The sequence below is a fragment of the Cervus canadensis genome, chromosome 9 (assembly GCF_019320065.1).
Source record: "Cervus canadensis isolate Bull #8, Minnesota chromosome 9, ASM1932006v1, whole genome shotgun sequence".
In the NCBI taxonomy this organism is placed as follows: Eukaryota; Metazoa; Chordata; class Mammalia; order Artiodactyla; family Cervidae; genus Cervus; species Cervus canadensis.
In genome coordinates this window covers 13,459,919-13,691,558 of record NC_057394.1, presented here as the reverse complement: position 1 = coordinate 13,691,558, position 231,640 = coordinate 13,459,919, and the positions used below count along the sequence as shown (strand labels likewise).

The 231,640-nt window shown below is 38.3% G+C and overlaps 2 protein-coding genes across 3 annotated transcripts; one reads left to right on the top strand and one right to left on the bottom strand.

Moving 5' to 3' along the window:
- The first annotated feature begins 18,005 nt into the window (after positions 1-18,005).
- On the top strand, positions 18,006-75,949 carry DNAJC3 (DnaJ heat shock protein family (Hsp40) member C3). The gene is made up of 12 exons (XM_043478323.1): positions 18,006-18,226; positions 39,946-40,056; positions 48,673-48,797; positions 50,824-50,898; positions 55,756-55,908; positions 57,819-58,000; positions 58,443-58,562; positions 61,217-61,322; positions 61,408-61,528; positions 69,401-69,533; positions 70,408-70,556; positions 72,206-75,949. Exons 1-12 carry the CDS (start codon positions 18,145-18,147, stop codon positions 72,361-72,363), a joined length of 1,515 nt encoding a protein of 504 aa, XP_043334258.1. The 5' UTR covers positions 18,006-18,144; the 3' UTR covers positions 72,364-75,949.
- Positions 75,950-80,776: 4,827 nt separating this feature from the next.
- On the bottom strand, positions 80,777-217,637 carry UGGT2 (UDP-glucose glycoprotein glucosyltransferase 2). Of its 2 annotated transcripts, XM_043478321.1 has the most exons (39): positions 217,329-217,637; positions 210,115-210,197; positions 204,102-204,232; positions 201,617-201,729; positions 196,867-197,041; positions 193,854-193,950; positions 183,153-183,225; positions 179,275-179,375; positions 175,366-175,465; positions 174,049-174,109; positions 167,285-167,376; positions 161,009-161,159; positions 153,949-154,068; positions 153,003-153,088; positions 152,331-152,466; positions 147,718-147,849; positions 140,785-140,949; positions 140,323-140,446; positions 140,128-140,226; positions 137,765-137,859; positions 136,168-136,374; positions 133,445-133,576; positions 127,552-127,676; positions 120,868-120,963; positions 119,023-119,125; positions 114,092-114,171; positions 111,233-111,416; positions 110,599-110,757; positions 110,184-110,269; positions 106,723-106,807; positions 102,226-102,311; positions 100,640-100,735; positions 99,314-99,398; positions 97,290-97,472; positions 94,804-94,964; positions 93,894-94,008; positions 87,320-87,436; positions 83,261-83,387; positions 80,777-80,985 (listed from the first exon to the last, which is right to left on the bottom strand). In XM_043478321.1, the coding sequence occupies exons 1-39, from the start codon at positions 217,478-217,480 to the stop codon at positions 80,963-80,965; spliced, it is 4,536 nt and encodes a 1,511-aa protein (XP_043334256.1). In that variant the 5' UTR covers positions 217,481-217,637; the 3' UTR covers positions 80,777-80,962. The 2 variants fall into 2 exon arrangements, with proteins under 2 accessions (XP_043334256.1, XP_043334257.1); XM_043478322.1 differs by lacking the exon at positions 210,115-210,197 and having other exon boundaries at positions 100,640-100,753; positions 217,329-217,467.
- Positions 217,638-231,640: the final 14,003 nt, after the last annotated feature.

Here is a 231,640-nt window from a genome sequence, read left to right as displayed (position 1 = left end):
AAGCCACCCCTTCCACCCAACCCACCAATCCACCTTCACCCTCACCCTAGTTGCCCCCTCCACTCATCTTGGGGGCGTGAACAAGGGCACGTGTTACTTGTTCTCACTGCCTCGTGCTATAGCATAAGTCCCAATAAAGTCTTGCCTGCATTCCTAGTCTGGCCTCTTATCAAGCTTTACTGATTAAAGAGTCCAAGAACCCAGGCTGGTAACACTTGGAGGAGTAGCTTCCTGAATTTTTGTGAAATGAGTACTGGCAGACAGTCTATCTCCGATTCCTCTCTTGTTTGGCATCCCTCCCACTTACTTTGGGAACTGCAGTTTTCAACACTTTGTTGAGGTTATAATTTGTTTTTCTGTGTTTTATTTGTTGTTGTGGCTTTGGTGATTTCCAAGAGGGAAAGGAGGTGATATTGATCTGACACTACCATCCTCAAAATGGAAGTTTTGGTAAATAGCAAGTTAAAGCAGTTTGCTTCCTTTTTTTTTTTTTTTTTTTTGGTCAAGATTTTTTTCTTTTAAACCTGAATGAGTGCTGTATTTTATCAAATAGCTGAATCTGTTCAAATGATTTTTCATCTACCTGTTAATTTGATGTATTTCATTAAAAGATGTCTCAGTGTTGGTCTGTCTTTGTGTCTCTGGTTAACTTCTTGGTTTGTTTTTTTTTTTAACTGCTGAGTTGGTTTTGGAAATAGTCCATTTAAGATTGCTATATCTATCCTCATAATTCACTTCATGGTTTTCTTTTCTTTCCAGTTTTAGTATCAAGACTTTTAAATTGAGTTGGAGAGGTTTTAATTAAAAAAAAAAAACAACTCTTACTTTATAGAAGATAGGGATTACAAATCTGTGAGGATCAGGCAGATTTTTTTTAGGTTGGAATGCACAGCTACTAATTTATGTTCTTTTTTAGCTCTGGGATTATTCGGGCATTCTGTTTTTCACCTCTGTTTTCAAATTTATTGGCACAAAGACACTCAAATGTTTTATCTTACACATTAAAACATCTCTACTATATTTGTAGCTGTTTGACCCCCTTTAAATGCTAATATACATCTTTTCTCTTCTTTTAAGCTTGCTCTATTTTTGTCCAATTGTCTTTCAATGTTTAACTTTTTGGTTTGGATCCTTCATATTTCTTTTTCACTCTCATCACAGTACACTTTGCTCATTTTTCATTAGCTTTTTTTCTTTCTGTTTCTTTATTATTGTTCTGTAGTATTTATAGCATCCTAAGCTAAGTACTTCTTTCCTTTCTTTGTTTTTTAACTGACAGCCTTTAAGGCTCTGAATTTCTTTCTTAATACTTGCTTTAGCAGTATTCCACAAATTATGATAATGTAGCATTTTCATTATCATCTAGCTTTTCATTATCTGGAATTTTCATGATTTTTTTTTTTACCATGGCTAGTTTAGAGATACATTTGGGTTTCTAGGGCTTCGAAAAACCTCTTAATTAAAAAAAAAAAAAGAAAAACCTCTTAATTATTGACTTTCAATTTAATTGCATTATGGTCAGAGAACAAAATATATATGATAATGATGGTTAGGAATTTTTAAAACTTCCCCTGTGGATGACTACTTGGTCAGTTCAGTTCAGTCGCTCAGTCGCATCCAACTCTTTGTGACCCCATGAGCTGCAGCACGCCAGGCTTCCCTGTCCATCACCATTTCCCAGAGCTTGCTCAAACTCATGTCCATTGAGTCGGTGATGCCATCCAACCATCTCATCCTGTTGTCCTCTTCTCCTCCTGTCTTCAGTCTTTCCCAGCATCAGGGTCTTTTCAAATGAGTCAGTTCTTTGCATCAGGCGGCCAAAGTATTGGACAGATTCAGCATCAGTCCTTCCAATGAATATTCCTTTAGGATGAACTGGTTGGATCTCCTTGCAGTCCAGAGGACTCTCAAGAGTCTTCTCCAACACCACAGTTCAAAAGCATCAATTCTTCAGTGCTCAGCTTTCTTCACAGTCCAACTCTCACATCCATACCTGACCACTGGAAAAACCATAGCCTTGACTAGACAGACCTTTGTTGGCAAAGTAAGGACTCTGCTTTTTAATATGCTGTCTAGGTTGGTCATAGCTTTTCTTCCAAGGAGCAACTGTCTTTTGATTTAATGGCTGCAGTCACCACCTGCAGTGATTTTGGAGTCCAAGAAAATAAAGTCTGTCACTGTTTCCACTGTTTCCCCATCTATTTGCCATGAAGTGATGGGACCAGATGCTGTGATCTTAGTTTTCTGAATGTTGAGTTTTAAGCCAACTTTTTCACTCTCCTTTTTCACTTTCATCAAGAGTGTCTTTAGTTCTTCTTCACTTTCTGCCATAAGGGTGGTGTCATCTGCATATCTGAGGTTACTGATATTTCTCCCAGCAATCTTGATTCCAGTTTGTGTTTCATCCAGTCTAGAGTTTCTCATGATGTACTCTGCATATAAGTTAAATAAGCAGGGTGACAGTATACAGCCTTGACATTCTCCTTTCCCAATTTGGAACTGGTCTGTTGTTCCATGTCCAGTTCTAACCATTGCTTCTTGACATGCATACAAGTCTCTCAGGAGGCAGGTCAGGTGGTCTGGTAGTCCCATCTCTTTAAGAATTTTCCAAAGTTTGTTGTGATCCACACAGTCAAAGGTTTTGGCATAATCAATAAAGCAGAAGTAGATGTTCTTCTGGAACTCTCTTGCTTATGACTATTTGGTAGATTTTTGAAAATGTTTCATGCATCCTGGAAAAAATATTTACCCTACTATTACCCTAAATAAAAAATATTTACTCTAATATTTAGATATTAGAGAGAGATCATCACCTCTCTGTCTACATATAGAGCTGTTAGATTCAGTGTCTTTTTTGGGGGGTTGGGAGCTACTTTTAATTTCAAAGATTATTTATTAATTATTGTGGTGGGCAAAATCATGCTCCTCACTCCAAAATTCGTGTCCACTCAGATCTTACAGTGTGCACTATTTGGAAAGAGGGTCTCTGCAGATGTAATTAGTCAGGAAGAAAAGGAGAGGAAACACAGAGGAATGTCATGTAAAGATGCAGGCAGAGCTTAGGATGATGCAGCAACAAGCTAAGGAAAGCCAAGCATTGCTGGGAGCCACCAGAAATGAGGAAAGAGCAAGGAGGGATTCTTTTCTAGAGCCTTCAGAGAGAGAGTGTGGCTCTGGCAACACCTTGATTTTGGACTTTTAGTTTCCAGAGCTATGACAAAATACATTTCTTTTGTTCTTAAGTGAAACCACGGGTTAAATCCATTGCACTTGTAACCTGCCTTTGTTGATCAAAGTCATTGTAATTGTCACCACCAAAAACTTGCCTGTCCTCCAAGCTGCTGGTAACTTATACAAGATGTTTGCCTGCGTTGTTTTTCAGGAAATTGGAGTCAGCTGTGTCTCCTTCTAGCTCAAGCCAGTTAAGACTGGTTAGGACCACCTACCCTTCAACTGGGCATGCACCAGTGCCCACTATTTGACCTTTTGACATCAGAGGGCCTAAAACTCCACCCTCAGATCTTGAGCACGCTGTCATTTTCTGAACTGGCATCCTGTGAAGATTCGTGTAGCTTATTCCTGAAAAATGGTTATTACCTTACCCTTTTCTTATTTCCAGTCCCCTTTCCCCACAATCCCCACACCTCAGACCATTCTGCTTCTTTATCTCACAAATCCTACAAAATCTGCTTCTTTATCTCACAAATCCCAAAATTTGGGGAGGCAGGTCTGAGACTCACTCTCTCCTTGCTCGGCTGTCTTGCAAGTAAATGCATTATTTGCTGCAGAGCTTGCCATGTCAGTGGTTTGGTTTGCTACAAGTGGACAAACCAACCTAATTTGGTAACAAGACTATCCAGTTTGTGGTAATTTATTATGGCAACCATAGGCAACTAATACAATTATTTTTTACATCCACCTGTTCTTGTTTTGTGTATACCAATTTTAGTCTATTCTTTTTTGTAAGTATGGATGAGATTTCCTTATCTATGTCTTGAAGCCTCTTTAGCCTCTTTAATTAACTTTCATTTAGGTGTGTTTGGCTCAGTTGTTGATTCCTTGCCTTTTTTAGCTTTACAAAGAAGAAAGTGTTAGTCGCTGAAGTCGTATCCAAATCTTTGCGACCCCATGGACTGTATAGCCTGCCAGGCTTCTCTGTCCGTGGAATTCTCCAGGCAAAAACACTGGAGTGTATAGCCATTCCCTTTTCCAGGGAATCTTCTGGACTCAGGGATTGAACCCTGGTCTCCTGCATTGCAGGCAGATTCTTTACTGTCTGAGCCACCAGGGAAGTCCTCTTTAGCATTTGAGTTCTTGGTACGCTTTGCAATTTTATTTTGTAGTTCCATTTAGAGTGGAAAAGACAGTTGTTTTTTATTTCCTTCTTCTCTTGTTGTTGCAGTTCAGTCAGTAACTCGTGTCCAACCAAATGAATTGCAGAACACCAGGCTTTCCTGTCCTTCACTATCTCCCAGAGTGTGCACAAACTCATGTCCATTGAGTTGGTGATGCCATCCAGCCATTTCATCCTCTGTCACCCTCTTCTCCTCTTGTCTTCAATCTTTCCCAGCATCAGGGTTTTTTCCAATAAGTCGACTCTTTGCATCAGGTGGCAAGAATATTGGAGCTTCAGCATCAGTCCTTCCAATGAATATTCAGGGTTGGTTTCCTCTAGGATTGACTGGTTTGTTATATCCACTTTTCTTCCCCTATAATGCCTCTTTCCTGTCCTGTACTGGCAGTTCCAGGCTGAAATTGCAGAGCCAGCCAGAAGCAGCTTGATTCCCCATTCCTAGGTTTCTACAATACCATGTAACCAAGCAGCTGTAACAGAGCTTCTGCTGGTGGTGTCAAGCACCCAGGAGAACAAGGAAACTATTTCTGGATTACTTTTGGTCTAAAACAGTGGCTAACATCCCCCTGGCTTCTGCTGACACATGATTTTGTGGTGTTTCCCCTGTTTCTAGTCCATAGAAATACTTAATCTTGGCTTAGGCTCCAGCAAGTTTCTTTTTTTTTTTTTCTGTTTATTTTCGCATTCTAGTTTCCATATCATTGCTATGAATTTGTGATAGAGGCTCAGCATGTGAACACTTTGAGTCCAATTGCCAGTTGGTCTTTCCAGAGCCTAAGTAGCTATCAAAAATATTTTGGCTATAGCCAATGGACATATAAATGAACAGGTCACTTCTGGATTCAAATTCTATTTTCTTTCCATTCCTGGGCAACCACAAGGCCTTGTATGTTTTGGCAGAGTCACAACACCTTGAATGTATTATAACCAGGTAACTTGATTACTCACCTGGTCCTAATCAATCCTATTTGTTACCAACAAAATACATGCCATATTTATTTGCGTATCTCAGTCTCCATCTCTTGTTAGCACCATATTTCAAACTACCATCATCTTTTACCTGGTCTACAGCTATAGTCTCCTAACTGGGTCACAGCTTATCTCTTTCTTATTCATATGGGAGCCAGTGGGATTGCTCTTAAACCTAAATCTACTAATGTCAGCCATTTGTTTAAAATCCTTTGGTGACTTCTTATTTTCAATGGGATGAGAGAAAAACTCCCTTTTAACAGCCTAAATGGCACCATATGATCTCATTCTTTCCTACCTCCTGACAGCATGTTCTACTACTGTCCCCCAAGTTTATTACATTTCCACAGTCTGTTCCTAAAACACCATAAAACTGCTTTTATTTCAAGGTCTTTGCACTTACTATTTCCTCTTTCAGGTTTCTAAAGTGACTGACTCATTTTCATAAATCAGGTCTTTTTCTTGCCTTCCCCCATTCTTGTACCCCCACATCTATCAGCAGTCCTATTAGCTCTGCCTCCAAAAGTGAAAGTTGCTCAGTCATGTCCAACTCTTTGTGACCCCATGGACTGTACAGTCCATGGAATTCTGCAGACCAGAATACTGGAGTGGGTAGCCATTCCCTTCTCTAGGGGATCTTCCCAACCGAGGGATCAAACCTAGGTCTCCCACAGTGCAGGCAGATTCTTTTACCAACTGAGCCAATATTCCAAATCCTCACACTTCCTTCCGTCTTTGCCATCATCACCCTGGTCCGTGGAACCTTGTTACACTCTCAGTCACTGTAATAGATATATTGATATTAGGGCTCAATGATTATCCAGGTGCCCCAACAAACTTCTGAATCTCTTTCAAATTATATGAAGTCATGTCACTCGCCATAGTCAATGGAGATACAAATGAACAGGTGACTTCTAGATTCAAGTTCTATTTTTCTTTCCGTTTCTGGGCAACCACAAGACCTTGTGTGTTTTGGCAGAGTCACAACACCTCGGGTATATTATTCACTACTTGTAGACATCTGCACAGGACCTGCATTGGACTTTGTGTATTTTAACTGTAACCCAGAAAGTTTGGTATGTTGTAGTCTCATTTGAGTAAAAATATTTTTTCATTTCCCTTGATACTTCATTTTTAACCCATGGAGTATTTAAACGTGTGTTGTTACAAGTATTTGGAGATTTTTCCTTTTGGAGATTTTTCCTTCCTAGTTTCCTAACAGAAATGACTTTTCTGTTATCAATTTCTAAGTTAATCGTATCATGGTTAGAGAACATACCTTATGTAATTTAAATTCTTCTAATTCTTTTATAATTTTAATCACCTTAAATTGGTTAAGATTTGGTTCATTTTATGACCTAACTTGGTGAATGTTTCACGTGTGCTAAGAGAATGTGTATTGGGTACAGCATTCTATAAATGTCAATTAAATTTAGTAGCTTGATGATCAATTCTACTGATTTTTTTCTTGCTGATTTTTTGTCTATTCATTCTGTGTATTACTGACAGAAGAGTATTGGCCACTCCAACTAAAATTGTGAATGTCTCTTCCTCCTTTCTGTTCTGTCAGTTTTTGCCTATATATTTTGAACCTCTGTTGTTAGAAGCGTTATTGTCTTCTTGGTGAATGCATCATTTCATGTAATGTCCCACTTTATCCCTGATAATTTTCTTTGCTTTAAATTCTACTTTGTCTGATACTAATGTCATTAGCCCCTTCATGGATCATAGCATTATGGTGAAGGGGCTTGTATAACCCAATGAAGCTATGAGACATGCTGCACAGGGCCACCCAAGATGGCGGATCACAGTGAAGAGTTCTGACAAAATGTGGTCCGCTGGAGGAGGGAATGACAAACCCCTCCAATCATGTACAGATGTGAAAGAAGGCTGAGTACTGAAGAATTAATGCTTTGGAATTGTAGTGCTAGAGAAGATTCTGCAAGGAGATCAGACCAGTCAATCCTAAAGAAAATCAACCTGAATATTTGTTGGAAGAACTGATGCTGAAGCTCCAATACTTTGGCCATCTGATAGGAAGAGCTGACTCATTGGAAAAGACCCTGATGCTGGGAAAGATGGAAGGTAAAAGGAGAAGGATGAGGATGAGGTGGTTAGATAGCATCACCAACTCAATAGATATCAATTTGAGCAAACTCTGGGAGCGAGTGGAGAACAGAAGAGACTGGTGTACAGAGCAGGGGTTGCAAAGAGTCCAACATGATTTAGCGACTGAATAACAGTAGATGTAGTTGGCCACTCCAGCTTTCTTTTTAATGTGTTTTTTCATAGTTGTGCTGAGATCTAAAAACATTCTTTTAAATTGTGGTAAAAAATTTACCATCTTAACCATTTTAAAGTACAGTTCAGCAGTGTTAAGTATATTCACATTGTTGTACAACAGATCTCTAGAACTTTTTCACAGTGTGAAACTGAAACTCATAGAAACTCACAGAGCCCATTGAACAAGTCCCCACCCCTTCCTGCCCCATCCCTCTGACAACCACAGTTCTGCCTTCCGTTTCTATAGGTTTCACTATTTCAGGTGCCTACTCCAGCTTTCTTTTGATGGTGTCTGCATGATGAATGTTTTTCTATTCCTTTAAAACTTTTTTTAAAGTGATAATTCACATAAGAGAAAATTCATTCATTGAAAGTGTACACTCAGTGGTTTCTAGTATATTCACAGATACGTGCAACCATCACCATTACCTAAATGGAGCATTTCATCATTCCAAGAAGAAACCCTATACCCATTAGTATTTCTCCATATTACCACTAATCTTTCTGCCTTTATGGAATTACCTGTCTTGGGCATTTCACACACATGAAAGCATACAATTTGTGACATTTTGTAAGCAGCTGCTTTCATTTAGCATAATCTTTTTCAATCAAGGTTCATCCATGTTGTAGCATGCATCTGTAGTTCATTCCTTTTTTATAGCCAAAAACATTTTGTGATTTTTAGCACAGCTTGCCCATTCTCTTACTGATGGACACCTGGACTATTTCCACGTTTTGACTATGATGAACATATAATAGCTAGGAAGGTTTGGATACAAGGTTTTGTGTGAACATGTTTCCAGTTCTATAAACTAGATACCTAGGAGTAGAATTGTTGGGTCACACAGTAACTCTGTTTAACTGTTTTCTAAAGTTTCTGCACCATTTTACATTCCCTATAGAAATCTGTGAGTGCTCCCATTTCTCCACACCCTCACTAGCTTTTGCTAATATTCATCTTGATTATAACCATCCAGTGGGTATGAAGTTGTCATTGATTTTCATTTCCCTAGTGGCTAATGAGGGAGCTGTTTAGATAGCATCACCAACCCAATGCACATGAATTTGAGCAAATTCTAGGAGGTAGTAAAGGACAGGGAAGCTCAGCATGCTGCAGTCCATGGGGTTGCAGAGTCAGACATGACTTAGTGACTAAACAACAACAGCTAATTATGTGGAACATCTTTTCATGTATGTCTTGGCCATGTTTTCCCCCATTTTTATTCTTTTATTAGAATTTTTTTCTTTTTTTTTGTCTTGGCCATTTTTATATCTTGTTTGGAAAAGATGTCTCTCCAATTCCTTTGCCCATTTAAAAAATTGGGCTGTCTTTTTATTTTTTAGTTCTAAGACAGTACTTTATATATTCTGTGTGAAGTCCCTTACCAAATATGATTTGCAATTTATTTCTTCAATTTTATGCAGTCTTCATTTTCTTGATGGTGTTTTTTTTTTTTTTTTTTCCCTAAGAGAAATTTTATTTATTTATTTTTGGCTGTGCTGGGTCTTCATTGCTTTGCTTGGGCTTTCTCTAGTTGCAGTGGGTGGGGGCTACTCTCTAGTTGTGGGGTGTGGGCTTCTCATGTTGGTTCAGTTCAGTTCAGTTGCTCAGTCGTGTCTGACTCTTTGTGACCCCATGGACTGCAGCACGCCAGGCCTCCCTGTCCATCACCAACTCCCAGAGATTACTCAAACTCATGTCCATCGAGTCGGTGATGCCATCCAACTATCTCATCCTCTGTCGTCCCCTTCTCCTCCTGCCTTCAATCTTTCCCAGCATCAGGGTCTTTTCAAATGAATCAGTTCTTTGTATCAGGTGGCCAAAGTATTGGAGTTTCATCTTCAGCATCAGTCCTCCCAATGAATATCCAGGACTAATTTCCTCTAGGATGGACTGGTTGGATCTCCTAGCTGTCCAAGGGACTCTCAAGAGTCTTCTCCAACACCACAGTTCAAAAGTATCAATTCTTTGGTGCTCACCTTTCTTTATAGTCCAACTCTCACATCCATACATGACTACTGAAAAAACCATAGCTTTGACTAGATGGGCATTTGTTGGCAAAGTAATGTCTCTGCTTTTTAAAATGCTGTCTAGGTTGGCCATAGCTTTTCTTCCAAGGAGCAAGTGTCTTTTCATTTCATGGCTGAAGTCACCATCAGCAGTGATTTTTGAGCCCCCCCAAATAAAGTCTGTCACTGTCTCCACTGTTTCCCCATCTATTTGCCATGAAGTGATAGGACCAAATGCCATGATCTTAGTTTTCTGAATGTTGAGCTTTAAGCCAAATTTTTCACTCTCCCCTTTCACTTTCATCAAGAGGCTCTTTATTTCTTCACTTTCTGCTGTAAGTGTGGTATCATCTGCATATCTGAGGTTATTGATATTTCTCCCAGCAATCTTGATTCCAGCTTGTGCTTCATCCAGTACGGAATTTTGCATGATGTATTCTGCATATAAGTTAAATAAGCAGGGTGACAATATACAGCCTTGACGTACTCCTTTCCTGATTTGGAACCAGTCTGCTGGTCCATGTCCAGTTCTAACTGTTACTTCTTGACCTGCATACAGATTTCTCAGGAGGCAGGTCAGGTGGTCTGGTATTCCCATCTCTTTAAGAATGTTCCACGGTTTGTTGTGATCCACACAGTCAAAGGCTTTGGCATAGCCAATAAAGCAGATGTTTTTTATTGAACTCTCTTGCTCTTTTGATGATCCAACAGATGTTGGCAATTTGGTCTCTGGTTCCTCTGCCTTTTCTAAATCCAGCTTGAACATCTGGAAGTTCATGGTTCATGTAGTGTTGAAGCCTAGCTTGGAGAATTTTGAGCCTTACTTTGCTAGCGTGTGAGATGAGTGCAATTGTGCAGTAGTTGAGCATTCTTCGGCATTGGAATGAAAACTGACCTTTTCCAGTCCTGTGGCCACTGCTGAGTTTTCCAAATTTGCTGGCATTTTGAGTGTAGCACTTTCACAGCATCATCTTTCAGGATTTGAAATAGCTCAACTGGAATTCCATCACCTCCACTAGCTTTGCTCCTAGTGATGCTTCCTATGGCCCACTTGACTTCACATTCCAGGATGTCTGGCTCTAGGTGAGTGATCACACCATCGTGGTTATCTGAGTCATGAAGATCTTTTTTTTATAGTTCTTCTGTGTATTGTTGCCACCTCTTCTTAACATCTTCTGCTTCTGTTAGGTCCATATCATTTCTGTCCTTTATTGTGCCCATCTTAGCATGAAATGTTCCCTTGGTGTCTCTAATTTTCTTGAAGAGATCTCTAGTCTTTCCCATTCTGTTGTTTTCCTCTATTTCTTTGCATTGATCACTGAGGAAGTCTTTCTTATTGCTCCTTGCTATTCTTTGGAACTCTGCATTCAAATGAGTATATCTTTTCTTTTCCTTTGACTTTTGCTTCTCTTGTTTTCACAGTTAAGTCCTCCTCAGACAGCCATTTTGCCTTTTTGCATTTCTTTTTCTTGGGCATGGTCTTGATCACTGCCTCCTGTATAGTGTCACGAACCTCTGTCCGTAGTTCTTCAGGCACTCTATCAGATCGAATCCCTTGAATAGCTTCTCTCATTGCAGAGCGCAGTCTCTAGAGCTCAAGCCCAGTGGTTGTGGCGCATGGGCTTAGTTGTCCCGGGGCATGTGGAATCTTCCTGGACTGGGGATTGAACCCATGCCCTCTGCATTGGCATGTAGATCCTTAACCACTAGAACACCAGGGAAGTCCAGTGGTGTCTTTTGAAGTGCAAAATTTCTAAATTTTTGTGAAATTCATTTTATCCAATTTCTCTTCTGTGCTTGTGCTTTTGGTATTGTACCTAAGGTTTTATTCAATTTAGGATTATGAAGATTTATCCCTGTTTTCTTGCAAGGGTTTTATGGTTTTAGATTTTACATTCAGGTCTGTGACCCTATTTGAGTTATTTTTGTATATGGTCTAAGGAAAGGGTCCAATTTCACTCTTTTGAATATATTGAATAGATATCCAGTTGTCCCAGCATCATCATTTGTTGCAGTGACTACATTTTCTCCGTTGAATTATCTTGGCATCCTTGTTGAAATTAGTTGATCAGTGTGAGATTTTACCTTTCCTGTAGACAGCTTATAGTTGATTCATGTTATTTATTTTTAAATTATTTTTACATTCTTCTAATTACTATATTTATAACATTTACATTTAATGCAATTATGTATATATTTTGATTTAGAAGTAAGGATTTGGAAAATAAGCATTAAGCCCTTATGATTTATATTATAGAAGTTTTATAAGTCTTTTTCAAGACATTGGTTATTATAACTTCATTTAGTTAACTTGGAAACTTGAAAGGTTTAAGTTTTTAAGTGTTTATTATATATAAAATATAATGTATTAAAACTGGAGAAGACATAGAACTGCTTTTTTGTTGAGATACAGTTGACATAAAGCATTATATTAGTTTAGGTGTTTAACATAATGTTTTGAAATACACATGTTGTAAAATCATTACCACAGTAAGTTTAGTTAACTTTAATCACCACACATTTACAATTTTTTCCTTATGATGAGCACTTTTAAGATCTACTCTCTTAGCAACTTTCAAATATACCATACAGTATTGTTAAACATAGTCACCCTGCTATACATTACACATGTTGTAAAATACACATGTTGTAAAATCATTACCACAGTAAGTTTAGTTAACTTTAATCACCACACATTTACAATTTTTTCCTTATGATGAGCACTTTTAAGATCTACTCTCTTAGCAACTTTCAAATATACCATACAGTATTGTTAAACATAGTCACCCTGCTATACATTACATTCACAGGAATTTTTTATCTTGTAACTGGGAATTTGTACCTTTTGACCACCTTCACTATTTCACAATCCTCCCCCACCCACACCTCTGGCAACCACCAGTCTGTTCTTTTATCTATGAATTCAATTTTTTGTTTGTTTGTTTCCACATATAAGTGAGATCATTCAGTATTTGTCTTTTTCTGTTTGACTTAGCATAATGCCCTCAAGCTCCATTCATGTTGCCTCAGATGGCAGGACCTCCTTCTTTTTTTTAGGGATGAACACTAGTTCATTGCATATACATGTATCTAAACACACTATATTCATCCATTCACCTGCTGATGGACACTTAGATTGTTTCCACATCTTGGCTATTGTAAATAACGCTGCAATGAACATGCTGGTGGACAAAGAGCTGTCTTTAAGTCAATATTAACTCATCCCAATTGTTGAAAGATTCATCTATTTATCAGAAATAGTATGTGAACCTTTAAAAATACAATTTTAAACCTTGTATTCCAGAACCAAATATTAAAGAATCCTTGTCATGCTTCAAAATTTTTATCTTATTGTAACATAGGCTATCATTTACATGTACTTGTTCATATTTTAAAAACAAAGTACAGTTAATGAATTTTTTCTTATAGACATTTTGATTATCTGGACTATAATATTCTTAGAGTGTATATGTAACAGATTTTAAATCAAGTAATTAACAGTTTGCCAAGTGAAGGGAAAAGAGGGAAAATAGGAAAAAACAAGAGAGGAGCAGGTTTTAGACAACTAAGAACTGTCTCCCTAAAGTGCTAATTCTCTTTCTTCTGCAAGGAAAAGGAAGTTTAGATGCAAAAAACTTATACAATCACTCATTACTGTTGATACTGTTGCTGCTGCTGCCGCTGCTAAGTCACTTCAGTTGTGTCCGACTCTGTGCGACCCCACAGACGGCAGCCCACCCGGCTCCGCCGTCCCTGGGATTCTCCAGGCAAGAACACTGGAGTGGGTTGCCATTTCCTTCTCCAATGCATGAAAGTGAAAAGAAAGTGAAGTCGCTCAGTCGTGTCCGACTCTTAGGGACCCTTTGGACTTCAGCCTACAAGGCTCCTCCATCCATGGGATTTGCCAGGCAAGAGTACTGGAGTGGGTTGCCATTGCCTTCTCCGTGTTGATACTGTAGTCCTTCACAATTAAGTACACTTTATTTCTGAAATAATTTTAGAATAAAGCTGCAAGGATACTACAGAGAGGTCCTAAACACACATTTATTTCCCCCTATTGCTAACATCTTACCTATAATCATGGTACATTTGTCAAAATTAAGGAAGTTAATAATGGTCCATTAACTACACTTGAAACTTTATGTGGATTTCAGCAGTTTTCCCAGTAATATCCATTTTCTATTTCTGGATCTGATTTAGATAGCACCTTTTAGTCATCATGTCTCCTTAGTGTCCTCCTGTGTATTAAGTTTTGAGGAGTACTGATCAGGTATTTTAAAGACTGTCCCTTGATTTTCTTTTAGGTGATTTTTTTTTTCATATTTACACTAGATTATAGAATGGAAGGAATATCACAGAGGTGAAGTACCCTGCCCATGATCTTGAATCAGGAGTATACAGAATATCTATAGCCTCACATTAGTAATATTTACTTTGACCACCTGGCCCCGGTAGTGTTTGCGTTTCTCCACCCTAGTCTTTAAAAGTTAGTCAGTCCACATTCAAGGGAGAGGGGAGTTCAGGTCTTACTCCCTCCCCCACCCTGCCCCCCCACTTCAGGAGGTATCACGTTAAGTTGAATAGTGTTCCCCCCCTAAAGATATCTACGTTTTTAATCCCCAGTAACGTATTTTATGGCAAAAGGGATTGCGCGCATGTGAGTAAATAGAGGCTGTTGTAGGCAGAGAATATCTTGGATTATCCAGAGGGATTCTAAATAATTAATTACAAAGATCCTTATAGGACAAAGGAGGAAGGTCAATAAAGAGAGAAATGATGATGTGATGAAGGAGACAGGTTGATGTGGCCAGAAGCCTAACTAACAACATAAAAGAAGGTGGTCAAACAGACCGAGGACTGGCTTTAAAGCCAAATTTCTACATGAGAACACTGAAGTTGGATCAGAGTCTTTAAATTGCTGCAAAGAAGTAGTAAACTTAGAAGGGTAATGTTTTACCATCAGGTTGGCAAAAACTATGGAAATCGGTTATATTTGGTGATGGTATGTGGGGACATAAATAGTTGTTAGGAATAAAAATTACCCTGACTTTTAAGGAAAATAGTCTAACAGTATATCTTAAATATTAAATGTGCAGTCTTTGACAAAGTAAGCCCATGTTTAGAAATCCCTTTGATAGAAATGAAAGCTCAAGTTCATAAAGATAAATGTAGAAGGATGTATACTACAGCATTCATTATGCGAATTACAATGCTGCCTATTTTGTTTTTAATTTGGTGCAAAAAGATGTTATAAGTATCATACTTGCTTTTGAATCATTTATTTCTCCCCATAGCTAATCCATCAGCAAATCTTATCTTCTTTACCTCCAGAAACTGTGTTCTAGATCTGTCCATTCCTCTTTGCCAATATTATTTTACTGGTCAGTAAACACAAATCAATATATTTTTGTATATTACAATGATATAATATTGGTGGTTTTGCATATACCACAATTTAAATATTCTACTATTATTTTAAATCTTTTACTATCATAGTGAATAGGTGCTATTAATTACAGTAGGGTGTTTAATTTTAAAAAGGACTGCATAAATGTTGATAAATGCAAACAATATTTATAATTTTCTCTACAATCACTGGATTACTTTGGTTTTATTGGCAGAGGTGATCAGGTGAAAACCATGCCCAGATGAGCACTGAAGAAAACATTCCTAAACATTTTATATATAAAGATAATTTTAGCCCTGGACACTAACTGCAGTCTAAAATAATGTTTCCTTTCTTTGTTGTAAAGTTATCTCTTCCATGGGATACTTTGTAAATCTTAGTTTTAAGACTTCAGGCTTCACTGATATGCAAGTTGATCAGTGAATTTTTAAAATCACTCAACATTGAAGGCCCTTGTTATGTTTTTATTATCTATAGCACAAGGTCTATCCTCTCCTTAATCATTTTTAATTTACACTCTTAGAATTTCTTTAGCACTGCTCTTCCTTAAGATCAAAATCACAGACAGGCAGCATTCTGGTGATAATTCATGGTGTAGTATTATTTGTTCGGGCTCCCCGTGGTGGCTCAGTGGTAAAGAATTTGTCTGCCAAGCAGGAAACTTGGGTTCAATCCCTGAGTTGGGAAGATCCCCTGGAGAAGGAAATGGCAACCCGCTCCAGTATTCTTGCTTGGAAAATTCCATAGACAGAGGAGCCTGGTGGGCTACAGTTAATGGGAAGGCAAAGATTCAGACACGACTGAGTGATTAAACAACAACAACAAATTATTTGCTTACAAAATTCTTTCCTCATTATGTTCAATATTTTGTTAGCTGCCTTGGCCACAGTACTTTATCCAGACAACTTTCCAGTACTTTATCCACTAACTACTTGTGGACACTAAAATCATCTGCTCTTTTTCACTAACACTGCCTTGTGATGGTCGATAAGAAAAAGTGAAGTGAAGGTGTTAGTTGCTCAGTCATACCCGATTCTCTGCGACCCCATGGACTGTAGCCTGCCAGGCTCCTCTTTTCCATGGAATTCTCCAGACAAGAATACTGGAGTGGGTAGCCATTCTCTTCTCTAGATCTTCCCAACCCAGAGACTGAACCCGGGTATCCTGCATTGTGGCAGATTCTTTACTATCTGAGCTGCCAGGGAAGCCCTATAAGGGAAAGGACGAAACAAGAATTTAAAAAAATTCCAAAGAGGAGTCTCATGATCTCACTCTTGTTAGAAGTATGAATAACACTTGTTTGCGTGTGTGTGTGCTAAGTCCCTTCATTTGTGTCCAACTCTTTGCGACCCTATGGACCTTAGCCTGCCAGGCTCATCTGTCCAAGGGATTCTCCAGGCAAGAATACTGGAGTGGGTTGCTATGCCCGCCTGCAGGTGATCTTCCCCACCTAGGGATCAAACCAGCGTCTCTTACATCTCCTGCATTGGCAGGCTGGTTCTTTACCACTAGCCCCACCTGGGAAGCCCACATAATACTTTATAATTTAGAAAAATTTGTACCCCCTTCATGAAACCTCAGAACAAACCATTGAGGCTATCAGTGTCATACCCACTTTACAGATGAAGATAGCTTTAGATAAGAGGTGTGGTGTGCAGCTAAATTTCGTGGATTTGAATCCTCCCCTGTTCACATTATATTGTATTGCTTTCCACCACAACTACTAAGGGACTGTGTTTTTGGCTTGTTTTTCCTTTCTGCAAACCATTTCCTTTGCATTAGTCCCCTCTGGAATAAAAGCTTAGAAAGCTTTTTAGCCTTCTGAGTGTATTTTTTAGGAAATCAAGAATTCACTATGCTATTTATCATTCATGAGTTCTAACGTGTACAGTACCACCGAGGAAGCAAATGTAATCTGGTAAAGTAATAACTTTACACTCGACAACGCTTAACACAGAAAGGCATTACTGTCTCACCCAATGGGAAGCATCACTGGTGTATAGTGTGCGTTGTGCTGGGGATGCCAGAGGAAGTGGATGTGAACAAGTTTAACGCCCAGACTGCGTAACTTGAACTTTATCTTGTTCATGTCTCTTAAGTTTCATCTGATGAGCACAAGGTACAAGATCCAGTCCTAACAGCTTTCTTTTTTCCCCCTTATAGTTGACGTCGGCTGTACTCTCAACAGCCCTTTGCTCTCTTAGCTGCTGTGCTTCCTAGGTTTCTTTTGCACAAAATCTTCCAGACCTGCTCTTTTCTGGACACGCTGGTCCCCTGCACGGTCGGGGGTTGGTCCCAAGCTTCCATGCCATTCTCACTTGACCTGCCTTAGGACCCTAAAGTATTTGATTGTGCCTGAAAAGCTCCCGGCTCCATCGGTTAACCCTACTTTACTGCGCTCCAGGTTCTCCTGATCGCTTCTCGAGCCCTCCTCAGGGTTCGGTCCGTATGGGTTCCGAGACGCTCAGCGGGAGGACAGCAGGCTCTGCGACTCGTCCTGTTCCGCGATCCAGCTCCGCAGACTTCCTGGTACCAGGTCTGGCTTCTCATCCCGGACGCGGCGGCTTCCCCACTCTCTCTCTCTCTCCAAACAACACACCGGAAAACCTCGGATTGCTGACAACCTTCTCCTTCTAGCCGAGCTGGCGCGCACGCGGGGGGCCGACCCAAAAAGAGTTGGGCGGCCTGCGCATGCGGACTCGGCGGCCGCCAGACAAGCCTCCCCGGGCCGCCTCCCCTCCGGCCGGCCGCGGCGGTTTGGAGCTCCTGACAGCTCCGCCACCGGCGGACGCAGCCTCGTCTCGTGCTTCCACGTTATCCTATCAGAGACGGGGCGGGGCGGCGGCCCCCGCGGCCTATCAGCGCGAACCACGATCCCGGCGAGCCCAGTAGGAGTGCAGCCAGGGAGGAGGCGATTGGGCCGCGGCGGTGCTGGGGGCGTGGCGTAGCTATGGCCCCGCCCACCGCCGCCGCCACCGCCTCCCTCCTCTGGGCGCCAGCCGCCTTAGGCCTGAGCGAGAGCGGACGGCGGGCGGGCGGCCGCAGCTGCAGCCTGAGAGCCGCGGCGGGGGGCTGGTGGGCCCCGCAGCTTTGCTCCTCCTCAGCGCCCGCGCTCTCGGACATGGTGGCCCCCGGCTCTGTGACCAGCCGGCTGGGCTCGGTGTTCCCCTTCCTGCTGGTCCTGGTGGACCTGCAGTACGAAGGTGAGTCGTGTCCCGCCCCGGCCCGGAGGAGGCGCGCTCCGGGTAGGGTTGGGGGTGGAGGGCGGCCAGGCCTCCCGGAGCTCCCCTGCCGAGCGTCTTGGGGCGGCCGGGGCGGGAGCCGGAGACTCCGCGGCCCGGCCTGGGCCTGAGCCCGCCTCAGGGCGGGGGCCGGCGCCCGGTTCCGGGTTTGTCTGGGGGAGAGGTGCAGGGAGCGGCGGGCCGCGGGACCGCGGGTATGCACTGAGGAGTCGGGCCGGTGGGGTCGGCGGGAAGCGGGGCGGCGACTCTTGGGGAGTCCTGGGGCGCGGAGACCCGGGCGGCTGTCCGGTCCCGGCCTCGCCTGGGACCCTCGCTCGGCGCCGGGGGCTCCGGGTCAGCGGTGCTGGGAGGAGGCTGTAAAGGTGGCCCGAAGGGAGGCTTCTTTGGCTTTGGAGTTCCGGGGGCTGGAGGGGACAGTGTCGTGTTGGATGTTAGAAGTGAGTAACCGTCACCCCGCTCCGCTCTGGGTTGTGTCTCGAAGTTGTTAGCTTGGTGCGTTACGGAGCCGCTGCTGAAATTCAAGCTCCCGGCGGGCAAGGCTCTTAAAAGTTTGTGGCTTTACAGTTTCCAGTCTGGAGTCACTCAACTTTTCCTTTGACAAGTTCCTTGGGGGTGGGGGTGTGGGGGTTGGGCATCCACTTTTAAGAAGATACGAACGCTAATTTTCACTTAAGCCCTACAGTTTGGCATGTTGGCTGCTCTTAACAGGAAACCGAGGGTTGTCCTGTCTTAGTTGTCAGCAGGCAGGAGTGAAAGCCGCGAGTGCCCATTGATCTGATGCTCCAAGCGTGGTTACCCCGCGAAATATTCGGGTACAGTGACGTTATCTCGTGCACTCAACTGTTTCCAGCCCCGTGAAGAGGCTAGTAGTCACGGAGGCCAAATTAAACAGTTTAATATTGGATTTCATATTAGAGGGAGTGAGGAGCTGAACGCAGGAATTGTTTCTGGTAAAATCCCTTTCAGCTTATCAACTTACAAAAAATAGTTATACTCTCCAGTTTTTAGATCTCATTCATGGCAGCGTTTTGTTTGTTTGTTTGTTTGTTTTAAAGCAGCGTTTTTTTTGGGGGGGAGAGTGTGTTCTGGAGGACCATTTTTTTTTTTTTTTTTAAATCAGAAACCAGAATATGTGGCATGGCAACATTGGGACAAAGAATTTGACAGTGAGGCTGCCCCAGAAAAATCTATGGAATTGGAATTGGAATGCCTGGACCATGACCTTTAATATAGGTCATGTATTCCACTTCTTTTAGGTATTTTAATGTTAAATATCTCTTGCCCTATGAAATGTAGTACTAATGTCTAGTTAGCATTAATTAATTTTGGCCAGTTAAGAGAAAGTTGGGTTTCCTTGGTGGCTCAGATGGTAAAGAATCCGCCTGTAGTGGGTGAGACCTGGGTTCGATCCCTGGGTCAGGAAGATCCTCTGGAGAAGGGAATGGCAACCCACTCCAGTGTCCTGACCTGGAGAATTCCATGGATAGAGAAGCCTGGTTGGGCTACAGTCCATGGGGTCGCAGAGTTGGACACAACTGATGGACTGATACTTCACTTTGAAGAGAAAGTTGTCTATGTTCTGCTTAACGTGAGTTATTTTTTTAAGTTACACAGGTATACACTTTTGTAAGATTTGCCTTTTCCACTGGCTTATAGGCTGCCTTTTTAGAATCACTGTTCTGTATATGATTCTGTAGGACTTTAACGCTTCATGTCTGTCTTGTGGTATTTTCCAGAAGGAAAACCTCACCGGAGAGCTCTTCACCCAATGTGGAACGCACCGGTGACATTTCACAGAGGGGTGCCAAAGTGCTGTCTTCTTTAGGGTATTGTCTGTGTGAAGTAGCCAGGACTTGGTCCAGGTGGTAGAGAAGAAAGGAAAAAGTTCTTAAACTTATTGATGGTGCCTGGCACTCTCCTGGGCACCTTCTGTAAGCTTTCTCCTATTCATGGAGGTACAAGATGTTGTTTCTGCTCTACAGATGAGGAAACTGAGGCTCTAAGAGTTTAACTTGGATAAGGTCACATAGCTGTTAACTCTAAGAGTCATAAGTTGAACTCACATTATTTGACTCTGAAGTTCATCTTGCTTGTGGACTGGAGACAGAAGTTAAGTGGCTGAGGGTATCCTGTGGGCCCAAGCACTTGTAAGTAGTGGCGGCTGAGAAAATTCAGCCTTTCTGTTTGTGTTTGCCACCAGCAGTAATGAACAGGAAGAGGATTTCCTGACATCTTTAATACAGTGGTTCTCAAGCTTGAGTGTTTGATCACCTGGATTCCTTTTTAAACACAGTGTTGAGCCTCACTCCCAAAGTCCTTGATTCAGTAAGTCTAGGTGGGACCTGAAATTTTGAATATCTAAAATAGAATCACTGGTATAATAAGTTATGCGGTAGAGTTAAATTAGGTATCTGTTGTGTAAATCAGGTATCTATTTTATTTGATGGAGATATAAAGATAGGAAAGAACCTTTGACAGCAAGCTGTTAGCTCCAGTTTTCCCGAGTAAGCTGTGTGTCTGAGTTTTCTAACCTAAGTCTTTCTGGAGGCATTTAGGACTGCGTGATTCCACTCTTGGGCCCAAGGCTTGGAGGCAGAAGAAACAGAACAGGTGTGAGAAGAGTGAATATGAAACAAAGAGTTGTATTGCAGTGTCCCCAATAATTAGCTTAGGGGGCCTAGTTTTGTGTGATTTAAAAATACTTATTTTTTTTTCCTAGGCTTTTCTGTTAATTGTAATTCAGAGAAGTAAGCTATTTAATAGGCTCATGAATTGAAAGGTTAAATCTTTTAGCACCCCTTTTCAAAAAGGCCTTGGAAAGAAAGAAGTCCGAAGCACTAGTTTAGGAATAGAATTTTTGGAGCAGAAGGAAAACTTTTGTAGTGTCTACTTTAGTATTCTTATGTTACAGATAAGGAAACTATTTTAATTCTCTGCTAATGGTGTGTTCTATTTGGTGATTTCAGTGGGAACATAACCTGGGAACCAAACCTTCTTTTATCGCTTTCTTCCTTAACATTCTTTCTGAACTCAATTTATCTTTATTTCACTGAACTGGCCTGACAAAACCATAAACTTTCCCAGTGTCCAAAGTTTATGGTTTTGTCAGGCCAGTTCAGTGAAATAAAGATACAAAAGATGGTGATACTTATTATATGAACTGTGCTCGCTAGGATTTTCTTGACATTATTTAAATATGAAGATAATAAGTAAAATAACAAAAGCTAAGGACGTTCAGTAATTTATATACCCCCTACCCCTTACCTGTGGTTTCTCTTTTCTTGGTTTCGGTTACTTGTGGTAAACTGTGGTGTGAAAATATTAAATGGGAAATTCCAAAAATAAACAATTCATAAGTTTTAAATTGCAAACCTTTCTGAAGAGCATGATGAAATCTCACGCGGTCTTGCTCTGGCCATGAATCATCCCTTTGTCCCCTGTATCCAGCCTGTCACTTAGTAGCCATCTGGATTATCAGCATTGTTGCAGGGGTTGTGTTCAGGTAACCCTTCTTTTACTTAATGATGGCCCTAAAGTGCAAACCTAGTGATGCTGACAATTGGGAAGTTTGGATACGCCAAGAGAAGCTGTAAACTGCTTCCTTTACGTGAAGAAAGTCTATGTCTTAGTAAGGAAAGAAAACAAAACTGTATGCTAGGTTGGTAGGATCTGTGGTAAGAATCAATCTCCTCTCTGTGAAATTGCGCAAAAGGAAAAAGTAACTTGTGCTCGTTTGACTGTTGCACCTCAGACTACAGAAGTTGTGGTCACAGTCTGTGATAAGTGCTCAGGTAAGATGGAAAAGACATTACATTTGTACAATAAGATATTTTGAGAAGAGGGCACCACATTCACGTCTTTTATTATGGTATATTCCTATAATTGTTCTATTTTACTGTTGTTGATCTCTGTGTCTGATTTATAAATTATTAGCCTTATCATAAGTGCGTATGAATAGGAAAATATAATGTGTATATAGTGTGTGTGTGAAAGTCGCACTCAGTCATATCTGACTCATTGCATGGAATTCTCTAGGCCAGGATACTGAAGTGGGTAGCCTTTCCCTTCTCCAGGGGATCTTCCCAACCCAGGGCTTGAACTCAGGTCTCCTGCATTGTGGGCAGATTCTTTACCAGCTGAGCCACATGGGAAGTCAAAGAATACTGGAGTGGGTAGCCTATCCCTTCTCCAGGGGATCTTCCCGACTCAGTAATCAAACCAGGGTCTCCTGCATTGCAGGCGGATTCTTTACCAACTGAGCTATCAGGGAAGCCCTAAATGTGTATATAGGGTTCAGTACTGTCTGTGGTTTTGATATCCACGGGGATTTTGGAATGTATTCCCTGAGGATAAGGGGGAACTCCTGTAAACTAAGTATTCTAGCAGACTATCAGAGAGCTTCTAGAAAATTATTTTAAATTCATTTAGTGATATAGGCTATTATTTAGCAGTAGTGTCCAGGTCCCAATTCACTTGACCAGTTAGCACTTACTGAGCGAGTGTCCAGAAATGGAGTAGTTTAGTTTCTGTGGGATGGGGGGAGTTGTGCTGAGATGGAATGGCCAATAGTCAATAGGCTTTACTTTTCCATATAAAGTTAATGAATTGTGGTTAAGTTTAATTTCTGTTGCCATAGTGTTCCTTTGATTATTGCCCAGTTATTAATCTTTGTTTGTATGAAATATCATGGGAACACAGTCACCTGCTCTTAAGAACAAAAGCATGATGTCAGCCATAAATTGATTTTTCAAGATCTTTGGGATGCTGCTTTTTAAATTTTTAAAGATAAGTTTTAAAAATCTGAAGAGTTTGTGTTATTCAGAGTTCTAGAATATGGAGAAGACTCATTTAATTGGTTAGCAGAGGCTTCACCATAGTGTTCTTTATAGGTGAGATACATGCAGTATAGAACTCTTGGTTTTTGTCTTTGCATTTATAGACAACGTGGGGATATAACACATGCTTTGTGAAGCATCTGTGTTCTCTTGCTACTTGCTCAATGTGGATTTTGTGATCCGTCTTGTAGTCAGTCCTCTGGAAGCACCCTTTAATTTTCTTGTCCGTGTAATCTTTGGTTTTATTCACTTGTCAAAATTTGAACTGATTTAAATCCAACCTGGCCAACTGGTTTGTTGAACCTCAGAGCTGATCATGGATGGAGAAAAATGAAGATAACCTTGCTGACAGGTCTCATTTTAAGCATGTAGTCTCTATTTCCAATGCATACTGAGTACTGCTAACATTCCGACAGTTCCCTAGTGTGTCTGTTCTTGAAAGTCAGTGTCTCAAACCTTTTCTTCTTTCTGTAAATCTCCAATTGAAATCCTCCTTTCTTTTCTTCCTCATTCTTTGTTTTTGGCTGCACAATGTCTTAGTTGTGGCATGTCAGATCTAGTTCCCTGACCAGGGATCGAACCCAGATTCCCTGCATTGGGAACTTAGAGTCTTAGCCACTGGATCACCAGGAAAGTCCCTCTTCCTCATTCTTTGTGACCAGGGGTCCCCAGCCTCCAGATCTCATGCCTGTTGATCTGAAGTGAAGCCAATGTAATGATACTAGAAATAAAGTACACAATAAATGTGGTGTGCTTGAATCATCCTGAAACTATCTCCCCTCCCCAACCTTATCTGTGGAAAAATTGTCTTCTAGGAAACCTGTCCCTGGTGCTAAAAAGGTTGGGGACTGCTGTTTTAGACTTTGTCTTTATCGAGAAAATGAAAGCCGCCACAGGGCAGTTTCTTCTCTCTACCTCTGAATTTAGCAGCCTACCTGCATCTGTACCCATTCTGCTACTTTTCTTAACATTAATGAGTAAAAAAAACACATCCCTCTTCTTGGCAAAATCCAATTTTATACTTAAGCCCTGGATTCCATTTCCTCTCATCATCTGAAAATACTGCTTCTACAGTTACTGGTTTTCTCCTGTATCATCACTTTCTTCCTCTGCTGGGTCATTGACATCAGCACTCCAGCATGCTATAGTGTTTCCATCTTAAACTGGGCTTTGATGTTATGTGTCGCTTTAGCTACTGAACGGTATCATTGTTTCTCTTGAGAGCAGAACTTCAGAGAGTCCTTGGTAGTCTCTCTTGCTATATCATCTATTCTCTTCTCAACACAGTAGAGCCTGCAAAGCCTTACCTGTCTGACTCCTATTTACTTGTATCTTTTTTCATCTTAATCTTCTCCTTCACTGGGCTCCTACCACATCAACTTGACTTCCAAATGCCCAGCTCATTGCTGATGTAGGTGTCTTTATTTTTGTTGTTTCTATACTCTGAAGGTTTCAGAGAACAGCTTTCCAAATGAGCATTCATATTTCAGCCCTGACATACTATTTAAGAAGCATGCTCTAGGTCAGTTAGTTATTTCCCTTTGCCTTTTTGTGTTTTCTACATAAAACTTAATGTTGTCCTCAATTACTTGATTTGTATTTCTTGTCTGTCTGCCTCGCTAGAATATAAGCTTTATGGAAGGTGCTCTTATCTCTATACCTACCTAAACTATGTTGACATGAAGTAGATTTGCAATAAATATTTTCAAAATGGATGAGTGAGGTTGACTGTTCTAACTTTTTTTTTTTTACATGAACCCTTCTAAACTGATTTTCCAAGTTAAAATTCATTGAAAAAGGAAACCCATCACATTTATGCTTTCACATTTAACTGAAGTGAAGACTAAAGTTCATTGAAATTGAGCAAACGTGGTTACAATAGATCTTATTTTCCTAGTTTACCCAGAAAGATTTTGGGGCAGACACAGTTCCTATGTACTTGCTACATAACTCAGCACTCAGGTGTGTGTGTGCACATGTGCTCATTTGTGTCCCACTCTTTGCAACACCACAGACTGTAGCAGAATACTGGAGCAGGTTGTCATTTCCTCCTCCAGGGGATCTTCCCACTCCAGGGATCGAACCCGTGTCTCTGCTGTCTCCTGTATTGGCAGGTGGATTCTTTACCACTAGTGCCACCCTGGGAACTTTTGGCTTTGAATATTAAAACAGTTTTTAGGTTAGGGTGATTGGAAAGAGGTGCTGGCAAGGTCTAGGGGTTCCAGCTCAGTGTATTTTTATTAAAACTGTTTTGTCATTGCTCCTTACTAGACTGTGGAATTGTGAAGATAATGAACTTCCTGCTCTTTTGAGAAGAGCCAGATTCCACTGTTTTCTGTGTTTCTGTCTTGAGACGTCTTTCTCTGCCCCATCTTGCTTTGATCTTGGGTTTAGAAAGGACCTCTTACAGACAGTACTTTCTTTCCCCCGCATTCTGTTCTTTCCCCCGCCTTGTGTTCGGTTTTAGAATGCTCTTGAAGCTCTCTCCCTCCCGGACACTCTGAAGTGCTCCAGCCTAAACAGCCCCCCACCCCCGGCTTGCTTCCCTTCTGCCACCTGGCCTTGGCTTGAGCCTTAGCCTCTCTGAGCTTTTCTTCTTGACTTTTTCAGTCTGGTTGTTCCAGTCTTGATTGTGACTCGCAGCACATCATACTTTTTAAGCCCTCAACTTTGTTTCTTAAAATTGTTTAGTTTTTGCTCTGTAAAAATATGACATAACTTCAATGAAAGACTTGGCTGCTTCACCTTTTCCCCTGTCCGTGCTGTATATTTGGCTGACCTCTGACTGACGCTTGTCTGTGGAGAAACCTGTTTGTTTAATGCTGCCCAGGAGACAGCAGGATGTTTGGTTGTCTTATCTCTCAGAAGTAGGAGGCCTCTCTCATTGTCACTGTCTCCCAGGATGTGGCAAAGGAATAAAAAGTATCCATGGCTTAAATACATAGTTGAGATACTGCAAAAGCAGCCACATTTACAATTTTTTAAAAAATTATTTATTTGGTTTCTCAACTCTATTTATTTCTTTATTTTTTCATTTATTTTTATTATTTGGAGGCTAATTACTTTACAATATTGTAGTGGTTTTTGTCATACATTGACATGAATCAGCCATGGATTTACATGTGTTCCCCATCCCGATCCCCCCTCCCGCCTCCCTCCCCACCCCATCCCTCTGGGTCTTCCCAGTGCACCAGGCCCAAGCACTTGCTCATGCATCCAACCTGGGCTGGTGATCTGTTTCACCCTTGATAATATACATGTTTCGATGCTGTTCTCTCTAAACATCCCACCCTCGCCTTCTCCCACCACATTTACAATTTTTAAAGAAACATATTAGTGTCTGTATGAATCTTTGGTGGGTTTGATTTTTATAATTGTTACTGTGTATCTTAGATTCTATTATATTGATGAACTATAATACATTTAAGAAAGAAGGAATTTAGTTACATTCGTTCAATAAATATTGAGTACCCACTTTGTGCACGGTACTGAACTCAGTGGTGTATAAAGAAGAAAAGACAGCTCCTTCTCTCAGGTTTGCGTTTGGTCAGGTTTGGGACTTGGCAGCCGGCTGCGCAGGTCAGCTTATTGAGGCTGGGGGATTGCCGAGAGAAGTCCTGTGCTTGCGAGTGGAGGGATGCACGGTGAAGTAGGAGTGTAGGAGGAGCCGTCCCCGCCTTCTCACCCAGGTAGTTAGGGAAAGTTTCACAGAGGGACCAGCGGCGTTTGAGGGCAGAATCCTGATGGAGGAGGAGAACTTTTCCGGGGGGCAAGTGGGGAAGGCGTTGCTGTGGAACAGCAAGTTTAAAGGGATGCAGCATGAGACCTGGTATGTTCAGGGACGCTCCGCCCGTTCCCTGCGCTGTTTGTGTGCGGCAGTCACTCAGTCGTGTCCGACTCTTTGCGACCCCATGGACTGTAGCCCACCAGGTTCCTCTGTCCATGGAATTCTCCAGTCAAGAATACTGGAGTGGGTTGCCATTCCTTACTCCAGGGGATCTTCCCAACGCAGGGATCGAACCTAGGTCTCCCCCATTGCAGGCAGATTCTTTACCGTTTGAGAGTGAGGGGTGATGAGGCTGGACCCAGATGAGGCACCTGATCATGTAGGGTCCTCTTTGCCTTTAGATCTGAAGGGACTTGGACTGAATCTCGCCAGCACTGTGCAAACACTGCAGAATTGTTATTAAGAATGCATTTTGGGAGGATTTCTCTGGCCATAGCAGGGGGCTGGACTTGGAGGAAGGTGGGGAAATATACCAGTTAGGAGGCATGCCCTCTCTTTTGGGGGCAAAAAGGGGCTACATAGCCACCACTTACAGACTGTGGCAAGTTCTGTTATGGAAAGGTGGCCAAGGTGCACTGGGGGATAGTAATTAGTTCTCCCTGGAAGACTGACGAGAAGGCACTGGCACCCCACTCCAGTGTTCTTGCCTGGAAATCCCCATGGACGGAGGAGCCTGGTGGGCTACAGTCCATGGGGTCATGCAGAGTTGGACATGACTGAGTGACTTCACTTTCCCTTTTCACTTTCATGCATTGGAGAAGGAAATGGCAACCCACTTCAGTATTCTTGCCTGGAGAATCCCAGGGACAGCGGAGACTGGTGGGCGGCCGTCTATGGGGTCACACAGAGTCAGACATGACTAAAGCGACTTAGCAGCAGCAGCTGGAAGACTGAAATTTTTATAGAGGAAGTGGTATTTACTTATCACATTATTAGATGAAAGTGATGTTGGATAAGATAGTAACATAATAAGGATCTGAGTTTTAGGTAAAAGGCACAGAGAAATGCTGGATACTGCTTTCAATCATAGAAGGCAAGAGAAGCTTAGTTTGGAGAGGAACTCGACCTCTGGGGTGACGGTATACATAACTCTTTGGAGGGACACCTCGTCGCTTTATTTGAAGGACTAGTGCAAATGAAAGAGCCTGGGTGGATGTTTTGGTCCAGCTTACAGAAAAGGTCACGGTAACCCCAACTTGCATGCATGGACTCAGTGACCAAGAAAGTGACCCTGTGGCTGTGGGAAGCCAGCCTGGGGCTCGGCTCTCAAATGTCTCTGTCCCCCAGGGAGTGCTTGTCAGGGGGATCCTCTGCCATGCCAGATTCGCGGGTCGCCGTCTTGTGCGCGCTGGTGTCGTGGTCACCCAGGTCTTTGGATTTCACCTGCTCATTCAGGTAGTGAGTCTCAGTGAAGTCACCCAAGTGGGTATTGTTTAGTCAGTAACCAGTTTGTGCAGTTCCCTGAGGTGTTTTTCAGGAGTAACACATGTTCTGTTGTGTTCAGCCGGCTTGCTCTCCCAGTCCTCCTGGTTTAGTTTCTTGATACCCTGAAGAATGTGGGATTTAGCCGCCTTGTTGGTTTGTAGCTTCATCAGTGTCTCAGCATATTCTCTGTCCTCATGAGACTGCTGAAGAAGATATCTGGCATATCCTTCACAGCCACACTGTCAGGATCAAAGCGGCGAGACACGGCCAGGGAGATGCAGGAGGCGAGGAGCTCCGGGTGGGCCTGGCAGTTGATGGCGGCCCCGGAGTCCTGGTGGTCACTCGGGCACACCCATGAGGGGCACTCGGTTGTCGCGGCGGGTGGCCGAGGCACCCTCCAGGGTGCCGTGGGGAGGCGTGGCTGTGCTGGTTTCGGCCCAGCCTCTGGCAAGCGCTGTTGCAGCAGGGAGCTGCGGTGGCTCTCTGTAAATGTGTGGCCCGAGGCCTCTGGAATAGATAGTTCAAAGTACCATGCACATGTACTCTTGGCTCCCACTAGACCTCAGGGTCTACCTGTGAGACTGGAACAGATTGTGGTTAAAATGTTCCATTAAATGATGGGTTGGGTGAGGAAGCATGCAAGGCTGAGCAACTGTGGAGAGAGAGCTTAGCCGGGTTTATATGGGGGAAAGGTTTCTCAGCTGTGCTGCAGATAAAGCTAGGCTTTGGAATTGAGTCATGTTCTGACAGTTACCATGAGTCTTCAGGTAGCTTGGGTGACTTCTCTAAGCCTTAGATTCCTGAGTTATCAAAGTATGAAAGATGTTTACTTTCTAGGTTTGTTGTGAAAATTAAGTGAAATAGATATTCTGAAAGTATTCAGCATGTTTTTTTAATTTCTTAATTTCCTTCTGTGTTACATCTTTCCTGTTAGACACTTTCACGACTGGATAAGGAAAGTACTGTGACTAATGGTTTATCTCATATCCAGATTTCTTACTTCCTCCAGCAATCTGAAATCCTTTACTGAGTACATTGATCTGATTGTCCCTTTGAGAAAATTAAATGGGAGATGTTTGAAATCTTCTTGATAATTGGAAGACTGCTTCCTTTACGTGTTGTGAGCACATAGATAAATCTATCAGCTTGCCTTTGAAATTAATTTTACCAGCTGTAATAGACTGGATGGTTAGAGAGTTTACACACAGCATTTTCACCATTCTTACTGGATCCCTAGTTTATTCTCTAGTGTCATTTTAACATGCTTTCTGGACACACATTTCTACATGTGATGCACAGTCTTTTAAACTTTATACTAGGAACTGTAGATGTTTATGTGGAGGTAGAGTTTATATTAGAATTTACCTTTAAAAAATCGAAATGAACTGCCTTTAATTGTTTTAATTTCCCTACCCCTATCCCTTAAAATGGAGAAGGCAATGTCAACCCACTCCAGTACTCTTGCCTGAAAAATCCCATGGACGGAGGAGCCTAGTAGGCTGTAGTCCATGGGGTCGCTAAGAGTCAGACATGACTGAGCGACTTCACTTTACTTTTTCACTTTCATGCATTGGAGAAGGCAATGGCAACCCACTCCAGTGTTCTTGCCTGGAGAATCCTAGGGGCGGGGGAGCCTGGTGGGCTGCCGTCTTTGAGGTCGCACAGAGTTGGACACGACTGAAGCAACTTAGCAGCAATAGCAACAGCATCCCTTAAAAAGATTTAAGTAAGTGAAAGTTGCTCAGTCGTGTCTGACTCTTTGCGACCCCATGGACTATAGTCAATAGAATTCCCCAGGCCAGGAGTGGGTAGCTGTTCCCTTCTCCAGGGGATCTTCTCAACCCAGGGATCAAACCCAGGTCTCCCGCGTTGAAGGTGGATTCTTTACCAGCTGAGCCACAAGGGAAGCCCAAGAATACTGGAGTGGATAGCCTGTCCCTTCTCCAGGGGATCTTCCCTACCCAGGAATAAAAAACTGGGGTCTCTTGCATTGCAGTTGGATTCTCTACCAACTGAGCTATCAGGGAAGCCCACAAAGATTTAAAGTAAAACCTTACTGTGTGAAATTTTCTACATTTACCAAGGTGGGGAATGATATTTTGAACCTCCCTGTACTCCTCTCCCTGTGTTAACAATTAACCCATGACCAATCTTATTTCATCTGTACCAGTGGATTATTTTGGAACATTTTACATGACATCATTTTGTTTATAAATATTTTAGTGTTTATGAAAGATAAGGACTGCTTTAAGTTTTAGAGTCTATATCATCTAAAAATATTCCCTGCAGTGTCTGATTATAATGCTATACCTTTGAACTACAGTCTAATGAAAACGTTTGAGACAGGGTTATTTTGCTCTTCTTTCTTGACTTAACTGGCTGCTTAATTATAAAATATGTCTTTCATGTTAACAAATATTCTCTACAAGTTTTCAGTTTCAAGTGATAATCAGTACATCTTGAACGAAACACATTGCTCAGTTTGTTTTCTTTTTATTGTATAAGCACATGAATACATTCTTACCAGAGGAAAAAACTAAACCATACAGAAGTGCATACTATATCCTCTTTTTTAAAGCATAAATGAAATCTGAACACATTTACTCTAATGCAGCGTGGTGTCCGTGGTTCACGCCACCACAGTTCTTTCCATTCTTGCCGGCCTCTAATCTGTTTTCCACTCGGCCAGCCAAAGTGATCTTTTTAAAATGTAAATCAGATCGTCAGTTCCTTGCTGAAAACCCATCCAGTGACGTCCCTTTGCTCTTGGAGTAAAACCCAGATTTCTTACCATAGCCTGCAAGGCTAAGTGTGACCCATCCTGGCAGCTGGGAGCTGCTTCTTGATGTCTTAACATAGAGCTTGGTCTTACCCAAGCCCTCTGCACTTGTTTTGTACTGCTTGCCTGATCATATTTTGGCATGTTGGAGGCTTTTTGTCATTTAGGACTGCTCTCCTGCCTTTTGTGTTTTAACTCGGGGAGGAGTTATTTGACTCCTGAGCACTATATTAAGCTCTCGGCTTCCTTTCCACTGGCAGAGTGATCTTGCTTGTCTATCTTTATCTCCACTGCATCCCCACTGCTAGAGCAGGCAGTGCGTGGACGCTTGGTCTGTTTTTTAATGTGTGTTGCATCCTGTGGATCTGTAAAGATGTCAGTTATCTTCATTTTTAGAATGTTTTTTTCCTATTTGCTCCCCCAATTTTGGTTCCTTAATTCTGTTGTTTGGTATTGGTTTCATAAGGATAGGTTTTACGCTCATCTTTGATTTTCAGAATTGCTTGTTGCCCGTCTTTGAATTCTGATTGTGAGAGAAGGCTGACTGCCTGTCTGGAGGCTGAGAAGTCTCCAGGACCCCTTCCTTCCTTTCCCTGGTTTCAGAGTTTGGGTCCCCCAGAGAGCTGCAGCCACCTCCATGGCATACCTCTCCTGAAAAGGTGTTTGGATATTATTTTGCCCACCAGTCTCATCCCGTCCATTTTATGTTTTGAGAATTTTTCCAATTTCTGTTTTTTAGATGGCCCTCTTATTCTTAAAAAAGAATTTTTTTTTTCCAGTGAGGTTATGCATGTATCTCCTTAAATAAATCTTGTCATTTCTAGAATTTGAGTCTATTGGGAGGTAGGCTCATGTGCTTAGTAGCTGACTGTTTTTTTTCTATTTCCTATGGACCACTTTCTTCAAAAAAAATCTTTTTTAATGAAAGAGGTAATTTCTATCAGCAAGTCATTTCTTCATTGAAAGGATTTAAGTTAAATTTTGTTCTTGGAAAATCTTAAAAATACACCAAAGTTTAGAAAATAGTATCATGTACCACGGTGTCCTGTCAGTTCAGTTTAGTCACTTAGTCGTGTCCGACTCTTTGTGACCTCATGGACTGCAGCACACCAGGCTTCCCTGTCCATCACCAACTCCCGGAGATAACTCAAACTCATGTCCATCGAGTTGGTGATGCCATCCAGCCATCTCATCCTCTGTCGTCCCCTTCTCCTCCCACCGTCAATCTTTCCCAGCATCAGGGTCTTTTCCAGTGAGTCAGTTCTTCGCATCAGGTGGCCAAAGTAGTGGAGTTTCAGCATCAGTCTTTCCAATGAATATTCAGGACTGATTTCCTCTAGGATTGACTGGTTGGGTCTCCTTGCAGTCCAAGAGACTCTCAAGAGTCTTCTCCTACACCTCAGTTCAAAATTATCAGTTCTTAGGCTCTCAGCTTTCTTTATAATCCAACTCTCACATCCATACATGACTACTGGAAAAACCATAGCTTTGACTAGACTGACCTTTGTGGGCAAAGTAATGTCTCTGCTTTTTAAAATGCTGTCTAGGTTGGTCATAGCTTTTCTTCCAAGGAGCAAGTGTCTTTTCATTTCATGGCTGTGTCCTGTTACCCCGCTTCAAAAATTACCAGCACCTGGTGGATGTATTTTGTCTGTACTTTCATCCTCTTCCCCAAGATTATTTTGAAGGCAGTCCTGGTTCACATGATATATTCTGTAAATACTATGTGGTGGAAACTCCAGAGTGATGCTGGAAAATAGCCTCTCTCCAGAGTCAGTGATTGCCCTGTAGGCTAGGGAGTTCTCATAAAGCTAAAGCCTGTAGGAGTTTTCTCGTTGCTTTCTGAGGAGGAGACTACCTTACTCATTTCTGTTAAGACCACAATTTTATACACAGTGTTCAGTAACATCTGTTAAGTAAAACATTAAGTTCTATAATCTTCATTACAAAAAGCAGGTTGTATTTTTGGATGTGGTATGGAATTAGGTGAAACTACAGTTGACTCTCACATTCTGAATATAATCAGTTTCTAAATCTATATGGCATACTGAATTTCTCTGAAGATACAGGTTAGGAGCCTGTGTCTTCATTTTAAATGGGAAAAATAACAATGCTTTCCTAGTCCACTGAACACCCCTAACTAATTTCTCCAACTTATATCTACATACTTGTAAATAGGTTAGACGTTTTCACATTATTGCCCCGAAACAAAGAGGACTTTGTAGGACCCTGAGTTTTGTTTTTTCTTTTAATTTATTGTACTGAAGTATGCTTGATTTACAATGTTGTATTAGTGTCTGCTCTACAGCCCAGCGTTACAGTTGTATATACATATATATGTATAAATACACATTCTTTTTTTTTTTTATTTTATTTTAATTTTTTTTTTTTACACATTCTTTTTCATATTCTTTCCTTTTATGGTTTATCACAGGGTATTGAATATAGTCATCTGTGCTATACAGTGGCCCTTTTTGTTTCTCCATTTTATATATAAAATGGTATTCCCAAGGTCCTGCTAATTCCAAAGTTCCAGTCCATCTGTCCCCCTTGGCAACTACAAGTCTTTTCTCTATCCCTGTGAGTCTGTTTCTGTAGAAGTAGATAAGTTCATTTGTGTCATATTTTAGATTACACATTTAAGTATTATGGTGTTTGTCTTTCTGACTGACGGCACTTAGTTTGATAATCTCTAGGTCCGTGCATGTTACTGCAAATGGCTTTATTTCATTCTTTTTAATGGCTGAGTAGTATCCCATTGTGTATATGTACCACATCTTTATCCGTTCATCTGTCGATGGAGATTTAGATTGTTTCCATGTCTTGGTTATTGTGAATAGTCCTGCTGTCAACAAAGGGGTGCATTTTATCTCTTTGGATTATAGCTTTAGGACCCTGAGTTTTTGAGACCCCCAATTTAAGGTGTCCTCTTCTCTTTCTGTTCCTTCTTCCTTCCTTCCTGATTTAGAGGGCTCCAGCAGGCAACTGATGTAATAAAACACTACACAGAAACACAGAAAATTCAGACTGGGAATATGAAAAGCTACTTTGTTGTTTAGTAGGGTGAAGAATAAGGTAAAGTGTATTTCATTTGGCTTTTTGCTCTATTAGATGAAATCAGGAATTCACTAGCTTTTGATGATTGAAATGGCAGGCAGTTGTTCAAATAGTTGATCTGGCTGTCTTCCTGGACTCCACCTCTTTCTTCACTTGACCCCTGTGTCCAGACAGTTGACACAAGTTGCGTGTAGTCTTTTCCTCTCTCGTATTTTTTTCTCTGCAGTCTGTTTTCTGTTTCCACTGCTGCTACTCCACGGTCAAGTCAGCATCATGTTACCTGAGTTACTGTCACTGGGACTTTATTGATTTCCCTCTTCCCTTCTGGCTGTTTACTGGCATCTTCTAGCAGAGAAAGTAGTGAGAAATACCCACTCAGTAATGAAGGCATGGTGGAGAGGAGAGCTGGCTGCAGTACTGGACTTTGAGTTCTCTGAAAGCCTCATTACTCTTGAGTTCTTGGCTTTTATAAAATATGATGTTCTTTGTGTTTGGAATGCTAGATTTCCTCTTTAGCCTTGTTACACAGGTCCATCCTTCCCACTTGTCCTTCAGGGGAGACCTCAGGGAACACCGTGTCTCCCCAACCCCAGCACTGTCCAGGAGAACTTTCTGTGATGCTGGGAAATGCTCTGTATCATCCTTACTGTCCCACACACTCGCCATTAGCTAAGCGGCATTTATGCTGTGACTAGTGAGACTGACAAATTGAATTTTAAATTTTATTTAGTTTTAACTGTAGGCATTGGGTGCCTCTGCTTGTGCCCTCTCAGAGCCCTGTGTGTATTCATTCCATCCTAACACTGTATTGTATGCTTTTCCAACATTTTATTATCAAACACGAAACAATTTTATAGTGTACAGCCCTGTACCTATCACCTAAATTCTACTATTAATGTAATTACTACACATGTTTTTAATACATACCCATCTGGGCGTTTTTCTATCCGTTAATCCTTTTGAAAAATAATTTTCAAAATAGCATCAGTATACATGTCCCTAAATACTTTAACATATATATCATTAGCAGTTGTTTTTTGCAGGGGTAAAATTTATATACAGTAAAGCGTCCATTTTAGAGTATATATTTGCTGGGTTTTGATACCTGCATGTGCTTGTGTAACCCTCGCCTCCGTCAGGGTTAGAACTCTCTCGGCACCCCAGAGACTTCTTTCTGCTCCTCCCCAGTCCTGTCTCCCACCCTCTCGAGTGATGACTGTTGAGATCGTTTTCCCTGCAGTGTCTCCTTGGCACAGCGAAAAGCTTAACATCACGTTTATTGTGAAAGAGAAATGCTATGGCTGTTTAGTTTCCACATGCACCTTCTACATGCATTTGAACTTTAGAACAACAAAAAGAGTCTATATTCTACCTAACGAGGTGCAGCTCTTCTTGGAAATGAAAAACGCTCACCTGTATCCTGGTTGAGAAGATACGTTTTCAGCAGTCACTGTGTCCATTACTGACTGTATTAATTACCATGTCCTGTTCGGGACTTAATCATATAAAAACTAAATTGTAAAGTTAATTTTAACAGCTTGTAAATAAAATAAAAATGGAAACTGGAGAAAATATGGTTAGTACAGTCGATTCTCAATTCCTGGTAGTTATACTCCGTATGTCATTATCAACATTGAATTAACAAATATTGAACCACTGCACCTGGGAGAAAATTCAGGCTTAGGATCCTGCAAGGCCTCAGGTCACTACCAGTTTGTCAACAGATCAAAATGTAACCTGTTTTGTGTGACTTTCTGTTTAAAAATATCTTGTTTAATATAATTGACTAACATTGAATTCATGGCCAGCAGTATTATCATTCATGTCTGAATGAAGCTCATCTGACAAACGTGTTTTCTTTTCCTGAAAGTGTTTTGCTTGCACCGTACAGCTTGCAGGATCTTAGTTCCCCTACCAGGGATTGAACCCATGTCCCTGACTGTGGAAGCTCAGAGTCTTAACTACTGGACCCCCAGGGAATTCCCCAAACAAATTTTTTTTGAAAGGCCCAGTACAGTCTCTTGCCTTTAGGAATATTAGGAAGTACTATGCTTGGGAGCCATTTTAAACAGTGAAATCAGTGAAAAAGAAGGAAAGTAAAAACCATAGAGGACACTTGTTTATAACATGAGAGCTGACGCAGAAAGAAGGAGAATCACCTTGTTTGACTTCAGCTCGGAACATGCTCTTCAAGTGTCCCAAGTGTGTCCCCCTTCCACATGTACACCTGTCCTCAAATGACTGCCAGGGGGCCCTGAATGTTAGTTTGGAGATTCCAGGTGAATTTTAGGGGCTCACAGATTAACCTTAGTGGGCAAATTCTGAGACACCATCTGAGTTGTAAGGCTTGACTATATGTATACAAATAAACAGATGCTTATAAACAAGCAAAGAGAACATGTGCAAAGCTGCTGCATTTTGAGTCTGTAATTAGTCATGAGGTCATAGTTGATTTATATGGCATCCTTTGTTAACTTCCTGTCCCATACATCTCATGCCTTCTGCTGAAACCTCAGCTCCTCTGGCTTCTTCTCCTGATGGTGTAACCGAAACCCTCATTTCTGAAGGGTCTGAGTGCTCAATTGCCCTGTTTTTTGGTTGCTGTAATTTTAAATTAATCTTTAGTGTTGGGCACAGAAGAACTAAGGCCCCAGAGAGTCCCCTAGGGTCCAGGTGCACCCCTCTTAGCCACCCTCTTAGCAGAGCCTGTTTCTCCTTGATCAGAAACTCCCTGCAGCTGGGCAGCTCACTGCCACTTTATCTCAGCTTCATGCTGCAGGAGGTTTTTATCTTGGAACCAAAACACTCAGCAGCCATCTTAGTGAATTCTAATACTATAATCCCTTTCGGGGATAGCATTTAAAATAAATATTATTTGCTGTTTAAATAAAATATTTTAAAATATTGACCAATTCTGGGTGAAAGGGATGAATAAATGCATGAGTTTAATGCATATTACCCAATATAAGGATTTTCCATGTAGCTGAGACTTTTAACTGTAAGTACTGAGAAAAATTTAAGATAATTTTGACAGAAGACTTTTCTCAATATATTATAGTTGTTTTTAAGTTTGGTGGGCTATGTGGTTTTTGTCGAAACTACTCAACTTTGCATTATAGCATGAAAGCAGCCTTAAGCCAGGTACAGTGAAGGGTATGACTGTGTTCCAGTAGAATTTTATTTACAAAAGCAGTTTGCTGACCTCTATTCTAGAAAGTGGGCACACACCAGTTAATGAGACCAGATACAGTATTATATTCTATTCTTGTTGATCTAAAAACCTTTAGAATCCATTCCCACACATGTTCCATGGGTTTCTGTTACTTTATCAGCAAAATCTTGCAATTCTTTTGTGTAAACTATTTTTTCTTTAAAAAAGCTTTTTTTTATTGGAGTATTGTTGCTTTACAATGTTGTTAGTTTCTGCTCTACATCAGAGTGAATCAGTTATACATATATCTCATCTTTTTTAGATTCCCTTTCCATTTAGGTAATGACAGAGCATTGAGTAGTAAACTGTTTTCTTTAGGTCACAGTAATATACTTGCCTGGTGACATCTGGAGTGGTTAGGTGTGTCTGAGTGAGCATCCCCTTTCATGACTTCTGCCCTGAGTGGTTGTCCTTGGAATTTTAAGCAGTTGAAGGCGAGGTGCCACTGATGGTGGAAGGGAATCTGCTTCTATGGGTAAGGCAGGCTCAGAAGGTCTGGGAGGTTAAATTGGTCCATTTCATGTAGGTTACAACCAGATGACTCTATTTTTAAGTTTGAGGGTCCTATTCTTTACTAATATGTTCTAAATATTCTAGGAGAGACTTGGAGAGACTCTGAATTCAACTATTGTTTTAATTCAGCAATCTTGAAAATTAAATTTTGTGTTTGACTTCCAACTAAATCATCTCTATGGCTACAAAAAATTAGAGTTTGTTTTAGGGGCTACTGTGGAATCTCTCAGCTAGGAGTTAGCCCTGAGCTTTTCTTCCCTCTTTAAGTACTCTCTCTAGTGTGCTCCAAGGAATCCATCCCAGAGTCCTTATTTTCATCATTACTGCCATTATGGTCAAGTGCAGCAGCCACTTGGGTTTCCCAGCCATGTGCCTCAGTTTGCGGCATGTCAACTGCAAATGATATCTTCATTAATTAATTCTATACCTGCTATAAATTACTAACTCATTTCTCATTGACACGGAATTCAGCAACAGCGCTCAAGCTCAAGGGCATGACCAAACCAATCCTTAAATCCCATTTTTGTGGCTCCATGTCTTGAATCACTCCCAATAGCAATTGTGTATGAAAGTCTGGTTCTCTTCAGGAGACAGAAACCTCATGGTTGTTTTAAAAGAGGAAGTTTAATGTAAAGAACTGTTATGATAGGAGGGCGACTGTAATGGTGTAAAAGGAACTTTATGGGATAGTCCAGGACTGAGAGGCAGTCCCCAAGGAAGGGCCAGCCTGGAGGGGGGTCCCTTCCCCAGGGCTGGGGTTCAGCCCTCATTGGAGACAGTACAGTCGCAGCCTGTTTGTTGAGAAAAAAGTTTGCTGAGTTGCCAGGGCTAGAGCTGGTCCACAGTGGCCGGGGAAGCAAGAAACCGCCTCCTCAGGTGTATGATGTCCTCGTGGGAGGTCGTGTGTGACCGAGGCTCCGGGTGGCTGAGGGGCTGGCCCCCTGGATGCGTGGCGGGGACGGGGCCCCTCTGGAGGTGGTCCCCCTGCACACCACGCGGCAGGGGCCAGAGAAGAGGAACAGCAGCAAGAGGAGCCAGGAGGGGAGCTTCCTGCAGCGCCCTGTCAAAGCCCAGCACTGTGCTCAGTGTGAAGAAAAGTGCTTACCCACGCCAGCCCATTATTACAGTCAGCGCGGGAGGATGAATGCGGAGCTGAGAGGCGGCACGTTGGGTGACAATGGGCCTGTCAGTCAGACGATGCTGTTCTACTCCCAGTTCCTCACCAGGTCCCCGTTTTGCTCAGAGTGAAACCAAAGCCTAGCGTGGCCAGGCCCCTCTACTACTCTGACCTCATCTCATTTCTCATCTCCCTTGTCGGCTCTGTGGTGGTCATCCAGACCTCCCTGCTGTTCCTGGAACATACCTGGTAGGCGCCTGACCCCAGGGCCTTCGCACTAGATGGTTGTCCTTGGCAGACTCTTTTCCTAGCTAGATACCTGCATGGTGAGTCCTCACTTTCTTCAGGCAGGTCTTTGCTCAGGGAGGCCCTTGACCACCTTGTTTAATACTGAAAGCCCCACTGCTCCTGACCCGCCACCCAGCAGCTCTCCTTTTTACCTCCCGTACTTATGTCTGACTCCTGTTGCTATAATGTCAGGTGCCACGAGTGACTGAGGTTTTTGTTTGTTTAGCTCACTTATCCCAAATATGTAGAACAGTGCCTGGTGCCCTGTAGTTGCTCATTAAGTTCTTGATTATTATAGTGGATTCTAATATTCATTAAAGTGAGATTCTAGTTAAACAAAGCAGTTCTAATTTTGTTGTTGTGGACCAAAAAAGTTTTAAGTATTTTTGCTAGTCACTGTGTTAGCCCATTTTCCTTGTATTTTGTAGAGTAGGTATGTTCTTTGGACTGATGAGGTTAGTACAAGTGTGTTTTCGGGTGGCTTATAGTCTATAAAATGAAGCCCTGTACTTGACTGTTGCTTTCTTTAGCTCACTTTTCAGCTTCTGTGACTTTTTTCATCTGAGTGGATGACTAAAGCAGACAACTGTATTTTCAACATTGTATTCATGAGAGTTCAGTTGTGGTTCATGGGAAGGTAATTTGTTATTTTTTTTGTTTGTTTTTAGGTGCTGAATGTGGAGTAAATGCAGATGTTGAGAAGCATCTGGAATTGGGCAAGAAACTCCTTGCAGCTGGACAGCTCGCGGATGCGTTATCTCAGTTTCACGCTGCAGTAGGTTTGTATCTTGGAGTCAAAACACTCAGTGGCCGTCTTAGTGAATTCTAACTTGTAGCTCTTTTTTGGGATAACGTTTAAAATAAATAGTATTTACTGTTTGAGTAAAGTATTTTAAAATGTTTACAGGATTCTGGGTGAAATACATTAAGAAACTAAATATACAACACTTGAGTACATATGGGTCTAACATGAGAAAATTTTCAGTGTAATGGAGACTTAATAGTCATCCCTAGGTGGCCTCAGGGGATTGCTTCCAGGACCCCCTTGGATGCCAAGATCTGTGGATACTCAAGTCCCTCATATAAAACGATGTAGTATTTGCATGTAATCTACACACATCCTCCCGTATACTTTAAATCATCCCTAGATTACTTATAATACATAATGTAGTGCAAATACTATGTAAATGTAATGCAGATGCTCTGTGAATATCTGTGGAGCAAGTTTTTTCCCAAATATTTCATATCTGTGGTTGTGGAACCTGCAGGTACGGAGGTACTATATATATATTTTTCTACCTTCTGAAACAGATGTCACTGAATACAGTTTAATTTTCTCGATGATTTGAGAGCAATGATGTAATAGTTACTTGGAGGCCTTTGGGGGAATCCTGCAGTTCATTGCCTGTTTATTGTTCTTTAGACTCCCTCCGCCCCTTAATCTGTTACTTTTTATTGCTTGCTTGTGTCTGCCTGTAGCATCAACTGTCTTTGTAGTGTTTAATCTTACAGGACTGTGAGAGATGAGATGACCAGAGTAAATGTTAATAGGGTGTGAATGAGGTCTTAAAGATTTTCGTATAAGTCACTACATAATCTTTTTGACATTGCTATTCTTCATTCCTTTTTAATTTACTTATATATTCTCACCTTTATTTAGGATGGTTAAGAGTGACAAGTGAACCTGCAGAGTAAGGAGTGGTGTATTTTTAATCAGATACAGTTCTGCTCACTAGAAGAATTATTCTATTGTGATTTACTATATAAGCAAAAAGTAGTTAGGTTTTGGCTTGGTGATGTTTTTCTTCATGCTTTTTAGATTTTTATTACTGATGTTACTAACTCTCTAGAATAATAGGAAACCCAGATTTTAATCATAGCTTTGCTGCTGGATAATTCTGTGACATTGGTCAAGTCATGTAAGAAAATGTAGGCTTAAATTAGAAGTGACCTGCATGTTCCCAGCAATTTTTACCCTGCCACTCAAAAAAGGACATTCTGAGAAGATCAGATGAGAGAACTGTGTATAAAGATTTCTTTGAAAATAGGTGACAATCACATGTGTAAGGTATATAGAAATATTGTGTCTTTGAAAATTAAGACTTTTCTAAAAGCAGAATTAGTATGTTAATAGGGTTTTCTTAACTATGTGAACTTTTGATGATTAGCTGACCTTGGAAAGTCAGTTAGTTGGCATGACAGTTTGCACTAGTTACTTTTCACGAGAGACCTTGTACTGTGTGACCGGGTCACTCCCAAGTCCACACTTTTTCCAGTGATTTGAGTTGTCTTCAGTGCTGCAGCATGACAATTAACATTTTTTCAGTTATTACCTTAGATAATGCAAGTCTTTATTTTTTTAAGAAATGTTTTCTTGCTACTACGAGAATAGTTGCAGAAACATGTACATCTACTTATTTTGTACTTTATTATTTGCTTTCATTAATCTCACAAATTAGTAGGAACATTAAGGGCCATGAATATTGTTAGCATCGTTTAAAATGACTGCCTATTTTTCTTTAGCTTCACTACCATACAAGAATTCCACAGATGGCTCTTCCCCAAAAATACCCAATAAAATATTTATTGTCTACACTGAAAGACATAAATTAGTAATGCTAAAACATGGTAATTTATTTGTGAAATTCAGAAAAGGGAGAAAGTGAGACACTGCTAATGCATTCAGAATTTGAATAGTAAAGTCATTCTCTTCATGATAATTTGGCAAGTAGCAGTGATTCTCAAATGGTACACTTAGTATAATTTGAGGAAGACCTGTATGTTTTGAGACTTTCATTGTTTTAGTTTATATAAAACACTGATACTTTATAATTAACTGTAGATAAGAGAGTTTAAATTATAGTTGATGGGACTATATAGTAGGTAAGGATGGGGTGATGTAGTATCATGGCCTGTTGAATCTCTTTAAGAGATATTTGTTTATGAGAAGAGAACTGTAGGTCTTCTATTTCAGTTGTCGTATTTACCAAACATCAAATTCAGTGTGGCCATGTTGACTGCTTCAGATAACCTGTAAGGTAGTGACAGCCTCTTGCAAACAGTGAGTGAGCCCAGGTCTCCTGACTTCTAGACCAGCAGGTTGTGCAGTTACTGTAGTTATTGCTGCAGATCAAAAGATCAAAGAACTGTGCTACTGTAAAAGGTACAATTTTTTTTTTTTTTTTTTGTGGTAAAATATCACCCATAATTTCATTTCAGTTCAGTCGCTCAGTCGTGTCCAATTCTTTGCGACCCTGTGGACTGCAGCACATCAGGCTTCGCTGTCCATCACCAACCTCCGGAGCTTACTCAAGCTCATGTCCATCCAGTCGGTGATGCCATCCAACCAACTAATGCTCTGTCGTCCCCTTTTCCTCACACCTCCAATCTTTCCCAGCATCAGGGTCTTTTCCAATGAGTCAGCTCTTTGCATCAGGTGGCCAAAGTATTGGAGCTTCAGCTTCAGCATCAGTCCTTCCAATGAACACCCAGGACTGATCTCCTTTAGGATGGACTGGTTGGATCTCCTTGCAGTCTAAGGGACTCTCAAGAGTCTTCTCCAACACCACAGTTGAAAAGCATCAATTCTTTGGTGCTCAGCTTTCTTTATGGTCCAACTCTCACATCCATACATGACTACTGGAAAAACCATAGTTTTGACTAGACAGACATTTGTTGGCAAAGTAATGTCTCTGCTTTTTAATATGCTGTCCAGGTTGGTTATAACTTTTCTTCCAAGGAGCAAGTGTCTTTTTCATTTCATGGCTGTAGTCACCATCTACAGTGATTTTGGAGTCCAAGAAAATAAAGTCTGTCACTGTTTCCATTGTTTCCCCATCTATTTGCCATGAAGTGATGGGACCAGATGCCATGATCTTAGTTTTCTGAATGTTGAGCTTTAAGCCAACTTTTTTACTGTCTTCTTTCACTTTCATCAAGAGGCTCTTTAGTTCATCTTCACTTTCTGCCGTAAGTGTGGTGTCATCTGCATATCTAAGGTTATTGATATTTCTCCTGGCAATCTTGATTCCAGCTTGTGCTTCATCCAGCCCAGTGTCTCACATGATGTATTCCGCATATCAGTTAAATAAGCAGGGTAACAGTATACAGCCTTGACATACTCCTTTTCCGATTTGGAACCAGTCTGTTGTTCCATGTCCAGTTCTAATTGTTGCTCTTGACCTGCATACAGATTTCTCAGGAGGAAGGTCTGGTGGTCTGGTATTCCCATCTCTCTTAAGAATTTTCCACAGTTTGTTGTGATCCACACAGTTGAAAGCTTTGGCATAGTCAATAAAGCAGAAGTAGATGTTTTTCTGGAACTCTCTGGCTTTTTCGATGATCCAGCAGATGTTGGCAATTTGATCTCTGGTCCCTCTGCCTTTTCTAAATCCAGCTTGAACATCTGGAAGTTCACCATTTACGTATTGCTGAAGCCTGGCTTGGATAATTTTGAGCATTACTTTGCTAGCTTGTGAGATGAGTACAGTTGTGCAGTAGTTTGAACATTCTTTGGGATTGCCTTTCTTTGGGATTGGAATGAAAACTGACCTTTTCCAGTCCTGTGGCCACTGCCGAGTTTTCCAAATTTGCTGGTATATTGAGTGCAGCACTTTCACAGCATCATCTTTAGGATTTGAAATAGCTCAACTGGAATTCCATCACCTCCACTAGCTTTGTTGGTAGTGATGCTTCCTAAGGCCCACTTGACTTCACATTCCAGGATGTCTGGCTCTAGGTGAGTGATCACACCATTGTGGTTATCTGAGTCATGAAGATCTTTTTTATATAGTTCTTCTGTGTATTCTTGCCACCTCTTCTTAATATCTTCTGCTTCTGTTAGGTCCGTACCATTTCTGTCCTTTCTTTTTTTTTTTCTTTTCGTTTCTGTCCTTTATTGTGCCCATCTTTGCATGAAACGTTCCCTTGGTATCTGATTTTCTTGAAGAGATCTCTGGTCTTTCCCATTCTGTTGTTTTCCTCTGTTTCTTTGCATTGATCACTGAAGAAGGCTTTCTTATCTCTCCTTGTTATTCTTTGGAACTCTGCATTCAAATGGGTATATCTTTCCTATTCTCCTTTGTTTTTCCACTTCTCTTCTTTTCACAGCTATTTGTAAGGCCTCCTCAGACAACCATTATGCCTTTTTGCATTTCTTTTTCTTGGGGATGGTCTTGATCACTGCCTCCTGTACAGTGTCAGGAACCTCTGTCCATAGTTCTAAAATATCACCCATAATTTAGTACATTGCTTTAAACTGACTATATAAAAAATTCATTAAATGTTTATACTTCCAAACTTCTAAATTTCATAATGTACTTTATCTTTTTAACTTTTCCTATGATTAGAAATTGATGTTAGAGTTTGTAATACAATTTGGGTGGTGGCATCAGGTGTATCAATGCATCATTTTTTATTATAATGTTATAGCTGACAGTATTTATGGTTGTGATATCCTTTTCTCATTTTCATTTTTGAAAAATTACGTGGCTTGCATTTTGAAAATTACTTAAGCATGGTATATTTTATAAATACATTTTTGCACAGAAAAATGTTTATGTATTAAAACTCAGTAGCAGCACAGATAACTATAGTACAGATCTGTTGGTGATGTGGTTTGAAATGTTTTTGCATCTGGCATGTAGATATTTTTTGGCAGGAGTTTTATGATTTGGAAGTGTTTGGGTTGGAAACAGTGTGATTTGAGAAGAGTGTTGGTGTCACTTTTTAAATAGTCTTCTAAAACAGTTATATCTATTTCACTTTTTTTTAATATATGTTTTTTGATTTGGCTGCATCAGGTCTCAGCTGGGGACACGTGGGATCTTCTTTGGGCGTGCAGGCTTAATTGCTCTGTGACATGTGGGGTCTTAGTTTCCTGACCAGGGATCAGAGCCACATCCCCTGCATTGCAAGGCCGATTCTTAACCACTGGACCACCAGGGAAGTCTCGCCTCTGTTTCATTTTTATGAAGTAGTCTGGCACAAGTTTTGTTTAGACATTTTATCCTTAAGAAGCCACAGTGCAGGTTTCCTGCAGTCAGGATGCCCCGCCTCTCGTTTCTGCAGCATGGTCTTAGCGTGGATAGTGAGTGACTCCTAGGGTCTGAAAACATTTCTTTGGTAGACCTTGCAGAATGTCTTACATATATCTGGCACGAATGAATGTCTAAAGTGGTGGATTAAATGGTGGGCGTGAATGAAATGATAGATTTCTTCAGTTGCTTGGTAAGAAAACCAGTATCACACTTAACATAATTTTGCTAAATCCATGGTTGCGTTCATTTGGCACTTAAACATATTGTGGTGCTTTCTCATTGAATTTCAACTTCGCTTGTGTAAAGGGGATGAACATTACTCTTGACATTTACACAAAAGGAAGCAGAGTATTCTAGTGACTTTCCCAAGGTCACATTCCAGTGTAGAAGACCATAAACTTCTTAAGGATAGGTACTATCTTACTGTTGTTATTACTATTATTATTTTAGTCTCTGGTGGTGCTGAGTTAAAAGTTTGAATGAATGAAGGGGTAGAGTTGGGTTAGCTGAGAGCAAGAATGAAAAGTTTTTTATTTGTTTATTTTAATTGGAGGCTAATTATTTTACAATATTGTGGTGGTTTTTGCCATATACTGACATGAATCAGCCGTGTGTATACATGTGTTCCCCATCCTAAACCCCCCTCCTGCCTGCCTCCCCATCCCACCCCTCTGGGTTGTCCCAGTGCACTGGCTTTGACTGCCCTGTTTCATGCGTCAGGCTTGCACTGGCGATCTATTTCTCATATGGTAATACACACATTTCACTGCTAAGGAATGAAAAGTTTTCTGTGCCTCCGCAAGGCTGGTGTTCTTTCTGCCTCCCACTGCCCCCATTTACAGCATCATTGATAGTAGGCTTTCTGATGTTTTTCTCCAGATAGTAGTTGTATTTTCTTTATTAGGGCTAATTTTCTCATATTTGAATTGTTTGACAGTTTTAGGATTAGACTTTCATTTCTCATATTCAAATTTTGAATAAACTAGTAAAACACTTTGACATGTTTTTGAATGACGTCTACGTTTGGACGTTTTCCATATGTAGACTTGCATATGATTTATATAATGAACTGTATTGTATTTGGATGGATAATAGGGAAAGTTATTATTTTCAATGTTATCAAATCTTATAATGTGAGAAACTAAGCATGTTTCTTAAGCCAATTCTTGTTCAGCTGCTCCTTCATGCATAATGATATAGAAACGGGCACTGGTTCTAGGAACTGACAGTATTTTAAGATGAAGACCCAGGAAAGGCTGTTTTGATTTGCCGTTTAAGTGACCCTGTATCACTGAGCACGTTGATTCTTGGATATGCTGAACCATTGACATTTGATTCTTTATTTTTAATAGGTTCAGTGTTATAAATTGGGCTTCCAATCCCATTTCATATCTTAAAATACCTAAAAACTGAATAGTAAAATAAGTGAAAGTGAATGCCCCCAGAATATTTTATATAGAGACTTTATATAGGCTTTAATAACAAGCTTTTTCATACATAATCTTCTCTGACAGTTTTTCTGCATAAAAACATTTAGCCATTTGTTTTCCCTGACTGCCTCATTCTTTCACTGTTATATTATAGTAAAATATACAAATCAGAATTTACTGTTTTTAATCATTTTTAAGCATGTGGTTCAGTGGCATGAAGTGCATTTGCATTGTGGTACAACCATCACCCCCATCCATCTCCAGAACTTGTTCATCATGTCAGAATGAAGCTCTGTGCCCATCATGCAGTTGTTTCTCATTTCTGATCCCCCTCTCTTCTCAGACCTTGGCAGCCACCACTCTAATATCTCTCTTTAAAAATTTGATCATTCCCGGTACCTCCTAGAAGTGGAACATAAAATATTTGTCTTTTGTGTCTGGCTTATTCCACTTAGGATAGTGTCTTCAGGGTTCATTTACATTGTAGCATTTATCAGAATTTGATTCCTTTTTAAAGGCCAAATAATATTCCAGTGTCTGTATATACCGCATTTTATTTATCCAATTGCCCACCAGTGGACATTTAGGTTGTCTCTACCATTGGGCTGTTGTGAATAATGCTGCTCTGAATATAGGTATATAGTTATCAGCTTTCAGTTCTTTTTCTTCAAGGTTATACCTTAATAGTTTGTACCGCTTAGTCCCCTATCTCTATATTGCCCCTCCCATCTTCCCTCTTCCCGCTGGTAACCATTAGCTTGTTCTTTGTATCTGTGAGTCTGCTTCTTTATATCTGTGAGTCTAGTTATATTCACTAGTTTGTTGTATATTTTAGATTCCATATATGTGATATTATACAGTATTTGTCTTTCTCTGTCTGACTTACTTCACTTAGCATAATGCCCTCCCAGACCATTCATGTTGCTGCAAATGGCGAGATTTCATTCTTTTTTACACCACATCTTCTGTATCCATCATCTGTTGACGGGCACGTGGATTGCTTCCACATCTTGGCAATCAGCTTTCATTTCTTGTGAATATGTATACCTAGAAATGGAATTGGTGGTTCATATGGTAGTTTTGTGTTTAGTTTTTAAGGAGTCTTTATACCACAGTAGCCGCACCATTTCACATTCCCTCCTACAGCGCACAAGGGCTCCCATCTCCACTTCCTCGCTAATACCTTCCTCCTTGCCTTCTTTGCTCCCTTCTTCCTTCTGTCCCTCCTTCTCTTTCTCCTCCTTTTCCTTCCCTTTTGCTTCCTTTCCTTTTTCTTTTCTGTCTGCTTACCTTCTTTCAGATGTTGTTATTGACTCTCACCTTGCTCTCTGGTCTCGCTCTCCTTCCCATTCTCCTTTGTCCGGTGGTCCATACCCTGATTTCTTCACTGCCATTTTAGTTGGAGTTTGGGAAAGAGCAGGGATTGCACATTCAGTGTATCATTGTAATTGGGAGTCTGTAATATTCTAAAATCCTGTGAATCAGTGTAGAGTCCATATTCTCAATCAGTATTTCACTTAAGAAAATTTCAACAAAGACAAACACAATTGCATACTTATAAAAGTTGAGCTGAATATAGTTAATATTCTAGATCAGAAGTTGGCAAACTTTTCCCCTAAGGGGCCAGATAATAAATATTTTAGGCTTTGCAGCTGTATAGTGTCTATATTTTTCTATATTTGGGCAGCTCTTTAAAAGTGTAAAAACTTAGTCTGTGGCTTGCTTTTGGCTTAAAGGCTACAGTTTGCTGAACCTCTGTTCTGGATTTATTTGCAGTGATCTTGTTAGGCAAAATGACCCAGTATTGATGAAGAAGTTCTTTTCTTAATGCTTTTCTTAGTAGAAGTACAAACTTTAATACTGTTAAGGTGATTTGGTTTTTTTGAATAAAGTACTGCAAGTTAATATTTATTATTTTAATTTTCAGATGGTGACCCTGATAACTATATTGCTTACTATCGGAGAGCTACTGTCTTTTTAGCTATGGGCAAATCAAAAGCAGCACTTCCTGATTTAACTAAAGTGATTGAATTGAAGATGGATTTCACTGCAGTAAGTGCACCTAAACTTTCTTAAAAGGAAAACTTAAGGAAACTTGGAAGAGGTAATTTGTTTCTTAAGGTGAAAATTGGCATGCTAGGCATAACTGGAGGATGTAGAAAGCCACTGTGATGTAGTGGACTGGGCAACAAGAGAAATTCAGTCCTCGGAGTCATAGGTATGTGTGAAGGAGGCACAGTGGAGTGGGACATTAGGTGATTTTTAGAAGCATTGCAGGCAGATTCTTTATCGTCTGCGCTACTAGGAAAGCCCAGGAATACTGGACTGGGTAGCCTATCCCTTCTCCGGGGATCTTGCCAATCCAGGCATCGAACAAGGATCTCCTGTGTTGCAGGCGGATTCTTTACCAGCTGAGCTACCAGAGAAGCCCAGAAGTGTGGCAGTGATGTCAGCTTTGTGGTTTAGAAAGGTATCTGTGTGGAGGATGGGGTGTAGGCTGAGAAATGAGCTGATGAAGAAGCTGTTGAATTAAGAGGCTGTCAGGTGACGGATGGCAGTTTCAGTCAAGGCTGTAGTGGGAAGAATAAAGCAGAGAGAGCAACGCAGTTAAACAGTGGTCTGTGATCAGGACACAGTGTGAATTAGACAGAGTCCTGCCCTGAACCAACACTCAAGCTTCAGAAGTGGAGGCATTTATGGTCTAATAGGATATCTTGACAGTTGGCAGGTCACTGTAATGGCTTAAAATAAAAGGACCCAATTATATTGTCTCAAAATTAATTTGGCAGTTCATTTATTTGTGTGTTTGTGTCCTGCTGTAATCCAGAAAGGATTTGAGATGACTGATTAGATGTGGGTGAATGTTTGGTTTGAAATAATTGTATTATTTTAAGATAGAATTCGCAAGTGTCAAATTTTGTTTATTACTTTACCCAACTAAGCATAACCGTCCACAAAGGTTAAGTAGCTTATTTTCCTAGTATTATAGTATTTATTAGCCAGTTGAAGTGGCTTTACTTTTGCTTTTTATGTGTGTTGATGCATTTAACAAAGGATTAGGGAAATTTTTATGTATTGTGAAAGTAATAATATGTCTTAGTCGAATATTGGTGTGGTTTCTGTCTACGGTAGATGTTCGTCATCAGAGAGTTGGTATTCTTGGAAGAGATGGGACTGTGCACATTAGTAGAGGAATATCAGAGTTGACTGATGGATGTTAAAGAGGCATTGTTATTCTGGTTATAGTGGAGTAAACATGTGCATTAAGAGTTAATAAAAAACAAAAACTATGTCCAGAGCTTTGATTGGTAAAGTCCCAAGTTACACAAGTTTTATTAGAATTACAAAAAGTTACTATGATGGCTTAAAATACTTTTTAAGTGAGATACAACTCACATATCGTCAAATTCACCCTTCTTTAAAGTGTGCAGTTTGGCAGTTTTTATTGTAGTGTATTCACAAGGCTCTGCAAACATCACTATTACCTAGTTCCAGAACATCTTTATGAGCCCTAAGGAAGCCCTGTCCCCATTAGTGTCACCTCCCACTTCTGCCCTAGCCCTCGGCAACCACTGCTCTCTCTTCTCTTCTCTCACTTCTCTCTGTCTCTCTGGATTTGTCTGTCTTGGATATTTCATATGAACAGAATCATACAACACATCGCCTTTTGTGTCTGACTTCTTTCATCTAGTGTAATGTTTTCAAGGTTCATCAACATTGTGGCATCTGTCAGTACTTCATCTCTTTTTATGCCTGAATAATTTTCTATTGTATGGACATATCATATTGGCTTCTTAATTTATTAGTTGATGGGACTTTGGCTTGTTTCTACTTTCTGCCTGTCGCTTTGAGCATTCATGTGCAAGATTTTATTTATTTGATATAGTAAAAAATATTTTTAAGGAAGCAGACTCTTAACAAAATTTAGAAGTAGTCATTGGTTCCAGGAATTATTCTCAGAGGGCCAAGTCATATGGGTATAAGAAAAATTAGTATTTCATTAGCTTATTTAGTTTTATACTTTGGGTTTAAAGAAAATTTAGTATACTCAGTATACTCTTTTTTTTTTCTTTTTTAGGCAAGATTACAGCGAGGTCACTTATTACTCAAACAAGGAAAACTTGATGAAGCAGAAGATGATTTTAAAAAAGTGGTAAGTTAAGTTCAGTTTTTATGTGGCTCTGCTAAGATTTATTTTGAGTGAACATACTGAACTTATTTTTTTATATATTAAGACATTTTAATAGTTTTATACCTGAAAAGGAAAATTGTTTGATTTGTGTATGTAAGAATCATAGTTCCTGAATTAATATTTAGTGGATGACATCAAAGAATCACTTAAACGGATGGGAGGTAAAGTGTATGGAACAGATAAGTAATCCTCACTCAGTTTATACAGCTCATGTTCTGCTTTGTCCTCCATGAGATCTAGACATGTCAGCTGAGCTATTCTGAAAGTTGCCCGAGTGACCCAGGAAACCCTTTATCTGATTTGAAAGGGATAGTGAAACAGATTCTCAACAGGAAATTTTGTAATCAGCCATGTAGCTACTTTACAAAGTGTGAATCATCTTGGATTTGTTGAGGGAGATGTTACAGGTTACATGGAATTGAAGGGATTATACCCTGAGAAAGGGTTTGAAGAGACACAGCTAGAGGATGTCTTCATACCCTCATGGGGCTTGTTTTAAGACCCACTTGTTTTGTTTCACATGGATTTGATTCTGGAGTGTTCTAGGAAAGAGATATTTATACACATATGTGTGTGTGTGTGTGTGTGTGTGTGTGTGTGTCTTTCATTGTTTATTATTTGCATTTTTATAGTTTATCAGAATGCTTAGTTACTAGGATGACAACCACTATGAAAATAAAAGTAAAACTTCTGTTTGCATAACCTTTGTCACAATACTCAGTCATATGCAGACAGATCCAGAGCACATTAGATATTAATTGTATTGAATCAGAAGCTGACACTCATGGTCTTAATAAAATTCAGTGTCATTGTCAGCATTTTGCCATCATTTATCTTTTGTGCTTTATTGATTCCTCAAATCGAAAACCCTGTGGTACACTGTTCAGCATCACACACCGGTGAAATCTGCCTGGAGGGCACCTGACAAATTGCCATTGTGACCCCATCTTTCACTGACACATGATAACTGATAGCAGCTCTGTCCAGAAGCCCCTGCGCCTTCAGAGGAGGCTCCAGGCCCGCAAGGTGGTCAGCGTGCCGGTAGTACAGAGGCCCTGGGTCAGACGGCCTGTAACAAATGGGGGGTTTCTCACACTTGGAGCTTCATAGATCAAGTGCCATAAAAGAAGGCATCTCCTGACCTAAAGAGAGAGAGGTGACAGGGAGGGAGGAAGCAAGTGCCTGGGTACAGTGGGCACTGGGGCAGGAGCCGGTGTGTCCCGTCTTCTGGGGAACCTGGAGCAAAATGCAGAGGCTCCGCACTGCCCCCTGCTGGCTGCACACTGGACCCTCGGGGACTGCTCTTCAGCCATGTATGCTCTTCTGCTTAAAATAAACAAACAAAAAGATTCAGTGTCATTTTATGTTTATCTGATATTCCCTGCTGCTTGGGAACTTGTTAGAGAGGAGGCTGAAGGACAGGCGGCAGGGAGTCAGTGGTGCTGGAGAAACTTTACCTGGCCCAGTCCTCTAGATACACAGCAAGTGTTGTGTAAACATTTGTTAAATGGATGAGTGGTAAAACATAATAATTAGTTTCCTTCTTTTTAATAAGTGCTTAAACTTAGAGTTCTTTTTCCAGTTACAAAGACTAGAGTACTCTTTTAGAAATACCACAATTTAGAATAAAGCGTTAGCACAGATTAGTCCTTACTGGGCATTGGATGTATCCTTTTGGTAAAGTGTGGATGTGTCTTGAGTTAATGTCTTCTCTGTCATCAGTATTAAAACCTCTCGGGAATGAAAAGGGGATGTTCATGAAGCTTCACACTTGTAATTGTTTGACAGTCACACTTCTGCTCATGTGTTCTTAAACCTGCCCTTGCTGCTCTTGTCACAGCGTTCTTCCATGAGAATGTACACCTGTACTGAATGATCTTTCCTTTTTATTTGACATTTTTATTGAGAGAATTATAGATTCCCATGCAGTTGTAATTAATAGTACAGAGAGATCCTGTGTACCCTTTACTTAGTAACCCGTTTTCCCCAGTGCTGATATCTTAGGAAACTATGATATTGTAACCAGGATATTGACATTGATACAGTCTACCAGTATCTTGACTGTGTTAATGGATACAGGGAAAATTGTATAGAATTATACACACAGATAAATGAATATTCATCTCTTAGATTCTTATGCGTTGATTTTGTATCCTGCAACTTTACCAAATTCATTGATTAGCACCAGTAGTTTTCTGGTGGCCTCTTTAGGATTTTCTGTATGTAGTATCATGTCCTCTGCAAATAGTGACAGTTTTACTTATTTTCCAAGTTGGATTCCTTTTATTTCTTTTCCTTCTCTGACTGCTGTGGCTATGACTTCCAAAACTATGTTGAATAAAAGTGGTGAGAGTGGGCATCCTTGTCTTGCCCAAATCTTACAGGAAATGCTTTCAGCTTGTCACTGTTGCGTGTGATGTTAGCTGTGGATTTGTCAGATATGGCCTTTATTATGCTGAGTTATATTCCCTCTATGCCTACTTTATGAAGAGGTTTTTTTTTTGTTAATTATTAATAAATGTTGAGTTTTATCACAAGCCTTTTTATGCATCTATTGAGATGATCATATGGCTTTTATTCTTTAATTTGTCAGTGTGATATATCATTGATCTGCAGATGTTGAAAAGTCCTTGTATTCCTTGAATAAATCCCACTTAATCATGGTGTATGATCCTTTTAATGTGCTGATGGAGTCAGTTTGCTAGTATTTTGTTGAGGATTTTTGCATCTATGTTCATTATTATTTTTTTCTTCGTAAGATAGTGACCATGGTAAATAAGAAATAAAGTATTGTAAGATAGGTAAAGGTTTGGCTGAAATGTAAAATACCAAAGAAGAGAAGGGATATCAAGAAACATGACAAAAGGAGGTAGGGAAGTAGCAGCAGCGTTCAGTTTCCATGTGTGACTGTCCTCGAACATGAGAGGGTAGTTGAGAAGAGCCAGCAACCTTGGGAAAAGAGTGAAAACCTTCATCTCACTTAATCCTCTTTGAAACTCTCCCGAGTTATAAGTTTCAATCTTTAGTTTGTTCCTCAAACTTCTTTCTTAAACCTTTTTGGAAGAATCTTCTCTTTCTCCTCCACCCCCACCCCCCTTCCTTCCCTGCCCCGATGAGGCCCCGCTGAGGCCCTGATGACCCGAGCCCTCTGCTCTTTTCCCATCCCCATTGTCTGACCATGGAGTGAGGCTGAGTCCTCCATCCTCACCCTTGCCCTCCCTCACCTGCCTACAGGGAAGATTGTGTGGAGGAGGACAGACTCTACAGTTTGGGAGAGAAGAGATGCAAATTCCATCCAGAGGAGGCAGTTATCAAAAAACATCTACCTTTACCCAGAGCAAAGTGACAGTACACACACGTTTAATACTCCTTCCACTGTGGTGTTTCATCGGAAGGATTCGACTACCTCGAGGATGGTAAAACAAAGACAAGCATGCCATGGCCCAGAGCAGAGCAGCTTCCTCAAATTGGACAATTTAATCACGCAGGGAAAACCTACTCCCAGAGTGAGCTGAGGTTACCAGTTTGTAGTCAGCTATGAATATTTGGAGTCCTAGCCATTCCTTCAAAAACCAAAGATAGAAAAAACCAAAGATAAAAAGACAGAAAAAATATATGAAGTATCCTCTAAGAAACAAAATGGAGAAATGCAGACCCTTTACCAAAAATTAATATTCTTAAGGTTTTTCATCTGCAGTGTTCTCTCCACCAGCTAGCTGGTGGAGGTGTTTTTTAGACATGAGTCCGCTGAAAGGGGAAATGGTGTGACTGGAGAACTGAAGGAGAGATATTTCTAGAAATAACCTACTGGCGTTTGCACCTCACCCAAAATGGGAGAGAGCCCATTAACTGCAATTTCCATCTTAGTAGGAACATTAGATTTCAGGAATTAAATATAAACTGTAATCTCAAAAATTTTTTATAAAAAGTCAGTAGTTTCTTAATGTAGGCACCTTTTTTTTTCTGAGCCATTAGGCTTAGGATTTTTCCATCTGGAGGAAGAAACTGTTAAGAGTGACTGTGCTAGAGGCCCGGCTGGGGGCGGGAGTGAGCTGTAAGCAGACACAGGGATCTCACTGAGGTGGCAGAAACGGCCTAAAACTGTGGGAATGGTTGCATGCTTTGTAAGTTTGTTAAAAATCATAAAATTGCACATTCAGAATGAATGAATTTTATGATATATAAACTATACCTAGTTGAAGTTGTCTTTAAAAAAAAAGACAGTATACAGACCTCCTAAAGCCACTTCATAGGCCTTTTAAATAAGCTGTTACTCTCTTATTTTTCTCTGTAAAGAGAAAAATTGTACCTCAACCCCTCTAGCATCAAATGTTTTCTTATACCTCTAAAAAACTTCCCTTTCCTTCATTTTCCCTATGCCTTTCAGTATTGTGGTACAATTATTTTATACTTAAAAAATAAATTCTTAAGAAACATAACTAGAAAGCAAAACACATGAAGCTCAAGTGTTTCTGCAGAGCCACATGTCAGAGAGTGAGAGTGGTGTTTCCCTTCATTCTCTCCCTTTTCCCAGCCCTAAATCCACTGCTTCCCGGAAGGTCGTGGCGCCCCAGGTCTTCCGACTCCAGCCACGCTGCCCGCTCTCGCGCATCACGCGGGTGGGAATAAAGATGCCTTGGCTGCTGCTTCCCACGGTGGTCAGCGCCTGGGCTAGTCGTGGGGGGGCCTGGTGTGCCCGTGTTTCCCTACTGATCCCGCAGTAAACTGGAATGTTCACAAAGTTCAGATCATTGTGTATATTATGATTGTTAGTCTAAAAAAAAAAAAGCCCTGTTTAATTTCTTCTTCTTGTTACAGCTCAAGTCAAATCCAAGTGAAAATGAAGAAAAGGAAGCCCAGTCCCAGCTAATCAAATCTGATGAAATGCAGCGTTTGCGCTCACAAGCACTGGATGCCTTTGAGAGCTCAGATTTTACTGCTGCTATAACCTTCCTTGATAAGATTTTAGAGGTAAGTTTTTTTGCTCTTGCAGCCGACAAGCCTGACAGTTACTGCCTTTTCCTATGAGGTATGTTTATATGCTTTGACATGTTACATACCCCAAAAATCCGAGGTAGCATAAAATCAGATTGACTCTGGGGTTTTCTACTCTTAATTGAAAGATGGCATTTATACAGAACAGAAGTTGGGACTGAAATTTTCAGTAAAATTACTGAAGGTGTGATGGGGTGGGTCTTGCATATTTTCATACATTGCTTGCTTTGCTATGTTTATTTGCTATTGCCTTTTTTGGGGGGTGGGGCAAGAAAACTCTAGAGGTTAGATAATGGGGTAAAAGATAAAAGTTGGTTGCAGCAAAAGGAGAAATGATGTTTGGGAGGAAAGATGAGTGTTTAGAGTAAGAAGTTTTTAGGGAAGAAGCCAGATGAAGAGTTGATACAATTTAGATGGTTCTAGATAAAGAAATCTACATCTGCCTCAGCAAGGACTTAATGACAGGGTGTGAGGGTATCAGAAGGAAGTCTAATAACATATTCAAATGGAAGCAATCATAACTCATACTTATCATTTTCACAGTGCTTTGTACAGTCTCATTTTATCTTGGTGTTAAACTCTTTATGGGTGTAGAATGGCTACTTTCTGATAGTTTTATAGAGGAAATCATGTGAAGTGAAATTTCCAGTGGAAATTCCAGTGGAATTCACAGTTTACTAGATTATTTTGTTAATGCTTTATTAAGAAAACATAAAATTATGATTCTTACCTTCTAATAATTATCCATCTTGACCTGGCTCGTTGTCCATGATGTTTAATTTACATACAATGTTGATTTTGATATCTTCATGTGAAAAGTTGATGTGACTTTAAAACAGCTCTACGAAATATGTAAAGCCGCTTACATGGGTCTTTTTGGTGGTGAGCTTTTGGATGTATATTTGGAAGGATAATGGTGGTTTACTAAACATTGTCAACTGTTTGATAAAATGGAAACGGAGATACTTCAGCCTTCTCACATTTTTTTCTCTTTTATTTTTGTGATATGAGGATTTAATTTCAAGGAGGTAACATTTTATAAAAGTTCATTTAATTTAGTTACTAGTAGAATAAAAATATTTTGTGAACTTAGAACCTAGATTATATTTTTCGAGACTAGAAATTAGAATTGTTGATTAGGTATAAAAATCCAATTAGAGAATATTCTCTTCAAAATCAAAAATGCTTCACTGGAAACCACTTTGTAATAATAAATGTCCTGTTTTCTTACTGTCAGTGTTTTAGAATTATATAATTGACAGGGGTTTGGAAAAGGGCCTTGTTAGTGTGTGTGTATACACACACACACACACACACACTCCTTACCCCACTGGAATATATTTAAGACATCTTCCGGGACTTCCCTGGTGATCCAGTGGTTAAGAATCCACTCGCCAGTGCCGGGGACACGGGTTCAATCCCTGGTCTGGGAAGATTCCACATGCCCTGGGGCAGCTAAGCAGTTGTGCCACAAACACTGAGTCTGAGCTCTAGAGCCCATGAGCTGCAGCTCTGAAGTCTGCGCACCCTAAAGCCCGTGCTCCACAGCAAGAGAAGCCACTGCAGGGAGAAGCCCTCTCACCACAGCCAGAGAGGAGCCTCTGCTCGCCACGACTAGGGAAAGCCCGCAAGCAGCAACGAAGACCAGTGCAGTCCCCTCGCTCCCACAAGAAAAAGACGTCTTTGGAGAAATTACTTGACCACATCTCATTATTTTTGTCACATTTAAATTGTATCAGACTTTTAAACATTGCTTACAATATAGAAGTCATCTCATTAATTGAAGATGTTCTATGTTGATAAATATGTAGATAAGATATGTGGAGTGCAGGTATGAATGTACGTAATTTACTGTTTCTTTAAGTCTAGTTCTTTTGTTTCTCAAGGTTTGTGTTTGGGATGCAGAACTACGAGAACTTCGAGCTGAATGTTTTATAAAAGAAGGGGAACCTAGGAAAGCGATAAGTGACTTAAAAGCTTCGTCAAAATTGAAAAATGATAATACTGAGGCATTTTATAAAATCAGCACACTGTACTATGAACTAGGAGACCATGAACTGTCTCTCAGGTTAGTTCTAGTAACATACACATCTCAACGTCTTTTTAGTGTTTGCAGTAACAGAATACTCCCATTTTCTTTTTAATTTTAACTTTAATAAAATTAGGGTTAGGGCTTTTTTACATATCTATAATTTTGTGTTATTTCTAAGTTATTCTGCTTTTACATAGTTATTTTCATGAAGTATGCTCAGTAAGGTAAATAGGATAGCTACTACATTTACAGAAGCAAAATAGAGTGTTTAATATATTATCTCTACTTGAGTCATTTTGAACTTGAATCAATTTATGTGTGCGCATAATACAATGCCATATGTAAAAGTGTGATAAATTATTAAGTCAGTGTTATAGACAAAAAATACCTTTTGTTGTGATTTCTGTATTTAGTATGAAAAGCCATTTATTAACTATTTTTGACGTGGAGTATTTTCCTTCTTTAAATACGTGAACAGTGAAGTTCGTGAATGTCTTAAACTTGACCAGGATCATAAACGGTGTTTTGCACACTATAAACAAGTAAAGAAACTTAATAAGCTGATTGAGTCAGCTGAAGAGCTCATCAAAGATGGCAGGTAAGGCTGTGGTTTGTGGAGGGTCCCACTTTCCCTCTGATGTCTGGTCATGGGCACAGAAGAACTGAACTACTTACTTTTTCAGTCCTGGAGGGTGGAGGATCTTAGATGGCACTGGGGCTTAACAAAACTATCACACTTATACACTTTTTGAATAGGGCAGAATACAGATGATGGTAACTGTATAGTATTATCAGCAGATTTATTTATATTTTCCCAACTGTTTATTGAATTTCTCCTATGTCAGGTACTGACCACATACTGGGCAGGGAGGGAGGGAACATGAAATTTAGTGTGGGAGATGGGCGTATAAACTGAGTATTAAAAGGTACTATATTAATATATCTAGAGTGATGACGATGTATACCAGAGTATGCAGACGTTTTCTCTCGGTATAGGATTCAGGGTCAATAGTTCTTTTGTTAAAACATTTGAAAAATATTGTATAATTTCTCTCTGGCTTCCACGGGTCCTGATGAGAAATCCATTGTCCATCTAATTGTTTTTTCCTCCCTAAAGTTAAGGTGTCATTTTCCTGGGACTGGTTTTAAGATTATTTCCTTATCTTTAGTTTTCAGAGGTTTAACTGTGATATATCTCAGCATGGATTTCTTTGTGTTTATATTGTTTGGAGTATCCTTAGCTTCTTGGATATGTGTGTTTATGTCTCTTGTCAAACTTGGCAAGTTTCCAGCCATTATTTCTGGGAATCCCTTTTCAGCCCAGTTCTCTCTCTGCTTTCCTTCTAGGACTCTGACTGACATAAATATTAGATTTTTTTTTTTTTTTAAGTTTTAGCCCCACAGTCCCTGAGGCACTATTCATTTTTCTTTTTCATTTTCTCTGTTGTTCAGATTTAGTAATTTCTGTTGTTTGAGTTCACTGACCCTTTCTCAGTCCTCTGCATTCTGCTATTGAGCACATGCAGTGAGCTCTTATTTCAGTTTTTATACTTTTCAGTTCTAAACATTCTATTTGGAATTTTTGTATCTTCTATTTTTTTGCTGAGACTTTCCATTTCTTTGCTGAGGCATTATATTTTTCCATTTGCTTTAAGTATGCTTGTTAATTGCTGCTCCACCGGCCCCCCCCCCCCCGCCCCCGCCTGCCGTGGCTACTTTAAAATCTTTGTCCTCTTGGTGTTGGTTGGAGATCCTGTTTCTTGGTATGATCATTAGTTTTTAATTGAAATCTGGATATTTTCATTTTATAAGATTCTGGTTTTTGATTCTTCTGTTTTGGGTGGCTTCTTCTGACATTGTTTCTGCAAAGTGAGCATGAGGGGCTGGAGGGTGGGCACCACCGCGTTAACTGGAAGATGAAGGCAGACGTTTCCCACTTGACCTTTGTTGCTACTCAGGCTGTGGGATTCTCCTACTACTGCTTGGTGAGAGTTTGGGGGGCCTGGATCTGATCAGGGGTGAAAGTTCTGGCTCCCAACTTGATGTTCTCCAACACCACCTTGGTTGGGATGTGGACACACCTCATCAGAGGCTCACCAGAGAAGTCTTGCCTCTCCAGTTGACCTGCTGATGTTGGTGGAGGTTGGGACCATAATTTTCTTATCTGAGTCTTCTCATACTAAAAAAAGTATAATGTCCAGGGTATTCACACAGGTATCTAGCTAGAGGAGTTGGGGAAAGTACCTCTACTCCACCTTCCCAGAGGCTAACTTTTTTTTTTAAGTGAAGCACATTATTTTCTAACTGAACTTTCTTTTTGATGCAGAAAGTTTATTATGGTATCATTTATGTAAAGTTATGTAATATTTGTAATTGAACTTTTAATTTCTAATATTTCACATGTAGTTTTTAAGAAATAAAGTGAGGTCTCACATACTCCGTATAGTTTCCCACCATCTTAGAAATCTATAGAACAACATCCCAAGTAGGATTTTGCCATTGATGGCTAGCGTTTGTTTTGAGAGTTATCTTTAGACCTGTATTTTAATAAAGCAACATTTAAGTGTGAAGATTGTAGCACTCTTGGAATAATCTGCCTCAGCGGCATGTAGATACATCTTGTACTTTGTCATCACTGAGGAAAGTAACAATGCATAACATGACTAGTAGTTTTTACCAGTTGAAAAAAATGCTGAAGTAGCTTTTATTTATTTTTTATTTTTTTATTTTTTGAAGTAGCTTTTATTGTTCTTAGAAAGCTAGTAAAGTTGGGGGTTTCTTCTGTAAGACTTACCTTGTACTCAGTCATGAATATTGATATTTATTATATAAAATAACATGTAATGGGTTCTGTGATTTTATAAAATGTGTAGTAACCAAGTGTGTAAACTGATCTCTGTTTTCCTGAAGGTGCTTTTTGGTAGTCAGACTTTAACAAGGTGTTTTTTCAGCTTCAAAGTCACGAATCTCTTTCTATAAAGAATCCGTCATTTGCTTTGATTAGTTAGTTCTCACAGGGGTGCTTTAATTTATCCATATACTTTTTCTGTGGTCAAGTGTTTCATCTCCTAACTCTTACTTGCAGAGAGAACCTTTGTTGCTGCTGTAGATTATAAGGTAGGAGGAGTCTTTGAGGGCATGTGCTCATTCAGGTCAGTTGATGAAGCAACATATAGTGACGAGTAGAGGGTCCTTTTCTTTAGCTCTGGAAATAGAATTCAGTTTACTCATCATGATTTGCTCATTTAATAGGTACGCAGATGCGATCAGCAAATATGAATCTGTCATGAAAACAGAGCCAGGTGTTCCTGAATATACAGTTCGTTCAAAAGAAAGGATTTGTCACTGCTTTTCTAAGGTAAATTGCTGACTCATTTCTAGAATTGTAAAAACTTGACATGTGGAGTAACAACCATAAGTTCTTTTCTCACATTTACCTTTAGGACGAGAAGCCTGTTGAAGCTATTCGAGTCTGTTCAGAAGTTTTACAGGTAGAACCTGACAATGTGAATGCCCTGAAAGACCGAGCAGAGGCCTATTTAATAGAAGAAATGTATGATGAAGGTAAATGTTTAAGGAATTTGATTTGCAATACCTCAAAGTTGATGTATGTGCAGTTAGTCTGTTTAACATCCCTTTGTTTAGAACAAGTTTACCTGGAGATGTTGGTGATTTTAGAAAAATGGCACAGAACCTAAAAATCACTTTCTTATTAGTAAATCATTCTTTCTTGGTGGAACATGAGAGGTATACCATGTAAGGAAAGAGTTCTGCTGTTGAATCCAGTACAGTGGAATATAAAAATAAAAATTTTAGCTTGCTTTATTGTAGACAAGTTAGAAAAGATGAATAGAAATAGAAAACTCAAATTACAGATCTCATATCATCCAGAGGTAATCACTGCTCATTTTGGATTTATATCTTTCAGACTTTTATCTATGCATATATATGAGTGTGTATTTCATGCCTATATATGTATTCTATGCATATACATGTTAGACATACAGCAGACATATATGTGGCATATATGCCTAGATATAAATGACCCTCTGTGATCCCTAGAAAGTGTGAAAGTGTTAGTCACTCAGCTGCTCAGTTGTGTCCGAGTCTTTGTGACTCCATGGACTGTAGCCGCCAGGCTCCTCTGTCGGTGGAATTCTCCAGTTAAGAACACTGGAGTGGGTTGCCATTCCCTTCTTCAGGAGATCTTCCCAATCCAGGGGTTGAACCTGGGTCTCCTGCATTGCAGGCTGTTAGTAAATGTCAGGACAGCTGCTTATCCAACTTTGTTCAAGTAGCAGAGAGTTTCCTGCTAGATGTCGTAAGCACCTTGAATAAAAGCAGTGCCCTATTTTTGGAGGATAACTAAGGCCAGTACAGTGGTCGTACAGAGTCCTTTCACATATACTGTTTTGTGACCTTTTTCATGTGACATTATACTATGAACATCTAAATGAGATGATTTTAAAAGAAGTGAGCCTTATAGCCCTTAATGACAAGTTTTGGTTTCAAATCAAGTATAAAGCATTTAAGATCGAAAACAGTAAGGGTATGTTTCTGGGGAAACTTGATTTGTGGTACTCTGATTTTTCCCCCTAATAATTGCTGCATATTTATTTAATGAAATGTGCAGCTAGTTTAAGCATAGTAAGAATGCATTACAGCAATGATAAAACTGTACTAAAGGATAACTGAACTTATAATTAAGAAAGATTTGTGGTACTCATTTTTAAGGCAAACTGATCATTTACTTTCTTCCTGCTTTCTTCAATTTAAAAAGAATCTTCTAAGTGGTTTCCTGGGAGTGGTGACAACTCTGGTTGCACTGTGGAACATTTTATGGTATATAGTCCTTGAGGTCTGATTGAGGCTTGAAATGTATGTGAGCAAAACGACAAATTTTCAGATTCATAAGACTGTCAGTAAGGCAAGTGATCTACACAGATGCTTTTAGTCTGCTTGCTCTTTTCACTCTTGGGCTCCCAGAAGGCTGTATTCTAGGATTTTGCATTCCAGTTAGTTGTTGGAAGGCTTCATTAATGTGTGCTTTTCTTCTCTGTATGTAAACCCGCAGCTCTGAATGTGAAACTAGTGAAGCTGCACAAGCTCTTAAGCTTAGCTGTTAAGAAAAATAAAAGGTTCAATTTTGTAGGCTGCTACATATAAGTTAAAACATGCCTTGTATCTTGAATGTTAAAGCCACTTATTTTTTTAGAGAAATTTGACAGCTTGATTCCTGAAGAAAAGATGTTTGATAATAATTTAATAGATCTATCTTTGAAGTCTTTTTCCTTATATGAAGGCTTTCTATATTCTGTTTGCTGGTTTTACCTAGTGGATGTGAAGTGATAACTAGTGGTTTTAACTTACATTTTCCTAATGATTAGTGATTGATGTTGAGCACCTTTTCATATGCTTGTTGGCCAGTTTTATACCTTTGGAGTGTACCATTTATTTTTGCAATGTGATTTCCATCAAGTAACTTATCCTGTAATATTTTACTTTCCTTATATGTACAATAAGAATGCGAACAGTACATACTGCATAGGACTGTTGTGACAGAGAAAGAACATGAGAGGGTAGTTGAGGAGTCAGCCAACTTGAGCAAAGAGTAAAAAACTTCGTTTCACTTAACCCTCTTTGAAACTCTCCTGAGTTACAAGACAGAGAAAGATGGTGCTCAGAAAGTGATGCTTAATGCAGTGCTTCTAGTAAATGGTCTCCACTGTACCTATTTTTAGAATAGTTGTTGGTAACTTGCATTGACTTTGCTATATAAATGGCACTTAATGGGATAGCTTGCTTCTAGCTCTGACCTTTGGTGGTTTAGTTGCTCAGCTGTGGCTGACTCTTTGTGACCCCATGGACCGTAGCCCGCCAGGCTCCTCTGTCCTTGGGATTTCCCAGGCAAGAATACTAGAGTGGGTCGCCATTTCCTTCTCCAGGGGATCTTCTTCCTGGGGATTGAAACTGTATCTCTTGAGTCTCCTTCTTGCCAGGCAGATTGTTTACAACTGCTTAGGTGTGACCTATGATTGCTGCACTAACTTCATCTGACACGGCTATTACTTTAGTGTTACTAATAGTATCTATAATTCTGAGAACAGGAGCCAGGTAACACTTCTTCTGGATGAAGGGCCAGCCTGGCCAAATTGTGGAAAAGACATATTTTATGTTTGACATCCTATGATGTCCTGTAACCAGATTCCTATGCCTTCTTGCCTATTCTTGAACTCTTCCTAGTGACGCTAAGTCTGCCCTATTCCATGAAAGTATTCTGTGTTGAAAGATCATACCTTCATTTTCTTAGAGTTGTATAAAGTTGGTGTTTCTTTTTTATAGGAGAATTCACCAGTGAAACCATCTTAGGTTCCAGAGTTTTCTTAGTATGAACATTTTTGATGATGAATTCAGTTTATCAATATAGGGTTTCTCATATTTTCTATTTTCTCATTTTAGTTTTTGTAAGTTGTGTGCATCAGTGAATTCGTCCATTTCACCTACATTGCTCCTTTTGGTTAGATGACGTTTTTAATGCTTTCTTACTATTCTTTTAATGTCTGTAAGGTCTGAAGTGATAATTTGTTCTTCATTTCTAATAGTGACAATTTGTTTTTGTTTTTTTTCCCCTCTTGATCAGTGTAGTTTGGTCAAATTTGTTGGTCTTCTGAAGGAACCAGCTTATGGATTGGTTAATGTTCTCTATGACTGTTCTTTATATTTCATTGATTTATCTCTTTCCTTTGACTTCCTTTGGACTTATTTTTTGTTTTTTCCTGCTTCTTAAGTTTAAACTGTCATTGATTTTAGATCTCTTTTCTTTTTAAATATAAGTATTTAAAACCGCACTTCTCACATTTTTTACTTTCATTGTCATTTGATTGGAAATATATTCTAACTTTCCTTCTAACTACTTTTTTGATGCATGTATTATTTAGATATTTTGTCTAATTTTACAATATTTCACAGTTTCCTAAGGACCTTTTTATAATCAGTTGTCACTCAGTTGTGTCCGACTCTGCGACCCCAAGCCTGCAGCATGCCAGGCTTCCCTGCCCATCTCCAACTCTTGGAGCTTGCTCAAATTCATGTCCCATTGAGTCGGTGATGCCATCCAAGCATCTCATCCTCTGTCATCCCCTTCTCCTCCTGCCTTCAATCTTTCCCAGCATCAGGGTTTTTCCAATGAGTCAGTTCTGCACATTAGGTAGCCAAAGTATTGGAGTTTCAGCTTCAGTATCAGTACTTCCAATGAATATTCAGGACTGATTTTCTTTAGGATGGACTAGTTGGATCTCCTTGCTGTCCAAGGGACTCTCAAGAGTCTTCTCCAATACCACAGTTCAAAGGCATCAGTTCTTTGGTGCTCAGCTTTCTTTATAGTCCAACTCTCACATCCATACATGACTACTGGAAAAACCATAGCTTTGACTAGTCAGACCTTTGTTGGCAAATTAATCTCTCTCCTTTTTAATATGCTGTCTGGGTTGGTCATAACTTTTCTTCCAAGGAACAAGCATCTTTTAATTTCATGGCTGCAGTCACCATCTTCAGTGATTTTGGAGCCCAAGAAAATAAAGTCTGTTACTGTTTCCATTGTTTCCCCATCTAGTTGCCATGAAGTGATGGGACCAGAGGCCATGATCTTAGTTTTCTGAATGTTGAATTTTAAGCCAGGTTTTTCATTCTCCTCTTTCACTTTCATCAAGAGGCTCTTTAATTCCTTTTCGCTTTCTGCCATAAGGGTGGTGTCATCTGCATATCTGAGGTTATTGATATTTCTTCTGACAATCTTGATTCCAGCTTGTGCTTCATCCAGCCCAGCATTTTGCATGATGTATTCTGCATATAAGTTAAATAAGCAGGGTGACAATATACAGCCTTACTATATATTTCTATTTTAATTCTGTTGTGCTCAGAGAACATATTCATGAATTCTTTCCTTTTAAATTTGTTTAGGTATATCTCCTTTTGAATTTATGTAGACTTGTTTTATAGCCCAGTGCAGGATCTATCTTGCTGAATATTCTGTGTGCACTTAAAAATGTGTATTCTGCAATTTCTGGGTGTAATATTTCTGTTAGTTTTCCCATCAGTTGCTAAGAGGAAACTTTAATTACCTGGTGTGAAAGAAAATTGCAAACTTTCCTATCTTCCCCTTTAATATTGTCCATTTTTTCCTTTATGCAACTTGCTAAACTGCTATTAGCAGCCTGAACATTTATGACTTAAATTCTCCTGATGATACCCTCTCCCTGTCCTTCTATCAATTCCAGAAGGGAGTATTGCAGTTTTCTTGGTACAGGATGTAGGTTGTTGCTCACTTCTGGGAGAGATCATACTCACGGGAGGTGGATTTTGCTGGCATTTTCTGGGCTCTGTGGGCTTTCTGTTTGCTTCCTCCTCTTATCCTGGATTCCTGGCTGGTACTAGCTAATTTTAGCAGCCCTTGAACAGTCTCCTTCCACTGTTGTGCTGAAAACGGTGTGTGCCCTTCCATTCTCATTTCCCTTCCCCCCACCATCTACCTTGTTTTATATGATATCTGGGAGGTGCTCCTTGGGGCATATTATACTGGAGGTCGGATACACTCTTTAAAAAGACCCCTGAGGTCCCTGTTTTGAGAATAGACTCTAGGGAAGTAAGGGCAACTAGGAACCTTATGAACACCTTATGAAGGTATTAGAGCGGTCAGGGGTTTTAATGCTGGACTGCGTCGCAGTGGCAACTGTGGAAATGGTGAGAAACAGTTAAATCCTGGATATATTTTGAAGGGAAGCTGATTTGGGACTTAATACTGGGTTTATGGAGTGTGAGAAGGGAGCCGTTTGCAGCTGTGTGTAATGTGCGCATCGGTCTTTTGAATGCTTCTCTGTGTTGGGGAGCTCACGCTGGCTCGAAGTGGGTAGGACCTGTTTACAGACAGACTCCCTGTCGTGCTCGCCATCTTGCCCAGTTGCCAGAATAAGCAGGACTTGATACATTTATTGGTGGAGCCTGTTAGTGTGGAACTGCCTTTCCGGTGTTTATTCCAGGCCTGTTGTGGAGGCGTTTGGTGTCCGGGGGCCCAGCGGGCCTTCCACATGCTGTCTGGCACTCTGCAGAGACTGGTTCTTGGGCCTGGCTTGGGGTTAATGCTGCAGCCAGCTGCTCCACATACAGGCGGAGAGGCTGCCCAGCCGTTACTTTAAGCCACCTCATGAAGTAACCTGATGATTGCCTTAGAGCTCCTCCTGCTTGCTAAATTCAGAATCCTTGGCCAAAGAGAACAGCTTCCAAAATCTTCTAGGGCCTCTTTCAGTGTGTATCTGGACTGCAGTTCTGTTAGGCTTCTTCATTAATCTTATCCTAGTTGCCTTTTCTCTTCCAGAAATTTGTCACTATTTCTGTTCTGCTGTAGTTTCAGGACTGCCATGTTTGTATTATTTTTTCTTTTTTTAGGGTAGAGGGCAGGAAATTCCTGTGCTTGCTTTCTGCCATCTTGATCTGGTGGTTTGCACTGCTCCTTAAGAACTGGGTGAGGGGCATAGGGAAGAAAAGAATTTGAGAAGGATGAGTTTTTAGGTTCAGAGGTTAGAAAATTAATTGGCTAATATGTAACATACTGTTCTAAGAAATATAATTAAAAATGAGTTATCTAGTTTATGTCCATGGGAAGTTTACATCATCCATAGTAAATTCCTACTTAGTTACCTACCTGTAATCATGTGAATTTGAGGAAACAACTTATTTTTCCTGTACTGTGAAAAATGTTTCTATCTTAACTGTTAATAAAATATAGGAGACAGAAGACTGTTTTGGGAAAGCTACTCTGAATACTTAAGAATGAAAACATGTTTTAAATGTAGTTTGCATAAGTAAAAAATTGAGTGTACTGAAACATTTTCCTCTTGTGTTAAATTCCAAGTCCATTTCCTCACTAGGCTGTGTTATCAAGTGTTATAGGTATTGCAGGCTAAACCTCACTGCTCTTTATAATGGCCTTGTGTCTATATACTAAATTGGGAAGCTATTTTGTGATGTCACTGTTAGTTGGCTGTCAGTAATATTAACGTTTCATATTAATATTTAACATTAATGCTTTGAGGCAGGAATGAGGATGAAAGCTTAAAGTGCCCTCCCCTTGCTCCGTGAGTGGAAGGTAGTGTTGGTTATTTTTCTGTGTAGTGCAGACTGAATTTGTCCATCTTGCTTCAATGTCTTTCTCATTTTAACCTGCCCCAGGGGCTTTCTCAAACCCCTTCCAGGGTTAGCTGTTGCCAAGGTGAATGCTCAGGCATGCTATCCAGAGAGATGTCTTTCCCACAGTGAAATGCATTTCCATAAAAAAGTAGAATTTGAGCCCAAAGATCCATTTGAGTTGTCTGTCCAGGAAGGAGAGTGAGAAAAGCTTGTGTTGGTCTCCCCAAACCACCCCCAGATTTGGATTCAGAAGGACACATGGGACTCGGCACATAGTTGTACTCAGGGCTGAGATTTATTCCAGCAAAAGGATACAAACAAGATCAGTAAGGGGAAAAGGCGCATGTGGTGAAATCCAGAGGAAACCGGGTGGGAGATTCGAGATCTGAAATTGTGCAGGACAAGCCAAATTCCTCAGCATGTGTGAAGTGTGTCTACCAGGGAAGGTCTTTAGAGACCTAGGGCCTTTACTGGGGGCTGGCCAGCCCTTACCAAAATGCCAGATGCCCAGAAGGTAAGATGGTTAGCAAAACCCACATTGTTTAGCTACGGCTAGCCATTCCTATCAGAGAATGTTGGGAACACTGCCCAAATCCAACTTGTCAGTCACCAGCCAAGGGCCACCCTCGCCCTCAGGGCCTTCTAAGGATAAGTCTCTGCTCTGTGTGACCTTAGATACCCAGATGCCTTGTATTGTCTACATATTTAAAATAATCTGAAATAAGGTGCAATGTGAATTGGCATCAGCCTTCCCATACCAGGACTGTATATGTATTTGTTCTGATTGGCACTTTAAAAAAAATCAGCTTTGTAATAGTTTGTGTTGAAACCTGTGGGTGAACTGGTCATTCTGCTTCCTGATCCCTTCTAAGCCTCTCAATCTTCTGAACCATAGCCCTACAACTGAGCATGCAGATTGTCTTTGCTGTGTCTTATTTTCCTGTAACAGTCACTGCATTGCTTTGTGTAAGGGCTGATGTTACAACAACACACAGCTGTGGGGAAGATAATGTGGGAGGGTGGGCAGGTAAACAAGCAGAGTGGCGTTTACTGAATGGAGTGTAAGCTACCTAATGCAGCCTTAAAAGTATGCCTCGTGTAGTTTTAACCAAATGATGAAGGTGATACCACTTCTTAGGTTCTTAGTGATGGCAAAGGAAGGGGTTGGGATGGTGACTTGGTATCACATTTGCAGGGTGAATGTCACAAGTTATAATTCCTTCTAACAGCATTATCTTCAACATATTTTGACAGCTATTCAGGATTATGAAACTGCTCAGGAACACAATGAGAATGATCAGCAGATTCGAGAAGGTCTGGAGAAAGCACAGAGGCTACTGAAACAGTCACAGAGACGAGATTATTATAAAATCTTGGGAGTAAAAAGGTGAATTACTAACTTAAAATTTGCATTATTTTTAATCAACTATTTTAAAGCTAATTGTTACTTTTTTCCATGATTCATCTTCTTTTTTTTTTGATTCATTTTCTTATGTAATGTTAGCTATAAATTAAACTAACAACCTCTAACATCACAAAGTTGTTTTGAGTATACTACAGATAAATTTGTCTGGTAGAGACTAGTCATGTAATGATGGAGAAATAGTAGTTGGTGACAAAGACGAGCCCCTGGAGTATGAATAGGTCCTGGGCCTAGATTTTTTAAAAAAGGTAAAGAGGCAGGAGTGAGCTTTTGTTGGGTGGGGACAGACGGGAGAGGGGTTGAGGAAAACAAAGCTTCTCTAGGCCTAAAGATAAAAATGGCACTTTCAGAATCAACTTTGAGGCACAGGGCGAATATAATTTACTCAATATGTGCATTTGTATTAGACCCACCTTCCCTGAATAGGGGAACCACCTATCTTTCAATCAAAAGTCTGAAACTTTGTTCTTTTTAAGTAAGCAAACCTAGAAGCAAGTTAGAAAGTATGCTTCAAAGAGTCAGTGTTTTTTTTTAATGCCAAGAACTGAATCATGGTAGTTTGGAAATTCAGAAAATTTCAAAATGCATCAAAGAAGTTTCTAAAAGGGAAAGTTGTAAATAGAAGGAGTAGTTTATTTCTGGTGAGAGTAGCATTAGGGAACAAGCATTCTGGGAAGCCTGGCGGCTGTAGTGGTTAGGCAGGGTTCTGCATCAGACGCTCAGTCGGGTATGTTGGCACTGTTCAGAAAACCAGTGGAATCTCCTGAGCTGTCTTTTAGCTCTTTGTGGCAGTGTGTTGGACACTTCTTAAATAATTATTAATTTTACCACCCTTCAGAAATGCCAAAAAGCAAGAAATCATTAAAGCATACCGAAAATTAGCACTGCAGTGGCACCCAGACAACTTCCAGAATGAAGAAGAAAAGAAAAAAGCTGAGAAAAAGTTCATTGACATAGCAGCTGCTAAAGAAGTCCTCTCTGATCCAGGTAGTGTTTGCCTTCATGTTTCTCTTCTCCTGAAGTGGCTGTGTCAGTGGCTGGAGGCTGTTAGCTCTCTTCCTCTGCCCGTCTTAGAGGCAGAAGTGGACGGTGGAGCGCGTGCTGGTGGGGATCCGTGGGGCTGAGCTCGGGAGCTGGTGATGGTCCCCGAAGTTCATTTCTGTGTCTGCCACTGTCAGACTCGGGGTGCAGTGGAGACACCACCAAGCGTGGAATCAGAAGGCCTGAGCATGACTCTTAAGGCTGAGCTAAGGTTCTGTTTAAGCAAGTTCCTAGAACCTTTTCTGAGCCTCAGGTTTTTTTCACCTATGATATGAAAGTACAAGAGGGATACTCTTAGTTTCCTTCCAGAGTCACAGATCAGTGCTGATTTTCACACCGTACGTACAGGAGCTTGATTAGGAGATGGGCTGCCAGGTGGGCATGTGCAGTGGTGGGAGGTGGCAAATATTCTCGCCCTCCAAGAGCGGCTCTCCAGGAATCTTACCCTGACTCAAGTCAATCGCTTACTGGTGGTTGATAGTAACCACCAGTTGTTATTTCACCATAAGCTAAAATGACTTGGATAATAAGAGGGAGACAGTTAAGAACTGAGGTAATGTTGAACAATGCTTTGACACTTCTAGAGGGAATCTCATGTTAAGCTAATACTTACTGCTTTTTTGTGGCCATCCTTGTCAGTGGCAGCAGAAACCATGACTTTTGAGCTAGACAATTACAACAAAATAGAAGGAAATCACATTTTATGCCCATTTGACAGATTTTTGAGTTACTACTTACGCTATGGAATTAAAGTTAAATGATAGTTTATTCCCAAGTAATTTATAATCCAGCGAGGGAGACAGGACTGACTGAGTACAGTAGGATACATACTGTTTGTTCTTTTATCTGCAAATAATGACGCCTGTGAGTGGCTCTGTCCCCTCAGCTTGTGCAGCACGGGTCGGGCAGCTATGTCAAGTTGGGGAGCCTCTGGATCTGAGCTCTAGGGGAGCAGGGGGCAGAATGGCATGACGGAGAAAAGAGCTGCATTCTTGCTTGCTTAGAGTTCTTTTCTGTACTCTGTTCTTTCTGTCCTTATTTTAAGGATGAAATAGCTTCTCCTAATCTCTGCTGCCTGCCACATCCTGCCATTTGTCTGCAGTGGCCTCGGTCTCCTCAGGACTGACAGCCACAGCAGCGGAAGTGGCCTCCTGGATTGTGCAATAAGGCACCTCCCTCCCTCGGGCCTAGGGAGCCTGCCTTCTGTTCAGACTTAATAGTGAGGCCCAGACACTTCATGCGTTGATGAGGTTGAGCCTAGCTGACTTCATGTTTGGGGTTAGGACGGTGACAGGGGCTGTTCGATCAGAAGAGCACGTGTGACTCTGAGGTCTCCTTGTCTGCGATTCCTCAGCTCTTCCAGGGAAGAATCTCCTGGGGTGGCTTCTTCTGAGAAGATTTCGGGGGTCTGAATATCTGTGAACGCCCACTTTGAGCCCTGGCTGGTTTCTCTAGTCTGTTTCTGATGGGGGTGGGGTGGCAGGGGTTTGAGCATCAGGCGCAGCTGTCCCAACAACTGGGGTGTGTAGCCCCAGAACCAGCCCCGCCCCCGCCCCGGCAGCAGCTGGGTCTCACCTTGCTGGCTTCTTTTCCAGAAATGAGGAAGAAGTTTGACGACGGAGAAGACCCCCTGGACGCAGAGAGCCAACAAGGAGGTGGCGGCAACCCTTTCCACAGGAGCTGGAACTCATGGCAAGGGTTCAATCCCTTCAGCTCAGGCGGACCTTTTAGATTTAAATTCCACTTCAATTAAACCAGCTGTTTTTCTGCTCTTCTTCCTTCATTTTTTTAAAGTTTTAAAACAAACAAACAAAAAAAACCTTGTTCCGGGATCCTAATGAAAAAGAAAATTCCAACCTTTCAGTTTGCCCACGACCAAAGAGGTGTTCTGAATGGCAGTGTCTGTTCTTATCCATTGCAGACTTGAGGCTGACGGGGGTGAGGGCGGGAGGCAGGTGGGCTTCCGTTTCTGGCAGAGCAGCCCGTGTCTGTGCTGTGACCGGATGGAAGAAGCGGTCTGAGGCGGGTGCATAGATCTTGCATCTTCTACACTGGAGCAGGTGGAGAGTCTCTCCTCACTGCATACGTGTCAGCGCCTGTGTGTGTGAGGAGGAACCTGGGCTGTCAGCGTTCTCCAAGAGGAATGAACATTCTGAGCTGTATGTTCTTAGGCACAACTTTGCTTCGACTCTGGTCTGTCCAGTCACCTGTCCTTATGTTAAATTTCCACTTGCGTTCCCATCTCTCTCTGAGCATGAACATGGCTGTTGTTGAAGGTGGTCAGAGCCGTTAGAGAACCTGCTACAAATGGCAGGAGCCAGGGTGAGGTCTGGACTCACGTTAAGCATGTATTTTTTTGTTCAATACCTGGAGGAGAATACTGAAAACCATTGAAACAGAATTAACTGTAAACCCTCCTGGCCCTTTTATTTAATATGAAACACAATGAACTAAAAACTTGTAAAGTAAGTTCAGATAACATGGCAGTGGTATCTAAATAATATTGCTGTATGCAGATTAACAACTGAAGTGTAAGCTGTACAGCATCTCCTGTAACAGGACTGGCTTAGAATGTCAAGTCACTCAGTCAACACAGACAGAATGCCATGTCTCCCACTTTTAAGGTTAGCAGTTTCTCTTATGTCTTCGCCTACCTGGCCCGTGGGTGCCCACGTGGGATTGCTTTGAGGTGGGCGTTAAGTAGCAGGCCTGCCCCTTTGCCAGACCTTGATGCCTCTGGAAGTTTTTCTGCCAGGAAAGAAACAGGTTTACAGATCTAGTCAGCTCTGGCTGTATGTCCACTATCAAGACAGCATCTCTTCTTGGATACCTTCTTACGTTTTAAGAAAAATGAACTATTCAGTCTTTATATGCTGGATAATTTTTTCCTTAAAAGAAAAATAAGTGTTAATCTAGAACATTAAATATTTATGGATAGGGATTCCATAAAATATTATGGAACTATTGATGCTGCACTTAAAATCTTAAGAATTATTTAGATAAAAATTATTACCTTTATTCTAGAAAGGTTTTTTTTCTTTTTTTGCCTCAGAACATTTTGACAATTTAAGCAGGATGGGCCTAATATACTGACTGCTTTTTGGGAAATCAAGCATCTTCTGAGTTGTTGGGGCTGTCCTACCACTAATATCCACAACAGCCAGCCAAGCACAAATAGTTTCCTTCTACAGTCATTCTGAAACATACTTGGAAAAGAGTTTTTTAATCTGAGGGACAAAAACACAGTTGAGTTGGACAAAACACGTTAAGTGCTTTTTGCATCTACTTAGAAGTTTATTTCTTACCAATAAACAAGATGGCATTTTGAAAACTTAGCGAACAGCTTGCAGCTTTCCTTTTGTTTTAATGTCTCAAAATTCAAGCCAGTGTGAAAATTTCCAAAGGAAATTCATTTTTATCCTTTAATCTTATTACTTCATTAGTTAAATCAGCAGTTTTTTTCCAATCCAGTTCTTTCATGTATGATGTCACTGTGAACTCTTTGAAATCTTGCAATGGCCTCTACCTACTTTTACAAGGAAGAATTTTCACAAAGAAATCAGAACAAAGGAAATATGAAATCACTCACCCTGCCAGTTGGAGGAGAGGGTGTAAAGTTGCCAGCAAGGAGGAGCCTGAAGGGGCCAGGATGGCTGGGGGTGGGCCATGTGGGTCACTGTGCTGGGCCCCTGTCATCTCGCCGACCGCCATCCTGCTGCTGAGAGGGCTTGCTCTGTTTTTCCTCCACCTGTGAGAACTGTAAATCCTGTTCCTGAAGTCTTACCAGGCATTGACTTTAGTCATAAGGGAATTATGCAGAGAGTCGCTTGTTTTCAGTGAAGACAGAAGCAGGTATGGTGCCAGGTGCCAACGCCATGGAGAGAAATTCTCTGGATTCTGTTGTTTTTGCTCATGGGTGATGAAAAGAACGACTTTTCGGTTCCAGCCTTGAGGGTCATCAGTAGTCTTCTGGAATCCGCCTGACCAGGAAGATGGTCAGGCCTTCCTGCCCTCCACAGTGATAAGAGCGCTGGGAGCGAGAAGGGACAGTTGTCCGTCCTGGCGGCCTGATGCAGGAGCATCACACTCTCCAGGCTCTGGTTTGGGGACCGCAGGTGCCCGGTAACCTGTGCGGCTCTTTGTGGAAAAGCAAAATGAGAGGGGCGCCCGGCCTTGGCTGTGTCACATTCCCTTCCTTTTCAGTGAGCTCCAGAAGTGAAGTGTCGCTGGTCGGTAAATGGGTATTTTTCCACAGCAACAAGTATTAAACACATCAGCCTATAAACATGAAAAAGGTCTAAAAGGAAAGTAAATTAATGTAATACCCATTTCTGAAAGTTTGTGCTTTTTTCCATGGATAAATGAAAACTGGAAAATGACTTCAACAGTTTACTAATGTGAATTGGATGTAACAGCACTAATTTTAAAATGTTTTGCTCTTTAGGCAGTATTAAAAGTTCAAGTATCTGTATGAAAACAGAACTTTCTGGGACTCTGATAATTGAATGTCAGAACTACCCACCGCTTGAGAGAAAAAGACTAGTTATAACTGATTATTGGCAGGGGAGGGGAGCTAACAATTTTCAGTTGGCATCATTTTCTATTCATGGTGGAAAAATGAAAGATTGCACCTTTAGAGCATGAAATTGGTCATAAGTTGTGAAATTTACCATGAAAAAAGGGCACAAGATGCTTAGTTAAAAATGGCCCCTCAGTCAGGTCTCTGCCTCCTTAAAGGGACAGGGCACCCGTGACAGCCCTGTGCAGCTTTCATTGAGGACACATGCGTGGTTATCCTAGAGAAATGCACGCCACTGTGCTGAATGTAGTTGACTTTTCCACATTTATAAAAGAGGGTGGCAAATGCTGATTTATCAACAATTATTTTAAATCAGATCATTGCTTTTTTGTTAGTAGCAGAGTTTATTCTGTAATTGCAAATGATGTTGATAGGTGGAGATAATTTGCTTTGTTTAATGGATGATCTCATTTGCTGAATGATTTAAGAGTAAAATTAGCCACTGCGTGGCTTCATGTATGGTAAACGGGTTTTGTTTCACACCCTCTGTATTTGAGCCTCCTACCTGCAGTGGAAAGCAGAGCATAGAGGAGGTAAGAACTGGAGATGTCTGATGAATTAAAATATTACTCCTGCTGTTAAGTCTGTAGTTGGTCTGAATGAGACAAAACTAAGTAACTTAATCCATCTCAATTTAGTGTTTTAATAAATAAGACACCAGAAATTAATGGGAATGGGTCTCAGACATGTCTACAAATATGGGTACTATTTTTATGCCCGTGTATTTTCACATTTAATAAAAATATTTATGGTCAAATGAGTACTTTCGGCCTTCAGTCTTTTGGAGGAGTCTATTTTCCAATTTTGCTTCACACACAGTCAGCAGCTGAGATGACAGAGGGCTCTGGCTTGTCATGAGCCGAAGGAAGAGCTCAAAAAGTGAAATGATTAAAATCTAGGACAGCGAGGCCTTACTGAGTGGCCGGTCCTTCACTTTCAGTACCATTAAAGTCTCACGCTTAGGCTGACTTTGAGGACCTTCCCTTTTATGCCATAATGTGTACATTTCTGTTAAAGTTCTGAAAGGGGGTGGGGTGGACACTGCTGCTTATCTCAAATTTCTACTGCAAACAAACGTAGCTTTCTTCTTCATGTATACCACCTGTTGCAAAAGTAGCTGATCCCCTCCCCCTCCTGCCTTCACACCCAAAGCAGGGTGATCTGTAAAGAAAAAAAGCCACTTTAATCTTAAGGTATATAGGTCACACCCTAGAAACCTGCAAACCTCTATCCACCAAGTCGATCCTTTCTTGGGATCAAGAGATCATCAACAGAAGCAAGAGATGCACATTCATCTGATACTACCTTATACTAGGATTCAGGGTCTAATGAGGAGGCATCCAGGGCTTCCCTGGTGGCTCAATGGTAAAGAATCCACCTACCAATGCAGGAGATACGGGTTCGATCCCTGGTCAGGGAAGATTCCACATGGCAAGGAGCAACTAAGTCCGTGTGCCACAACCACTGAGCCGCCCGTGTGCTGCAACTGCTGAAGCCCTTGTGCCCTAGGACCTGTGCCCTGCGACAAGAGAGGCCACCGCGCACCGCAGCTGGAGAGGAGCCCCTGCTCGCCGCAACTAGAGAAAAAGCCGGTGCGGCAGTGAAGACCCAGCACAGCCACAAATAAAAAACAAGGCCTCCGGCTGACCACTGAGGTTGCGGTCTTGTTCAGAACACGTTTCCAACCTTCACTAGGGTCTGTCTACTGGGAGAAGTGCCTCCTCTGATTTAGCTGTCTCCAGGGACCCAGCTGCCAGATTTGGAAGGCCACTGGCAAAGCAAGTTCCAAGGTCTTCTTGAGGAAGCTGGAGTTATATGTTGTTAAAAAGCATGAGTGAGAAAGCACTGCTTGCAGCATTTCTTAGGGGATTTAAGTTTGTGTTCTTTGCATGCTTCCCTGCTACTACAGGAGATTTCTATAAGCATAGTGCCTCATTTGTATGTATGTGTGTATCTATGTGAAGGATTTTTTTTTTAAAGACTGGTCTTCCTAAACGGATGTGATTTTTCTCTATGGTGTGAAAGATTCTTTAAAAATAGCAAAGGATAACTCTTCTAACAACCTTTCACCATTATTACAGTTTTCTTAAGGTTTTATTAATACTCCTCCATATATACCACCGGTTGCAATGTTTTATTTCCTGCAGTGTTTATGCTTTTGTTACCTCAGGTTACAAACACCTCATAAAAGTGGAAAGACTTCATTCCACAACTGTACAGTTTAGGGCAAACAAACTAGCTTCTCTTCTTCCTGGTGGGTCCACACACAGGGAGCGCCTGTACCGTATGGTCTCAGGCTGGGGAAGTTTGTTTTGGACATCGTGCAATGAAGAAAAATGGTATCTTCAGATCCCATATAAGTCTATCTGTTCTTATCCAAGAGCTCTTCCCCGATATAGTAAGGACAGATGTTATGAATAAAACGTAGTATTAGGAAACATGCAGGCATAAAAATACCCCCTGAGAGATTCTGGACTAACACTGATGAGTGAGACAGCTCTCCACTGCACGTCAGGAAACAGTCACCAAGGCTCTCCACGTGCTTTACAAACCCCGCTGTGTGCCAGGCTCCAGCCCCCACCCCCTCCTCCTCATCCTCAAAGGAACAAGCCTACCTCCGTGCTGGTCTCTGCCTGGCTCGCGCTTCCTCCTACTGCACGTTGCATCCTAAATGTCACTTCTTCAGGCCTTCTGACGCTTTCCCTTCCCAGCATTTTCATTTGAATATTTATTTAATGCCACTTACACTCGTAACTTCAAAAGGACATGTCAACTGTCACACAACAGGTCATTAAAAATGTGCTGGGTTTGTGCAGGTTAGGAAGACCTAGATTACTGGCCTTTGGACAAAACTGGAAACAGTTTTCTGGTGGAAGCAGACCATGGGAAAACAAAGGAAAGTCTACACGCCAGTGGTGGGTTTGTTGACTTTTGTGTAAAAGGGAGTTTGAGCACGACGCTCTGAGGTTAGACACTCCACTGTGTGGTCAGTTATGTCTACTTCACAATTCATCCTACTCAAGACGCATCAAGGTTACCCCTTCTCTAACTCTGCCCCCAATTTTAAATTGAACATTAGGTTACCTAGGGCCATCTCCATTCAAACATTTTGGTTTTTACCAGTATTTTAGAATTTAAGGACAAAAAGTTATCCATATTTTAATCAAAACCTTTGATTTTAAAGTAAAACCACATGTTGCAACTACTGAAGCCCGTGCTCCCTAGAGCCTGTGCTCCCCAAGAGAGGCCCCCGCAAGGAGAAGCCCAAGCACATAGAGAATAGCCCCCACTTGCTGCAACTAGAGAAAGCCGGCACACAGCATCAAAGACCCAGTAGAGCCAAAAATAAACTTTTTAAAAAAGTGAAATCACATCAGACAGGATGCAAACCTTACACAGTTGGGCAGGATCACATGACTGAAGTAAATAACTTAAATGCAAGTAATTATGAACTGTAGGGGACAAAATTATTTTCCAAATCTGAAGTCTATAATCAAAGTTGTTAACAGCAGGTTCTAAGTAGAGACCTCACTCTAGAATTTCTCAGAAACTAGAATTTTACATTTGATACTGGGCTAAAAAATTGCAAAATGGGGAACAGCTATCCCATTACCTAACACTTAAAGGCTCATTTTTTGAGTGGCTACAGGGTGGGCTGGGTGCCCCTAACCATGTGCTGCCATCACAAAGTTGCCTGTATTTTGAACGTGGATCAATCCAAGTCCTGGTCCTTTGTGCCTCAACTCCCTAACTCTGCCACCAAGAGTAAGATCTTAACAAATCAATTGATTCTTTGGAAGAGGGTGGTTGCTGTTTAGTTGCTAACTTGTGTTCAACTCTTCGTGGCCCCACATACTGTAGCCCACCAGGCTCCTCTGTCCGTGGGATTCTCAAGGCAAGAATACTACAGTGCATTGCCGTCTCCTTCTCCAGAGGATCTTCCCAACCCAGGGATTGATTCCAGGTCTCCTGTATTGGCAGGTGGACTTTTTACCGCTGAGCCACCAGGGAAGCCCCTTGGAAGAGGGTGGACCCCCTTACTACTGACAGATTTTGTGGTACACTTATCACTTGCTCTATGAACTGGGGATCTGAGACAGATGTCAGAGCCCCTTGATGAATAGTCCTTTCTGTTCCAGGGGGGAAGTTAAATGCTACTATCTTCTTCGCTGCTAAATCTCAGAGAAGAAAATTCTCTTAGCCATGCTTTAGTGACTGAAGACAGTCTGACTTGACATACACCTGTTGCCTTGAACACTATTCATCTGGGTTTCTCACACCTCTCCTGGGCAGTACCAACTGCCTGTCTGGTTGTGTCCCAGGGGCTGGGCCTGGCCCATAGAAGCAACCATTTCTTTGGGCAGCTCCCATTTGTATCAAACTACATATTTATACAGAAAAGTCCAATTTTATCTGTAACTCCAGGCTGATGGCCTGTGGTGCTTCCTGGATGTATTCTATTCTGTCCTTCAAGGAGCTACATTGTTCCCTGTACTTGAGCACTCCCTTTCATCACAGAAAAACCCAAACAAGGAACCAGGGACGGGGGTGGTTACTGGAAAAGGGAGCGAGGTCTTGTGATCTCTTATCAGGAAGAAGGAAGCTGCGAGGAGCTGAGCTTTCAAATACTCTATGGGCTGTTATCTAATAGAGAAGGGTAGATTTGTTCAGAAGAGCTCAGAGGAACATGCACAGACCCGTGGTAGACAGCTTCTGGCTCACCATGGAACTCTGTACAGAACCGTCCAAAGACAGAGCAGCCCAGCTCTAGGAGCAGACGGTTCCATGTGGCCCTGGAAGCTTCCAAGATGGCGTGAGGCTCCACCTGGCAGGGCCTTGGAAGGGGGGCTGGCACTGGCTGGAGGTTAAACTCTACTAACTGCTCCCCAAACCTCACTTATCAACGGGGTCATCCGGAACAATCATGATTCCCACACTCACCTCAGCTTCAGAGGACAGGGCCCACAATGACACTGAGGTCTTCTGCTCCTGGCCCAAGATCCTATGATTCTAGAGTAGCTGGACAGTTTTTTTGAACATTTACTATTCCTATTCATCTAATATAAAAGAGAAAAACTGTTTATATTCTTAACTTAGTTTCTATAAAACTAACCGGTTCTTTTTTAAAAAGAATATATACATACCCCATAAGCCCACGAATATAATTTTATAAAAATAAAAATTAGAAACTAAAAAATATATAGCATAGGATTAAAACATCATATGGTTTAAGATAAGTGGTCACAGTGTGGCACTACTTTCATTTTAAAACAACAGTTAAGGTACAAATGGGCTTAATTTTTAAAAATACTATTTAGGGATAACTGTAAGTCCTTCTTTCTCAGAAGAAAAAACAAAATAGGTCTCTCTAATTTAAATGCATCTTTTGAATAAAGAAATATATAAATAAATACAGCTGGAATATTCAAAGATGTAGATGGTCTGATAAATCCCCATGAGGACCAGCTAGTCAGATATGTTCAACCTGGTTATTTGGCAAAATTATCACTTTAACTGATGAAAACCCAGTGTTTTATGCAATCAGGAAAGAGGAACCATCTAATTTTAAACACTCAATGGTCATTTCTTACAATATATAACTTAAATTTATTCAATACATTAAATACATGTTACTTTTAAATAATTAATATAATTTAAATCGGAGATGTCACTGATCCTTAATGAAACTTTGACAAGTCTTGGAAGTAGTTCCACATTTCCCCAGCAGGTGGCAGATTTCTTGTCACACTTTCTCATCTTACACAAGCCAGTGCTAGAGTTCATCATGTGTCAAAACTGTAGGGGAAGAAAGCATATTTAGCTCTTGAAATCTTAAATATCAAATTAGCTTAAGCCTCACTGAGGCATGAATTAATACAAAGTGTAGGATCCTCCTGTTAGTTCAGTACCTACTCGCTTCACGAAGTGACGATGAGAACAGCTCTCTGTACATTATGGCATCTACTGTGCTGTGCTAAGTCGCTCAGTCGTGTCCGACTCTTCGTGACCCTGTGGACTGTAGCCCGCCAGGCTCCTCTGTCCATGGGGATTCTCCAGGAAAGAATACTGGAGGGTTGCCATGCCCTCCTCCAGGGGATCTTCCCAACCCAGGGATCAAACCCAGGTCGGCCGCATTGCAGGCTGATTCTTTACCAACCGAGCCAGCAGGGAAGCCCATGGGATCGATCATATGGGAGCATAACTACTTGCCTTTTTACGCACCTACAAGTGAGCTCCCATGAGTCTATCAGAACAAGGACAATACTTTATTCATCTTTGTTATCTCCACGACCTAGCACCCTGATGGTGAAAAATAGGTTTCTCACCAAGCACAAAGTATGCTGTCATTAATGCAATGGAACAACAAAGAGCAGAAGACATAGGTGGTCTTTGTCTAAGATGGGCGAGCAGAACATTCAAACGCAGTAGTAAATACTATATAACTGTGAGAATCAAAGTCAATACCAGTGAAGACTTAAAGAGTTCAAAATGTCTTTTTCTCCTGCATCAATGCGCTACACATACTAACTGATTTAAGAACACATGAGAATTCAAAATGATATTTTCCAGGCAGAAATTAACTAAAACACAATTTAAATGGATCCTGTCCCACAATTCCAGGTGGCAGACTTTTTCTCTCTCTTCACTAAATTCCACTGGAATTATGCAATCGATCAATCCTCTATTGTTGGACAGATTCTATATCATTATTAAAGACAATGTTGTGACAAACATACATACACACATATTTTTGTTTAAATGTGAGTTTCTGATGAATTGATGGATCCAATGGCATGTATTTGAATTTTTATGTATATTACAAAATTTCCTTAATTTATACAGCTACTGCATGTATGTATATACACACTTACTTGTCAATACTCTTGCTAGTGCTGGGTATTGTTAATCCTTTAACTCTTTCCAATTTGATAAGAGAAACATTTCATCTCAATGTTTCATGAATTTATATTTTATCGTTAGGTAATTATGTGAGTTTTCCTTTCTTCTTTCCTTTTTTAGTTTTTTTTCTTCTCTCCCTCCTTACTCTGTCTTATCTTTCTCTCCCTTTGAAAACAGTTATGCCACTTACATAATAATCTTTCGCCTGAATTGAAATGGCACCTTTATATTAGATTATTAAAACTACTCAGGTGTATTTTAAATGCTGAACTTCTCCGACAACACACATTAATTTTGTTAAGGAAAACAGAGTCAGTATAAAACACAATTTCATGCTTATGTGAGGAAGTTTATATATAATTTCAGCCTCCCTAAAAAGTAAAGTTGAGGACAATAAGAAGTATATTTTGAACTACTGGAAATAATTATTATGAGGATTAATTAGTCTAACGTGTGAAAGTCTTTAACATACTGACTGGAACACAACAGAAGCTCAACACTACTTTTGAAAAAGAGCAAAGAAAAATAGAGACAGGTACCGACCAGGAAAGGGAATCATGAAGGAATCAAGAAGTTGGTATCAGCTTTAAAAGAATATCCAACACACATTTACTGGTGTTAAGGGTTTATGTAGGGTGATAAAATGCTAAGGTAATTTCAGTTTTTTAAATCTAAGAAATGGAAACTAATTCAAACCACCTTCTGGTCTATGATGAAGGCTGGAACAAGGAACCAGCTTTCTGTGAGGAAGCCTATATACTATGCCTGTCACTAATGCAGGGGACAGGAGGGAATACTTTATTTGGCTGTGTAAGGCTTGTATTAAACTTCAGGGCTTAGATTTTCGTATTTAGGAAATTCAGTGTATCTTAAAGAGATTGTTTCTTTTACTTTTTTTTTTTTAACCTCTATCTTAGGTCAGGAGACTAATACTATACTGCTTATCTATGTGATGATATGATGCTATATCCATAGGGGAATAGTTTCTCTATCCATGTTTTAAATTTGTGAACTTAAGTCCACATAAAAAGGAAATCTGTAATCATGTCACAGACTTTGGTAAATAAATTCTGATGTAATCATTTGATAACCATTAAGAAATGATTTTGTAATCTATTCTAATTTCACTTAGTGCAACATGTGGTTCATACACAACTGCAGAACAACTCACCTGCACTTTTCTTCTTGTTTTCAAGGTGATCTAACAGTTGCCGTATCTCAGTGTCATACTCCACCCATTCTGGGACAATCCTGGCAGCAGCTTTTAGTTTAGGTTCTTTTGTTTTGGGGTTATTGCACTGAAAATTTAAATATTAGAATTAGTTTAATAGAGAAAGGATCAACTGAAATGACAAATCGCAGTTTATGTAAGCAGTGTTTAATGCAAACACTCAATCAGAAGTTTAAACAAAAATTTGAAGATTTTCTGATGGTTCATAAGAAGTCTGTCAAACAATTCTATAAAATATTTGGACAAAGGATCCAATTATATGACCATTCTGTAAAAGAGCACGGCAGATTATATTAATAAATATTTTCTAGCCCTTTCTTTGGACTAAAACCTGGTTTTACATACTTTTTTTTCCATACGTAAAACTAATTGTCAACCTTTAGAAATGTCTCGAGTTTCTCTGGCAAAAAGCACTTGTCCTCTTTCCTATGCCTCTGTTTTGATTAGCAGTTATGATATTAAAATCAGTTAACTGGAATTCATTTGGAAAAAAACTGATAGTTGTGAAATTCAGAGTAGCCTATAAATCTCCATGCCTTAAGAATATTTAAGTAGTCTGTTTAAGAGGCACAGTGGAAAAACAATGGACGGGGATCCTCGTTTCTCATGGTTCCAATTCTCACTAGCAGTTAGACTTGGACAGTCCCACTTAAACTAGTAGTGAGACCTGTAAACATCACCAGACTGTGTGTGCGCATATGTGGGCACCAGTGGCAGAACCTGTCTTTTCATTTGCAAAGGAGGAAATTAGAACAAGGTTATAGAAACCCAACATTCCTCTAATACTTGATCAATTTTAATAAGCAATTGGTTCTACTATAAAGTTTCTTGGGAAATTAAGTTTAAAAGGCAAAAAGCAAAGGCAGAGTTTAAGGAGGGTCTGACTCTGGATGTATGTGAAGATACAGCTGACAGGACTAGTGTTAGTGGGCTGGATGTGAACTGTGAGGAAAGAGAGGCATCAAATATGACCCCAGGGTCTTTGGCTTGAGCAACGTAAAGAAAGGTTACAGGAGGGGCATAAACTTCACAGCTACACAGCATCCAGTCTGCTCTTCACGAAGAACAGTAACAGAGCGCGTGTCATGGAGCTGACTTCTACATGGCACTTTCTCATGGCAGCCCCAGCCTGCTTCACCCTTCATGCCTTACGGGAAAGCTTATTTATGAGCCATAAGCCTGGTATCTTAATCCTTTCCTCACCAAATATTTCCAGTATTCCATTGTGGATTTTTTCCTAGAGTAATGTATTTCTGCAGTAAGTGGGTAACAGGAACTTCTCTGTAGAAATTAACTTCACAGATAATGTGTTCTATAAACAAGATAACGGATTTTCTAATTGTGTCAGAAACAAAAAACAAAGTACTATTTTTTCCTTAGCTTATGCTACAATCGTCGATTCTTTACCTGCTAAGCCACTGGGAAGCATAATCTCTATCGGTAGGGCTTCAGTGGGGCAATCCGGTCTCACAGGGGAGCTGGGGCCAGGTCTGGAGGGACTCGATTGCTGTAACTGGGGGGCTGGGAGGGCGCTATCACCATCTAGTGGGTAGAGACCAGGGATGCTGCTAAACATCCTATAACGCACAAGTCAGCCCTCACAACAGAGAACTGTGGTCCGAAGGTCAATAATGCTTTTTCCTCTCCATTAGGCCATTTCCTGAGTTTCCTTTTTAACCTTTTGCTGAAGATGACCAAAAACAGCATGTTCTTTTTTATTTTAAATGTTTCTGTGGAAGAGATAATGTTGCCCACCAAAATTTATGCCGCCCATCCATTTTCTCAGTTAGACCTACTGTAGGAAGTAGCTGCCCATCCAGGAATGATGATCCTCAGCTCTTTTTATAACTGGATGTGGACACACGGGGCCAAGGCCTTTAGGGTCAGGATGCATCCTCCACCCTTACCCTCCCGATCAACACTACCCGACAGAAATACGATCGAAGCCACAAATGCAGTTTTACATTTTCTAACAGCCACATTAAAAAAATGTAAGAGGAACAGGCGGAATAAATTTTAACACTGTATTTCCAAAATTTTATCTAGTCAAAATGTAATCAATATAAAAATCAGTAATGAGGTATTTTACATTTTTATTGAGTCTTCAAAATCTGATGTGTTTTATACCTTAGAGCACACCTCAATTTAGACTGGCAACATTTTAAGTATTTTATGGCTGCCTGTGGGAAGTGGCTGCCATACTGGATGGATCAGCTTCAGATGGACATAGATGATGACAGGACCCCGGAGGATGAAGAAGTCCCAGGATGGATGGAAATTGGTCCCTGAGTCATGATGTACAGGGAAGGCCCTCAATGACAGAACACCCACTTGGGCCTGAACCTGGGTGTATGTGAAACCACAGAAATTTGGGCATTTGTTAGAGTAGCTCATGTTAATCTAAATACTAAAAATCTCAAGAAGACTTATATCAACTAACATATGAGTCACATTCTTATACAACACAACCTTAACATTGTAATGTTCTTAACTACTCTTTAGAAATTTCCCTTGCTTTTTTTCTGACTGATGACCACTTGTTTCTGCTACATTCTATCACCTATGATTGCAATCTAATTATATTTTGGCATGCTACTTTCTCAGACTTTCCTCATAGCTCAGTCGGTAAAGAATCTGCCTGCAACGCAGGAGACCTGGGTTCAATTCCTGGGTTGGGAAGATCCCCTGCAGAAGGAAATGGCAATCCACTCCAGTATTCTTGCCTGGAAAATCCCATGGACAGAGGAGCCTGGTGGGCTACAGTCCATGGGGTCGCAAGAGTCAGACACGACTTAGCGACTAAACCACCAAACCATGCTACTTTCTATACATATCTGGAAAAATATCCCTGTATTTTACTATCCAGTCTTATTTTGTTAAAAACTACAAGGTCTAATATTTTGACAGTTTGTTCCTCAAAGAAGATCTTGTACACAATTATCTTAAACTTTCATCACCACATAAAAACAATATGGTCAGGAAATGATAATATCTTGTACTACTAGAGAAAATATACAGTATTTGAATATAATGTCTACATATGGACAAGAAATCAACTAGTTTAAAATATTTCATGTCTATATTTAAACTGTGTAGCATAAACTGCTTACAGTGAAAATCTAAGAAAAAAATTCTCAAAAATAATGAAGAAAAAGACGTATAAGATATTTTAAGTAGCTGGAATTATTCTGGCTGTCTTTATTTGGGGAAATTATTGGTGTAAGAACTAAACTGATGATATGTTAAGATGATAACTCATCATCAGATGTTCAGTTTATGACATTTCAGCCAGTTGATGGCCTTTCTGTCAAAAGGCCTTGTGCAGAAAAGAATTAACACAGCAGGCCTGAGACCGCTATTCTGAGAGACATGTGTTCACAAGGCTGGCCCCTGGCTGGCCTCTGGGAACCTGGGTTTCAGGTGTTCCCACCATTCCCTGATAAGGACAGCTCACTGTGCTTAAACTGCAAACTTGTGATTTATGCTGACCACTTGCCTTTCTTCTAGATATGGGGAATTCTGGCATGTGCCAGGCTGAGGGGTTGCGTACGTGACCAGCCCCCAGTAAGAATTCTGGGCACTGGATTTCTGGTAACCTTCCCTGATAGACCACATTTCACACATGGTGTTGTACTTCTTGGAGCTTAAGGAATGAGGGTTGTCCCAGGTAACTTCACAGGGAGAGGACTTTTGGAGGCTTGGATCTGGTTTTCTCTGAACTTCACCCCATGCGCCTTTTCCTTCTGCTGATTTCACTTTGTATTCTCTCACTGTAATATTTCTATATCCATGAAATATTCTGAGTCCTAAGAGCCCTCTTACTGAATCATCAAACCTGGGGTGGTCTGGGAGCCCCCGATACAGCCCTATACCTGCCATCGTAGGTAAATAGTAAATATCAGACTGAGCCACAGGGTGCCCTGTCATTTGTAAAACAGAAAATATTTCTATTGGAACATTTTCTTATCTGTCTATACAAAGGAAAATGCAAACACTCACCAGATCAATTGTTTTGGCTCTTTGCTTGGATTCATCATCACACCAGGTTTCACACCACAACCATTCTTGGGGAAGAGACTTGATGGCAACTTGGTAAATCATATTATTGGGAAGATCCTATTAGAAAAAGAATGATTTCAACACAGAGGAATAGCAATTAGAGTCAGAGTGGAAGAAGTTGAAGATGTCATTTAGATTATAAATGGATTCTATAAAACATACCCAAATCTGAGATATGGTCATATTTTTAAGCTTTAAATACTTAATTTGACCCAATGGTCTCATGTCATGAATGAACCCGTGCACTGGAAGGAAGCGCACACCTGCCCTGGACTTTGCTCCTGCCCTGGGGGTGGAGAGGGGGGCCCAGAACCCACCTTGCAATGCCCTGTCTACCTCCAGCTGCCTTGAAACACCAGGATTAATCACTTATACTGTGTCTTACTGGTTATGTGGTCACCATCACACTCTCCAGATTCTGAGGTGACTTTTCAGTTCCCTATCAGGAAACTGCTCCATGAATATTTTCACACTTCTGCACACTCACAGCTTTCTAAGCAAAGTCTGCTGGCACCTGGGTAAAAGGATGTTTAAATGGCAAATGAACCTAGTAAGTTAAAGACAGATCTCTGGAGACATCAAGAGACCCTTTTCGCAGAGGTATCTGTTTACATGTCAAGGGCTGTCGAGCCTGTCCCGATGTGTCCCCAGAGAGTATCTGTGTGCATTCTGGAGCAAATGGCATGTTTCCTTTCTCTCCCAGAGGGCACCAGGGGTACTTGTGTTAGATGTTCCACCTAAGGTCCAAGATTCATAATTTTAGGGTTCTTCTCACAGCACTTCTATTAATCATAATACTGAAAGTCCTAGCCAATGAAACATGATAGGAGAAGGAAATATAAACCGGTATACAGATTGGAAAGAAAGCAATAAAACTGTCTTTGTTTGACGATGACAAGATTGTTTATGCAGAAAATTCTAAGAATCAATAACAAACTCCTGCAATGAATAAGCAATTATAACAAGGTTTCAGGATACAAGGTTAATATACAGAAAGTCAAGTGCTATATATCTGCAATGAACAAGTGGAATTTAAACTTGAAAACATAACATCATTTACATTAGCACAATCCACGCCCCCCCCGCCCCACCCCCCAAACAAACCTAGGTAAAAATCTAAAAGAATGTTCCTCTACATAAGGAAAACTAAAATTCTGATGAAAGAAACTTAGGGACATCTAGATAAATGGAGAGGTATTTCATGTTCACAGATAGAAAGACTCAATATTGGTATGATGTCAGTTCTTCCCAACTCAATTTACAAATTCAACACAATCCTAATCAAAGTCCCAGAAAGTTATTTTGTGGATATCAACTGATTCTAAAGTTTACACAGAAGGCCCAGAATAGCCAACTCAGTGTTGAAGAAGAATAACAAACAGGATGATACTAGTGAATTTGAAAATCTTCATATAAATTCTCTAGTAGTTAAAACATAGATATTTGTAAAAGAATAGACAAACACAGCAATGGAACAGAATAGAGCCCAGAAATATGAGAATTCTTTGTACTTTCTACTCAATTTTTTCCCTGTAAATCTAACACTGCTCTAAAAAAGTCTTATCAATTTAAAAAAATAAAAGCTTGACTGTTCCTTCTTTGAACCCCCTTTTCCTGGAAATCCATTCTTTAAATCCTTAAATAACCTGGTCGGTCATCTTATCTCAGCCACTTTCTCCCATCATACTCCCAGTCTCTGACTACCTCTAGATTTTCAGCTTACTCCATTAAGTACTCAGATATCAAAATCCTTTGATCCCCTTTGGGACCTGATTGCACCATTGTTTCACTGTCACTTATCCCTGATGTCTTCACTCTCCCTTCTTCAGTTTCCAAGGTTAATCATTATGTTTAATCCCTTGAATAGATTCTCAACTGTCTTACCTCTCATTTAGTTGGACATGTTTGGCAAAATAGTCCTGGTTAAATCCAAACTCTGACCTGCCCCCATCCAACTAAACATGGCTGGCAAAACACACAGACACATACACTACACTCTTTTACATTCTCATCAGCAGTGTGTGATGGTTCCAGTCTCTCCATATCCTTGCCAATGCTTTTATGGACCATCTTTTTATTATAGCCATTCCAGTGAGTATGACGTGGTATCTTGTAGTTTTAATGAAGTACCTAGTGACCAATGATGCTGAGCATCTTTCATGCATTTACTGGCCACTTGTGCACCTTCTGTGGAAAAATATCTATTTAAATCCTTTGAGTATTTAAAAAATTTGTTGTCTTTTTGTTATTAAATTATGAATCCTTTATATGTTCTGGATACTAGTCCCTTATCAGACATATGATTTTCAAGTATTTTCTCCCATTCTGTGGGTTGTCTTTTTCACATTGTGTTCTTTCATGAAGAAAGTTTTTAATTTTGATGCAGTCCTATCTGTTTTTTCTCTAGTTGCTTATATTTCTTGTTTCATATCTAAGAAACCATTGCCTAATCCAAAGTTACAAAGGTTTACATCAATACTTTCTAAGAGTTTTACACTTAATCCTCTCACATTCAGGCATTTGATCCATCCTGAGTTAAGTTTTTGTATATGGTATTAGGAAGGGGTCCAATTCATTCTTTGCAGGTAGACATCTTATTGTTATAGCACCTTTGTTGAAAAAAACTATTGTTTCTCCATTAAATTATCCTGGCATGCTTGTCAAAAATCTGGTGAGCATAGATGCATGGACTCTCAATTTATTTCTGGACTCTCAATTTATTTCTGGACTCTCAATTCTATACCATTGATTTATATGTCTAACCTTATGTCAGTCCACTCTCTGTACATATTTAAAGGGTACAATTTGATAAGTTTCACATATTAAATATTCCTGGGATACTATGACCACAATCAAGCTCATTGAATATATCCATAACCCTCAAGTTTTGTTGTGCCTTTTTGCAATCCTTCTGGGCTGTCCTTTCTACATATACCTAAGCTAGTTCCTGGGCAAACATGAACTGCTTTTTGTCCATGTGGATTGGTTTACATTTTCTAGAATTTATATAAACAGAATCACACAATATGTATATTTTTGGCCTGGCTTGTTTAATTAGATCAGCATAATTTTTAGATTCATCGAAGTTGCTATGTGTATGATGAATAAAATTCCACCCTTTTTACTGTTCAGTAAATATACCTTTTTACCATTGAGTAAAATCTTTTTAATTCAATTTCATTTTGATAGATATCTGGGTTTGTGGCAGGAAGCTTCTGACATGGCCCCCAGTGATCCTTGCCTACCAGTACTCATTCTCTTGTGCAAGTATTCCTCCTAGAGTGTAGCTGGACCCACTGACTTCCTTCTAACAACAGAACATGCAAACGTAATGGGATGTCAATTTTCTGAAGAGTGTGCGGAGAACTGATACTATTTCTTTCTTTAATATTGGGTAGAATTTCATGTATGTTTTGTAGAAATTAGAAGCTATCTGGGCCTGGAAAGTTGTGCTAAATTCAATTTCTCCAATAAATACAGTGTTCTTCAGGTTATCTATTTCATTCTGAGTGCATTTTGATAGTTTGTGTCTTCTATGTAATTTGTCCATTTCATCGAAGTTGTTTATTACCATAAAGTTGTTCATAATAGTTTCTCATTATTCTTTCAGTATCTATAGATATTATGCTATCAAGTCTCTCATTTCTATATTATATTAGTAATTTATGTCTTTTATCTTTTTCCTGATCAGTCTTGCTAGCGGTTTGAGCTTTGCTAATTTTATCAAAAAACCAGCTTTTGTTCATAAGAAAACCTACTGAAACACATAATTTTTTCCATTTTTTCATTTCATTGATTTCTGCTTTCATTGATTCCACTCCACTCATTCATTATTCCCTCTTTTCTATTTACTCTGGTTTAAAATTTGCTTTTTTTTTTCTAGTTTCTAGGTAGAAGCTGAGGTTATTTGAGACCCTTTTTCTTTTCAATATAATACTTAGTGCTACTGCTTTTCTAAGGACTATTTTAACTACTTCAGATGATGTAACTTATCATTTACTTTGCATAGAGAAGAGAAATAGCCTAAGGCTAAAATATATATAAATTCATATGAAATGGTGAATGGCTTGGTTGATTGGTCAGGAGCCCAGAAAGGCAAGGACATGGGTCCAAGGGGGCAAAGTAGAAGTGACCCTGCTCATCCCTCCCAGTGAGCTTCCTGGGGAAGCTGTGCTTATTATCCTCATAACTCTGGGAGGCTCTGGGTCATATCACTAGGTTCGGGGAATCTAGGTGAAGGAACAAAGATCCAGGCCCCCTGAGCAAACTGTGACAATCAAGAAAGGCCATCTCAGCTTTAGAGCCCCCTGTAGGGGTTGTCTGAGGCCTTTGTTGAATTTGTAGAATTTGCCCAATTCTGCTTCCTTTCCTTCTCTAATAGCTATTGGTCCTGAAAGCACATCCTAATAAACTTCCTGCAAGTTAATTTAGAGGCAGTTTGTTTCCTGGATAACCTAACCTATAACAGGCAGCTGAACAGTATTTGCTGATGTAGGGAATAGTGGAAGAGAAATGTAGCTCGAAATTTGATTTTTAATTTCAGAAATGTTCTGGGCATTACTATGTCTATTTCAATAGATTTAACATACGAGTTAGGCATTCAGAGGAGAGAGAAGAGCCAAAGATTTGGGATTTCTTGATAGAAAAGCTGTGAATTAAAGCCCTGAGTGTTTGTAGGAATGCTAATAGAGTGGGCACAGAAAGAGAAGTGAGCCACGAGCAGAAATTTAGAGGACAGCAACATTTAAATAAGAGGTAGAAAAAGAGTAGCTCTAAAATAAATTGTAGTGGGAAAGTCATGGACATCAGAGAAGAAGCAGGAAGATTTGGTATTATGAAAGCTAAGCGAGTTTCAAGAAAGGTGAGGTTGAAAACATTTGTGTTTCAAAGAAGGTAAATAGGCAAAAAGTGTTCACTGGATAAGAAGCTATTACTCTGACTTTAGAGAGAAGCATTTACTGGACTGGCAGGAATAGGAGTCAAATATATCAGAGAAAGGACAACTATTCCCCAAATATAGTGATGCTGTTCTGGAAGAGTCCCTCAGATGCTTGCTGGTTTGTCTGAAAAACTGGTCTTTTCTTCAGTTACCCACAGGCAGATAGGGTTCCTTATGATTAACCCACCGGGGAAATGACTGAATTATAAAAATGTGGTATTCATAACCTAAATCTGGAACATCACTGGGGTTTACTGCGGACTCAACATCATTTTTTCTTTTTAACTAATTGGCAATACTGCAGACACTACCTTGCATTTGTACATACATATGGCAAGTTCTCTCAACTTTCAAGAATGATTTTTTTTTTTAATCGGTCCTTCATCACTGTGGTCTTGAGTCAATCATTAGTATCTTGAACTATAATATGACATTTGCTTGACTTGTAAACAAAGGGCCTCAAGTTTCTGTGTTATCTAGACCCTCTGTTGCCTCTCTTCCCTTATATCAGACTATTTTCTCCCCATCTGTACTATTCCTCAAACATGTAAAGCCCACTCTCACCTTGGGACCTTTGTATTCGATAGTCTTTCTGTTTGGAATTTTCACCAATATCTGCACAGTCAGCTCTTAAGCCTCCATTGGAATGTCACCTTCATATACGTCTATGGCCACTCAATTTACAACAGCAAACCCTAACCCCTGTTCACCATTCTGAACTCTATCATGTTTTCCTCTTTTACTTTGTCTCTGAAGTACTCCTTATCTTTAAATACTGCTCACTGATTTATTTGGTCATTTTACCACTAGAATGAAAAAGCATCATGTGCTAAGGATCTCTGCTCTGTTTTCTGATGTCCCAGCGCTTAGGAAAGTATCTGACACATTGTAAGTATTTAACAGATACTTGCTGAATGAATGAACAAATATGTATGGTTCTAATAAGAACTTATATTTGTTATTCACTGGAAAGAAGGAATAGCGGGAACTAAGGGCTACAGGGTCTTTTTGTCATTGTTGTTTAGTCGCTAAGTCATGTCTGACTCTTTTGTGACCCCACAGACTATAGCCCGCCAGGCTGCTCTGTCCATGGGATTTCCCAGGCAAGAATACCGGAGTGTGTTGCCATTTCCTTCTGAGGAAATTAAGGGTACCATAGTGAGGAAATAAGAGGACATGGGAAAAAATATTCGTGAGGAAAAACAAAATATAAAGCAGTATCCAGGGAGGGCACAGGATGAAGGGAATTTGTCTTAAAGATCAGACAGAAAGAGAGAAAGGAAGAGAAAGGGGAAGAGTGAGGGAGGGAGACAGACACCTTTAAATGATGATGGAGGCAAGTGAGAAAAAGACAGGGTAACATAGTGAGGACACACAGTGGAAAGAGGTTTAAGGATGGAGAAGTCAAGATCAAATATTTTAGTTCTGACAATGCTGGACTTAAAGTGAAAAAATATGTACAAAACTGTATAAAGGGAAGAAAGGTTGAAAATACAAGATTTTGATGTTTCTAAATAGCAGGGGGTTACAGCAGTCTATGAGTACTGAAAATTATTCCATAAATATTTCACTTACCTGATCTAGGTTTGAAAGACTGTTTGGATCTTGACTGAGTGTTTGGTACTGGCCCCGGAGCCTGTCACCTGCTGCAATTCTCCTGAACTTCTTGAGATCCACCACGTATAAGGCGCTGCAAGAAATGTATACTCCTTGACAGCCAGTCTTGTTCATGTATATTTACTTTCCTCTAGTGACTATCTACAGTGATGGTATCAACTTTAGATATCCTTGGGTCTAACACAATGAATCTTTTCATAATTTGCTCCCCATGTCTAATACTATTTCCAAGGAATTTGAGGTTTGATTTGATGCTGTTAAGACCCACATCCTCTTAGGGTCACTGCCAAGTTTTCTAAGATCTCCTGAAACTCATGGCCCTACAAAACAATAATAGCTTTTTTTTCAAATTAAAAAAAATTTATTTGGCTGCGCCAGGTCTCAGATGCGGCATGTGGGATCTAGTTCCCATAACAAAGATTGAACCTAGGCCCCCTGCATTGGGAGCATGGAGTCTGAACCACTGGACTACCAGGGAAGTCCCCATAATATCAGCTTTGAAGACAGTATCTACATTCTGTTACGTGATAGACAAAGTTTAAATCTTCTGCAGTAGTTAGGAACAGATAGTAGAGTCAGGTTACTTGGGTTTAACTCCTGGCTCAGCTTTGGACTAGCAGCGTAAGCATGGGCCAGGGACAAAAATGCTGTATGCCTCAGTTTTCACATCTATAAAATAGGGATGATAACAGTATCAAAAGGCTGTCATAGAGATTTTATGAGTTAACAGATGTTAAATCTTATAAGAGTGACTGGCATGTAATAAGCACTATATAATTGGTTGCTGTTATTTTATAATTTCAAAGAAAACTGAGCCTTGTGATTCAAAAAGTTATTCACTCAAAGATAAGAGTATGAATTTTCTTACCTGATATGGTATTTCCTTTTTAGAAGATGTGATGCCCAGTATCCTGTTTTCCAGAAGCGATATCCATCCATTTCTGTGCGGCTATCACAGAAGGGAGTATACCCGTAAGGAGCTCCATCCAAGTCAAAATCTCGAAGTTCTTTCAGGTCATGTCTCACAATCTAAATAACAGAACAGTTTCTCTGATGAAGACTATAAAATAATAGCAGCCCTTTTAATGTGACTCTCAGGTCATCATTATCTTGTTGTAGAAAAGACAGAGAACTGAGTTTTCCCCACAGTTCTTTCATCCAGCACGTGTTTACCAAGTTTCTATTTTTCCCCCTTGTCCTCACAGGTTAAAAGAAACTTAAAATTTACATACCTAGTCTGTATGTTAGTGGTTTTACTCATTAATAAGAATAGTTTGTTACATCATTCTTAATCAAGATATTTTTAAACTGAAGTACAGTTGATACATTATAGTATATAAGTTGCAGGTATATGATAGTGACTCACAATTATTAAAGGTTATATTTCATTTATAGTTATTACAGAATATTGGCTATATCCCTCATGTTGTACAATATATTCTTGTAGCTTTTTTATACCTAAGAGCTTGTACCTCTTAATCTCCTACCCATATATTTGCCTTTCCTTCCTTCCCTCTCACCACTGGTAACCACTAGTTTGTTCTCTATGAGTCTGCTTTCTGTTTTATTCACTAGTTTGTTGCACTTTTTAGATGCCACGTATAAGTTATATAACATATCTGTGTTTCTCTGTCTGAATTATTTCACTGAGCATAATGCCCTACAAGTCAATTCATGCTGCAAATGGCAACATTCCATTCTTTTTTTATGGCTGAGTAGTAATATGTATCACATTCTGTATTCATTCATCTGTTGATGGACACTTAGATTGCTTTCATATCTTGGCAACTTAAAATAATGCTGCTATGAACATTGGGGTATATATGTCCTTTTGAATTAGTGTTTTTGTTTCTTTCAGTTATACACCCAGGACTGGGATTGCTGGGTCACATGGTTGTTCTAGAAAAAGTTTTTTTGAGGAACCTCCATACTATTTTCCACAGTGGCTGTACCAATTTACATTCCCACCAATAGTGTAGAAGGGTTCCCTTTTCTCCACATCCTCACCAATATTTGTTATTTGTGCTCTTTTTGATGATAGCCATTCTGACATGTGTGAGGTGTTATCTCATTGTGGTTTGATTTATAATCAAGGAATTCTGAACAAAACATATTTTGGTAAGCCATTAAATATATAAGTACACAGCTCTTAATTTCTCAAGGTATAGATTAATAATTCAAAACAATTTTTATGCTGTATCTCTATTACTGTAAATATATTGGCAAATGTTAGTTTTAATCATAAAGAAAAATCTTCTGATTATTCTCAATGGCTTCAATGAAGTAATACTAGCCTGTTTGATTTTTTAATAGATTCTAGCCTGCTAGAAAAATATTACTGCATATATAATGGGAAAGAAAAATCAATTTTATGTTAGTATGTTTGAAAATACTTCATTACACTTTTGCCTACTTTCTTAGTTTTTAATTATAATTATTCACATTTATCAATTTGGAAAACAATACAAAGATAACAGAATTTAGAATACATAGATATAATATAGAAGTATATTATAAAATAGGATTTGAAAATATACTTTAGTACTAAATAATATACTAACTTGTGCATTTAACTTATATAACACTTATATTTACATATTATTGTTTTTAGAAATTCTGTGTATTTTAAAAGTAATTATTATTATTATTATTATTTTTTACCATTAATGGTTACAAAGGCAGGTAAGGAGGGAAGGATAAAAATCATAAAAATTTCTGTTGAAAGCTGAGGACCATAATTTTTTTGGCCAAATTAGGCTTTTTTAAAGTGGCACAATAATGGGATTTGGTTATTGCTAATTGCCAAAGAATGTTGCTGAAGGAGGAAAAAGAGAGATGAGTGTGTGTAATTGCTAATGTTTCCAGCAAGAAGAAACAGTTCACTTTAAACAAATTTCAGCTCATATCCACAGGAATTCATATAGCTACTTTTTTTTTTTTAATTTTTTTTTATTAGTTGGAGGCTAATTACTTCACAACATTTCAGTGGGTTTTGTCGTACATTGATATGAATCAGCCATAGATTTACACGTATTTCCATATAGCTACTTTTACTGTGATGATTTATATAAGTATTTGTTTTATTTTTAACTACCAAAAAAAAAAAAACTACCTCAGAGGAAAAATTGCCATGTCTTAAGGAATAACTGGTACTTCTGGCAAAACTTTTGATTTTCCTCTGGAATGCAGATTATCTTTAGAAAAGATACTTTGCTTATATATTAAAATTATGTCTTATGTTTACATAGCATGGCAACAAAGATAGCAATAAACAGCAGCAACATAAAGTGTGTCCTATACTTAGAAGTATAAAACAGTTAAAGTACTCTTAAAAACAACAGTTAATCTTATTACCTGGTCAGCATCAACAAAAATGATTTTGTCCACTGCAAGAGGGAAAAGGACATCAAGGAAAAGAATCTTATAACCCCAAATAATCCGCTGTTTTTCTGTCTGTTGATGAAGCCACCGGGGCCACCTATACTGGACCAGTTCATACTGGAATCCATACTCCTTAGCCATGTGCGGGATCACTTCCTAAAACACACACACAAATCAAAGAATATGTTTAAGGAACAGAAGGTAGTATTTGTTTCAGAGAAAAAATGTTAACATTTTAAAAGTTAGAGTTTACTACAAATCGTTACAAATGAACTGGTAAAATGTCTTAAATGGTTGTCTTCTACAACTTATACCTATCAATAAGAAATATGATGATGCTGACAAATATAAAAAGATAAGTATACATGAAAAGTGAAAAAAGTTTTAGTCACTCAGTTGTGTCTGACTCTTTGAAACCCCATGGATGTGTAGCCCACCAGGCTTCTTTGTCTATGGGATTCTCCAGGCAAGAATACTGGAGAGGGTAGCCATTCCCTTCTCCAGGGGATCTTTCTGATCCAGGGGTTGAACCTGGGTCTCCTGAGTTTCAGGTAGATTTTTTTTACTATCTGAGCCAGCAGGGAAGCCCTTTAAAGACATTAAAAAAATAGGTACACTAATATTAATTAGCAGGCTTATTAATTAACTAAGATAACTGTTCCTCTAGTTTTACTACTAATGTTTGACCTGAAAAACTTAATGATAGAAAAGAAAGCCTCTGGATCTTGGAACACCTATGAATCAAACACTTCACGCACATGTCCACATGCTGGTTAATCAGAGACACCAAAGATGTGAAAGGTGTAAAAAAAAAAAAAAAAAAACCACACAAAATGAGTTGTAAACTGATAAATTATATTCTTGATATAAGTATCTGAGATTTATGACTATTTACTTCAAGGATTAAAAACACAACCCCCAATAAAAACCCTGTACACAAGGTCTGAATGGGCTTCTTTAATTAGCAACACTCCATGTATGCTGTCCCAGTTCTACTAGGAGATACAAACTCTGTGCACACAACTCCACTGGGAGAGGAAAAGGAAAGCTTGGTCTGGTCTCCCCTGGATTCTGTCCTATGCGTCTCTTTGCTTTGCTGATTTTACTCTGCATCCTTTTGCTGTAATAAACTATGTAACTCTGAGTGAAACTGCTTTTCTGAGTTCTGTGAGACCTAGTGGGTTCTTGAACTTAGGGGTGGTCTTGGATACCTCCTAATTGTGCAAGTCAGCTGTGTAACTTCTGAGTCTTGGTTTTCTGGGAATAGCACTTTATGCAAAGCAATGGAATAATGGAGGTAAAATACTCAGAAATGTACCTGGCAATACCAAGGAATAAAAGCATGGTTGGCTGTTTTTATTTCTGCTTTCACCACTGGTTTGGGTCTAGAAAGAGAACTCCTTTAACTGTTATTGAAACAGATCCTAACTTCCCAGGAATCTGATTAATAGGAAGAAACGGGGCAAAAGTATGGGGCTAAGTAAAGGGGAACAGACGCTCCTAAACATAAAATGCCACAGACAGTAACTGCAGTGCCGGCAGGACCACAGCACCACGCACTGCATGCGACACCAGAGCCTTCACTCTTCGTGGCTCCGTCTAACTATCTTCTGTGGCACAGTCTTCACGTGTTCTAGATACTACTGTTCTTGTCTTTCTTTGTAAAAATATGACAAAAATCTAATTTTTAAAATTAACAATCTGCACATATTTTTCATTGCCAACTTTTATCATGAAAATCCACTAATCCTAATTTTGAGGTTACTTAAAAATAAACCATCTCCTGTTGTCCTTTTAATCACTGCTTTAAATAAAAGCTACACAGAATTTTTAAGCCAGATAAAAAATATTGAATACCAAGTTTTAATTGATTATATATAATAATTTGAGTAGATATACATTTCAAAAGACTCATTCTGAAAAGAGAAATGTTACAAAGATATAAATAATTTATTATTGAAATATTAACCACCTATATAAAAAATTAATGTACTTACTTTAAATGTTGGTGAGAGATAATTTTTAAGAAACCAGAACTTCACTGGTGTTTTTGTGTTCCGTAAAACAGAAAGCATCATAATTCTGCATAAAACAATAAACTCAATAAATTCACATTAATAGGGGTTCATCCTACTTCTCTTAAGGCATTTAAATATTTAAAGATATTAACTAGTTTATCACTATGAATTATGCAGAAACAGAGTGAAGTGTCTTCAAATACTATGGCTGCTCATCAAGTATGTAACATATAAGAATATAATATAGGTGTATATATATAGATATACATACATATGTATATATATACATATATATGCCTGCTATAGACTAAATGGACTGCCTGTTTGTTCCAGCTGACAGAAGAAAGAAGCTAGTCTGAAACAGTATTTAGTTTAACTAGAGTCTAATATCTTGGCTCTATTACTGTGTCATTCTCTCAGTCGTGTCCGACTCTTTGCAGCGCTACGGACTGTAGCCCGCCAGACTCCTCTGTCCATGGGATTTCCCAGGCAAGAAATACTGGAGTGGGTTGCCGTGTCCTCCTATAGGGGATCTTCCCCGACCAGGCATTGAACCCATGCCTCCTGCACTGCTGGCAGATTCTTTACTGCCTGAGCCGCCGGGGAAGCCCTGTGTCATTAACAGCAGCTGTATAAACCTTGAAGGCCTGAACAGCCTATCTTGATAAATTCACTGGATAAGCCATGTGTTTTGCTATTCTAGACCTCTGCTTGGAGAGGATACAGATGTATCTAAAGTACCATCTTAAAATGTCAACACATCTTCAAATATTTTTGAGGCATTCTCTATGATCCTTCTATATATACAGTTGAAAAAATAGCCCTCTGTAGTTTATAAACATTGCTCCCTCTTCTCAGACTCCTCCTTTTTATAAAACAAGGTATTTCTTTACCAGAAGAAAATTTCCTATATATTCTTTATTCTCTCACATCTTACTACAAAATATGTCCATTTTCTAACCTTAAGGTGTATTGGCATTTCAAATCAAACTTAAAATTTCACTGTGTTTAGAAAATACACTTCTCTCAAAATTTTAGGTTAAAAAAAAAAAGCAAGGTGCAAAGCAGTATGTACTGTGTTGTTATTTTGGTAAAAGAGTTAAAAAATATACATTTGAGCTTGTATTGAGCAGGTATTAAAATAATAACATTGGTTTCCTGTGAGAAAGTGAATTGGGGATCAAGGGAACAGAGGTGGGAGATTTTTTTCACTGTAATTTCTTTCATTCTTTTAAACTTTAAAAATTATTTTTGGACCATGTAAGTGTATTCCTTTCCAAAACACTAGATTAAAAAAATGCCTACCTTAAAAAGCGTTCATATAAATGGCCAGAAGCAACTGAAAAAATGTTTAGAACATCTTTTTCCTTATCTTCTTGTTTATGGAGCCTCCTTGTGAAACTTGGAATAAAAAAAAAACTACTGATCATTAGTTTCTTAATACACATCTGCACACTTTACATACCTAAATAAAGTACTGAATTTGATAAGAGATAAAAACAGGAATGCTTTTCTAAATGAATGGTTAGTACACTGTAAATAAGTACTTACCCTAAAAATTATGATTTATATTTAAACATGACAATATAACTTGAAATTTTATGATTTTTTAAAAATGGACAACACAGAATGCAATTATATTTTCTGTAGATTAATGAGATAATACTTTTGAATCTTTGTGAGTTACAAAAGTTATCTTAAGAGCACAGAATGAGTTGCAGCATGCCATGGCCACATGCAATGTTTTGAGGCTTTTGTTACGACAGGTATTTTTGAAATCTTTTCTCACTGTAAACCCCCAATTAAGAAAAATACAGTTGATTCAGGGAGGGGAAGAAAAAAATCACTTGAAGTTAGGATTAAAACTCAGACATAAAAGCGAAAGCACTCTAACATACACTTATGTATCTGGAGGAGTCACCATTCCCCAAGACTTATCTTCTCTCTTCCTAACAAAGCAGCGCTTTGTTTTGGTACCCCTTCTGTACAGTAAGTGGCTACGCCATAGGTTAACAATATCTTTATTCCTTTCTGTCTCTACCTTCTGGTTTCTGTATGAACAGATACACTTTAAAATACCCAGATTCTAAACAAGTCTACTCAACTCATCTCAAAACGAGTGAGTCTGAGACTTTCTCGATCGGGAACCAGTTCAACAGCATACTGGGACAGTAACATCATTCTTCTCATCAAACAAGAAGTCAACTTATAGAAAAAGAAGCCTAAACTGGGCAAGCTCTTCTTGTAAACCTTTGTCTGAAAGTGAAGGCAGCACAAATAACAGAACTATGTGTTGGAGATGTCTGGACCACATCACCTGAATGCTCAAAGTCAGCTCTGCTCCTGAACTCTTTATTTTTTTTTTTTCATTTATTTTTATTAGTTGGAGGCTAATTACTTTACAATATTGTAGTGGGTTTTGTCATACATTGACATGAATCAGCCATGGTTTCCTGAACTCTTTAGATGTGTGAGCTGATATATTCCTTTTCTGATTAATACAGGTCCCAACCTAACTTAAATATTTCCTATGATATTTAACATCTCAGCTAACCTGGGCTACTTCCTGTTCTGTAAGACACATACCCAATCTTTCTGACTTCAGGTAACCAGGTACCTTCTCTTTCTGTCCATCCTTTAGAATATATCTTAGCCATGCACTCCTCCAGTCTTTTCTGAGGTTCCTTCTCTCCTCTGATTTGAATAGCCCTTTACGTTCATTCATCTTACAGCTCCAGTTTCCTATCTCGTATCAGTAATATTTATGTATTGTCTTATCCTTTCTAGAGAACACCTGTGCTTAACTTAAATGTTTACCATGTGCAGGGCTTCCACACACTAGACTCTTGATGGGTCTATAGTTATATGTTAAAACATTCATTAGTAATTACCTTTTAATGGAATCCCACATTCCTCTTTTCTTTTCACCTTTATCAGAAAGGATATCTTCCTTGATTTTATCTGGCTTTTTCCGTACCTAGGTAGCATGGTAAAGAAAAACTTTAGAATTTTATAGATTTAAATATTATGCTGCATGGATAGAAATATCTTGGGCAGGTGACTCTTGTAAATCTAAGATGTGGTTTAGTCATTAAGTCATGTCCGACTCTTTGTGACTCCTTGGACAAGAGTCCCCCAGGCTCTTCTGTCCATGGGGTCTTCCAGGCAGGAATACTGGAATGGGTTGGCATTTCCTTCTCCAGGGGATCTTCCCCACCCAGGGATCGAACCTGGATTTCCTGTATTGCAGGTGGATTCTTTAGCAACTGAGCCACCAGGGAAGCCCTAAATAGTTACAGTAAATGAAGCCAAAAAAGATCTTAGTACTTTATAGACACAATCTGATTTCAACCATCAGTTCAGTCTGTTGTTTTCAGTTCTTTTGTAATAACCTCCACACTGCTAAATAATGTGCTTACATGTGTACTTACTGATTTATCAACTGTAGATGTCATCTACTGTATATCTGGTTCACAGAGTTTAGACATTATTCATCCTTTGTCACAAAGGACGAGTAGCTTACTTCTATCACTCTTCCCTTCCCGTCTTTGTCTGGAGGTTCTGGTAATACTATCTTTATCATTAGTTTTTCTACTGAGTATTTTTGTAACTTTAAGTAATCCTTAAATGTATATTTTTTATTCCAACAAATTCAACAGTTTCTCTTACACATATCCTGTAATAAGGATACTAGCATCTCTACCTTTTCCCTTTGTCTCAACTTACATTAGCTAAACCTTTACTTTAGCATTGTAAATATGGATAAAATTTACATTTACCTTGGTCAATATAACTATCTTTTGCATTGTTTATTCTACAACTTGAAAAATCAATAAAAAGTACATATTGTGACACTGTAAATACTGCTCAATTGAGTCTGAAAGGTTACTACATTTCCTCCACAGTTACGATGGTATGACCACCATACTCTTCCTGGTTCACACGGATTCTGCTTTCTCACATCAATAGATAAGCATTTTTTTCTTGGAATTTTATTGTATTTTTCTTGTGGTAAGATATTTCTTCATTGTATACCTAATATTTTCCAATTTATTATTCATGTTACTTAATCATCTGGAATTCCTATCTTTCTGAACACATTTTTCTTGGGGCTTAACAATGAATTGCTTCTTTCAAGCTTTCTTTGCATTGGTTTTCACATTAATTTCATCATTTCTTGAAATACCCATTTTCCTCTTTCTTGTTCTTTATTCTCTTTGTGATGGCAAACACCTTCAAGAACAGGTGTGAAAGGTAATTTTTCTAAATCGTCACCCTTCAGAGAATATTTGCCTAAAGAATCCCAGGTTCAAAATAACTGTCCTCAAAACACTGAAGTCTTTGTTTCGTTGTCTTGAAAAATAAAACATCTGATGCTACTGTTAGAGTCATTCTAACGTCATTGAAGTGACTTGTCTTTTCTCTTTGGTAGTTTCTAGGATCTTGTGTGGGCCATTTATCACTCATTCTAATTTGTGGACCTCTTGATGTGAATATGTTTGCCTCTCTTTATCTGTGGGATACTTTCCCTCCTCCATTTTCTGTTCTTCCTTCCTGGAATTCCTACTGGTGAGCTGCTGGAATTCATGGGCTGACCCTTTATGTTGCTTATCTTTTCTCTTCCCTTTTTCCCATCCTTTTGTGTAATTTGGAAACACAGAAGGTGAGCAGATAGAACTGTTATTAAAAAACAACTGAAGGACCTAGGTATGGTTAGGCTGTAGAACGTCTTCAGGCATGGCATGACTATCATCCTCAACAAAGATTTGATGACTTTGGTGAAGGAGTCAGACCTGCTCTATACCAGGCAAGAATAGGTAAAATTAGAGCCAATATGGAGAGTGAAAAAATTCAGCTCATCAAAAAGAAAACTTAATACAGAAATTTTTCAATGGTCAAAATTCCTCAAATTTAAAACACCTGAAGTCTCCCAGCAGAAAAAATATTTTTCTTTCCTGTTTGTAGGGCTAGGACAATACTAGCTGGAATGCTGGTCCTAAAGGATTTGGGTTGACTTGGTAACTTAAGCAGCTGCTCTGAGTTTATGGGGTTTTCATTTGAAATGATTAGAAGGAAATGTATCAAGGCCAGAATGTAAGTTTCCGCTCCTGAGAAAAGAAGCCAAGGTCAATACAGTAAAAATAGCATCAAAGGTGAGTGTAAACAACATGTATACACTGATCAAGGATAAAGAGCAGAGGTGATAAGGAACAGGTTATGATGTGGGATGCAAGGCAAATTCTGATTAATTTGGTAGTTTAAGATCTATGCAATATATAAGTTAAGAGTTCTGGTTGCCTACTATTATGCTTCAAATAATACCTGTACCTCACTCTGTCTTTCATCACCTTCTTGAACTCCACTTAAATGGATTTTATTAAACACTCAAAAGTATTTTATAAAGTTTAATTACCTTACCCTTATGGCAGACATATAAGGAGGATTCCATTATTAACTCTGTATTATAGATAAGAAAAATGAGTTAGAAAGAGGTTAAGCAATCTGTCCAAGGTCACATAGCGAGTGAGCGGCAGAGCCAGGTTTAAATGTAACCCTGGTGTCTTAGAGTTCACACTCTATCCTCTGCCTTTTATATACTCTCTATTGTATATTCCTCTTTTTCCATGTCTCTGTTGCATATAGGATACTTCTCTTGGTCTATCTTCCAACTCACTATCTCTTGAGGCCTGTTAAAGCAAAAAACTGAGTTCTCTTGTCATTGTATTGCTCAGTTTTAGAAGTTCTACTTTAAAACAGATCAGATATGCCCTTTTTATAGTTTTTTTCCTCCCTGCAATTGTTTTCAAGCTTGTCTTTTATTTCTTTAAACACTGTAGGCATAGTTTCAGTGTCTCTGTCAATAATGCTAACATATGGAGTGTTTGTTTATTTGCTTTCTGTTACTCACTGTTTCTGCTGGTTTTGTGTATTTGGATATAGTAGTCTTATTCCAGAGATATATGGATATTTCTGTCAGATGCCTGTAAAACCTTATCTATCTGGAACCATTTTAGTACAAACTCAAGGTTCAGGGTTCCCTTGATTGTTTTGTTGTTGTTGTTCAAACAGTAACATGTTGTTGTCGCTAAGTCATATCTGACTCTTTGTAACCCATGGGCTGCAGTATGCCAGGCTTCCCTGTCCTTTGCCATTATTTAGATGCTATTAATTTTGGCTAGGGATTCCCTGGTGGCTCAGAGGTTGAAGTGTCTGCCTGCAATGCGGGAGACCTGGGTTCGATCCCTGGGTCGGGAAGATCCCCTGGAGAAGGAAATGGCAACCCACTCCAGTATTCTTGCCTGGAGAATCCCATGGACAGAGGAGCCTGGTGGGCTACAGTCCATGGGGTCGCAAAGAGTTGGACACGACTGAGCGACTTCACTTCACTTCTTCAATTTTGGCTAAAAGACTGTGTGGTATCCTTTACTATGGTTCATCCTTCCCCTGAAGCTATAGCCAGCTTATAGCAGAGAGGGTCTTCTTTGTCAGGGTCCAGGGTTTTAATTAATTTATGTCCCCATCACCTTGCAAATTAAATCACAGTGATAGTTCAAGTGAACCAGAATGGACAAATGTTCGAGGGCCACAGCAGCTTTCTTGGGTTATAAGAAGCTTCTGTGCTTGCTCATTTCACTAGGCTCTCATTTTCTGTTTAATTTTGGTTTTGTATTTCCTTGTTATCATTACTGTCAGCTCCTCATTGCTTTTAAAATGTTAATAAACATTTCACCCGACAATCTTTTTTTTTTTTTTACTGATTTCAAGTATTAAGTAGGTGGGTTCATCCAAAAGAATTAATGCTGCCATCATTAAAAATTTTGCCGGTTTTTGTTTCTGTAAAGGAAAGAAACATCACTTTGTTTTTCCTGTTGAAAGGGATAGCTTTTCAACATGCATTCCCAATCTCATCTCCAAAGCCTAATTTATAAGACTGTGCTCACTTGTTTCACTCATGTCTGACTCTTTGTGACCCCATGGACTGTAGCCCACCAGGCTCCTCTGTCTGTAGGATACAACAGGAAAGAATACTGGAGTGGGTTGCCATGCCCTCCTCCAGGGGATCTTCCTGACACAGGGATTAAACCCACATCTCCTGCATCTCCAGAGGATTCTTCACTGCTAAGCCACCAGGGGAGCACAGTTTATAACATTACTTGGCTGCAAATATAGTAGATACATCATAACTTAAAAAAATTCTTTTCTTCTATGTTTAAGTGTGCTGCTTTCCCTTCATGATTTAATTCTCTTCCTCCTTCCATTGCCAGAATTTCAATATGACATTTTAGGTAGTAAAACTGTGAAATTATTTGTAAAATAAAAATTAATTGAGAACAAAAAAGATAATTCCCTTAAGAACAAAGTCTATGAAGTGTTTTGGCCTCACACACTTGTACTTCCAGTATTTTGCTTTTGAAGCTGTTTATAACAACGACAACATCTCCTAGGTCTGGTGGAGAGTCAGTTCCTTCATGCCTAGAAGCACAAAAACATGTAAGTGTTTATGCCCAATTTAAGAAAAGACATACAATTATAATCATATAAATCACAGAATAAATTCATTCTGAAACAATAAGTATAATCTTATTTGTGCATATGTAATATTTACTGTTTGCATAGTCAATTAAGGTATGCTGCAATACACTATAATTTTCAAAATTACCAAATTTTAACTTAATATAAATAAGATTATACACAAATAACTCACTAAACTTGATATCGCCTAACTCAAAAAAGTAGATTATAGCTTATCTTTAATACTGTATAGTAAGATTATCACAAAAGCAATCTTTCATATATTGCAATGATAATTAAAATATGAAACATTTTCTAGACTTTCAGTTGTTTATAAAGCATAACAAAAGGAATTGTACACCATACAACTATTTTTCAGTATCTATTAGCCATTTTCAAATACCAAAAATTTGAAGCACATTGTTAAACTTAAAAGACTGAAAATATGTCTCTCATGTCCATCTGCATCACTTGAAGCTATTTTATATTACACATTATGTATTTCACTGTCAGTTTTCAACACTGCATAAGTCAATCAAATATGACAACTTTGCTCAAAAAATTTTTATAGTATTTTCACTATGAACTGAAAAATGCTACTGTAAAAAACATTTACAATAAAACTGAATTTTTTCAAAGAGGGAAAACAACAGAGGTCAAGTTAGTAGATATTTTGCATTCAGTCAGATTTATAACACACACTTGAAAATTTTTCTAAAATGAAAACCTGGGGATTCTAGGGCTATGCTGACTATCATATGCCTTTGACTCTTACTCCCCGTTCCTCTGATGAGGTGCCTAAACCACAGTAGGAAGCACAGCCCTGCCCAGGAATATAATCACTAGGAAAAAAAAAGTATTCCAGCTTATGAAGTAGAAATATCCAAAGCCACAGTGAGCCATCACCTCACTCCTGTCAGAATGGCTATCACAAAAAAAGAACACAAACAACAAATGTTGGCAAGGATATGGAGGAAAGGGAACCTTCTTACACTGTTGGTGGGATTGTAAACTGGTACAGTCACTATGGACAACAGTATGGAGATTTCTCAAAAAACTAAAAATAGAACTACCATATGACCCAGCAATTTCAGTCCTGGGTATGTACCCAAAAGAAACAAAAACACTAACTTGAAAAGATAGATGTTCACCCCATTGTTAATAGCAATATTACTTATAATCGCCAAGATATGGAAACCACAATATCCCTCAACAGATGAATGGATAAAGACGCCACGGGGGTGGGGGTGGGGTGTGTGTGTGTACAGCCATTTAATCATTAAAAAAGAATGAAATTTTGCATTTTCAGCAATATAAATGGACTTGGAGGGCATTATGTTAAGTGAGATAAGTCAGACAGAGAAAGACAAATACTGAAAGATATCACTTATTTGTGACATCTAAAAAATACAACGAATGAGGGACTAAAACAAAAAAGGAGCAGACTGACTGATATAGAGAACAAAGCAGTGGTTACCAGTGGGGAGCAGGAAGGAGGGCAGTGCACTGGAGGAATAGGGAAAAAAGTGTTAATATGGAATTACATGACATTATGTGTGTGAAACTTCTGAAAATTGTAAAGCACTCCAGAATTTAAAGAATCTTTTCATTCAATAAAAAATAAAAGCACTAAAAAAGAATTGAGCATTCTCAGCTTTGTGTACTTAAATTATTAAGCATGTCTGCTGAATGACACCATGTTCTAGGCACTATAAGGAAAAGGGGAAAAACAATGGAAAAAAAGCACAATAATCCCTACCCCTATATTATTCTTGTTGGGCACACTGCCTATTATAATAATAGGTGCTCAATGAATACTTGCTGAAATAAATGAAAAATTAAAGATATTAAGCCTGGAGGAGGAAATGGCAACCCACTCTAGTACTATTCTTGCCCGGAGAATCCCATGGAGAGAGGAGCCTGGCAGGTTACAGTCCATGGGGTCGCAAGAGTCGGACACGACTTAGTGACTAAACCTCCTCCTACAGATATTAAGAGGTATAAAAAAGTTTACTAGGTGTTAGCAACCCTTTCATGGATTAGAACCTTGTTGTGGGGAAGGGGCTTGCATAACTCAATGAAGCTATGAGCCATGCCCAGGAGGGTCACCCGAGATAGTCCCATCACTTCATGGCAAACAAAAGGAGAAAAAGTGGAAACAATGGCACGTTTTGTTTCTTGGGCTTCAATATCACTGCAGATGGTGACTGCAGCCATGAAATTAAAAGACGCTTGCTCCTTGGAAGGAAAGCTATGAGAAATCTACACAGTGAATTAAAAAGCACAGACATCTCTTTGCCAACAAAGATCTGTGTAGTCAAAGCTACAGTTTTTCCAGCAGTCATGTACAGATGTGAGAGTTGGACCATAAAGAAAGCTGAGCACAGAAGATTCTGGACTGTGGTGTTGGAGAAGACTCTTGAGAGTCCCTTGGACTGCAAGGAGATCCAACCAGTCCATCCTAAAGGAGATCAGTCCTGGGTGTTCATTGGACGGACTGATGCTGAAGCTGAAGCTCCAGTACTTTGGCAACCTGATGCGAAAAGCTGACTCATTAGAAGAACCCTGATGCTGGGAAAGAGTAAAGGCAAAAGGAAAAGGGGACAGCAGAGGGTGAGATGGTAAGCTAGCATCACTAACTCAAGGACATGAATCTGAGCAAATTCCGGGTGATAGTGGAGGACAGAGGAGACTGGTATGCTGCAGTTCATGAGGCTGCAAAGGGTTGGACACGACTTAGTGACTGAACAACAACTACAGGTGTTGGCAAACTATGGCTGGTGAGCAAAATCAAGTTGGTGGGTGAGTTTTGAATGGCCCCTGCACTAAAAATGGTTTTTACATTTTAAAATGGTTGTTGAAAAAAACAATATTGGCAAAAATCATATGTGCCCTCAGACAGTAAATATTTACTATTGGCTCCTTGTAGAAAAAATATGATGATATCTGCTTTGTACTAGGCTCATTGATGAGTAGGAAATTACTGAGAAACCAATTTTTATCTATAAAAATGAAAAACTGAATTTATAGATAATGGCTTTTCTATATAAGATATATATATTATATAGTCATTAAACTATAAATATGTTTACAGTGTTAACATGGAAAATTCTTTAGAAAATAATAAGGAGATGGAGTAAAGAACAAGATGTATACATTAGGCATACCTTTTGTATTTTTGAAACAAAACAGTAAGAATAAATGTTACAGTTTTATAAGTAGTTTTCGTTTTATTATAATCGCATTTGTGAATGTTTTAGCTGTTTTGATGATCTTTGTTATGTCACACTAAAATTTTTTTATATATAAAAATTTTAAAGTTGTTTATATAACTCACCCAACTATTTGATAAATATCTTCAGATCTTCCTTGGCGTAATTTCAGTATCCAAGCACCTGGGTTTGCTTTTAATTGAAAATATCCCTTTTAAGATGAGAAAAATATGATCACAGTTACATGAATGAAAACAGCATCCAACTGTTCAAGAAATATTATTCAGGAATACTCCAACAGTATTCCACTAACTCTGGAATAATTTCCATAAATGAATTCCAAGAAAGAAGATTTTGTAATAGCCTATAAAAGCATATTCTGAATGTACGACCCCCTTCGTTTTTGTTTTAATTACCGTATTGAAGGATTTTTCCCCTAGGAGCTATACAGCAACAGCAGGATAAAAATTATTTCATCTTTTTATTAGGAAAACTTAGAGGATTTCACCAAAACTTCTAATTGAGTATGGATGTACTTACGAGATTGGCCATCACTATCGTATCTACCACAACAGGTTTATTTTTTGTGCCCAGCGTAAACTGCAGACCCCGAGGAGGTTGGTCTGTTGTTAAGTCAAAGCAGTGTCCTTCTAGTAGTAGATATTCTAGTTCGTATTCTGCTGTGACAGCTTTCTCAATCTAGGAGGACATATGTCATTGTTTTGGGGTTAGTAATTCTCATAATGTAAATTCTGTAATAAATACACGTGATTGTTTTATTATTAGCCAAAGTATTTTCAGGGGCAGTCTCAAGTCTTCCTTTTAGCTGAGTGAACCTAACAGTTAAGTGAATTTCTTGAACACTAAAGCTTATGATTAATTTTCTTCCATTCCTGTAATACCAGCTCCACCATCATGATATACGCACCAAAATTATAAAAGAGATGTGAGCACAGATGGGTGCTCGCTGAGTCCAGTTCTCATAATTTTACTGTTTTTAAGAACAAGAAATAAGTAGTTTCTTGAAAACAGTACTTGTTTCAACAACTTTAGCTAGGTTATCAACCAGTTGTTAAAATACTACTACTCTAGTGATGAACTTCATATACTTCATTAACCTATATCCATAATCCCTACAGCATTTTGTTTTTCTTTATGTAACTTTATAACTTACATCTTTTAAATGAATATTGTCAAGGTCACAGTTGCTATGTACTATTTCAACCAACCAGCTTTCAGGAGTGATCATATTGAGGGTTAGAAGAGGTGATTCAGGGATATCCAAGAATTTTGCCACTGGTCCAGTAATATCATTAGCTGTTAACATCAGTTCTGGTTCCAGAACAAAACGGTAAAAACTGTTGGCAGAAAACAGATAAAATATGTACTGCGATCAAAACTGAGATTTCTTCTAAAATATTTTAAAATCACAAATGGCTTAAAAACATGACCAGAAAATCTTAAAAAGACTAAAAACACACTATACTGACGTTAATGCTTATGTAAGTGGTAGACAATCATTATTATTTTTTATACTATTATCTATTATAAGACTATATATTATATACCCTTGTTAATTATTTCTTAATGAACACGAATCCCTTTAAGATACACTGACTTATGCAGGTTCCAGGAGTTTATGATCTGAATTCACTCACTGATCCTTCTTCAAATGTGACCGCGGTTTATTTTTAGTGATTTTATTAGCTCTTAGCACTATTAATAATATTAAGAGAAATGATAACCAGAAAGCAAGTAAAATTTAAGCTAAAGTTCTGGTACTAATTTAAAAAGTGCAATTAAAAACAAACAGGAGTGAGTTTAAAGCAGCTGCTTATTAACAGAACTTTCAGAAGTATCAGCAATTATTAGTGTATTTTTAACCTTACCTTCCAGTGTCTTACATAGTAAGAAATAGTTATATTACTAAGAACAGTGACTTTCACTATTTTGGGACTACAATCAAGGTGTCAGCTGTGCTGTGGTTATCTCAGGACTCCATGAGGGAGGAATCCACCCCCAGGCTCCTGCAGCTCCTCACTAGTGCTTGGCTGGAGATGGCACTCAGTCCTTAGCACAAGAGCATTTCCAGCAAGCTTAGCGAAGCACACAAGAGCAGGAGAGAGAATGCCGGCAAGACAGAAGTCACAGCCTCTTATAACCTAACTGCAGAAGAGACATTCCCTCAGTTTTGCCATACCCTGTTCATTAGAAGCAAATCATCATACACAACCTGCACTCAAGGAGAATCTAGGTAGGGTGTGAATCCCCAGAGGCAGAGTCAAAACAGAGAGAGTAGGAGGAGACGGTGAAGAGAACACAGTCCAAACCAAGTACCGGGTACTGTCAAAGGCAGCAGAAATGTCATTAAGAAGTATCCTATGGATTTTGCAAGCAGCAATTTGTGAATTAGTAAAAATAATTCAGTGGCAAAGAGGATAAAGACTAACTTTAGTGGGAGGTTCAAGTGAATGAGAGATGAAGAGGGGGGGTTGGCCATACTTAAGAGAACCTGACATGAGCAAGAATGGAGAAGAGAAGGAAGAGGCAGGGCTCCACAGGGCAGGACGTTAAGGGAGCAGTTTATTTTCTTTTTAAAAACTGAATAACTTCTGAGACTGAAAGAAAAGGGCTAGTAGAGAGGTTAGAGATATGGAACAAGGAACTATGTGATAAAAGCAAGGATCTAGAAATAAATGGCAAAACACAGGATCACCTTAACCAAGAGGAAAGATGACAACTCTTCCCGTACCACACAGGAAGCCTGGAGAGGTACAGGAGACAGAGGAGGAACCGAGGGAATTCCTGCCCATAACCTCTGTCATCTCGGAGAAGCATGAGACAGCATTTTATAAGTTAACGTCTATGAATTGTTAAAAAAAAAAAAAAAGTTAATAAACAGAAACCTCAAATACAATCAGGAGACTACACTGGGGAGTACTCACAGCCTCTGATGATAACATAGCCCAACAGGAAGAAGAAAGACTTCTCTTCTTCCCTGGCAAGGACTCAGACATGAGAAGCCATGGGCTCACTGTTTACTACAGACGCCCGCTACCCCGACTTCCTTTCCTCTCTAAGAGTTCTCCTTCCTCTGCCTTGTGCAGAGACTTGTACGTGGCACTCTGTGGTTGCTGACCATGAATTGCAATTCTCTGCTGATCCTGAAAAAACCCATCTTTTCTGGAGAAATATCTAGCAATCTATTTGTTTTAGGTCAACAGAACTAATGTGTCAACTAGTTTTCTTAATATATGCTACTAAGTATACAAGACACTGTTGAACTCGTAGGTTAAAACGAGTTCAACAGATTTTTGTCTTGTGCACCATTATTAACCACTTGCAGCATCTATCTGGTATATTAGGTATTATTTCACTTTAGAGAAGTCAAGTTCTCTTCCTTCTAACAAATTGTGCTAGATTATGTTTAATATTCTCACTCTTTATCATATATCCCAAAGCTCTGCAGAGACTTTGTGGAGAGGATTCCTACTTGGGTGAGTAAAAACTCTGTACTCATGGGAAGACCTCTCAATTAGTGGCTAAAATGAGATTTAGAAACATATAATAAAATCTGAAATACAAAAGAAAAATAAGTATGAAAAATGAATTATGAGGACAAAAATCTTAGATAATAAATGTAACCTACACCTTCACTTGTGTCGTATTTTAGATTCCACATATAAGTGATAACATATGGTATTTATCTTTTGACTTACTTCACTTAGTATGATAATCTCTAAGTACATCCATGTTGCTGGAACCCACCGTATATTTCTAAATAGGTACTTCTAAATCAAATTTTTAAAATACCCATAGATGAACATAATCCATGTAAATTCTGCAATTATATTGGGTGAATTCTACTGGTTAGGTTACCTTAATTTTATATCAGCTAAGGTTAATAAACTATCTCTGATCTATTTCAACTAAGCATTTTGTGAAGAAAAACACAGGTGTAGTAATTATGTTTTTTTCTCCCTTATAGCATGTGCAAATTTTTCAAAATTAAATTATGTTCATGTAGACTGACCTCGTTAAAGGGGCTTCTGAAAGTTTACTCCTGCAGTTCATGAACAACTTTAACTTCATGTTGATAATCTTGCCAAGGACCTATTAGAAAAAAATTCCCATATTTGAAATTAATATTAATAGCTAACATTTACTGAGTATTTACTATGCACCAGGAACTATATTAAGACTTGACATCTGTTAACTCGTCTGATTCTTACAACATCCTTCTGACGCAGCTACTTTTATAGCCGAGGCACAGACAGATGTAGCAATTTGCCCATGATCACACAGTAAGTCACGGCAGAGGTCAGGTTTGAATCCACACAGTTGACATCATTGCCCAAAGGTTATGCTGCCTACCTTTTGCCTAGTGTGACTTCCTTTCATGGCATTTAAATTTCTTCACTACTGAAGAACAAGTAAAACAATTATTAGAACCTCAATGTGCAAATACAAAGTAGTGACCTCACAACTGTATGGCAAGGGTGCCCTGATCCTTATGGAATTTCATCTACATTGTAAAAGATATAGAAAGGTCTTGGCTACATAGAGATAAAATAGTCTCTTTTCATTTTCCTAGAGCATTAAAGTAGGAGAATTTTTAATTCTGATAGTCCTTACATCTATACAGGCAACAAGTCAGTGAAGATTTGAAAATATTAGACAACAAAGGACAGATATAAAAGGAGAATAAAACAGACATATGGAATGGAAAGGATACATGTTTGAGGAGGAATTACAATATACAGACTAAGCATTTAAGAACTCTGAATTTTAATTCCCATTCTATCACTCTTCTTATTAGCTACAATGGAGGCTACTGAGCCACTGTTTCTCCCAAGTGTTAAATGAGACACTATCCATTTCTTCTAGCAAGTTAATTTATGCTTTACAGCACAAAATTATAGCACAAAATTTCTGTATAGAACGAAATAAGATATGTGAAGTTCTGAGCTGCTCTGAAATGAAGTATGCTACTATTACCAATGATGTAAACTGGAATATAATTTCATATCTTGTATTTCTGTATAATCCATATTTCTTACTCCTAAATTCTATGTTTACATAAAAGCTTCAGAGGTAAGCAATTTTTTTTTCTGAATAATGAGTCTCCATAGGAATAGGGAATTTATATACTAAAAGACATCATACTACCTCCATTCCTTATCAGTATGATTACTGATTTTTGCTTTCTACAGAATAATATTGTGCCTAAAGAAGTTAAAGTTTGAAGGTACAGAAATGCTGAAAGAATAAGGCAAGTAAATCAACTAAAGAATTAACTTTTACCCAGTTATACAATGAATAGGTACAATGGCAAAGGGGATCCAAAATTATTTGTACACATTAAGAAATGCATTTACAAGAGACACCTATTACCCACTTTCCCAGTTGGCAGGGCACACCAACTTCTGAGAGAAACAGCATTTTGAAAATTTGATAGAATATATCAGTATAATATATCAGTATGTATGATGTATACATGCATCAGTATGACCCAGCTTGATCATTTACTTCTTTCACCAGACTTGACAACTATTTTTGCTTGTTTTCAAAAGTAAACTGTCATAGAATAGTTTCCACTTCTGAGAATATTTCTTGATGTGTCTTTTTAAAAAGCAGTGAGTAATTTCAAATAGGACTATCCAAAAATTTTGAACATCACTAGAAAAAATATGCCTTCTAACATGAGTAGCTATTTTAAATGTAAGTACTGAAAGCTGCATCACAATTTGAATCTTTTAATATTATCAGTACAGGACAAGCCACAGAATGTTCTTTCAGTGTCTACTTTCTGTATTCTAATATCCATTCTCCTCTATTTCCCAGTGATGGAATCTATAGGTTTCCCTGGGGGCTCAGTAGTAAAAGAATCTGCCTGCAACACTGAGACCAGGGTTTGATCCCTGGGTAGGGAAGATCCCCTGGAGAAGGGAATGGCAACCCACTCCAGTATTCTTGCCTGGAAAATCCCATGGACAGAGGAGCCTGGTGGGCTATAGATCATGGGGTCACAAAGAATCAGACACAACTGAGCAACTAACACACTACTTCCCAGTGAAGAAATCTTCAGGTTTACACACGTCTGCCTCCCCCGCCTTGTGACTAGGCGCAGCCGGCTGGCTGGCTACAGTCTGCTCAATGGGATGTGACTGGATTGAATATATTTGGGGTTGGGGTTGCGCCCTTGTTCTCTCTTGCCTGCTGCAGTGATACAGAGATGATGTTGTGATCTTAGACTGCCAGAGAGAAGCTGCTTCATGAGGACAGCTGAAGAGTACAGAAGGTGCCCGAGTCCCTCACACTGTGGAGCTTCCCTGGCAACTCCACATGGCTTACACTTGGAAGCTGAGATGACAGAAATCAGCTTCAGACTTGAAGGTACTTTGTTTTTGTTCAGTTCAGTCACTCAGTCGGGTCCGACTCTTTGCGACCCCATGAACCGCAGCACGCCAGACATCCCTGTCCATCACCAACTCCCGGAGTCCACCCAAACCCATGTCCATTGAGTCGGTGATGCCATCCAACCATCTCATCCTCTGTCGTCCCTTTCTCCTCCTCCCCTCAATCCTTCCCATCATCAGGGTCTTTTCAAGTGAGTCAGCTCTTTGCATCAGGTGGCCAAAGTATTGGAGTTTCAGCTTCAGCATCAGTCCTTCCAATGAACACCCAGGACTGATCTCCTTTTGGATGGACTGGTTGGATCTCCTTGCAGTCCAAGGGACTCTCAAGAGTCTTCTCCAACACCACAGTTCAGAAGCTTCAATTCTTCGGCACTCAGCTTTCTTCACAGTCCAACTCTCACATCCATACATGACCACTGGAAAAACCAGAGCCTTGACCAGATGGTCCTTTGTTGATAAAGTAATGTCTCTGCTTTTTAATATGCTGTCTAGGTTGATCATAACTTTCCTTCCAAGGAGTAAGCATCTTTTAATTTCATGGCTGCAATCACCAATTGCAGTGATTCTGGAGCCCAGAAAAATAAAGTCAGTCACTGTTTCCGCATCTATTTGCCATGAAGTGATAGGACTGGATGCCATGACCTTAGTTTTTCTGAATGTTGAGCTTTAAGCCAACTTTTTCACTCTCCTCTGTCACTTTCATCAAGAGGCTCTTTAGTTCTTCTTCACCTTCTGCCATAAGAGTGGTATCATCTGCATATCTGAGGTTATTGATATTTCTCCTGGCAATCTTGATTCCAGCTTGTGCTTCCTCCAGCCCAGCGTTTCTCATGATGTACTCGGCATATGTAAGTTAAATAAGCAGGGTGACAATATACAGCCTTGATGTACTCCTTTTCCTATTTGGAACCAGTCTGTTGTTCCATGTCCAGTTCTAACTGTTGCTTCCTGACCTGCATATAGGTTTCTCAAGGGGCAGGTCAGGTGGTCTGGTATTCCCATCTCTTTCAGAATTTTCCACAGTTTATTGTGATCCACACAGTTAAAGGCTTTGGCATAGTCAATAAAGCAGATATAGACGTTTTTCTGGAACTCTCTTGCCCTTTCGATGATCCAGCTGATGTTGACAATTCGATCCCTGGTTCCTCTGCCTTTTCTAAAACCAGCTTGAACTTCTGGAAGTTCATGGTTCACGGATTGCTGAAGCCTGGCTTAGAGAATTTTGAGTATTTCTTTACTAATGTGTGAGATGAGTGCAGTTGTGCGGCAGTTAGAGCATTCTTTGGCATTGCCTTTCTTAGGGATTGGAATGAAAACTGACCTTTTCCAGTCCTGTGGCCACTGCTGAGTTTTCCAAATTTGCCGGCATATTGAGTGCAGCACTTTCACAGCATCATCTTTCAGGATTTGAAATAGCTCAACAGGAATTCCATCACCTCCACTAGCTTTGTTCCTAGTGATGCTTTCTAAGGCCCACTTGACTTCACATTCCAGGATGTCCGGCTCTAGGTGAGTGATCACACCATCGTGATTATCTGGGTCGTGAAGATCTTTTTTGTACAGTTCTTCTGTGTATTCTTGCCACCTCTTCTTAATATCTTCTGCTTCTGTTAGGTCCATACCTTTTCTGTCCTTTATCGAGCCCATCATTGCATGAAATGTTTCCTTGGTATCTCTAATTTTCTTGAAGAGATCTCTAGTCTTTCCCATTCTATTGTTTTCCTCTATTTCTTTGCATTGATCGCTGAGGAAGGCTTTCTTATCTCTCCTTGCTATTCTTTGGAACTCTGCTTTTGTTACAGTGGCCAAACCTCTTGAACACAACTTTTTTGCTTTTTCTTCTACTAGCTTCCCCTGTATGGTTAATGTTACTAAGTACAGTCTAAACTTAAGGTACTCATTAAACTTAGACATCTGCTTCTCCAGAAGCCATTCTCCACACCAGGGGAAAGAAAGATGACCATGGGAAGACACTTGTATCAGTTAGCTCAGGCTGCCATAATAAATCATCACAAACCGGGTGGCTTGAACTACGAAATTTATTTCATCAGGGTGTTGAAGACTCAGTTCCTGGAGAGGGCTCTCTTCCTGTCTTTGAGGTGGCTGCCACGTTGCGGTGTACTCACATGACCTCTTTTCTGTATATGAGGAGAGAATGGTCTCTTCTCTTCTTATAAGGCTATTCATCCTACTGGATTACAGACCAACCTATAACACTTCATTTAACCTTACTTATTTACCCAAGTCCCTATTTCCAAATACAGTCACATTGGAGATTAAGGTTTTGGCATGATAGGGACAACAATTATGTCCTTATTAACACCTAATCTGGTCCTGCCATAATATCCCAGGCACAGCTCTATCATTTAATTTTCTACATTGAAATACGACAATCTATTTAGAATGTTGTATGAAATACAGAATCAAAACCAAACACTGACTATACTTGAAAACAAACCTGAAAAGATGAATTTCAAAATAAAAGCAGTATATATCATATAATAAATATATGTATACTGTTTAAAAAAATGTAAAATTATCTTACAATTAATAACTGTGCCATCTTCTGTGCTTCTCTTGTCAATGGATCAACAATAGCAACGACATCAAAGGACATATCATTCTCTACAGAATTTATCTTTATAATGCTAGAAAAACAAAAAATAATATGAAAGATGATCAGTTAAGTCTACTCAATTACTGAATTAATCTTAGCTATGTACATTCTTATAAATTTCTTTTTCACTGGATTAAAAAATCCTGGCTGTTTCTTCATAGAAGAAAATGCGAATTTAAAAGTTTAATGTCTGTGTTCAATAAACCAGAAAATCCCAAACAATTACAGAAAATGAAAGTAAGAAATTATGAACAAATAATTTAAAAAACTCTTCAGAGAACAATACTATTTTAGTGGGAAAAAACTCTCATAATTTTAAGCTCCTCAAATCCTCATGGATCATACAATGTAAAAAATAAAACAAAGATTTTTTTTTGTTAGTTAATTGTATTTCCTCAGCTTTGAGACGGATAAAATTAGTTACTCAGTACTTTTATTAAATTTAATAGTTTTTAAAACCCAACATATTATTAACAGGAACGCTCAGGGGAAAATCACCCAAATGGATCATATTATCTTGACCTCGGTCACCCTCTCCACACTTCCTTCCCTCTGTCCTTTCCATTCAGTCTGTCACTGATCCAAGTTCTAAGATAGAAGATGAACTATCCGTTAAACTAAAAATTTGGGAAAATTATTTAAAGTACAAAAAAGGCCAGTATGAGATAATAAATCCTACATTTAATTCAATGAAAATTTAAAGTGTATATTTAATTGAAAGTACAGAATAGTCCAATTGAATTACTGTTTTAACACTGTAACAACATAGGAAGTCAGGTTTTTTTTTTTTGCGAGGTATAAAATCAGAAAATAAGGAAGGAAGTGTCAGCCATTTTAAGTTTATGATAAACTAATTTGTCTCAATTTAGTTTTATAAAAGCAGTGATTGGAAAAGGATAATAAAATCTGTAGTTTAGTCACATAATGTCTAACTGATTATTTCTTCCTATTATAAGTGGTCCTTAAATAAGAAAAGAAAATTCCCATTGTGGACCCAGATAATTGTGTGTATGTATGAATTTTATTTCAAATATCTTAGAGGAGAAGTATTATATAGTGAAATTATAAACTAGTTTATTATTCTAAAGCAGTATTTCTCTGATGGCTATTTTTAGAAATCTAATTTTTTACAGAATAATAAATTTTCAACAAAAAAGTGTTCCATGAATAGTTACTCAACTGCACAGTTTACCAAAAATGCACCTTTGGTTTTCTTTTAACTACACCACATCTCATAACTGTCAATACACGGATGCACACTGAAAATCTCACTCCTCCACTCCAAAGGATAAAGTATTCTCTAAATTTACTTGACTAGATAGGTTCTCCCTCAGAAGATATTTGTCAACATCTCAGAGTAATGTTCCACATAACACATTCTGGGATATTCTTTTGTACATGTCGACACTTAATTAAGTGGAATTCTTTGGTAATGGAGTCTTTTATACATTGACAACATAAAGCTATTATTATTTATAATGATTATACTGCAAAAATTTCAAATGAACTTGAGTGTGGAAGAAAGACGAGAGTAAGACAAATCATATTAGTTACTTGAAACTTCATATCCTATATATATACACACATATATATATATATAATTTATTTACCATAACATAATTAACTAGAATTTGTTTCCCAATCTTATCAAAGATGTTTATTGTCTAATAACTTTTATTTATACTTTAACTTTGGCTATATCATGAACACAAATGTAACCATAACTAAGTATAGGATGCAGTGACAGAATACACAGAACTAACATCTTCTTACCTGCGACTCTCCTTAAGAAATGTGATGTCATACCGAGAGGCACGTTTAGGCAAAGAGGAAACAAGAGCATCAATTTTCATAACAAGGTCACTCAAGCTAGAGAAACAAGATAAACAATGAATGAATTTTTGGAGAAGAAAGGTCCATATTTCATCTATCATATAACACCGTAAGAAAGGGGAATTTACTGCAAAGTATCTCCAGTAGATAAACTGTATGTAAATGACCTTTCTTCCAAACTTGTAGATTCTATCAAAAGTAAAATGACTGCTGATTCTAAGGTCAACCTAGTTTTTATCATTGATATGATTGATAGCTAAGCACATAAGTGATATTCCTAATGGTGTCTATAATCATATAGAGAATCATTCAATTAGTGAAAATTTGCTGAGTTGCTGGTTATGTATCCAAGCACTTAAGAGCCACGCAGGGAAGAAAGAAGAGCAGGCAGGAAAAACAAAAAGTAAATGGTAAGATATCTACTTTCAAAGAATTTTTAATATAGTTAAGAAGCCCAGATTTCTATGGTGTCAAATTCATTCAAAAACTAAAAATGTACAAAATAAACACCTAGATTAAATATAACCATAAATCCATGACAGAGAAAATGTGTACATTTAATGATATGCTGACATATCATTAAAATATGAAAATGTGTATGTTTAATGATAACAGAAAATGTTAGCTGAATTTTAAGTAAAAAAAAAAAAGAAAAACAGAAAAGACAGGCATCTCTGTTTTATAAACAAAGAAATTCAGAGTCAGAGTGGTCGAGAACCTTGTCAGTATTTCTCTACTGTATCATTTTTTGCTGGATATATAGTTTCTGTACACTGTACATTATTTCTATTTGTAAACCATATCTTTCACAGAGCATTGCATTTAACTGCCACTTAATCACAGATTGTGGTCCACTGGAGAAAGGAATGGCAAACCGCTTTAGTATTCTTGCCTTGAGAACCCCATGAACAGTATGAAAAGGCAAAAAGATAGGACACTGAAAGATGAACGCCCCAGGTTGGTAGGTCCCAGTATGCTACTGGAGATCAGTGGAGAAATAACTCCAGAAAGAATGAAGGGATGGAGCCAAAGCAAAAACTATACCCAGTTGTGGATGGGACTGGTGATAGAAGCAAGGTCCGATGCTGTAAAGAGCAATATTGCATAGGAACCTGGAATGTTAGGCCTATGAATCAAGGCAAATTGGAAGTGGTCAAACAGGAGATGGCAAGAGTGAATGTCGACATTCTAGGAATCAGCGAACTAAAATGGACTGGAATGGGTGAATTTAACTCAGATGACCATTATATCTACTACTGTGGGCAGGAATCCCCTAGAAGAAATGGAGTAGCCATCATGGTCAACAAAAGTCCGAAATGCAGTACTTGGATGCAATCTCAAAAAAGACAGAATGATCTCTGTTCATTTCCAAGGCAAACCATTCAATATCACGGTAATCCAAGCCTATGCCCCCAACCAGTAATGCTGAAGAAGCTGAAGTTGAATGGTTCTATGAAGACCTGCAAGACCTTTTAGAACTAATACCCAAAAAAGATGTCCTTTTCATTATAGGGGACTGGAATGCAAAAGTAGGAAGTCAAGAAACACCTAGAGTAACAGGCAAATTTGGCCTTGGAGTACGGAATGAAGCAGGGCAAAGGCTAATAGAGTTTTGCCAAGAGAATGCCTTGGTCATAGCAAACACCCTCTTCCAACAACACAAGAGAAGACTCTACACATGGACATCACTAGATGATCAACACCGAAATCAGACTGATTATATTCTTTGCAGCCAAAGATGGAGAAGCTCTATAGAGTCATCAAAAACAAGACCGGGAGCTGACTGTGGCTCAGATCATGAACTTCTTATTGCCAAATTCAGACTTAAACTGAAGAAAGTAGGGAAAACCACTAGACCATTCAGGTATGACCTAAATCAAATTCCTTATGATTATATAGTGAAAGTGAGAAATAGATTTAAGGGACTATATCTGATAGACAGAGTGCCTGATGAACTATGGACGGAGGTTCGTGACACTGTACAGGAGACAGGGATCAAGACCACCCCCATGGAAAAGAAATGCAAAAAGGCCAAATGGCTGTCTGAGGAGGCCTTACGAATAGCTGTGAAAAGAAGAGAAGTGAAAAGCAAAGGAGAAAAGGAAAGATATAAGCATCTGAATGCAGATTTCCAAAGAAGAGCAAGCAGAGATAAGAAAGACTTCCTCAGCGATCAATGCAAAGAAATAGAGGAAAACAATAGAATGGGAAAAACTACAGATCTCTTCAAGAAAACTAGAGATACCAAGGGAACATTTCATGCAAAGATGGGCTCGATAAAGGACAGAAATGGTATGGACCTAACAGAAGCAGAAGATATTAAGAAGAGGTGGCAAGAATACACAGAAGAACTGTACAAAAAAGATCTTCACGACCCAGATAATCACGATGGTGTGATCACTCACCTAGAGCCAGACATCCTGGAATGTGAAGTCAGGTGGGCCTTAGAAAGCATCACTAGGAACAAAGCTAGTGGAGGTGATGGAATTCCTGTTGAGCTATTTCAAATCCTGAAAGATGATGCTGTAAAAGTGCTGCACTCAATATGCCAGCAAATTTGGAAAACTCAGCAGTGGCCACAGGACTGGAAAAGGTCAGTTTTCATTCCAATCCCTAAGAAAGGTAATCCCAAAGAATGCTCTAACTGCCGCACAACTGCACTCATCTCACACATTAGTAAAGTAATGCTCAAAATTCTCCATGCCAGGCTTCAGCAATCTGTGAACTGAGAACTTCCAGAAGTTCAAGCTGGTTTTAGAAAAGGCAGAGGAACCAGAGATCGAATTGTCAACATCGGCTGGATGATCGAAAGGGCAAGAGAGTTCCAGAAAAACGTCTATATCTGCTTTATTGACTATGCCAAAGCCTTTGACTGTGTGGATCACAATAAACTGTGGAAAATTCTGAAAGAGATGGGAATACCAGAGCACCTGACCTGCCCTGCCTCTTGAGAAACCTGTATGAAGGTCAGGAAGCAACAGTTAGAACTGGACATGGAACAACAGACTGGTTCCAAATAGGAAAGGAGTACGTCAAGGCTGTATATTGTCACCCTACTTATTTAACTTACATATGCAGAGTACATCATGAGAAACGCTGGGCTGGATGAAGCACAAGCTGGAATCAAGATTGCCGGGAAAAATATCAATAACCTCAGATATGCAGATGACACCACTCTTATGGCAGAAAGTGAAGAGGAACTAAAAAACCTCTTGATGAAAGTGACAGAGGAGAGTGAAAAAGTTGGCTTAAAGCTCAACATTCAGAAAACTAAGATCATGGCATCTTGTCCTATCATTTCATGGGAAATAGATGGGGAAACAGTGGAAACAGTGACTGACTTTATTTTTTTGAGCTCCAAAATCACTGCAGATGGTGATTGCAGCCATGAAATTAAAAGATGCTTACTCCTTGGAAGGAAAGTTATGACCAACCTAGATAGCACTTTAAAAAGCCAACAAAGGTCCGTCCAGTCAAAAACCACTGGTTTTGCCAACAAAGGTCTGTCCAGTCAAAAACTACTGGTTTTTCCAGTGGTCATGTGTGGATGTGAGAGTTGGACTGTGAAGAAAGCTGAGCGCCGAAGAATTGATGCTTTTGAACTGTGGTGTTGGAGAAGACTCTTGAGAGTCCCTTGGACTGCAAGGAGATCCAACCAGTCCACCCTAAAGGAGATCAGTCCTGGGTGTTCACTGGAAGGACTGATGTTGAAGCTGAAACTCCAATACTTTGGCCACCTCATGCGAAGAGTTGGTTGACTCATTGGAAAAGACCCTGATGCTGGGAGGGACTGGAGGCAAGAGGAGAAAGGGATGACAGAGGATGAGATGGTTGGATGGCATCACCGACTCGATGGACATGAGTTTGGGTAAACTCCGGGAGTTGGTGATGGACAGGGAGGCCTGGTGTGCTGTGATTCATGGGGTCGCAAAGAGTCGGACACGACTGAGCAACTGAACTGAATTGAACTGAAACATAAAAGAATTAATCAAAACCATAATCTACACCTAAACTTCCTTAAAGGTTTAGAAACTTAAGGTTAAATTAGCCACACAATCTCTAATATGTAAAATTGTAGGCACAATGGAGGAAATATTTGTGGTCAACATGTTCCCCATGTTTTTTAAACTGGGCTGTTATGTACTTAGAGGAGAGAGAGACCAAAAAAAAAGAAAGAAAGAAAATCTTTGAGGCCTCAAACAAACTTTTCCTAGATTTTCTGAATATCAGCTATCCAGGTCAATTTTTCTCTTTTTGAAAAGTGCTTTGAACTGAAGAGAGGAAAACTGAATGTGTTAATCCCTTGGTCATGTCTCACTCTTAGCAACCCTATGGACTGTATGGATTTCCCAGGTAAGAATACTGGAATGGATTGTCATTCCCTTTTCCAGGGAATCTTCCTGATCCAGAGACTGAAACTGCATCTCCTGAATTGGCAGGCAGGATTCTTAACACTGAGTCACTAGGAAAGCCAGATCATAAGTACCAGGGATAAATTTAAAAACACATGTGTAAGACTTCATGGGGAAAAAGTGGAAGCTTCACTGAAGAATCTAAAAGGAACACTGTGCTATGCTTGGTTGCTCAGGTGTGTTCGACTCTTTCCAATCACATGAACTGTGGGCCGCCAGGTTCCTCTGTCCACTGAGATTCTCCAGGCAAGAACACTGGAGTGAGTTGCCAAGCCCTCCTCCAGGGGATCTTCCCAACCCAGGGATCAAACCCAGGTCTCGTGCACTGCAGGCGGATTCTTTACCAGCTGAGCCACCAGGGAAGCCCAAAAGGGACTCTAAAGACCCTGAATAAGTGTGTCTTCTACCTACTTACCTACCTACATATATATGTATGTATGTACGTCTGCACAGTTTCATATAAATAATATATGTATGTATTTAATGGGTAAGATAATGCAATATTACATAAAGATGGCAATTCTTTTTAAACAATAAATTCAAAGAAATTCACATAAAAATAGCAGGAAGGTTTTCTGTAGAACTTGTTATTCTGGTCCTAACAATATTTATATGAAAGTGTAGCCAAAAAAAAAAAAAGGTCAAGACAACTTTCAAGAAGTAGCAGGAGTAATTTTCACTATCTGCTATTGAAATTTATTATAAAGCTGTGGTAGTTAGAACATGGGACTGCATAAGACAAGACATCGGTGGAACAGTATAAAGATCTAAGAAGAATTAAAGACATACATCAGAAAAAAAGCAAAACTGTAAAACTTTTAGAAGACAATAAAGGAGAATACCTTTATGATTTCAGACCAAGGGAAATATTTATACACCCTATACACACACACACACGAGTGCACACCCTTCACTTCACATACAGATCACAAATTACAAAGGAAAAACCCAGAGAATATTTTGACATTAAAAAAAAAAAAAAAACTTCTTTGTAAAAAGTTACAATTGAATAGCCAAGCCACAAACTGGAATAGTATACTGATACTTTATATATAGTATCAGTATAGTATACTGATAAAGATACATATACCACATGTTTATAAATCACTGAAAGAAGAAAACCCAACAGATAACTAAGCAAAAAGCATGAACATATCTTTTACAGAAGAGCAAACAAATTAAAACAATCATGTGAGAAGAAATTCAACTTTACTAGAAGACAAGGAAGTATAATTAAAACAAAATGCACTTCCTTGTCTTCTAGAAAGGAACTGTAAATTAAAACAAGATGCATTCAAGAGAGAGGGGACATATGTATACCTATGGCTGATTCACATTGATGTATGGCAGAAACTAATACAATATTTAAAGCAATTATCCCTCAATTAAAAATTAAAAAAAACAAGATGTAATTTCACATCCATAAGATAGGAAATGAACAGGTTGGGTAACACCAATATTGGTGAGGACTTCAGGAAACAAGGACTAATTCATTTCTGGTGGGAGTGTTAATTGTTCCAACTCTTTTGAAGGACAGAATTTAGCAGTATCTGATAAAGCTGAAGGTATGTCTATCCTAAACCCAGTAACAACACTCCTTTAGTCTAGCGAAACTCACACATTGCACAAGGAGACATGTAAACTAAGTTCATGATAGCATTTGCATAATAGTAATGAACTAAAGGCAGGTTAATTGTACTTCAGTAATGGAGTATATAAATGAATTGCAATATATTCACAAAATACTAGAAAGAAATTGAAATGAATAAATTCAGTCTATATACATGAAAATGGGAAAATGGATAAAGTTCCTACAGAGGCAGACTGCAAAAGGAGCCTAGGTATAACAGCATATCTCTAAAAAAGTCAAGGCTTTAACACAATAAACATTAATAATAGATATTTACATATGAAGCAAAAGTATAAAGGCAAATAGAGGAATCATGCTTACAACATTTAAGAAAATGGCTACCTCTTGGGGAGGGAGGAGAATGGGACGGATGGAAAGAAAACAAAAGAGATAGATCCAAGGCAAATAAAATATTAACATCTACAGTTTGGGAGTGGTATTTTCTACTATTTCTTTATATTCTCTGCATGTCTTTTATTGTATCTTCAGTTGGTACCTGAAACATTTTCTAATCTTAAAAAGAAATCAGAGGCAAAATACCAAACTCCAAAATGAAATGCTCTTATGATTTTAAATACTTACTTCTTTGAGTTCATTTCTGTATTTTCAACAATGTCTTCAATGTTCTCTACTAACTTAGTAAATGTTATCTTTTCCAACAAGTAAAAATCTTCTGCATAGAAGTCTTCACCTACAGGCCCTAAGAACTTAAAAATAAAAACAATTATATTATTGTGTGTCTTCTCAAGATCTCAATCTGTGACAGGTATTTTCTTATCAAATAGGTATTTCTTTAAGCAAAAACTGATTAAACAGATAATGGTTATTTATCCCACCATTTACTAAATCCACTGAGAAACATGAGAAAAGTATTTCCTCACTTCAAGATTACAAGTTAACATTTGTATAAATACCAAAATCAACATGGCAAAAAAAAAAAAATCAGCAAATTATTTCCATTTGAAAGTTTTACTTTGAAACATAATGCTTTCAAAAACCTAAGTCTTTTCATTTTAAAGTAAATTATTCAAATAATTATCTATATTTCATAAATCTTTTACTTTCAACATTATTTAATCTCTTAATTGTAGTCCATACTATACACATCTGAAAATATAAATAAGGCATAAAAGAACAAAACCAAGAGACAAATCACATAATTTCTTAATAATACCAACCAATCTTCATCTAACCAATGTTGCATAAACTGCTGGCGCACAGCAAGGTCATGTAGGTTAGTTTTAAATCAGTAACTGCAGAAGTGGGAAGCTGTAAACTTGCCAGACACCTAATTTCTCAGGATGTCTATCCCATCACAACCACTCCAACTGTGCTACCATTATCATTTTGGGGGAAAGCTAGTACGTACATCATCATCATAGTATGACCATAATAAGCCTTGATATAGAAGGTGAGTCCTGGCATAGTCTTATGAACAGTTAGACTTAAAGACAATTAGAAAACATGTCAACCAGAATGTTTTTTTTTCCCTTGGCAAAAGACCAAAAAGAAACAGTTGCAGTGGATTTTCTTACTTCCCCTTCATATGCTTCTGCAATTAATATTTTCTAAAAATTAATAAAGCATAGTTCTTCAATCTTTTCTCATTTGCTCATAACAAAGGTGAAATTAGCTGGAATATTGGCATCCAGCTAAACAAATACCATGTTTCACTTTAAACATAAAACCTGGTCTCTTAAATGTACAAAAAATATGTGCTATAATACTAAAAGTACACATATCAATACTTCATTTCCTTAAGATGGCTGTCAATTTTAAGGTTAACTTTCAAAGCACCTTCAATGTTATATTTTTTGGACTATGGATAGGATAGGCCTGGAAAATAGCTGAATTTTATCTATACCACTTCTAGTGATCAAGTAGTTTTTTGTTAATAACTCAAAAAAAGGAAATAAAATCTCAAACTATTTTCCTCAGGGATTAACAAGATTGGGAATCTGTACTGATTAAATTCAACAGAAAACTGGCACTATTTCACCTATGTAAGTTCAAATAGCTAGCAGAAACTCTGTTTTTCTGTGCTTTAGTTCTTCTACTTAAAATTGAATGTAATGTTTGTGGAATAAAATGTTAGTGTAAAATCACATAAGGGCCAAATTGAGAAATGGAACATCAGATTTGAAAATCATGTAATAGTACTATAAAACCTATCTGGAGCTTAAATCTTCTTTACATTTTGGAAATGAGACTTTTCAGTTAAACAGAATAACTGCTGTAACAGAAATGCACTACCTCCTTTGACAGATCATTAACATTTTAGAAAACTCTGTTAAAATGTTCATGCACATACCGAATAAAAATCTCTCTCTACTTGTTGAAGTTTCATCCACTGGCCCTGACTCTATACTGACTCTCAATGAACATAAAATCTGTGAAAAGTGAAAGTGAAGTCGCTCAGTCGTGTCCAACTCTTTGCGACCCCATGGACTGTAGCCTACCAGACTTCTCCAACCATGGGATTTTCCAGGCAAGAATACTGGAGTAGGTTGCCATTTCCTTCTCCAGGGGATCGTCCCAACCCAGGGATCGAACTCGGGTCTCCCATACTGCAGGCAGACGCTTTACCCTTTGAGCCACCCAAATCTGTAAAAGTACCCAACAGTTCTCATGATAGCCTTCAGAGATTTAGAGAAAAGAAAAGTTAATATTTACTGAAAATTTACTCTATGTCTGGGGCCATTCTATGTGCTTTAGGTGTAAAAGCATATTTAATCCTCTGACAACTTTGTAAAACATACTATTACATTTTCTATTGTCCAAATGAACAAATTTTATGACAAAGGTCATATAATTAATGGTGTAACTGGAATCTAAATCCAAACTGTCCTGCTAAACGAAAAGGCCTTGCTTGTTTCCCTACTCTCTGCTGTACCATCTCTGTCAGTAATCTGTAAGTACACGGCATAACTGTTGTTCAGTCACTCAGTCATGTCTGACTCTGCAACCCCATGGACTACAGCATGCCAGGCATCCCTGTTCTTCACCATCTCCCAGAGCTTGCTCAAACGCATGTCCACTGAGTTGGTGATGCCGTCCAACCATCTCATCCTCTGCTGTCAGCTTATTCTCCTGCTTCAATCTTTCCCAGGGTCAGGATCTTTTTTAAGAACTCAGTTCTTCGCATCAGGCGGCCAAAGTATTGAAGCTTCAGCATCAGTCCTTCCAATGAATAGTCAGGACTGATATCCTTTAGGATTGACTAATTTGATCTCCTTTCAGTCCCAGGACTCTCAAGAATCTCCAACATCACAGTTCAGAAACATCAATTCTTCAGTGCTCAGCCTTCTTTATGGTCCAACTCGCACATCCACATGTGACTACTGGAAAAATCACAGCTTTGACTGTAAGGACCTTTGTCAGCAAATTTATTTATTTATTTTATTATGGAGTGTAATAAGAATAAATATAATTGTATTGGGTTAGCTACAAAGTTCATTCAGATTTTTCTATAAGATGTTATGGAAAAACCTAAACAAACTTTTTGGCCAAACCAACAGCAACAGTATTATTTAGGGTTTTATTTAATATTAAAATAGATTTTAAATTCTTTAGCATGTCAGTAAGAAAGTATGAGATCAATACTCCCTAGTTTTGATCATTTATAAACAATTTTAACTTTGAATATGTTTCAATTCTAATGTAAATATTTTGACAGGTTCAAAATGAAGATTGATTCTAAAATGTCAGAATTATTTTGAACATTAAATTATCTTGTTCAGAATTATAGCTACCTGCTACAATTGCTATGATTATTGTGTTTTATAAAAGCATTACTCTTGAGACACAGTAATAAGCTAAGTACTACATTATAGTTCAAAAACCACAGTACTTATTTTCAGATATATCACACTTTTCTATTTCAAACCACAATCCTACAAATACAAAGATAATAAAAATTATAATTTTTCATTAGTCAACATAAAAAGTCATATATTTGACTTCCTAACTATCTCCAGTCCTGACCTCTCCCCTGAACTTAACTCATGTCCAGTTGCTGACTCAACCAGTCTACTCACAAGTCCAGGACGGAACACTGAACTCTTACTATATGCAGAACTGAATTCTCTATCTGATCTTCCTTTTCCTTTGAACAAGCCCACTCCTCCTGCAAAGTCTTCCTTACCTTAAAACAATGCAACTTTATTCTGCTGGTCATGCAGTTCTCTCACATCCCACAGCAAATCTGTAAGCAATTCCTGTTCACCCTTCCTTCAAAATACATCTCACGTCTACTCTCTATTTCCACTAGAGCCATTCTGGTCCAGGCCACCATCAGCTCTCACTTGATCTACTGTAATAGCTCCTAACTGGCTTCCAGCCTCTACAGTCTATTCTCCATGTGATAGCCACTAATGATCCAAATAAAATGTAAGTCAGTTTATGTCAATCCCCTCTCCAGAACAATGAGCTTCTCAACTCATTCAGAGTAAAACCGCACCTGATCTGGCCCCCCAGCTACTTCTCTCCTGTTCTCCTCATATCTGCTATTCTTAGAACACACAGACATAACCTCATCTCAGGACTTTGTACTCCCTGTCCCCTCTCCCTAGAACATTCTTCTTCCAGATATGCAATGCAGTTTGCTCTCTCACCTCTTTTGGTTCTCTGTCCAAATAACCCCATATAAATAAGGACACTATTTGTTTTTGTTCCCTGTGCATCACAATGTAAACTCCACAAAAACATGTTTTTTTCACTACTATACTCTTGGATTCCAGAAGAATGTTCAGTTCATGGCAAGATTACAGCTAAATCCTTTTGTCAATTTCAAGGAAAATGAGAAGAAAAGAGTTCTAAAAGAAATAAGCTGAACCTAACTATAATATTTATCACTAATATTGATAACAATATTATCATGGCTGAGTTACATTAAGCCATGACAAAGAAAGCATAGAGTAACTTTTCCATTATGTATAACCAAAAGGCAAATTAATAGATACAGCAGGCTGTAACTTTTTACCCCTTAAAATGCCTGACAAAGTCAAAGGTAGCCTTATACTTTAAAATTGTTCTAAAAAGTTTTCTTTCTTCCCAAAGCAATTGCTAAAGAAAAAAAAGAAGCAATACCATTTTTGGGCTTTCAAATAGCTCACTATCAAAATTCACTAACACTATTATAATCATAAATGCCAACTGTTGTCACCAATTTTACAGTAGCACTGTACATGAGTCTCGCTACCTTTAGGAGCTAACACAATTAGCACTAGAACTGTTACACTGAAGAAGAAATACTTAATTTGTGGATGATATGAGTCCCTCATTATTCTCCAATTTCTATTATTTACAGATTCAGATAAGAAAGAAAGAATAAGCATAATTTTAAGGGAATGATAATATGGGAATGGAGCACAGAGGGAACAGAACTCATAAAAATGTAGAAAACTGAGCTTTGATGATGACTTAGGGATATACAATTTGATGCTTCAAGCAGAGGTATGTCAAACACACTGCATTAGCTGATTTCTAAAAATACTTAAGCACCAGATTCAATTTTTAAAAACTTAAATCACACCTGAGAAAGAAAACTAGACTATCATACTAAAAATATTAATAAGTAGCTATCATCCACTAATTTTGTATGTATCTATTACAACTCCCTAATCAACTGGAAAAATATTCTTAGTATATTAAGAGAAAAAAAGTGTGATTATAATTATGTATTTAAAAAACAGACAAGGCTATGCAGAGTAGAAACAAAGGATTTGAAGGTAAAACCTAGAGGGTGGGATGGTATGGGAGATAGGAGAAAGATTCAAGAGGGAGGGGACATATGTATACCTATGGCTGATTCATGTTGATGTACGGCAGAAACTAACACAATATTGCAAAGCAATTATCCTCCAATTAAAAATAAATAAATTTTTTAAAAAAGAAAAAATCTTTATTAGGATGTTGGGAATAAGAGTGACCTTCCCCATAGTTTTTAAAAATTATATTAATACAAATACTACAAATAATACAAACACAAATTATATTAATACAAATATTATAAATAATACACAAATAATACAAATATAACATAAAATTATATTAATTATATTTGTGGTATAACTTTACACCACAAAACCTACAAAGGTATTATTAATATAATCAATTGTAGAAAAAAGCGACAAACAGAAAAAAGATGTACTTTATACACACAATTTACAACAGTGATTCTCAATTACAATGTTGTAATATATACTAAACTGCTTGTTCTAATACTTACCTTATAAAAGCTATCCCCAAAGAACATCCTCAGCCACATCCAATGTTATCATCAATGGGGGTAGGGGTGAAGACACAGGGAGCGTGCCATGAACTAAATGATCTCAGAGGCCAGTTTATTTATGCTGAGACCTGTCTGGCGTGAGCCTCTGTGTGTACTGCATTAGGTGTATTGTAACAGAAAATGTTTGAGACCTTTGTATCACAGTGTCACTGAGAAAAGTAAGCAATCACTTTTTCTACTTACCCTCCCATTGCTGACAACACCATTTTCTCCAGGACTCAATTTAAGTACATCTCGGCAGAACAACTGGTGAGTTCGAAAAATATTCACTCCAATGGTATTATATTTTTTCTCAAAGGCATTTTTATCCATCCCCTAAGGCATAAGTTAAGAATGATAAAAACAATAAGAGAACAGTAAATACACAAAATAATTTTTTAACATAGCTTACTTTAATAAGTCATTAAAAACTTAAAATTACATTAACTTTTGATTTTTAAAAGTACCATCTTGTTCTGAAATTACATTTTAAAAAAAGAATGCCTTCTTGGCAAGGCAATTACAATACTTGTAAATCCTGTTATAAGTAGATAGCTTGCTATTCCTTTGTTGAGAATTTGGGGTAGATTACTGATTAATAAAATGCTAGGGAACATCATTTAAAAAAATGTAACATTAAAAAATAAAATACAACGTTTATTAAATTCTGAACTCAGTACTTCCATTTTGGTGTGCTCAACTAAAAAATACTGGTTAAAATAAAAATACTCTGTCTCATTCCAATCCCACAAAACCAGTTTAGTAATAGTACATTTAAATTCTGAAACACAAAAGTAATATTATCCATCTCAGTGTGTATCAAACATGAAGTGAAAGTCGCTCAGTCATGTCTGACTCTTTGCGACCCCATGGACTATACAGTTCATGGAATTCTCCAGACCAGAATGCTGAAGTGGGTAGTCTTTCTGTTCTCCAAGGGATCTTCCCAACCCAGGGATCGAACCCAGGTCTCCCTCATTGCAGGTGGATTCTTTCAAACATTAATATGCATACAAATCACCTGGGTGACTTGTTAAAATATAGACTGTACTGGAGTAGATCCAGGGTGGGCCTTGCCTTCTGCATTTTTATCATGTTCCTGGAATACCTACTATATCAGAAAAGATTCCCTGCCTGCCCAAGGCACAGCCACAGGTGGGTACTGAGCTCTAGAAATCTGGCTAGTATGACTGAGAAATTTACTGTAATTTTATTTAAATTTAGAACAGCCACATGAAGTTGTGGCTACAGTATCAGACAGTGCAGCCCTAGAACTTCACTTTCAGAATCTCTCAAGTCAACTCCTCTCTGATCACAAGCTGCTGACCCTCCAGCTCATTCACTGCAGTGTCACCAGAACAACCATTAGTCAACCCTTCAGTCCCTTGATCCAACCACTTATTGTCTATCGTGCTTTCCATATCATAATTTTTCTCCTAACCAAGGTCTACCTCAGAGCCCTTTACCATAGCAAAAACAGTGCATGCTCAGTTCCCTTGAATGCCTCCTCTCAGTTATAATCACTTGGCAAAACCTCAACTCTGGTTAAACATAATTCTGTTTACTCTGCAACAGGATCCAAACAGTGTTAGGATGGCTGGAGAAACACATGCGGCCAACACTGATCTCACTTTCAGTTATGGTCACTAATCTCAAGAGAGCCCTCAGAAATTTTCCTATACCACTGTTGATTCACTTTCTCACTCTCAGAACAATAGGAAAACACTTGACATTCTCTTCTCTTCCCTCCAACCTCTAAGAGCACCTACTCCCATCCTAATATTTAGCTAATGATCTGACTTTTTTTGAAAACGGAATCAATCAGAAGAGAAGTACTCATCTTGCTATGACCAAATAAATCTACCCTGTTCTTAAATCAACACTTAGAACTTGTGCAGTGGGTCCCAGGACCTCTTTTCTACTCAAGAAACATCTTCCCACTTTGCTCCTTTCTCTCCAGATCATCCTTATATTTGGATGGACTGTTTTCATTAGCATACCAAAAAAGTGAAATCCTTCCCTGACCTCAAGTCCTATTCTAGCTACACAGTATTTCTCTGTTCTCCGCATAGGAAAATTCCTTTAGAAAGCTACGAATACTTGCTGTCTTTTATGATTTCTGATTTCCCTTTCTCTCTTGACTCTAGTTCACCTTTATACCTACTACTTCATTGAAACTGTTCTTATCAGTCACCAACGACCACCTTCCTAATTTCAAGACATCTGGCATAGTTGACCATGTCCTTCTATAAATACTTTCTTCAGATCCACTGTATTCTTGAATCTGGTATATTCTTCTTACAGACTTTCCATGGCTTGATATCTCACTTCATTCAGAGCTTTGCCCAAACAACAGCTCTTTAGAGATGCCTTCCCGTGACCACTCCAGCTAAAAGAACATCCCTCAAACAGTATACTTTCTTATAATCTTTTTTTCTAGCACCACTTACCTTTTCTTTCCCATTACAGTGTAAGTCCATAAGAACAGGGATTCTATCTGCCTTGTTCACAAGTATTTTCCCCATTGTCTGGGAGTCAATCAATAAATTTTTTGAATGGATTAATGAGTCTTTCTTCCAGAGCATCAGCTTTTACCTTAGAATTTTTCCCTGTACTGGATCCCTTCAGTGAAATAACTGAGGATTATTCACATATTCCTTTAACTCCCAATTCTTCACATAAGTACATATCCAAACTAGAAAGCCATTAAGATCATTGAGTAGTAGCTGAAATATCTGAAATTTGATATGTTCAGTGCTTCTATGCAAAGCCATATCATTTAAAGAGGACCTTTCCCACAGTAAAGCTTATGATCCCCATTTGATTATACTTACTGATTTTTTGGCAACGTATCTCCAAGCACACTGAAATATTTTTGAAATATGCAACAGATATGTATCTATTATTTCAAACAAATAGCTACTAACCTCAGTAAGCAATGTTTTAATTTTATTTCCAGAGTAAATAGCTGCAGCAGTTTTTTCTTCCGCCAGTTTCCTGAGAAAGTTTCTCAAAAAGCTGTTTTTCAGTGTAAGAAAAGCTGCCAGAATTCCTCTAGAAATAGTTGTGTTTTCTTCATCTATTTTTGATGTAGGATTATAAACAACCCCCAACCGACTATGACCACTTCTTTTCTGCAAAACACATTTAAAGGTGATAAAGATCAGTATTTTACACATACTTTTACAATGGAATTTTGTAAATCTCATAAAATTTTCAAAGACTAAAATCATACGAAGTACACTTGATCCTTGAACAATGCAGGGGTCAGATGCACCAACCCCCTGAGCAGTCGAAAATCCACTTATAGTTGGCCCTCCATATTCAAAGTTCCACATCTGTAGAGTCAGCCAACCACAGATGACATAATACTGTAGTATTTACTACTGAAAAAGATTTGTGCATAAGTGGATCCATGCTGTTCAAACCCTGCTGCTGAAAGAGCAAAAGTATATTCTTTGACTACAGTATAATTAAGTTAGAAATCAATCACCAAAAGAAAATTAGAACATCAGTCTAATTTTTATGAGATAACCCAGCATCTACAAATGTTTTTTAAATGTTACATTTGTGCTTTGCAAGAACATATACTATGCAATGTGTATTTTTCTATCAATATTCATTAGGTAAAGTTTGGGGATTTTATTACTCAAATCATCTGTACATCCCTATTGATTTTCTGTTTACTTGTTTTACTTATTACTGAGATAGATATGTAAAAAAATAGTACAATATGGAGGCTGGTAGACCAAGATCAGCGTGCCAGAATGGTCAGGTGCTGGTGAGGACCCTGTTCTGGGTTGCATTTTCTAATTTCTCCTTGGATCCTTACATGACAGAAAGAGAGTAGGCTAGCTCTAGGACCTCTTCTTGTAAGAGCACTAATCCCATTTATGAGGACTCCACCCTAATGACCTAATTACCTCCTAAAGGTCCCATCTTCAAATATCAGCACATTGAGGATTAGATTTGAACATTAAAATTTTGAAAGAAAAGAAAAAAGTGTTAGCCACTCAGTAGTGTCCGACTCTGTGTGATCCCATGGACCGTAGCCTGCCAGGCTTTTTTGTCCATGGAATTCTCTAGGTAAGAATGCTGGAGTTGTTTGCCATTTCCTTCTCCAGGGATCTTCCCCACTCAGGGATCAAACCTGAGTCTCCTACACTGCAAGAAGATTCTTTACCATCTGAGCCGCCAGGGAAGCCCTATAAATTTTTGGAGGGACACAAACATTCAGCACATACACGCCATTAGACATGTACATGTATGTGCAACAGCAAGGACTAGGAGAGAATATACAAGTCATTAATCACAGAAGACAGGTAGGGCTGTCTTTTCTGGGTCAAGGTCGCCTATCTTACATGGAGAAAGAATCTGAGCTCCTGTCTTAGCACCATGTTCTAACCAAGTTAAGGAACTGAAAATGTTAACGTGAAGGAAAATAAAGATTTAATGCACATTTTTCATCCTGCTTTCTCAAAATTACAACACATTAATTTTTGTAGAAAGTGTCCAAATACTCACCATGTGATTTAATGCATTAAAAAGCAGTTTTCTCCCAGATGGCTTATCAAAATCAGCAACAATCCAGAAAGTAACTGAAGAAATTACATAATCATCTGAAAGTTTCAAACAGTATAAACTAATTCTTAAAATCAAACCAAAGATAGGAACATTTCCAGTTAACAAAATACATAAAAATAATAATTTTTAAAATGAATCATTTTGAAAATAAGCAAATATTGGTAAAAATTAAACACACACAGAGTGAAATACATAGAAAATGTTAAGAGTAATTCATTTATAAACTTTGTATAAACTCAGGTACCAAAAAGAAAGAACAGTCCCCAAGAAACACATCTGTGGGATACTTTTGCCAGTAGAGAAAATTGTATTATGCTTAGCAAGGTTCTGCTATTGGCATGCAAAACTGCCTTCCAGCTACATATGTAAAAAAAAAAATGATATTTATACCTTACATAATGTAAAACCAGACACAATAAATTATTAGCAGATACTGGAAACAGCAATATTTTATTAGCTTATGATTCCGGTGTTTCAAAAATTCTGGCTATTGTTAACTTAGTCTAATTCACATCATCTTGTGCCAAAAACATCAATACATTTTTTTTTCCCCAGAAACATCTGAAAATCTGGAAGCCACAAGATGAAACAATTTTTACTTCTGCAGTCACAGTTAAGTGGGTTTAATTTCATCCAACCTCAGCATATAACATCTGAAATAATACTTGTCTGGCTATCATTAAACCTATACAAAAATTAGTTCCTTGGATCATATGACCTACTTAAAATAACTATAGAAAGTTTGCTATACCAAAAACTTACACCTGAATAGATGTGAAGCTATAGTTATCATCACTGTTGTTGTTCAACTGCTAAGTCGTGTCCGACTCTTTGTAACCCCATGGACTGCAGCATGCCAAGCTTCCCAGTCCTGCACCATCTCCCGGAGTTTGCTGAAACTCATATCCACTGAGTAGGTGATGCCATCATACCATATCCAGTAATATATAATTATGCAAAAACTGACTTTCGTTAATGAAAAAAATAAGTAACATAATGAAGGACAACACTGATTCTCCTTGCAATCCTTTAGAAGCAATTTAAGAGTAATGCAGTGGTGACACATTCTTTTCAAAGAAAGGTAAAGAATTCTCATGTCTTCTTAAATGTGAGCACTTTTACCATTACAAATAATAAACTGAGAAATATTTCAAAAATGCTAAGCAAGTTTCTCCCAATTTTATATTTCTTTACATAAATACAAATAAAGAAGGTGTTTCTCAGTTAATTATTCTTTTAAATTGCAAGAGATTTAATCTAAGGGCATTAGTTATAGGCTAACTTACTCTATTCTGACGCCCCGAAGCAATTTTTGAAATACAATTCAGAACCTGATAAATATATTTCTTCTATTTTTTATTCCCTGTTTCTCTGTCTACTTTTCCTTTCATTTGACACATTCAGGACCTTAGCCTGCCATACAATGGAACTGAATTATATCTTATTATTTGTTGAATTTCTTGTAGACACACCACTCACTTTATGAACATAAAATCACAGATCTGTTAGAAAGTAATTCAAAGGCGATCTGGTCCTAATTTGGATTCACCCCATAGCATTCTCAAAAACTAGCTGTCTGCTTAAATCTCTCTCATATATAAAAATTACCCCTTATTTCACAGTAATTTCATCTTTAGATCACTCATTGTCAGAAAGTTACCACTTTATATAACAACATAAAAATCAGCTTTCTTTTATGTTTCATGCCTGGGTTCTGTGTGTTCTCTCCAGAACAAAGTAGGTCAAACAAAACAAAGTGAAACTCAAACCAACCAAACTCCATTATCTGAAGAGTTCATGGTGTCTCACAAGTCTGTGGTCATATTGCACTTTTCCTATCTAGGCTAAATCCTTATTTCCAAAGATGTTCCTGTCTTGGTTCCCCTTCCTTTGGATATGACCGCTATCCTAAGCAAAACATTCAGACACTGTTTAACCAGAATGCAGAACTATTCTCCCCTCATCTGGGAATTACACTTTTATTCATGCCTTATAGTTTATCAGGTTACTTAATCTTGAAAGTGTTTTATCACCTTCCTAAAAAGGAGAATAATAGAATAGCTTGCTTTAAAAAAAAGGCAAAGAAATAAGATTAACCCCTCTCCATATATGATTAGCTAGGATAGGCGGCATCACTTTTCTCAGCAAAATCCTCTTATCCTAACAATTTACAAATTCTCAAATTGAAGACCAGGCCTCCAGTCAAATAACAACATACAAAAATACGTTATGCAAACATTTAATAAAATTATTAACTTTTACCATTTAGGAATAAATTCAGGAAAATAAAATATGCTTATTACCTCCTTCAGTTACATAGTACATGTTCTCTGCAATTACAGCACTCTTATCTTGTGTATCCAAGAAGAAGAAAGTAGAGAAATCTTCAACATCAGCAGTTACTAAAAGTTTTAATATTAAATGTTAAGTAATGAATTAATAAAACATTCACAACTCAATAAACATTTGTAGAAAAGTACATGGAAGGATTATTTTACCTGATGTAGATATCAAATTAAGGTACTGCCATTTATTGTGCAAAATCAAAGGATTTATACGGGGCACAACATTATTTTTACCCATTAGGAAGTCAACTGCATTTATTCGATCATTTAATGCACCCTAAAATAACAAAATATTATTTAGGTAATATAGGCAACTTATATGCATATGTTTTAATATGATGCAAAGAATACATTTAAAGACTGCTTAATCTAAAATAAGTCAATTTAAGATTCTTAATAATAAATTTTCCTGTAAAACTTTGGAGTTTCTTTCCAATTAAGCAATTTTTAGATGTAATTATGCACAGATAAATTTAATTACTACTTTAAAAAGCACTACTAAATGATTAGAATGGAAACTTTTATGCAATTAACTTTAGCTATTAAGATAGTTCTAATATAGAAATGATTTATAAATATTATTCATCACACATTTTCTCATACATGCTTACCTACCATAAAAACTTCCTTTTGTAAATACGCAGTTGTATCCATCATTCTGTGAAGAAGAGCCATTTCTAATTCCTTAAAATTCAGCTCTTCACGATGAAAGGATTCACCATTATAAAGAGCTTGAGGCAAAGGACCCAAGCCAGTCATCTTATAAAAGTTTGTTCCTGCCTATTCAATTAAAAAAATACCAGAGAGTTAAACAGAATATGTCTGTCTGAAAAAGAAATACGTAAATAAAGGGACTGCCACATATTTGTATGTCATAGAAAAATGTTAGTTTTGATAATTTTATCTGTTCTTTACAACACTACTTAAAGGAAGGTAATTTACCTACAGAGAACAAGTCAGAAAACTTTTTTAAAAAGGCCCAGACACATATTTTAGGTTTTGTGAGCCATCTAGTCTCTGACACAACTACTCAATCGTCATGTTACAGTGCAAAAACAATGACACACAACACATGAACGAATGACCCTGGCTGTCTCCAACAACCTGTGTTTACAAAAACAGGTGGAAAAACAGGGGGTGGAAAGGCTGGATTCGGCTCGGGGGCTGTAGTTTGCTGGCCTTTGATACAGAGTATGACTTTAAAAAATACATCTACGTGCATAAGAGGTTAATTTATCTCTATGTTCATCTGTTTAGTAAACATTCGTTGACGTCATGTGTCTAGCCAGACTCTGTGAATACAAAGCTAAAATATCTGCCTTCAAGGGGCTCACACAAATACAAGCAAAACTGAGGCCATAAACCAGGTTTTATGGGAGCCCAGAAAAGAAGTGACAAAGTTTGAGTTTGGAGAGAGGGATCACAGAAACCCTCTTCAGGGAATAACAGCAAAATCTTAAAGGACAAGTAAAAATTTGCTTGTCCTTTAAAAGTGGAGAAAGACATTCCAAGCAAAAACAGACAGCACTGCAAGGAATAGAAGGGAAGAGAGAATATGGTATATTTAGGAAATGGCAAACAGTTTTCTGTGTTATCACTTTATAGATGATAAAACATACACAGAATCACTTCCAATGTCATATAACTACTACATTTTTTTCCCCAGTTATTTTTATTAGTTGGAGGCTAATTACTTTACAATATTGTAGTGGTTTTTGCCATACATTGACATGAATCAGCCATGGATTTACATGTGTTCCCCATCCTGAATCCCCCTCCCACCTCCCTTCCCATCCCATCCCTCTGGGTCATCCCAGTGCACCAGCCCCGAGCACTTGTCTCATGCATCCAACCTGGGCTGGCAATCTGTTGCACACTTGGTAATAAACATGTTTCGATGCTGTTCTCTCAGATCATCCCACCCTCGCCTTCTCCCATACAGTCCAAAAGTCTGTTCTATACATCTGTGTCTCTTTTTCTGTATTGCATATAGGGTTACTGTTACCATCTTTCTAAATTCCACATATATGGGTTAACTATTACATTTTGGAAACAGAATTTCTACTTACAAGTATGTGACCAATAGTCCGAAATCTTAACCACTGAACTATATTACATATATATATATATACACATATATATATTACAACTATATTACATATATATATATATATATACATATATGTCGGGAGAAGTATCAGTAACCTCAGATATGCAGATGACACCACACTTAAGGCAGAAAGCAAAGAAGAAGTAAAGAGCCTCTTGATGAAAGTGAAAGAGAGTGAAAAAGTTGGCTTAAAGCTCAACATTCAAAATTGACAAACCATTAGCAAGACTCATTAAGAAACAAAGGGAGAAGAACCAAAGCAACAAAATTAGAAATGAAAATGGAGAGATCACAACAGACAACACTGAAATACAAAGGATCATAAGAGACTACCACCAGCAGCTCTATGCCAATAAAATGGACAACTTGGAAGAAATGGACAAATTCTTAGAAAAGTATAACTTTCCACAACTGAACCAGGAAGAAATAGAAGATCTTAACAGATCCATCACAAGCACGGAAATCGAAATTGTAATCAGAAATCTTCCAGCAAACAAAAGCCCAGGACCAGATGGCTTCACAGCTGAATTCTACCAAAAATTTAGAGAAGAGCTAACACCTATCTTACTCAAACTCTTCCAGAAAACTGCAAAAGAAGGTAAACTTCCAAACTCATTCTATGAGGCCACCATCACCCTAATTCCAAAACCAGACAAAGATGCCACAAAAAAAGAAAACTACAGGCCAATATCACTGATGAACATAGATGCAAAAATCCTTAACAAAATTCTAGCAAAAAGAATCCAACAACATATTAAAAAGATCATACATCATGACCAAGTGGGCTTTATCCCAGGAATGCAAGGATTCTTTAATATCCGCAAATCAATCAATTTAATACACCACATTAACAAACTGAAAGATAAAAACCATATGATTATCTCAATAGATGCAAAAAAAGCCTTTGACAAAATTCAACATCCATTTATGCTAAAAACTCTCCAGAAGGCAGGAATAGAAGGAACATACCTCAACATAATAAAAGCTATATATGACAAACCCACAGCAAACATTATCCTCAATGGTGAAAAATTGAAAGCATTTCCCCTAAAGTCAGGAACAAGGCAAGGGTGCCCACTCTCACCACTACTATTCAACACAGTGTTAGAAGTTTTGGCCACAGCAATTAGAGCAGAAAAAGAAGTAAAAGGAATCCAGATAGGAAAAGAAGAAGTGAAACTCTCACTGTCTGCAGATGACATGATCCTCTACATAGAAAACCCTAAAGACTCTACCAGAAAATTACTAGAGCTAATCAATGAATATAGTAAAGTTGCAGGATATAAAATTAACATACAGAAATCCCTTGCATTCCTATACACTAACAATGAGAAAACAGAAAAAGAATTTAAGGAAACAATACCATTCACCATTGCAACAAAAAAGAATAAAATACTTAGGAGTATATCTACCTAAAGAAACAAAAGACCCATACATAGAAAACTATAAAACACTGATGAAAGAAATCAAAGAGGACACAAACAGATGGAGAAATATACCGTGTTCATGGATTGGAAGACTCAATATTGTGAAAATGACTATACTACCCAAAGCAATCTAGAGATTCAATGCAATCCCTATCAAGCTACCAACGGTATTCTTAACAGAACTAGCACAAATAATTTCACAATTTGTATGGAAATACAAAAAACCTCGAATAGCCAAAGTAATCTTGAGAACGAAGAAAGGAACTGGAGTAATCAACCTGCCTGACTTCAGACTCTACTACAAAGTCACAGTCATCAAGACAGTGTGGTACTGGCACAAAGACAGAAATATAGATCAATGGAACAGAATAGAAAGCCCAGAGATAAATCCACGAACCTATGGACACCTTATCTTTGACAAAGGAGGCAAGGATATACAATGGAAAAAAGACAACCTCTTTAACAAGTGGTGCTGGGAAAACTGGTCAGCCACTTGTAAAAGAATGAAACTAGAACACTTTCTAACACCATACACAAAAATAAACTCAAAATGGATTAAAGATCTAAATGTAAGACCAGAAACTATAAAACTCCTAGAGGAGAACAAAGGCAAAACACTCTCCGACATAAATCACAGCAAGATCCTCTATGACCCACCTCCCAGAATATTGGAAATAAAAGCAAAACTAAACAAATGGGACCTAATGAAACTTAAAAGCTTTTGCACTACAAAGGAAACTATAAGTAAGGTGAAAAGACAGCCCTCAGATTGGGAGAAAATAATAGCAAATGAAGAAACAGACAAAGGATTAATCTCAAAAATATACAAGCAACTCCTGCAGCTCAATTCCAGAAAAATAAATGACCCAATCAAAAAATGGGCCAAAGACCTAAACAGACATTTCTCCAAAGAAGACATACAGATGGCTAACAAACACATGAAAAAATGCTCAACATCACTCATTATCAGAGGAATGCAGATCAAAACCTCAATGAGGTACCATTACATGCCAGTCAGAATGGCTGCTATCCAAAAGTCTACAAGCAATAAATGCTGGAGAGGGTGTGGAGAAAAGGGAACCCTCTTACACTGTTGGTGGGAATGCAAACTTGTACAGCCACTATGGAGAACAGTGTGGAGATTCCTTAAAAAAACTGGAAATAGAACTGCCATATGACCCAGCAATCCCACTCCTGGGCATACACACTGAGGAAACCAGATCTGAAAGAGACACGTGCACCCCAATGTTCATCACAGCACTGTTTATTATAGCCAGGACATGGAAGCAATCTAGAATCCCATCAGCAGATGAATGGATAAGAAAGCTGTGGCACATATACACCATGGAATATTACTCAGCCATTAAAAACAATACATTTGAATCAGTTCTAATGAGATGGATGAAACTGGAGCCCATTATACAGAGTGAAGTAAGCCAGAAAGATAAACACCAATACAGTATACTAATGCATATATATGGAATTTAGAAAGGTGGTAATGATAACCCTATATGAAAGACAGAAAAAGAGACACAGATGCATAGAACAAACTTTTGGACTCTATGGGAGAAGGCGAGGGTGGGATGATCTGAGAGAACAGCATCGAAACATGTATATTACCAAGTGTGCAACAGATTGACAGCCCAGGTTGGATGCATGAGACAAGTGCTCGGGGCTGGTGCACTGGGATGACCCAGAGGGATGGGATGGGGAGGGAGGTGGGAGGGGGATTCAGGATGGGGAACACATGTAAATCCATGGCTGATTCATGTCAATGTATGGCAAAAACCACTACAATATTGTAAAGTAATTAGCCTCCAACTAATAAAAATAAATGGAAAAATAAAAAAAATAAAAATAAAAAGTCAAAAAAAAAAAAAAAGCTCAACATTCAGAAAACTAAGATCATGGAATCTGGTCCTATCACTTGATGGCAAACAGATGGGGAAACTGTGACAGACATTATTTTGGGGGGCTCCAAAATCATTGCAGATGGTGACTGCAGCCATGAAATTAAAAGACGCTTGCTCCTTGGAAGAAAATTATGACCAACCTAGACAGCATATTAAAAAGCAGAGAAATTACTTTGCCAACAAAGGACATCTAGTCAAGGCTATGGTTTTTCCAGTAGTCATGTATGGATGTGAGAGTTGGACTCTAAAGAAAGCTGAGCACCAAAGAATTGATGCTTTTGAACTGTGGTGTTGGGAGAAGACTCTTGAGAGTCCCTTGGATTGCAAGCAGATCCAACAGAGAAATATCAATAACCTCAGATATGCAGATGATACCACTCTTATGGCAGAAGGTGAAGAAGAACTAAAAAGCCTTTTGATGAAAGTGGAAGAGAAGAGTGAAAAAGTTGGCTTAAAACTCAACATTCAGAAAACAAAGATCATGGCATCGGTCCTATCACTTCACGGCAGATAGATGGGGAAACAGTGGAAACAGTGGCTGACTTTATTTTTTTGGGCTCCAAAATCACCGCAGATGGTGATTGCAGCCATGAAATTAAAAGACACTTACTCCTTGGAAGGAAAGTTATGACCAACCTAGATAGCATATTAAAACAAAGCATACTGCCAACAAAGGTCCGTCTAGTCAAGGCTATGGTTTTTCCAGTGATCATGTATGGATGTGAGAGTTGGACTATAAAGAAAGCTGAGCGCCGAAGAATTGATGATTTTGAACTGTGGTGTTGGAGAAGACTCTTGAGAGTCCCTTGGACTGCAAGGAGAGCCAACCAGTCCATCCTAAAGGAGATCAGTCCTGGGTGTTCATTGGAAGGACTGATGTTGAAGCTGAAACTCCAATACTTTGGCCACCTGATGCGAAGAGCTGACTTATTTGAAAAGACCCTGATGCTGGGAAAGATTGAGGGCAGGAGGAGAAGGGGACGACAGAGGATGAGATCGCTGGATGGCATCACCAAGTCGACAGACATGGGTTTGGGTCGACTCTGGGATTTGGTGATGGACAAGGAGGTCTGGCATGCTGCGGTTCATGGGGTCGCAAAGAGTTGGACATGACTAAGTGACTGAACTGAACTGAACTGAAAGGAAATCAGTCCTGAATATTCATTTGAAGGACTGATGCTGAAACTACAATACTTTGGCCACCTGATGCGAAAAGCTGAGTCATTTGAAAAGACCCTGATGCTGGGAAAGATTGAAGGCAGGAGGAGAAGGGGCTGACAGTGGATAATAGATAGTATTACTGACTCAATGGACATGAATTTGAGCAAACTCTTGGAGATGGTGCAGGACCGGGAAGCCTGGTATGCTGCGGTCCATGGTGTTGCAAATAGTCGGACACGACTGAGTGACTGAACTTAAAACTCTATTACATATATCTTTATATAATATTATCTATATAAATATTTAGCACTTACTGTGTATGAACACATACAAATGACATAAAAACTCTGCCCTAAGGAAATACATATATTAACAATTATATCTTCTTCTTGGACGGATCCATTGATTATTATATGATGTCGTCCTTTGTCTCTTATTTCAGCCTTGTTTTAAACTCTATTTCGTCTGACCTAACTGGTCCCTGTATTTCTTCTCATCTCCATTTGCATGGAATACCTATTTAACTCCCTCACTTTCAGTCTGTGTGTATCTTCAGATCTGAAGCTGAATCTCTTGGAGGCAGCTTATACACAAGTCTCGCTTGTATATCCATCTGGTTACTGTCCTTTGACTGAAGCATTTAGTCCATTTACATTTAAGTAATTATTGATAGGTATGTACATATTGCGACTTTGTTAATTGTTTTAAGGTTGTTTTTATGATTTTCTACACTATTAGTTCTGAGAAGTAACTTTTTTGATGTCAATAGTGGTAACTTAAACACTGTATAAAACATGTCATTCAAAGGTACAAATTTCCCTTTTTTTTAACACTTAAAATCTAAATCTGATTGTAGAGTTAGTTATATTAAGATCATTTATTCATGAGATAAAAAAAGTTTCTTCACCAAATTTTAAAAATTTGCATTCCAACTTACCTTTCTTTCACCATCATATTTAGAATCAATTCCTAAAATATCCCAAATATTAGCAAGAGGAAACTTATTTTGGAGAACACTCTTCACATTGTTCACAGTGAGTATTTTGTGATTCTCCACTTTTTGGTACATCTGTGAAAATAAAGATATTATGATTTTCATCTTACAGTAATTAGTTTTATTTCTTCTCCTTAGCATGAATATTTACAAAGAACTTATTTTATATTTTCTAAGTCCTAAGCATACTATATACCTACATTTATATACACACACTCCCCCCCAATACAGAGATAAGCAAACTATTTTAACAATAAAATCTATCATCTTCTAATAAAAATGGTATTGTGAATATTCTATAGCTTTCAAAATACCGTATCAAGTTTCTATGTTATAGTCAAGCCAGACCCTATGATTCTTAATAAAATAATGGTTACCTTTATTTTAAAAGATATATATATATACACACACACACACACACACAAATAGCTTAAATGACTTATTTCAGAAATGGTTATTTTCATTTCCAATTGCTCTTTAGTAAATATCTTAACTAGCTTTTTTGCTATACATCCATTCTTCCTCCAGTCTCAAATACTTTAATCATACTGGCATAAAGTAAGCTGTTACTCTTTTTTTTTTCCCATTTCCCCCTTCACTATAGATTTTCTACCATGACCCAGGCACTGTTCCACATGGGGAAAACAGAAACCTCTGCCTCAAGAAAGACAGCATTTCTGAGCAGATGATTTACTGAAACATTAACATGAACTTGAGCTAAGACATTCTGGGGAAAGAGCCTACCAAGCAGAGGGGAAAAACTAGTAAGTACAAACATAATTAGGTAATATTTTGATATATCAAGTATTATTTTTAGTCCCAATTCACTTGAAGTATTATTGCCAGAGACAATCCTCATATTATGACTGACAGAATCTTCATATTATTCTGCAGAGTAAGGAATTAGCATTCTGCGATTTCCTTTTATCACTATAAATTGTGTAACCTATCCCTTTAAGAGGTGACAGATCTAAAAGTAGCTCTCAGAGTTTGATTTTATGACTCTCTCAGTTTATGAGGAAGTTTTCTCCTTACATTGTAGTAGAACATACTATGATCTTAATAACTCAAAAAAGGGGAAAAGTACAGCCTTCTGAAAAACAGAAACAGTGATTAGAAAATAAGATTCTGAAAAAAGGAAAAGTTATATATGAAAAGTCTTTGAGGGCAGTCATTTTACTAATTTGTTACTTTAAAAATATTAGGTAGTCCTAAGGTATCTAAGTTAGCTATAATGTCTTACATAAGCTACTTGAGATATATAACAATTCAATCTTCTTATATATAATTTCAAAATTTTGTTTTTTTGAGGAATTTGTGATGCCATGCAATTTATTCACATTTAGATAACATAGTTTATATGCAAATGTTTATTAAAAATGCAATCCTTTTTTAAACCAACTCTGTTTCTATGGAAAGCAAAAGAGTGTGTGCAATCTAAATATATTCATACACTATGAGAATTTGAGACCTGAAATAAAAATATAAATCCTTTCATTTTCATTAACATGTGTATGTAACATCTTGTAAGCACAAAAGAGATATTTTCAATCTTGTGAAATTTATAATCTAGTTAGGAAGGTAAACTTGCAGATATGTAAGTACTGTAACCCAAATATCACAGACTTACCCCTTTGAACATCATATATGAATTTCAAATTTTTGTTATTCAATCTTCAATTGCTTGGCTTCAGAATGTCTAAATTTTTTTCCAAACTTTAAACTTTCTATTTTGTATTGGGCTATGGGCTTCCCTGGTGGCTCAGGTGATAAAGAATCTGCCTGCAATGCAGGAGACTCAGGTTTAATCTCAGGGTTGGGAGGATGCCCTGGAGAAGGACATGGCAATCCAGTCCAGTATTCTTGCCTTGAAAATCCCAAGGACGGAGAAGCCTGGAAAGCTATGGTTCATAGGGTCGCAAAGAGTTGGACATGATCGAAGTGACTTAGCATGCACGCATAGTCTATTAACAATGTTGTGGCAGCTTCAGGTAAATAGCCATATATAATTTTAAGAACTGTTATGTAACTTGGTAAGCAAAAAAGTATGGGACATTATGAAGTATAACAAAATGAACCATCTCCACAAACAAACCAGATAACACTGAAAATGAACATCACTGTGGATTATAATATCGGTGAAGCACAATTTTCCTCCCAATCTCATCTCCTCTGTTCCTCAGAAGCAAGCATCATCTTGTTTCTGTTTACCATTTCCTTACCTTTTAAGTTCTAGAGTTTTACCTGAATGTATTTCCAGGCACTATGATATTTAGTTTTGTTTGCTTTTTGAGCTTTAAACAGTACATGTTATAACAGCCAGGACATGGAAGCAACCTAGATGCCCATCAGCAGACGAATGGATAAGGAAGCTGTGGTACATATACACCATGGAATATTACTCAGCCATTAAAAAAAATTCATTTGAATCAGTTCTAATGAGATGGATGAAACTGGAGTCCATTATACAGAGTGAAGTAAGCCAGAAAGATAAAGACCAATACAGTATACTAACACATATATATGGAATTTAGAAAGATGGTAATGATAACCCTATATGCAAAACAGAAAAAGAGACACAGATGTACAGAACAGACTTTTGGACTCTGTGGGAGAAGGTGAGGGTGGGATGTTTCGAGAGAATAGCATTGAAACATGTATATTATCTAGGGTGAAACAGATCACCAGCCCAGGTTGGATGCATGAGACAAGTGCTCGGGGCTGGTGCACTGGGAAGACCCAGAGGGATCGGGTGGAGAGGGAGGTGGGAGGGGGGAACGGGATGGGGAACACATGTAAATCCATGGCTGATTCATGTCAATGTATGACAAAAACCACTACAATATTGTAAAGTAATTAGCCTCCAACTAATAAAAATAAATGGAAAAAAAAAAAAAAACAGTACATGGTAATATGCTGGCCTTCTATACTTTCATTATGCCTCTAATACATCCATGATTTTAGCATATCATGATCCATTATGTGAAATGATTAAGTTTTACTGATTAATATGGATTATATATATATATAGTATGCCAATATGCCATATATATGTAGTTTCCAGTTTGTTGCTATTGTGTGTGATTCTGCTAATAGTCTCCTGCAGCAAGGATCTGTCTCAAAGTATGTGTGTGTGCATGTGTGTACGGAATATGCAAATTTATCTTCAAATTTTGAAGAACTACAATTGTTTCTCAAAGTGGTTATACCAATTCATATTCTTATAGGCAGTGTAACAGTGTAAAGGAATTTCCATTGTTCTCCATTCTCATTAATATATGATAGATACCGTTAGCTTCCTTAATTACTGCCAAATTATAGGAGGTAAGATATATCTCAGGGTAAGCTTTATTTGCATTTTTATAATTTCCGAGCTACTTAGTTACCATTAATTGTAATAAACATTTACTTAGTTTAATAATTTCAATACATTCTGGCTTAACAGTAATGTATCCTCTAATATTTTGAAAAATCTCTTTATGTATTTTTTCCCACTGCGTTTTTCAATTTGTAGGAAATCTAATACAAATCATGTACTGCAAATATTTCTCTTCCTTGGAACTTATTTTCCCTCACTTCTTTATGATATCTTTTGATGAACAATGTACTGGTTTTCATTTGTAAGTAGCTAAATTTATCAGTATTCTCCTTCAGACTCATAATTTTTAAAATATTATTGAGGAACCTTAACTCCTTTGGGGTCCTAATTTCTTCCTAACATCTTAATGCTATGTTTTCCACACTAAGTTTTTAAGCTACCTGATATTATTTTTTACATAAGGTGTGAGATCCTATCTGTTTATAACAGATTATCATTAACTGCCCAGCTACCAGCTATTTACGTCCATTCCAATATGATAGGAAGTTATAATAACGGTTGACAAGCCATAGAACAATAAATATAAAAATAAATAAAAGATTTTTAAAGCTATATAATCTGACTCTCTTAACACCAACAATACAGTTCTTTAATGCACTTATATTTCCATTATGAGCCATAAGGGAGCCACCATTATAAAATAATCTTCTTACCTCTTGTTACTTCCTTAATCAGATTCTTACCAATTTCTTACAGTTTCTTTGTCAGACTCAGTATCAATCTTATCGTTTATCATTTTGATACCAATTTGCTGCTGTGAAGTTTTCCTCCTTTGAAAATCTCTAGGAAGTCTTATAAACTTTGCCACTTAGAGTATTTAAATTTGAAATAATTTTCTCCACTCATGATTTTATTCAAAATCCAGTTCAAGAATTCTCTTACTAATTATTTTCTATCAATGTGTTTCCTCTAAATTTATATATACAATTTATGTTCCTTTATCAGCTGGGTAAACCTAAATAAATTCAGATTTTTGGCAGAGTCTCAGTTGCCTTGTTTATAAAGTGGGAACAATATTGTGTACTTAAGCTGAGAGTTGCAAGAATCAAATTCATCATGTGCACTGATCTATCATGACAGCTTTTATAAACTAAAATGTTAAAACAAATAGTAATAATGATAACAATGCAAAAACACTCTACATTCTGAAGAAATTATATGTAGTGCATTAACTCACATGTACTATGGACATAAAGGCTTGTGATACACCATTCTCTTCTGCAATATAATTGAAAGCTCGCCAAAGGGCAACTCCAGCATCATTTCTTCCATCAACCTCATCATCTGTATTAACAATGAACACAAAACCAATTCTAGGAAAGAAGATGAATAAGAAATGTTACAACTCCCTCTTGAACCATAACAAACCAAGTACTTTAAACATTATTTGACTCCAACATCTAGATGAAGGGAATAAGTTAACAGATGGGATGAAGAAGAGTATTACTGTTTGAAAAGGTTTGATTTGTAATGACTATTCACCAAAATTATCATCTCTGTAGGAGTCTTCCAAATTGTAAACCTCTCTGGTGGTGACATTATCAAGTGGCTATTTTTTTTTTTTCCAGAAAAAAAAAAGGGGGGCCAGGAAGTATACTCTTAACACAACCATAGGAAATGGATCCATCTTTAAGCACCCAAAGTGACCAGATCATTCTCTGAGGAAGGTAATACAGTAAACAAGATTAGCAAGCAGGTGTGATTAACAGTCTATCATAAGGGTGTATGATTCTTCACAACATACAGCACTGAGATAACTATCACCTTGAATTCCACATTAATACCCTGTGTAACACAACGTGAACATCACTGGATTTCCTTCAATTGACAGTTATAAATTGACAATTACCTAAGAGGAATTTTATGATGATAGAAAAGTTCAGCAACTTTTATAAAATCCACGGTATATTCTTGAGCAGGATCAATAAACAGCACCTAAAAAAAAGTAAACAGTCTATAATCACCATTTTAACACTTCAGAATTTTTATGAAATTGAAATTTAATCTAATTTCTGTAACTAAAAGTATGAAATTCAAGGTACAATTTCTTAAAACTTTCTAGTAAAGAATTTTGAGGAATGTATATAAGAGTTTCACAGTTTATGAACAATTTCTAAAAGCTACACACCCAAATATAATAATACATGAAATTTAATCAGATTACTCATCTTCTTTTTGAAGCACAGTTCAAAGTAAATGTTTTTTGTTTTTTTTTTTTACAGGAAGTGAATTACCTTATTCTAAGTGTTCACTGGATTTTCTGTGATAAATTTTTTAAAAAAGAAACAAATTGAATTTTGACCAAAAAAATAATGGCTTAATATCTGCTGTAGAAACTAAGATATTCACTTCCTATGTGAAAAACTGTGAAAGTCCTAGACGTTTTCTCCACAGTTTAAATTTCTGTAAGGTTACTTAACACTGTAATAATGAACATTTATATGCACAGATTACAAAGTAATATTTGTGTATTTTTCCCTTAAATGTACTGAAATTTATTAATTCTTATAATATAGAAGAAAATTTGATCATAAATTCCTTTTAGAAAATTTAACGGTAACCCATCAACTTAATATTGGTATTATAAAGGTACATGGGTATAAAACAATAAAAGGCAGGTTATGTGTCCCTGCTAGCTTGTGAAACCTAGTCAGCCATGCCACCTCAAGCTTGTTACATTAGGCAAAAACTTCCTTATTACTCAGATGCCTAGTTACCAACAGCAAGGTAGTACCAAAAAAACCAGTGATATCTTTATAAGAGATGCAGACAAAATTTCAAAATATAAAACTCACCAAATTATGAAAATTACGCCTTATGAAAGGTATACTTCCAGGGAATATTGGTTTCAAAAGTTCCTGGTAACTTGAAGGCCACGTTAAATACATCTCATCAGTTTCTAAGTTATTAACCCACTAGAAAAGAATCCAGAAAGTTGTGAAAGCTATATTAATACTTATATCATTTTCAAAGCCAAATCTGACTTTATCAAACAGCAAGTGAAATATACCTAAGATTTTCTACATTTCTGGTTAAGAATAAGAAGCTAGATGAATATTCTGTAAGGAACAAACATGATGTGCAACAATTTTATTGTAATTGTAATGTAAATTCCCATAGCGATTTACATTATGTTCCCTCTGAAACAATTGACTGTTTACTCATTTGTTTTTCATATTAAAAAATTAAACTGTATATTAAATAGTCTTCATAAACCATTTAAGTTATAGGAGGCAATGAGGTCATTCACCTTCTCTCTAAAATTTAAAAGCTTGGACATAAGGAAAATAAAATGACTTAGAAAAGTTAAATTTTTAAAACTGACACTTAGGACATCCAGTTCTAATCAAGGTGGAATAGCTTATATTTAACTAGCCCTCTCTCCTGAAACAATGACAACAGGTGGAGAAAACCACTGTTTAGAGGCTTGGAGGTATGGGTCAATCAACAATCAAGAACTAAGGAGCTACAACCCTTGAAAGCAGGAGGAACATGAGGCAAGCACCACATTCGCCTCAACTTTGTTCCTGGGGGCATTTTCACAACTGTAGTCTGAAGGAAGATAATTCAAATAGCAAATGACAGTCCTATCTGGCTCTCCAATATGGAAAAGATATATGATGTGAGTATCTTAACCCCTTGGTGGTAAGTTATATTTTTTTTATTTCAAGTGAGAAACCAGCATTATGCTTTATGCATCAGTCCCACTGAACTTGATTTAACGACTGGAGGTTGAGTAGCTTTAGATGTGGATCAAAACAGTTGAATGGGTTTATTTAAAATGCAGATTCCTTGAAACCACTTCAGACCTACTAAATAATTCCCAATCAAAACAAGTGCCCTACGTGATTCTTATCACAAATACTAAAGTTAGAAAGCTATAGAAATGACACAATTTATGGCCATGAGTGCTGGGTGAAGAAGTTGAGGTGATTCCAGATCCGTTTTGGAGAACTACTGTGAGAACCCTGGAGATCATGCTGACTAGGTCCACAGACACGGACTGCCCTGTCTCTAGTCTCAGGTGAATACACACACAGAAGCAGCCACAGGAACCACGAGGGCGCCTCACAAAGCCGTGTGCAGAACCGGCACTAACAGGCCAGAGATCTACCCCCATCTGTTCTGCTGGTCATAACTCAGGCTTTGGCTATCTACTAGGCTTCCAAGATACTGAAAAGAAGAGATTGTCATTTATTGATTAGAACATGTAAAACAACCTCCTCAACATCCAGGGAGTTATACAAGTCAACAAATAATCACAGGATAGGTCAATCTTTTATAGAAGCTGATACTCATTCTGAGAGAAGCAAAGACTTATAGTTCACATCTTTTGTGTTCTTTTGGGGGAGTGAAATTAGTTAAAACGTCTGAGTAAGAAATTCCACAACTTCATCCTTATACAAAAACACGGAAAAACTAGAAAATCTGTGGGAATGATCATTTTTATAACCATGAAAACCAATCAAAAGTTTACAGCAACCCTGAAAGTGTTTATTCAAGAAAAAAGGCTGAATCTCAGTAAGAACACTGAGATTTGTGGTACTGAACAAAGCTAGTGGAGGTGATGGAATTCCAGTTGAGCTATTTCAAATCCTGAAACATGATGCTGTGAAAGTGCTGCACTCAATATGCCAGCAAATTTGGAAAACTCAGCAGTGGCCACAGGAGTGGAAAAGGTCAGTTCTCATTCCAGTCCCAAAGAATGCTCAAACTACTGCACAATTGCACTCATCTCACATGCTAGTAAAGTAATGCTCAAAATTCTCCAAGCCAGGCTTATAGCAATACGTGAACCGTGAACTTCCAGATGTTCAAGCTGGTTTTAGGAAAGGCAGAGAAACCAGAAATCAAATTGTCAACAGCCAATGGATCATCAAAAAAGCAAGAGAGTTCCAGAAAAACATCTACTTCTGCCTTACTGACTATGCCAAAGACTTTGACTGTGTGGATCACAATAAACTGTGGAAAATTCTGAGAGATGGGAATACCAGACCACCTGACCTTCCTCTTGAGAAACCTATATGTAGGTCAGGAAGCAACAGTTAGAACTGGACATGGAACAACAGAGTGGTTCCAAATAGGAAAAGGAGTACGTCAAGGCTGTATATTGTCACCCTGCTTATTTAACTCATATGCAGAGTACATCATGAGAAACGCTGGGCTGGAAGAAGCACAAGCTGGAATCAAGACTGCCGGGAGAAATATCAATAACCTCAGATATGCAGATGATACTACCCTTATGGCAGAAAGTGAAGAGGAACTAAAAATCCTCTTGATGAAAGTGAAAGAGGAGAGTGAAAAAGCTGGCTAAAGCTCAACATTCAGAAAACTAAGATCATGGCATTTGGCCCCATTACTTCATGGCAAATAGATGGGGAAACAGTGGGAACAGTGTCAGACTTATTTTGGGGGGCTCCAAAATCACTTCAGATGGTGATTGCCACCATGAAATTAAAAGACGCTTACTCCTTGGAAGGAAAGTCATGTCCAACCTAGATAGCATATTAAAAAGCAGAGACATTACTTTGCCAACAAAGGTCTGTCCAGTCAAGGCTATGGCTTTTCCAGTGGTCATGTATGGATGTGAGAGTTGGACTGTGAAGAAAGCTGAGTGCCAAAGAATTGATGCTTTTGAACTCTGGTGTTGGAGAAAACTCTTCAGAGTTCCTTGGACTGCAAGGAGATCCAACCAGCCCATCCTAAAGGAGATCAGTCCTGGGTGTTCATTGGAAGGACTGATGCTGAAACTGAAACTCCAATACCTCATGTGAAGAGCTGACTCATTGGAAAAGACCCTGATGCTGGGAGGGGATGGGGGCAGGAGGAGAAGGGGACGACAGAGGATGAGATGGCTGGATGTCATCACCGACTTGATGGACATGAGTTTGAGTAAACTCCAGGAGTTGGTGATGGAGGGAGGCCTGGTGTGCTGCGATTCATGGGGTCACAAACAGTCAGACACAACTGAGCGACTGAACTGAACTGAATAATTTACCTCAATCCCATTTCCTGCTCCCAGTCTAAACCTCAGCCTTGAAAATGACAGCTCACATTCCAGTACTGATATTGGAAGCAAGAGAATGGGCTTTGTTCTGAAAGAATTGTAACTTTTTGTCTGAACTGTCTGGTGACTTCCTAGAAAACCTTCTGAAAAGTTTTGCCTTTACCCTGCCTCACTCATAATTTGCCTACTATGAAGCTGTTACTCTAATTTATGCAAAACATTTACTGGAAAATGTTTAGAAACTCCTGAGATAACAGAAAATTGTTGGGATACACGATGGAGTAACTACAAACTGAGTGAGGAAAGGTTGGGGAATGTAAACGGCTTTGAGAGGTTCTGATGAATTCCTGGGAAGGTCCAAGGCCATGGGCATGCTCAGGGAAGGCCGAGAGAAGGCCCTGTGTTCTCACTTCCGGCTGACTCCCAAGCTCTATGCAGATAAGAACTGAAGGCGAACGCAGAGACGCAGGCTGCCTGGGTGAGTGTCCAGTGTGTGCTACTCTTCCTCCCTCCACGTGCGCCACACACAGAGCACCTCTGTCAAGATGCAAAGACTGGGAGATTTCCTGGTTCCAGGCATTTAAGTAAAATCTCGGTCCAGTATTTAGCAGATGAATAGGCTAACCTAACAGAGATTTCTGTGGCCACACATGAAAAAGAATACAGACTCTATAAAATGAGTCACTATTAAACAACAGCAAACAGCAATAATCACAAATCCTGGGGAGGTGTGAGAATGTGACTTCCAGGAAGTGCCACAGTATTCAGTATTTCAACAACAAAAAAATAAAAGGCAATGAAAAATTCTAAATCAAATATAAGGAAACAATTCCATTTATAGTAACATCAAAAAATTTAAAATACTTAAAAATAATTTAACAAGCCTGAAACCCACACTGCAAGCTGCAAAACACTGTTGAAAGAAATTACCCTAAATAAATGGAAAGGCACCTCACATTCACGGACTGGAAGATGTCTAAACAGCAATTGTAACATGTATAAATGGCAATATTCCTTAAACAATTTATCGATTCAACAAAATCTCAATAAAAATTCCAGCTTGTCTTTTTTTTTTTTTTTTACAGAAATGGGTAAGCTCATTCCATAATTCAAAAAGAAAGGAAAAAGGTGTAAAATGCCAAGACAATCTTAAAGATGAAGAATAAAGTTGTAGGACTCATAATTTCCAATTTTTAAAGTCACTACAAAGCTACAGTAAAAAAAAAAAAAATAAACAGTCTGGTGCTGGAAAAAGGATAAGATACAGATTAACAGAACTGAACTCAAAGTCCAGAAATAAACCCACATGTTTAGTCAACTGATTAACAACATCATTATTGGACGAGGACAGGGAAATTTGCCTTTATGACTGTGGGGTGTGCTTGTCAAGTTACACTCTTAACTAAAGTACAAAAAATAGTTGTAGGGGTAGTTCTGCTACAATATGACCAAAGACCCCATCACATGGGTGGTCTGGCACAGTGAGCTAAAAAGAAATTACAATCCAGAGGAGCCAAACACATAATTATATGATAGTTTTTACTGACTCTTCACATACCTGAGGTAATATATAAAGGCTGCAAACAGACAGCAATTAAAGTAGATAAAATCTAAATTGTGACTCCTGAAGTCTGAGACAGAGAAACCTGAAATGATAAGTCAAGGATGGAAGAAAACTAATGACCCTCAAGTTCTTCCTCAATTCTCAACCAGACTTTTAAGAAATAAACTGCCAGCCCCTCCTATTTTGAGGGGAAGGGTATAAACACAGAAATCAGAAATGACTTAGCTCAGAGACTCAGCTTTGTCTGTAAAGACAAAAAGTAAGTAGAGAGACAGATTGAGGAGAAAAAGAATTTAAAGCAAAGTATTGCACTCATTCATGAATAACTCTGTTTTGACATTAAGATATTCAATAATTTTTGGGGGCATACTTCCTATTAAATAAGATCTGATGTGTATGTTGACAGTATTTAACAAAGTCCTGGCGTGGGGGGCACTTACATTTCACTGGAAGAAGATTATAAACGAATACATATCATAACGGGTGGTAGCAAATGCTATGAAGCAAAACTAAAGCTTATGTGTAAGCTAATTTTGCTGCTCTAACAGACCAAGTTGAACAGTGCTGAGACCTCAGAGCTCTGCATTTTGTGCCAGTTAATCTTTTTGGAGGTAGCTAGAGAATTAAGTCTCAGAAACAATTTTCTATTCAGACAGGCACTTTCCAAGTGGAAAAATAGAAGCATTTGAGACTAAAGCTTCCCTTAAAAAGATACTTGAAAAATTACCAGTCTTAGAAGAAATGAAATTCTTATACATGCTACAATATGGATGAACCTTGAAAACACCATGGCAAGTGAAATAAGTCAGGCATAACTGGACAAATATCATATGACTATCCTTACACGCAGTACGGGAATAGGCAAATTCACAGAGACAAAAAGTAGAACAGAGGTTACCAGGCACTTAAGGGAGAAGGGAATGGGTTTCTATTTGAAATGATGAAGTTCTGGAAACAGATAATGGTGACACTTGGATGAGACTGTGAATATATTTAATGCCAATGAATTACAGACTTAAAATGTTTAACAGAGCATTACCTTATATTTTACCTCAATAAAAATTACTTCCAAGAAGTTCCTTGGAAAAGAATGCCTCCGCAAAGTGTCCAAGAGCTGGGCAAGAGAGGAGTCTTTATAGAATACAGGAGGAGACTCTGTGGGTGGTGTGGGCAATGGGAACAGCATCAGGAGACTACTCCCCGCATGTGACTGACCATCTTCCATGGCCAACCTTGGAGGATAAGGATGCTACTTTATAAATGGAGTTGGAAAGTTTCTTTACAGGTCTATTTCTTATGTTCAGAAAAGCTTTGAAAACTACTTCCCTCATTTTATCTCACCCCCAGAATTTTTCTGAAAATGGTCAAAAGCATAAATGCTTAAAATAAAAGGCACAAAGTATTAAGATTACTAACATGGTCATTCCTCTTACTGATAAAAACATTATTAGAAAAAGGTATCTATTATTGAGTATAAAGACATCCAAGTAAGAGTAAAATTTAACCAGTGAGAGAACATGCTCTAAAGAGTAGTTAAAAAAAAAAAAACAAACAAACCTGGAGCCAACAAACAAGTAACTTATAAAATTGACCTAGAAAATACAATGGTCCAACTAACAAATAACAAATGGGGTTTGTCTTCAGTCTGAGGTCTCTGATGTTCAGGGAATGCAGCAGTTCTTTGGTTCTGTTATCAATCCCTGATTCCTGGATGGCTGACTAACTCTACAGGTGGGAAGATTGTTCTGGCAGGAAAAGGAGGAAGTAAGCCATTTCCTCCTATTAGGCCATACCATGGACTATTCTTGTGCTATAAGGAACGAAAAGTGATGTGATCAGTTTTCAAAAAAATTCACTTAGGCTGTAATACATGGACCAGAACATCAGGAAGCCACTGCAAATTGTTGGGCAAGATTTTCACTATATTAAGGTGGTATTCATATATTCCTCAGATATTAGCCATTTGGTATTTTGTTGCTGTTGCTTAGGCAGTTATTCTGTTGTTCTCGTTTTGTTTTTATCTTTAAAGCTGGAAAGGATACTGAATGAGCTGAGTAGATATTCTCCTGAGGAAGTACAGAGCATACAAGAAAGGGGAAAGCAAGATCTAAGGGGGAGAGGGAATGAGTCTATAGTTATACTTTTTCTTCTGAGTTTTACTTTTTCTTCTCACTCCTATAACCTCTTTCAAAATGCTTAAATTAATTCTAAAGTCTGCCAATATCTGGTTTTAAGTCTTAAGTATACTAAAGATTTTAAAGTAAGAAATTACAGGGGCACTTACCATGATAGAAGAATGTCTAATATCCAATGCATAGGTATCATCCCAACTACGTGCACTTAATTTTAAAAACTTGCTCATATCCTCTCCTTTGATCCCAAGACTGCGAAGGCCATTCATCATTTTTCCTTCCAGTTTCAGCATATCCAAAAGACTTTAGATTAAAAAAAAAGAAATGTCTTATTTTGATTTGCCAAAAGTTTTTAATTAAATCCTTTACAGTTCATAGACATCTCAAAGCATTAGAAACAAGTTTCTCTGGTATTTTTATTAATAGCAGAAAAACACATCATTAAACTCATTAACAAACAGGACAAGAATTCCTAATTAGTTATCCAGTGTAAACTATGCTGAGTTTTTTAAGTTATAACAAAATCTTCTTTAAAGGGTAAGACATTAAGGCATATATATATTATATTCCTTCACCAAGGAAGTGAAAATATGTTCATTCCAGAGCAAGCCAAAAATGAAGGGAAAAAATACAAGAGGTCACTCTTTTGATACAAAAAACAAGATCAAACATGACCTAAAATACAAAGTTTCATAAGAGTATGAAAGTTCGCATATGTTTAGAATACATATTAAAATTTCTAATTGCATATATAATAATTTGATACCTCTTAGTACTACTGTTAGAAAGTTATTATTGCTAAAAGTAACAACATCATCAATAAACGACCTTACTGACAATCAGGGCAATTTGATACTTTAAACCACTGTTTATCAAGTTCACTCTGGCTCTCATAACAACCTCAGGAAGTCTCAAGAGATGCCAATGAGGCTAAGAGAGATGAAACCTCCTGCCCAGGAACTCAGCCAGTGGACTCGCAGAGCTGAGACACGAAGGCCATCTGCAAAGACAGGTAAGGCTGTACAGACCATGATAAAGCATGTTCATGTTGGGGAAGGTAAAAATCTACTAGGCAAGGAGGAATTCTGATTATTACATTTTGAAACCAAGTGTTTATATTTATTATATTTAACCCAAGTGCTTCATTCAAAAATCCATTCATGGAAATCACCTTGCCTTTCAGAAATGAACAGAATCAGAATAAAGTGATATACGGGCTTTAGATACAGTTCTTAGGGAGAACTATAGAAATCTACATTTAAAGAGTAGAGATCTAATATCTAAACTCCTAAGGAGGCTGTTTTAGAAGTGTTTCAAGCTGGCCTTTATGACGTCAGCTCAGCATGTCTGTATCCTAGACAGTTCTGACTGTATTAAAAGTAGACTTTTTACCATTCCCTCCAAATGTATTAGAAGATGAGTGTGATAAAAAAAAGCACCAGCTTGAATATCATAAATTAGCAATAATAAGATTTAGTTGGGGCTGTAACACTACATTGCATGTGGCTTCTTAAAGTTCTTAATCCCTTTAGTCTAAGTTTTCTCATTTGCAAAATAAGAATTGTGGATGGCACTGCCAATGTTCTCTCCATTTAAAAAATGTTAAGATGCTTATTGAAGAGATATTTTTTATGTGATAGAATTATAATATTCTTCATAGCTTCTGTAACTACCATCTTTGCTATCACAACCTAGTTTTCAAGGAAAACTATCAACAGAAAAACTAGATAGAGCTATGAGGTGTGGTACACTGAAAAGGGCATGAGATTTCAAACCCTGAAACTATTTGCTAGTTGTGTCCCTATCTTTATGGGAGATCTGAGTCTTTGTTTCCCCATACATAAAAAGAGAACAGTAATAATCAACTGATACGGTATTACGATTAAATGAATTTACTACTAAGCACACAGTTGCTCTCAACAGTACCAGTTTCTTCCTTGCTCTTTTCAAATCTTGAATTTTGGATACCAAATTAAAAAAAAAAAAAAAACCTGGTTCTTGAAATATGATAGGTTTATCAGGAAAACTTATCTCTGGATTGTTAAATAATAAAAACTATTTTTCATGCTTCTCTTTTAATAGTTACTAGGAAACAATAGAATGGAAAAGACTACAGAGATCTCTTCAAGAAAATTAGAGATACCAAGGGAACTTTTCATGCAAAGATGGCACAATAAAGGACAGAAATGATATGGACCTAACAAAAGCAAAAGATATTAAGAAGAGGTGGCAAGAATACTCAGAAGAACTATACAAAAAAGATCTTCATGACCCAGATAATCATGATGGTGTGATCACTCACCTAGAACCAGACACCCTGGAATGCGAAGTCAAGTGGGCCTTAGGAAGCATCACTATAAACAAAGCTAGTGGAAGTGATAGAATTCCAGTTGAGCTATTTCAAATCCTGAAAGATGATGCTGTGAAAGTGCTGCACTCAATATGCCAGCAAATTTGGAAAACTCAACAGCGGCCACAGGACTGGAAAAGGTCAGTTTTCATTCCAATCCCAAAGAAAGGCAATACCAAAGAATGCTCAAACCACCGCACAATTGCACTCATCTCACATGCTAGTAAAGTAATGCTTAAAATTCTCCAAGCCAGGCTTAAGCAATACATGAACGGTGAACTTCCAGATGTTCAAGCTGGTTTTAGAAAAGGCAGAGGAACAAGAGATCAAATTCCCAACATCCGCTGGATCATCAAAAAAGCGAGAGAGTTCTAGAAAAACATATACTTCTGCTTTATTGACAGTCTTTGACTGTGTGGACCACAAAAAACTGTGGAAAATTCTGAAAGAGATGGGAATACCAGATCACCTGACCTGACTCTTAAGAAACCTGTATGCAGGTCAGGAAGCAACAGTTAGAACTGGACATGAAACAACAGACTGGTTCCAAATTGGGGAAGGAGTATGTCAATGCTGTATATTGTCACTCTGCTTATTTAACTTATATGCAGAGTACATCATGAGAAATGCTGAACTGGATGAAGCACAAGCTGGAAGCAAAACTTCCGGGAGAAATATCAATGACCTCAGATATGCAGATGACACCACACTTATGGCAGAAAGCTAAGAGGACTTAAAAAGCCTCTTGATGAAAGTGAAAGAGGAGACTGATAAAGTTGGCTTAAAACTCAACATTAAGAAAACTAAGATCATGGCATCTGGTCCTGTCACTTCATGGCAAATAGATGGGGGAAAAAAGGAAACCATGATAGACTTTATTTTTGGGGGGCTCCAAAATCACTGCAGATGGTGACTGCAGCCATGAAAGTAAAAGACGCTTACTTCTTGGAAGAAACGTTACGACCAACCTAGACAGCATATTAAAAAGCAGAGACATTACTTTGCCAACAAAGGTCTGTCCAGTCAAAGCTATGGTTTTTACAATAGTCATGTACGGATGTGAGAGTTGGACTATAAAGAAAGCTGAGCACCGAAGAATTGATGCTTTTGAACTGTGGTGTTGGAGAAGGCTCCTGAGAGTCCCTTGGATTGCAAGGAGATCCAACCAGTCCATCCTAAAGGAAATCAGTCCTGAATATTCTTTGGAAGGACTGATGCTGAAGCTGAAACTCTAATACTTTGGCCACTTGATGCGAAGAACTGACTCATTGGAAAAGACCCCGATGCTGGGAAAGACTGAAGAAGGGAGGAGAAGGGGACGACAGAGGATGAGATGCTTGGATGGCATCACCAACTCAGTGGCCACGAGTTTGAGTAAACTCTGGGAGTTGGTGATCGACAGGCAGGCCCGGCGTGCTACAGTCCATGGGGTCGCAAAGAGTCAGACACGACTGAGCAACTGAACTGAATTTTAAATTTGCTTAGAACCTTTCACTGGCTTCTCCTGCCCTCGAGATAAAAGGCCAAAATGTGAAAGCTGGTTCCACAATCTTTGTCCACCTGTGCAACCTAAGTACCTTCCAGCTCCTCCTCACTGCATATTCTGGCCGTACTAGACCATGCATTTTCTCAAATATGTCATGTTTGTAGAACCTCTACTCTCTATGCTGCCTGATTCATCCTTAAATATCACTTCCTTGAAGAAAATTGATATCCACTGTCCCCATCAAGAACAAGTTTAAAACCCTCAAAGCACTACACTTTATCTTTCAGAAACCTTATCACAATATAATTATTATTTAATTTCAATTATCCCACTAGACTATAAATTCTGTTTAAGACATTTCTGTCTTGTTCACCACTATACCCCCAATACCTAGCAGTCTCTATACCATGGAAATTCAGACATTAGCCAAATCGAATTTTATTATTGACTTGATTTTACCACATTGAATTTTAAAGCTGCCCACATCACAGAAACGTATTTATCCAGAGCTCAAACTGTGAGCCAGGCAACTTCACTAAGATACAAAAAAATTACACAAGTGGGACCATCAAGACACTCTGTGACCTCTTTCTTTCTGGTAGTTATACTGTACTGACATTATTCAAGTCTGAACAGGCTAGCTATCAAAATAAGTAACATCCAATATGTTACCAGAGTCAATTTCTTGCGCAGTTCTACTTGACCAGAGTCTGGTCCACTCTGAGGCTAGGGTGACTACTAAGTAGCTCTATGGTAGATGTATCTAAGGTAGATACATAAAACACATTTATGGAACTCCTCAAATTTATTTGGTCCCATCTGCCTTCTTCCCTAGTCACTGCCCCTGCCTCCTACTTCCCTAGTCTCCCTGGGGGTGAGAGTCAGGCTTGGGCACATGCTGTGGGAACCACTGCTGACCTGACTCTAAGCATGGGGGCTTTGGCTCCTCCGGGATCACAGAAGAAAGGTTGGGCTGTGGGCATGACATCAGTTCTCCACGACCCCAAAATGCAGAAAATAGGAAGAAAGAGAAAAATTATTCCTCCTTCACTTTTGTTCCCCAAATTCTACAGTACTGGTTGCACAGCAATCTCTCTCCAGATCTAGGACATAACTTCAATATTAGGACATTTTCCTTCCTCTCCTCTTTCTTGCATAATTTTCCTCCATTCATCAACCTCTTCATACTGTTTTTTTACCTGACATTCTCTGATCTTTCCTGAGAACCTTTCTTTGATTGTGATATAAATATCCTCACATATTTTATTTTCTCTACTTTAAGGGAATTACAGTAGTTTCAACTAGTGATCCCAACAAGAAGGAACAAAAATGTATCACACATCATGCAGATCAATAATTACCAGGAGAGGATCCAAGAGGGTTCTATTTCTCGAATAACCTGTAGCCTTTCCATTGACAAAGTACATCTCAAAGTGTTTCTGCTATAAAAATTTCCCCATACAATGCCACAGAAAACTTTTGAAAATCTACCTACCAATTCTGCCCTCTTTTAAATCTCTTTTCACTGTTCTTGAGCACAGGTGTAATTTCTGTACTCTGAAGCTTATAGCCAGGAGCTAACAACTGCTTTACTCTATGTGTAGTTATCTATCCTTCACATCTTAGATTAGCAAAGACTCAACTAAATAAAGATAAAAGCTCCACTTGAATCCAACTTCTCAATCTTTCCTGTGTTTTCCTATGTATCTCTAAACTTGCTAAGAAAATGAAAGTTGACATTCAGAAAAAACAAACTGAATTAAATTAAAACTAAATATTTGAAATAAAGTATTGCATTTACTAAATTCATCTTATATTCTAATTATGAATTTTTAAAGTAGTTTTATGGCTCTCTTTAAAAGTAAAGTAAATTCACTTTGATTTCTCTTCTGTGGCCTATGGCTTTTCATTTACAGGTTAATGGCCACGATAAATACAAGACTTTCTAATTCTGCACTAGAGCATGTTGGGGAACTTTTTTTGACCTAAAGAGACAGTATCGAGCAATCTATCATTTCCTTCTTTTGGCCACACCGTGCTGCATGGGGGATCTTAGTTCCCCAACCAGGCATCAAATCCACGTTCCTGGCACGGGGAGCATAAAGTCTTAACCACTGGACTGCCAGGGAAGTCCCTAGCAATCTAACATTTCAGGTTTACTTTCTGATGGATACAAGCACTTAAAATTCTTCCTGCTGGTTTCTTTATTCTGGGAAAACATCTCATACTCCTTTCACATCTTTTCTGAAGGGTACAACTCCCTAGCTACTCAGCACTGGCCCAAGAAACTTTCAAGCTAATGACAGACCTACTTGTCAATTAAAGACAGTTTCAAATAATAGGACAAGAATAAGTCTAGGATTCAGAAACTTCAATTTTCTCATCTGAATAAATTTCTCCAAGGTTTCTTTCAGCTCTGATATTCAAAGACACTTAAGAGAATAGTCTACCAAAATAACAGAGTTGCTTTGCAAAATCGAAAAGATATATTTGCTTTAAAGTGAATATCTGCATTTCAACAAATACTAAATTCAAAACAAAAGTGCATCTTTACACATAAACCAGAGTTTGTATCAGTAATTTAATACTTACCTAAAAGGATCATAGGAATCCATATCAACACGAAGTCCATTTATATACAGACCAGCATCGCCTGGCTGAATATCAAATTTATCTTGAAGATGCTGGAAATAGAGAAAATAATTAACCAAGTGATACAACAATAGTTGATCTGTGTCAGGAGTTGGCAAACTATTTCTACTGTGTTGGATAGTAAATATTTTTAGGCTTTGCCAACTACTCAACTCCATCCTGCAGCACAAAAGCACCACAGACAATTAACAAACGAGCATGATTATGTTCCAATAAAACTTTTATGCATTAAGACAGGCAGCAGGCCATATTTGGCCTTTACGTGGATAGTACTGCCCACACTTGATGGGAATTTTATAAAAGGTTAGCGAGACAATACTTGAGTATTTTGCTTTTGTAATATGTGATATTAATTTCCTAATGCTACAACTACTACTTACCTATTACATTTTATACTGTATGTGCATGTGCACACAAACACTTAGCATTTGACAGCTGGCAAATCCTATTCTTTGATAGACCAGAACTCAAAAACTTTGGTGTATGTGTAAATATTTAGCAATCACTCTAAATTCCTAAGTTTCCATGAAAGAAGTGTTTCAATGTTCACTTTTAGTTAACTAAAACTTCACTTTTCTTCATTTTATTGATGTAAATATTGATGTAAAAATTCGAATATCTTATGCTTTCAAATGTTATCAAGAATTTTTACAATTTTGATGTATTTTATTTTTTCTTCTACTTAAGAATAAACAGATTTTAACCTTCAAGTGAATAAACTTTTTCTGACTTTGTTATTGATTTCTAGTTTGCACTGAGACTGAGAATTTTTTCCTATTTATTCCACTTTCTGGAATTTTTGCAATTATTACTTTCACTTGGTCTTCTATATCTTTACTTACTTTTTGACCATTTCATTAGTCTTAAGGAGAGGTAAATTATACTTCTTCCATTTCCTGTAGTTTGTTTCATGATGCTGTTGCAGTGTTTTGATGTAAAGATATTTTAAACTGCTCTATTTTCATTATGAATTGTATCCTTTAGTATTATAAAGGGCCATTTTTGGATCATTAATATTTTTAGATCTGAATTTGGCTTCATGGCATTTTAAGATCATACCCTTAGAACATAGTATTTGCTTGATATACCTTTGCACATCCTTTCATCTTTGACATTTCTGAATCATGTTAAGGGTTTTTATTTCACATACAAACATTAGGTGTGTTTGTGTCACACCTAATGAAACAAACAGAAAATTTTTGCTCATATGTTAAGCTTATTTACATTTGTTGATATCCTAGGCTTGGTTAGCCTCAAACGGGATTCTTTCATGCTGTTTACTCTTTCAAGATTTATTTTTAAAGTTCTCTTTTTTATTTTCTTGTTCACTCAGCTCTCTCCATGCTTCGCAAGATTTAGACTTTTCTCTACTAGTTACTATCAAACATGTATATTTATTTAATACCCTCCGTCATCTTTTTAACCAATAGCTAGAAAGAGATGGGAATACCAGACCACCTGACCTGCCTCTTGAGAAACCTGTATGCAGGTCAGGAAGCAACAGTTAGAACTGGACATGGAACAACAGACTGGTTCCAAACAGGAAATGGAGTACGTCAAGGCGGTATATTGTCACCCTGCTTTTTTAACTTATATGCAGAGTACATCATGAGAAACGCTGAACTGGAAGAAGTACAAGCTGGAATTAAGATTGCCGGGAGAAATACCGATAACCTCAGATATGCAGATGACACCACCCTTATGGCAGAAAGTGAAGAGGAACTAAAAAGCCTCTTGATGAAAGTGAAAGAGGAGCGTGAAAAAGTTGGCTTAAAGCTCAACATTCAGAAAACCAAGATCATGGCATCTGGTTCCATCACTTCATGGGAAATAGATGGGGGAACAGTGGAAACAGTGGCAGACTTTATTTTTTGGGGCTCCAAAATCACTTCAGATGGTGATTGCCGCCATGAAATTAAAAGATGCTTACTCCTTGGAAGGAAAGTTATGTCCAACCTAGATAGCATATTAAAAAGCAGTGACATTACTTTGCCAACAAAGGTCCGTCTGGTCAAGGCTATGGTTTTTCCAGTGGTCATGTATGGATGTGGGAGTTGGACTGTGAAGAAAACTGACCACCGAAAAATTGATGCTTCTGAATTGTGGTGTTGGAGAAGACTCTTGAGAGTCCCTTGGACTGCAAGGAGATCCAGCCAGTCCATCCTAAAGGAGATCAGTCCTGGGTGTTCATTGGAAGGACTGATGCTGAAACTGAAACTCCAATACTTTGGCCACCTCATGCGAAGAGTTGACTCATTGGAAAAGACCCTGATGCTGGGAGCAACTGGAGGCAGGAGGAGAAGGGGATGCCAGAGGATGAGATGGCTGGATGGCATCACCAACTCGATGGACATGAGTTTGAGTAAACTCCGGGAGTTGGTGATGGACAGGGAAGCCTGGCGTGCTGCGATTCATGGGGTCACAAAGAGTTGGACAAGACTGAGCGACTGAACTGAATGATTTGTTACAAAAAGTAATAGAATAAGTCTTTAAACTTCTCCTGCGGCTTTTCTTCTTGAACAACCCAGTTTTACTCAATAGTTTTATAGTCATTAGTGGTTAACTATGTACTTTTTAATAATTTTAGGCTTTCCCTGCTTGATTTTTCAGCTTTATATCCTTGATTCCTGTGTTATGGAATCAGCAAGTTTATTCTATTTTCTATCTTCCCCCTTATATTTACCAGTAGCAATATTTTATCTTTGTCAGAATAGGTACTGTTTACATACTACACTATTACCCTGTCCCTCACTTTTTAGTTTCAGTGTTCACATAAACATATTCAATGCCCAAAAAGCAGTTGTTCCGCCCAGGAATCTTCAGTCAGTTCTTTGCCGGAAGAAATTTCTCAGAAAGTGTTCTTGGGAGCAATATTCCCTAAATTTTTGGATGTTTAACATCTTTGTAGCCATATATTAATATCTTCTTGAATGAGAGTTTTTCTTTCCTTGAATACCTTGTAGGAAGAGCTTCATTGTTTCTTGACACTGAATTTGTTTTTGAGAAGTCTAACACCAATCTGATTTTCTTTCCTTATAATCTTCTTAAATAAATCCATAAAATTAATTCCCTTTATTTCCTATAAAGTTCAATAGTCCGTGTTTTCATTTTGACCATTCATGGTCAACTGTACCAAGTTACACAGTGCATCTTTTAATTTATGGATTTGGATCTTCATTTCAGAAAATTTTCTAATTGTAGTTTTAAGCACTTATTCTGTCCATTTGTTTCATTTTTCCATTTTGGGACTCTAGTATAGGTATGTTGGATTTCCTTTTCCTACCTATACTTTATCATTTCCTTTTGAATCCTCTTTTTTTTTTTTCCCTCCACATTTATTATTTCTATCTACTATGTCTTCTACTGTGCTTCCTATAAGGTCAGTTCTCCTTTGTTCCACTTATCATTTTAGTTTTTACTTCAGAAACGGTTTTATCTTTCCAGTTCTAGTTTCGCATTCCCTTGTTGTTGCTCATCAAACCCATTACTTTAAGGGTTTAAGTTCACCAACACAATGTAAACTGTTGTGTTACAAACTCTACCCAATCCCAACTCCCCAACTTGAAAGACCCAACTTAAACCACAACAAAGACCTTCTCTAACCTAGATATTCTACCCTAACCTCCTCCTTTTGAGACACTAACAAGAGTCTGTCAAGGCTGCTCTCCCTCACTGCAGGCAGTCTATTAAATTCAGCTTTGCTTGTGCAACAGTTACCCTGCTGAGTTCTTATTGAAGAGCTGACAGTCTATATCAGCCTCTCCCTTCCCACCTGGTTTTATTTAAATACATTTCTCTAGCCCATTGTATGTTTTTCTTCTGGAAATGGGAAATACTGAAGAATTTTTTAGAAGAAAAGTGACTAGATCAAATTCTTAATTTCCTCAAGTATCTTTCCAATCACCTAACAAGGTGACTGGCAATTGAAAAATCCAGAATTCTTATTAAATTGTTCTGAAATGAGCTGTAAACCAGAGCACAAATTCTGGTTCCATCTTGTACCAACCCTGTGACCCAGAAGAAATCACTGGATTTCAGTTTATACATTAGGATATTAACAACAGCTACAATATATAAAACATCTTAAAAACTACATACTGGTAAATACAGACTGTTTTATAAAGTGAAGTTGCTCAGTCATGTCCGACTCTTTGTGACCCCATGAACTGTAGCCTACCAGGCTCTTCCATCCATGGGATTTTCCAGGTAATCCTGGAGTGGGTTGCCATTTCCTTTTCCAGGAGATCTTCCCTGACCCAGGGATTGCACCCAGGTCTCCCGCATTGTAGGCAGACGCTTTACCATCTGAGCTACCAGGGAAGTCGTTATAGGTAAACTAAATATTCAAAAGTTTTCAATTCAACAAATATCTCTGGTGGAATGCTCTGTGCCAGGTACTATGGTCATTCAAACCTCTAGGTTCAGAGTTTTCTGATTTACTCATTTCTCCTACTACTTCATTTCCATTCTACTTCAGCAGCTAGCTTTGGCTGTCATCCTGTGATTATGTCATCAAAAGTGGTCTATCTTTGGAACCATCCCATTTGAAAGTGAAAGTTGCCTAGCCTGCCAGGCTCCTCTGTCCATGGAATTCTCCAGGCAAGAATACTGGAATGAGTAGCCATTCCCTTCTCCAGGGGATCTTCCCAACCCAGGGATGGAACCCAGGTCTCCCGCATTGCAGGCGGATTCTTTACCGTCAGAGCCACCAGGGAAGCTCAAGAATCCCATCTGGTCTTTCCAATTATCTCTTTTACTCCCACAATATCACCTCTTAAACCTCATGAAACTCTTCAGCCTCTGGAATCAAAATCACACAGAGCAAAGCTTTGATGACCAGGAACACCCATTTTGGACTCTTAAATGAGCAAAAAATAAATTGGATTATGTGATGCCACTGATATACTGGCATTCCTTTCTTTTCCCTTCTTTCCCAATTTCTCTTCCTTATTGTAAGTGGCATTACTCAAACAAAAACAAAAATTCTTATAAAAAATGCATTTTGCTTGAAGAATGGTGAGAGCAACTAGGAAAATTACAGAAAGGAGTAATACTTAGTTTTAAAGGATAAGCAAGAATTTGTTAAGTGGTTAGTGAAGCAAAGAACTTCCCAGGTAGGGATGATGTGTTGTGGCTTCTATCACTTGGTCTCCAATGAACCGTGTATCTACTTCATTATCATCATTGTAGTCATTCGTCATCGTTAAAACAGCCTGTATTTACTAAGAGCTTACTCTGTCTTGGTGTGACAGACGCTGTTAACTGGCTAACCTATCATCATCTCTAGGCCATTTCTCCTCTGATTGCCTCAATTACTAGAAAAGTAAAAGATGCTTGCTCCTTGGAAGAAAAGCTATGACCAACCTAGACAACATATTAAAAAGCAGAGACATTACTTTGCCAACAAAGGTCCATCTAGTCAAAGCTATGATTTTTCCAGTAGTCATGTATGGATGTGAGAGTTGGACTATAAAGAAAGCTGAGAGCCTAAGAACTGATGCTTTTGAGCTGTGGTGTTGGAGAAGACTCTTGAGAGTCCCTTGGACTGCAAGGAGATCCAGCCAGTCCATCCTAAAGGAGATCAGTCCTGAATATTCATTGGAAGGACTGATGCTGAAGCTGAAACTCCAATACTTTGGCCACCTGATGCGAAGAACTGACTCATTGGAAAAAATCCTGATGCTGGGAAAGACTGAAGGTGGGAGGAGAAGGGGACGACAGAGGATGAGATGGTTGGATGGCATCACCGACTCAATGGACATGAGTTTGAGTAATCTCCGGGAGTAGGTGATGGGCAGGGAAGCCTGGCGTGCTGCAGTTCATGGGGTCGCAAAGAGTCAGACGCGACTAAATGGAACGGAACTTTTCTAGTTCCCTCATAGCTAGGAAGAACCACATTACAAAATTTTGGCCAATGAGATAGAAGTGAAAGTTGGCTGAAGTGTTCTACGAAGCTTTTAGTCAAGATGAACATGGTTGATCTTCCTACTTCTTTCTGCTTTAAATATAGATAAGCAGTCTGGAACTGTGGCAGCCATTTTGCAACCATAAAAGAAAAAAAACAAAAACATTTCTGTGGCAACCTACTTTGAGACTTCTTTTAAATGGGTGAAAAATGAACTCCTACTGTTTAAGGCCCTGTGTGCCTGGCATTATATTACTTAAAGCCAAATTAAGTCTTATGCAATAAAGCCAGGCAGTGTTCTCAAGCACTCCTTAAGTATTTACACAATTAGGATCATTTAGAGTCTTGAGGTAGGTAATTTAAGAGACCATTTAGCAGAATCTTATCAAATTTGTGATCAACTGTGTACTATATCCTATAGGATTCTAGTAACATTCCAGTGGTTTAAATTTTTCTCAGTCTTCACAAGCTTTTAAGCAAAACTTTTTATAGGAAACAGAAGAATTATCTCATAGCCTTTATTCTCTATCTTGTGAAGAAAACCATACAGCATGGGCAGAAAATTTGGAGTATGTAAGGTTAATGAGAAAGTAAGTAGGATCTATGTCAGGAAAGATTGGCTAGAATAACAAACTGTATGCTATATAAAGCAGACAATATAAAAATGGAACAACCTAAACTGTTTTAATAATAAAAAAAGTACAAGCTAATATTTTTTGTATGAAAATTAAAGATCCAAAGTCTAAAATACAGTGTTATTAATGTAGTAAATTTCTTTAAAAAAGGAATTCAAACTAACCTTTTGATTTTCCTGTATTTCCTCCCTCATAAGCTGATTTACAGCAATTCTGGTCAGAGATCTGGGAATATAAATAGAGATACAATTCATTCTTCCTTAAATGTTTAGGACTAAACTATGATTCAATGCAAGATAATACTCTGGATGAGAAACTAAAAACTCTAAAGGCATTATAACTGAGAAGCACACATTTCCATACAGCCTATTTGATGGATGGCACAATGGCTTTCACTTGACAAGGTATTTGATTCATGTGGAACAAAGACGGTAAAAAAGTTCATGCACACCCACTGCATGCATTATGTGCTATCAGGGCTTGTTTACTACTAGGTATTTATTTTTCAAGTATTCTTGATTGAAAATGTTATTTTGTCTTGTTTTGCCTCTAGGGAGAAATTCTGTATGAAATTACCACTGTCATTGTATGTGTTGCTGCAAATAAGAAATTTTTAGAATATTTTTACATAAAAGAATTTTGGTTAACCTGGGATCTATACCAGAGTATATATGTTCTAAAATACTGATAATATTGACTTCATGTATTTACTCTTAAAGAGCTTATAACTCCCTTATAATTTAAAAACATCACAAATGTTTTTTAAATAAGTCTATTGATTATATTTATTTGACCTAATAATGCCTAAGAATGCTTATTTATCTGCCAATTTTATGCATAGAAGAAAGATTTAAAAGTTAAAAGACTGTTAATTCAAAGTTGACATTAAGTAAAACTCAAACAGAAAGGGTATCTTAAAACAACCCATAATAAGTGTGTATTATTTCCTAAAATTTGGCAGCATTTGAGATAAAACTGCAACTGAAAATTTGATAATGCAAACTTTTTCATTCATTTATCAAGTATTTCATTTCAATGAACATTTCCTGGTTGTCTACAGAGTGACTTTTTTTAAAGAAAAATAAAAATGTCTTATTAAGTCTGAACATAAATAGAGGCAAGATTTTTAGCCTTGGGCATTAATTATGGTTGTGCCATTGATGGGGTCTGGAGGAAACCAATCTGTTTCATCCTCAGACTGAGGAAGCATCCACAAATTCATGGAGTAATGAATTATTGGAGTAACTAGAGAGATGTGATCAAGAGTTCTATTTTGTAGTATGTAACAATATGCATGCACAAGACAATATTTCCTCTAGTTTAAAAAAACCCAATATACAGAATGGAGACCATCATTTCATAAACACTATAGATACCAGAATTAACTGACATCATTAAGTTGAATGAAATCAGCCATTTTCATAAAATTTATTTAATGGAAAGAGTTCTGGCTATCATCCAATCAATAACCTTTAATATACCTGGCTTTTATGGGGAAGTTCTGCGAAATGTCTTTCATTAATTTTATGGCATCATAAACTGGAGTGGACATTATTTGAGACGCTGCTTGAAAACTAAGATCTGGAAGGAAAAAAATATCATTAAAGAAACTGATATGTTAGACCTTAATAGACATTTCCATGTACTTTAAATAACCCTTCCTGTCATGTATTCATATATAGACACATTAAAAAACACTCATACTTACCATTATTCAGAACTTTTAAAAAAAATGGAAAGCTACCACTTCTATCCAATTAAGATAAGTTTTACACTTACCTTTACTGATAAAATCTGAGACAGTGTAAAGAACAAGTAAATGAATATAATATTATTAGAATCCACTACCAGCTTTTGCTTTTTTCTAAACTGTTCCATACCTAGATGACTCAAATTGTTATTTGTCTTTCACTTTGCCTCTCAAATCCAGGTTCTCATATTTAACTGTCTTGGTTTTACCACTTGGATACTTCAAAACCAGCATATTCAGTAACAAATTTGTAATATTCCTGCCCAACTTTGCCCAAATCTGGTCCTCTTTGGTCTTCTCTTTAGAACAAATCCACCACTGTCCATCCAGCTGGGTAAACCATGAATCCAGCAGTTGTTCCTGGTGTCTCTTCGCCCTTACACTCCATTTCCAACACTCACAAAGGTCTGTGATACTCTCCCTAAATAACCCACCCTCGAGTTTATTCCAACCCTTCCTCAGACCTCTATTCAATCACTCCTTCTTGAGGAAGGCTCCTTTTTCTGTTACCCCTATCTCACCACTCAGATCTTCCTGACATATGCTTTTCTTAATCTTTTGTTCCTTTATTCTGCAGCAACTGTGATAGTGATTTTTACATTGGTTTTTAAAATTGTTCATGTTTATCCAACATCCTTTGAAGAAACATGATGTCTGTTTTAGCTCTTTTTACCTTTGGAATATGTGTTTTTCAAAGTGTCAGTTGCAACCCATTAGTTAGTAGTGAAATCAGATTAATGGGTAATGTGAAGGTTTTTTTAATCAAATGAAACAGGGTATAATAAAAGAAAGTTTTATCAGAATTAACAAAATGTAGTATTGGGCTTCCCTGATAATTCAGTTGGTAAAGAATCCACCTGCAATGTAGGAGACCCCAGTTTGATTCCTGGGTTGGGAAGATCCGCTGGAAAAGGGATAGGCTACCCACTCCAGTATCCTTGAGCTTCCCTTGTGGCTCAGCTGGTAAAGAATCAGTCTACTATGAGGGAGACCTGGGTTCTATCCCTGGGTTGGGAAGATCCCCTGGAGAAAGGAAAGGCTACCCTCTCCAGTATTCTGGCCTGGAAAATTGCATGGACTATATAGTCCATGGTGTCGCAAAGAGTCAGACACGACTGTGCGGCTTTCACTTTCCCTTTCAGTAAACATATATGGGGCTTCCCTGGTGTCTCAGATGGTAAAGAATCTGCCTGCAAGGCAGGAGACCTGGGTTCAATCCCTGGGTTGGGAAGATCTCCTGGAGAAGGGAATGGCTACCTAATCCAGTATTCTTGCCTGGAAAATCCCATGGACAGAGGAACTTGGTCAGCTGCAGTCCATGGGGTTGCAGAGAGTCAGATACAACTGAGTGACTAATACACATATACATACACACACACAGTAAACATACATATCTATAGTGATTTTTTTTTTTTTTTTTTTTTAGTTTTAAGTGTATCTATGTATTATACATTTGTTGTATGGGTCTTGGTGTAAAATATATTTCCTACTCCAGGTGTCAGCCAAAAATTATAAAACCATGGTTGTAGGGACATTACTGATTTTCAATAAATACTTGTTAAATCAATCAAAAAAGGAAAAGAAAAGGTCTTGATCACTTCCCTTTTCCTCAATCTATTTCCTTGGCTTCTGTGACGTGCTCTTCCATCTCTCATCATCATCATTCCACTGTGTCTACTTGTCCCACATAAATGAACAAACAGACTCTCCCTTGTGCACTAATTTGGTTACTCTGCACTTTGAGTTAGCACCTTCACCTTTAAAAAACCTCTATGCTAACATTTTCCACTTTTAAAATCTTCTCCTTTCAGTAGAAGGACTTTATATTCACCCCACCACTGTAACTAGTCATCTGGATATGTCACAATTACTTTAAGTCCATTTTTTAAACACCAGTCTCATTATTTCTGAGCCCTGTATTCAACCCCAAGCCTGTTTTATATTCTCTCTACAGAGGCTTCAAGCTAGAAATTTTAAAGTCATCTTTGAGTCTTTTAATCTCCTGAATATTTGCTAAATTCAGCCTGCCCATCTATGCCTCTACCACAGCACAGGCTCTGTATCTCACTATACTAATTCAATGATGTCTTAACTAGACTTCCTATTTCTAGTCTATTCAAACATACCTTACACAGACATTACGAAGGTTAATTAAAACTAAGCTAACTATGCATGTTCTCTGTTTACCAGTCTTTAAAAGCACTCTATCACTTACACTTTTCTAAATTATGGGTCCCTTGGAGAACATTTTGGGTTCCCTGGTGGCAAGCAGCAGTCTACTTTCTTCTCCACTATGCCCTCCTTCAGGGGATCTTCCCAACCCAGGGACTGAACCCGGGTCTCTCGTATTGCAGGTGGATTCTTTACCGTCTGAGCCGCCGCCACCACCACCACCAACAGCGTGCATGCCTAGTCACGTCCATGGGGCTGCAAAGAGTCAGACACGACTAAGCATGCACATTGTTGCTGTCGGTGGTGGCTCAGACATTAAAGAATCCACCTACAATATGGGAGACATGGGTTCAATCCCTGGGTTGGGAAGATCCCCTGAAGGAGGGCATGGTGGAGAACATTTTGGAGAAGAACACAGACTGTTGCCTGTCTACAGCTGGAAGAGCTGGACAGGTCACAGAGAGTGGCTGCATATGGCTATCTTGGTTTCTTCTGGGGGTGATAAAAAGAAAACTGATTGTGTGTGCTGCGCTAAGTTGCTTCAGTCATGTCCGACCCTGTGTGACCATACGGACTGTAGCCTTCCAGACTCCTCTGTCTGTGGGATTCTCCAGGCAAGAGTACTAAAGTGGGTTGCCATGCCCTTCTCCAGGGGATCTTCCCAGCTCAGGGATCGAACCCGCAGCTCCTGCACCTCCTGCATTGCAGGTGGGTCCTTTATCACTGGGCTACCAGGGAAGCCCTAACACTGAGTATGGTGACAGTTAAAAATCTCTAAAAATATACTACACTTAATTCTACTCGTTAAATGGTGAACTGTATAATTCATCAAGTATATTTCAAGTGGCTGTTGTATTAAAAGCAGTTGATGATATGTGATAAAAGTTATGGGTTCCACAGAAAAAGGACATCCCTATGACCCACTAGAAATTATAAATAAAATAGAAATTTACAAACTGAAAAGGAATTACAGTTTAATCCAAACTAAATTTTGGTCTCAAAATACCTGCTTATAGGATGTCAGTACAGAAGCTATTTTGAGGTCATAATGAAACATGTAATGGTCTCTAACAATCAAAATTTTAAAGAGAAGAAAACTAAGATTTAGTTCTGATTTCTCTTAACTTACTAATCAGGAATTTTAACCAGTGCTGTAGATACCCTGAAACATAGTTTAATACCTGCGATGAACATACAAGATAACTCATACATACTTTAAAAATGATTAGGTAATATCAGATAACTGCACATTATATAATTTTAAATCTTCCAGAGATAAAATATAACTTATTTGATGAATAACATTTCAATTAAATTTTATGGCCACAAAAAGTAATGCATATTAGTCACATAATTGGTAATTATTATTGCCTAAGAAATAATTTACATCATGTTATATAAAAGCCTATTTAATAAAACAGAGATCAGTTACCAATATGCTATTTTAACATCGACTGAAATACCATACCTTGTAGTTCCCAGACTTTCAAAGGCATCATTTCTTTATTACTCTCAATCAGGTATTTTTGGAATGTTGTCAGATTATCTCTAAGATCTGAATATCTTTCTCTGTATTAGAATATTAAGTAATGTTAATTATCATCATGTATTATAAACTACTGTTATACAAGCAGTATATTTTTGAAATTATCTCTTCCTAATACTTAAGACACAAACTAATGGTTCAAGATAATAATAATGATACAGCTATAGTGCTAGATAGCATATTAAAAAGCAGAGACATTACTTTGCCAACAAAGGTCCATCTAGTCAAGGCTATGGTTTCTCCAGTGGTCATGTATGGATGTGAGAGTTGGACTGTGAAGAAAGCTGAGCGCCGAAGAATTGATGCTTTTGAATTGTGGTGTTGGATAAGACTCTTGAGAGTCCCTTGGACTGCAAGGAGATCCAACCAGTCCAACCGAAAGGAGATCAGTCCTGGGTATTCATTGGGAGGACTGATGTTGAAGCTGAAACTCCAATACTTTGGCCATCTCATGCAAAGAGTTGACTCACTGGAAAAGACCCTGATGCTGGGAGGGATTGGGGGCAGGAAGAGAAGCGGACGACAGAGGATGAGATGGCTGGATGGCATCACCGACAATGAACATGAGTTTGAGTAAACTCCGGGAGTTGGTAGATGGACAGGGAAGCCTGGCGTGCTGCGATTCATGGGGTCGCAGTCAGTCAGTCACGACTGAGCAACTGAACTGAACTGATAGTGACAGAATTTAAAAATATGGAGGGAGACATGCATGTCTTCTTTTTTTCAATGTATAAAACAAAACAAAATATGGAGATATATACTGTCATTTGTTAACATTACCTATAAGGGATCCAAGGGTGAGGACAGAATTATTAGTTTTTATGTTATACACTTTTCCTTTAACATTTTATAAATTGTTCAAGTCTTGCTTTCATAATTAAAAACAAAAACTATTTTATAAAGAAAGATATCAAAGCTTCCCATAAAATTTTAGCTTATTTCTGAAAAGCTCCATCTTTGAAACTTATAAAGAAAACTTATATAAGGTAATTTTGCCCAATTAAACGTATCTTACATATTCTTACAATTCACTGATTATGATGATTCGTTGGATCATGGACAAATCAAGAGAGTTCCAGAAAAACATCTACTGTTTAATTGACCATGCCAAAGCCTTTGACTCTGTGGATCACAACAAACTGTGGAAAATTCTTAAAGAGATGGGAATACCAGACCACCTGACCTGTATCCTGAGAAATCTGTATTCAGTTCGAGAAGCAACAGTTAGAAATGGACATGGAACAACAGACTGGTTCCAAATCAGGAAAGAAGTATGTCAAGGCTATATATTTTAACCCTGATTATTTAACTTATATGCAGAGTACATCATGTGAAATGCTGGGTTGGATGAAGCACAAGACTAGAATCAAGACTGCTGGGAGAAATGTCAACAACCTCAGATATGCAGATGACACCACCCTTATGGCAGAAAGCAAAGAAGAACTAAAGAGCCCCTTGATGAAAGTGAAAGAGGACAGTGAAAAAGTTGGCTTAAAACTCAACATTAAGAAAACTAAGATCATGGCATCTGATTCTATCACTTCATGGCAAATAGATGGGGAAACAGTGGAAACAGTGGCAGACTTTATTTTTTGGGGCTCTAAAATCACTGCAGATGGTGACTACAGCCATGAAATTAAAAGATGCTTACTCCTTGGAAGGAAAGTTATGACCAACCTAAATAGCATATTAAAAAGCAGTGACATTACTTTGCCAACAAATGCCTGTCTAGTCAAAGCTGTGGTTTTTCCAGTAGTCATGCATGGATGTGAGAGTTGGACTGTGAAGAAAGCTGAGCACTGAAGAATTGACGCTTTTGAACTGTGGTGTTGAAGAAGACTCTTGAGAGTCCCTTGGACAGCAAGAGATCCAGCCAGTCCATCCTAAAGGAAATCAGTCCTGAATATTCACTGGAAGGACTGATGTTGAAGCTGAAACTCCAATACACTGACCACCTGCTGCAAAGAACTGACTCTTTTGAAAAGACCATGATGCTGGGAAAGATTGAAGGCATGCGGACAAGGGGATAACAAACGATGAAATGGTTGGATGGCATCACTGACTCAATGGACATGGGTTTGGGTGGACCCCGGGAGTTGATGATGGACAGGGAGGCCTGGCATGCTGCGGTTCATGGGGTCACAAAGAGTTGGACATGACAGAGCAACTGAACTGAAATGAGGTATTCTTAAAGACTGACAAATAATAATGCAGAATTAATGGCATTTTACCATATATATAATAAAAATTATCATCTTATTCTCCAATCTCTCATGAACTCAACACATAGTACCATTTCCTATTACTGGAGAGAATTCTTTTTAAAAAAGTTTATCTAGCTATTGGCACAATTTATAAATAAATTTTGTATTTTCAACAGTAAGGAGAAATGAGTATTTTAAAGTGAGAGGAAAACTAAATATACAGTACATACATAAATGGATTAATCTCATAGTTAACAATAATACATGCACTGCAATGTCCTATGTTGAAATTTTCTTCCAATGTGGGATTACATTTTGAAAACTAATCAAGACTGCTCTTATAGTGAAAAAGCAATAGAACTTCTTTGAAAAGAGGTTCACTATGAATTAACCACTCCTTTCACAATATTTTGTTACAGAGTAATATTAAGTTTGTAAGAGCTGTTGTGTTGCTTTTCATGTTTAATCATAAGCTTAATGATAATTTTCACTGGTAAAATTATGTATATAATCCAGGCAAAAAGACATTATTCATACAATACCTCAAAGCAAAAGCTTTTTGCTTAAGTCAATTATGTAAAACCTGGGTACTTCCTCTCCAAAAAAACTAATATTCCAGGGTTCCAAAGGCTTTTTGGAATACAAGCAACTTATTCCCATAAATAGTTATGCTTAAGAAAGTATGGATTCTACAATGTGAGACATAGCTGGAAATGGAATAAAAATGTTATCTACTAAATAAAACCTTACTTAAATCCATTTTACAAGAAGCATTAACAGGTTACAAGCATACAATTTGTCCAGCAAACTACAGAAATGTAACTCAGTCATCTGTATGAAGCAATATAGTGTCCGAAAATGTTCCCCTTGCTCTGTACAATTATGTCCTCACAGAACTGACGTAAGTGTCCTTTATACGTATTTGTAATGTTAAGTAAAGAACTAAAGATATTTTAAAAAATGGTTCTTTATTTTTAATTAATTTTGCCTTTATAATGCAATCACAAACTTGCCCATCTTGTTAATAAGAAAAACCACACATAAAACTAAAATTCCCATCTATTAACAATCAGAGAGCACTCACCATCCTATTCCTGGTCTTCAATCAGAGATGCGGAAAAAACAAAGCGGGACAAGTTTACTTTTGGAAAGGTTACTTATATGTGTATATAAAATGAAGACCAGAAGTTAAAAGGTATTTAATATGGCAATCTTGGGACAGAAATTTAGGGAAATAAATATTTTCTCTTTTAAGACATAAAAGTGCTGATTTTTTTATGCTAAAAACCCAATAGTAACTATGAGTTTTGTAACCCATCACAAAAGATTCTACAAATTTTTGTTTTATTTTTGGCCAGAGATAACTCTGGAATTTTAAATTTCCATTATCTCTAATCGTACTCATTATCCTGTGGAATTAGTGATTATTTTTCAATTTTGAGCTTTTTTCCATTAACTCTGTGTTACTTTTGTAATAAAAACAGTAGTATGTATATTTTTAGAATGTGAAACATATGCCAACACAACATATTGAATCTATTCCTTTAAAAACAAGCTTAATAGTATAATAATAGTTTCACTTCTATTCAGACTTACTTTAATTTCCCAAAGAGAAATCCTTGAACTTCATTTGTTTCAGTAACATCTTCTGCAGTAGTATTAGTCACAGCTGTATTTTGGAAACAAAAACAAAATAAAATGAACATATTTCAGACTGGAAGAGGAATATGTGATAAAAAATTAGAACTCAAAATCAAATTCCATTTTTTTACCTTGCTTTTCTTTCATGGATCAGTCTAATGATACAAGAGTGTGCTCTCTTAGTAAACAAGCTTGACTACTAAATACTTTACAACCAGCTATATGCTCTATAGATCATTTTGTAGTCAAGCTCTATTTTATACTGGAGTGATAAACCAAGAGACTGATCCAGACTTGCCCAAAAGTGTCCAAGTCTCTGGCAGAGGTGTGGGTGGGTGGTGGCCCGCTGCAGGGCTGGGGGCACTGAGTGTAGCAGTGCACGCATGGGACCTTTTGAAGGAGGTCACCATTATCTTCACTGCCTTCACCATAGTTTGGCCACAGGTACATAACAAGGAGGGAACACAGCCCCACCCATCAACAGAAAATTGGATTAAAGATTTACTGAACATGGCCCAGCCCATCAGAACAAGACCCAATTTCCCCCTCAGTCAGTCTCTCCCATCAGGAAGCTTCCATAAGCCTCTTACCCTTCTCCATCAGACAGCAGACAGACTGAAAACCACAGGCACAGAAAACTAACCAATCTGATCACATGGACCACAGCCTTGCCTAACTCAAGGAAATTATGAGCCATGCCATTTAGGGCCACCTGAGACGGAGAGGTCATGGCGGAGAGTTCTGACAAAACGTGGTCCACTGGAGAAGGGAATGGCAAATCACTTCAGTATTCTTGCCTTGAGAACCTCATGAACAGTATGAAAAGGCAAAAAGATAGGACACTGAAAGATGAACTCCCCAGGTCAGTAGGTGCCCAATAAGCTACTGGAGAACAGTGGAGAAATAACTTCAGAAAGAATGAAGAGACGGAGCCAAGGCAAAAACAACACCCAGTTGTGAATGCGTCTGGTGATGGAAATAAAGTCTGATGCTGTAAAGAGCAATACTGCATAGGAACCTGTAATGATAGTTTCATGAACCAAGACAAATTGGAAATGGTCAAACAGGAGATGGCAAGAATGAACATTGACATTTAAAGAATCAGCAAACTAAAATGGACTGGAATAGGTGAATTTAACTGAGTTCAGTCCAGTCGCTCAGTCGTCTCTGACTCTTTGCGAACCCATGGACCACAGCACACCAGGCCTCCCTGTCCATCACCAACCCCCGGAGTCCACCTAAACCTATGTCCATTGAGTCGGTGATGCCATCCAACCATCTTATCCTCTGTTGTCCCCTTCTCCTCCTGCCCTCAATCTTTTCCAGCATCACGGTCTTTTCAAATGAGTCAGCTCTTCACATCAGGTGGCCCAAGTTTTGGAGTTTCAACTTCAACATCAGTCCTTCCAATGAACACTCAGGATGATCTCCCTGCAGTCCAAGGGACTCTCAAGAGTCTTCTCCAACAACAATTCAAAAGCATCAATTATTCAGTGCTTAGCTTTCTTTATAGTCCAACTCTCACATGCATACATGACTACTTCAAAAACTATAGCCTTGACTAGACAGACCTTTGTTGACAAAGTAATGTCAACATTACATTTAATGTCAACATTACATTTAATATGCTGTCTAGGTTGGGCATAACTTTCCTTCCAAGGAGTAAGTGTCTTTAACTCCAAGGCTGAAACCACCATCTGCAGTGATTCTGGAGCCCAGAAAAATACAGTCAGCCACTGTTTCCATGGTTTCCCCATCTATTTGCCATGAAGTGATGGGACTGGATGCCATGATCTTAGTTTTCTGAATGTTGAGCTTTAAGCCAACTTTTTCACTCTCCTCTTTCACTTTCATCAAGAGGCTCTTTAGTTCTTCACTGTCTGCCTTAAGGGTGGTGTCATCTGCATATCTGAGGTTATTGATATTTCTCTGGGAAATCTTGATTCCAGCTTGTGCTTCATCCAGCCCAGCATTTCTCATGATGTACTCTGCATGTAAGTTAAGTAAGCAGGGTGACAATATACAGCCTTGACGTACACCTTTTCCTATTTGGAACCAGTCTGTTGTTCCATGTCCAGTTCTAACTGCTGCTTCCTGACCTGCATACAGATTTCTCAAGAGCCAGGTCAGGTGGTCTGGTATTCCCATCTCTTTCAGAATTTTCCACAGTTTATTGTGATCCACACAGTCAAAGGCTTTGGCATAGTCAGTAAAGCAGAAACAGATGTTTTTCTGGAACTCTTGCTTTTTCAATGATTCAGCAGATGTTAGCAATTTGATCTCTGGTTCCTCTGCCTTTTCTAAAACCAGCTTGAACATCTGGAAGTTCACCGTTCATGTAATGCTGAAGCTTGGCTTGGAGAATTTTAAGCATCACTTTACTAGCGTGTGAGATGAGTGCAATTGTGCGGTAGTTTGAGCATTCTCTGCCATTGCCCTTCTTTGGGACTGGAATGTAAACTGACCTTTTCCAGTCCTGTGGCCACTGCTGAGTTTTCCAAATTTGCTGCCATACTGAGTGCAGCACTTTCACAGCATCATCTTTCAGGATTTGAAATAGCTCAACTGGAATTCCATCACCTCCACCACCTCCACTAGCTTTGTTCATAGTGATGCTTCCTAAGGCCCACTTGACTTCACATTCCAGGATGTCTGGCTCTAGGTGAGTGATCACACCATCGTGATTATCTGGGTCATGAAGATCTTTTTTGTATAATTCTTTGGTGTATTCTAGGCACCTCTTCCTAACAACTCAGATGACCATTATATCTACTACTGTGGGCAAGAATGCCTTAGAAGAAATTGAGTAGCCATCATAGTCAACAAAAGAGTTCAAAATGCAGTACTTGGATGCAGTCTCAAAAATGACACAATGATCTCTGTTCATTTCCAAGGCAAGCCATTCAATATCACAGTAATCCAAGTCTATGCAGATGACACCACCCTTAAAGCAGAAGGTGAAGAAGAACTAAAAAGCCTCTTGATGAAAGTGAAAGAGGAGAGTGAAAAAGTTGGCTTAAAGCTCAACATTCAGAAAACTAAGATCATGGCTTCTGGTCTAATCACCTCACAGCAAACAGACGGGAAACAGTGGAAACAGCGGCAGATTTCATTTTTGGGGGATTCTAAAATCACTGCAGATGGTGACTGCAGCCATGAAATTAAAAGATGTGTACTCCTTGGAAGGAAAGTTATGACCAACCTAGACAGCATATTAAAAAGCAGAGACATTACTTTGCCAACAAAGGTCCATCTAGTCAAAGCTATGGTTTTTCCAGTGGTCATGTATGGATGTGAGATGGACTGTGAAGAAAGCGGAGCACCGAAAAATTGATGCTTTTGAACTGTGGTGTTGGATAAGACTCTTGAGAGTCCCTTGGACTGCAAGGAGATCCAACCAGTCCATCCTAAAGGAGATCAGTCCTGAGTGTTCATTGGAAGGACTGAAACTGAAGCTGAAACTCCAATACTTTGGCCACCTGATGCGAAGAACTGACTCATTTGAAAAAACCCTGATACTGGGAAAGATTGAAGGTGGGAGGAGAAGGGGACAACAGAGAATGAGATGGTTCGATGGCATCACCGACTCGATGGACATAGGTTTGGGTGGACTCCGGGATTTGGTGATGGACAGAGAGACCTGGTGTGCTGCGGTCCATGGGGCTGCAAAGACTCGAACATGGCTGAGTGACTGAACTGAACTGAACTGATGCTCTGACCAGTAATGCTGAAGAAGCTGAAGCTGAACGATTCTATGAAGACCTACAAGACCTTCTAGAACTAACAACCAAAAAAGATGTCCTTTTCATTATAGCAGACTGGAATGCAAAAGCAGAAAGTCAAGAAACACCTGGAGTAACAGGCAAATTTGGCCTTGGGGTACAGAAAGAAGCAGGGCAAAGGCTAATAGGGTTTTGCCAAGAGAATGCACCAGTCACAGCAAACATCCTCTTCCAAAAACACAAGAGAAGACTCTACACATGGACATCACCAGATGGTCAATACCAAAATCAGATCAATTATATTCTTTGTAACCAAAGATGAAGAAGTTCTTTACAGTCAGCAAAAACAAGAACAGGAGCTGACTATGGCATTGACCATGAACTCCTTATTGCCAAATTCAGACTTAAATTGAAGAAAGCAGGGAAAACCACTAGACCATTCAGATATGACCTAAATCAAATCCCTTACAATCACACAGTGGAAATGACAAATAGATTCAAGGGACTAGATCTGATAGACAGAGAGCCTGAAGAACTATGGATGGATGTTTGTGACGCTGTCAGGAGGCAGTGATCAGGATGATCCCCAGGAAAAAGAAATGTCTAAAGGCAAAATGGCTGTCTGAGGAGGCCTTACAAATACCTGTAAAAAGAAGAGGAGCAAAAGGCAAAGAGAAAAGAAAAGATATATCCATTTCAATGCAGAGTTCCAACGACTAGCAAGGAGAGATAAGAAAGCCTTCCTTAGCGATCAATGCAAAGAAATAGAGAACAACAGAATGGGAGAGTCTAGAGATCTCCTCAAGAAAACTAGAGATACCAAGGGAACATTTCATGCAAAGATAGGCACAGTAGAGGATAGAAATGGTATGAACCTAACAGAAGCAGAAGATATTAAGAGGAGGTGGTAAGAAGAAGAACAAAAATCTTCACGACCCAAATAAACACAATGGTGTGATCACTCACCTAGAGCCACATCCTGGAATGCGAAGTCAAGTGGGCCTTAGAAAGCATCATTACAAACAAAGCTAGTGGAGGTGGTGGAATTCCAGTTGAGCTATTTCAAATCCTAAAACATGAAGTTGTTAAAGTGCTGCACTCAACATGCCAGCAAATTTGGAAAACTCAGCAGTGGCCACAGGAAGGTCAGTTTTCATCCCAATCCAAAGAAAGGCAATGCCAAAGAATGCTCTAACTACCGCACAATTGCACTCATCTCACATGCTCGTAAATTAATGCTCAAAATTCTCCAAGCCAAGCTTCAACAGTATGTGAACCGCCAACTTCCATATATTCAAGCTGATTTTAGAAAAGGCAGAGGAACCAGAGATCAAATTCCCAACATCTGCTGGATCATTGAAAAAGCAAGAGAGTTCCAGAAAAACATCTACTTCTGCTTTATTGACTATTCCAAAGGCTTTGACTGTGTGGATCAGAAAAATCTCTGAAAAATTCTTAAAGAGATGGGAACACCATATCATTTGACTTGCCTCCTGAGAAACCTGTATGCAGGTCAGGAAGCAACAGTTAGAACTGGACATGGAACAACAGACTGGTTCCAAATAGGAAAAGGAGTATGTAAAGGCTGTATATTGTCACCTTGCTTATATAACTTATATGCAGAGCACATCATGAGAAATCTGGACTGGATGAAGCACAAGCTGGAATCAAGATTTCCCGGAGAAATATAAATAACCTCTGATATGCAGATGACACCACCCTATGGCAGAAAGAGAAGAACTAAAGAGCCTCTTGATGAAAGTGAAAGAGGAGAGTGAAAAAGTTGGCTTAAAGCTCAACATTCAGAAAACTAAGATCATGGTCTGGTCCCATCACTTCATGGCAAATAGTTTGGGATACAGTGTAAAGTGACTGACTTTATTTTCTTGGACTCCAAAATCACTGCAGATGGTGACTGCAGCCATGAAATTAAAAGATGCTTGCTCCTTGGAAGAGAAGTTATGACCAACCTAGACAGCATATTAAAAAGCAGAGACATTACTTTGCCAACAAAGGTCCATCTAGTCAAAGCTATGGTTTTTCCAGTAGTCATGTATGGATATAAGAGTTGGACTATAAAGAAAGCTGAGCACTGAAGAATTGATGCTTTTGAACTGTGGTGTTGGAGAAGACTCTTGAGAGTCCCTTGGACAGCAAGAGATCCAGCCAGTCCATCCTAAAGGAAATCAGTCCTGAATATTCACTGGAAGGACTGATGCTGAAACTCCAATACTTTGGCCGCCTGATGTGAAGAACTCACTCATTGGAAAAGACCCTGATGCTGAGAAAGATTTAAGGCAGGATGAGAAAGGGATGACAGAGGATAAGATGGTTGGATAGCATCACCGACTCAATGGACATGAGTAAACTCCAGGAGCTGGTGATAGACAGAAAAGCCTGGTGTGCTTCAGTCCATGGCGTCACAAAGAGTCAGTCTCTAATGAGCAACTGAACCAGACTGAACTGATAAACCAAGAAGTCTGCAAGAAACCCTGGGCTTACCTCTTATACCAGCAAGAAATCTAAACCCTAAAATATACAGGAGTTCTCACATATTTCTGACACCTTCAGACATAATCAAGAAACCTTTCGACAGACACCAAAACTCATGGCCTCAAAGGATAAAGATATATTTTATATTCATTTCCCTTCCCCTCTCCTTTACTTACCAAATTTTTATAGTATACAGTGTGGTAAGGGCGTGTTTGAGGGCACTTCAGGTTCTAAGAATCTGGACCTTTTATAGCAAGGGGCTATGCTCCATCAGAGTGCGTAAGTACACTTCTCCTTTCTTACTTGTCTGAGAGTCTGGATTTCTAAGACTACAGCTAAAAACCCTGGAATGCTTTAATCAGGTAAACATTTACTGACTGCTTTCTATAATGCCCACTGCCTGCCAGATAGACACCAGGAGGAGAGATGCAAAAGACACAAACCTTACTGGGTTGAAAATGAGAGAGACAAATAGACAGCTTTAACAGACTATTTAAAACTTTTCCAAAAGGAAGCACAAAATATATGGAATACAGAAAATGCAAAAAGCCTCCTCTGACAGCAGGAACATAGGCAGCCAACTCAGAGGTACTGACTGAGACATACAAACCTTAAAAGATGAGTAGACCTCAGACAAGAGGTGGAAAGAGTGTTTCAGGCAGAGGAACAGCATATGTTAAGGGATGAAATACTCCAGAGGTCATAAAGGCTTGGCACAGAGCAATACATGGACCCATCCAGGAAACAGAAAATTGTTCTGTATCGTAGTGCAGTGTTACAGGACCACAGGGTACAAATCAGAGGTCTGAGAGAAAGTGAGAAGGCAGAAAGAGACCAGCTGTGGAAAGCTCCATTGTGCTACAGGACTTTAACTTATGAGGCGGTTACAAGGAACCACTAGGGTTACTTGGTTACTTAGGTAACTAAGGGTTTTCAACTGGTAGAATCACAAAGTCAGAAGTTCTGATTGAACACTGGAAGTTCAATCAGAAAGTACTGTGGAGAACAGATGGATTATTCTCTTTTGGAGATGAGAGGATTAAGGGTCCTGAAGAGAAGGTCAGTTGGAAGCCTGATAGTCATAAGCAGAGGGGAAAAAAGAAGTGAATTAAAGGAGTGGCAAGTAGAATGGAGAGAAGATATATTCCAAATATATGATAAAAGTTAACCTGCAGTTTGTACAGAAATCCCTTGCATTCCTATATACTAACAATGAAAAAACAGAAAGAGAAATTAAGGAAACAATACCATTCACCACTGCAACAAAAAGAATAAAATACTTAGGAGTATATCTACCTAAAGAAACAAAAGACCTATACATAGAAAACTATAAAACACTGATGAAAGAAATCAAAGAGGACACAAACAGATGGAGAAACATACCGTGTTCATGGATTGGAAGAATCAATATTGTCAAAATGGCTATTCTACCCAAAGCAATCTATAGATTCAATGCAATCCCTATCAAGCTACCAACGGTATTTTTCACAGAACTAGACCAAAGAATTTCACAATTTGTATGGAAATACAAAAAACCTCGAATAGCCAAAATAATCTTGAGAAAGAAGAATGGAACTGGAGGAATCAACCTGCCTGACTTCAGACTCTACTACAAAGCCACAGTCATCAAGACAGTATGGTACTGGCACAAAGACAGAAATATAGATCAATGGAACAGAATAGAAAGCCCAGAGATAAATCCACGAACCTATGGACACCTTATCTTTGACAAAGGAGGCAAGGATATACAATGGAAAAAAGACAACCTCTTTAACAAGTGGTGCTGGGAAAACTGGTCAACCACTTGTAAAAGAATGAAACTAGAACACTTTCTAACACCATACACAAAAATAAACTCAAAATGGATTAAAGATCTAAATGTAAGACCAGAAACTATAAAACTCCTAGAGGAGAACAAAGGCAAAACACTCTCCGACATAAATCACAGCAAGATCCTCTATGACCCACCTCCCAGAATATTGGAAATAAAAGCAAAACTAAACAAATGGGACCTAATGAAACTTAAAAGCTTTTGCACAACAAAGGAAACTATAAGTAAGGTGAAAAGACAGCCCTCAGATTGGGAGAAAATAATAGCAAATGAAGAAACAGACAAAGGATTAATCTCAAAAATATACAAGCAACTCCTGCTGCTCAATTCCAGAAAAAGAAATGACCCAATCAAAAAATGGGCCAAAGAACTAAGCAGACATTTCTCCAAAGAAGACATACAGATGGCTAACAAACACATGAAAAAATGCTCAACATCACTCATTATCAGAGGAATGCAGATCAAAACCTCAATGAGGTACCATTACATGCCAGTCAGAATGGCTGCTATCCAAAAGTCTACAAGCAATAAATGCTGGAGAGGGTGTGGAGAAAAGGGAACCCTCTTACACTGTTGGTGGGAATGCAAACTAGTACAGCCACTATGGAAAACAGTGTGGAGATTTTCTTAAAAAACTGGAAATAGAACTGCCATATGACCCAGCAATCCCACTTCTGGGCATACACACTGAGGAAACCAGATCTGAAAGAGACACGTGCACCCCAATGTTCATCGCAGCACTGTTTATAATAGCCAGGACATGGAAGCAACCTAGATGCCCATCAGCAGATGAATGGATAAGGAAGCTGTGGTACATATACACCATGGAATATTACTCAGCCGTTAAAAAGAATTCATTTGAATCAGTCCTAATGAGATGGATGAAACTGGAGCCCATTATACAGAGTGAAGTAAGCCAGAAAGATAAAGAACATTACAGCATACTAACACATATATATGGAATTTAGAAAGATGGTAACGATAACCCTATATGCAAAACAGAAAAAGAGACACAGAAATTCAGAACAGACTTTTGCACTCTGTGGGAGAAGGTGAGGGTGGGATGTTTCAAAAGAACAGCATGTATACTATCTATGGTGAAACAGATCACCAGCCCAGGTGAGATGCATGAGACAAGTGCTCGGGCCTGGTGCACTGGGAAGACCCAGAGGAATCGGGTGGAGAGGGAGGTGGGAGAGGGGATCGGGATGGGGAATACGTGTAAATCTATGGCTGATTCATATCAATGTATGACAAAACCCACTGAAATGTTGTGAAGTAATTAGCCTCCAACTAATGAAAAAAAAAAAACAAAAAACAAAAACAGTAACTTAACAGTCAGGTGAAAAAAAAAAAAAGTTAACCTGCAGTTTGTAATATAGGTAATATATGTAATCACATGATTTTTTAAAGAAACTTCTACAAGCTCAAGGACAGTTAGAAAATGCCTATGCTACTACCATGACTGTTAAATAAGATGTGTGTGTGCATGTGCGTGTTAAATCACTCTTTGCAATCCTATGGACTGCAGGCCGCCAGGCTCCCCTGTCCATGGGATTCTCCAGTCAAGAGTACTGGAGTGGATTGTCATGCTCTCCTCCAGGGGATCTTCCTGACCCAGGGATTGAACCCAAGTCTCTTACATCTCCTGTTCTGTCAGACAGATTCTTTACCACTGGGAAGCACTAAACAAGATACTAAATTATAAAGCACTGTAGAGCAATATACCAGCTATACGGAAATAAATAAAATCTGGGCATTAATATTTCTGCTACACTTTTTCAGTAACCAGCAGGATTTCAATTGCAATAATACAGATGTTGATCTGTAGCACACTCAGTAGGAGGGACTAGAGCTAAGCTGTAATCGGAGCAAGGCCTCCAGGGCCAGATCTTGAACAGAAAAACAAAGCTGAAGCAGAAGCAGCATCAGAGAGCATGTAACAGAATGAACTGGAAATTCTTAACCAAGAATCAGGTATAAATAAATTTCCAATGAGCCAGGTAATAAAAGATTTCCATAAGAATCTGAAAAGTTCTTTACTGTTTTTAGGTCTCCAGATTCTTTCATCTAGAGCATGCATTCAGTACACAGATACTGGATTGGTAGATTACAGATCTAATCAATCTAACCAAATATTCACAGGACTTTCCCATCCCATTTCAAAACAAAAACACAAAACTAACTTTATTAAAAATAAATACTTCAGACCAAGCTTTGTAAGGCAGTGCTACCAATGAGTTTCAGGTTTACTACGACACAACCCCTTTAGATCCACCATCTTTGTCCCCAGGGGATGATTCGGTACATCACAGGCCAGTCTGAACTGGGTGAGCCCCCTCATAGTCACAAGCAGCCTCACCTATGTCTTCTACACACCCTACATGTAGTATCAATTTTTATATGTTGCTGAAAATGACTGGGAAGCCATTGAATATAACCAAAATTATATGCTACTTCCAATTTTTGAAATTTCTGAGAGCATAATAACATGAAATACATGTTAATTTAAAATTAAATTGTCTCCAGCCTCAAATTAACGTGTGTAGGATTAAAGGGAAGTACATAACCCTCCAAATTTTTTTACTCAGATATAGAGAATAAACTTACTTTTGACTTGAGTATCATCCAATGCTTTGTATTCTGTACTCTTAATTGCTAGCTCCACACCATAGCCAGATAAATACATTTTCTGTGAGGATGGTTTCTGTTCAAACACATTTTTTTTTCAAAAAGAGAGAAAATATTTTGTCAAACACCTGCTTTTGAATTCAGAATGATTGTGTGTTAGGACATGAGGGTAAACCATTAATATTGAAGTTTTAAATCACTGTGAAATACTTGTATTCAGGGGATATTTATATTCTCTCTAGAGACAGTCTATTAAGGAACTAGAAACTTGTTGATGACTACTTCTTTACTTTCTAAAACCTTTGTCATGACACTAATGTTTTAATTACTCTTTTACAATGAAAAAAGTATCTGATCTTTTTCTGTTATACCATGATAATTTTGCCATCTTTCTCATGAGTTAATTAACAGAGGATCCAATACAAGTGAGTTTCAACAAAACTGTACTCTTGAGAACTACACAACATTTCCTAAGCCAGTAAGTGCTTTCATTTGCTAGTTGTCTGGATGGAGGGCAACTAGAGTGTCCCCAAAAGCAGATACTGGAAAGTAGAGGCAAAGGAAACAAAAAAACTCAGTGCCTTGAGCAACCTATTCAGTTCTTTGTTCATGTTTCTCGATGATTAAAATATACCAAATGCCACATGTTAGCACCTATCCTTGCAGTGAGAGGTCACAATTTGCCTAAAACTGAGTTGTCTGAAGTATTTTGTGATCAGAATTTGGTATCTTACTTTCTTTCACCTTATATATTATGGGTAAACATAAAATGTACTTCTAGAAGTCACTGTATGAAGAAAAAGAAGTCATCATATTTTTTTAAAAAGTAAGCAACCTGGATGAATACATGTAAACTTTAGAAGATGTCTAAGGTTCTTTCTGGCTTCTAGACTGAATTCTTATCAGTTGTGCTATAATCATTACCATTTGGCATATTCTTCCATGGGTTAGAAAAACTGTTTAACCTAGTACTTAGCAAACTCCTGTGAAGATGTTATGCCTTGGCTTAACTAAGGTTTGCATGAGGGCAGTTTTGCAATCCTACACATGATGGAGGAAGAGGAAGACACCAAATGGAAAGGAAATCTTAACAGTATACTGCTCTTTTCACTCTCTTCTTTCCTCCCTAAACTTCCTCCAAGCCTTAAAAATAATAAGTATACAACCTGAGTGACTATTCCTGGACTGTCCTATTTTCAAATAAGATGATGTAAGAATCAGCTTCAGATATGCATAAAGTGTTTAACATTGCTGCCCACACTAAAATTTTAATTTGCTAATTTCTCAGGCACATGCTACAATAAAAGATAGCATGAGAAAACTGGGTTGTTTATAATTATAGTAATCTGGCAAAGTTTGAAGTCTTTTAAAGAGTTTTCAATTTCATACAGCTCAATTTAAAAATACATTTTGACTGTCCACTCAAAAGACAATTAGTTGGTGTCTAAGCTTTAAATTCACATATCTTGTTAATAGTTCATGAAAGAAATGCAATTTCACATAACCAATTTCCATCATCAGTTCTGGAACAGTATTAGCTCCTCAGTAATAAAGATAAATGTTCATTAATTTCATATTTACTTTCTCTATTTGAAAATGCATTAATATAAAAATCTGAATTGTAGTTTAATAACTTTGGATTTGCAAACCAAAAATTCTCACAAGCTAAATCAACTGTTGAGAGGAATCTTTCTTCTTCATCCTATTTCTTCTTTCCCTACAAAAAAAGCATCTATTCAAAAGGTAGTGTGAATAAGTCTGTTTTTATTAGAATTGCATGTTGACTAGATTTACAGTATAATTATTTTGGATGCACAATATGTAATTAATTAAATAGCAGGTTATAATTTGATGCTACAAAGTACCCAGATAACTGTTGAGTATGCTTTCACAGAAGTATATTTAATGGTCACATTCTCCAAAGAACAGCCTGGGACACTGATTCTTAATAGATGAAAATGCCACAACAGCAGGAGCATATTAAAATCACTTGTGAACTTCATTAAAAAAGATAAACATATACTGTAATCTCACATTCCTTTTCTGACATATATAACTGACATATAACATTGTATTAGTTTACAGTGTACAATAAATATAATGATTTGATATCAAATCAAATCAAACCTTTGAACAAAATAGGTTTGAACTGTGCAGACTACAATGATCCAATTATACATGGATTTTTTTTCCAATAGTAAACTACACTATTACATAATCCTTGGTTGGTCGAACCTGCAGATTCTGAACCATGGATACAGAGGAACTGTATATTAATACTTATCATGAATATTTTGGGAAGTGCAAATTAAAACACTCTTTCCATGTTTGGAACATAGAAGTAAAAAAGAAAAGTCCTTCTAAGGGCCATTTTAGTGTGTGACGTGAGAGTTTGGTTGTGTGTATGTGTTGGTGGGGGTGGAGGTGTTAGATAAAATTTGAGGTAGCATAGTAATAAGTTCTATGAAGTCATTAAAAATAGAATAATGTGGTAGAGTGTGATAGCAGTGAGAGTGAGGAGCGTGGGGGATAATTCAACACATTTGATCTGAAACTTGAATGAGTCAGCAGCCTTTCAAACAGACTGGTTTGAGAGCTTTCCTATACAATGCTTAGCACAATGAACTAATACATACTATCAATATATCAAGTTAGATTTCCTCATTATAATACATTTTCATTGAAAATAACTATGTTTATTAGTCCTACCAAATATTATGCATCCTACTGTTGTATGGTTTTGTCTTTTATCCAAGTTGTAAATCTGTTCCAGATATATATAAGGGAAAGAAACATAAACAGGATACTTTCCAGAAAAGACACAGAATCCCAATATATTTTTCCACATAAAATTCTCATTTGATAGTTGTGTTATCAGATATAAGTATTCTAGGAGGAGTTATTATGTAAAATCTAGTAGAGAAATTATAAAAAGTAGTTATGAAAAATAGTTTTTATAGCCAAAGTAATCTTGAATAAAGCAAGCATGTACCTGAATGTAATGCCGAAGAACATAAAGAATTTCCCCATTTTGAGCTTTTTCAGACAACACTGTGTGAAATTTACGAAATGCTCTTGTACCCACTTCTGCATAGAGAATAATCACTGGTAAATTCTCTTTGTCTGTAGGAAATTTGTGATCTCCTTTAAACAGATAGGGTCTGGGCCTAAAATGAAAACAAAACACAAACAAGAACTGAAAGTAAAGAGCATATGAGAAATAAATCATGAAACCAAAGAGTGGTGCCTCTCATCTGCCAGTTGGTTGTCTTCCAAGTGGCAGACCAGACAGGTAGGCCACTGGCAACAGCCCAGGGTCAGTAAAAATGTAGCAAGTTTCATTAGGGGTCAAGGATTCTTCAGGGATAAGAGAACTGCCTTGAATTCTGCCCACAGAGAGTGACCACATCTGCTTTTGGCTTTATATAGATGCACCCTGGATGAGGGCTTCACAGGTGGCATCAGTGGTAAAGAACTTGCCTCCCATTGCAGGAGACATAAGAGATGCAGGTTCAATCCCTGGGTCAGGAAGATACATAAGAGAAGCAGGTTCGATCCCTGGGTCAGGAAGATGCCCTGGAAGAGGGCATGGCAACCCACTTCAGTATTCTTGCCTGGAGAATCCCATGCACAGAGGAGCCTGGTGGGCTACAGTCCATGGGGTCGCAGAGTCAGACATGACTGACACAACTTAGCACACACACAGCCTGGATGAACAGCAGCAGAAACCCTAAGACACCATCAACTTCGAACTGAGCTGAATGTATCAATAACTTGATGCAAGCCTTAAGGGAATAACTGAACTGAGGGCCCCACTGAGTCAGAGATTTTACTTCAGGTAGGGGACCAGGGCATGTGCTCTGTCCCAGAGGAGAACTGCTGCCCCTTTACCGTGTAACCCTAAGATCACAAAAGGTCAAAGTAACAGTGCTCTTGAATATACTATTGCCACTTGACCAGAGACAACTGCTGGGTCCCTTCCACCCTATTAGTTGACTTAGAATCCTAGTTGACTTAGGCCAAAATGTAAACATCAGATAGTAGAGTTACAGGGCTTCCTGAGTCAGGAGTTCAGTTTCAACTAAAGCTTAGCAGCGGTTTTCCTTTTAAAAAGGGGTGTACTTGATGGCTGAGTCAGGCAGGTGGTGCTGTTGTACTCAGAAACTGCATTCCTGCGCACTCAGGCAGCCATTCAGTCTGTAACTGAAGTTGTGATTTCCTCTTCTCCCTCCTGGGATTCTATGTTGTTTCTGTTGGACCACCTGGGAATATACTACATGTGGTAGTCTCCCAATGACAGTGTCTCCTTTTAGACTTCATGAGCGTTCACAGCACTCAAAGCATATACATGTACAATATCAATATCAGTTACAGATTCAGATGTGGGAACCAAAACAGTAAAAATAAAAGTACACTGAATTGGCCTAGTGTGCATGCTAAGTCGCTTCAGTCGTGTCCAACTCTTTGCAACCTCATGGACCATAGCCCGCCAGGCTCCTTCGTCCATGGGATTCTCTAGGCAAGAATACTGGAGTGGGTTGTTCTCCTCCAGAGGATCTCTCCGACTCAGGGATTGAACCTGCATCTCTTACATCTCTTGCACTGGCAGGCAGGTTCTTTACCACAGCACCACCTGGGAAGCCCGAATTGGCCTAGAGATCATTTTAATTCCCTTTCCCGTTATGTGCATCTTCCAAACCACATCAGTTGAGTCTGGGTGCCTTTTCCTGAAGTAACAAAGACCTAACACTGTATGAGGAGCTACAGTAGCAGGTATCAGAAGACTGCTATCACCCAGCCAGACGCACAGGGAGTGAAGAACAGCAGGGGGAGAAAGAGGGGAGCAGCAGGAAAGAAATTCAAGTGTTGAGCTTTTGTCTCCCCAACCCAGGGGGTCCTTGTCCTTCCTCTCCCAGAAAGCCACGTTGTCTGTCAACATCCCACCCTTGTTTCTAAAACTGTCAAGAACTGTAAAAGGGCTATGGCTTGGTTTCAGCCTACTTACAAAGTAATAAGTTGGGCTTCTGTCATGCCTCAAGTCTGGCAGAAGACATGAGACTCTTGTGTCAAAGACAAAGAACTTTATCGCTCAGGGCACAGCAAGCAGAATGAGCATTTACACCTGGTAACTAAGTTCCACAACAGGGTGTGTGTAACAAAATATGGACCCAAATGGATACTACACAAACAGTGGGTGTACAAGGAACACTGTACCTGGGAAATCACCGTGTTATAACAAGCCCACTCTTCTTTTCAAAGGCAAAATTTTGAAATTTCTTTTCAAAATTAGGAATTATGTAATTCCTCAAGGTTGCTCACTACAAACACAACCATGAAAAATGGTTCAAGTAAAAAGCAGCCCAGATCTTGCCTTTTTTAACTTGTCAGACCCAGCAAGAATATGCAGGAATTCACAGGGTCCATGGCAGGGTGCCTCTCCTAACAACGTGATGTTAACCTTGTGTTAAATCTTAAATTAATTTAGATTTAATATCTAAATATTAAATACTTAAATTTAATTTAATATTAGTTTCCATAAGAAAATTGAAACATCAGACATCAGAAGTCAGAAATCAATAGCAATTATAAACTAAAAGTTATCAAAATTCCCTTTTAAAAATGCACTAGGAAAAGAAAAAAACACAATAGGGCTGATAATTTTGGAGTCAGTCTATTAATGCTTTAGAGGAATATATAATTCCTATGCTAAATTAACTCTTACAGAATAACATGGTTGCCTAATTCACTATATGAAGTTAGAATACCATTAAAATTGGCATAAACAGTTTAAATAACAGCTAATCTCATTGAAGTAGAAAAGTGAGTCTTAATAAAAGCATAAGCAATCAACAAAAATTAATACCACACCATTAAGAAAGTTTTCCCTAGCAACACAAAGAAGGTGTAATAGTTTAAAATATATGACACAATATGTCCAAAGAGAAAAACTTTGAATTCATCTTAATAGGTGAAAAACAGTTCATAAAATAAAACAATTATTTCTGATTCTAAAAACAGAGAAGAGCATAAAACTTCAAAGTTTTAAAAGAAGGAGTGAACAGAAGACATATAATGTTACCCACTGAGATTTGATATAGTAAACATTTAAATTTGTTAAATTAACTAATAGCTTTAACATAATTCTAATTAAAACTCTACCCAGGTTTTCTAGGGAGTCAGTTTGACAGGAGAAAAAGGACTCTAATGTTAGTTTGAAAGGATCAATGAGTGCAGAGCTAAGAACTTTTGGAGGGGAAAAAAAAAGCAGCCATGAAGAGGAAATCGTCCTGTGAGACAGTGGAATAAATTATTAAAGCAATAAATACTAACAACATAGCACTGTTACAAGAAACATAATAGTATAAAACAAATAGTTATAAAATAGATCACAGTATAAATATGATGAATATAATAACTGACTAGCATCTGAAGAAGGGAAAGATCTGACTGGATCCTTGCCTTCCTATGAAAATAAAATTATATAAACATAGATTAAAAGTTTAAGGTAAAATAAAAACTTTAAGAAAGCTACTGGAAAATATTAGTAAAATCTCTTTCTTACTCAGGTTTGGAAAAAACAGTCTCAGTATAAAAACATACACACATAAAGGAAAAATCAGGCTACATAAAAGTTTCCAAATATTAAAATTAATATGAAATATAAGAAAATATTTGAAAGAGTCCAACAAATAAAATAAGTACTAATATGAATTACTAAATATACATTACTGTCTAATACATAAATAACTCTTTCAAAATTAGAGAAACAACTTTAATACTGTTTAAAGTATAAACAATCAGGCAGTAAAACACCTACTGGTAGGTACTACTCTGTAAAAATCACTATTAAGTTAATAATCTCCTTCTTACTTCTCATATTAATTTGCATTAAATACTTGGAAGAAGAAAAATGTTTTGAATAATGTGTTTATAAAAAGGTAATTCTGTATTTTTGTTATTAATTTTTAATTTCCAAGGTACACATTCAATTTATATTTAAAGAGATATAGTATAGATAAATCCACAGTTTTGTATGTTTACAGGCATACCTCGTTTTATTGGGCTTTTTGCTTCATTTATTGCATTTCACAGACAACTGCATTAATAACTGAAGGTTTGTGGCAACTGTGTTGAACGAGTCTATGGTACCATTCTTCCAACAGTACTTGCTCACTCCCTGTCTGTGTCACATTTTTTTAATTCTCTAATTCTCGCAGTATTTCACACTCTCCTCCAGCAAAAAGATTAAGACTCGCTGAAGGCTCAGATGGTTAGCAATTTGTAGCAATAAAGTTTTTTTAAATTAAGGGATGTACATTTTTTAGACAAAATGTCATTTGTACACTCAACAGACTACGGTTTAGTGTAGACGTAACTTTCATATGCACTGGGATACCAAAGACTTCATGTGAACTACTGCAGTATTCACTTTATTGAGGTGGAACTGAAGTCACAATATCTTTGAGGTCTGTCTGTATTTGAAAAAAATAACATGTATATAAAATATCTCTCTCATGTGTTTTATGGTATTTTGGTATTCTAAAATCAAAATCTAATCAAGACAAAATATTGAAAGTACTTATATATTTTAGAGAAGGACTTAAGACTCAGATAAATATTCAGAGCACATTCTTTTAAACACAGCCTTAGAATATTACAATTTTTATTGCAAGAAATTTCTATTTCAACCCTCATCTCTCTTTATAAACTGCTCCTTTTACTACAGGCTATCATTAATTTACCTTGAAGTAGCCTTCTTCAGCAGCTTTTTAATCTCATTAATTTTACAGGTGTGTTTCTTATGGATAACCACAAATGCAGCGCAGCCATCTGGTGGGGGCTCATCAGCTGCAATCTAAGATTTCAAAGATGACACTTAGCAACAGTAGCTGGTAATTACAATATCATTTTTAAAACTCACACATTACTTTGATTAAAACAGCTTATCAACTACTATTAAGTTATTGCTCTAATTAAAGTAAAAGTATCTATACACAGGCAGAATCGAACAGTTTAACAAAATCAACATTATAGTAGGAAAATATACTTTGAAATTATTGAAAATGTACCATTAAACTAAAATATTCTTTATAGTTAATGTCAATGGTGATCTGTCCTCATTATTTCCTTATCTCAGTTCAGTTCAGTTGCTCAGTTGTGTCCAACTTTTTGCGACCCCATGGACTGCAGCACACCAGGCTTCCCTGTCCATCACCAACTCCCGGATATTACTCAAACTCATGTCCATTGAGTCGGTGATGCTATCCAACTACCTTATCCTCTGTCATCCCCTTCTCCTCCAGCCTTCAATCTTTCCCAGCATCAGGGTCTTTTCCAAGAGTCAGTTCTTCATATCAGGTGGCCAAAGTATTGGAGTTTCAGCTTCAGCATCAGTCCTTTCAATAAATATGCAGGACTAATTTCCTTGAGGATGGACTGGTTGGATCTCCTTGCAGTCCAAGGGACTCTCAAGAGTCTTCTCCAACACCACAGTTCAAAAGCTTCAATACTTCAGCACTTAGCATTCTTTACAGTCCAACTCTCACATACATAATTGACTACTGGAAAAACCATAGCTTTGACTAAATGGACCTTCGTTGGCAAAGTAATGTCTATACTTTTTAATATGCTATCTAGGTTGTTCATAACTTTCCTTCCAAGGAGTAAGTGTCTTTTCATTGCATGGCCATCTGCAGTGATTTTGGAGCCCAAAAAATAAAGTCTGCCACTGTTTCCACTGTTTCCCCATCTATTTGCCATGAAGTAATGGGACCAGATGCCACGATCTTAATTTTCTGAATGTTCAGTTTTAAGACAAATTTTTCACTTTCTTCTTTCACTTTCATCAAGAAGCTCTTGAGTTCTTCACTTTCTGCCCTAAGTATGGTATCATCTGCGTATCTGAGGTTGTTGACATTTCTCCCGGCGGTCTTGATTCCACTTGTGCTTCATCCAGCCCAGCATTTCTCATGATGTACTCTGCATATAAGTTAAGTAAGCAGAGTGACAATATACAGCATTCACATACTCCTTTTCCTATTTGGACCCAGTCTGTTGTTCCACGTCCAGTTCTAACTGTTGCTTTCTGACCTGCATACAGATTTCTCAAGAGCCAGGTCAGGTGGTCTGCTATTCCCATCTCTCTAAGAATTTTCCACAGTTTGTTGTGATCCACACAGTTAAAGGCTTTGGCACAGTCAATAAAGCAGAAATAGATGTTTTTCTGGAACTGTCTTGCTTTTTCGATGATCCAGCGGATGTTGGGAATTTGATCGCAGTTCCTCTGCCTTTTCTAAATTTAGCTTGAATATCTGGAAGTTCACGGTTCATGTACTCTTGAAGTCTGACTTGAAGAATTTTGGGCATTACTTTGCTAGTGTGTAAGATGAGTGCAATTGTGCGGTAGTTAGAGCATTCTTTGGCATTGCCTTTCTTTGGGATTGGAATGAAAACTGACCTTTTCCAGTCCTGTGGCCACTGCTGAGTTTTCCAAATTTGCTGGCATATTGAGTGCAACACTTTCACAACATCATGTTTTAGGATTTGAAATAGCTCAATTGGAATTCCATTACCTCCACTAGCTTTGTTCGTAGTGATGCTTCCTAAGGCCCACTTGACTTCACATTCTAGGATGTCTGGTTCTAGGTGAGTGATCACATCATCGTGGTTATCTGGGTGGTGAAGAAACTTTTTGTATAGTTCTTTGTGTATTCTTGCCACCTCTTCTTAATATCTTCTGCTTCTGTTAGGTCCATACCACTTCTGTCCTTTATCATGCCCATCTTTGCATGGAAAGTTCCCTTGGAATCTCTAATTTTCTTGAAGAGATCTCTGGTCTTTCCCATTCTATTGTTTTCCTCTATTTCTTTGCACTGATCACTGAGGAAGGCTTTCTTATCTTTCTTTGCTGTTCTTTGGAACTCTACATTGAAATGGATATATCTTTCCTTTTCTCATTTGCCTTTCGCTTCTCTTGTTTTCACAGCTATTTGTAAGGCCTCCTCAGACAACCATTTTGCCTTTTTGTATATATCAAGTAACTATAAAATTACATGAAATATTTAATTATAATCAATGGTAACAATGAAAATACAATCAATGATAGGCTATGGAACCAGGTATAATAAATTTGTAGATCTTTTTTAACTAAAGATATTCACATTAAGAAATTTAGTTATGTTTCTAGTATGCTTCTTTGTCAAATACAGTCTGGGTATTTTTACATACTTGTTGAAACATCTGTATAGTTGGAGAGTATGCCCTTATAGAGAAAGCAAACTTTAAGAGATTGATATGTAAATTGTCCAAAAATTGTCCCGCTTTCTTCAGGATTAAGTTGTTGTAAGAATAATCTGATTCTGTAAAAAGAATTCAAAAGAAAAGGATGTTAGTATTTTGTATTTCAACACATTAGCACATCTCTCAGTGTATAGCTAACTAAACTAATGTCATATTTTAAGTTTGGAATAGAAGGTGTTACAACAAAAGGGAAAATCAAGATCTCCATTTTATTATTTACTTCATTTGTACCTTCCAGTGAAGTCCAGGAAATCAATACAAGTCCAGACTAAAATAATCTTGCCATTAAAATCTAAGTGGAAGACAACATCATTCACTCCCAGGCTGAGGAGTTATAATACATGGATAAGATATAGGCCCTACTTAAAATTTAAGAGGAGACTAAGAACAGCTTAGGACTCTACACCATCTCTAGACCAATTCTTAAACTGCAATTAAAAATTATTTGTATAATTATTTGTTTAATGCTGTCCTTCCTACTAAGCTAAGCTGTTGAGGCAGGAATCTTTTCTAGCCTTTCAATTATACCTTTCTACTCTTGTCACACAAAATAGACATTTAATACATTTATGGAAGTAATATCTAAGAAGTGAATAGACCTTTTCATTAAGGCCAATAATACTTTCCTAACCATGTATTTCAAAGAGTCATCATATGAGACACTTCTCATCATATGAGAAGACGCTGTCTTATCATATGAGACATCATTCACTTCTACTTCAACAAACTACAGGTGATTTTTCAGGAAGTTATACTGAATTTCCCTCCAACAATCAAAAAAATAATGCAAGATCTGCTTTGGTAGTAAAAGCAACACAAAAGCAACTAAAGAGGAGGTATTATCTTAAAAATGGATCTTAAAAAATCCTAATAGCTACAGGGTCAATAACATAGTCAAAATTTAATCACATAACAAAAATAAGACTACATCAGTCAAAATGGATTGGTTTTACATGAAAATAGAGAACTGAGTCAACAGAAACAAATCTGAGTAGTACCAGGCAGAGACATCAAAATTTGTCAAGGTCACTGTTAATTGCTCAGTCCTGTCTGACTCTCTGTGACCCGATGGACTGTAAACTGCTAACCTCCTCTGTCTATGGGATTCTCCAAGCAAGAATACTGGAGTGGGTAGCCACGCCCTCCTCCAGGGGATCTTCGTGACCCAGGGATTGAAACCACGTCTCCTGTACTGCAGGCAGATTCTTTACTGTCTGAGCCACCGAAGTATCTCTAATGTAGTAACAGATGTAGGATTCAAGGGTTTACAGAAAGTAAACATGTATTTTAGGTTTAACTTGCAAGACAATCATGGATGCATTGGACTATTTTATATTTTAGGTAATGTTTAAAAACAACTAAATCCTTGCTCACCAACTAACCTGCCAAGAATGATTTTGCCCTTTCAATATCTTTCATCTTTAGTTTCACTTTTCACTCAGTTTTTTACATATTGACATTTAATATACATAAATCACTCATTTTTTTTTTTTAAAAAAAGCCACAGCAGCACTTGATGGGTTAGGTACTGGCTTATCGTATTTGCCTCATAGTCAATCCTGGAAAATTTAGTAATACTTTATCTCTACTTCCTCAACTTACTATAGTTTTTCAATACTATACCAGTAAAAATGCTCTCAAACTCACTACTAATTTTTCTGTTGATCAAGGTTAATATTTATACTACTTGGTTCATCTTTAGTATTTGATAACATCTATCTTTTACCACTCAACATGGCTTTCATGATACCACATTTTCTAGGTTTTTGCCTACCTCCACTGGTACTCCTTAGACTCTGTCTCATGTTCTTCTCTGGTTATCTCTTAAACACTGGTGTTTTTTATCTATTTTCTTCTCATTCCATCCTTTATCCCTATAACTGCCATTACCTTCTTGGTGTTGCTAACTTCCAAATCCTATCTTTTAGCTTAGATTTTTTAACCTAAATCTCTCACTCATATCAGCTTACTGGATATCCTCACTTGGATATTCCACAAGCATTTCAAATGTGGCACATCCAGACAGCAAACATTTTCCTACCCCAAACCTGGTTCTCAGTTATAAGTAACTAAGCTAGAGATGTCATAACCTTTTCTAAAAATCTTTCCTTCAAAATATATAGACATCTTTACTTGTGTAGAAACTATTAAAATCTTTATGGGCTTTGAGAATTTTTATATGCTGAGAACATGGAAAAATGAAAATAGACTCTGGAGTCAGATAAACCTTGATTGACATTTCTGATTCACCACACAAAACAACACAGGTTAGTTAATTATCTTGAGACATCAATAAATACATAACTCTGTAGCAGAACCATACAAAATCATTTAAAAACAGGTAATTCAATGTTTAAAAAGTCTTAATGTGCTGGTACATAATGTAAACTGTCCTCATGAAATAGCAGAAAACTAGCACCTGAATTCAAAAAGTTAATGTTCAACATTTGCAATTTGTTTTAGGTAAGTGTATCACTGAAATTATTCTTCAGTGAAGAGTATTGAAAAGGCCTCATGGAGATTCAACAACCTAGAAAGTTATGAGTAACTAAGGGTTTTAATGTATCCTCTAGGATAATGTCTTGAAAACAAATTCAGTGAAGTCTGATAGTTTTTAACATATTTAATTCCTCATATATACCATTTCTTCCTATGCCTAACAAGATCAGCAATGAGGCAGCAATATGCATTTGACTCTCACCATTATGAACAACTTCAACAGAATTATATTTTTGTGTTAGTAATTCTTAATACAATTCATTTTAGCTGTTCAACCTTGAAATATATACATCTCCTATGTTTGGGTTTAGGTATTCCTGAGCTTATATTCCAACTTGTTAATGACCTGCCTCCAGTCTGTCCAGACATGATGTTTCCTTTAGGTATAAAATATGCTAATAAACCTAAGCGACTTAAAGATTTCAAAATTTATAAAAGTAATTTTCAAGACAGCTTCTCCAATAGAAAATGTCACCAATGAAGTCCATAAACATGTACTGAGAAGAACAAATGTGAGATAGGGACACTCAGGATGTTAAGTGAAAGTCAGAAAATCTGGTGTTAGTTTTTTTTTTTTAACTATCACGAAAACCTGATATATTAATTTAGCTTTTTTTTTAAAAAAAATATCAAATAGCAAAACTAAAATCAGACACTCAGTCACATCTGACTCTTTGCGACCCCATGAATCACAGCACACCAGGCCTCCCTGTCCATCACCAACTCGCACAGTCTACCCAAACTCATGGCCATTGAGTCGGTGATGCCATCCAACCATCTCATCCTCTGTCGTCCCCTTCTCCTCCCGCCTTCAATCTTTCCCAGCATCAGAGTCCTTTCAAATGAGTCAGTTCTTCGCATCAGGTAGCCAAAGTATTGGAGTTTCAGCTTCAGCATCAGTCCTTCCAATGAACACCCAGGACTGATCTCCTTTAGGATGGACTGGTTGGATCTCCTTGCAGTCCAAGGGGCTCTCAAGAGTCTTATCCAACACCACAGTTCAAAAGCATCAATTTTTGGCACTCAGCTTTCTTCACCGTCCAACTCTCACATCCATACATGACTACTGGAAAAACCATAGCCTTGACTAGATGGACCTTTGTTGGCAAAGTAATGTCTCTGCTTTTGAATATGCAATCTAGGTTGGACATAACCTTTCTTCCAAGGAGTAAGCTGGTGACTTACATGGCTTGCATGGCTGCAGTCACCATCTGCAGCGATTTTGGAGCCCAAAAAAATAAAGTTAGTCACTGTTTCCCCATCTATGAAGTGATGGGACCAGATGCCATAATCTTAGTTTTCTGAATGTTGAGTTTTAAGCCAACTTTTGCACTCTCCTCTTTCACTTTCATCAAGAGGCTCTTTAGTTCTTCTTTGCTTTCTGCCATAAGGGTGGTGTCATCTGCATATGTGAGGTTACTGTTATTTCTCCCAGCAATTTTGATTCCAGCTTGTGCTTCATTTAGCCCAGTGTTTCTCATGATGTACTCTGCGTATAAGTTAAATAAGCAGGGTGACAATATACTGCCACGACGTATTCCTTTCCCTATTTGAAACCAGTCTGTTGTCCATGTCTAGTTCTAACTGTTGCTTCCTGACCTGGATACAGATTTCTCAAGAGGCAGGTCAGGTGGTCTGGCATTCCCATCTCTTTCAGGATTTTTCAGTTTGTGGTGATCCACACAGTCAAAGGGTTTGGCATAGTCAATAAGGCAGAAATATATGTTTTTCTGGAACTGTCTTGCTTTTTCAATAATCCAACGGATGTAGGCAATTTGAGCTCTGGTTCCTCTGCCTTTTTAAAACCAGCTTGAACATCTGGAAGTTCGCAGTTCACTGTTGAAGTCTGGCTTGGAGAATTTTGAGCTTTGCTAGCGTGTCAGATGAGTGCAATTGTGCGGTAGTTTGAGCATTCTTTGGCATTGCCTTTCTTTGGACTGGAATGAAAACTGACCTTTTCCAGTCCTGTGGCCAGTGCTGCATTTCCCAAATTTGCTGGCATATTGAGTGCAGCACTTTCATAGCACCATCTTTTAGGATTTGAAATAGCTCAACTGGGATAAATATAAAACCAACAATCTCCCATTGCTTTACAAGTAGACTTCTAAGTGGTCACAGTTTCTCCTTGCAGTCTACACCTGTTGTCTCTTCTGCTTGTCTTCCTTTCCCTATGATTTCACTAAATCCTGTCATCCAAACTCAACTCCAGCACTTACCACTGGAAAGACTGTCCTGTTCTCTGAAATACTGACCAGGCACCTCTTTATATCCTTCCATGTTATACCTATCTGTCCCTAGTAAAGCTGTGATCACTTACTAGTACAACCAGTGGTTCTGCTGTTTCCATCATATTACAAGGTCTGGAGAACATAGATCACACTTATTCATGTTTGTATTCTCAGTATCTAAAGCAGTGCATATTATCTCTCATGATTCAAATAATGGTTACTGAATAATGAAGCTTTTTAGTAAGTTTTTTGAAAGAGTAATTTACTTGTTTTTGGAAATAATTTCAGTTTAAAATATTAAAGGTATGTCTGTTTTCTTTATCTTAAGCCTATCTCATAAAAATCATAAAATTGTTGAACTTAAAGGCCACTTAAGCCAAACAAGCTCTAGTAAAGGAACACTTAAAAACATTCAAGACCATTGTTCATCTTACATTTACACTCAGGAATAAAATCCTAAACTACTTAATCATCCTACTAAGAAGTTTTCTCTATGCTTAAAAGGCGAGAAAATTCCCACTTGAGGGGTTTTATGTTAACATCATTTATTCTCTGTAGAGACAGTAAACTAATCTTTTTTTTAACCTTTCCTTATAACAATAATTAACCTTTCAGCCTCCACTGCTAAAATCTAATTTCAGCATCTGATATTCCCTAAGAAACACAGTAATAAACATGTGTTCATTTTAAAACTACATACGTATATGTGTGTGTGTGTGTGTATATGTATATACGTATATATGTATACATACACACATATAAAACGTAGGAATGATTAACCCCATTTTCTAAATGATGAAATGAAAGTATACAGGTTATCTGGCTTGTTAAGGGAAAAAATTAAAAATCTCTTTAAGAGTTCAGGAGTAAAAGTATTATGGCAAAAAAAATTCTTTCACCATTATTACATGCAAAACTAATACTATTTCAAAGAAGTCTAGGTAAAAAGAAAACCATAATTCAACAATTTCTATTTCTTGATTATAATGTAATAGCCAAACGCTGCTAATTATAAGTTTTCTTATAATAAATTATTAAAACCTTATACGTTTGGAAATGGATGACTGGAATAGTTTCCATTAAAATATCTTCAAAGTTAATACTTAGATTTACTAAATTAAGTATATACACTTAAACATTACCATTAAAAATAAACATGTCTAACATAGGCACAAAAATATGTATCTGGAAAGTTGAAACATGTACACACCTACCTGTTTGCTTATAAATTGCTAATTCTTGTACAGTTTCCAAAAACTGCCAAAATTTTTCATTACTTTCTTCTGCTATAAATTCACTATTAAAAATAAAAGTAATCAGTTAATAGCTAGAAATTAAAAAATGATTTTGATACTATAAAATGTATTTTAGAGCCAAATTACAACTTCTGGTAAAAACCAAAACTCCCAAAACTAAGGTTACTGATTTCCATCTACTATAATACAAAAAGAGAACACACTGATGATTCTTCCTGAGTTATCATTCTAAACTACAGGAATATAATCATAACTGGAAAAGACTATATGACAAATTACTTTTGGTTTTTCCTCTTTATTAGGTAAAAAATGGATAATTTATTTTGTCTTCGATGTGAAATGCCCTGAGAAGTATAACTTAATGGCAATATAGGGTTTGATCCCTGGGTCAGGAAGATCCCCTGGAGAAAGAAATGGCAACCCAGTACAGTATCCTTGCCTGGAAAATCTCATGGACAGAGGAGCCTGGTGGCCTACATACAGTCCATGGGGTCGCAAAGAGTAGGACATGACTGTATTGATTTAGCATGCACCCATGTGAAATGCCCTGAGAGGTATAATTTAATGGCAATACAGACAGTGTTATATAAAAGTAAAAAGGTAAAAAATAGCCTATTTTTCAAAAATAAAACCTGGTCTTATAAACATCTTTATAAAGCAATATTATTTTTATTTAGCTACCTATTTGTGTAGACAATCTTATTTCAAACAGAAAATACCTTAATCAAAAAATTAACAGAAAAAAAAAATTAACAGAAAATTGGTACACTGCATTAAGTCTTTGGCCTGGAAACCCCCTAAAAAAAGCCATTTATCCAAAAAGCATAGGAAAGAAAAAATAGCCAAAGCAATGTAAAGCCTTTTGGAAATAGTGAAATAAGTGAAAGGTTATTCAGTCTTGTTTGGAACAAGGTGCAAGACACCAAAAACAAGTATATCTAACTATTTAAACTAGAAAGGATACAACCATCAAACAGATGGTACAGATTCTGCTGTTGCCCACCTTCTTTTTTTTAGCCTCGGTAACCCTAATGATTTCTGTCTCTTGAGAAACCTGTATGCAGGTCAGGAAGCAACAGTTAGAACTGGACATGGAACAACAGACTGGTTCCAAATAGGAAATGGAGTACGTCAAGGCGGTATATTGTCACCCTGCTTTTTTAACTTATATGCAGAGTACCTCATGAGAAATGCTGGACTGGAAGAAGCACAAGCTGGAATCAAAATTGCTGGGAGAAATATCAATAACCTCAGATATGCAGACTACCCCACCCTTATGGCAGAGAGTGAAGAGGAACTAAAAAGCCTCTTGATGAAAGTGAAGGAGGAGAGTGAAAAAGTTGGTTTAAAGCTCAAAATTCAGAAAACTAAGATCATGGCATCTGGTCCCATCACTTCATGAAAATAGATGGGGAAACAGTGGAAACAGTGGCTGACTTTATTTTTTTGGGCTCCAAAATCACTTCAGATGGTGATTGCAGCCACGAAATTAAAAGACGCTTACTCCTTGGAAGGAAAGTTATGACCAACCTGGATAGCATATTTAAAAACAGAGACATTACTTTGCCAACAAAGGTCCATCTAGTCAAGGCTATGGTTTTTCCAGTAGTCATGTATGGATGTGAGAGTTGGACGGTGAAGAAAGCTGAGTGCCGAAGAATTGATGCTTCTGAACTGTGGTGTTGGAGAAGACTCTTGAGAGTCCCTTGAACTGCAAGGAGATCCAGCCAGTCCATCCAAAAGGAGATCAGTCCTGGGTGTTCATTGGAAGGACTGATGCTGAAGCTGACACTCCAATACTTTGGCCACGTCATGTGAAGAGTTGACTCATTGGAAAAGAACCTGATGCTGGGAAAGATTGAGGGCAGGAGGAGAAGGGGACAACAGAGGATGAGATGGCTGGATGGCATCACCGACTCGATGGACATGGGTTTGGGTAGACTCCGGGAGCTGGTGATGGACAGGGAGGCCTGGCGTGCTGCAATTCATGGGGTCGCAAGGAGTTGGACACGACTGAGTGACTGAACTGAACTGAAACCTAATGATTAATATAAATGGAAAGTATTGAGGGCATTCAAGACACATGCAAAGTTAACTAATTCTTGTGAGTCTGAGATAAAGGCAGAAAAGGAGGTGAGAAAACTGATTAATTCATCAACATACTAAACATGACAGGCATATGAATTTAAAGCAGTAACTCCAAGGCAACCCTTGCTATTAATGGTGTCCAACTCAATGGCATTAAAACAGGCAAATAAACAAACAAAAAGGCTAAAAGGAGAGGAAACTATGGGAAACACTAAATAGGATGTAACCAAAAAGTGATGGTACAAAACCTTTAGAAAAGTAGAGCACAACACTTGTTACCTAACTGACTTGACCAAACACTACTGACAATGCTCATATATTGTGCAACTATGGGAAAAAGACTTCTTCCATATGTCAGAATTTATACATATGAGTATGATCCTTCAAAGTAATCACCTTACTAAAGTATTCCCTCACAATTACTACTTCACTATACCACTGCTCTAACATTTTGAGAACTCTTCTTGAATTACTTTCATGGTCAATTTGCCAATCATTACTCTTAGAGGACAAAATATCCTTGAGAGACCATCTAAATCAGCATCTTACCTTCCAAAAATGTAAGATATTACTTTGGTCAAAATTTTTAAAAGCAAAAAAAAAAAATCCAAAATTCTGGTATTTCCAGTTTGTTTACTTGTTTTATATAACATTTAGCACCAAATAACAAGGTTTCTTCTCAAAAGAATTTTATCTATTCTAACATAGATAAAAAAAATTTCCGTAGAGGATAATTTTACATGTACTAAAGAGCCGGACAGTAATTATAAGTGTTATTTCAAAAAATATTTTCAATAAGAGCAACACCAGTGGAATAAATACAGTTTAAATGTTCAAGTTATGGTATAGGTGTTGAACAATTTAGCCTCATCAGCCTATAAACATCCCTAGCAAATAGTACTAAATTATAAGTGTCTTAGGGCTTCCCTGGTAGCTCAGCTGATAAGAATCTACCTTCAATGCAGGAGACCCGGGTTGGATTCCTTGGTCAGGAAGATCCCCTGGAGAAGGGATAGGCTACCAGTATTCTTGGGCTATCCAGCATTCCTGGGCTTCCCTGGTGGCTCAGATGGTAAAGAATCCGCATGCAATGTGGGAGACCTGGGTTCCATCCCTGGGTTGGGAAGATCCCCTGGAGGAAGGCATGGCAACCCACTCCAGTATTCTGTATTTCTGCCAACAGTCTCCTCAAGGCAATCTAAGCTTTTTCTACCATGCTTCTCAAAACTCTTCCAGCTTCTGTCAGATTCAACAGGTAATTCTACGTTTTCAGGTATTTGTTACAGCAGTACCCTACTTCAAGGTACAAAAGCAAATCAGTTTCCTATTGCTGCTGTAATAAATTATCAAAAATTTGGTGACTTAAAACAACAGAAACTTACTGTCTCACAGTTCTGGAGAAGTCCAAAATCAAGTTATTGGTAGGGCTACACTCCCTCCAAATGCTCTAGGGGAGAACCTTCCAGGTTCTGAAGGCTTAAGGTGGTCCTTGGCTTGTGGCTTACATCAATCCTATCTCTGTCTCTATTCATATGTCCTGGTCTTCTTGTGTCTTCTCTTATGTATCTTATAAGCGTAATGGACTTAGCATCCATCCAGATCCGTAAGAATCATGTCTTAAGACCCTTGATTACATTGTCAAAGAGCCTTTTTCCAAATAAGGTAACATTCACAGGTTCCAGGGGTTAGGATGTGGACATATCTTTTTGGAAGCCACCGTTCAACTCACTACAAGTTATGGGGATGGTACAACAGAGTGGGGCTAGACTGTGAAGAACCTAAGGATGCTCCTTAGAGCATCCTATGGGAGTTCCAATTCTCAGACTCTTGAGGCAAGTAGAAATTGAAACACCCCAACTGCCAGTCTAATAATGGAAGAAGTTAGACTGATTTGGAACTGAGTGTGAGACCATATCCATGCAAAGTATGGAAGAAACTGGGGAAAAGGTAGAGGAATAGGACATATTTTAAACTAGAATATTTTGTTTAATAAAAACTGTTTTATCGTAATATCTATACTACATCTAAATATCTATATATTGTAACATCTATACAGATGTATCTATACCACAGAAATTCAACGGATCATAAGAGACTACTACAAACAATTAAACAACAACAAACTGGGCAGCCTAGAAGAAATGAATAAACTTCTAGAAACATACAACTTATCAAGACTGACCCATGAAATAGAAAAATCCAAACAGACTTATTATTAATAAGGAGACCGAATCTGTAATCAAAAGCTTCCCAATAAACAAAAGTCCAGAACCAGATAGCTTCATTGTTGAATTCTACCAAACATGTATGACAGAAACCAACACAATATTGTATAGCAATTATCCTTTGATTAAAAATAAACTTAAAAAATAAAATAAAGAATACCAATCCTCAAACTCTTCCAAAATAAAACACTCTCAAACTTGTTTTATAAGACCAGCATTATTCTGATACCAAAACCAGAAAAGGACACAAGAAAAGAAAATTAAAGGTCGACATTCCTGCTGAACATAAATGCAAAATCTTCAACAAAATATTAGCAAATTGAATACAATACATTAAGAGGATCATACACCATAATCAAGCTATTCCAGGGAGGCAAGGATGATTTAATACCCACAAATACACAAATGTGAAACACCATATTAACAAATTAAAGATAAAACCACATGATCATCCCAATAGATGCAAAAAAAAAAAAAAAGCATTTGAAAAAAATCAGTATCAAGATTAAAAACTCAAAATGGGTATAGAGGGAATGTCCTCAACATGTGCTGTGCTTAGTCGCTCAGTCATGTCTGACCCTTTGCGACCCCATGGACTGTAGCCTACCAGGCTTCTCTGTCCATGGGGATTCCAGGCAAGAAAAGTGGAGTGGGTTGCCAAGTCCTCCTCCAGGGGATCGAACCCAGGTCTTTCCCATTGCAGGCAGATTCTTTATAGTCTAAGCCACCATGGAAGACCAAGGATACTGGAGTGGGCAGCCTATCTCTTCTCAACATAATAAAGGCCATATACAACAACAACAACAAAACCCAAAGAGATAGGCTTGCCTGGTGGCTCAGTGGTAAAGAATCCATCCACCAATGCAGGAGGCATCCGTTTGATCCCTGATCTGGGAAGACCCCACGTGCGGTGGAGCAACTAAGCCTGTGCATGACAACTATTAAGCCCGTGCTCTAGAGCCCAGGAACTACAAAAAAGCCCATGCAGCAATAAAGACTTAGTAGAGCCAATAATAAATAAAAGTATATGTATATATAATTATATAAATATAAAAGAGCGATAACAAGTGTGGTGAGGCTGTGGAGAAAAAGGAATCCATGTGCACCCTTGCTGGTTATGTAAACAGGTACGGCCACTATGGAAAACAGTTTGGAGGTTCATCAAAAATTTTTACAAACTATCATATGATCCAGCAATTCCAATTCTGGGTGAAAAACACTGTAACTAAAATACAGGTAGTCCTATCTTCAGTGCGGCATTATTGACAATGGCCAAGATATCTTAACAACCTGAGAATCCACTGAATGATAAAAGAATACAGAAAATGTAGAGACAGGAAGATGGCAGAGGAGCAGGTGGATGTGGAGTGCATCTCTCTCCATGGATGCATCAGGAATACCCCTTCAGATACCGAAGATCTTGCAGAACATCAGCTGAGAATGGGCAAGCGTCCCTGATCACTAGAAAGGAATATACAGATCCATGCAAAATTTGGCAGGATGAAAGGAGAAGCGGAAAAAAAGGAGAGTGAGCAGGACTGCACCTGCACATGGGTGGGTGGGGGACCCGAAGCAGGGGTCAGTTCCCCTTATCAGGGAAATTGTGCGGGACGCTGGATAAGCATTTGGGGCTGTTGGAGAGTGCAGAAAATGTACACACACACACGAGTATTCTTCAGCCATAAAAAAAAAAAAATACTGCTATTTGTGAGAACTTGGACAGACCTGAGGGAATTTTGCTCAGTGAAATAAGTCAGAGACAAATACCCTATGAAATCTTAAAACAAACATAACACAGTAAGGAAATGAGCTCCTACACAGCGAACAGATTGGGTGCCAGAAGCAGGGAGGCGGCAGAAATGAGTGAAGGTGGTCAAAACGTGCAAATTTTTGGCTACAATATAAATAATCGGTCAAGCATGGTGACTATAGGTAAAGAACTGCATATTGGAAAGCTGCCAAGAGAGATCTTCAAAGTTCTCATCACAAGAAAAGAAATCTTTGTAATTATGTGTTGTGACAGATGTTAACTGGACTTATGTCCATGGTGATAATTTCACACCATGTGAACACATTATCAGGTCATTATGTTGCACACCTGAAACTAATACCTTACATAATAATTACATAAATTATAATTTATAATAATAATATAATAATTACATAAATTATAGCTCAATGTTAAAAAATCTGTTTTCATATATATGCAACATCACGAAGGTGATGAAGACTCTGGAACCAAAAGCTATGGCTCTGATGAAGTATTAATACAAAAGCAACTGGCATTAAAAACTTCACGCCAACAAAACAAAACAACTTCAGGCCGGTTAAAAAAGGAAAAAAAAACCTTTCAAATTTTAACTACTGGAATACTAAGATTAAAATTCATTATCTCCCAGTTTTGTTTCTCCACATAAGGTACATGATACCTTATACACTAACTCCAGCTGAGGAGATTCAGAAAGAAGTCAGAGCTTTGGGACGCTCTCTTCTCCACAGAAAGCCATCGTATGAAATTAGGTGCTTCAAATACCGGTTCCTAAAAACTAGAACTGCCTCCATCAATTGAAGAGCTTGCACTGAACACCACAGTCCACCTCCCAGTCTTCCTTTTCTCTCACGTAAATGCTAAGAAAATCCAAAGGAATTAAAAGTTTTCAAACCCGTGGGTGAGGCAAAGAAGGAATGGAGGGGGGGAAAGAGCCTCAACTGAGTGCGGCGCCCAGGGTAGCAAGCGGAGGAGGTGATGCTCCCAGGGTCAAGCGTCTGAGGCGCCGTCGAGGTCCCGGGGCGCCCATAGCCCCGCCGAACCCTCCCTCCGCGCGGGCTCGGCTGAGGGTCCGGCCCGCACTCCCTCACCTGGCCTCCAGCAGCAGCGGGGTCTCGGGCCACTTGGCGGCCAAGTGGGCCGTCACCGCCTTGGACGCGGAGGCCGTCCGGGCTCCGAGCAGCAAGAGCCAGAGCGCCGTGAAGCCCAGGAGCAGCCGCACTACGCCGGCGGCCTTTGCCATGGTGCGTCCAGGGAAGCACGAGCCCCGCGCCCTCAGCCCCGCGCCCTCAGCCCGCAGCCGCCACGCTACCGCCGGCTCCTCCCGTAGCGCGACCGCCCACTTCCGGTGGGGGGAGCGCGAGTCCGTTACACGGGCCGGGGCCTGGCGGGCGCCAAGCGCATGCGTCGAGCGCTCCGGCGCCGTCCCGGGAGCCCCCGAGGGCGGACCCCTGGGCCACGTAGGTGCAAGGCGGCGCCGGAGTGCGGAGCTTGGCTGGTGTCCTGGCGGGTCCCGCCCCCGGGACCTCAGGCTCTCGGACCGAAGATGTGGGACACCGGGAGGGGAGACTGAAGTGGGATTTTGACCGACTAAGTGTGGCTCAAGACGGCAAAATCTGGACGCGAAGGGAGGAATCAGCGTGGATATTATCCACAGCATGGATATTTACATAAGCGGAAAAGAAGGCCTGCCAAAAGTTAAATACCTCCCTCGTGGGATTCTCAAATTTTATTGCATATCTGAGTCACCTGGTAGAGCTTTTAGACAGCCCGTTGCCCAGACCACACCACGCACCAGTTACAGGCGACTATCTGGGGGTGAGTTTCTGTCTTCAATAAGTAGTATTTTACCCAGCCTTCCCGCCAGCTGCTTCGAGTGTGTTCGAAAAGCGGTGACATCACCTGGAGGGCTTGTTAAAACACAAGGTACTGGGTCTCATCCCAGTGTTTCTGATTCAGTAGGTCTGGGCGGGGGTCTGATAATCTGCATTTCATAGCCATCAAGTTCCCAGGTAATGCTGATTCTGCTGTCTGGGAGCTGTGCAAAAGCCTCTCGTCCTCAAAAGTGGTCCACATACTTGAAGCATCAGCATTACCTGTGAGCTCATTAGAAATGCAGAATCTCAGGCCCCACCTCAACCCTATTGAATCCAAACCCCTGGCGTAACAGGCACCTCACGTGATATCTGTGCACATTGAAGTTTTCAGAAGAGCTAGTTTAGAGAAAAAACAGGTGAAAATGCATAGAAAAGTGATAGTTGCTCTTGTCATTATCAGCCAAAATCATTGTCAGCTGTGATTGAAACTCACTTTCAATCAAGGACTGTCTGACCCCCAAACTCTTGAATTTAGTCCATCCAGTTCAATGACAAAGCCTTGGAGCAGAGTTAACTGTTTTTCCAGTAGGTATGACTCAACAACTCAAAATATTCAGTTTTATTTAACTGGGCAGGGCTGGAGCCTCAAGATTCTGGCTTCTAGTCAGGAATGATCCTTTTTCTATTCAGAAGAGAGTAAATTTATTATATATATTACAATATATGGTAAATAGAAGCAGCAGCCAGGATAACTAGCTTAGGGGTTGCACGTGGTTCATTCCTTTTTCCCCCCTTACTCTTTTGCACTACAGGGAATCTGGGTCTCTTCAAGCTGCTGAAACATGATCATTCCACTTTTTCTTTTCCCCTCATCCTTGTAAGCATTCTGGTTCCTTGGAGGACCTTGCTCTGGAAATTCTATTCAGGTCTCACTTCCTGAGGTTAGCCTTCATTTCCTGATTTCTCCCACTTGGTATGATCTATCCCTCCTCTAAATTCCCACAAGTTCTTTATTTTAACTGCCATATACCACTTACAATTCTCACTTTAGAATTTGAATACAGTGCTTATTTACTCTCCTCCTAGAGATGATATATTCCCTGGGGGCTCATGCCTTATTCATTTTTAGCATCTCTTGCAGTACCTAGCATAGTACATGTTATTGAGGCTAAATAAATATTGAAGAGTTCCTGTTTTATGGGTCAGTAGGCAGAAATCTAAGGCAGATGAGTAAGAAACTTTATTTCTATTCATAGAGCATAAGAAAAATATATATATTATGAACCCTTCACAAACATTTAATTAACTCCTCATTTCCACTTATTTTTGGACTGAATTTTTGACTGAGATTGTGGGATAAAGGAAATAAACTATTGGCAGTGAATGTCAAATATCAGCATATCTGATGGGTTGCAAATCTTTAAGAAATGATTCACCATATAAAAAGTCACATGGAATACACTAAAACATACTAGTAGTATTAAAGAATACTACTAAAACATATATTATTAAACATTCCAGTACATTTGAGTTCAGGATAGTAAGGAATACTACATTTCTCTTTTAAAGAGAATGAAATTAATCAAGTGCAGGGCTATTTGTTTACATAAATATTATACATTTTAGTTTTTATAGTATTTTCCTAGACACATAAATGGATTTGAAATATTCCTCAGACAGGTCATTCCTGGGCATTCCTCTACTGCAAAACAAAAGAAAGAGTAGGACTAAATGATATTTAAATGTTGGAGAAGGTCACCAAGAGGACATGACCACCAGCTGATCTTTAAGCATGACCTGGTCAATCAGAGACACCTAACCCCTACCCTGTCCCTGGATGTACATTTCACCCACTGTTCCCATGCTAGGAACCGCTCTAAGGAAGCAGCCTTGAGAAAATAGTGTTATTGAGACCATCTGGACTATATCCATGCCTGAACCCCACTAAGGTGTCTATGAATTTTTAAGATTCTAGCAGGTGGGTGCAGAGTTTGACTCATCTTGTAGCTACCCAAGACAAGCCTGGTGTGTAAGTTCCCTTGCTGATGAAAACTGCCACCTACTGATCTGGAGTGGTCTTTCTAATTCTCTGGTCTCTCTTTGGCGTCTGTATATGGGGGCCAGATTCTAATTTCACCTGGGGAACTCCTGAGGTTGTGAACCAACTTTGAGGTCTCTTTTATATGTCATTTCTAAGGACAGATAGAAAAACTTTTAAAATGCAAAAATTAAGTGACTCAGAAAGGTCACTCAAGTTAGTGGAGCAACAGAGTATTCCAACCTTTATTATCCATATCCTTTGGCACAGATTGGCTGTGAACTGAATGCAGTTCAGGGACACAATTGTATTTTAATGTTGCTTAGCAAAATGTTATTCAAAGTTATTCACATTGGGGTAATATAAGTGAAAATTGATGACATTAGCTGTTTTCATTGTATGTGGAAGAAGTGATTAATGAGTGCTATATAATAAGAATATTGTGTTTCATAGAATAAATCATATTGACTTTTTTAAGACAGCATAGGCTATACTTATTTAATGAAAATAGTGGTGCTCTGTAAGGATAAAGTTACTGCCAAATTATCACATAGTAAGTAGAATAAAACTTTAATTTTTTCCACCTAAATAAAGTCTCAGAGCTACAGCAGCTTTTTAAAATTATCACTCCTACATCTTCCAGATTTCTTTTATTAAAAAAGACCCTATTCACATTTGTTAATTTAAGTATCTTAAATACAACAATTTCCCCTTATCCTTGGTGGTTATTTTCCAAGACTTCCAGCGAATGCCTGAAACCATTGATAGTACTCCCATTATACTATATTTTTCTTATACACGCATACTTGAAGTAAATTAGACACAGAGATTGACAACAATAACCCATAATACAATAGAATAATTATAACAGCATACTATGATAAAAGTTATATTAAGGTGCTATCTCCTTCTCAAAATACCTTATTATACAAATATAAAGCCTTTTCCACCTTAACTATTCATCAGGCACCATGGCCATAACTTTTGCAGCTTCAGATGTGACTAGCTGCAATTTCTAGCATAAATTTCTCTTTCCTTCTTCACAATTTCCCGAACAGTAGATTCATTCTTACCGTAGATGTTAGCAGCCTCATGTTGTCAGCAGTATATGTGATTTTTTTCTCCTTATTTGGGCACGAACTTTCACCTTTGCACTGAAAGGAGGCACTTTATGGCTTCTCTTTGGCATATGTGATTTGCCAACATCACTACTCTTATGCTTTGGGGCCATTATTAAGTCATATAGAGTGTGTGTATGTGAGTGTAAAGCACTACGATATCCCAACCGTTGATCTAATGAGCCAGACAGTTACTAAGTGACTAATTGGCTGGATTCACTGGACAAAAGGCTGATTCACCTCTTGGCTGGGATGGCTCAAGATTTCATCCCACTGTCGGGAATGGAGTGAGACTTAAAACTTATGAATTACTTATTTCTGAAATTTTCTGTTTAATGTTTTGGACACAGTTGATTACAGGTAACTGAAATCTTGCCCTTCATTCCAGATGGGAAGAATTTATAGACTTGGTTACTGATTTGTTATGCTTTTCTTCCCTAAGCAAGATCACGCCCAGATCATAATCAAACTGGGCTTCCCTGGTATCTCAACTGGTAAAGAATCCACCTGCAACGTAGGAGAATCTGATTCGATTCCTGGGTCAGGAAGATCCCCTGGAGAAGGGATAGGCTACACACTCCAGTATTTTGGGGCTTCCCTGGTGGCTTAGACGGTAAAGAATCCATCTTCAATGTGGGAGACCTGGCTTCGATCCCTGGGTTGGAAAGATCCCCTGGAGGAGGGCATGGCTACTCACTCCAGTATTCTTGCCTGGAAAATTCCCATGGATGGAGGAACCTGGTGGATTACAATATATAAGGTCTCAAAGAATCGGACACGACTGAGTGACTAAGCACCCACACATAATCAAATTAGTAATAGTTTAGTTTCCTTTAAGTATCAGCAGTAGGTTTGATTTTTATATGTTTGTATATTTTATTTAAAAGAGATGACAAATGCTTCACAAATGTGTGATTTCAGGAATGTTTGATGAAATTTTCAAACAGCAAATTAAGTATGTGAAATAAGTAATTTTTACATTATTTATTTGGGGGATTATATTAGAACTTTAAACCTGCTGTTTAACAGCTTTCTATTCTTATATATATGGTCAGTGTTTTATGATTATGTATTCAAAGTTTGCTAAATTTGTTTCTTCAACAAAATAGTCAGGATTGAATGGTGTTGGTGGAAGACAAAGAAATGTATATTCTAGTTTTACATCTTCTAGTAGAAGTTTGTATAGTTATATGCACAAACTCATTATTTCCTTCAAGATAAATTGTATATCATCTATGGGAAGGTGATTACATCAAAAATTGGAAAAAATACTGAGGTAAAATGTTTAATGTCTTCAAAGGCCATAGTAAGGATACACGAACATATATTGGTATATTTATTACAAGAGAAAAGTTAATAAATTTTATGAAACTCCTTAAGATACATTTTAGAGAAATCTTGTTGAATCAATAAACAAATGAACAGCTTTAGTAAATTTTCCCATTATAATTATTTCCTGTTTAAATCTAGCCCTTTAAGAAGCTGTGCAAATTCTTTCAATCACCAAGGAAGCATCTGAAGTACATTGTCATGATTTTCAACCACAAAAATAGGCATATGTACAGCAGCTACTTTACATTTGTCATGAAATATTGTCATTTGGTTAGAAAGGTATGTAATAGTGCAGTTCGTAAAAAGTAACTAGTAAGAAGTTTTATGTGACAAGATCTGAAGTTCTGGCACATTTTAGTAATACTGACAGGAATTAAAGGAAGAGACTATCTCAAGAAAAGCCTCCCAGAATAGTTGGTGTGACTACACTTTGAGGAAATTATAAATGACTTAGATATCAGCCCTGTCATTGTAGCATGAATGCAACCATAGACCATATGTAAAACAATGGATGGGGATGTGTTCCAAAGAACTTTACTATGGACTCTACTCCCTATTTTCACATATCACAAATAATCTTCTTTTGCTTTTTTAAAAATTAAAAAAATATGTAACTCTTGGGTTATACATATTTGGCCCGTGAGCTACAGTGTGTCCACCTTTGCTTTAAAGAAAGTTTTATGGAAATTTATGCAAGAAAGCTCATAGAATTATTCTTGGTAAAAACAACAAAACTGGATGCAGCTCAAATATCCACTGAAGTAGAATGATAAAATAAATTGTGGTTCATTCATTCAACGGAATACTAACAGTGACAATAGAGTCACAACTATATAGGTAAACATAGATGAATCTCAAAAACATGTCCATGAAAAAGCAAGTCATCAAAGAATACATGTACAAAGAATCAATTACATGGGGTTCAAATTGAGATAGTACCTGATAACATAAACTTTAGGGATACATCCAAACTAATGAAAGTAAGGGAATGATTAACACAAAATTCAGTATATTTATGAACTCTGGGTAAGAAAAAAGATAAGATCAAAGATGAGCCCACGGAGAGCTTTATTAAAGATAATGGTAGTAGTCTAAGTCTTAGGAAAGGTGGTGGGTACATGGGTCTTACTTTTTGGTGACATGGTTCATAATTTTTACAAAGTGAAATAAAAAGCCGCAAAATGAATTATGTCAATGTCTTCCTTAAAAAACCCTGATGCTTCTTCATTGCCTGCGAAATTAAGATGAAATTCCTCACATATACACTGCTTGAAAGACTTTAGATTTTAAATGTGAAATTTGTGGCCCCATGGGCCTCCCCATGGTGATAGTGGTAAAAACCTTCCTGCCAATGCAGGAGACATGAGATGTAGGTTTGATCCCTGGGTCAGGAAGATCCCCTGGAGTCAGAAATGGCAACCCACTCTAGTATTCTTGCCAGGAGAATCCCCATGGACAGAGGAGCCTAGTGGGCTACAGTCTACAGGGTTGCAAAGAGTCAGACACGACTGAACTGACTTAGCATGCATGGACTGTAGCCTGCCAGGTCCGTCTGTCCATGGAATTCTCCCGGCAAAAATACTGGAGTGGGTGGCTATTTCCTTCTCCAGGGTATCTTCCCAACCCAGGGATCAAACCTGGGTCTCCTGTATTGCAGGTAGATTCTTTACTGTCTGAGCCACCAAGGAATCCCATAATTGAATATTGTCTATGTTTTCTCATTTCCTGGAAGATCCTCTGCTGATGTTCTAAAGCCTGCCATGTTGTTTAGAAATACCCTCTCCTGGAATGGCTAAGTTTTTTTTTTTTTTTGGAATGGCTAAGTTTTTAGAGAATCTTTCTATAGGTATTTTTATTTTCCTTGCATTAAAAAAAAAAAATTGAAAAACTTAACACTCTGATCCCATCATACCCATATACACCTTTGTTCTCAATCGCATTACCATTTTCCTTATTCTTAAAATTATTTTCCCTTTTCTTAGCTTAGCAACCCATTTATGTATTCTGTTTAATGTGAATTGTATAACTTTTAGTTGGAATTCACTTTCATTCTTTTGCCGCTAGTCTGACAGGGAAGTCCATGCATTTTAAAATTTTACTAGGATATAGAGATAATGTCTTAGTCACCATTTATCTCCAGTTTAGCTTATAATAAGTGCTCAACTAATATATATTGAATGTTCAGTGAGGAATGGAATAGAATTGTAACTTCTCTACATTCTTTCAGGTTGTCAATTATTTTCAGTGATTTCAATGAGATGCATATCCCAAATGACTATAAAGCAATGAAATTAATTTTAAACAAACATTTCAGAATTTGTCTATTGAATCAAACACCCTAGAAAGTCCCACTTCAGTGAATATGTAACTTCATCAGATGCTACAACTGGCAGAAGTGTTTTTTTAATTGTGGTAAAATGCACATATATAAAATTTATCATCTCAACCATTCTTAAGTGTACAGTTCAGTAGTAAGTATATTCACATTGTTGCACAGCCCATCTCCAGAACTTTTTCATCTTGCAAAACTGAAACTCTTATACCCATTAAACCCCAGCTCACCCTGCTCCCGCATTCCTGGTCTTCTCACTACCATTCTACTTTCTCTCTATATGGATCTGCCTACTCTAGAAACCTCATATAAGTGGCATTATGCAGTATTTGTCATTTTATGGCTGGCTTACTTCATTCAGCATAATGTCCTCAAGGTTCATCTGTGATGTAGAACATGTCAAAGTTTCCTATTTTTCTAAGGCTGAATAATATTCCACTGTACTTATACACATTTGTTTATCCTTCCATCTGTTGGATATGAGGGAGGCTTTCATCTTTTGGCTATTGTGACTAGTGCTGCTATGAACGTGGGTGTCTCTTAGATACACTGTTTTCAATTTTTTGGATACATAAATATATACCCAGATATATAAATATAAATATATACCTAGAAGTGAAATTACTGGATCATATAGAAATTCATATTGGGCTTCCTCAATGGCTCAGCAGGTAATGTGGGTTTAATTGGTTGAAAAATCACTTGAAAGTCAGATGGCTGTAAGTTAAGACATGAGTTTATTTTAAAAATACTGTTATTAAAATGTAACAAAATATCAAAATTTAGTATGACTGTTATCTTGAATCTGTTATATTTGAAGCTGAAAATGCTAAAAAATCACTCTGTCTAAAATTAGTCATATCGAGTATCATGAGCCAAGAAAACTTAGGTCATTTGTGTTATTCTGGTTTAAAATTCTCCTGACCCAGCAGCTGATCTTGATATAATCAAATAACTGTTTTATTTCAAAAGCCAAAATGATTATTCTTGCCTAGCTAAAGGAAGACCAGGGAAATTCATTGTTCCCACTTACTTTCTCATCTGATTCTGAGGGTGGAATTCAGCTCTAGCATTAGGGAGGAAGGATTCTGGAAAATAAAGGAGCATGAAGGCATTTCCAATAGCACATCAAATAGGGAATTTATGAGTATGTCACAGGGAGACAGTGAGTGAGAGAGAGAGAGGTGAAGAGAAAGTGAAAGGAGGTTTTACAATATTGGTAAACTTTTTAGTTTCTTTTTTCACCTACATTCCACTTTGGGGCCCCATCTCTTCTTTTTTTCCCTTCCACTGTTAATCTGATATCACTCATTTTTAATTTAGTGTGAATGCATTTCCAAACCTGAGCTAGAGTTGGCTGGTGGGGGGGAGGTTATTTGGAAGAGCTGTCTGGCATGTTTGAAGGTCATTCACTGTTCCTGCTCACAGCTACCCTGTAAGAAAAAGGGATCTGGACATGACCTGAGAGAGCACGGGTTATTCTGCTTTATAGGATCCCTGCTTTATCCATCTTTGGCTTCTACACTCTTTCCCCTGTAGTTCAAGCTTCTCTCTTCACAACAGCCCCTTTTAGCTCCGTGGTCCTGCTTCCTCCTCCCAAACTATATAAACACCCAGGAGACTAGCGCTTCCATCTTTTGCCCCAGAAATTTGTTTTGTTCTGAATCATTTTGCATCCAGAATATGTGGGGCTAGAATTTCTAAAGGTAGGCGGGATGCACATGAACGTACCTCTCTGAAACGTCTCAGAGGGTGCTAAGTGTATGTGTTGGTCACTCAATCGTGTCTGACTCTTTGTGACACATGGACTGTAGCCCACCGGGCTCCTCTGCCCATGGACTTCTCCAGGCAAGAATACTATAGTGGGTTGCTGTTTCCTTCTCTACGGGATCTTTTTGACCCAGGGATTGAACCTGGGTCTCCTGCATTGAGGGCAGGTTCTTTACCATCTGAGCCACCCAAGAAAGCCCTCCAGAGGGTGCTAGGCAGTAGGTAAATATGAATCAGAGCGTACATTGCAGCTGAGTGGAGACCATCAGTAGTGTGTGACAAAAATTTCCCAACAGTTGGCTACTGGGGACTTAGGTATTTTAATGCATTATGCTACTATATTAACATATGTGATTATGGTAAAGATTGAACTGCCAATGTGAGCACTTTATGAATACTCAAAAAACAATAAACAGAGTATAAAAACTCAAAGAATAATGACACTGTGAATTGACTTGGGAGAACTTCTCACTGTTACTTATATCATTGCAATGCACCCCAGGACGTATGCATAGAATTTCATTAAACAGAGTAAAGTAATATCTATAAAATGCCTTGTGCATGCCTAGTACATGGCAGGCACTAAAAAATGCAAATACATAATTAATCATATCATCCTATTATATATTTATCATATTATATAACATTATATCCTGTTATAATGCAATATATCACTTTATCATTAATAGATGTTTTATGAGATTATCTTTCAGTTCCACATTGTTATAATTTTCATATTCCTACCATAGAGTTTTCTGTTCATGCATTTCACTAACTGGTGGGTACATTAGTGTGGAGTTTTGTTAATCCTACTGAGAATTATAAGTCATATCTTCACCTAAAATTTATGTTCCAAGTTTCTTTAATTCAAAATGTCAGAATAATTTCTGTCATCCACTCAGGAGGTATCTCATTGCTGATCAGTTTCTCTGCTGTTTTGTCTGGATTTATATTTAAGCATTTGCTTTCATTTTTATCTCGAGTTCAGCCAGGCTGGAAGAGTAGAATAGTAATACCAGCTGGCATAGAGTTGAGCCTATATCAGCATATTGATGTTCCTGCATCAGCATATTGATGCTAGTGACACCAAAATGTCTCTCTGACTCACAAAACTGCCGCACATCGGTATTAAGCAGTGTGGTGACAAAAGGGAGCAGATAGGAATCATCTCGTAGAGTGAATACACGGTTACTGTTGGAAGACAGAATATTTCGCAGTGAGGGGCTGCATTATCACAATGACATGAAACAAATCAATAAATTCCAACTGTCTGTAATAAATGAATATGGGACTTTCTTCAGGTCATCAGTGATTAAATATTAAGAGCTGAATGCTTAATTTTGAGTGTAATTGAAACAGAAGCTCACTATGATGAAGGTGTTCATAAAAAACTGAAATTATTGTTCAATCCTAATAGGAAAGTAACTGACTAATTAATTATGTTTTAATTTAATTAACTTTTAATTGAAAGAAAATCTATACAGAAAAGTGACCCCATATACTTGTACAGCTCAATGAATTTTCGTACATCTATCATACTCATGGAACACAAAATAGTACATATTGGCAGTATGCACCCCTCCCACCTCCTAACAGTCATTACCCAAGGCTTTCTCTGCAAAGGTAACCACCAACCTGAATTTTAAAGCAGTGCATTAGTTTTATTTGTTTTTGAACATAATTCGATGCCACATTTGAGAGTTGTTTCAAGTGGAGAGTATATTATCAGACATAAGTGAAAGGTTATTCCGCAGCAACACGAAGAGCAAAAGCCCCAAAGTCCAGAAAAGAGATGACTGAGGGACTTCCCTGGCAGTCCAATGGTTAGGGTTCTGCACTTCCACTGCAAGGGGCACAGGTTTGATTCCTGGTCGGGGAACTAAGATTTTAGATGCCCTGCAGAGCAGCCCAAACAAAAAAGAATGATTGAAATAGTTCAGGTAAGAGAGGATGAAGAGTCAGCCAGGCAGTAGAGTAGGACTGGAAAAGAAAAACACAAGGATGTCTGGTTTGTATGGAACACGAGGGATCCAGACAGACATGCGGTTTTCTAGGCCTGACAACTTGATGGAGGGGTTTCTATTCACCTAGAAGATGGAGCAGGTTTTAGAGGAAAAGACATGAGTTCAGTGTTGGACATGCTGAGTTTGAGGTGCAATGTGGTGAGGAGATGGGTAGGATTCAAGATATTAAGATGTTCAGTTCAGTTCAGTTCAGTCGCTCAGTCGTGTCTGACTCTTTGCGACCCCATGAACCGCAACACGCCAGGCCTCCCTGTCCATCACCAACTCCCGGAGTCCACCCAAACCCATGTCCATTGAGTCGGTGATGCCATTCAGCCATCTCATCCTGTGTTGTCCTCTTCTCCTCCTGCCCCCAATCTTTCCCAGCATCAGGGCCTTTTCCAGTGAGTCAACTCTTCGCATCAGGTGGCCAAAGTATTGGAGTTTCAGCTTCAGCATCAGTCCTTCCAGTGAACACCCAGGACTGATTTCCTTTAGGATGGACTGGTTGGATCTCCTTGCAGTCCAAGGGACTTTCAAGAGACTTTCCAACACCACAGTTCAAAAGCATCAATTTTTCAGCACGCAGCTTTCTTTATAATCCAACTCTCACATCCATACATGACCACTGGAAAAACCATAGCCTTGACTAGACAGACCTTTGTTGGCAAAATAATGTCTCTGTTTTTCAATATGCAGTCTAGGTTGCTCATAACTTTCCTTCCAGGGAGTAAGTGTCTTTTAATTTCATGGCTGCAATCACCATCTGCATTGATTTTGGAGCCCAGAAAAATAAAGTCAGCCACTGTTTCCACTGTCTCCCCATCTAGTTCCCATGACGTGATGGGACCAGATGCCATGATCTTAGTTTTCTGAATGTTGGAATGCAAAATCTTCATTGGTTGAATGTGTAGGGAAGAATACATTAAAGAGATAACTGTGTGAGTGCTGATCCTCAGTACTCCAGCTTGGGCAAGTTGATAATTCCTGAACAGGGAGAACTGATGAGTTTTGGATATACTGAGTTTGAGGGATTTGTGAGGAATCCAAATAGAGATAGGTTATGGGTAGTTGGGTTATGGACCTGGACTCAAAACATGGATTTTTTTTAAGATTAAAATAAAATATTTTAAATCACTCTGAAAAATATAGAGGGCTCCAGAGACTAGCTATTATTTTTGGTTGGCTCCATTTAAAAAAGCCCTGAATGTGATATCCAACTAGCCCGTGATTAATTGCTGGAGGTAAAACATCATTTGTGGTTTTGTGGAGGTAAAAGAAGACATCAGCGTTTTGTCACTGATGACAATGGCATCGTGCCAGTCTTAGAAGCCACTTTAGCCAGTGTTCATCAGAAATTATTCACCTGAATTTTAACTGTGAGGCAATTCAACTCTGCAATTTAGTCTTTAAAATTGGTTACTGTCAACTGTGGATGGGGACACTGCCTTAACCAAGTGACCACATTCAGCATCTCAAAGAGTGGGACAAGGGGTTTCCCAAGTGGCTCAGTGGTAAAGTATCTACCTGTCAAGCAGGAGACGCAGGTTCAGTCCCTGGGTTGGAATGATCCCCTAGAGAGGAATGGCTACCCACTCCAAGATTCTCACCTGCAGAATTCCATGGATAGAAGAGCCTGTCGGGCTACAGTCCATGTGGTTGCAAGAGTCAGTTATGGCTTAGCGACTAAACAACGGAGTGAGACAATATGATGTCATGTACCTTCTCATGAGGCGCGATCAGACATTTCCAAAATCAATGATGGGGTATTTCTGGCCAAAATGTTAAGCCTGAATCTGTTCAAAACTCTCAGCCTAATTTCCACTTTAGAGGAACTATACGGAAGAGAGGAACAAGTTAGACAATGTTGTGAGAAACGCCCAAACAAATTCAGGACCTAGGGTGTCTGCAATAGAGCCAGCCTGAACTTCTGTAGGTTAACGCCTTGTGGGGAAAGGTGATGGGACTGCCCTAGATTAAAAGAGATTCAAGAGAGGTAGCAACAAAATACAATGTCAGAGCCTTGACTGGATCCCTGTTTTTAAAAAACAAAAACTCCTAATAGTTATTAAGGACATTTTGGGAAAGACTGGGAGGAAATTTGAGCATAAATGGGATATTTACATACATTGTAAAACAGTTGAAATTAATTTAATTAAATAATTTTCTCAGTTGTGATAAGGAAACTGTGGTTATATAGAACAGATTTATTTTTTGCAGATGCACGAAGTTTAAAATGTCTGTGACACACTTTCATATGATTAAAATATGGTGCATAGATTTGGCAAAATTATTGAAAAGAAATTGAGGGTTTATAAGAGTTCATTACACTATTCTTTCAAGTTTCATATATGATTAAAAATTTTCAAAATAAAAATTTTTTAATATTGTAAATTAGTAGAGAGCTTAAAATGATATTTGATCTTAGCACAATCATTTTCATGCCATTACAGTCTCATTTTGTTTATAAATGAACCATAACGTCTATCTATACCAGTTATTTCTTGTATTCTATTTGCACAATTTAATTTTCCTGCACAAGCATACTTAATTTTTCCTTTATGGTATTGTGAATATACTATAGCTTAATGACTATGTCTGTGGGCTCTGGAGTAACTTCTCTGTTTCAGTTTCCAAATTCATGAACAAGGACTTTGTTCTTTTTACTACTGTGTCCCCAAGGTTTAGAACACACATAGGTGATAGAGAGTGGTCAAATAATAATTCAAAAACTTTTAATTTTGGAAAATTTCCAGACTTGCAAAAAAGTTACGAAAGTGGTGGAGTTCCACTTCACCTTCACCAAGCATCCTTAAATGTTAGGCTCTTGTATAACCATAGCACAATGATCAAAACAAGGTAAATAACATTTAGAAGTGCATAATTTACATCAAATGATACTTTTCAAATGAATCTGTAGAATAAACAAATGTTAATAATAGTTGCTACCTTAAGCACATAAACCTCAGTAAGTGTTCACTCTCACTTATAAT

Bases quoted from the DNA above. Each gene is read 5' to 3' on its own strand.
- DNAJC3 (XM_043478323.1), top strand. From the start codon at position 18,145: ATGGTGGCCCCCGGCTCTGTGACCAGCCGGCTGGGCTCGGTGTTCCCC. The intron at 61,529-69,400 runs GTAAATGTTTAA...ATATTTTGACAG, and splicing joins AGAAGAAATGTATGATGAAG to CTATTCAGGATTATGAAACT. The intron at 70,557-72,205 runs GTAGTGTTTGCC...CTTCTTTTCCAG, and splicing joins AGAAGTCCTCTCTGATCCAG to AAATGAGGAAGAAGTTTGAC.
- UGGT2 (XM_043478321.1), bottom strand. From the start codon at position 217,480: ATGGCAAAGGCCGCCGGCGTAGTGCGGCTGCTCCTGGGCTTCACGGCG. The intron at 154,069-161,008 runs GTAAGTGCCCCT...ATTCTTTTCTAG, and splicing joins TTAGACATTCTTCTATCATG to TGGGTTAATAACTTAGAAAC. The intron at 83,388-87,319 runs GTGAGTGTTTGC...TTAAATTTTCAG, and splicing joins GAGCCAAAACAATTGATCTG to TGCAATAACCCCAAAACAAA.